Source organism: Callospermophilus lateralis, unplaced genomic scaffold (genome assembly GCF_048772815.1).
Source record: "Callospermophilus lateralis isolate mCalLat2 unplaced genomic scaffold, mCalLat2.hap1 Scaffold_45, whole genome shotgun sequence".
Lineage (NCBI taxonomy): Eukaryota > Metazoa > Chordata > Mammalia > Rodentia > Sciuridae > Callospermophilus > Callospermophilus lateralis.
Genome location: NW_027514398.1, coordinates 11,939,532 through 12,227,889, shown reverse-complemented (window position 1 = coordinate 12,227,889; position 288,358 = coordinate 11,939,532). Strand labels below are relative to the sequence as shown.

Here is a 288,358-nt window from a genome sequence, read left to right as displayed (position 1 = left end):
AGGATATGCAAACTCACAGACCCAAATGAAGTGTTGGTTTCTAGGCCCTAGGAGGGCTGAGGCAAGAATGTTTACTTAATGGATACATGCGTTGTTGTAGAGTTTAAAATATTAGAAAGAGTATACGAATATTTAACATCAATAATATAAATCACTATTATCAGACTTTAAACTCAAAATTAAACAAGCAAACAAACAAACCCCAGAAAATAATGAAAAAACAATAACACTGAAAGTCTACTTAATTGTAGGGAATACCAGTTTAAAGACACTGGGTATCTATACATTCCCTTAGATATTCTGGATCCCTGACTTTATACTTGGCTGGTAATTTCAGGAATTTGAAGCCTACTATATATTAAGACAAATTCCAGTTTCTTAATATAATTTAATCCTTACCTTTCCCCAAGGTCTTACATTCTGCTTGGAGAAATTCTTACTTTAATATTAATTTGCTTATCAGTGATTGGCCTAGGGTTGCATAACTACTAAGTCAATCTGTAACTCTTTATATTTTTCAAATTGAGCAGCGTCTTGATAAGTTTCTCAGGAACTCAGAAAGCTGCTGAGGATGGCCGTGATCTTATCATCCTCCTGCCTCAGTCTCCTGAGCCACCTGAATTAAAGTCCTCTGCTACCATTCCAGGCAGAGTGATGCTTTTACAGATGACTAAATTAAGGGATATTTTTCAAAGTTTATCTGGTATGCAGACCAGGAATGACTACTTATATAATTCCAAATTATTTTTTTATCCATGATTATAAAAATTTTTTTTTCTGGGTTGTTTCTAGATGAAGGAGGAGGGAAGAGGCAGGATTTCCAAAGGGGCATTAGGAACCTATTGGGTGTGATGTCAATGTTCCCTGTCTTGATTGTGGTGATATTTTTTGTAGATATAAATATATAAAAACTCAATGTATTGATAATTAAATGTAAATAGTATCTTGTATGTCAGTTTTACCTATTTTTTTTAATTAATGGAAGATATGAGGAGACATATCAACAAATATAGATGACAAACAAGAACAGAAAAACTTGTTCAACATTATGGATCATACTGAATTGCAAGTAATGAAACCATAAGCCGGCTAAAATTCCAAATTCTGATAATACAAATTGCTGGGCAAAGGAAGAGAAACAAGAGCAACACTTATATATGGCATAGGGGATCACAAAATTGTACAGCCAACCTGGAAAGAGAGTTTGGCAATTATTTTGAAGCTGCAGTCTTACCATATATCTTCAGACCAAATCTAGGTATTTATTTATTGGAATTGAACGCTTGAATTCTGCAAACAAAAGTTGATAATTTTTTTTTTTATTTTGGATGTGACTCATTGGTAGACCACTTGCCTAGCAAGCATGAGAATTCAAGTTTCATCCCCAATCTCTCTCTCTCTCACACACACACACACACACACACACACACACACACATACATACACAATGTAATTTTTTATACATATTTCACAAGAACAGAAAGCAATAAAGTTATCATTCAGTAAGTATTTACATATTATTAATCAAAAAAGGTTTCATCAATAAATTGGAATATGATTCAGTCATAAACATTAATAAGCAAACAAACATGAAAAAATAGGGAGGCATCTTAATCACACCTTGATTAGGAAAACAGCTGGGATAAAATGCCACATCTATGCTATTCTGAGTATATGGCACTCTGGATAAGGTTAAACAACAGACAATAATAGATAATGACAAGATTAATGATTGCCAGAGACTCACAGTAACTAGCCAAAGGTAAAAATTGGAGTTCTTTGGGGTACTAAATCTCTTCTGTAACAAAGCATAATCATGACTATTCTAGATTATGTTTTTTCTAATACTTAAACAACTGAATAGCCTGGCATCATTGTGCCCAAATGTAACAACAGCATATTGGGAGGTTTGGGGAGACAGGAAGATCACATGTTCAAGACCAGACTCAACATTTCTCTTCATCTTTCTTCCAAACTCCCATCATTGCTATATTTCTGGCTTTGTTACTAGGACAAGATATCCCACAACACTCTCCATATTTTCTTCTCATGACTAAAGTATTTAGACATCAAAACTCATATTGTTATTGGGGTGTCATTACTTGGAGCTGCTTCATCAGACAGATCTAAAAAAATTATATTTCCATGAACAAATAACATTAGTTTGGTTAGTTCAGTTATTTTATGTAACACCATACCTATTTGGGGTACATGTGAGAGCCTTTGAATTTTTTTGCTATGAATGCTGTGCAAGCAGCTACTCAGGTTCCTCTGACCTTAGAATATGAGAGCTAGAAAAAGTTTTTATCTAGATGCTGCTTGTTTAGCATTGTTTGAAAATGAAATAAATATTAGTCTTCCCTTTAGGAATGTCCTCTAAGCAAGACAGGTTCTGTCAAACTTCAGATGCAACATCAAAATTACCAGTCTACTGAGAGATGATCTAAAGCTCTCTGTCCCATATAACCTCATTGTGGAAGTCTCAGCTCCAAATCTGAGTGGAAGAGGAAGCAGTGGAGGCTCTGAGGTAGGCATTAGAGGAATGCATTTTGATGTCTGACTTTTACTGCTTCATAACCAAGACACAGGTATTTATTCCTATTGTGCTATTAGACTTCTTTGAAATTCCATAGTACAGAAATTTGTATGAATTCTCACTATATCATTCTAAATTGACATTATTATTATTATTTATAATATCACAAATGTTATTGTCTTACATGAATGATTTCTCCATTATAAATATTTACAAAATATAGTAATTTAAAACATTGGCATTTTCTAGTTTTACAAACTGCTTTACTTTTTAGAACTAAAAATATTTGAAAACCTCTTTTGGCAATTCCTAAGCTCACAGACTCATCTGCTAAAACTTTTATCTAATATTATCTTATTTTTTAGTAGTAACCTCATATAAAGCGTGTAATATGCACTTACATGAAATAAGAGACATTGCATTATTTAAAATGGCTCTTGGTACACTATATCAGAATTACTTTATCTTGTTCTTTACTAAAGCTTAGATATTCAATGGAGGTGCATTTAAATTTTTAAAAATATCCTAGTGATGCAGGGAGACAGCAAAAAATGGTAGAGTAAACTTAAGTTTGTAATACAATAAAACATTATTTTTTTTCATTGTTTGGCATACTGATATTAGAATACAAAACCATAGGCCCAAAATTCTGGTTACAGTTAATTATTTTACATATCAGAAAACATTGTTTCTTTATATCTGACATGGATCTGGAATTGCAATATTTTATTTGATCTTGTAGCTTTAGAATTCTTTCTTATGAAGGCAAAATCCTTGAAAAAAAACATAGAATTTGACAATAGAATTTCCCAAATAATACTCCTTGCTTTTATGTGGATACACTGAATTTGTAATTATAAAAATGCCAAATATATAAATACACAGTAAAACACTAGAATACATTTAATTTTGTGATCAAATCAAAAAATGCTACTTTTTTAGTGACATGGCAGAGTGCTATTATTACAGACAACCCTAGGCTCATTTAAATGGATACTGCTAACTTAGCCCTCTGTTATAAAACCTTTTTCTTTGATACCTAAAATTTTCTAGAATTCTTCTCTTTTACCAGCTGTTTTGTGAGCTTTAGAGTTATTATTTACTAATTTATAATCATTGAAATATTTTATAAAATTATAAGAAATTTCAATAAGCAGAATTAACCAGATATAATTTTACTAGGTATACACATGAATCTACCACATTGAATAGCATCATCAAGTAAATTAACAAAAGTGGGAGTCCTAATTAAAATAAGATATATTCCATGCTTGTATAATTATATAAAATTACATCCTACAGTCATGTATAAAAGAGCTGATTAAAAATGCTTAATTTTTAATAACTTTAATTTTTTTTAAATGTTGTGCTGAGGAATGAACATGGAAACTCAAAAGTGCTAGGCAAACATGCTACCATTGAGTGACAACACCAGCCCCTTGCTTATTTTAAATATATAAATGATTCTAAAACTAAAATGAAAAATTGATTTATTAGAATTTCAATGAATTTTCTGCAGTTAAAAAAAAGAAATTTAAAATATCCTAGTGAAAATATATTTTTTTTTCATGAGAACTATTTTCTCTTCTATTTTCTATCAAAATCTTGATTGATGGTGTTCTGAGTTAAATTTTTTCACAAAAATATTTTCCAAGTGCAGTTTCAATCAAGTCACATTTGCCTGTTCATGAAGGTACATAAACCAAAGCCTTCAGGAATTTGTTTGATTTAGATGAAGAAGAGAATGGTAACTATATAATAAGAATGAAGATGTTTTGCACACTGGTTTGCAACTATCGAAGTACAAGCATTGGTAAGAGAATGACCTTAAGTTTGAAAACATGGTAAGATTTTGTAAAGAATTAACAATACCCTGGGTTTTTCAGTGCCTCAATGAATGTGATGTAAGAAGGGTCACATAAGTAATGTCATATAGCAAATACTACAGTATCATAAAAACACAAGTTTTACAATTTTTCTTAAACTTATTTATGGGAGACAGTTTTTTTCCCATTGGTGATGAATATTCCAACTGTAACGAAACAGATTGAGTTTTATAAGTTTTGAATTTGATAGGATTTGATTTAAATGAAGGTCATGTGGTTGGAGGATAAACATTGTAAACTCCTACAATTTAGCACTTGAATAAAAAATAATTTCAAATGATCATGTTGGGATTATTTTCCTAGAAGATTTCCATATATTTTTTTTAAAAAATAGTTTTAGTTGTACATATACATAATACACTTATTTTATGTGGTTCTGAGGATTGAACCAATGCCTCACATTTGCCAGCTAAGCACTTTACCACTGAGCTACCACCTTAGGCCAAGATTTCTATTTCTGCTTATCCAAACATGAAATCAATAGTTTGTGATAAAAATTTTTATGTAGGCAAAAGTATTTCAGATACTGTAGACCCAAGCCAAATAAGACACCATCTTTAATTTTAAGAAATCTGCAGGGTAAATTGAATTAAACAAACACTGACCATTAAATAATATAACATGATACAAAGGAAAACATAGTATATACAGGCTAAAAGACAAAGGTAATTTCTGAGCCACTTCATAAAGTAAACAGGAGTAAACAAAAATATTTCTCTGAAGAATGAGGATATTTGAGTTAAAATTAATTTCTTTCTTACTTTTTTATTTTAAAATCAATTACTTTATTCTACAGAATATTAAAATTATTTCTTAGATTTTAAGGAACAATCTATCTCTGTTCTGATGACAGAGATCTCTGTTATGATGACAATTGAATTTTTTCTTAATTTCCCCAATTTTTCAAATTTTCATATATTATTCCCCTCTGAGAGCCAGACATTTACTTATTTTTATTTTTGGAGATGCAACAGGGCTTTTTTTGTGGTAGGTCAGTGAAGGAATAGCCCCACACCAGCTCTTGAATTGAAATTAAGATCAATAATAAGACCCTGAGATATATATATATATATATCAGGTAAATGATAATTATAGATATTATGGAGGGTAATATATTCACTGAAAGCATGTCAATAAAAATCTTGTTGGGATCAAATGTTCCTGTTTTTCTTCCAAGAATTCACATAAAGATGAACAAATATTTCAGTTTTATTTCCATAAGAAATACCTTCCATCCTCAAGTTAGCATTGGAATCTCAGCAGACATATTTTTGCTTTGCCTTTACATTGCCACTGTTTTTGTAGGGCCAAGACCTGGCTTACTGACCTCCACATAACCACATGCCTCTAACACACATTCTCATGCTCCCCACCATGGAACTTTTGGTATCAACAGAATTTTGGAAGTGTAGAACAGTCCATGTGAGTTTGAATGCAAAGTGCTTATCTTCCTGGCCAAGGTCATAATGGAACTCTCCACTTGCACCACTCACATGATGGCTGGGTTTGCTTTAGGCATCACCATCAGCCTCAGTGGCTCTTAATTGGCCTGGTTTAAATTAAAAACACAAAAGACCATCCTGTGGCTAATTTTTTTCTTATTGATCCTCACCATATCCACCTATACTAACCTACTTTTTTATACTGTGGCCAGACCAAATAAAATGTAGTATGGTCTTCTATTTCTCACTGACCACTGTCCCTTTCTGCTCAAGAGCTATAGACACAAGAACTTCTTTTTGTGCACTGATGGCATTAAGTAATTTTTAGTTTTTTGATACTGTAGGGTTCTGTCAAGCAGATACATAATAATTCTCTTTTATAGACTTATACAACAATTGTGTTTCTTCTAAGCTCCAGATTTTCTCCATGAAAATCCCCAGAAAAAGAAAAAGCCACTCACACCATTCTGCATCACATCATGTGCTTTGACATCCAGTATTGTTTGGACTCCATCATTTCACTCTTAATAGGCATAGTGTGGACAAGTTGTCTCATCGTAACATGTCTTCAAAAGGCTTCTGATCAATGATGATGGTATTCTCAGTCTTTTGGTGCTGATCAATCTGTCACTCAAATAATAAAATTGTGCAAATTAAATTGAGAAAAAAGATAAGTTTCTGACAATACTGATCAAAAGCAACTTTGTCACTCTTATTAAAATAATATTCTGTCTTTAAGAACATTTTACCTCTGATAAAAATCAATAAAAAGGATTAAATTTTCTATTAGATAAAATTATCTAAATAACTAGTAAATAGCTTGTGGATTTTTTTCTGTATTTTTTAAAACATTTTTATTAATATTCACTGTATCTTACACCATTTGCATACCATAAATTTTTTGATTTTTATGTAGTTTTATCTTAGACATTTATATTGTGTCTTTTTTTTGTCTTCCTACATTAGAGTTTCTAATATTTTTTCAGTGAAATTCTGTTAGAGGAATATTGATGCTTTTCATTTTTTCTCTATTAATATGTGCATGACCATGTCAAAACTACTCAGGTGTATGCAGGAATGTTGCAAGTTTGTGGGAACCTTGGGTAACTTAGTGAGACTCTGTGAAAAAAACAGGTAGGAGATGCGTCTCATTGGTAGACAACATGAGTGTTCACATCCCTATAATAAAACTACAACAAAAACAACCTTAACAACAAAAAATCCAACAAATACCATGAAAGAGTACTTCAAGTACAAAAGAATGCCTGCATTATTTTAAAAATATCAGTGTTGGGAACCATATGAAACAATTGTAAGCCACACACACTTCTGTTAAGAATATAAAATGGTATAATAGATATGGAAAAGGATTTGATGACTGCTAAAATTTTAAACAGCGAATTACCACATTACCTACCAATTTTATTTGTAGCTATATTTTCATATAAACTGAAAACAGATATTCAAACACTTGAACATGAATATCAATGGCATCACAATTATCATTAAGAGATATATGAAAATCCAACTTTTTATGAAGAATTATAAACAAATGTATATATGTATTTATATGTATCTATGTCTGAGTAAGCACATGTACATATAGGTATATTCATAAAAACATATATATATATATATATATATATTCATAAAATATATATATATTCATATATATATATTCATATATATATTCATAAAAACATATATATATATATATATATATATATATATATATATATATATATTGGTATCAACAGAATTTTGGAAGTGTAGGTCAGTCCATGTGAGTTTGAATGCAAAGTGCTTGTCTTCCTGGCCAAAGTCATAAGGGGAACTCTCCACTTGCACCCCTCTCATGATGGCTGGATATATATAATCCATATATATGTTTGAATATTACTCTATAATAAAAATGAAGTACTGATACAGGTTACCATGTAGACAAATCTCAAAAATATTAAGAAAAGTAAACAAAATCAGTCATTAAATTTCACCTGGGCTATAACTATATTTATATTAAATATCCCAAAATTTGAAATCATAGAGTTAGAAAAGAGACAGTTGTTTGCCAGGGGGGTTGGAAGCCATTTAAGTGAGTGGTTGATTAACAGATTACGTGGATAATTTTCAATAATTAAAATGTTTAAAACAAGGTAATTGTGGTAATTATACTACAATATTGTAAATGTTAATAGTTAACTTATTTTGTGATTAGCACTCTTATGAGAATTCAACCTCAATAACAGCAATAAGAAAGCAATATTGAAAATACTAAAGTCTATACAATTATAGCTAGAGATGACAGAAATGAACTATGGAATTGGACATAACTTTCTTATTCTTGTATTGGAACATATGACCAAAGTAATTGCATTATGTAGAACCACAAAAACAGAATCCTAAACACAATGAATTATATTCCATGTATGTATAATATGCCAAAATATATTCTATCATCATGCATATCTAAAAAGAACACATAAAATAAAATAAAAAGAAAGAAACTGTGAAGTTATAGTTTCACACAAGTACTCTGCATCTTCACCAAGCTAAAGCATGAATGATATCTTTCTAATATCTCAAGTCCTGATTGGAAGACTTGTGAACTCACAGATGAGTACACCAAGCTTCAGGGATGACTAATTTTTCCAAAGTCACCATCTATGCACACTAAGTCTCTGACAATTAATTTTTGTGATTTCTAATTTACTGAATCATGTTTCACAATGAAAAGACAGTCAATCTTCTCCTATCTCAGGAAGAGGAAGAAAGAGGTAGAAATTACAACAGGGCACCTGCTGGGAGCCATTAGCCAAGTAGGTATGACAATTTCCTTGCCAGCGTATCCCATATTGCTTAGTGGAAGGACTCCTGGAAATAGGACATTTTGCAGTGACATTGCATGTAAGGTGACCTTTCTCTAGGACCAGGGCGGATCCGGGCTTAGGGTGTTCCTGGTTTAGGAAGGTTATTCCTGCTGGGAATAGGGTGTATCCTGCTGCCTGAGTTCCTCTTGAGATCTCACGGGATTCAGACAGTATTTTTGGGAGACAGAAGCCCAGTGGAGGTGTGGATTTGGGCAGAGAATGTGGATTTCCCCAGAACGTGTTTGTAGAAGGCCGTTGTGAGATCGGGAATAAAGAATTGCTGTTTGAATCTACAAAGCTGTGAGTGGCTTGTGATTTGTGCCCAGCCAGACTGTGGCAGGCACCAAGAAGTATCTGCATAAAATATCAATGTTAAAAATTTAATTGTGGTCATTTTTACACTGATAAATAGGTACGTGAAAACATGACAAAGTATGAATTATATATGTATGAATTATTGTATTTCAGTATTACCCTAATACAGTTGTTTAAAATTTAAATGAAAGAAATAAATATATTTCTCAGAAAAACAAAGTATATATTTGGAAAGCATAGGAAAAGATGCAGAATATTATATGTCATCAAGGAGTTACAACTTAAACACACCTATATAAATTTACAAAATTTTAAACGTGACAATATCAAGAGCTGGCAAAGATGGGAAATAAGAAGAACTCTCATACATTGCTATTGGGATAACAAAATTGAACAGTTACTCTGGAAAAAGTTTGGTAACTTCTTAAAAAATCACAATATACACATAATATGACCCACCAATTGTATTTCTCAGTGTTAATTCACTGGAAGTCAAAGCTATGTCCACAGAAAACCAACATACAAATGTCCACCGCTTCCTCATTAATGATTGATAAGAACAAGAAGAAGCTAAGAGAGACTTCAGTAGATATTTACCTGTTATTAATGTAAACACTGTAATACATCCATACACTGTAGGTTCATTCAAAAATTTTATTAAAAAATGAGATTTACTATCAAACATGAAAACACATGGAGGCATCATAAATACATATTGCCAGAAAGAAAATATTGTTTGAAATGCTATATTGTGTGAATCCAAATTTGTGACATTTTGGAAAAGTCAAAACAATAAAAATGTTAAATACTGCCAAGAAATCAGGGGGAGTAGATGCTAAAGAGATGAACCAGGACTTCTGGGGTGGTAAATCTACTCTTTAAGACACCATCATGGTAAAAATTGACATTATTCTTTGTCAATTCTTAAAAAACAGTCTAAAATTAATGTTTTAAACTATTTATTCCCATTAATAATTATTTAATACTATAACTATTGGCAAAATATTTTGATTTTGTGCTTATATCAAATATTTCTCAGTAATATTCAAAGAAAAAACTAGTGAAAACTCTGAATAAGGAAAGGCATATATGGGAATATGGTACTATGTGCTTTATTTTCCTGTAAATCTACAACTCTCCTTAAAATAAAGTCTGATAATTAAAACAATCAGAGAAGGTTGATGATTTGATTTTCCTAGCCTCAAACATTCCCTGACCTAAAACTGGCCCTGAACAATAAAATTTGTACTGAGAATAAATAATTTACAGCAAACTTGTTTTTCTTTCTTTCTTTTCTATTTTTACAATTTTCCTTTTCTTTTTAGAGAACAGTGAACATAAGCCCTTAGTGAATACACTAGTACCTTAATTCAAAAGATGCTTATACATCAATCAAGAAATGTTATTTTTCACTCTACTCCATAGGAAGTAATTCTTTGGATACTAAGGATAATATGTTCTAAACTTATTTCATTACACTCATATTCATGAGGAAATTATCTAAGATTTTTTAAGTCCATTTCACTTCTAATATGCTACCTATAAAATGAGATTACTTTCTTCTTCTTACCCAACAAATCTCTGGTTGAAATAAATGAAGATAGTCCAAGTAAAGAGGTGGGCTGATACATATTAATGGGCAGATAAATTTTGGGTGATATTACTGAGAAACACAGTCCTATTGATCAAATAAATACTAGGCATTTGGTGATACTGAGAGCTCCATAATTTTTCTCCATATATTTTATTATAACTTTTTCCTTTTCATGTAGATCTTGCATTTCTGAGCTATGGTAGTTACTAACACTAACATACCAGAAACAGATAACAGGGTCTGTGATTCATTTCTGTCCAGATTAAGTTTCATTATGCTCACAACAATATTTAGTAGAGTTGGTCATGACCAGTGCCAGTCAGGACCTTCTATTACATTTCTCAGCCAAGGTTAACAGAAAAGAGTTTCTCATTTTGGTTCCTAGAAAGGGAAAGAGAAAATCCTCCATGAATGGAATCTACAGTTCTTTTTTTTACAGTTTGTAAACTACAAGCTCATCACTAAACTGGATTGTACAGCAGCTGAAGAAACTATTTTCAAGCTCAGATTGGTTCATAATGATAATTTATATCTGCTTAATATTCAATATGATGAGGGTGAGAGAATGAGAAGATGGACTACAATGAAAAGGGGTAAATGGAAGAAAAACTGGCTCCCTCAGAAATAAGGTGCTTTAACAGTTCTCAAATGAGAAAAAACATAAGTCAAATATTTTTCTTTCTTTTTGTCTCTCTTCTCTACTTTCTTCCTCCCTCATTTTATTGGTTATTTTCTTCTTATCTCTCAGTCTCCATCTCTTCCTTGATTTCTTTCTAAGAGAAGATGTCTCAGTTCACTATCGATATTTACTTCTCAGAAACTAGACATTTGAAAAACAAGCTCAATGAGAGGTGTATACATTAATATTCTGTGTCATTACTATGAGTTGTTTTCAATTGAAAAACCTGAAAAATACATTTTAAGAGTATACACACTCAATGAAACATTAGTGTTTTTTATTTACCTTTTTTATAGAACAAGCTGTACATATCTGGGGTCTAGTGAGAGGCCTTACACTGTTTTACTAGGAACAGAACCAGAAAAACAAAACAAAACAAACAACAACAACAAAAAAAAAAAAAAACATAAAATTGAGCAGTAATCTCCAAGATATATAAATAACTTAACAAATTTAATGCCAAAAAAAAGAGACATATCCCATCAGTAAATGGACTAAGGAACTGAACAAGACACTTCACAGAAGAAGAAATAAAATTGATCAACAAATATATAAAAAAGACCTTCATATTTAGCAACTAGAGAAATGCAAATCAAAGCTATTTTAATATTTTACTTCACTGCAGTTATAGTGGCAATTATCAAGAATACAAGCAATAATATTTTTCATGTGAATATGGGAGAAAAGTTACACTCATATATTGCTGGTGGTCACATTAATGTAGAGTGGGTAAACTCACATAGAAACTAAACTATGGAACCAACCTAGTTACACTTCAACAGACGAATGGATAAATAAAATGAGATTGTGTGTGTGTGTATGTGTGTGTGTGTGTGTGTGTGTGTGTGTGTGTGGAATATTACTCAACACTACAAAGAATAAAATTATGCCACTTGTTGTCAAATGGATGAAACTTGAGAATACCATGCTAAGCTAAATAAACCAATAGCAAAGTTCCAAAGTCTGAATATTTTATCTGATGTGCAGATGATAATTCACAATGGAAGGCACTACAGAAGAATAAATGCACTATGGATTAGAGAGAGGGAATTTAAGAGAAAAATAAATATGAAGTTTTGAAGTATAATGAGAAGGGGGCCAATAATAAAGAATGGAAAAAGGATAGTCTCTTTAACAGATGAATACTGAGGACACTCAATATCCATATGTGGAAGAAAGAAAACCAAAACTTATCTTACACCATATCAAAACATTAACTCAAAGAGGAAAAAATGTAACAGTGACTCATGAATCTGTAAAATTCCTGGAATAAAATACAGGGCTCCAATTTACCGATCTCTTCCCATCCTACTAAGGTAATATGATCTTTACTCTGATTTGATCACTACAGTGTTACATGTGTTAAAATATCATGCTATACCACACAAGCAGATGAAGTTGAGATTTTTCAATCTAAAATAGAAAAAAAGAAAGAAGAGCATAAATTTGTGAGAAAAGCATAAAAAGAAAACACAGAAGAAACACTTTATAACATTGCTTTAGAAAATGGTTCTTTGGCTATTACAGTAAAAAGACAGGGGAAAGAACCATAAACAGATAAGTATAATTTCATTAAACCAAATGCTTTTGTTCAGCATAGTAAAGAGTGAACAGGAAAAGCTTCAACTGTTAGAATAAGAGAAAATACATACACATTACCTGAAAAGAGTATAAAGTCAAAAACACACAAAAAATCCCTATGAAAAATCAGTAAATGAGTTGGGCATAGTGGGACATACCTTGAATACCAGTAGTTTGAGAAGCTGAGGTGGGAAGATCACCAGATAAAATGCAGCTTCATCAAGTTAGCCAGGCCCTAAGCAACTGAGTGAGACCCTGTGTCAAAATTAAAAATAAATAAATAAATAAATAAATAAATAAATAAAAACTCAGGGGTTAAGTGTTATGGGTTCAAACTTAGTGGAAAAACGGAAGCAGAGAGTAGGGAGAAATATGTTTAGGGTAAAATGGGGTGTTGATCTTCAGTGGATATAAAAATTTAATTTTATAAGATAAACAACTTCTAGATATTTGCAAAATACTTCTGTACTTATACTTTACAATTCTATAATTTTCACTTATATGATTTCAGAGTACATATATCCTAGTTAGTGTTGTTACTATTGTGCAAGAGAGGATTGAAAGAAGCAAGAGATTGAGGGAGGGAAGAAGGATGGAGAGACAAGAGGAGGCAGAAGGCAGGAAAATGAGGACTAGCCCCATGATACTCTTTCTACCAACCAGGATTCCTGCTCAAAGGGGATCTGTCCTTTATTGAATATTCTGCTGTTGCTATTGTAATTTTTATTGATTTTATCTTGCTACTTATTTTTTAAAAGTAAATTCCAAAAAGGCAATGGAAGACAGGTATGAACACAGCACATAAATGTAACCTGCAGGTATACTGCATTTGACCACCTCATGCATACTGAGTTTTCATTCGCATTATCACAGAAGTCTAGTGGGCCAAGCAAATATGGGAGTTAAGAGAGAGTTGGGTACAATGTGACCATGTCCTATCCACAAATAAGTAAAAAAAAGGGAGGGTGATGAAACCCAGAGGCCACACATTAATGTTCAACCAAAATTAGATTCAAATACAGAAAGAAGACAGCTTTGTCACTCATGGTACTTCACTGTGTTAGCTCATCTCTCCAGTTAAGGATGTGAAGGGGGAGGGAAAGCAGGGTGATCCACAGTCACTTTTTTTCCAGTTCTTTCAAACTCATTAACAAACCAGGTAGAGAAGCCTTCACAATTCTCAAGGTGTATTAAATCAATTGCACTGTCTCTGTGTAACATATTTACTGCTTTTGAACTAATGAATAAAACAAGGATGTTCAAGCACTACAATATGACTTGCTTGTAAATTTGAATTTATAATTGATATAGCATACTTAAAGATAAATTCTAGAAGTATTGCTAATAATTTGAAATTCTGTAATAAGAAGGACAATTAAAAGACAGAAAAAATATACCATGACATGTAAAGAAATCACAGAAAAAAATAGATTTCTGTGGCATGATGTCAATGGCACAGGTCACTTACTTTTAGATAGGCACTCTAAATTTTTATTTTGCATTGAGCCTGACAAATTACACAAGTTACCTTAAAAATACCAATAAAAAAGTGTATATTTCCCTGGAGAAAGTGCTGATTCTAGGGTCTGGTAAGATAAATTTTTTTTAAAAAAAAAAGAGCCTGAACATAGTAGAAGAAAGAGAAGGAAGAGTAAGAGGAGAGTCTCCCATGGTGTCCCACATGTGGATTCCTGACAAATGACATAAGAACTAAGGTAAAAGATCCTGAAAGAGGAAAGCTGGAAAAAGATGAGCAATAAAATAAAAACCTTTAACAGTAAAATATAAGTGAAAGCAACAAATAAATAAATGTTAACTAATACAAAATAATTGAATTAATTGATAATAAGTGATGGAAAGAGACAAATCTTTCATATAGAAAAGTTCAAAACAATTCAGGAGAATAGCATCCCTCCTGCATATGGAGCTTAGTATCCTTGTCATTTATGGGTGGGCAGATTCAGTGACTTCAGCGAAACAAATAGTGAAGGAATAAGGGAAAAGTATTACATTCTCAAAAAATGAACCTGGAATAAACTACCTTGACAATGGATGGACTGTAAAGCTTCAAATATTTTAGTGACCATCCTGTAACTTCATCATGCTGGAACAACAAGGCAATTCAAATCCATATTATTTCTACAAAAAATATTTTATCAGTTCTCTTTACAGGTGACTGACTATGACCATTTTCATAATCAGGAAACAAACCATAAGGATACTCTCTCCATCAGTGTGGAGTACCTACCTTTCAGTAATCAAATAAAATAATTAATTTTCATTTGCTTTTAATTAACAAATATTTATTTCATATGTTAATGATATTGAGCATAATATTTCCAAATGCTTGGTACATAGTGATCATATCTAATTATCTATCTTCTACTTTCATCCCTTGCCCTTCCCCAGCACCCTTCACATTCTCCAGAAATTACTATTGGGCTTCCATAGTACATGAAAAAATAAACAACTCTAGGGTGTAGGTAGAAAACATGGTAATCTCATTCTACACAATTAGAAAAACAATCTCCAGCTATTTCCTTCACTATGCTGACCTTAATTTTTCCATATACCGTCCAGTCCAATTGCCTTAAATTTCCATCACTTAAGGACAGGGATTTCACTGAAATCTTCAGAAACCACTATGTGCCAAATCTCAAGGTCTTTCCTTTGCCACCCTCTAGTCCTCTTTTTAGTGGTTTTCAGAACAAGAGGTTCTGCCTTTCTTTTAAAAATTATTTCTTTCAGAAATCCATGTCATGACATTTCCCTTGTTTTCTATATCCTTAACTTGATTCCCTCACTCTCTGTCTCCTTCATAGACCTTTCTTCTCCATTGCTAAATATAGGTTTCTCTGAGCCCCAGCTCAGAAAAATGCTCCCTGTACTTCTATATATTCACCCACACACAGGGTCATGTTCAGTGTCATGGCAGTATTTTACGAATTCCCCTGCCTCCCAAATATCCATTTTCTTCCCAGTATTCTCCTGTCACTTTCAGACATGTTCAAGTGGATATCTAGGAGAAATCACAAACATCAACACAAAATTCTTCCTCAAGACTAGCACTCTTTTTCCTGCCTCATGTGTTCTTTCCACCCCATACAGGATTGGGTATCAGCAACTACCCTAGAGTGCTCAAATCAAAAATTCAGCAGTTTTCCTTGGTGTTTTAACTATTACACTCACCTCAATTTATCCCCAAACTCTGCTTATCTTAAAGACAATATTATAAATATATATGTGTGTGGGAGAGAGAGACAGAGAGATACATATATTCAAAATTATAAATATATAAATATACAATTATATGTTTACTAAATATATATAAAATATATAATTATATATAAATAAATCAGGTTAAACTACTTTTATTCCTATTACCAAGTCATGCCATCATGTTATATCATATATAGTCTATTGGCATTTTATCCCAGCTGTTTTCCTAATCAAGGTGTGTTTAAGATGCCTCCTTATTTTTTCATGTTTATTTGCTTATTAATGTTTCATGACTGAATCATATTCCAATGAGTTCATTTTCTGATTAATAATATGTAAATACTTACTGAATGATAACTTTATTGTTTCCGTTCTTGCAAAATATGAATAAATAAGTTACATTGTGTGTGTATGTATGTGTGTGTGTGTGAGAGAGAGAGATGGAGAAAAAGAGGGAGAGAGAGAGATAGAGAGAGAGAGAAACAGAGGATGAAACTTGAATTCTAATCCTTGCTATGCACGTCCTCTACCAATGAGCCACATCCAAAAATAAATATATATACTTTTGGGTGCAGAACATTGTGTGAACTCCAGCTTTCAACCCCAGTAAATAAATACTTAGATGTGGTCTGTAGATATATGGTAAGACTGCAGCTTCAAAATAATTGCCAAACTCTCTTTCCAGGTTGGCTGAACAATCTTGTGATCACCTTAGCCATAAATAAGAGTTGCTCTTGTTTCTCTTACTTTGCCCAGCAGTTTATATTTTCAGATTTTGGAATTTTAGCCAGTTTATGGTTTCATTACTTGCAATTCAGTGTGATCCATGATGTTGAACAAGTTTTCCTGTTCTTGTTTGTCATCTATATTTGTTGGTATGTCTCCTCATATCTTCCATTAATTAAAAAAATAGGTAAAACTGACATACAAAAAACTATTCACATTTAATTATCAATACATTGAGTTTTTATATATTTATATCTACAAAAAAATCATCACAATCAAGAAAATTAACATTGACATCAAACCCAACAGGTTCCTAGTGCCCCTTTGAATATCCTCCCTCTTCCCTCCTCCTTCATCTAGAAATAACCCAGAACAAAATTTTTATGATCATAGATAAAAAAATAATTTGGAATTATATAAGTAGTTATATTCCTGATCTGCATAGCAGATAAACTTTGAAAAATCTCCCTTAATTTAATCATCTGTAAAAGCATAATTCTGCCTGGCATGGTTGCACAAGACTTTAATTCAGGTGGCTCAGGAGACTGAGGCAGGAGGATGATAAGGTCAAGGCCATGCTCAGCAGCTTTGTGAGTTCCTGAGTAACTTATCAAGAAGCTGTTTCAATGTAAAAAATATAAAAAGCTATGAATTGGCTTAGCAGTTAAGCAGAGTAATCACTGATAGCAAATTAATATAAAAAAAAGTAAGAATTTCCCCATCAGAATGTAAGACCTTTGGGAAAGGTAAAGATTAAATTATATAAAGAAACTGGAATTGGTCTTAATATATAGGCTTCAAATTCCTGGAATTACCAGCCAAGAATAAAGTCAGGGATCCAGAATATCTAAGGGAATGTATAGATACCCACTGTCTTTAAACTAATATTCCCTACAATTAAGTAGACTTTCAGTGTTATTTCTTTTTCATTACTTTCTGGGGTTTGTTTGTTTGTTTAATTTTGAGTTTAAAGTCTGATAAGAGTGATTTATATTATTGAAGTTAAATACTTTTATCCTCTTTCTAATGTTTTTATCACTACAACAAAAGCATGTATCCATTACATAAACACTCTTGCCCCTTCCCTCCCAGGGCCTAGCAACCAGCACTTTATTTGCGTGTGCGAGTTTGCATATACTTGATAGTTCACTTGAATGAAAATATGCCATATATAATTTTTTTACACTACAAGAGTTACAAGAGTAACAGAGGTTTACTGAAAGGAAAAGTACACACACTGGAAGAGCAGATTGGGCTGAGCTGCAAAATAGCTCAAGGCCCCATCTGCATATACAGTGGAGTTTGCTTTTTTTGGGTGGCACTAGTTCTCCCCATTCCCACCGGGGTGTACCTGACATTGCTTGGCAATTGTATACACAGCTGAATTTGACATCATTTCTTCTCTAATGTCATTGTGTAATTTTTTTCCCCAAAGATAACATGAAGCATTTAGGGGGAGAAATCTTCAGTGTTAATGATATGTTAAGTAGCAACAAGTTAAATTAAGGTTTATCACTTGGGCTATTGACGTGTCCACGACGGAAAATTATTCCTTGTGGCCATCCAGATTTCTCTCTTTAGTCATTAAATGGTTTAGGTTCCCGTCAAAGAAAGAATGCAGGTGCAGCTGAGAGGCCCTAAACATTCCCCATGCTTGTCTCATACCTAATAATGTGACAGTACAAATTCATTAATCGAGTTTTTTTAACACATTCCTCATGTTTTATTGTGCATATTCCTGAGTATCTGCTGATACAGAGCATTGGCATTGCTTGCATTGATTTCTTGCTTTCTGTATATCTTCCCTGTGGAAATAATCTCTTCAGATTAAAAATAACTGGGTTATTTATGTATTTCTGTAAATTTCTAAGAGTACTTCATTTTGGATTTTAACTATTGTGTTATATGTAGTTTGTAAATATCTCCACACATTTTATAATTTGTCTCTTTGCCTGTTTATTGTTTACTTTGCTATGTGGAATGTTTTGGTTCGAATAACATCCTGTTTATTATATCTGTTCATCTATATCTGCATAAATTTATTGTCCCTTTTGATTAGTATCCCATAAATCATAGCCTAAACAAAAATCTGGAAGATATGTTCTATTGTTTCTTTCATTCTATTCCTTCTCCTCAATGACTTATTCTTTATTCTGAATAGATGCATAGTATTTATAAATAATTATGGGCTATATATGATAATTGAATGCATATATACATTGTGTAATAATAAAAACAGAGTAATTAGCACTTCTATCCTTTAGGAGATGAAAAAATACGTAGTGAATTGTAATCATGACTCCCAAGTTTTGATAAGAGTTTTATCAATTCATTTCTCACATTTCAATTTTTTATCCACACTGTGTAATAGAGAACAATTCATTTATTGTTGTCCATATGGATACGATGTCTCTAGGTGTCTCTTTACTGAAGATCTTGGCTTTCCATCATTTTGTGTTTTTTTTTTTTTTTGAATCCTTGCAAAAGTCAGTATCAGTGATTTTTTTCCCCCTTGGGCTCTTGATTTTGCTCTATTGTCACATATTTTCAATTATTCTAGTATCAGAGTATTTTTTATTTCTCATACAGGCAAAGAGATAACTTACTACATATGCTGTCAAAAAAGGAAGGACACATTTCTGATTTCTACATGAGGCCAGAAAGAGACTAGTTTCACTCCCTGGTTTTTCACACTGAGGAGACTGGTTTGAAGAGATCTCTTTTTTTGCCATCATGTTCTGGCTTGTTGGAGGGAGTTCACCTGGGTAAAATTATATTACTCTTATTATCCCCAATGAAACTGAGGCAAAGACAGTCAACAAATGATTGGGTAAAAATGATGGGGGCACAGATTCAGAAGGAAATAAATTGCTGACATTGTTAGAACACTTCCTCCTCCTCAACTGTTGCCAAGGTGACCAGCCTCCAGAGAATTGTTCCTTCCTGCAGGGAGTTAAAGAAGTTGTTAATTAATGCCTCCATTTCTGTCAGGATCATTCCACCATTGGCCCACCTTTTGGCCACTTGTCACCTAGGCAGAATTGGAGATAATAGACCATGAGTACAAAGTGATTCTAAAAAGCATAAAAGGAATAAAACACCTCCTTTTCCTTGGACACTTTTCGCTGGAACCATTTCTCTCTGGAGAAGCCTATCTCTGTTGTGTCTTTAAATAAAACTTGCTTTGTACACACTCCTCAGCATTTTCAGGTGTTCAACCTTCAAAATCTGGAGAAATGAAATTTCTTCCTGATTGATTCTAAACATGAGTATTAAAATATTTTTTGGTTTTTGTTCTTCCATGGTAGTGAAACCTCACTGAATTCTGAGTTTCTCATAAAATTGTCTTGGTATATGAAATATTACATTAGTGTTATATATTGGGAGTGGGCTGAGACTTCCTATTCTTCCTACTTACAACATTCTTTAATTCTGTTTTGTAGAAACAAAGATCCACCTACTAGGTGTTTTTGTTCTGGAAAATCTTAACAAAAATGGGTGCTATATAAATATATATATATATATATATATATATATATATATATATAGATATAGATATAGATATATAGATATAGATATAGATATAGGTAGATAGATAGATGATAGATTGCTAGGGCTTTTAGACACTTGCATTTTTGTTTCTGGATTTATCCACTTATGTCTTTATCAAAATATGGAAGTTCACGTTGGTGTCTCTGACCATGATATAATGCACCAAACTCAGTCCAGACTTTCTTTCTTGACTGTTTCTTTGCTATCCAACAGAACAAAGCCTAGTGCCCACTACCCACCATATACATATTTATTTTATTATACTTAAAGTTTATGAATTCTTATTTAAAATTTATATAACAAACTTACTTACCTAGTAGAGTACAATGTCTGGTATACATTACCTCAGATATTATCTATATTTGTGTAATTTTTTGTCCAAAGAGGATTTGTCAAAATTACTCACACCATTTTTTTAAAGGTTTTTTATTTCATTTACCCACATTAGAGTTCATTATTTGTAACATGAGTTCCACAGTTTTGAAAAGTGGCACTAATTCATTTATGTTATTTCATTCTGGTACCGAAAATTTTTTCACCATAAATGTGATCTCAGATTTTTTTTTTAATGGTTGTTGTTGGTTGTTCTTCTTGTTTCTGACTTTTTGTTTGTTTGATTTTTAAGGGAGAGTCTTGCTCTGATGTTCAGTCTGGTCTTATTCTTGTGGGCTTATGCTTTCCTGCCTCAGCTTCCTGAGCAACTGGGCATGCAGGCACAGGATGGCCAGCCACATCCACTTTTTATCAAAGGGCTGCACTGTTGTCCAACTCAGGAAATAAGTAGCCTTAGTTACTCCATGTGGTCTTCTTCTCAGGAATGTCATATTAATTGAATCAAAGAAGTACACTTTGCATTCTATTCTAATGGGATTCTCTTCTATGCAGAAAATCTTAATTAAGCTTCTCAACAAATCTTTACCACAATTTTTCTGATGACTATGAGCAAAAGAAAATACAAAAGAGTTCAATGTAGTTAAGCTTTCTATTTTCTTTTATTCTATCTTTTTTTTTTGCTATGAGCCTGAAAGAGATCAGCACATCAGATGCTGAAAACCCCTTTACTAGTTTTTTCACAAGATTTTTGAGCTATCTATCATTGTGATGATATATGAGAAAGTTTTCAAATGGGAACTGTGTTTGAAAATGAAGAGTATGATAAGAATATGATAATATTGATAAATTATTGTAAAAAAGTCTTAGTCCTTGGGCCAGGAGCTTCACAGATATAATAACATTTCAAAGAGTAAAGAAGATTTTACTATTTGGACTCAATTGCCATGGCTGGCAAGTGTAGAGAAAAAAGAGTAAAAGAAGTTCTTTCTTCTTCAGGTACTTATTCTTGCAAAACATAACAAAACAAAATAACAAATGTGTTTTTGAGGTGTTAATTTGCCCATAACAGTGAAAAACATCTGTTGTGATGGAAACTTCTGTAGATTATTAACCTCTGAGTACCTCTCCCCATCCACTGGGTATAAAGTTCTAGAACATCCTGAAAATGGCCTTTAGGCAGAGTGAATGAGTAGAGCTTAACTTGACTTGATTTCTCCATTGATTAGTATTTTCTTTAGTGTAATACCTCTGTTTCCTGATTTTCATTGTTGTTTTTCATTTTCTTCTCATGGAATATTTTGCTGAGGATGTTCTGTAGTGCAGATTTTCTAGCTGTAAATTCTTTGAAGGTTTTTTATTTCATCATCAAAGCTAAAGCTTGATTTTGCTGGACATAAGATTCTTGTTTGGTATCCATTTTCTGTCAGGGCTTGGTATGTACTGTTCCACAATCTTCTAGATTTCAGGGTCTGGGATGAAAAATCTGCAGAGATCCTTATTGGTTTCCCCCTATATGTAATCTGATTTCTTTCTCTTGAGGGTTTTAACAATATCTCATTGTTCTGTATGTCAGGCATTTTCATTATAATGTGCCTTGCTGTGGATCTGTTGTGATTTTCTGCATTTGGTGTCCTGTAAGACTCTTGTATTTGATTTTCCAATTCATTCTTCATATTAGGAAAATTTTCTGCTATTGTTTCATTGAATATAGATTTTTTTTTTATTCCTTTGGTTTGGAACTCTATGCCTTACTCTATCCCAATAACTCTTACGTTTGGTCTATTTATGTTATCCCATAATTCTTGAATGTTCTGCTCATGGTTTCTTACCATCTTCACTGTGTAGTCAACATTACTTTTCAAGATTATATATTTAATTAAAAAAAGATTATGTATTTTGTCTTCATTGTCTGAGGTCCTGTCTTCCAAGTGAAATGAAATTCTTTCATTTCAAGGATTTCTGTTTGTTTGTTGTTTTATTTTCAGAACCTCTCTTTTTATTGAAGTAATCTTTTGTTTTCTGTTTTTGTTTATGTAGCTCTTTATCAAAATGATGTTTTGCTGCCTGTGTTTGTTTTCGTATATCATCCTTTAATTTACAGAACATTTTATTTATATACATCCTGAACTCCTTCACTGTCATTTCTTCTGTTGTGTAATATCTTCATTTGTTTGGGGCACTTTCTTCCCTTATTTTTTCATGTTGTTCATGTGTCTTCCTTTCTAACACTGTGGATATAAGGCATTACATTTTTTACACTATAGGCTTATAGTGTCCCTGTAGGGTTCCAATCACTCTCCTTTAATGGGAAGAACAATATTAACAGATCCAAATAAAAAAATATACAACCTTAAACCAAATAGCTACTACTAAGACATCTATGGTTTTTGTCACAAGATATAGAAATGATAAGTTCAGTTATTATCTACAGTATAAACAGTAGGTTTGCAATAGGGTCTACAGTTTCTAATGTTGGACCAAAAACCCAGGTGAGGTGTCAGATGAGATGTTGAGTGGGTAGGAAGTAAGGATATAGAGTTAGAAGATCTTAGGAAGGAGGTTAAAAGAGGAATCGAAAGAAGTTAGTTAGGAGCAAGAGAAAAGAGAGAAAGTGATTTGGGGGAGACAAGAAAGTGGGAAGTCAGTAGACTACAGTAGAAAACAAACAAACATATGAATTAAGGAAAATAAAAAGTGTAAAAATAGGAGGTGAAAGAATATACAACACCACTGTAAATACTGTTCAGACATCCCAGTCCTCAGTAGCCTAATTCATGAAAAGTACTTGGTTTCACAAATGTTGGGGATGTGAGGGCAGGAGGGAAGAAAGAGAGAGAGAGAGAGAGAGAGAGAGAGAGAGAGAGAGAGAGAGAGAGAGAAATCTTGAAGGAAGATACAATACTTGTTTTTGTTGGATAACAGTGACTTTCCTGCTTCCATTCTCATCCAATAGGTGGAGTTGTCTATTGTTGGCTGGAATCTCCACTCTCAGGATGGCTCTATTGGGCCCTGCTCATGTGATGTGGGTGTCTTGTCTAATCTCCTTATATCACCTGTAGACGTCATAATTCCTGGTCTCTAATTTAGACTCTAAACTGTATCTCACTCACCCCCTCTTTTTCTCCTTTCCAATCAGGGGCCTTCTCTCCAGAAGTCTTGTGGACTATGCTCTAGGGGCTGTGAACCTGTCTTAGAGAGCTGTTTTATATTGGGCAATTTAGGACCTGGTTTTGTGACCCAACTTTTCTAGCTGTGGTTGGGCCACATAGCTACAGGCACTGTGCTGGGTTAGCGGCTGCTGGGGAAAGGAGGGAGGTGGGAATTTAGGGATCTTGATATTGCTTCTAAACCACAGCCAGTGTTCCGACCTGGGAGTTACCCCAAATAAAGATGGTGATGAAGGTGGCTGCCTTCAGTGATGAGGTGCTTTTGGGTGGGGCTAGGTGGTGGCATAGTGTGACATGTTCAGAGATTCAGCTGTATGGCATGCAGTATTGTGGCTGGCAGTTGTCTCTGGACCCAGTGCAGTGTCCCCAGTTGTAGGCTACCGTGTGTGTGTAAGGGACTGTGACCGTAGTTGCAGTGCCCCAAGATGAAAGCGACCTGAGGAGCCCCACATTGATAGATGGAGATTTACATGGAACTGGTGGCCAGAGTTTCTGCGTGGGTGGGTGGCCAGGAGTCCTGTGTGGGTGCTAATACTGGTGGTACCACTCAGGCTCCTGGAGGACCTATATGGACAACACATGTTTTGTGTTGTGTTTTTATTTTTTAAAGACCCTAATTAATACAGAAAGAAGCCAATTTGATTTTCCCACTAAGGCTTCATGAAGAAGTAGCAATCACTGCATAGTCTTTTTCAACATATCTTCTATAATTTAGGGAATGTTTCTTGAATTTATTTCATTTTAAGTTGATTAATTGACTGTTTTCCTGGAGAAAGTAGATCTGAACTATACTATTTTTTTCCTATAACAACTCTCAACAGTTCTGAATTTTTAATGTCTGTTAGGCTAATTCATCTTTGTAGATGTAGATATTTATATCTGATGAGAGAGATTCAAGGTTTTTGGATAAATACATGTCATACATATTTAATATATACAAAGGATGCTTATGTGTTTGCTAGAGACTTAGTGACATTGTAACCCAAACTGAGTAGTTTCAACTTTATCAATTTATTCTCATAGTTCTGAAGGCTTGAAGATCTCAGATCATCAATATATCAGAAGGGGGCTAGGGTTGTGGGTCAGTGTAAAGCACTTGCCTTGCATGCAAGGAATACTGGGTTTGATCCTCAGTACCACATAAATAAATAAAATAAACATATTGTGTCCATCTACAACTAAAGAAAAAAATTTAAATCAGGCTTTAAAATAAAAAGAAAAAAGATATCAGCAGGGTTGGTTTTTTCTGAGGACCATAAGGGAAGGATCTGTTTCAGGCTTCTCTCCTTTTTTGGGGGGGGGTAGGGTATGGGTAGGTTGAGGGTGCTGAAAATTGAACCCAGGGCCTTGCACATGTTAGGCAAGCACTCTACCATTGAGCAACATCTCCAGTTCTCTTATTGGCTTATAGATGGTCATCTTCATGTTCATTTAGCATTCTCTCTACGTGTATATCTATCTCCACATTTCCCCTTTGTATAAAGAAACACATTGTGTTGATTTAGGGCCCACCCTGAACACTTCATTCTAGCTTGACCTAAGCTGTAAATACCCTGTCTCCAAATAAGTTAAAATTCTGTGGTGAGGGGTTATGATTTCAACATAAGAATTTAGAATAAGGGTACGAAACCCATCTCCCTCTTTTCCCTCTCATCCCTCCTCCTCCTCCTCCTCCTCCTCCTCCTCCTCCTCCTCCTCTTCCTCCTCCTCCTCATCCTTTTCTCTTTCTCATTCTTTTCCACACACACACACACACATACACACACATTAGAAGAAGGTTCAGTAATTGATACATCTTTATTACTCTTACAGGCATTTAAATCCATGTATTTAAATATTTATGAAGCCATCATTGCATCACATTCCTAAAACGTAGTATTCCTGTCTTATCCTACCAAAGGCTTCACAAAGTTAACTAGTTTTTCCCACCCTAGAGATAATAGAACCACCTCCTATCCTCCCCACTCTCTACCTGTTTCCAGATTCCTAGAAATGTTATTCCATACTATTCATTTTGCTTCTCTTTTATAATAGAGGAATATGCCATATTTTAAAATTCATTTCAGAAAAAAACAATGAAATCCAAACCAAGTTTGAAATTTAGTGAATAATAATGTATACTGAATATTGGCTCATAGTGATCATACCATAATGACCTAGGAGTTAACAATAGAGGAATCATTTCAAGTTATATTAAAAAGCAATAGTAATAAAATAAGTGTGGTAGAAAACAGAAATATAGACCATTAGGACAGAATAGATACCCCAGAAATAAATCTGTTCATATATGGTCAACTAATTTTCACAAGAGCTCCAAGAATACACAATCAGGATAGGTCAGACCTTCAATAAATGGTGTTAGAAAAATCAAGATACATGGAAAGGAAACAATCACCAAATGAAAAGACAATCAACAGGGTGAAGGAAAATACTGGCAAATCATGTATCTACTCAGTTTCTGAGTTCACCTTTTTAGATTCCACATGTAAAGCAGAACATGCAGTATTTACTTTTCTGTGTTTGGATTATTTCACTTAGCAAAATTTTCTCCAGGTTCACCCATATTGTCCAAAAGGACAGGATTTTCTTCTTTTTTTAAGGCTGAATAATATTTCATTACATACACACACACACACACACACACACACACACACACACACACATATGCACATGTATCTCATCTATCGAAGATAGATAAGGAACTCATGCATCTCAGTAAGAAAGAAAATCAAATAACCCAATTAAAAAATAGACAAAAGACCCAAATGGACATTTTTCTAGAGAAGATATACATATGGCAAACAGGTATATAAAAAAAGTTTTCAACATCACTATCATCAGGGAAATGCAAATCCAAACCACAATGAGATATCATTTCAAACTTGTTAGAGTGAGTCAAATGATACTAAGAATTGGTGAGAACTGATGTGATTCTGCAATTTGTATTTGGGGTAAAAATGGAAATGCATAACTCACTTGAATCAAATGTATGAAAGATGGAAAAAAAAGAAAAAAAAAAAGAATTGGTGAGGATGCAGAGAAAAAGGACCCCTTCTAAATTATTGACGTGAATTGATCTAGCTGTTATGAAACACTGTATTTAATTTTCCTCAAAAAATTAAAAATAGAATTGCCATGATACCCACTTCTGTGTGTGTGTGTGTGTGTTTGTGTGTGTGTGTAGTGGTTATGTATATTCTGGAGGAAATAAAATAAGAATTTTAAAAAGTTATCTGCATCACCATGCTTAATGCACCATTATTCACAATACCAACATATGGAAACAACTTATGTCAGTGGATGAAAGTACATAGAAAATGTGGGGTGTGTGTGTGTGTATGTAATGAAATATTATTCAGCCTTAAAAAAAGAAAATCCTGTCCTTTTGGACATTAAGGGTGAACCTAGAGGAAATTTTGCTAAGTGAAATAATCTAGACACAGAAAAGTAAATAGTGCATGTTCTCCTTTATATGTGGAATCTAAAAAAAAAGTGAACTCAGAAACTGAGTAGAAGGGAAATTATCAGGGGCAGGGATGGGGAAACATGGAGATTTTGGTCAAAATGTACAAACTTTCAGTTATTAGTAATTTCTGATGTAATGCACAGCATGATGTCTATAGTTAATTATAATATATACTTAAAATCTACTATGAATATATCTTTACATTTCATACAAAAGATAATTAAGTGATAGGTATGTTAACTTAATTGTGGTGATAATTTCATAGTCTATCAAAACATAACACTGTTAAAATATTAAAATTGTATAAATATATACAATTTTAATATGTCAATCTTACTTCAATAAAGCTTGGAAAAATAAAAAAGGCTCAGGTTGTGGCTCAGTGATAGAGCACTCACCTGGCACATGCAATGTGCTGTGTTAAATCCTCAGCACCACATAAAAATAAATAAATAAAATAAAGCTATTGTGTCCAACTATAACTAAAAAAAATTTAAAAAAAGAAAAACAACAGAGAAAACTGCATGTGGTATATATGAGAATTCTTTGTATTACCTTTGTAGCTTTTCTGTAAACCTAAAACTAAAACTCTTCTTAAATAAAAAGGTTATTTAAGTAGGAAATTTATAATATAAAACAGTGTCTGGTACAAATTAAGCATTTCATGAATGTTGTGCTTTGAATAGTCATATAAAGTATATATTTTTTAATGCCATTGCTTATACATTTTTGTATAAAAGAACAGATTAGATATGGCCTCTAGAGGACAGTGTTGGGTCATAGAAAGATTTTTTAAATATCTGCCCAGGGACTTAGCATTTTCTTCCTACTCTTTAACCAGAAGCCCTCAGGTTATATTCATTGTCTCTCTTTTATTTTTTTTTCTTTTCTTTTTATGGTACTAGGGATTGAACCCAGGAATGCTTTACCACTGAAGTATATCCCCAGTCGTTTTTAGTTATTATTTTGAGATGGGGTCTTGCTAAATTGCCCAGGCTAGCCTTGAACTTGCAATCATCCTGCCTGAATCTCCCAAGTTGCTGGAATTAAAAGTGTGCACCATCCTACCCAGCTTCATCGTCCCTCTTTTTTTAAAAGCTAAATGCAATGTATGCTTCTGTGCTACTCAGATTAATTGCAGATCTTCATTTAAGTTAATATTTTTAATTAATTTTGGTTCCAAAAAAGTCTATTAGGCAAGAATAACATGGGGAAGTTTCACTTTTTTGTTCAAATCACTGAGGGCTTGATGTGAAAGAACCCAGGGAAGCAATAAAAAGATATATTATGTGTCTTTTGTGAGTTCTTACGTGATTGAGACAGAGTTATAGAAAAAGTAAAAATATTTTGTAAAATGACAAAGATAAAGAAAGGTTTTAGTTTTGTGAAGGTTGAGATTCCCTGCTACACAGTGGTTTCTTAGGGGTTGGGGGGAAAGGAGGGAAGTCATTGCTCTAGCTTTTGGAGCAAAATTCTGGTTAGAAACTCAACAATATAATTTTAATATTATTGCTCTGTAGGTAATCCCATGAGATTGACATTTTGTCTTTAAGAAGCTCCTGTGGCTGGGAGTTGCAGAGTGCTACTCAAGCACATCAGAGTCGTATGAACACTATTTTACACAATGCTCACCTTGGTCCTATAGACAGCTGAAGATAATGATTTATGTATTGATGGACTGAGAAATTCTAAAACATTGTCATTAGATGGGTTAAATTTTTGCTGATAGTGGAGTCTGAGGGCTTTACTCACACTAGGTGCAAATCTAGTATAAACATTTAAAAAATAGTTGTCATTTGAATGACAGTGTGTTCCACTTAGCATCGACATATAGATTTCTTATTTTTTGCTCAAACAGTAAAATTGTGAAAAGTCTCATTTGCTGATGTGAGATCTATGAGCGTTTTTATAGGATTTTTGAAAGGGAGTGGAAAATTTATAGCTCCTCATAAATAGCCTGACATGAAATTTAGTCAGTCAGTGCTTTGTTTAGCCACTCCATGAGAGTTGAATCCATGAGCAGGGATCTGTTTCCTTCTCATCTAATCATGCTTGGTACCCAAAAATTCTTTCTCAAGAATAGTGTTCTCATAATTAAGTTCTGTTAATCATGTAGGGATCTAGTAAATATAATGATTTGAGATGTGATTGTGTTCTTGAGGTAATTATTGGCCCCTAATCTGGTCCCTTATTCCATTCCTTGTCTCAGGGAAAGGCAACACTTTATCCCACTTGTGCAGGCCAGAATCTGGGGATTCATTCTGTACTCCTCTCTTTTTCTTATCCTTAGCCATATGGGTGCAGCACCAGGCCTATCACTTTTATTTCTTGCATTTCTTGTAACCATCCACTTCCCTCTGCATGGTCACCACTCCAATCCCAACCTTCATTGTATCTGCTTAAATCAATTAAAGAAACCATATCACCTATAACTAGTGTGATCTTTTAGAAAACATCAATGAGGACTTCAGTGATTTTTCATTGTTCCTAGGACATTCCTGAATGATAAGGCACTGCAAGGTCTGGTCCCTGTATCTCTTACCAGCCTCACCTTGAAACATCCTCCTTGCTGCTCCCTGTGCTCGGCCTCATGGCCTCTGATGCATCACCACAAGAGTCCCAGAGCCTCCAGTTTTTTTCCCATGGCGTTTCTTTCCTTCTGTCTTTGAATTCTCATGAATGACTTCCCTGATCCCTGGTCTAGAAAATTTCCTTTCTTATATGTTCCTATAGACCTGAGTTGCTTTACATCATTGTGCTTGAATGTATTTATAATTAGGCACTCATCGTGTGGGGTTTTTGATTAATATATGTGTCCCCTAGTAGAATACTAGTATGTATGTATGTATATGTATGTGTGTATGTATATATATATATATATTTTTTTTTCTTACTTTTTGCTCAAACGGTAAATTGTGAAAAATCTCATCATATCCAAAACTCTAGCACTTGGCAAGAGTACTTGAAAAAAAGTAGTTTCTCAATACATTTGTTGAATTAATAAATGTCTATATTGTTACTGCATGTTAGCTAGAAGAAGAAATAAATATCTATATTGTTACTGAAAGCTAGGTAGAAGAAGAAGAACCCAATGGATATATTAGATATGAAAATTTCTTCCAGTGAAGACCAAAGTACTTCTGGAAAGAAGGTAAGAAAGTAAAAACAATTTTAAGGCAAGGTAATAATTAGAATTACATTAATTTCAGAATATGTGGCTGTTTTATATTTTTCTCAACGAAAGTAACTCAGGGTAGCTTCCTTCTAACATTTCAGTATACTTCTAAACGAACAGTTTGTTTGTGCTTAGAAATATCAACCACCATAATATTATTCAAAGCAAAGTATAACCAAAGGGCAAAAAAGCTAAAAAATCATAAATTGATATTCTAATTATCTTCTGTTTTGAATTATCAATCATAAGTAATAATTAATCCTGATTATTTTTAGCAAAATTTAACATAATGTTAAACTTACAAAGTTGATTGATTGGAGAAGTTAAGTTTCTAGGGAAATTGAATTCCATAATGATAAAACAAACAAACAAACTGATAGATAACACCAGATATGCCAGTGATTTTGAGCTATGGATTTCCTGTCAGGGTAAAGTACTGGACACTTTCATACCTAGAAATCCAAGAAGATTTCAGTGAGGAAAGTTTTATTATCCCAGTATGTTAGCAACTTTCATTTTGTTTCACGTGGTAATTTATTATGTAGAGATGAAACAAACAATCTGGCATTAGCTAATTTTATGGCATACTTATAGGTATTGACCAATTCCAGAAGATGTCCTTCTATGAGCTTTTGAGGTGTGTAAGCTCTAGATTATTCATATATAAATATGAAAATTTTGTCATGTAGAACATATTCACTCATTTAAAATCTACCATTTCCCCTAGGTTTTAGATTCTGCTAAACGTGGTTTTCTTACTAAGGAAGAACTCATCAAATATATGACTGAAGAAGGTAAGATTGTTTTATTACTTATAACATGGTTTATGTAAGGGATTAATAATTTTTAACTGTTTTGCAAAAGTTATAGGGGATACTTTAAAATCAGTCACTCTGGTTAGAAAAATTTTACTATTCCCATTATTTTGATTTTGGAATGGTTTTTATTTTATTTTATTGGGTGTTAAGAGAACAAAGGTAAGGTAAGACGAGATGGATGTTGCCTCAGAGGATTTTGTTTAACCTCTATAAATTGTAATCTCTTCACTCAGTATTTTGAGAATAAAAGGTATGTCACCTGGAAAACTTGAACTGCCCGTCACTATAAATCAGTGTCTTTATTGATAGAAGATTTGAATTGAAGTATATAAAAATGCTTTTTTCAAGATCTTTTCTAGGGGTTGGGGTTGTGGCTCAGCAATAGATAGCTCGCCTAGCACCGTCAGGGTGCTAGGTTCGATCCGTAGCACCACATAAAAATAAAATAAAGGTATTGTGTCCAACTACAATTAAAACAAAATATAGGGAAAGAAAGAACTTTTCTGGGTAAAGTTATGGATAATATAGCCTCAACTGAATTCAAATCTTCTATTAATAATTTAAAAATTTGAATAAAAATGGATGAAGGCTGAAGAGAGGGAAACATTATCAACAAAATATGGAACAAAAACTGGGAGGCAAGAATGCATTTGGCATTTGTAAGCCTGAGAAAAGACAGGCTGAGCTGGCCCAAAGGGTCTTGTTGGAAAACAATAGGAGATTAATTTAGATTGATTGGCTCGGACTAATCATGGAGGTCTGGGTTTAGAAGTTTGGGATTTATCCTGTGGGAAATTGCAGAAGTGTTTTGGGGTTTTTGAGGAGATGAGTCATATAGTGCAAGAGCCATTGTGGGAAAAGTTATTCTGGTGCTGGTAGGTTTGTTAGATAAGTGAGAAAGAGGTTAGACTAGGAAGATGAGTTAGAGAACCTTTTTGGTATTTTGAAGGTGCCCCCATCCTAATAAATGCCTGACTTGATAATGGGAATAGAAAGAAGGAATAGGTGCAATAGGCCTATCTACAGCAGAATCCATGGGTCATGATGAATAACAAAAGACAGGGGACCAAGATAGGAACTAAGTAAAAAATATTTAAGAAATTGTCATTTTAATATTTTAGGCATTCTTTCTTTCTTAGAATGTAAACGTGATTTAACAAGAACTCTACACATTTCTATCATTTCCTAGTACTATTTTCATTGTCACCAAAATCTCCACTTGAATCTGTGAGTGATTGCATGATCCTATAATCCTAGCAATTTGTGAGGATGAGGCAAAAAAATTGCAAGTTCAAGGCTAGCCTTGGCAAGACCCTGTCTCAAAAAATAAAAAAGGTTGGGTATGTAGCTCAGTTAGAAAGTGTCCCTGGATTTAATCCCCAGTACCCAAACAAAAATCAAAACAAACCAAAAATCCCTGTTTGAATGATTTATGTAATACTAACTGAATTCCAATTTTAAAAGTATTGTTTATGGTGGCAGGTGACTTAACCTCATTAGGCAAGTAATGCTCAGGCCTTGGTAAACTAGTTACTTTGATAAGTCTTGATGAATCTTATCATAGTCTAAGATGGTGATCTGGATGTTCTTATATTTCTATTTAATGTTGTGACAAAGTTCCATCTTTGTTATAGACCATGGTCTTCTCAACATTCTTTCTTAAGTGTGCTTCTCATCTTGGTGAATCATTTTCCAAGATGATACTCAGCTGTTGTCTGAATCCAACTAAAACTCACAGACTTTCTATCCAACTTTTTATTTCATCTGATACCATTACTTGGCCAAACTGTAACAAGGAGGAGTTTTCAAACAGTTAATGAGTGTCATCTCTCACTGGGTTTAGCTGGCATCACTAAGTTGGCCAGACAGGTTAGGAAATGTTCAGAGATATAATTGTTAAGTTTCAAGTGTCTGTCATTTGCCCTTCAGCAATTTTGTATAATAAACATTTAATTATGTCCATATTTTACTAAACACAGTGATTAGACTTCTTATAAGAGTGGGGCTTTGGATTAATACTTTTGCAGTTTCAATCATTTTAATTTAAATAAATAAACAACTTTGTTCATGATGCCTTTATGTCTTCTTGCCATTTTGGCTGAAATGATGGATTCTATAGACTGCATGGTTCATGACACCTGCAGGGTAAAGTAAGTCCACAGCCTGCTAGGGTGTATAATAGCAAGCTTTTGAACCTCTGAACTGTCATGATGTACTGACTCTGTGCCTCCAGGGGAAACAATTGTATTAAGGAGTGGGATTACTCCATGGCAATTAAACTGACTAGTAGAGAGCAAAATAAATAAATCAGACAATTGTGAATAATAAATTTTTCTTCTTGTCTCTTTCAGGTGAGCCTTTCTCCCAAGAAGAAATGGAAGAAATGTTGTCTGCTGCAATTGATCCAGATTCAAATTCAATTAATTACAAGTAGTATATAACAATGGTGGTGATAGATGAAAATTAAACGTTTTAAACCCTTAATTTTAATTGAAAAGATAGTTTGAAAATGGCTTGTCCTTATTAATTTTGCATTTTATTTTGTGATTCTTTTATTTGATATCAATGCCTGTGACATGATTATTTCAACATATTTTGTTTTCTAAAGATTATCATAAAAAAAAATTCTTTTTCAGTACTGGGAATGGAATCCACTGAGCTTCATCCCTAACTCTTTTAACATTTTTCATTTTGAGACAGGGACTCACCAACAGGCTGGCATCAAACTTGAAATTGTCTTGCCTCAGACTCCTGAGTAGCTGGGATCATAGGTGTGCCCTGCTCACCTGGATGATCATAATAATTTTAAATTGAACATCAATGTATTTCAAATGTTCAGACTTATGGAATGACATATTGCTAATTACTTAAAAACTAATCTTAAAACAGTTTAACATTAAAATAGATTATTGTTTATTTTCTACAATAAACATGTTACCTTTTAATTAACTAAACTGAGAAAATTAAATAACTATAATGAGCCAAGTTTTGGCTTATAAAGATCTTGAGAGAGGGCAGAATGACCACAAATTGAAAATGAGTGTCAGTGTGATGAAGGCTTCTTTTTAAAGAACAATAAACACTTCAGTAATCTGAATGTGAAAGGTGACTTATTGAAATCACTATTAATAATTGATTCTTTTTTATTAAATTATTCATTTATTCTGATTTGTTATATATGATGGAAGAATGTAATTCTTTCATAATACATATATAGAGCACAATTTTTCAAGTCACTGGTTGTACATACAGTATTCTCACACTATTCATGTCTTCATACATGTACTTAGGGTAATGATGTCTTACTCATTTCACTGTCTTTCCTACCGCCCATGCCCCCTCTCTTCCCCCCCCCTCTCCTTTGTCCTATCTAAAGTTACTCCATTCCTCTCTTGCTCCCCCCACCATCACCATTATGGGTCAGCATCCTCATATATCAAAGAAAACATTTGGCCTTTGGTTTTTTGGGGATTGGCTTACTTTACTTAGCATTTTATTCTCTAACTCCATCCATTATCTGCAAATGCCATGATTTTATTTGCTTTTAATGCTGAGTAACATTCCATTGTTATATATACCAAAGTTTCCCTATCCATTTATCTACTAAAAGCATCCAAGTTGGTTCCACAGTTTAGCTATTGTGAATTGTGCTGCTGTAAACATTGATTTGGGTGTGTCCCTGTTGTATGCTGTTTTTAAGTCCTTTGGGTGTAAACTGAGGAGTGGGATAGCTAGGACAAAATGGTGGTTCCATTCCAAGTTTTCCAAGGATTTTCCATATTGCTTTCCTATTGGCTACACCTATTTTCAGTCATACCAGCAATGCATGAGTGTGCTTTTCTCCCCACATCCTCGCCAACACTTATTGTTGTTTGTATTCTTAATAGCTGCCATTCTGACTGGAGTGAGATGAAATCTTAGAGTAGTTTTGATTTGCATTTCTCTAATTGCTAGAGGTGTTGAACATTTTTTCATTTTTTTTTTTGACTGATCGTGTATCCATTTCTGAGAAGTATCTGTTCAGTTTCTTGGTCCATTTATTGACTGGGTTATTTATTTTTTTGGTGTTAAGATTTTTGAGTGCTTTATATATCCTAGAGATTAGTGCTCTATCTGATATGTTTGTGATAAAGATTTGCTGCCATTTGCTCTGTAGGTTCTCTACTCATCTTGCTGATTATTTCTTTTGCTGAGAAGAAGCTTTTTAGTTGGAATTCATCCCATTTATTGATTCTTGGTTTTATTTCTTGTGTTATAGGAGTCTTATTAAGGAAGTTGGGGGCCTAATCTGACATGATGAAGATCTAGGCTTACTTTTTCTTTTATTAGCCATTGGGTCTCTGGTTTAATTCCTAGGTATTTTTCCACTTTGAGTTGAATTTTGTGCATGATGAGAGATAGGGGCTTAATTTCATTTTGTTGTGTATGGGTTTCCAATTTTCCCACCACCATTTGTTGAAGAGGTTATCCTTTCTCCAATATATGTTTTTGGCACTTTTATCTAATATGAGATAACTGTAATTATGTGAGTTTGTCTCTATGTCCTCTATTCTGGTACCATTGGTCAACAAATCTATTTTGATGCCAATACCATGCTGTTTTTGTTACTATTGCTCTGTAGTATAGTTTCAGGTCTGGTATAGTGATGCCACCTGCTTCACTCTTTTTGCTAAGAATTGCTTTATATATCCTGGGTCTCTTATTTTTCTAGGTAATTTTCATGATTGTTTTTTCTGTTTATATGAAGAATGTCATTGGGATTTTGATTGAAGTTGTATAGAATTTGTATAGTGCTTTTGGTAATATGGTTATTTTGACAATATTAATTCTGCCTATACAAAAACAAGGAAGATCTTTCCATCTTCTAGGGTCTTATTTAATTTCTTTCTTTAGTGTTCTGTAGTTTTCATTGTAGAGGTCTTTCACCTCTTTCGTTAAGTTGATTCCCAAGTATTTAATTTTTTTTGATGCTATTCTCAATGGGGTAGTTTTTCTTGTTTCTCTTTCAGAGGATTTGTCACTGATGTACAGAAATGCCTTTGATTTATGGGTGTTGATTTTATATCCTGCTACTTTTCTGAATTCACTTATTAGTTCTTGAGGATTTCTGGTGAAATTTTTGCAGCTTTCTGGTATAGAATCATATCATCTGCCAAATGTGATAATTTGAGTTCTTCTTTTCCTAATCGTATCCTTTTATTTTTTTTCATCTAATTGCTTTGGCTAAAACTTCCAAAACTATGTTTAATAGAAATGGCTAAAGAGAGCATCCCTCTCTTGTTCCAATTTTTAGAGTGAATGCTTTCAATTTTTCTCTATTTAGAATGATGTTGGCCTGGGGTTTAGCATAGATAGCTTTTATAGTGTTGAAACAAAAGAAACAACTGAAAAAAATTGACAAAACAAAAAGTTGATTATTTGAAAAAATAAATAAAATTGAGAAACTATTAGTCATTCTAATGAAGACAAAGAGAGAGAAAACTCAAATTACTAACATCCATATTGAAAAAGGAAATATCATGATGGAATACTACAGAAATACAGAAGATAATTAGAAGTTAATTTGAAAAATTTGTACTCCAATAAAAGAGAATATAGCAAGGATATTGACCAATTTCTAGAGGCATATGATATGTCCAAAATAAATCAGGGTGATCTACACATTGTAAACAGATCAATTCAAGCAAGGAATAGAGGACACCATCAGAAGCCTACCAACCAAAAAAAGCTCAGGACTGAATGGATACACAGCTGAGTTCTATAAGGCCTTTAAAGAAGAACTAACACTGATATTCCTGAAACTATTTCATGAAATAGAAAAAGAGGGAACACTTTCAAAGACATTCTATGAGGCCATTATGACCCTGATTCCAAAACCAGACAAAGACACATCAAAGAAAGAAAACTTCTGATCAATATCTCTAATGAACATAGATGCAAAAATGCTCAATAAAATTCTGACAAATTAAATAAAAAAATATATGAAAAAGATACTACCCCACTATCAATTGGGGTTCATTCCAGAGATGCAAGGTTGATTCAACATATGGAAATCAATGTGTGTAATTCATTACGTCAATAGACTTAAATAAAAATTATATGTCCATCTCAATAGATGCAGAGTAAACATTTGACAAAATCCAGCATCCCTTGATGTTCAAAACACTAGAAAAATTAGGGATAGGGGCTGGGATTGTGGCTCAGAGGTAGATGGCTCACCTGGCAAGTGTGAGGCACTGGGTTCATTCCTCAGCACCACATAAATATAAAATAAAGATATTGTGTCCCCCTATACCTAAAAAATAAATATTAAAAACTGAGGGATATTAGGAACATATCTCAACATTGTAATAATTGATTCTTTATGACTACCAATTCCAAATCTCATTTGAGATTATGATAATTTGTGTGGAAATTTAAATTTGTTCACCCAGCATTGTTACCATTTATAGAATAGCTCAAGGAGTTGAATTAATTCAATCTATAGAAGACTAGATGCAAAGTGATAATGTAAGGTAGAAGTAGTTTCTTCCTTGGTCTGTAGAATTCTCACATATACAAAATATCTTTTATGGGACTATTGTTCTGAATGCTGAATGTATTAGTCAATTTTTTGTTATAATAACAAAATACCTGAGATAGAGTAACTGTGTAAGAAAGAGGTTTATTTTAACTCACAGTTTTAGAGGTTCAAAGTCCAAATAACATTGCACAGGTTCAGCAAGGGCCAGCACTTGGATGCATTGCTGTCATGATGCAGATATCAGGAACAAGAGTACATATTGTAGAAAGCAGTACATCTCAAACCAAGAGCAGAGAGAGAAAGAAGGTCCAGGCTTGCTCCTTTTATAACAACCCTTTCACAAGAACTACATTCAAACAGTAGAATCTCCTGCAAGGCCTCACTTCCTAAGGGCTCCATCACCTCCCTATAGCATTACCCTGGGGACCAAACTGCCAATACATGAACCCTTGGGTGTGGGGTGACACATACAATGAAACCATATCCAAACAATACTACTGAATAAGAATATTGAGAAATTTTATGATTTGCAAGAGGAACAGCTGTTAAAACAGCAGAATAAAGTTATCTGAGCACAAGAAGTCACAATGGAAAAATACACAGGGTTTACAAGTAAAGAAGAAAATAAGATAAAGGAAAATGAATGATACTCCACAATCTATGTATTCTTTCATAATAATAACAATTAGATACACAGGACTGTCCATTTAAAGATGGCTTCACCACTGCTATAATTTGGATGTGGAAAGTTTCCCAAAGGCCCATGTGTTAAAGCCCTAGAGTAGTGCTATTGAAAAATGATTGAACCTTCAGAGGAAGTAGATCCTAGTGGGAGGTCTCAGGTCACTGAGGATATGCTCTCAAAGAACATAGAATCTATCTCCTTCCCCTTCATTTTTTCTCAGCTGCCACAGAATGAGAATCTTTCTCTGTCATGTTCTGCCCCCATGTTGTGCAATTTCACTAACTGGCTCAAAAGCAATAGGGCCAACTGACCACAAATAGAAAAACCATGAGCCAGAATGAATTTTTCCTCTTTTATCAGACATTTTGTTACAGTGGCAGAAAGCTGACTAATGCAACCACTATTGTGTGTTTATCCATATAAATATGCAAGGTTGCTTGTATTTGTCTATTTTTTTGAAGACCACCAAAAAGTGTGATACAGGCATCCCTTAGAAATTGCATTTTATTTCCCAGTTTCAGAATGATACCATATTTGCAAAGGGAACACTTTGTTCTGTGGTGATGGGGATGGGACCCTAGGACTGGCATATAAGAGACAGATGCTGTACCATTAAGCAACACTTCCACTGAACGGTTTGTTTAAATACTGAGATCATTTCAATATGTATTTTACTTCTTAATTTACCTACCTTGCCCACAACATCCAATTTAAACCATGTGGCATTTTCCTGGTAGGAAAAGCAGTGGGGCTCCTATGCAGGAAGTTTGCTTAAGTTCCCACTTCTGGCTTCTATAGAGTCAGCTGCATACAGCAGCCCCATGGCCTTGCAGAAAGCCAGCTCTGTTCCCACACTTCTGTGCTGGGGAATCTACATGACTCAGGGCCCAGGAGTCTTGTGATCTTACACTCTTATCTTGATTTACCTGTGACTCACTTGGGCCTGATGCTTCACCTTCGTTGCACCTCTGTGTGGAAAACAAAGAGCCCAGTGCAGTCCTTGTTTTGCCTCCAGAAACAGCTCAAACATGCAGTTCCCTTTGCAGATTCAAAATGTTCCCCGGGTTGATACTTAAAAGGTCCACAAAAGAGTGTCCAAGATAGCAGGCTAGTGGGAAGGGTAAACAGTATTTAAGGGCAGAATTTTCCCTGTGGAATGCAATGTGTTTGGATCTTTCTCTCCTTCCTTCTTATCCCTTTTTTAACTGCTTCCATATAAGAAAGTACCATGTTTTTAGAAGAAATTCCTTGAAGATTAATGTTAGCACAATTTAAATGCACAACTTCATGCTCACATATGCTCCCATCTTATGCAAGGCATGAAGGCTGTCTCTTAGTATTTCTGAAAGTGTGGTTTCCTGTTATCTGCTTCAAAAGCACCTGGGAGGGGGGATTCATTAGAAATTCAGAAACCCATGCCCTATTCCAGACCTCTAAAATAGAATCTCTTGAAATAGGACCCAGAAACTTATATATTTTTAGTGGATGTTCTCAGGGAAGCCTTGGCACATTATTATCTGGTGCAGTATTATGAAAGTATGGGATTTGGAGTTGGGCTATGTCACATACAGATTAACATGTTTGTTACAGATTTCATGTTTGACATTTAATATTGCTAAGGTTCTGCACCTTAATGTGTAAAGAACACCTACTTTCCAGGGCTGGTATGAAGCCTAAAATCATAAAAGTAAAATTATCTGAAAGTTATAAATGATGACACAAATTATTATTTATAGAAAACCAGCTAGAGAGAGAAGGGGAGAAAAAGAAAGAGGGACAGAGTTGGAGTTCTGCTGCTTGGATATGGATAATAAGACAGTGTGGGAAAGTAGGTAACAGAAAATCTGTGGGATGAGGGTGGTGAGCCTAATTAGGATGCTGATGGAGAGATACCAAAAGATTTTATGTGATGGTGCTATTAATTATAAGGTGTTAAGTTTATTCATAGAATGTGAAATTAGGAGGTTTTAGGAGGTTGATTGTATTTTTTCTACTTCAGATTGAACCGAAGGGTACTGAGCTACATCCCCAGCCCATTTCTTTTTTTTAATTTTGAGACAAGGTCTTACTAGATTGCAGAGGCTGTCCTTGAACTTGTGATCCTACTGCCTCTGCCTCTCAAGTAACTGGGGTTACAGGTGTGAGCCTGATGCCTGATGTAAAGTTCCCTTTAGCTAAAAAAAAATCACAAGTTAAAATTTTGGGGCCAGCCCTAGTTCTTTGGTGAAGGAGATTAGATAAAATAGCATATTATGAAAATCAGGACATATGACTGGCTGGTTAAAATTTAAATATGTCTTGCTGTTTCCCTATTAAGTCTTCAGCTATTCAATAAGAAGTCTTGAAAGAGGCTTCTAAAAATTTATTGCTCTTCAAAATATATTTGTCTTGTTTAAGTATCAAATGACTTCAAATAATAGCTTTAAATGATGTCAGGGGTTGTTTTTATGTTTCAAGTGCTTCATTTTTAAATGCCTACCTAGCTGTGATGGTGCTATTCCAGCCCTGGTTATCAGCACCAGTTCTAGTATTCACTTAGGTAAAGGTTACTGTTAACTTCATACTAGAAGTAAATCTATTTCCCAATTAGTTTTCTTGATGATTTCCAAGACTTCTTAGTTATTCTTTGTCAAATCTTACTTTACCATCACTGTTTTTACCTTTGTTACATTACTAAAAGTGCACACTGGGAGTAGAATTAGCTCTGCCATTTTGGGAAGGGTGTTGGGGATCAAACCAGGTTCTTGTGCATTCTAAATTATGTACTCTACCTCTGAGCTATACCCCCAGACCACCCTGACATTTTCTTGAAGCTTAACTGCACTTACAGAATAAGTATTATCTTCAATTCAAGCTTTCTTTCCAGGAAATATTTTAAGCCTTTTACTCATTTATGAGGGTTAGTTTTATTAAAACTAGATAATACCCATAAGTTCTCCAGTTAAGTAGACACCTGTAAATTTAGTAATTATACTTCAATAAGCAAGTTGAAAGAGATGAGTTAAGCCCCTCTACCATGCTTCTTTTAAGGCATATGCCTGCCACAGATGAATCTCTGAAGGTCCATGTGAGGTCTATTTCTAACGTAAGATGATATATGAATAAATTAAATTCTAATTTCTTTCCACACCCTAATGAATTCTCTTGTGTGCACTGGAAGTGCATGTGTGTCTTTGCCAAGATGACCATTTAAAAGATCCTCTAAGGGGCTGGGGTTGTGGCTCAGTGGTAAAGAACTTGCCTAGCTTATGCAGGGCCCTGAGTTCAATACTCTAGCAACACATAAAAATGAAATAACAACTAAAAAAAATTTAAAAGTTAAAAACTTTAAAAAAAAAACCTTCTAGAAGAAAAAGTCTTGGAAAAAAAACATGAAAAGGAAAATACTCCCAAAGTTACTATAGTCCTTATCTAGTAATATATAACTACTAAAACAATTGGAAAATAACCAATAACAAAAATGCTTTAATTCCACGAAATTTAACCACTTATAAACCTTCTGCTTCTTCTCTTCTGAAACTTTTACCCAAGCATATGAATTCCTATATAACTTCTTCAGAATATCACTGTGGAACCTATCAGACCATTAAAGACAGAAAGCAAGGCAACCTAACAGGAGCAAAGGGGATTGTCTGGAAGGCAATGGATTGAGAAATGGAAGCTCATGGGCCCTACACTGGGTTGGGTGCGGGTAAAAGTGGGGGGCCGATAGAACCCAAGGGGGCTTCTGAAGACAAAGAACCAGAGAACAAGCACATTGCAATCATATATAGCCAGAATTGCCTATTGATGCTGCTGCTATAGAAGAAGATGTCATGATGGCCTCACACTGGCTTGTGTCCACATACTGGGAGGGACAGCCCAGAGAGCTGAGTGTGTTCTGTGAAGTCTGAGAGTGGACCTTGCTTTTTGATTTCCATGATGAAGAGCAAGAATCTTAGGAGTCATCCAGCCACCAGTTGCACTTGAGTGAAGGAGTATATACTCTGGCAAAAAATTAGGATACTACTGGGGAGAAGAAATATATACATAAATATTTACTCTAGGCTCATAACATGTATGCTAATATGTAACCTGCTATTTCAATATATCATGAACAATCTTTCATGTTAATATATACTCAACTAAAACACAACTATTTGGGGGCGGGGGGTTGGGGATTCAATGTAGGGCCCTATGCATGCTAAACACAGGCTTTACCACTGAACTATAATAAAAACTTTTAATGATTGAATGATATATACTTATTTGAATGTACCTTTATTTAACTTATTTTTGATAATTAGAAATTTTAATTTTTCTCTATTTTAATACATTGTGATGAACATCAAGTAGTTAAATATTAATTTACTTGGAATACATTCTTAGAAGTAGAACAGTTGTTTCAACTTTCAAGTGATGTAGACTTAGTTTAAAGTCTATTATTAGTGTGTTTTCAGTCTTTTTGTACAGCATGATTAAAATCATGCTTTTAATTTTTCCAATTTGATAGGCAAAATATAGTAACACATTAATTTTTTTCAAAAACATTTGCCTTTGGTTGATTACTAAAACTTTTTTAAAGGCCCATGACAGTGTACTGAAGAAGTTAATTGGATAAATGCTAGGAGGTGCCAAATTTGAGCTTCACAGACTATTTTTTCAGAAAGAAACAATAGACTCCTGTGGCTGCTATGAAATGGAGTCACACAAAGAACAGTAAAGCCAGGATCTGAATTCAAAAGATACATTTTCTTTGGAAATAATTACCACCTAGAGGAGGCGATTAGTGAGAATGAGCCACTGTCACATGGAACGGTTAGCAAGAAATGTCACAAACCTTCAAGTAAAAAGGGAAATAAGATGGCTCAGCAAAGCCAGAAAAATGGGCCAACTGGTCAACTGTTCCATCACCAGCTTCTTAGGTTAGAAAGGAGTTTCCTAATATGATTCATTTGCTCATTCTGCAATCACTTAAATTCCTACTATGTGCCAGATACTATTGTAGACACCAGGGATGAGACAGGGCATTGTCCTTGAGAGATTTCAGTGAAGAAATACACCAAGCAGTAATTGTTCAGTAACCTTAGCAAAATGCTTTTGGATTGGGGAAGACAGACACCAGCTCTGCCTGTGGGACTCACAGAAGACTTTGTAGAGACAGTGACAGAGGAACCACAAATAATTTCTGTGCTCAGATTGGCAATAATGCTGCTGATCTAGATGGGAGGAAATTGCAGATCAATGAAATGAAATGGCTTGAGGCTAAGGCAAAAATAGTTTCATAGCATGACTTAGGAAAGGATGGGCCTGCTTTTGAATTCCAGCCATGCCAGGAATAGGATATATGCCCTGGGAAAAGTCACTTGATATACCTGAACCTCTGATGCCCAGCTGTAAAATGGCAGGAAATAATATCTACCTTGTAATGTCAATCTGAGCATAAAGGATCATGGCATACAGTTCTCAGTAAGTGGTAATTATATCATTACAAAGTGCTCAATATCTGCTGGATGAATGAATATAAACATTTTTACATAGTAATTATTTTTCAATTATATAATAAGGTTTGGTCTACATCCTTACAGGGCTCCTGGGAACAAGGAAGGCCATTTTCATCATGATCCCAGGGACTTTGTGGAAAGGTCACACATGCTATTTTTAACTTCATTCATTCAATAAATACTTATGTAGTGATATTCTCTTCTAGGAACTGTTCTAGTAAACAAAGTCCCTGCCCTTGTGGAACCAGAATTCTGGTTGGGAGTGGGTCAATAGGAGGTGTCGATAAGTACATGTCTGGATGGGAGGCATATTATTGAGGCATTAATAACTATATATCATGTAAGGAAAAATACCACAGATAAAAATAAAGTGCAATGAGGAGTAAGAGAGTGAAGGGGGTGTATTCTAGCTAGAGAGATTCAAGACATGATACCCCCAATTCTGCCAAAAGCAGAATTGCTAGCCCCCATCACTCACTTTGATGTTGGAAAGTTACTCTAACACAAAGGCAGGAGTCTACCTCTACAGTCCAGTGCAGAAACCCCACTGCCCTGATCAACTCTTTATTTGAACAAAGGCTTTTGAAAATAGCTTACTAATTCTGTTCTGTTTGCCAGGGAAGCCACAATTCACCAGGATTCAAAACACAGTTTACCCTCTGAGGGGGATTGCTAATGAGAAAAGGAAATGAGGAGGAATTTTTATGCTTTTCTCTTTTATACCAGTAAGAATAAAACAAAATAATAACTCCCATTTTCAAGATACAATATACATGCTCTTGTAAAATGTTTTAATATGAAGAATTAGTAGCAATGGCACAATGGACCCCACCCTCACCCCTGCTATGAGCTTCAAACTAAGGCAAATCCTGTCCCCATTTCCATATATTACTGCCCCTCATATTTTGAAACAAATCCAAAATATCATTTCATTCTATCCATAATTTTATATATATATATATATATATATATATATATATATATATATATATATATATAATATATATATTTAAAGGATTCTTTAAAAATATTCTATAATTATAATGTTATGATCACCCTAAAAACTAACTGCTTTATCACAAATATCTAGTCAGTATTCAAATGATCAGTTTTCCCATAAATGTAATAAATAACTTTAAAAATATGTACAATTTGAATTAAGAGTCAAGGCACATCACTATTTTGAGTTAATTTTTAAATTTTTCTTTAATGTGTACTTTTTATTTCCAACATTGGACAGGACAAAGGAATACATTATAACCAGCAAACCCAGCTGTAGGGAATGCCACAGGACATACAACTTGGTTTCTTAAATAATTAATCTGTGGTGGTGGGGGTGGGAGAAACTGGAAATAAAAAGTACACAATAAAAAAAGGTTAAAAATATATTAAACAATCACAATGGTGAATCTTGACTCCTGATTCTATATAAAGCTTTCCCCATAAATTAATCCTTCTTGATTAGAGAAATAACAGGGCTATGCTGGCCTTGTAGTTTATTTATAAACCCAAGTTGTTTGTCTGTAGAGTTCCCTATGGCCTGAGTTTTGCTGGTTGCATCCCCATGGTATTCTTTGTTGACTGCATTCCTCTGTCCTTTTCAAATGATAAATTGGCAGTTGGAACTTGCCTTGATGGAGTTCAGATTTGATTTGAGGGGGCATAAAGATTACTTACTATAAGGGTTCTGTCCTTGTTTCAGGAAGTGCCGATACCTGAATTTTCTCTGTGAGGCCAGTACTATTGTTGATGAATTCTAGATTTGATAATATCTTGGAAGTTGTAAAGTGGTGATAATCTAAGTCTTATCAATCCTCCTTCATATATTAGTTGAACAACTTATTCAAGGAAAAATATTCCTCATCTATTATTTGGCTACAAATTTGTACAGTTCTATAATAAATGTAAGATAAGTATTTGAATATTTTTACTTCTTTACCCATTTCAAAATAATTTATTTTCTTAGCATTCCCTTTCAGTGACCAACTTGTTTACTTTTCAGTATTGTTATAAATGTGTGACTATTTAGCATACATCAATTCATTGTGATTATTACTCTTACCGATGCTTGTAGTCTTCCATTTGGTTAGTGGTTAGATGCTTGTAGTCTCCCTTTAGGTTGGCTTCTAAGAGCTTTATGGGTATAAGATACAAGATATTTTAAGTTTATCTTGTAAAAGTGATTTATGAAATGTCATTCCTTGGTGACCTGAAATCAAGACCAATAGTGGGCCTTTTCTAAAGGTGTGTTGTTGTGGGGAATAAGAAGAGGAAGAAAAGTTTGACTTGTGTTAGAGGGCTTCAGATCCTTTTATCTAGTTTTCCTCCACAGATCTACATAATAGTGCACAGACACAAACTCACTGGTTAAATGGGGATCACCAAATCTCTAGAATGGTTTTCAGCAGCCCAATATTTCCTGACTCTAGAAGCTTACAGAATGCATCTCAAACCTGTAGCCAGCATGGCCTTCTTATTTCTAATCAAGAAGGATTAGTTTATGGGGAAAGCAGTTTATATAGAATTAGGAGTCAAAATTCACCATTGTGTTTGGTTAATATATTTTTAACCTTCTTTTATTGTGTAGATTTTATTTCCAGTCCCTCCCACCCCTGCCACCACAGTTTAATTATTTAAGAAACCAAGTTGTTTGTCCTGTGGCGTTCCCTACAGCTGGGTTTTGCTGGTTGTAGTTTAATTGTAGTTGAATGTATTCCTTTGTCCTGTCTAATGTTAAGTTGGCAATTGGACCTAGGCTCGATCAAGTTCAGGTTTGATTTTTTGGGGGCAAGATATATATATAATAAGTCTTAAATCCTAGGGGCAGGAGGACTTACGTTTGCTTTAAAGTTCCATATGCTGGTAGAACAACAGTAACAATGCAAAAAAGAATAGGAGGCAGGCCCAGTATGGACTTTTACAAAACGAAGTAGAAATCAAAGTATCATACGTCTCTATCTCTTTGTCTATGATTAATCAGATGAGTCTTCCCCATAAGAAAAAAGCAAGAAAGCAGAGAGAGCAAGAATTATTTATTTTATAACTTGATTCCTGTGCTATAGGGGAGAATCACAAGTGTCCTTAGTAGAGTTAGGAAGATGAAGCCTGAATAAGGAGATCTGTAAACGACTGCTGGGTGCAGAAGCCCCTGGTACTAAGAGTTGGATCTATTGGAGAAAATGTAAAAAGAAAGGGTGGGTGTGTGAAGAGTGGGCTGCTACTGGAAGCTGAGAAGTTGTGATAGCTTCTGTCACTATACCAACACCCAAGACAAATCAATATATAAAGAGAAAAGACTTACTGTGGCTCACAGTTTTGGAGGTCCAGTTCTGGTACAGTTGGCCCCATTGCTTTTGGACTTCTGGTGATGCAGCTCATCATGGCAGGAATGTGTAACAGAGAAAAACTGCTCCCTCATGGCTTGGGAAATGAAGAGAGAAAGAGGAGACCAGGATCCCACAGTCTCCTTCAAAGGCCTCCCTCAATGGCCTAAGAACCTTCCAACTAGGCCCACATCCTAAAACTGTACTACTGTATAAGAGCATTACTCTCAGGACCAAGCCTTCAACACATGGGCCTTTGGGGACACTTCAGATCCAGACTTAGAATAAGAAAGCATTTTTTAAAAAAGGACACATTCTGGGTTGAAACACTAAGTTATCACCTACCTCCTGGACCTAAAGAGGGAGGGTGGTTTTAGTAATCCATCAAGTGGAAAGAGGCAGTAGAGCTGTAGACTGAACACAGAACCAGAGACAATGACTAGCTGGTTCAAAGCTTCTTTTCTGGGACAATGGAAATAAGAGGAGCTGCTTGATTTGATGAGTAAGGTGGGATATGGGGACGAGGCTATGGACCTAGCTCAAGTGGTTTTGGAGCTGCCTTTGAAGGTATTGATCACTACTTTAGATGGTTAAAAAGGGACTTTTGATTAAGAGATTTAAATATAGAATGAATAGGATAACTGGGATCCATGGATTCTTCTATAATTAACATATGACCAGTCTTGATTCATCTATTCTCCCTCCACAACTGGTTCCCCTCACTTCCAGCCTCACTTCTACTGGCTATTTCAAAACAAATTCTAGACATCACATCATTTTGTGTGTAAGTACTTTACCACGTAAGGACTTTATTTCCCTTTTCCCTACAGAACCATGAAACTATCATCATACCTAAAAAATATTAATTATAATTCTTTAATATAATTTGATACATAATCATTGTTCAAATTTTTTACAATTATCTTATCAATGTGCTTTTACTCTTGATTTCTTCCAATCAGGATCTGAATAAGGTCTGTACATTGTGTTAGGTTGATGTGTATTTATCCATGACCTTCCCCTCCTCTTTTTTTTTTGGGGGGGGAGGTACCAGGGTTTAAACTAACAGGCACTGGGCCATGACCCCATCACTATTTTGCATTTTATTTAGAGAAAGTGTCTCACAGAGTTTGCTTAGCACCTGGCTTTTGCTGAGCCTGACTTTGAAATCCTGATCCTCCTGTCTCAGCCTCCCAAGATGCTGGGATTTCAGGTGTGTGCCAATGTGCCTGGCTCCCCTCCTTTTTTGATCTTCCATTTATCTGTTGAACAGCCTGGTCTTTGGTCCAATAGAATTTTGAATGTTTTGGATTTCTCTGATTGAATCTCTGTGGTGATATTTTAAATGCCCTTACAGTCCCTGTATTTCCTCTAGTTCAATTTTTATATTTAGGAACTTTAGTCAGCTTTTTCACTCCTGTGACTAAAATATCTGACAAAAACAATTTAAGAGGGGGAAAAGTTTATTTGAGGCTCATGATTTCAGAGGTCCCACTCCATAGAGAGTTGGCTTAATAACTGGGGGCTTGAGATGAGGCTAAACATCATGGGAGAAGAGTGTGGAAGAGGAAGATGTCTCACATGATGATCAGTAAACAGAGAGAGACTCCACTTAACAGATACAAAATATATACCCAAAGGCAGGTCCTCAATGCCCTAATCCTCCAGCCACACCCTAGAAGACTTCAGTTACCACTCAGTTAATCTTCTTTAGGAGATTTCACCTGTAAACCTTGCGTTATCTCACACATGAGCTTTTTTTTGGGGGGGGGGGGACGACACTTCACATCCAGACCATAACAGGACTTGATCAAACTTAAGGTCAGTTTTGTTTCTGTTTTTGCCTTTTACCCCACTTTTTGGAAATCAACTTCATTGGCAAATTTCCATTGCTTTTCCACAGAATGTTTGGATTCTCTCTTTATTACAACTCAGGCTGAGTTGCTGTCAGGCTCAGTTGCTGTCAACCTGCCACTGCTGATATGAAGTTCCCTATCAAACTCTTATGTTAAGCTTGCCATAAACATTGTTTTATTAGGAACTGCAAAATGGTTAGTTAAGAGGATTTTATAAAACGTAGTGAAATTCCTCTATTAAAGATAATTTTCTACTATTGACTATTTGAAGCCCAGCTTTGTACAGCAAAGGCATAGCAGTTTGCTTTATTTTTATTTTTCAAAATACATTGTTTTAAAATTCTTTTTAAAACATGCATTTTATTTTCATAATTGTGTGTCACAGGTGGTCAGTAATGCTTTCCATGTTTTTTATATGAAGTTTAAGCCCCCATTTGGCTTGTGCCCAACGCTGCTCTCAGTGACATACTCCTTAGTTTATTATATTCTGGTGATTTACAGTGTTTGCATTAGCAGTTCCAATGCTATTTCTGTCACAGTGAACCTATATCTGTTTTTAATGTGAGTAGAAGTAAAGGGCTTGGACTTTATTTAACAAGGCTGTTGCAGATCAATAAAAACAGGTTTAAAGTGTCATAAGGTTATAAAGAAAATGATGATTTAGGATAACTATTTAAATAAATGATAACAGTGCACCAAGAATTCACCATTCTGAGTATAATTCATTCGTAAATAAACATATTAAACAATCAACTAATACATAATACCTTTTAATGTGCTTTGATATTTAATATATTTATATTATAAAATGCTCTTCCTCCCTGCTCTATTCTCAGTTGCTCTCATTATATCAAAGAAGACATTTGGTATTTGTTTTTTAGGGATTGGCTAGCTTCACTAAGAATAATCTGCTCTAGTGTCATCCATTTCCCAGCGAATTCCATGATTTTTTTATAAGGCCATGGATTCAATCCCTAGCACTGAAAAAAAAGAAAATGATTTCTTAATGCCCAGAATGTACAAACCACGGAAGAAAAGGTTGATCATAAAATTAAAACTTCTTCCCTTCACAGAAAAAATTAGGGAAAATATCTGTGATCCATATAACTTACAAATAATTAGTAACTATTGTAAAGCATGTATGAGGCCTTAGGTTAAATCTTTAGCATGCAAAAAAAGAAAAATAATTCATAACCAAAATGTATAACTGCTGCAAATCAATAAAAGATGAATAACCTAATAGAAAATAATGTACAGAAATAGGAACAAAAACTCATAATATCAGAACCACAAAAGGTCAAGAAATAAGAGGTTCAAACTCACTAATAATCAGCAGGATGCAACAAAAACCACAATGAGAAATCATAAATAAAAATTATGACAATACCAAGTACTATATAAATAAACATACTTTGCTCTGTTGGTAGGAATATAAATGATTATAACATCCTAAGCAGCAAACAGAGATATCTATTAAAATAAATATAACATACAGTCTAGCAATTCCATTTTGATAACTTAAACAAATTCTGAAACATGTATAAAGAGATATGCATAGGAATGTCCTCAGTGACATGGAGAACAGGACAAATGTCCCTCGACAAGAGGATAATTTGTAATATATTCTTATAATTGTCTATTTTAGAGAGGTATAAGTGAATAAATGAGGAAAGTAGGCCTGGGTATATGAATTCACATGACCATCAAAAACATTGCAGAACGGCATATACTTTTTATTTCACACCAATTACTTCAAGTTAAATCCATCTAAGAAAATATTATATATTGTTTAGATTCTCTCTATATATATGTATAATGAAGTGCAAGGGTATGACAAAACAACAAATTCAAGAATGTGCCTCTCTTTCCATTTCTCTGAAAAGAAATTTAACTAGCTATTAATATTTTATTAATTTGGAAGGTACATTTAACAATATTCATAATATTACTGTATTTATTATTATTATTATTATTATTATTATTATTATTATTATACTCTGTTGACATTTTCAGTGTTTCAAAATAATTTTATTATGCCTCAAATGTGGTATAGAATCTCCCATTGAAGAGATAATAAAAGGCCTCTTGTCTCCTACACCCAAAGCAAACACTTGATGGAGCCACACAACTTGGATATAGGTAATACATCAACTACTATGTACAACCTGCCTTCTGTAAAAGTGATCTGTACTCTCTTAAGTGTCCAGCTCTGGCAGAAAGCTCACTGTATTACTCAAGTCTGCAACAAAGGTCTATAAGCAATTCAGGTAATTTTTCAATCTTCTTTCACATCATCTTAGGAAATGAAGAGTTAAGACAAACATATTTTCTGTTCTCTTGTTCGGTTAAAAAGATTGTTTACAAGGGTTGTATGGCAAATAGGCCTGGGGCACTGCTATGGCAAAGAACCCTTTGCCAACCTTATGAGACCTGTACTCTGGACCTCAACTGGAGGAGCAGCTAGAGGGGGCAGCCAATAAGAGGCACCTGTATTCAGGCACAGTGTGGATCACACTCATCCAAGTTTGACATAAATATGCTGGTATCCATTCTAAGGCAATAAAAAAAGAGGTAACTGTGGGATTAGGGTTCCTCCAGAAATGAAATATACTGAATGGGAGTGCATTTTGGACCCAACACTTAGATGCTGTGACCTGTCTCATTATTAAAATGTACAAATACCTGAAATGGAAACTAAGTCTCATGTTAAAATGAATGGGAAGAGCATGATGACTGCTCTGTGTGGACTTTAGTAGCACAGTTGATTCATATGATGCTTCAAGAAATCAAAAAACTTATTAAATTGGAGAAATTATGAACCCTACATTTTTATGATGCCTAGTAAACTGAGAAAGTACCTAAAGACTTCATTGGTAGACTAGAAAATGTCACTTCATCTCTGACACCAGTGGAATTCAAATGTGAACAAAATGATATGAATTGCCTTTTGTCATTTTGGAACTGACTGAGTTACTTCTTAGAAAATAGAGTTCCTAAAACCCACCTAATTGGTTAGACTGCTGTTAAAATAAGTCTTGTCTATTCATGTCAACTGATACCTGGGAAATGAAGAAAAATGACCTAAAAGAGCAAGAATAAATAATAAGTTAAAACCAAAAAAATAATAATATATTTATATTATAAAATGAAGTATATTTACAGATAAAACCATTCACACACATCAGATTTGCAAAACTTGTTTCTTTTTTTTTCTATATTTTTTTTCTATTTTTAGTGTGGTCTTTCCACTTGAAAGTAGTGTGGTTACCACTTGAAAGCCAGGCAGCAGTTTGAGTTAATTTCTAAAATAGCCAAGATTAACCAGACAATTTCAAAATACTTCTAATTTAGGAAATAAGAATTCATATAACATGTGAAATTGAACTGTGTATTTTCAAACAGTTGTAGTTTAACTTCAAAGAAAGGTTGCATTTCTAGTTCCCTGATTGATGGTATTCAAATATATGGCCAGAATCAAGGGCTTGGGGTCCTGAGAGCCAGGAGGCAGTAGGGAGGGAGAGTGAGCAGGGACAACAGCCCACAAGTAGACTGGAGAGGGGAAAATGGACCCACGAGTGAGAAATGAAGCATAATGAATCAGCTTTCTGGACGTGTTTATTTTTAAAGAGGAGGTGGAGCCAACAGTGCAGATGTGAAAATACAAATGTGTGCATTCAGGTGGAAGACTGTACAGTGCCACGTGGGCCCAGGCTGCTCACTGGTCCCAGGCACTGTGAGACTGCAGCCCACACCCCATCCCTGACTTCTCAGAATAAACACAAAACTAGTGGCTGCTCCACTCTGCAAGTCTTCTTCAAGTCCTAACCCCACCCCTGGGCTTTCAATTTGACAGAGACCATGGAAAACATAGGCTTGAACATTCTCAGGAAATCCCAGTGACTCTTAAAACCTCAGGGGGCAGGCGGCACAGCTGCAGGGCACTGGGAGAGTAGGGACCCTCACTTGTATGTCTGCTCCTGCTTTTGCAGTCTGACAGTCCATTGCTGCCGGCATTTGGTACCTGCTCCTGCCTCCACACTGCCCTCTCCTGGTCTTCAGATCATCCTAGTTTTCTGGTGTTCAAAGTTGCACTCTAGGCTTCAAGTTCCTAATGTAGCCCTGCCTTCAAAGCCATCCTCTATACTGTCCCCTGCAAGCATCAGGTCACCCCACTGTCTCCAGGTGCACCTGTGTATTGCACAGTACTATGTCTCTAAACTCACCTATTTCCCCTTCCTTGACCTGCTCACCTTTATTACCAGAAGTTCCTACCCCTTCTGCCACTGTTGTTCCACTCTTGCTGCCTCCTATATTCTTCCTCCATCAGCTATTCCCTTTGTGATTTATCTTTTTCTTTATCCATGTGTTTATTTTTCCTCAGACCATTGTCTTATTCAGTTCTACCCCATGTTAAAAAAAAAAAAAAACAAAACACTGTCCTTTGTGGCTGAGGTTGTGGCTCAGTAGTAGCACACTCATCTGGTATGTGTGAGGCACCAGGTTCGATCCTCAGCACCACATAAAAATAAATAAATAAAATAAAGGTATTGTATCCATCTACAATTAAAAACACTGTTAAAAAACACTGTTTTTTTCTTTTAGACTTATCACCCCTTTATCCATGCTTCCTCTTTAATTCTCCCTTTGCCTCTCTGTGTCTCAGTCTGCTACATTCTTTTTTTAAAAAAATTTTGTAGTTGTAGATGGACAGCATGACTTTATTTTATTTGAATGCTTTTATGTGGTGCTGGAGATCAAACCAGTGCCTCACATATGCAAGGCAAGCACTCTGCCACTGAGCTACAGCCCCAGCCCTGTCAGCCTGCTACATTCTAATCTCCTTCCTCTTTGCTCTTCTGAGGCCACGGATGAAGTCACAAGTAGTAACATACCAGCAGCTTTAGCCTTTTCTGGTCCTGAACCTATTTGAGTTACTGCAGCATTTGGGACTCCGTGGTTACTCTTCCTTGCTGAAATTCTTCTTTGGATTCAAAGACATACTCTTTTCTAGATTCCATCCTTCCTCTTATGTCTAAGGAATCTCTTACTATTCCCATCCTTAAATACCAGTGTCTTGAGGATTCTGACCATATTTCTTCTTCCTTTGATCCTCTCTCCTAATGTCCTCATCCATTCCCGTGATCTCAGCTACCACTTGTAAGCCAAGGGCTCCTGAATCAAAAGCTCAGAGCTGGCCTTTCCTGAAGGTGCCACTGGTCTCACAGACAGCAAAGCCTCCTCTCCCTCTGCCATCTTTTCTGCCCAGACCCTTACATGCATCAGTCACTGAAAACCTGCTTCAATGTCCCTGGTATCCATTCCTCCCACTCTATTGCTACAATGCAAGGGGGTTCCAGGCCTCATCACCTCCTTCCTAGAAAATTGCTATAGCCCTCCAACTGTTTGCCATTAGTCTCTACACAAATCCATCATTCGTCCTTTTCCAGAAGCATTTTTCTAAATAGATATGGAAATGATACGTGTCTTAAGATGGTTTTTCCCAAAAGTAAACACTGAGACAAGGATTCTGGGTGTGGATGATTAATTGGATCTTTAGTAGGGAAGCATGGAAGTGATGTAGAGAAGGGAAGCCAGCCAGTAAAGGGGGTGAAATCAAGTCAGTAACCTTGGTAACTGGAGCTGAACTCTGATGGAGACTCCTGGAGTTAATATAGAATGTTTGCTTCAGAGTGGTCCCACCTGAGGGGGGAGGGAGCAGGGTTACTTATATTCCAACTTTCATCAGAAACCCCAAAAGGGGGAAAGATGTCAATTCCATAGCATTTCATTTCCACTTGCTTGGAGGCTGGGAGTCCGCACCCTCAGGCAGTGGAAGGCAAGTCAGATATTCAAAAGGTAAGGCCTAAGAGGCTCTGAGAGGGGAAGGGTCAGTGTCTTCCTCATACCCTCCTGCCTGTTAATGTCCACAGACCCCCATTGCTTACAGTCTGCAGTTTTGGAAGAATCCTCTGAACCTCCCCCTGCAAATATTTTCCTCCACTCACACAGGGCTCTCAGGTTTTTCCTAAGGAGGACATACACTTTCATGCCTCCATGCCTATGTATATCACTCTTTCCTCTGAATCATCCTTCTCTTTTAGATTAATTGATAATACTGGTTCCATGTATCAGGCACCTGCTACCAGGAGGGCCCATTCATATATGTTACTTTATTTAATGTAACTCATAAAATAACATATGAATTGACAGCTAAGGAAATTATCTCCATTCTACAAGTAAGAAAGGAAATCAAGGCTCAGAGTGGTTAAGTGAAAAGTGAGGTTCAGAGAGACACAAAGCTTGCCAGCTACTGGGTCATGCTTGATACCTAAAACTATTTGCTCCCCAAAACTCTTTGCTCCAAAGTCTGTAGTATGCAGGAACCACTAAGATGAACTGCCTCATACTTCTGGACTCAGCTGAGCAGTTGTCGATTCTCCCTCCTTCTAATCCAAATAGATTTTTTTTCTTGTCTTCTCATAGCTTGTTGTACCTTTTTTTTAAAAAAAAATATATGCATTTTTATAGCAGACATTATCTTGTTGGATAATTATTAATGCTTTTTTTCTGACTTCCCATTTAAGCTTTGAGTCCTTCATTTTTTTAAATTTATTTTTTATTTTTTTAACCTTTATTTTTATGTGATGCTGAGGATCAAACAAAGAGCCTCGCATGTGCTAGGCAAATGCTCTACTGCTGAGCCACAACCCCAGCACCCCCCAAGTCCCTCATTTTTAACCTTCAATTCTGACCCCATTGCCCAGCATGGAGTGAGGTCTTCATTAACCTCTAAAAATTGGATTGAAGTTGATTAATATTAAAATTTGACTTTATTTTAATACCATATACACAAATACTGAGAAATGAGATTTATAAAATAAAATAGGACTCAATTTTGACATTTCTGGCATATTCTGCTGGGTGGGAAGGAAATAGGATCTTTGATGGACCATGTTCTGGGTCTTAGCAAAAGCTTACTTAATATTTGATGGCTTTTCATTTGCACATGGCTTCTCTAAGGGCCAGAGGTAAGTCCTAAATTAAAGAATAGTCTGTCCATTGTTTCTTCCCCCTTTATGCAAAGGTGACTAAAATACAAAAATTCCCTAAAAGCTCTTCAGGCTCTGTAATTTGGGGCATGTTTAAAGGACACCTCTAGGTCATGCTGGTCAGTGTTTATGCTGCCCCAAAAGGACAATAAGAAAAAGTGTCCATGGCTGATTCACCCTCAGGATCCCTCCCATCTTTTTTACTTAAAGGCTACTGAGTTGACATCAACAACCAGAGAGTTTGCTAGGTTGAGTATGAACTTAGCCTCCATAAAACAGGAGGGGAAAAATTCCTTACTGGTAAGAATACCACCCAGGTATGTTGTACTGGGCTATTCACAGAGAGTTGAGAAAGGAATACTTATCTCCATTAGTAAAAACACAACTACATGTGCAAACTTGTAAAAACCTAGCTTCCCCATCAGAATACTGAATTTACTTTTAAACATATGCTAGCAAAACAAAGACCGCCAAATGCCTACTTTGCTGCTAAAGATTGACTTTACAATTTGATTTTGGTAATAGGGATAATGGGAAAGAACAACAAAGGTATGAAAAAGACAGCAGGGATACTTCTTTCTTTATCTAAGTCTATAGTGTTTGTTAATGCACTGAATTAAGACCACCAAGTGCACATGGATGAGTTTGGTGTCCTGCAGAGACAGCAATATGCCCCAGCCACTGTCTACCTGCTGACCACAGGACAAAGTAATTCTAAAAGAAAAATATGGTTTCTTGCTCCCCACTTGCCCTGCCCCAATCTTCCACAAATCATTCACAAAAAAGCATTAAAGAATACTTTGTTTACTGGGTCCTTGGACTTTACTAGGACTACAGAGATGAATAGACTAATGAAGGCAGCATGGATATCATTTACTTCATGTTACTTGTGGATTTCAGTTCTTCATTTCCTCTTGGAAGTATTTCTTTGTCTATCTTCCTGTCATTTTCTGAAAGGGCAGGGTTTTTCTACTGACTTTGAAATTTTCTATTTTAAAAAAAGTACCTGAGCCCATCTGAAAGAATAAAGCTCAAAGACCCAAGGACTTTGAAGAGTCCTGTTATCTATCGGTCAATGTCAGCCAATATGGAAGATGTTACCTTTTATAATATCTTTTTTATTTTTTAGTTATAGGGACATAATGTCTTTATTTTGTTTATTTATTTTTATGAGGATCTAATCCAGTTCCTTACACATATGAGGCAAGCACTCTGCCACTGAGGCACAACTCCAGCCCTGTTACCATATTATTTTTGGTATGGATGATCCATTCTTCTTTTTTTATTTTTTAGAGAGAAAGAGAGAGAGAGAGAGAGAGAGAGAGAGAGAGAGAGAGAGATAGAATACTTATTTATTTATTTATTTTTAGTTTTTCGGCGGACACAACATCTTTGTTTGTATGTGGTGCTGAGGATCGAACCCAGGCCACACGCATGCCAGGCTAGCGCACTACCGCTTGAGCCACATCCTCAGGCCCAAATGATCCACACTTCTTTACTTAATTTACTTAAGGTCACCTTTAAAATTATTGGAATTTTGGATTTTTCTTTCTTTCTTTTTTTCTTTTTTTTTTTGGCAGGGGGTGCTGGGGATTCAACCCAGGGCCTTATGCATGCTAGGCAAGCACTCTACCACTGAGCTACATCCCTAGCCCACAAGATTATTAGAATTTTAAAGAAGTATGTACAAATGAGTGAGAATGTTTATTGACATTTTTACTATGTATTTGTGTTTGTAATGTCTAGGAAGATGTGTGAAAGTGTGTGACTTTTAAACATCTTTTTACTTTTTATTGACTATGGTAGAATATGCCTAAAATAAAACTTACTCTTTTAACCATTTTGTAACTAAACTTATTGTTGTGCAACCATCACCACCATCCATCTCCAGAACTTTATCATTCCTCATTGAAGTTCTGAATACATTCAACAATCATTCTTCATTCCTTCTCAATACTTTTCTTTGGGTCTGCTTTTAACAATAAAATCTTATATTATGAAAAATAAGTTATATTTTACCTTAGTCCTTAAAGATTATATATGCTCATTCTCCTGTTCTTCCAAGATTACATTTTTTCCTGTGAATTTTATTCTCTCAAAAACTCATCACAGTGTCTTACAGGAGAGCCAGTGTAATAAGTCAGCCTAAAATGACACTTTTATGAGGTTTCCAGGCTCTCCTCCATAAAGATGCTGAGAAGAGCTATTAAGAATTTATCTCAGAATCATATCCAGTGATCTTAATAACTCAATTAATAAGGAGATTGTTGGCCACAGTTTATGTCTACTATGTGGACTGTATGTTTGCATTATTTAATCCATCAAATTACCAACTCAGCAGCATTTTATAAGACCCCCACTATTTGCTCTGCACTGAAGTAAGCACTTTGGGAAATATAAAAGTAGAAGACATGGGCAGGGTGCAGTGAAACACATGTGTAATTCCAGTGGCTCAGGAGGCTGACAGGAGGATCACAAGTTCAAAGCCAGCCTCAGCAACTTGGCAAGACCCGAAGCAACTCAGTGAGACCCTGTCTATAAATGAAATATTTTTTATAAAAGGGATGGAGTTGTGGCTCAGTTGTTGAGCACCCCTGGGTTCAATCCCCAGTACCAAAAAAGAAAAAGAAAAAAGAAAAAAAAAGTTGAAGATATGGTTACTGCCCGGAATGCAATAGAAGGACATGTCAGTCCTTTATTTAGGCCATAGACAACATGCTAATTTCTAATGTAAAATCAATTTTCCATTAATGAACATATATAACCACTGATGTGTTTGAATATGAGAATTTTTGAAATATATTAAGAGTAATAATAATAATATTAATAACATGAATACCTAACAGTCATTGCACATTTATTATCTCATTTAATCTTTATAAAACCTTTACAATTGGTTGTAATTATCCCTAGCTTACAGCTGAAAAAGCTGACGTACAAAGAGATTAAGGGCGTGGTACTAAGAAGTAATGAAGTGAGGATTCCAGCCCAGATCTGCCAGTGTGGTGTTTGTCATTGTTGTTAGGACAACATTGGTACACCATGACATCATTCAGGGTATTTTATTTTCTTTCTGAAAATAAACAAAATGGACTTTTCACCATATACATTTTATTTTTCTTTGTGGTACACCATGACATCATTCAGGGTATTTTATTTTCTTTCTGGAAATAAACAAAATGGATTTTTCACCATGTACATTTTATTTTTCTTTGAAGTGGAAATGTAGAAGGATGTTTTTAAAAACATCCAAGAGAAGCTGGAAGGTTTTTAATAATGCCACTGCTTGGTCTTTGATACCAAGTTACTCTCTGGTATGCATGCCAGGGTTCTTTTTTAACAACTGTCTTCCTAGGTCATCCCTCTATTCTTTTCCATATGACTTCCCTTTGGAAACTCCATTTTTTCCACTATTTATTCATGTCAGGATTGAAGACTTGTTCATGAGGAAACCCACTGGTGCTTGAATAGATATCTGCTTGTTTGGTGAATTATGTTGGAGTCTATCTTTGTTTCCTTCCTTCCTTTCTTCTTTCTTTCTTTAATTTCAAATCACTTTATATTAAAAATGTTATAATAAGTTGCTTAAGATAGGTGAAATTTAGTATCTGTCAGTAGCCTTTAACTGTAATTTTCACTGTTTATGTTTAAAATTTTTCCTATTTATCATAAGAACGTTATATGTCCTTCTCTCTCACTTTATCAAGACTTTGTACTATCATTATTGCTAATTTTACTTCTTTATATTCCAACAGAGTTTTTAGTTCTTAAAAAAGTGTATAAAAGATATTGTTTCAATCAATTTAAATCAATTATTATTATTATTATTTAAATTGTTGTACAATCTTTAGCAATAGGGAAGAGGCATGTGCCTTCCTGGATTAGAGTGGCTGTTACCCCTGAAAGGCAATTCTTATGAGAGATGCTGGGGGTGCTCTTGGGTTGAGATGTGTGCTGGGGAACCAGGTGAGCTTGGGATCATTTTCCCATAGATCAGCTGATTGCCAGTTTTAACCTGGGCCTCGTTAATTCTTTCAGTCTTATCATTTATTCATTCCCTGTTAGGTTCCTTTCTTGAAGAGACACACTAAGCTATGTATGAGGGCTTGGAGACTAATCCATAGTGCCTCCCTCCCAGGACTTTCTGTTTGGTAAGGGAGATGGACGTGGAAATCAGCAAATTGTAGCTCCCATGGCCAATGCCATGGGTGATGATGAGCAAAGTGCTTCTGAGCACTGCTACCATTTGAATCTGGAATGTCTCCCAAAGACTCTTGTATTGAAGGGTTGGTCTCCAACTGGTGGTGCTTCTGGAAGTGGTGGAAACTTCCAGAGGTAAGGCGGGTTGAAAGAAATAGGTTATACTGAAACTTTGAAAGGCAAATTTGTTCTCTGGGCATTCTCTCTCTCTCCCTCCAGCTTCTCCTGGCCACCATAAAGTAAGCAGCTTTGCTCTATGCACTCTCCTCGCCATGATGTTCTGCCTTACCACTCTCTATTAGGTTCCAGAAGTAAAGAAGCCAAGTGACCATGAACTGAAGCCTCTGAAACTGTGAGCCAAAATAAGTCTTTTCTCCTTTAAGTTGATTTTCTCAGGTATTTTGTCACAGCAATGGAAAGCTAACTAACACAACAAGCACATAAGACAATATGTAACCCTCTAGGGGGTGATGTCTAAACTGGGTTATAAAGGACGATTAGAAAGCTTCTAGAAATGGGAATGGGAAGTGTTTTCATGTACAGACACATCTGCTGAGCACAATACCTCAAGAGCCAGCCAGTATGTGTTTCATCAGCAGATGCAGGATCAAAGACACGAATATTCCAGGGCAAGAGGAAAGTGCCTAGGTCTTTTTTTTTCATTTTGTATCATAAATATAAAAATATTTATATTTTTCTAAAGCTTTCAGCCACCTTGAATATCTGGCTAAAACCTTTCTTTGTTTTAAATTATACACACAAAGATCAATGTTGTCAAAGTAGCATAAAAGCTGGTCTTATTCAAATATTTTGTCAACTAAATACATGGAAAGGCTGTAAAATAAAATCCTGGTTCTTCAACTGTTTATGATGTGCCACGTGGTACCAGGTGTTTTATTTTTATCTCCTTTCTTGTGGCTAATACTCATAAAGCCACCAAAGATTTTATCTGACATTCAAACAAAATAATGTAAAAGCCTCTAAGCCCTGTGAGGAAAATTGTTCATTTTCTTCATTCTTCCCACGAATACTGAGACACTACCAAAGATATCCAGGGTTAGGCAATTGTTGTTACTAAATGTGGGCTCCATCTGCTGGTAAATAACAGAGAAATTCAAGCACATCATCTGGCTATTGTTGTTGTTTTCTGCATTGCTGGGCATGGAACCTAGGGCCTCCTGCATGCTAGACAGGTGGTCTACCACATAGTGACATCCCCAGGCCATTTCTTAGTTTTAAATATATCCCAAAGGGGAATAGTGATTACCAGGCTGGGGAATGGCTACTCATCAAAAACTCAATTATGATATCCAAGAATTCCCAAAGTTGGAATAATTTTCCATCTGTTTGATGGGCCTACCCTGTCCATCCATACTTACAATTGCACTGACAACAGAATGATCCTAGAGTGAAACATATCCATGACCTGCTCTGAGAAATAGTTAAAGGAGAACTAGAATGAACCAGGGCAACTATAAAGCATTTTTGAGAATGAAATTGCAACTCAGCCTCTTCCAGGGAACTATCAGTAGTTTTATTCTATTTATTTACTTTTTCAGTGCTGGAGATCAAACTCAGGGTCTTTCTAAGCACAAGTTCTACCATGAACTATATCCTCAGCCACCATCAGTACATTCTGAAGCAGCCTGGCACTGTGGCGCCTGCCTGTAATCCCAGCAGCTCAGAAAGGTGAGTCAGGAGGATTGCGAGTTCAAAGCCAGCCTCAGCAATGGCAAGGTGCTTAGCAACTCAGTGAGACCCTGTTTCTAAATAAAATGCAAAAAGGGCTGGGGATGTGGCTCAGTGGTTGAGTGCCCCTGAGTTAAATCCCCATTTCCAAAATAAATGAATACATAGATAAATAAATACTAGCAGCAAAGAGCCAAGAACACCAGATGAGCAGGGTTGGCTGAGGAGGCCAGGCAAGATCATGAAGTTGCCTGAATGTCCTTGAAAATTGCCCTGCAGCTTCCTTTGGAGAGCTGGGAGAAGCCCATGCATCATTTTCTAAGCCATTGTAGGAATGAATAAGAACATTGGTGTATCGGACATGTGAGATGTTGGTAGACCTAACTCATGCCTCTGGCTGTTATGTGGGGTGAGAGAATTCTACTTTATGAGTACCATTTATAACAAAGAATAGAAATCATGGGTAAGTTTACAGTTTATTATAGTAAGTACTTCTAATAAAGGAGAGGGGAAAAAGTGTAAAATTTTGTCATGATTCTCAGAAAAGTAATGTCTTCTTTTTGATGACATTGATAATGATAACCAATCACAAATCTGAATGTAATCTTAAGGTTAGTTAACCTCAAAATCTTTCAACAGAAAATAATATACAAGATATTAGAGAGTTTATTTCTTTTTCATAATAAAAGTGTCCATTAAAAATCAGAAAGTAGCCGGGCACAATGGTGCATGCCTGTAATCCCAGCAACTTGGGAGGTTGAGACAAGAGGGTCTGGAGTTCAAAGCCAGCCTCAACAACTTAGTGAAGTCCTAAGCAACTCAGTGAGACCTGTCTCTAAATAAAATGCAAAAAGTGCTGGGGATGTAGCTCAGTGGTTATGCAACCCTGGGTTCAATCCCTGATACCAAAAACAAAATAACAGCAACCACACACACACAAAAAAAAAAAAATCAGAAAACTAGTTTTAGTTTCTATGCTGGGGCATCAGAAAGAGGCTGTTGGTCATGTAGTTAAAGTAAGATGAATGATCATAACACAAATAATGTAAAAATAATAAATCACCTAATTTATTTTTTGCAAGAATGGAAGTGTACATGGTATGAAACTCAAAAGATATAGTGGCTCACTGAGTAAAAATTAATTCTTCTTATAAACTTGACCTCCAATTATTCAGTTCCTTCTCCCCTGAACTCACCAATTCTTTGGAATTCTTATGTAAGTATGTGGGTCATGTCTTTTATGATTATCTATATATTACAATTTTGTTGCTAATCACTAATCTACAGATCCTACATGTACAGTATATAAATATGTAAATGCCCATCTCATTCATTTCAATATCTGTATATATTTTTTGTTTTGTTTTGAGGTACTGAGGATTGAACCTAGGACCTCATCATACTTGGCAAATGTTTCACCACTGAGCAATACCCCCAGCCCTGCAGAATGTTATATCACATGAATGTACCACATTTAACTAGTCTCATTTTTTTATGTTTTAGTTCTAGATGGACACAATACTTTATTTATTTGTTTTTATTTTTATGTGGTGCCAGGGATCAAACCCAGTGCCTCACACATGCTAGGCAAGTACTCTACCACTGGGCCCCAGCCCCAGCCCCTTAACTAATCTCCTTTTAAGGAGGAGATTATTTCCAATTTTCAAAACTTCTATATTCAATTTCAGCAGATATTCTGGTACATATATAACTAGACCCCAGCCTTTCTTTATTTTCTTTTGCATGGAAGTTTTTGCACATCATTTTATATTCAGCAGTTCTTAAGCACTTTGTTCTGGATATGTCTCTAATATGTCCAAACACTGACTGTTCATTTTTAGCCATTGCTATCACTTCTATTTCAGTTACAGAGACACTTGTCACTTAGTTCATTAAATGAAGAGTCAATCCAGTTTCTTAGCTGAGAAGGACCCTAATGGTCAGTACATGAATCATGTGAGACAATGCAATTTGGGCAGATTGCCAGTTAAGAGCAGTGTTAAGCTTGGTCTACTGTGTCTTTCAGTCCACTAAAACCCCAAACAATGATACCTGGCCTTTTCCAAAACCAGATGGTGGAGGTGTTAATAGGAATGTTGTTAAACCAGGTCAAGTCTGGGTTTGTCTAGCATAGATTTTTAGTTTCAAAATATTTAGAGCAAATACAATTCAAAATTTCTTTAGTTTAGAGAAATTTTTATATTTTATTAATTACAAAACATACAAATAACAAAATATACATATATTACACTGGCAGAATTTTAAGGAAATTTTATACTCCTTTTTACAAATTTCTAACAAGGAAAAAGTAACATAATTGGGGAATAGTAAGCTGTATTTTACATGGTCTATGTACTTTCAAACATTATCACCTGACTATAGATAGGATCTTTGTTGTTCCAGATGAAAGGAAGCTCAATCTGTCAAAAAGGAATGAATTGGCTTATATACAACTGAACAATATAATAGCAGATACAGCTTCAGGTGCAGTTTGATCCAGAGTTCATATGCAATACTTAGTATACAACCCTTGGTTCTGTTTCCATTTTTAGGCACCCTTTTTCCTCATGTTCTCAAGATGGCTGAAGGCAATTGTTTGACTTCTTCCCCTTGTGGATATCTACCTCCAGAACACAGTATTTTTCTCCCTACTCATGGCACAACAATGTTGGACTTCATTCTGATTCAAAAGACAGTCCATTTTGGAACCATAGATGATAAGCTTAGACCTAAGGCAATGTCCCACATACATAACAAAGGTCAGACAGACTTTCATAAAATATATGGATGAGTTGGGGAAAACTATATATTTCAACAAAAACTAGAGATTAAATGCTGAAAAGAAATTAGAAAATATCTTCAGCAGTCCTCTTGCCTCTGATATGAGGAAAAACATCAACTCCTGCCTTCTGGCACCCTATCATAGGAGCCCCATGAGTCTCGGGGTAGCCCTACTTCTGCACCTAATTTTTTGCTTCCTTAATTCTTGATCTCTTCTCTGCATCTTGTCTTGTCTACCTGTTCTCTTCTTTCCTTATTCACTCAAACAAGGAATGTCTTTCTTTATGCTGAATTTGCTTCAAGTACTCTATCGTGAGTCAGAGTATGTGGCCCACCTTAACTGAAGTTGGAATAATGAGAGGGAATTACTTAATGGAATGTCACACAGCACACAATTTAAAATTTAATATTAACCCATAAAAAACACTTTAAAGATACAGTACACCTGCAATAAAATTTATTATTTAAGAACATATAGGGATGGGGGTGTAGCTCAGTGATAGAGCACTTGCCTGGCTTGTTCAAGGCCCTAGATTGATCCCCAGTACCATACAAAAACAAAAAGTACAATTCAACAACTTCTATTATATTCAGTAGTGGAATCATCATTACTTTTTACTTACATACTGTTTTCATCTTTCCATGAAGAAACTCCATGCCCAAATTAATTCCATTTCTCCCATCCCCTGTAAACCAGTAATCTTTTTTTTTTGTCTCAGAATTTTTCAATTCTGGACATTTTATATATATATATATATATATATATATATATATATATATATATATATATATATATATAAATGGACGTTTGTGTCTGACTTTCTTCATTTAGGGTGAGATTTTCAGGGTTCATCAATGCTATAATATGTAACTAGACTTCATTCCCTTTTAAAGTTATATATTTGAGGCAAGGAGAAGTCTGGCTAAGAGGATTTGTAGTTCAAAGCTGTCAAACTGTTAGCAGGGCTGTTTTGAGCCCAGGGCCATTTCAGAGCCTGACACCTGTGTGAGGGGAATGTACAACATTGCAACAGTTATGTGTGAACTTCCAAAAGTTTGTTCCTAATATGTGCCCACCCAGACTCTAGCTTCCTGAGAAATGATTCCAGCAAAATCAAGGAGAAAATCAAGAAAGAGGATGCTTTGGTGGGCTGGGACAGAGCTGGATGGTAGAGCATGTCTTTAGCATGCACAGGGCGCTGGGTTCCCTCCCCAGAACCCCATGCCCCAAAAAAAAGAGAAAGAAGAAGCCATGGGGTGGAGGAAATAGCAGAGACACATCGATATGGAAAAGAAGGGAATTCTCCATGAGAAGTAGTTAGTAGATTTAGACAGCAGCTAAACTCAACTGCAGCTGGAGGTCAAAAGGCTTGAGGGAAAGTGGGGATGGTTAGATGGCCTGACGTGAAAGAACAGCTTAAAAACAACCACTGCTAAGTATGTGTTACAGCTAATGCAGCACTTGGATGAAAATACAAGCTGAGTATAGAGACAGTTGTGCTATTGGGGGGGAGGAATGGAAAAGTCTGTACAAGAAAGAAAATGTAATCATAGTACAAAATCTCCTGGTACAAATGCTCCAGAAGGGAATGATATTTGCCATCATGTCAGACCTGGTTGTTACCTGGGTCTAGCTCTGCCTCCTATGACATGCTGTGTGATGTTAGGTATGTTCCTTGTGCCTTAATTTCCTCATTGGTAGAATGGAATAATAATAGCACCCCCCTAGTGAGGTTGTTGAGAGGATGAAAGGAGATAATTCATGTAAAGAGCTTATTAATTTAATCAACAAATATTTATTGAGCACCTACAGTGTACCAGGCCTTGTGGTAGGTGATCATAATAATTCACTGCTCTACCAACAGAAAACAATCCAAAAACAACAAATATAAATATGTGTATTTTAAAATAATATTGGAAGGTATAAATGCTAAGGGAAATCACAGAGCAGGTCAAACGGGATCCTGATTGTCAGGACAGTATGGCTGGTGGGTTACAATCTTGAAGAGCGTGCCCATTATAGACCTCAAGAAGCAGGTGATCTTTGGGCAAAGATTTGAAGGAAGGGAAGGGTCAACTAAGCAGCTACAGGGAGAATAATGTGCAAAGGTCCACATATGAGAGAATCCTGTATGTTCCAGAAAGAGCAAGGAAGCTAGCATGGCTGGCTCAGAGTGAGAGGAAAAGGAAGAAGAGTATCAGCAGACTACAGAATCCCCCAATCCTTGTGATGTTCTAAATCTGCTAAATCAGACGTGGCTGCTATGGTTTGGATCTGGATGCTATGGTTTGGACCTGGCTGCTATGGTTGTGTCCGCCAAAAAACTAATAAATAAATATTAAAAAATTCTCTCTCTCTCTCTCCCAAAAATAAATAAATAAATTAAATTAAATGATGATCCAAAAGAGACCTTTTTTATTTTATAGGTTCATTTTCTTAGTTTTTTTTTTAACGGTAATGGAAAACTAACACAGTGATTTATTTGAAGACAGGGTTTTTATACAATTAATTGAGTTAAATTGAAGTCCTTGGATATGATTGGTGTCCTTATAAGAAGGGGAAATCTAGACAGAGCACATATAATATGATGTGAAGAGACACAAGAAGATGCCCATCTATGAGCCAAGGAATGATACTTGGAGCAGATCCTCTCCTCACAGCCCTCAGGAGGGAAGTGTCCCGCTGACACCTTGAGACAGTGTTGATCTTGGATCTTGGCCCAGGATGATTTTGAACTTCTAGGCTCCAGAAACATGAGGCAATAAATGCCTGTTATTTAAGCCACCCTATCAGTGATACTTGTTATAGCAGCCCTGGCAAATGCAAAGTGTCACTCAGAGAAGCATTAGGAGTCATTACATGATTTTTGAGGCCATGTGCAGTAGCTGGTACCTGTGAGTCCCAGCTACACAGGAGGCTGAGGCAGGAGGATGACTTGAGCCCAGGAATTTGAGACCAGCCTGGGTAACACAGTGGGATTTTGAGTCGAGGAAGAATGATCTGGTTTACACATTCCCTTGGCTGCTGGGTGGTAAATGGACTCCTGGCGGGGGACAGGGAGAGGGTGGCAATCAGAAGGAAGATAAGGAAGCATTGCAGAAATCTGGGTACAGAGGTGATCAGGGTTAGGCCAGAACACTGACAGCAGCTTGGAAATGATCAGATTTTGGATATGGTTTGAAAGTAGAAGCATGGGATAGTCTGGTGGGCTGGATGTGGTGAGAGAAAAAGGAAAAACAAGGTTAACTACAAAATCTGGGGATGTGTCACTGGAAGGATAGAACTTTCACAGACAGGGATGACAGAGACTGAAGGGGGAGTGGCTTTTGGGATCAGCAGGAATTTAGTGAGTGACTGTTAATTGGGGATGTCTATTAGGTATCTAAGTAGAGCTGTCAAGAAGAGAGTTGAGGGCTGGGTGGGATTGTGGCTCAGCAGTAGAGTGCTCCCCTACCATGGGCACGACCCGGGTTCAATTCTAAGCACCACATTAAAAAAAAAAGAAGAAGAGAGTTGAACATGAGAGGCTGTGATCAGGGGAAGTTCAGGGCTGGAGATGGGAACCCGGGAGGTGTCAGCATCTGGAAGATACTCAAAACCAAAAGACTGACAAGACCACATGGGTGGAGAGTAGATGGAGAAAAGTCAGAAGACCAAGACCTGGCGAGGGAAAAGCCTGCTAAGGTAACAAAGAATTTGTGACCAAGGAGGCTGGAGGACCCGTAGGAGGCAGTGGGGTCCTGGAAACCCAGTGAGAAGCATGTGTGAGGGAGAAAAGGGTGAGCAGCCATGTCAAGTTATAACAGCTCCTGGCACCTGGTGAGAGCCCAATGAACACGAATTTGTTCTTGTTTTTGTGATCATCTTTGCAAGGAGGGAGTGAGCAAGGAACATAGTGAATAAAAGCAAAATCTTCATGCACCACCACACAGAGGGAAAAGCTGATGTCTCAAATGGATAAATCAAGAAACAGCAGGGAAAGCATATTTTGAAAATGGAGGCAAAATGCCTCAAAAAGTTCTTAATGGTTCCCTCAGAGGAGAGAGGTACAGCTGAGGAGGGGAAGGGATGGCTGAGACAGGGGGGTCAAAAAATAAACCTCTGATATGATTGGATTTTAAACTATTGTGTGTGTATATATATATATATATATATATATATATATATATATATATATATATATTCTTTGATAAAGACATTATAAAGGAGACAAAAAGAGAAATTTTGCACACATGAAACTGTGGAAGGTGGTTTGTGAATCCTGTTTGGGGGGGCTCAGAGCCCCTCATGGCTGTAGGGCTGATGTGGACATATTAGGTCCCCACCCAAGGACTCATTGTTTAATGACATCTTACATGCACTGTAGGGCATTTTATTCTTTTATCACTAAACTCTTTTTCTGACCTAGTGAGATAGACCTCAGAAACCCAGGAAGACCAGAAATAATGGGCCACAGAGGGAAGAGGAGAGACCAGCCAGGAAGTTATTAGAAATATTTTCTTTTGGCCAGGTTCTCTCTCCTCTGCTCCCTCCCTGCTGCTGAGGGTGAGTAGAAACTGGGGTGACATTTTCCCACCTCATCTCTCTGTCACATTGTAATCTCCCCCAGCACACCCACCCTGAACAACCCCAGGCTTGGGTAAGGGACCTTTGTGCTTCAGTGAATGAGAATTCTCAGGAGACCAACAGAAATGCAGATAGAAAATGACTGAAATGACTGGGTATTAGGAGGGGATGGTGACCTTAATGATGAAGAAGACATTGGAGGGAGGAGAGGGTGGAAGTGCTAAGATCCAGTAATGACATGATGCACAGCTATTTGTTTATTTTCACTGGCTTTTGCTCCAAATGAGTGGTTTCAGCTCTCACACAGTGAAGTGCAAAGCGGGAATCCAGTGCTCATTATGAAGGACTTCCAGGGGGAGGCACAGTAGTCTAGAGGTCCCCTAGCATGGCAGAGAGAGGCTGGGAAAGCAAAGCAAGAAGGAAACGGAAAGGGAACTGGAAAGTAGGAGGTGGGAGAGAGCAAAGCTAGATAAGAGTAGGGAAAAAATATAAAAAGGAAGATAAGGCATAATATGTTGGGAACAGGGAAAGGAGCTGGCCAAAGAAATGAGTTTGGTTGTTATTTTGTAGATGGTGCAATGGGTTAGTGTATTAGTTTCTTAAGGCTGCCATATCAATTACCTTAAATTGAGGGCTCAAAAGTGAACATGTGGATTCTCTTAGAGTTCTAGAGGTCAGGAGTCCAAAATTAAGGTGATAGCAGATCCATACTTTCTCTAAAGGTGCTAGGAGAGGATCCTTCTTTCCTCCCTTTTCCTTCCTTGCCACTTCCAGCTTCTTGTCACATTCATAGGTTGAGAGCACCTTAAGAAACATAACAAGACCCTGTCAAAAAAAGGCCTCAGAGATTGCTGCCTCTCCTAGCCACGTGAAGATGCAGGAAGAAGTTGACATTCTGCTGTCCTCACCAGGACCCAACCGTGCAGGTGTATTGATCTTAAACTTCCCAGCCTTTAGATATAAGAGAAATAAATGTTTGCTATGAAAGCCACCCAGGGTATAGTATCTGTCCTAGCAGCCTAAATTGGTTAAGGCAGGGGACTAGGATTTGAGGTAATAATTATTCAACTCACTTGTTATCTTCTTTGTGACTTAAATGGCATTCTAAAGAGGGAGAATTTCTGAAGACAATTGGGAGAAAATTTAAGTCCTAAAAAAAAGGAAGAAGAAAAAAAATTTAAAACTGAATTGCTCAATGAGAACTTATTAAAAAGTTGAAGCCTGAAACTGTTGCTCAATGGTTGGAGCTCCTGCCTAGCATGCAGGAGGAGGGCCTGGGATCCACCCCCAGCACAAACCAAACAAAATAAAACAAAATAAAAACCAGCCAACCAACCAACTAACCAATCAACAAACAAAACCCCTGTAGTATAACTGGAAAATCAGAGCACTTGAAAACCTGAAAGTTGAAAGAAATCTCTGATAGAAGAGATGTGTTCTCCTGTTACTATGTCATTGGATTTTGTTTGTGATAATGTAAACAGTACAGAGCAGGCATTTAGCAAAGCAACAAATATGGTTCTGACATTTCCAAGGATCCCTGAGCTAACAGATTTTCAATATATTTATATTTTCCATCAATTTAGCAGATTCTGAAGCTCCAAAGTCCCATCCCAGGCATTGTGAGGGGAATCATTAAGAATGTGACTGGATGGTACCTTCAGAGAGTTCAGGGTCTGGAGTCACACCCTTGAGAAGGGAGTCCTGAGAAAGGGGATACAGAGAATTCAGTGGGAGGAATCACAGAAAGCTTCCTGGAGGGAGGGTCTGAATGTGTGATGAAGGAGGAAGGTCCTTCTGGGAACAGGCAAAAGCAGAGCTGGGGCATGGGGTAGTTCATGTTAGATTTCCATTGCTATGGCAAATACCTAATATAGACAACTTAGGAAAAGTTTGGCTCATGGTTTCAGAGGTTTCAGTCCATGATCTGATGATCCTATTGCTTTGGGCTTAGGTAAGGCAGTACCTCATGTCAGGAATGCATGGTAGAGGACACTGTTCACCCCACGGCTGCTGGAAAACAAAAGACAGGAACTAGCTGGAGTTCCAATATCCCTTTCAAGGGAATGTCCCCATCGATCTAAGTTCTTACCACTGAGCCCCCACCTCTTAATGATTCTATCATTTCCCAATAATATCACAGGCTGGAAATAAAGCTTTAGCATATGGGTCTTTATAGGATAGTTATCTAAACTGTAACAGAGCTCATGACATATAAGGGAGATAGTGAGTGGTTCCATTAGGTTGGAGGTTAGAGTCTGTGGAAGAAAGTAATTTGGATTAGGCATGGTGAGGTTGATCGAGGCTGGTTCATGGAGGGCCTTGAGGGCCACACAAAGAATTTTACCCTGCAGATACATTCTTAGATTGAAAGAGAAGGCACAGCCTGGGGGAGTGAATCTACAGGGAGTGGGATAGTTGGAAAGAGCTCCTCCCAAAACTTTAGTGCACTCTCCAGAACAAGTCTCCTACCCTTTCACTAATGACCTACATGTTGGTACCCTTACAGCTTTGAGCAGGGAATGGCACTGCCAAGTTGGGCTTGAGGGACAGTCACCTGCAGCTACTTGTGAGGTTTGACGGGGGTGGGATGAGATCAAGGCAGAGTCCCACGGGGAGGCCACAGCGGTTGTGAGGAAATGAGCATTGATCGAAGGTAGCGGCTGTAAGAAGAGGAGAAAAGGAAAGGAACTGGCCCTGGGATCTTAATTATCTGTGAAGCACAGCACCAGTGGGACCAGATCCAGGGGGAAAGATTTTCTTGCTGGCTGCTCACTCCTTATTTGGGATAAGATACTGTGCACATGAGTCTCTCAGCCTCTTATCTCATGGTACTTCTTAATGCTCTGTTGGTTTTGAGGCCAGGCATGTCCGTGACTGAGATGAGATGCTTATTTATTCTCTGATATTTTTCTTCCCTCAAATTGTCTGTTTCATATATACTGGGGGTTTCGGAGGATGGGTACCAAGAGTGGAGGCAGTGGTGTGGGTGTTGGAAGAGATGGAACACACTGGAAGTTAGACATCTCATGAACCAAAGTTTTAGCTCAACTCTCCAGTGAGCATGCTATTCACCCAACTAAGGCCCTGAATTGTGGGATTATCCTTGCCTCCCCTCTTTCTCCTTCTCACTCTTCATCCAGTCTGCCAAATTCTACCCTCCTTTGACCAGCCAACATGGATGAACCTATGACTAATCAACACGGATGCTAAGTGTGAAAAAACAGTCACAGAAGGCAAATTCTATATGATTCTACTTATCTGAGGTGTTATAAGAGTTAAATCCATAGAGAGAATCTTGTTTTCCAGGGGGTGAGGGAAGTGAGAATTGAGGAGTAATTGTTGAATGGGCACAGAGTTTCAGTTTTACAAAATGAAATGAGTTCAGGAGATGGATTGTAGTGATGCTTGTATAACAGTGTGAATATATTTAATGTCACTGAAGTGTATATTTAGAAATGCCACTGAACTAAAAATAATGCTTAAGACCCCTGGTGTGGCAGTGCACACCTGTAATCTCAGTGACTGGGAAGATTGGGGCAGGAGAATCATAAGTTTAAGGTCAGCCTCTACAACTTGGTGAGGCCCTCAGCATCTTAGTGAGATTCTGTCTCAAAATAAAAAAAAAATAAATAAAAATGGCCAAGGATGTAGTTCAGAGATTAAACCACAACTGGGTTTAATCCCAGTACAGAAAAAAAGGCTTAAGAAAGAAAATTGTAAAATTATGTGTATCTTACCACCACTTAAAAATAGATCTGCATTTGACACACACAGACACCTAGTCATCACTGAGCACCTTCAGGCTATCAGCCTGGTCCAGGCCATCTCTCTCTCATCTCGATTATACCAATGACATCATACGTGGTCTCTGTTTCTGCCCCTTACCCCACCCCACACAATCTGCCCCTCTTGCCTTGTACTTACCAACCCTACCATATTTGTTAGATTATTGATTTATTAATAGTTTGTTGTCCCCACTAAAACCTAAGTTCCAGAAGCACTAGCTTTTCTGTCAGGCTTGTTGCTATTTTCCAAACACACAGAACAATGCCTTGCTCCTAGACATTCAATAAATTGTCACCACCACTTGCCACATCAGGCAAAGAATCAGAGAAGGAGAAACCACACCACGTATTTCAAAGAAGGAGAGATTGATACAGTAGTCTCACTTATCTACTTTCTGCTGTGTTATTACCCGTCCTCAACCACAGCCCAAAATATTAAGAGGAAAATTTCAGAAATAAACAATTTTTAAGTTTTACATTGTGCACCATACTGAACAGCGTGATGATATCTTGTGCCATTCTGCTCCTTCTTGCCTGAGACCTGAATTGGCCCCTTGTGCAGCATGTCCATGCTGTATATGGTACTTGCCTGTTGGTCAGTGGGTGGCCATTTTGGTTATCAACCAAGTGTTGCTATGTCAGCATATTGCCATCAGTGCTCTATTTTATCTTTCGTTATTGTTGTTGGTCTCTTACTTGTACTGATAAATTAAACTAGCATATGTATGTATGTACAGAAAAAAAAACATACTATAAATTGGGTTCGGTTTTACCTATATTTATATGCCCACTGAAGGGTCTTAGAATGTATCACCCTTGAAGAGGGGGGCTGCTGTGCAAGGAATTAGGGACTTGCAAAATGACATAAAGGGTGACAGTACAAAGGTAAGGGAAAGCCATCACTAGCTGTCAGGCCCACCACTAGATTTTAGGAAAATAGGAACTTCTAGAACCTGCTGGAATCATTGCCAGTATCACATTTGCCTCCTGCACTGAGGTGGGACTCACTAATGTTGGAGCAAAACTCTTATCTGCCAGGCTTCCCCACTGCTGACGGGGAGGAGGGTGGGCTAGATGGTTTGCAAATCTTCCAATTTCAAACCTCACTTGAGTGCCCTTCTGCGAACCCTCCTGGTGGGTGTCCTGGAAAACATTGTGCCTCTGCTTCTAGCTCCTGCAAATACAGATGGAAGATTACTATAGGAGAGGCTGACAACCCACTAGACGTAGACAGTGTCCACCATGTTTTCTCTTTTAATTTTTCTGCACTTTTACCTTTAAAAAATACTTTCTTAGGTGTAGATGGACACAATACCTTTATTTTATTTATTTACATGTGGTGCTGGGGATTGAACCCAATACCTCACATGTGCTAGAAAAGTGCTCTACCAATGAGCTACAAACCCAGCTCTGCACTTATATCTTTACAGTGGAAGAAAAACTTTCTTCAGGAAAGAAATTAGTGATACTAGTTTCAAGGATTGAGATCTGTTGGACTTCAGCAACTCCACGTGATGAGACTGTCTACCTTGAATTTCCAAAAAGTAATTACACCGAGTCAAGAATTAGGAATTAGGGGCTTTCAAAATGACAGAAAGGGTGGCAGTACAAAGGTAAGAGAAAGCCATCACTAGCTGTCAGGCCCACCACTAGACTGCAAGTTTGCAAGGAGGATTTCAAGTTTGAGGTCAGCCTCAGCAATTTAACAAGGCCCTAAGCAAATTATCAAGACCTTGTCTAAAAATAAAATAAGGGTGGTGAAGTAGCTCAGTGGTAACATACAACTGGGTTAAATCCCAGGTAACAAAAAAGAAAAGAAAAAAATAAGGTAATTAGAGATGAAATGCTTATAGGTATAATGTGTGTCAAGAACTAAGTATATAAGATTGTTATACACGTTATATAATTTAGTCTTCATGACATGATCATTATTATTCCTCTTCATTTTATAGATTAGGAGAAAGGCGGTGCAGACTAAGCAACTTACCCAAGGTTGCAGACCTAGAAGGCTGTGGGGCCAGAATTTGAACTCAGGTTGTCTCACTTTATAGGGGTTTTTGTTTGTTTTTATTTTTCTATTCATAGTGTTAGGGAGAACCCAATGCCTCACACATGAGGCAAGTGCCCTGCCACTGAGCTGTACCCCAGCCCTGGAGCTGCAGCTCAAAAACCTTAGATTCCATTGTCCCCCCAAACCAGAAATAACAGTTCTAGGGATCCTTGGATGTCAGCTATAAGAACATGCATGAAGGAAGAGTTTTATAAATCTATGTAAACTTGTTAATAACATAAAACTAAGCAAGATTACCTGAATGTACTGCTTGAGAATTTGAAAAACAAGCCAGGAATAGGTCTCAAGAGGCATATCCCTCTGGGTCAGGGAATCCTGGAGAGAGGAGAAAGGTAAGTAGAGAGAAGTATGTTTTGTGATTTGCAATTCTAATCCTTTTCTTGCCCTGTTGACTTCTCTCACTATATTCGGCATATTATTTAACCTTTTTGTGTTTGGGGAATTCTCGTAGTTAAAAGTGAAATAACTGTGTTAACTTTACTCATAGGATAAGGGGGGTGTGGGGAATCCTAATCACTTAGTATAAGCTCCTCTGAAACCCCAGCTGCTGAAGAGTGATGTTCTCAGCTGGCAGAAAATTGAACATTGCACTAGAGGATCTTCCAGGTGTCATTTAAAATTCAGTGGTGTTGGGCTTCTCTCTGGTAGCAAAGGAAGCTGACTGCAGTCTGCCAGCTTTTGCAGGCATTATTTTTACCTTGAAACCATGCACCTTCTTCACTTTAATTTAAAGCTATTATTCCTAATTTTAATCTTCGAGAACTAAATGTGTTTCTTTTTTTGTTCTTACCCTTAGGAACGAACTCATTGAAAACAGTCTTGACAACTAAGACCATAGCTGAGCACTTTAAGATTTTGTGTGTATTCTAGTTGTTTGATCTTCACTTCGAAGTCATCTTTTCTTAAGTTTTTTAATTACTGCAATCACAGACTACAATTATCTTTTTGGGCTACAAGATGTTCAGAACAGAATGCAATAATGTAGATTAAGTTTCATATAAAGAACTAGAGGAACTAGGGCTGGAGCTCAGTGAGTGAGGGTTTGCCTAGAACGCATAAGGCCCTGGTTTCTATCCCCAGAACTTTTTCCCTCGAAAAGCATTTGAATCAGGACACACATGGATTTCCTCCATATGGATGTAATATTGAGTGTCATGCTGAGTGTTAGGGATTTAAAGATTAAGAACCTGGCCACTGGCCTCAGGGATCTCATAGACTAATTAGAACCATGCATTTGACATTGTACCATTAAATGGACAAATGGACATTTCAAACCTTAATTTGGAGCTTTGTAATTAACAATCATTTTGTACCTTAGCATTGTTCAGTGGCTTTAAGACTCTTTAGAAACATTGCTCAGTGGCTTTAGGACTCTTTAGTACCTGACCCAAGTTTCCAGACCTAGAAGGCTGTGGGGCCAGAATTTGAACTCAGCTTGTCTCACTTTGTAGTCTGAGGGGGGTTTTGTTTTTTTTTATTTATTTTTTTTATTTATGGTGTTAGGGAGAACCCAGGGCTTAGTAAGGAAAAGAGGGCAAATGAAAACCTATGACAGCTCAAGCATATTGTTAGTTATTAGGGACACTGGGTAAATAAGATTGTAGTTTTGGAGGGATTGTGGAGAATGTTTTGTGTAAGTGGAATGAACTGGGAAATGCTTTCTGTAGGAATTGGGCCTGCCTTGATATAGTACACATTTATGTTAATTTTGAGACTTTTTATCTCTTGCTTGTCTTTAGGGAGAATTGTTTTCTAAATATCTGCCATGTAGACATGGTTCAAAATTTCCCTCCTTGATGTGTGAGATGTGATGTTTCTGGCTTGCTTTTGTGATTTTGATTTTCTTATACTTTGGAGACTGTGCTTTCACACTTTATTTCACATTTCTCAGGAGTGTTGGCAATACCTCTCAATTTATCTCATCTCTGCTTCTCATCTGTTGCTGTTTACTCCTCCTTAAAGATCATTTGTTAAGATTACAAGTAAAGCCAGGTGCCATGGTCTATGCCAGTGGTCCCAGCTACTTAGAAGGCTGAGGCAGGAGGCTCACTTGAGCCCAGGAATTCAGGGCCAGCTTGGAAAACATAGTGAGACCTGGTCTAAAAAAACTCCAAGGAGACAACTAAGACCATAGCTGAGGCTGGCCTCAGGTCTCTCTGCTTTGGACTAAGGACCACCAGTCCAATTTGTGGTTAGAGGCTTTGGTTATATTTTTCAATCCATGCACCTGTTTTACCTGAAAGATGAAATTTACTAAGATTCGCTGTGGTAAAAGCTTTACTAAAACAAGCCTCTGTAACTCTAGGGGAGTCTTTTCATCTGGCAGATCAAGTGAAACTATCCAAAAGCAGTGAGGTATGCTAGGGCAGGGCTTCTTTCCTGTAGGACCTGGGTATGTATTGCTCCCTTCTCTTAAACCATTGGGGGAATTTATTTTCCTTATTTCTTTTAGTAAGTGTCCATAGTTCTGTGAAGGCAGTGAACTTGGTCACATGAAAATGCAGTTAAGTGGGGGTTACAGGCCTTTTTTTCAACTCCTTTTCATCTGTTCTTGTCCATTCAGAACACTGAGGCCTTTGGTTTTTATTATTAATTTTTGGATACCTGTGACTCAGTCCTAATTGGCAGGGGTTTGAAAAGACTCACTAGCAGGACCTCATGCACAGTAGGCATTTAATAATGACTGGTTCTCATGCATACTGAGCAATCCTGTGAGTGATGTTTCACTCTGCTCTCCTGTTATGTGGAGACTAAGATAAGCCAGCTAGTCACATGGCCCAGGTTCTCTTAGTGCCTCATTATTCTCCTAAGATTTGGTTTCTTATTGTGGAAATGAGAAGGCTGTGGCTGGGAAACAGGTGGCTGTGAGGAATTATAAACCAAAAAAGTGATTGCTTAGCATATGGCTGAATGTCAAGGGCAATATAAATGTTTAATTTCATTTATTTAATAGTAGTTGGGTGGCCACGTGAATGTTGCTGTGGAAACCATAACTCCTGAATTCCCTGACACTTCTCTATGCTTTAAATGAAGTTTTACATTTAAGTCCTTTTTTCTTCTTCTTTTTTTAATGTTTGAAAAGTAAAACGATCACAGCTTGATCTCTATCTCAGGCTTTTTAAAAAGAAACTGTATGAGATGCCATCATTCCCTATCCACAGCACCTATTTTCCAGTTCTACCACCTCATCCCTCCCTTTTGTTTTCTCTCAAGGTCATGTCTCTCATCCATCCTTCCATCCATCCATCCATCCATCCATCCATCCATCCATCATCTATCCATCCAGAAAGACTCATTCCCAAATCCTGAGCTCGATGGGCCAAATTGAGTAGATCAGAAATATTGACTAAAGCAATGCAGGGTTTCTTTGGGTGATGGAAATGTGATGGCAGGTGTTGTGTAGCTAGGGGGATTAAAGGCAGGTGACAAAGTCAGTGTTCGGGGCAATGATGGTGGAGGATTTGCAAATTCAGAGGAGTACCAAAATCTCCCCCTGTTGGTTCCTGGGCCTCCACAAGTGGCAACACACAGCTGAGAGACACAATCTATAGTATGGGCAACAATAGCACTATTTAGAAAAATTGGACTTGATTTAAGCCCTCATTGGAGGAATTCCTGGGATCCTATGCCCCTGCTGTAAGTTCCTCTCTCCCCTGAGCAGTTAGGTGGCTTTCCTCTTCACCAGGGCATTGGAAAATCTTTCCTGAGCTTGGTGAGCTTCTCTGCCTATCACCCCTGTTTCTGACACTACAGCAGCCTAATCTTGGTCAGTCCAGCACCAGCTGAGGTGGAGACAGCCCACCTTCTTCTGCTAGCCATGGTGACCTTATTCTGGCTGTTCCTTTCAGAGATCACAACTTTTAAATTAAGTTCACATTCTCAGTGTTGTTTATATCATTGTTTTTAAATGGCTCTTCTATTGCTAACGGTGATTAACTAGTGCCTTTTGATGCTCTTACCAGTGTTGGGGTTCACTCTTCCAAGATTCTTTGATCTGACTCGAAGATAGACCCTTTGGGTTTGGAACTGGACATGCTGGGATTCCTGAAATGGGCATACAGATTAACTCTGGGACTTTTACTTCAAAGGGAAAGGAAAATTGTGTTATTCTGGTTGTATCTTTTCTAAAACAAACACATTATTGTTTTCCCTGCCCCTACTTTATTTTTTTTTAATTGTTGTTAAACACTTTTTCCATCTCTCTTGCCCAGCTCACAGGACTGGAAGTCATCCTTGACTCCTTCAGTTCCCTCCTCACACCTATTTATTCCACAGCCTAGCTGATTGAGTGCTGCTAATTCTGAAATTGATCCTTCATTATTATTCCCTCCTTTACCTCCCTCATCACTTGTAAAAACAGCTTTATTGGGTTATATTTTACATATGGTAAAATTCACATCATGCAAGTACACAGTTCAATATTTTTTGATGAATGTACAGAGTGAAGTAGCCATTATCATAAATCAGTTTCAGAACATTATCATCACCTTAATTAAATTAGTGGTCTGTCATTTCTGATTTCATTTACTTAGAGTAATGTTTTTAAGGTGCATCCATTATTGCAGCATATAGAGTTCTTTGTTCCTTTTTATTACCAAGTAATATTCTATTGTATGGATATATCATTCAAACAATGGATGGGCTGAGGGCTATTGGGATTGTTTTTCAATTTTTGGCTATTATGAATAATGCTGTCAGATTTTTTGCATGCAAGTCGTTGTGTGAAAACAGATATTTGATTTTGATTCTCTTAGGGTAGACACTTAGTGGAAATGATGGGAGGTGTAATAATAATATACACATAAATGTAATAATCTTACACTTATCTTTTAGAGAAACTATCAAAATGTTTCTTAAAGTGGCTATATCATTTTACACTTCCACCAGCAATGTATGAATGTTCTCCTTTCTCCACATCCTCAACAGTATTGCTATGCCTTTATCTTTTGTCATGGAGAGTATGAATGATATTCTACTGCGGCTTTAATTTTTCATTTCCATAGTGACATGCTGAGCAGCATCCCATGGATCAGTTGTTGGATCACATCTTTTGCCCACTTTTTAAAAACAACTTTTTAGTTAGACATGGACATAATGTCTTTATTTTACATTATTTAATGTTATGTGGTGCTGAGGATTGAAGCCAGTATCTCACTTATACATGGCAAATGCTCCACCACTGAGCAATGACCCCAGCTCCCTTTTGCCCACCTTTGATGAGGTTGTTTGTTTTCTAATTATTGAATTGTAATGCCCTTTCTCCATCTCTTTCTACCTTCTAACTAGTATGCTCACCTCAACCCTTTTATAAACTGCTACCAAATCAATGTGAACACATGGCTTTGGTGCCAACCCTCACATAAACTAAACCCCTCAGTGTTTTCCCCATTGCCTAAAGTTAAAACTCCTAACTTAACATTTGAAATTATGTGATGTGGCTCCATACTCCTACAGACACTGAAAAATGGCTCATGTGTGACCTCCCTGTTGTTTTCTTCAGGACAGACTGTTTCTTCCTCATGCCTTCCTCAGTTTCCTAGCATGCCATTCTGCAAGGCTCAGCACAAAACCACTTTCCTAAATGTTCTGCCCTGATTTCCTCCTCTGGAAATCTCTTGCTATCACTCTGACCTTTCCTAACTCTGAATTTTTCCTTTGTCCTATTTACCTGTTTGCTGTTTTTAGACTTTTTAAATATAAATGTTTCCAGGCATCCCCTCCACTTGCCCAGAAGGATACTCTAGTTCAAAATTCATTTGAATGGTCATCAATTAGATATGTAGAGGTTTTATTTTATTCTGTGTCTTGGACTTCTGCAGTTTGGTGTGTGTGTGTGTGTGTGTGTGTGTGTGTGTGTGCGCGCGCACATAACTGAACCTCACGGCACTCTGCCACTTAACTACATCCTTATGATTTTTATTTTGTGACAGGGTCTCACTAAGTTGCCAGGCTGGCCTCAAATTTGGAATCCTCCTGTCTCAGCCTCCTGAGCAGGTAGGATAATGGGCTTGCACCACCTCACTGAGCTTTCAAGTGTCCCACCCGCCACCCACGTGCTGCATCTGTAATCCCAAGGCCATAGTCTCTGTTTGGGGACAAAGGAAAAGTTTGTGTTTTTCCCTGGCACTCTCCCTGCTGCATCTGTGTCTCTGGGCAAGTTCCTCTAGAGCACTCCTGATTCCATCTCATATGGTCCTAACTCCAAATTTAGGAAGTTATAGAGTGTTATTGGCTTTTTCCTTTGGAAAATAAATTTAAATATATTTATTATAAAATGCTTATTTTAATCATCATTTGTTAACCAGATTCCTTTTTTGTCCCTGGCTTTGGCTAGGCATAAAAGCATGTGTGTTTGTGCATGTATGTGTTATATGTGCACGTGCATGCAAGTGTGAGTATCTGAATGTGCCTGGCCATAAATGCTCCGTGAGTGGCATGCACATCCTTTGTACTCACACTCCTTATTTTCCCTTTCCAAATAACCAAAACTTACTTGAATTTCCTTTTTTAAAAAATTTTAATAAGCTTTTTCTATAATATTAAATGTCTTATAGTATACAGGTAGACACTCTCCCCAGTTGCTATACTCCTTGATAGTTTTATGTTTTTGTTAGTGTATCGCAGTTATATATAATAGTAGGGCTCATTTTGACATAATCATAAATGCATATAGAATCATTTGTTCTTTTCACTCCCTAGTACTTCCCCTTTCCTTTCCTTCCTCCCACTTCATGATCCTCTTCTTCTATTCTACTAGTCTTACTTCTATTTATTGTTTTTGTAATTAATGCATCCAATACATTAAAGTGGAATTCACTGTGGTATATTCATACATGCATACAGCATTAATTTATCAATTTCATTTTGAAGTTGCTTCCCTTATACTCCCTTCCCTCAGCCCCTTCCTCTACTCTATTGTTCCCCTTTTTATTTCCATCTCTCTCCCTCACCCCTACGTTTTCCCCTTATTTCTTTCTAGCTTCTGCAACTAAGAGAAAACATTCCTTGACAGATTTCTGAGTCTAGCTTATTTTACTTGGCATGATGTTCTCAAATTCCACCCATTTACCAGCAAATGACATAATTTCATTCTTCTTCATGGCTGAGCAAAACTCCATCATGTGTATATTCCGCATTAAAAAATAATCCATTCATCTGTTAATGGACACCTAGGTTGGTTCTATAATGTGGCTATTGTGAATTGTACTACTAGAAGCATTGGTATGCATTCATCACAATAGTATGCTGATTTTAGTTCCTCTGGATAAATATCAAGAGGTGGTAAAGCAGGATTACATGATAATAATTCCTTTCCTAGACTCTTGAGAGCTCTCCATATTGCTTTCCAAAGTGATTGTGCTTATATACAGTCCCACCAACAATGTTAAAGTGTACCTTTAAAATCCCCAATCCTCACCAGCAATTTTTGTTTGTATTCTTTGAAGAATGCCATTCTAACTAGGCTGAGATAAAATTTCATTGTAGTTTTAATTTGCATTTCCCTATCTACTAACGATGTAGAATTTTTTCATATATTTTTTGACCATTTATGTTTTTGCTTTTGAGAAATGTTTGCTTTATTTGTTTATTTATTGATTGGATTTTTTGGTGTTACATGTTTTGAGTTCTTTATATATTCTGGGTATTAATCCCCTGTCAGGAGAGTAGTTGGCAAAGATTTTCTCCCATTTTGCAGGCTCTTTCTTCACATTCCTAATTGTTTCTTTTGCTGTGCAGAAACCTTTTAATTTGATGCCATCCCACTTATTGATTCTTGGTTTTATTTTTTGAGATTTAGCAGTCCTATTAAGGAAGTTGGTACTGGTGCCAATATGTCTGAGGGTGAAGCTTTGTTTTCTTCTCGCAGTTGAAGTGTTCCTGTTCTAATTCCTAGGTTTTTCGTCCACTTTAGGTTGATTTGTGCATGGAAAGAGACAGAGATCTTGTTTCATTACACACTTACTATTTTGATGTTAAATTCCAGTCTTTATTTTTTTTCTTGATCCATATGCAATTTTCTTCTGGATGTACTATGTATACCTCTGATTTTTTAAACCTTACACTAGTATCTCATCAAATCTTCCCATTGTATCATCCTTTTATAAAAACATTTTAAGGGCTGCATGGTATTCCACGGTTTGATTAGATTGTTAAGTTATTAAAGCCATCTCCTCCTGAGCCACATGCAGGTTGTTTTTCTTCCTTTGCTATTATAAATAGTGAGCCATTAGGATGTTTTGATCTTTTTTCCAAGCAGGTTATTTTCTGGGATATGTAGCAGCATGGCTCCAGGTTGTCCTAATGTCATCAGGCTGAGCACTTGTTGTCTGACCTTCACTCTCCTATTTTTTTAAAATTTATTTTGGTACCAGGGATCAAAGCCCAGGGTACTTAACCACTGAGCCACATCCCCATCCTTTTATATTTTTAGAAATTTTAAAATTTGAGATAGGGTCTTGGTAAGTTGCTTAGGGCCTCATTAAGTTGCTGAGGCTTTGAATTTGTGTTTCTCCTGACTCAGCCTCCTGAGTTGCTAGAATTACAGGCCTGCTCCACCATGCCCAGCTTGACCTTAACTCTGTAAAATTACTGAAATAAAAAAATCACTACTTTGGCCATATGAATTTAGTTCACATGCTTTCTCTTTCTATGCCTTTATCTTCTTAATTGTCAATTTGGGGCTGAAATCAAGACTTAGAATTGGGGCTGGGCATGTGGCTCAGGGGTAGCGATACTTCCTAACATGCATGAAGCCCTGCATTCCATTCCTAGCATCTCTCTCTCTCTCTCTCTCACTCTCTCTCTCTCTCACACACACACACACACACACACACACACACACACAACTTGGAATTTAGCAGAATAAATGTATAAGCAGAATCATTTATAAGAAAAAAATGATTAACAACTGAACTGATATTCTAAGAGTGGAAAGGAATTATCAGCTTTCCAAGATAAGCACCCTCCTCTTCCACTACAGTAGTGACCAAGTATACAGATTAAAGTTATCAGCTTTCTGGGGACTCTTTGGAAGCCCACACATGATCATATGGTTCAAGAACACCAGTAGATCATATGCAAATATTGTCTGCATATTCATCAAGATACCACATGGACAGTGTAAGCTGCTTTAATTACCTTTCAAGGAGAAACACAGCCGCCTCTGGCATATGCGCTCCACTGGCTCTGTTGGCATGTCACTGCCTAAACTGATATGGAAATTAGTTCAAAAGACAAATATTAAAAAGGGGTAGAATCTGTTATATTCTGCATTCTGCTTAGCAATTAGAAGTTGCCAGCCTGATTGTGTGTTTTTTTTTTAAATTTTTGATTTATACCTTGAGGCTTTCCAAAAGACAATGACAATCCATGTTAGCTATGAAACTTAGGAGCTATTCACTTCTCAGGAATGCACAATGGGAAGGCATTCTCTGAAAATATGAAAATCCCATGAAATATTCCCAAATGTTCATTCAATAACTAAGCAAAAAGGACTATGGGGAAAAAACTCTTCATTTATAAACAGGTAATGAACCCTAACTGTTTTTGTACTTTGTATTCATGGATATACCAGAAAGAAACTGTTTTTTACCCAGGAACAACCATGGAATCAATAAAGTGATGTTCAAAGATGCTCTGGGCTTTAAAAAGTCAGCATACAATTTTTTTTTCATTCCTAAAATGGATGTTTTTTAACCTAAATTTTGAAGTAATGCTGTTACATCCTTGAATGTGAAGAAGTGAGAAGTAATTATCATCTATCTCTCTATCCCTCTGGGCAGGATTCAGTTGTGTAACTGGGATTCTTCAGTCTAATAGCTGAAAATTATAGCTAGCCTCTATAGGCTGCTAACTTCCAGAAAAAACAAACTTTGAAATGATAAGACTTCTAAAAGCTAAAGGTAGACTTGAAAGAGTCACATTAAAACTAGAATTAGAGTACACTGTGAACAACATTGAATTTCCAAATTATTAATGGAAACTATTATAAGCTGGCCAATGACAACAACAAACCTATTTAAGGGCACTGCAGAATGCTCCTCAGCAAGCAGAGACCAAAGTGGTCTCTAAGATTCAGTCCTTGAAAGAAGGGTCATGTAGCCCCCCACTAGCCCCAGGCTGCTGAGCATGGTGGGTAGATGGTCTGAGATTTTATAGGATGGAGTTCAGAGCTGTCAGAGTGGCTGGAAAAGGAGGAAGAAAATGCTGGAGAAGAGACAGCCACAGTAAGGCAGTCTTAAAACAAGCATTGTTTCCCTCAATCTTTGACTGATTTTTTAAAAACTCTGAATATATGAAAGAGCTACAAGCAGTCCAGGGAAAGCAGCATGCAGATGATGAAAACAGTGAGCAGAGATTTAAGTGCTGCCTACTACAGGGGAGCAGAGCGTGGAGTCCCAGGTTCAGGTCTTGGCAAACCAAGAAAGGTTTTTTTTTCCCCCCCAGGAAAGTGGGGTGGGGGGTTTCCCAGAGTTCCAGTACCCCCAATTATTCTCTTCCTGCCCCCTCCTGCCTCACCCATATCTCAGAACCAAGCCCCCGACTGTAAAGCCCTAGAAGTCCTTTGCTCCCTCGCCTACCTCCAGACCCGGTCTCTCCTGGGAGCTTGGAGATGCCATTACACCTCACGTGATTCCAGCGCTGGGGCTGGTCCTTCAGGAGGTGTCTTGCGGGGTGTTAATTAAAGGTCACAACAAAATAGACCTGCCGGCTCACCAGAAGAAATGTCCTCCAGAGAAATGAAAAATGACATCCCGGAGCAGCCATGTGTGGAGCCTGGCATATGCCGGCTTCCTGCGCCTCTGGGCGTTGTGTGAGGGGTGGGTGGGGGGGAGAGCGGTTATAGGGCAGGGGGCGTTGACTGGGTGCTCTGGAAACCCCACAGATCACGGATGCGGGAAGAAAAGCGTGGAAGTGGGGTGAGGGGACCGACCCCGGGCAAGGAGAGGCCAAGGCCACTTCGGGCAACACCCCCTCTTCAGGCCCGCGCGGTACGGGTGCTCATGAGCAGCACAGCGAATCCCTCAGTTTCCCTTGCTCTCCAGGGCCCGCTAGGTCCTCGGCTCACCTGTCCCAGCCCTGGGCCGGTTTAGTACTTCACAGATTAGGGTGCAGCCGGCGGGCGGGGCCGAAGGTCCCCAGTCCTCTGGCTGTGGTTCCGGAGGGAGGCTCCCTGGCTTGCCCCGGGGTGGTAGGGCAATTCTAGTAAAGGTTTTCTGGGCAGATCTTGGTGAACAAAGGGCGGGGGGAGGACCCGGCCTGTTTGCGGACTGTTTGTGACTCAATTTGTTTTACACAGCGTTTCAAAGGCAGACCTGCAAGCCTTGCGGGGATGAAAAGATCTTCGGCAGGGGGGAGGCTCAGGCGCAGCATTTCTGTCCAACCACGCTCGCTCAGCGCATCTCCTCAGCTCCAGGCTCCGCAGCGTTGTTTCATTAGAGCCCCGACACAGGCCACTCACCAGTAACTTCCCGGCCAGGAGCAAGATTTAGGACCCCACCCCCAGCCGGGCCCTCAGCCTCGCAATGTCAGGCAGGAGCCTGGATCCCGGCCTGCGCTGCGGTCTCCAACCCAGGCAAGAAATACGGGGTAAGTTGTGACGGGTTCCGACGCCTTTCCAGACCCATCTCCGCCGGAGTCCTTTCCTTCTCCAGAAAGGGTGGCTCTGCAGAGCTACCCCCAGGAGCCGGCGGTCAGCGCGCCCGATCCGAGCTCTCCTCGCGCTGCAGGGACATCTCTGCTGCGTGCTGTGCGAGGAGGCGGGTCTGTTGCGAGGACACCCACACACTCGCTTCGCTCTCGGATTTTTTTCAGTCGGTTTAATCCTTTCTTTTCCCTGGACCCATGACTTTTGCGTTATTCCTGGACTTCTAGGCAGAGTTAAGCCGTAAAAAATGTTTCCCATGAATTCTCTGCCTTTGGTAGAACGAATCGTTTCCCGGGATCCGGGAGATCCTTTCATTTTACCGGCAGGATCTGGTGGGCTGTTCCCTGAATGAATAAAAACCCATAAGTCACAGGACCCTCAGAATAGAGTCTTCTAGCATCTTGTAACTGGGTTCTTTCTAGGTGGTGGGGGTGCCAGGTCCAAAAGCACGGGGCGCTGAATCTGTGGGTACCCCCTGCAGAAACCGTTAAAAAACCCTTCAAGTAAACCTTTCTCCTGACCTCAGGCACCCAGAAACCGGAGCAGAGGTCACTCGGGAGGCGGGGAATCACTTTAGGACAATTAACCAGATAGATGGAGGGCAACTTAGCTGCAGGGTTTGCAGCAGCCGGGAACCGGAGCCCGTGGGCTTTCAGCCAGGCCTCAGTGGCATGCGGATGCCCCGGTGGGCGGGCAGAATGGCGCCCTGAGGCCGGCCCAGCTCCAGAGAGCCGGAGTCCGCCGCCTCGCGGCCCACGACACCCGCGTGTCTCCCCCTGCAGGTGAATGGGGTCTGCTCGCCCACCAAGCCCCTGGCTCCCTTCTCCCCTGAGAGCTGGTACAGGAAAGCATAGGAGGAACCGCTCTGGGAGCCGGCCTACCCCCGAGGGCGCAGGCTCCGCGCTGGGCTCGTTGGGACCCCGTTCCCCGGCTCGGGCACCTCGTCCCCGAGCTCCTTCACCGGATCCCCGATCCCGCCTCTCGGGGCATCAGCACTAGCTCGCCGGGCTCCCTGGCGGCTCGCCGGGCTTTGGCACCGGTTCCCCAGGCTCTGGCAGAGGCGGCGGCTCCTCCCCCCTGCTGGGACCGCGGCGTCTGGTGTGAGAACTGCAACGCCCGCCTGGTGGAACTGAAGAGGCAGGCTCTCAAGGTGCCCCTCCCAGGGGCCCTTCCTGGGCAAGGTGAGCGGCGCGACAGGACAGCCGTGAGGGCGACCAAGGACGGGGGATGTCCCGGGAGGGCAGTGGCCAGGACAACTACTGGGAGTAGTAGCTGCCCGACCCATCGCGAATGTGAGCAGCGCCGCCACCCGAGGGGCCTTGGCGGTTCTGGGGGCTGCTTTACACACTAGGGGGCGCAGATGGCGGCCCTGGGGAGGACCCTTACCTAGGCCCCATGGGGCAGGGGAACTAGCTCACGAGTATGTTGGCGCACCGCAGCTTCAGGCCTCATGGTCCACCCGGGATGCCCCAGGTGGTTTGTCTGGCTGTGCCGCCACTCGGAACTCCAGACTGCTTATGAAATCTTTCTCCCCACCCCCACATGGGATCCTTTACAAGAATGTCAATGCGAGCAGTAACAACAAGCTGATATTTGGGTATTGTCGTTTCCCATCGCATATTTGTGGTTCTTCCTCCCCAGGATTACAGAAACAAAAACACATTCAAAGGCCAGCCCTTTTTCTGTGTGTGTGTGTGTGTGTGTGTGTGTGTGTGTGTATCTGAGGAAGATTAAGAACAGGTGGATAGCTCCTAAGAGCAGTACCATATCCTGGCCTGCTATTGCGCTAAGGCACATTGGTTCTTCCATAGCAGCCCTGCTGCATTGTGTGACCTGCAGGGGAGCCCCCAGAGTGGAACACAATGCAATTGTATTTGCATTGTTGGGTCCAAGTACTATCAAATGATAATATTTACTTTTTCACTTCAAAGAGTTTTCATCAGTAGTTAGCGAGAAATATCAAGAAAACAGTGGTTTGCTGTGGAGGTTTCTGTCACCCTTCAATGACATTTTCTGGTTTATGTTTTCATGAAATGAAATATTGTGATTTTGACTAGTGGAGTTTAGGAATGACTGCATCTGCTTGCCTCATCTGTTTACCCAAACACACACTTTGATGTTTTTATATACAAGGGTTAAATTAAACAAATTCCCACAGACTGTTATAAAATTCAAAATATGGAAAATTCACCACCAGAATTGGTCTTCTGAATCCATAACCTTTCTCAAAAATAATTAACTCATGGATTGTTGTAAGTTTGCCATTTTTTATAGGTTGTTAATAAATCTTCCAGGACACTCTAAGAAAAAATCCCAGGGAGTCTGAAAACTTATTTCACCTTTGCATTGCTAGACCCTCCAATATAACATCATTTCTTCACTCACAGATTTATTTGCTCTTATGATCATTTGCTAGCATTCACTGATTTCCTTTCCCATTGAAAGCAAAGTGTCAGGAACAGCAGAGAAAATGACAGAAACATACAGTCCTTGTCTACATAGAGATTGTATTCTAATGGAGGATACAGACATTAACTACAAATTGCAGTTAATAATTTATTTATTCACTTGTGTTGAGTGCTAGGAAGGAGGGAGTGTGGGATTCTGTGAGGTTGTATAATGGGATTAGACCATCTGATAGAGATTTAAAGAACCTTGGTCTTGGTTTTTGAAGTTATATAGCATCTGATATTTGGCAATCTTAATAAGTTGCAGCCTACCAAATTATTTTAGAATATTCTAGAGAACCCATTATTATAATAAATTCTTTGTGTTGTTATTTGAGTGCTCTTCACGTGCAAAAGTAAATCAAAACAGATTCTTTTTATAAAAATGGAAGAGGGGAAGGAAAACTTACAGGAAGAAGAAACAAAAATTGAAACTCAAATGCATCCATTATGATTTGTGAGGTCATGTGACAAACTGATTTTTGTTTTTGATGAAACTTCCTGTAAATGTAATTCAGTGTTAAAAGAGGTAGCTCAATATATTTGCCAACTTTATTGATGTTGGGAAACTGATAATATTGTCAGAGCAAGATGATAGCTTCAGAAGCAGCATTGGATGGGCTGAACCTCAGTGCTCTACACTGACTCACAGTGATCCAGGCATGCATCTAGGGAAGAGCTGTCATCACAGGGATAGTCATCAGGATCACTCTGAGTGCACACATGACTATAACACAACCATAGTTGCCTGAGTTTTGATGTGAATTAGCTCAGTGAAGCATGACATTAGATACAAGGGATTTAGCCAGGAATGAGGGTGCTAATGGTTAAGCTTATGATTAGTAATGAGATATGGGGGCTCAATTTTAACTACCAATCTTTTGTATGTCTCTAGTAATAATAAATTTAGGGTAGTGTGTGAGTGTTTGTTGGTGTGTATATGTGTGTGTGTGTGTGTGTGTGTTTAAGTATTTCTACTCTCTCATTAGGTCCAATTTCCATTACACCTTTTAATGTTCACAACTTTTTTTTAGGATACTGGGGATTCAACTCCACCACTGAGCCACATCCCCAGTCCTATTTTGCAATTTATTTAGAGATAGGGTCCCACTGAGTTGCTTAGCACCTCACTTTTGCTGAGGCTGGCTTTGAATTTTTGATCCTCCTGCCTCAGCCTCCCCAGCAGCTGGGATTACAGAAGTGTGCCACCTCTTGTGGCTATTCATAACATTTTTATAAAACAATTGCCATGTTCTGGGAACCATGAATGGTGGGCAATAAATCCTCATGGGCAGGATTTATGAGCAAACTGTGGACCTCTGAAGCCCTCAGGCACCAAAGGAGTTAAGTTTCATTAGAACAAAGAGATGTCATTGTACTCCAGCAAGTAATTCATCCTGGAGAGTTAGAGGCTGGAAGATAAATATATGTTTTTGAAGGATAATTAGTAAAGATCATCTTTGTAATTTGCTTAAGATGCTTAACTGTATTTGGGGAATATATTCCTTAATAGAGTATTAAATTCTACTAGGTAGCCTTACAAGTCTCATAGGTAAGTAGTTAAATATCAAAGGCAGAATAGTGTACCCAGGAACCCTATTATTTTAGGATGGATTTGGCTTTGGTTCTTTCTCCACCACTGGTTTATTTTGTGACATTGAATAAATCAGTTTTCCTCTCTATTTTTTAACTTTCCCATTAAATTTCTAATAAAAAAGATTCAAACTGTTAGAATGTCATAAGAATTATCCAAGGTAAAGCTCAAAAAGTACTTCCATTCTTCAGTGAAAACTGTGCTGGTTGATATATATTAATTAGAAACGATTTTGTTAGATTAAAGTTATAGAATTTATTTCCTAAAAAATTTAGCAACTTTCAGGTTCTAATTTCATTAGTATATTTCCCAAATATCACACTGCCATATTAATTCTCACACTATGTCAATTTGTGGTAGCAAGCCCTGATCCCCTAGTTTTATCTTTGGGACAGTTGGGTAAGGAGAGGAGATGAGGTTATGGAAGGTCCCTGCAGGGTGTCTGGTTGGTTCCTCAAATTATTAACTGGCTATGGTGATCTGAGAGTTACTGCTCTATTCTGAGCACTCTTAGGAATTATGTGGCCCCATGGATGACAGGGTTTCATGATAGAAGGTGACATGACTTGGATGTTACGGGGTAGTGAGGTTGGTGGTGATGGTGCTGACTGAGACTGAAAATGGTGATGATAGGAGACCCAGATCTGGATAGAGCACAGAGAGGAGGATGATAATGGATTTGAGTTCCTATAGATGGAATTTGAGTTTTCTGGAAAGAAATGTAAAATGGAGGAAGATTTGATCTTAAAACAATTTGTTGTTGGCTATTTCAAGATTCTGCAATGTTGAAATGACAAGTGTGAGCTCACATAACTGTTTAATGATTCTCTGAATTCATCTTTCCAATAGCAACTTACCTGAGTAAGGAGAGATTTGTGCCTGTTGGCAGATTGTAAAACATTTGGACTGACTTTTATTACCTTAGTCAGTAAAAAGGGCATACTCGCTTTATATCATTTCTCTTCTAGTGCTGGTAAGTGGTAGTGGTCAGATAAAACAAAAGAATGCGGATGTGTTAAGTGTTGAGTTTCTAAGTGAGGACAGTTCTTTTACCCACTACAGTGTTCCACTGTGTAAATATAAAATTATTTAATGTCCAGTGGAGAGAGTGTCTTTTCTGCTTTCTAGACTACAGTTAAGACACCAAGCCAGGAGAGGCCAAGGAATGAGTCTCTAATTTTTGAGTTAGCTCAGATCATTCTATTATTGGGTGATAGAACTTTTGAAAGGACTGTGTAAGTTCTGCAAAACATCAGTCCAAAGGAATTCCATGAAGTACAAAGAAATGTTTCAGGTTGGCCAAAGGTTATCTGGCATCTGTTCATTTCTTTATCAGTAAAAGAAAATCTTATTTTATATAGAGAAGATCCAGAACTATGTTCCTTTTGCAGTCAAATATTCTGAGCCCATTTATGCCCCAGAAATATGAGCAAGATTAGCCAGACACCCTGAGAAGGGAAGCCAGGAATCACAGAGATGAAAGAAAGGAATGTGTCCTAGGGGTTAAAAACACCAAACGTGGACTCTAAATAGCCAGGGCCCAGGGAAGTCTAGACTTGGGGAGATAAAAATACATATTTCTGTATTTTACTGGCTCCAAAAGAGGGGTATGGAAAATAACCCTATGTAAAAGGTCTCCCCAAAGTCATCATAAACACTTTATAAACAGAAAAAGTAGAGATCGCATTTTAAGTATTCATCAATCATGGAGGAATTCTAGTTGAAATCTCCTTCTAAGAACACATGGTTATTTTCTAAAAGCTTCATCAGAGTTTCTCATTTTGGAAGTATTGTAGACAGAGGAGTAGTTACTTGATAATATCAATAATGAAAACGTCCTGCAGCATTTATCATGAAAGCATTTCTGAAACATTGTAGGAGTTTATAATAACATTCCCAGTACAGCCAAGTCACAGTTGTAATTTCTTCTTTAAGGCTTAGCAAGCTATAGAATTATGACATTTCATTCTCCTAGACTTTTAATTGTGGAAACAACATGGTCAGTTTTTGTAGTAACTTAATTTACTTTGCAAAAATCCCTTGCCTATAATCAGTTCTTTCACACTCATTGTAGATAGGATTTTTGCCTTAGATATGGGACTTTTAAGTGGCTGAGGCTGGTAGTTTGTTAGTGTTAGTGTTTGGAAGGATTTAGTCAATTAAAATTTAGTCCACATCAGTTGCTGTTTGGCATCATATCACTGTTTGTGCTATTAATCAGCTAATAACATGATGGTAATAATGATGGTTACGAATGGCTAACAGTTATTGTCATTATGTGCTGGGTGCTGTACCAAGACACACAATCTCACATAGCAAAGAGATGAGCATGATTTTTTTTTTCTTCACTCTGGAATTCCAAAGGCTTGAGATAATTATTTAGGTCACAAAAAGAAGGAAAAGGTTAGACAAGGAACATAAATCCAAGCATGCTTTGTCTCCCAAAGCTTTTGAGTGGTCACTGTTAATGCAGTATAAGTGATTCCAAGACCCCTGCCTGAGAAGGTTATAATTATCTGGGCTCACAGATGGTAACTTCACTTTTGGGGGGCAAAGAGGTTGGGGGAAATATGCAAGACTGTCAAGACTGAATTGACTAGATTTTCTTGGCTTGTGTTGGGGGTGGGAAGGGAAGTTCCTTGTTTCTGAATGCATTCAACTGAGATGCTGTTGTCAATCCTTTTCCAACAGAAAACCCTGCTGAGGACCCTGTTCTGATCTTCTGAGAGGAAGAGCCCTGCAGCTGCACATTCAGTGCCACATCAGCAGAACTGCTGGACTTCTAGGCTGTTCTGTCTTTGAAAAGATTGTAAATTGTTCAGTGTCTGTGGGGGTGCCCTGTCTCTTTTCAGGAATACAAAACTAAGCCACTTTCAAGTCACAAGCTTCATAAGCATCTTTTCTTTCCTTTTTGAAAACTTTCTCTATTTTCGTACTATGACAAAGGAACATTGTTTAGACTGGTTTCTCAATTGACCTCTCATACTTATATGCACCAATCTGAAATATCTTTAAGTTTACTTGTATAGGCACAAAAGGATTCCTAAATTACTCTTGGGGTAATTATCAGAATACGAGATTAATTTGTATTTATCATCCTGTTTTGCCTTTGGACCTGATCTGGAACTCATCTGAGAAAATTGGATTTTGAATCATGGTTAAAAGTGGGTCTGTCCACCATTTCTATGTATGATAGGAATTTACCATGCTTGCGTTCTTATATGGAGTGGCCTTTTTAGTATTTAGATTTCTGATCCATTGGGAGATTATTTGGAGGTATCACAAAGGTAGAGATCAATTTTATCTTTTTCTAAATATGTATCCATTGCCCCCAAACCCTTTATTAATACATCCATCTTTCCCCCATTGAGATTTAAGATTCCACCATTATCATAAAACAAAATTCCAGTTATATTTGGATACTTTACTGGATTTTCTATTCTGTTTATTTGTTGGTCTCCTTGTGCACCAATTCCATACAACTTTAGAAACTTTATAGCACCTTTTCAAGTTTGGTAGGACTAGCTCTCTCTGACCCAAACAATCCCCTACTTCTGTGGGAATTTTTGGTTATTCTTCCTGATTATTTTTCCTTATGAACTTTAGAATAAACTTGCCTAACTCCAGAAAAAAAAATTCACTGGGACCATGTTACACTTGCATGTTAATCTGGGGAGATAGTTGGCATCTTTATGATGCTGAGACTTTCCCAAGAACCTGAAATGGCTTTCTTTTCATCAATTTTACTTTTCAACAATTTCTAAGAGTTTCCTCATGTAGGTTTTGCACATTTCTCCTCAAATTTCTCAGGTGTTATCTTTTGTTACTATTATGAATGAAGTCTTTACCTCCATTATCTCTTCTAAGTGATAGTTATATTCATGAGGAATACTGATTTACATATTAGTATAATCATAGTGCTTTTTAAAATTCTACTAACATTCATTTTATAAAATTAATACTCATGAGTTTAAAAAATGATGTTCAAATATAGATGTCGTTACTCTCTTTGCTGGATGTATGTCTGTTTTATCTTGATTATTATATTGGTTAATATTTCTAACATGATATTAAATGGTAGTGTCTATAGTTTTTTTCCTGACTTAATGTAAGATTTTGGCTTTTGGTCTGAGATCTACCTACAGTTTTACAAGTTAAGGCAGTATCAATCAATTACTATTTTATTTAGGATAGCTGTTGTTTTCCAAGTATCTTTTCAGTATTTACAGAGATAATCATGTGAATTTTCTCTTTACATCTATCAATATTGAAAATTATTATTATTATTTTTTGTGGTGCTGGGGATTGAACCCAGGGCCTTGAGCATGTAAAGCAAGCACTTCACAGACTGAATTATATCCCCAGCCCAATACTGCAAATTATTATCTTTTATTTGCTAACAGCAAACCATCCTTGAATTCCCATAATAAATCCTACTTGGTCTCAGTGCATTAAAAAATGCTGCTAGATTCAGTTTGTTAATATTTTATTTATTGTTTTGCTTGATATTCATATGCCACTGATTATTTCAGATTCTCATTTAGGTACCAATTGCTACTGTAACTGTGCCATATTATAACCAAAATATGAAAAAGACTAAAATCCCTGCTTTGGAGCCACTCAGTCTAGTATTAGACAGATATGGAATATAAGAGTTGGAACAGTGTTTCAAGTGCTACAACAGGGCTGCAACAGAATGCAGACAGGGCAGCCTGGAACTGGCTTTAGAAGGCTGGGTAGGATATGAATATGGAGAAGCCTAGACATTCCAGTCAGAGGAAATGGCAGGTGGAAGCACAAGAGTTCTATGTATGCTCAGTACACTAGGGGAAGTGACATAGTGCATTGAATGAATGATAAGGTAGGAAGGTGACAGGGAAAGATTGAAGGGTCTTGTGGGCAAGAATCTGGACTTATCTGTAGGCAATGGGCAGCTATCAGAGGATGTACAGGAAGGGACTGAAATGCGCTGCTCATTGTGAGAGAGATTGGACTGGAAGGGTGATCATAGGGACCAATTAGGAGACTCCTTGCAGTGGCTTGAGTGAAATTGTGTCAACTGACTGCAAAAATGAAGTGGTAGCTTGATCTGAAAGAGTGAGTAGAAAACCCATGTTGGGTAGCTCCTGAGATGCAGGGTATGAAAGAGAGGAGGCATTCTCACAGATTTCTGGTTAGGATAAGTATGAAGATAGTGTTGCCAGCTATTCAGACAGGGAATAAAGGCAGGAGAGAGTTTTTGTTATTAGAGGTCTGGTTTTCAAGGATGGTTGTAGATAATGAAACTGGTTTGGGCTTTCTAGAGCTTGAGGCTGACTGATACAGTGATATCCAGTTGGGGTCTTAGGGTGAGTTGAGAGATGGAGACGTGGATATGGGAGATGCCCACATGAACAAGGTGATAGAATAACCTCACAGATGGTGTGAGTTCCCTGTGGGTGTGGGCATATGGGGATAATAACCAGTGGAGCATGGAGCCGTGGGGCTCATTGACATTGAAGGGAGTCACGAAGATAGACCAAGAAGAACAGGCCAAAAAAAGAGGTAGAAAAATATATAGGAGAAATGGTGATATACAAACTGAGGCAATCTTGATCTTCAGGGGCTTGGTGTGAGAGGTCTGATACTTTGGTGAGATCAAAGAAGCAGCGACTGAGGCTTCCACTGAATTGGCAAATAAAAAGGTCTTTGGGGATCTTTGAAGAGTTTCTAGCATCCTGGAGAAAGATAGATGATGACAGTTAAGTTCAGGAGTGGATGGAGAGGAGGACATGTGAGTCAGTACTGGAGTTGTCAGAACACTAAAATTTATGAGAGATCCGTTTTTTGATGCTCTTATGACTATGAAGACCTGGGGTGTATAGACTTCAGTGCAAAACCAGGCTCCATCACTTCATGGTGACCTTGGGCAAGTCCCTTAATCCATCTGTCCAGGGGAATAATGAAAGGACCCCACCAGGGTGGTTGTGAAGATTAGGTGAAATTGTGAGATAATATTTAACCATCACTTTCTATTATTTTTATTCCAATGACTTTCCACAAGAAGAAAACTGAATTTAATGAAAGCCCCCTTCCTTCCTTCCCTCCTATTCTTTCTCTTCTCTTTCATTTCCTTCTTCTCTACTTCCCCCAATTGCTAGTGGTTTAACACAAAAATGGAGGGGGAAAAATGGAGTCAGAGAACACTGGAGCCATTGAGCTCCTTATTTTGCTGTTTCTTCACCTCCAGGTCAACAAAGCATCTCATACTTATTCATTCATAGGTAGCACTATAGAAAGTTTTAAGAGAGCTCCACTGATGCAAATAGCTACTCCTTCTAGTTGGGTTACCATGAATGTGGATTGAGAGTCTTTGTCACAGATGCAAATCCCTTCTCGAAGCCCTGCCCCTCTCAGAGCCCCCCTCCCCCCAAAGGGAGTATTGCAGACATGGCATTGGACATTCCAGGCTCTGGTGAAAGAAGGAGAGCAGATTTCCTCCAGTGACTGCGCATGTGATATGCATATCTGAACAGCACTAGGAATTTGGGCTTATCTGCCTTCTAATCCAGTTTTATCTTTCTCAGACAGTTTTTTTTGCAGTTATAGTTTGCTGATCCTGTTGCATCAATTCCGACCAGACCCTGTGGAGAAGTCTGGAAATAGAGATGTGACCCTCCCTGACCAAGCAGTATTTTCTGCCCTTAACTCACCTCTGAGAGCTGGAGTTGACATGGAAGAATTGAGTTCTTGTAAATTGTAGTATAAAAAGAGGATGTATTCTGAATGATGCTATATGGGTCTGCAGATCTGAAGGCTCTGAGGCTAGAGCAAGTTAATTTGATAAGCAGAAGTATATCTGAATGTATCTTAAGTGCCATAGACTAGGTGGAAGCTGAGGGGCTATTTTAATTCATTTTTTTGTAGTTTTTAGAATTGTAGTTCAATATTGTTGGCAACCACAAAAGGTTCTCGGAAGAAGTTTTAGTTCTACACATAGCATGTTTTTCCAGTCTTTGATAGTTTTTACATGTATGATAAATTTCTGTTTGATTTTTGTTTAAAAGCATGAATTGGAAATAATAAGTCAAAACATGATTTTCCACCACAGGATAACAAAAATATAAATTTTAGTTTCATAATTATTTTATCTCATCTGTCTAGGACTTTCCCTCCCTAAGATAGCATAGGAGCTTAGAGAGCTTGAGATTTTATTGTGATATAATTTCACCTATTAATTAGTAGTGATAAGCAGTTATGCTTTACTATGAATCATTATAACCTTATTTATAGTGGTTGCTTTCTTTTGAGTTATAATCACTGCCTCTACTTCTATTCCATCTAACTGGTAGCTTCATTTAGTAATGTGAGACTTAGGTATTAACTAATTAGACACCAAAAATAACAACCACCAAAATCTGTTGAGCTATCTAATATAGAGGTTATGCAGAAAATAAAAGTTGAATTCAAGCAGACAACTAGCAATCACCTTTGTTTAAGAAAAGCAATCACCTGGTGTTTCTCTGTAAAGGGAGGTCTATATCCTGAGCAGCTAAATAGATGGCCTTGGATATCTTCCCCAGGACACCATGGCTGGGAATTGGAGCATCATTTGTCTTCCACCAAGCCAGGAGGCATGGCAATAGGAACTGAGAGACAGAGGGGAGAAGGAATAGAAGGAGAATAAGATGGTGGGGGAGAGGGAAAGAGAGGGAGGATGGATGAGAGAGAGGGTGAGAGAAATAGAAAACAAAGAAGTGGGGGGTATAGGCATCAGAGGTTGTCTACAATCCCAAATTTTTATTGAAAAAGGACTGTGCTTAGAGCTGGGGAAAGAGGTACAGTCCAGCCTCCAGCATAATTAGCATTGTGATCTTGGGAAAGTTACCCAGCTCACTGTGTTTTCTCTCTCTTTGTGGTGCTGGGTGTGGAACCCAGGGCTTTATGGAGTCTATTCCTGGCTCCCACATTCCAGAGGAATATGCTTCACAAAACCCTGCATGGATTTCTGGCTGAACCAAGAGCCTCAAGCTGTTCTGTGGGCTGCCATGAGGCAAGACTTTGGATCACACTAGTCAGCTGGTGAAGGTGCCAGTAGCTCTCTCATCAGTGAAGCTTCTGACTTTGGAATTTGGATCACAAATTGATTGACAAAGATATTCCTGTTTCTTTCTCTCCCTCCCTTCCTCTCTCCCTCTCTTTCTCTCTTTCTTCTGGGAATTGAACCTAGGCCATCATGCATGCAAAGCACATATTCTACCACTAAATTACACCCCCAGACCCTCTTCCTGTTTTTTAGTAAAGCTATTTACTTTATATTATTCATATTTTAAATAGAAATAAGCTTGAAAAGGACAGTTGACTTTATGAGAGCAATTGGATTGAGGATTATTTGAGGCAAAGAATGACCTTAGGACTTAGAAAGGCCTACTTATAGTTAGTTTTATGTTAAACATATCTGCCATGTTGATTAGGATTTAGAAACAATTTGCAGAGAGTTTCCTATAGCAATATAAGAAAACCAAGACTCCAAACACTGTATTCATCATTCTTAAAAATAGACTCTCTGTTGAAATTTTCCTCAAATTCTTTTTGCCCACTTTGATTTCTCTTTTCTTTTTTCTGAATTTACAAGTGTGTAGAGGAGACCATAACTGTTTAGGCCAGTATTTATATATTATTGGTCCTTGGCCTGGGTTTAATGGTCCTGTAGTGTTTGAGCTATAGGCTGAGAAAAGGATATTACAGGTAGCTGCCTGCTGAGCCAACAGAAAACATTCAGTTAATATTGTTTTGGTTTTTCCTCTTTATCCTTACCCCTGGTTGCCTCTTTAAACTACCTGCTTCCTGGGGAAGTTTTCTCCAACTTTTATTTCAAATCTAATACTTTATGTTTTTGTCTAAACACAATTCATGGAGTACAGATATTAAAAGCAGAGCTTCATTTGGCTTGTACTAGCCCAGAGCACATTAAGACTTCGAAGCAAATATAGTTGAGAACAGGCACAGAGCAGCAGGAGCTACAGAAGTACCTCGTGGTCCTCTTCATCATTCCTCTGTGTTCTCTGCACACCCGTTATTACAACATTAACAAAGCATCCTGTAGCCAAACCCACGCAACACAGGGTTTTGGCCTAATCACAGCCAACCTTCCACATAAGTTTTCACTGATTATTATCTCACTGATTATGATAGTGTACCTTGTATTACTTTTCTTATTCTTTACCCTTAAATTTACCATAAAATTTAGGTTCGGAAAATTTTTAAAAAAATTAGTTGTAGATGAATACAATACCTTCATTTATTTATTCATTTTTATGTGGTGCTGAGGATGGAACCCAGTGCCCCACACGTGCTAAGCAAGCACATTACCACTGAGCTATAACCCCAGCTGCAAGGTCCTGAAATTTCTAAAGGAGACTTTCTAATGGGCCAAATGTGGGGTGTGGGTGTGCATGTATGTGTGAAGGGTGTGTGTGTGTACACACTTTGTGGACCCTAAAGGCAGCATACAAGTTGGCAACATGGTAGACATCCTGTCTCAGGTTTCAGACATTGTTAGGCTGAAGCTTTTATTGGAGGTCAAGGCAGCTAATAAAGTGGGATGTGCAATTAAAAGGGCATTCAGCAGAGAAGATGGTGGGTTGTCAGCAGGCTGAATATGGAGCAGAGGAGGAGGGTGGCAGCTGCAAGAATGCCCATGATGGCTTTATGAGTGTATACATATATTTACATATATACCTACACATATATATGTATATACACACATATACACACGTGTGTGTGTGTATATATATATATATATATATATATATATATACATACACACACACATATATATATATATATATACATATATGTGTGTGTATATACATATAAACACACACACATTTGTGTGTGTGTGTGTGTGTGTGTGTGTATACATATTTTGCAGCCAGGGTGGTAAATGCAATACAAAGGCATGATTTTAATATACCTAATTGGGCTCTCTGCTTCCTTTGTGAGGTATCTACTTGGGGGAAGAAAGTTGTGGTGGTGGTATGTGCTGATTAACATTATTTATTATTATTATTATTATTATTATTATTATTATTTTAATAGAGTCCTCCTGGTTTTTAGTGATTCTTCATAATGGTCCTTTAGGGTGTCAGGAAGGAGATAACAGAATGATGGAGAGGGTTATGAGGCATGCCCAGGGTCACCCAGAAAAACTTGGGCTTCTGAATCTCTATGGTGGTTTTGATAGAATTTCTTTACCCAGCTTTTTGCCCTTTTGTGTCTCCTTCTTGACTCTGTACCCCTTGTGTGTTGTTAGTGATCCAATCCAGGGTACTCAGATTTGGGATCTGGTGAGCGCCTGCTTTCTGGTTCATGGGTGGGGTACTTTCTCCCTTTATCCTCAGGTGGTAGAGAAGACTGGATAGTTCACTAGTAATTCTTGTGGAAGGGCACAAACTTCTTTTATGAGAACTTCATCCTCATGTCCTAATTGTGAAAGATGTAAAGACCTCACCTGCTAATGCCATTACCTTGGGGTGAGCTTTCAATATATGAATTTGTGGGAACATAAACATTTCATCTGTCACAGCAAGGATTAGGTTCATTCCCCAGATGCTGGCTCCCTGATGGTACTTGTATTGGGTTTAATTTTTTTCTTTATCTGGTAATGTGGTTCTTCACTATTTCCATTGTTTGCTGAGATGGTAACACATGATGACATCCTGGGTGGAGGAGGAGTGGTAATAATAAAGGAATCCCCTTTCCTTTAAGACTCTTCCTTCAGACTCCCTCAGAGTTTGGAGGTGAGAGGAGAAATCGGTGGGCTGGTTTCAAGTCCTTTGGTGCAGAACATCAAAGAAGCAGGAGGCGGGTGACAGGATGGTTTGTCCACAGATATTAATGGGATCATGCACACAGAGAACAGTCACCAGAGCTTCTGTGTAGGATACCATTGCCATTTTCCCTTCTTTCCTTCAATACCCATAGGAGGGATGTCATGGCTAGGTATGGAGGGGAAAGGTGATAGTGGGAATGGATACTTAGGAGTTAGTGAGGAAGTTGAGGAATCTCAGACCCAGAGACCAGAATCAGCCTTGAAGATCTGCAGGAACCCTAGGAAATGGTATTAACAGACATAAAGTGTCCCAAGAGGGAAGGCTTCAAAAGAAGTGAAATAACACTGTAAGATTTATGCTTGAGTTTGAACAGAGGATGATACTGTGTAACATGTTGAGATTAGCAGCACAGCATCCATGTTAATAGCAGCCTTATTCATAAAAGCCAAAAGCTGGGAGGTACCCAAGGGACTATTGACAGATGGAAGACTAAATACAATGTGCTATGTCTGGACAGTGGAATACTCAGCCTTAAAAAGGAAGGACCTTCTGTCACAAGCTACATATAAATGAACTGTGAGGATATTTGCTAAGTGAAGTAAGCCAGCCACAGAATGAAAAACATGATTCCATGTACACGAGGCACCTAGAGTCATCAAATTCATAGATGGAACCAGGTGTGGTGGCATACACCTGTAATTTCAGTGAGGCTGAGGCTGTGGCTGAGGCAGAAGTATCGTAAGTCCAGGGGCAGCCTGGGCAACTTAGTGAGACCCTGTTTTAAAATAAAATATATTGGGGATGGAACTCAGTGGTAATGCACTCTTAGGTTCAATCCCTAGTACCACCCCTGCCAAACAAAACAAAACAAACAAACAAACCCTAGTAGAATGGATGTTAGCAAGAGTTTGAGAAAATAAAAAATGTTCTGAATGAAGTGGGATGTGTGGTTGTATAATGGTGGGAATACTTCATGCTGTGGAACCGTACGCTGGAAAATAGTTAAATGATCAGTTTTATGTTACATGACATTTGATGTTATGTAAAATCACCTTCCCTGCCCCCAATAATACATTACAAATTGTGTCACAAAATGGTGTTCAGAGGGAAGATGGAGCCCCATGGTCTGCCTGATCATGCAGTAATGACACATGAAAGGTTGTTGTGATAATATTTGTTACTCATTATGAGTAATCTCACATTGAACCTCATGAACACACTATGAGGCAGGCACTATTACTGCCTGCCCGACTTTATAGCAGAGGAAACTTGGCAAGGTTAGGTTCTTGGACCAAGATCCTGCAGCGAGATTTGGTGCAAGGCAGGAGGTGATCCTAGCACTATCTGCTGTATGGCTTCTACTTGTTGTCCTCTGCCTATTGGCCTGCAGGAGGGGAAGGGGAAGGTAATCCAGAAATGAAGCCAGTTGAACACCTACAGAGAGATGTAGGAATAGGATTCCCCGCCCTCCCTCTCTTTTCTCTTATCTCTACTTGCCTTCTGAGAAGAGAGCTGGCCATGACTAGCCAAGACTCCTCCCTCTGCATTTGCTGTGGAATAGCATGTGCAATAGGCCAGCTCCATGTTATTCTGTTCTGTAGATCTCAACACTAAGCGACCATCTCCTCTGTGGCTCTAATAGTTTGAAGAGTTTACATGGGCAGTCATCATAACTGAGTAAACACATTAAGCTATCAAATAAATCTTTGTGAGAGCAGCACGTTAAACGGTTTCCTGCATAATAGTTATTAATACATTGCTATAATTACATTGCTCATTTTACAGTAAACTCCAAGAAAAACAAAAGATTAATTGAGCTCTTGGGTCCTTGACAGTAGTATGTTGAATGGCAGTGTAATTTTTCCAAATTTGCCAACACACTTTGCACATATGACTTTTTTTGGAGTTGGACCAAATGGACCCTTTTAAAGCTCTGATAAGTTAATACCACCTTATATTTGTATAGCTGCTTTTTCAAGTTACTTCACTGGGCCATTGCCACTTTTCCTTCTTCTTCTCAAAGGACCCATTTAAGGAAATGTGAGGGCTGGATATGGGGGTGGTCTGTCTTCATTTAATAGACAAAAGAAAGAGAAGAATCAAGAGGCCAAGAAACATTTTTCTCCTATTCAACAACTATTTATTCCATATCTCTTCTGTATCAGTCCCTGTTCAGGACTAACCCTTGACCAATGTCATCAGCAAGCTTAGGTTAGACCCTAAGACTCCTGATGTCCTTTAGGCCTGGGTCCTGCCAGCTGTTTTCTAGAAAATTACACTTCTGAGCTGTGAAGTTTCATGGGTTATTTAATACCTGTCTTTGACTGGTGTCTGACATTTCCCAGGTTAAAGAAAGGGAATTCTATCATAGTGTCACACATCAAGGGCCTCTGCCATAGATGAAGCCCCTGAATCACCAGACTCTCAAGTTCTCAAGCTGTTCTTGCAAAGGGCTCTCTCAAACCATTCTCATGGACTGAGGCTAATTGGGAGTTTCTTTGGGGGGCCTGTTATCCAGCCCTTGCTGCCTTTCTTGGTTAAAACTTTCCACCAGGGTCAAAAGCTACAAGAATGAGAGGCTTTTGTGTCTTGAGCAAGGCCATTAGATAGTACAGTAACTGCTTTCAGATGCTGTTAATGTGGCCTGGCATTAGTATTGTGACCCAAAGGTGAAAGGCTACATATTCCATTACAACCCTGAACCAGCCAGCCTCCAGCCACCAGTGTATTTTAGCAGAGAAAGGAAGGAGGATAGGGTGACATATGCACTAGATGGAACTTAGAAGTAGGTACTGGAAAAGCTTAAGAATGGAACTTCAGTTTCTAGAGATACTTTGTAAAATGCATTATCCATGTCAATGTTGATATATTAATATCAGTGATGTCATCATATTATTCCTGGAGTATAGCAAACATCTATGTGCATATTATATATGAACATATTGTGAATATGTGTGTATTACAAAGTATTAGGTCCAGATTTTTTTTAATTCCTTTGCTGTAAAGGATGCAATCTTCATTAATTTGTTTGGCTCCACCAAAAATTAGTGTGGGTCTGAGACAAGACTCTTAGAAAGTTAAAACTCACTTCCTTTATGGGTGTCAGGGTCCACTATTTAGCCTTTTTTGCTTTGGGAGGCTCTGTGTGTCACCTGGGCCATGAATGCTGGGTTATTCAGGCAAGGTGGAATGTGAATACGGAGAATATAAAGTACAATGGAGGTGGGCTACCTGCTTGTTTGAATGTGGTAGGCATCTCTCCCCATGAAATTCTAGCCAAAAGTGAGTATCTGTTGGTCAAAATCCTCTGAGGTTCTATGAAATCAGGATTTGAAGAAAAAAAATGAAAAGAAAGTACTAAAAATGAGGAGATGTAGTATTGTGGTAAGATGCAGAAAGTTACTGAATACAACCATGGTTATAAAAATAAGAGGTCATTTAGCCTAAGTTTTAAAATTTCTTATTTTATTAATGTTAACTGAAAAAGCTCTTTTGTTTGTTCAATTTTTAATTGTTTCTTCTTTCTAAAGAGCTTAAAGGCAAGAGCCCTAAGCATGGAAGCATTGTTTTATTCAAAGGTAGGGAAATAGTATTCTGTCAAATTTCAGTATTTGTTCCCAGCAAATACATTCATATTCTTTTTTAATATCTTTATTTTTATTTGTTTATTTTTATATGATGCCGGGGACTGAACTCAGGGCCTCACACATGTGAGGCAAGCACTCTGCCACTGAGCTACAACCCCAGCCCATTGGTATTCTTTTGCAAAACATATTTGTATAGGGACAAGTAGTATCAGGTCTGTGGAGGTCATACCGGAACTTACTAGGATATAGAACATTATAGTTCATGGAAGGGGACCAGAGGAGTTCAGGAAAGATGTATCCCTGCTATCTGCCACGCCCAGCAGCAAGGCTTCTAGGGATCGGGAGGGTCAACTCCTTCCATAAATGGTGCCTTCAACTGCAATAGAAGGAATTTGGCTGACAGGGTGTGAGTAGATGATGGGGCTTGTGACTTCCAGGTAATTCTTTCTATGACTTTGATAGTTTATATTTACTTCTGAATATAGCCTGGCATGAAACTTTTGTGAATAGAGGTTTGCAAAGTTCTGTGGTAGCTTATCCAGTTATTTTCCATAACCTCTTAAAGCACAGAAATTCAGGAGTGTGGCCATTCCCTTAATTTTTTAAACAAATACAACTCTGTCTTTATTGATTCTGAATTCCTTATAGGAGAATACACTCTCTTAATAATTAAAAGAGCATGGCCAAGTAACCCTATTTTGAGGTCTCTTTGTGGGGATGGACTGTAGATTGTCAAACTTTTGAAGAACATAAGACTATGGTGGGGATGTTTATGTGACATTGTAAGTGGCACACACTGACAAGTGGCTCAGCTGAGCAAGCCCAGGAAGTGAATTGTAGATGAGGTGACTTCCTGGCATCCTTGGCCCTTTGGTTGAATGAAGTCTCTATGGAGACGTCATTACCCTCACTACATAAGGAAAGAAGGGGTAGGATTCATTGCCTTTTGGTTTTGATTTTGCTTGTCTTGGTGTGTGTGTGTGTGTGTGTGTGTGTGTGTGTGTGTGTGTGTGTGTTTCTCCCCTTGCCTTCTGGTGATGGATAGTGGTGATGGCAGTTGAGGCCTGTTTCTGATTAGTAAAATGACCAGGAGAAAAATGCTTCTCTGAATCTGTGGAGCCCTGGTTTTTTTTTCTATCAAAAGTTTAATGGCCTTGGGTTCCACATTTTTAGCTGAAAAATGAAAGGCTTGTTCTGGGGGGACTATGACTTTTTCTTGAGAGGGACGGTGAAGGGGTTACCTGAAATTGTGGCACAGAGTTGGATGAGGATTGCCTTCCCCTTGGGAAAGAGCAACCTAAAGGTAGAGGAAGGGCTGTGTCAGGTTGTGCCAGCAAGTGAAGCTCCCTTTGGCAGTGAGATTGTGATATTTCTGAGCACATATTCTTTGTTCCTTAGGAGAGTATCATGCAGAGTTCAAATCTCACTATTGCTGCTGTTACAGGAAAAAGACCATTATGCCAAAATAATTCCTAAGCTGTGTGCTATTTCTGCCAGTGATTCTAGACACATTCTGGAAATATTTAGGACATATAGTAATGTATAAAGCACTGTGCTAGGAGCTCAGAATTTTCAAGTACAACCAAAGAACTGAGTGTGGCTCTGGAGCCCTTCTTATGGGTTTGGGGCTGTATTTTAAAATAGCAAGATCACATCCTCAAGACTTTGTGTAAGAGCTTTTACTTACTCCTTTCCATGATTATATTCTTGGGTTATTTCTTTAGTCAGCACTCACTTGGTGGTCTGTATTATATTTTTTTTCTTTTATAATTGTGTTAAAATACAAAACATATAAAATTCACCAGCTGGACCATTCTTAAGTGTTCAGTTATGAGGCTAAGTACATTCACCTTGTTGTGCAGCCAGCACCAGTCTTCATTTCCAGAACCTTCTCATCATCTCAAACTGAAACTTTGTACCCATCAAACAGTAACTTCCCATCCTCCTTAAAGGTGTGTTAAACCAAAATAGGGTTTGAAACACTCTGGAGAATGCGCTAAAGAGAAATGTCATGATCAAACCATTCATTCACTTACTCTGTTTGTCAGACATCTGTTAAGCTCCTAACATGTACCACCCTCTCTGTTACACTCTACAGATTTAAAAACAAACAAGGCCCAGACTTTGCTCTGGAAAGTACTAGGGAGACAAATGTGCAATCAAATAAGTACCAGTCTGTGGGACAAAAGGATCAGTGCAAGTGTGGGTGGATGTAATGGGGCACAGCGAGGTGTCAGAAAGTCCAGGCCCACCCTTTACCAGAACTGAAGAGGATAAGCAGGTATTTGCTGGGTGACAGAGGGCCTGGGGCATCCAGAGAGTTGCAGCTGCAGGGTAGAGGTGGTGAGGCACAAAGCACCTGGAAGTAGCATGTGTAGGCCAAGGTGGCCAAGGCAAAGGTGGAGAGCTGGCAGACAGTGTGGGGCCTTGTGGGCCTTGCCCTGTTCCCAGACTGCCTCCTGGTAGAGAATTCTTAAGCAGGAGCCCAATTTGTGCTCAAGGATAAATTGCCATCAGCATCAAGGAAAATTGGAAGGAAACAAGACTGTAGTTAGAGGCAGGCAAGAAGCTTTAAAAGAAATATCTTTATTTTTAAACCGTTGATTTCACTGGAACTTCTGTTTTCCTAGGAAATATATTTAAGGATGTCAGATCCTCCAATATATGTGTTTCTGAGTGTGTAAGTCAGCTTTCCATCACTGTCACAAAATACCTGAGAGAATCCATGTACAGAGAGGAAAAGTATTTTGGCTCATGTTTCATAGGTTTTAGTCCTTGGTTGGTTGACTCCATTGCTTCTGGGCCTGTAGTAAGGCAGAATATCATGGCGGAAATGTGTGGTAGAGCAGAGCTGCCTATCTCATGGTAGCTGGAAAGCAAAGAAAAGAAACAGGAAGGAGTAAAGGTCTCAGCAACCTCTTCAAGGGCATGTCCCTAGTGACCTAAATTTCTACTGCTAGGCTCCATCTCCTAAAGATTCCACCATCACCCAGTAGTGCCCAGGCTAGTGACTAAGTCTTTAACATATGGGCCTTTGGAGCCTTTAGCACATGAGCCTTCAGTGGCCATTCAAGATCAAAACTACAGCACTGATTGTGGCAGGGACCTATGTGTTTCTCTCTCACCCTGGAGTCAATGTTCATCCTTAGATGTTGGAGGTGGTGGTGGAGGAGAGTGGCTAAGAGTATAGTTATTGGAGTCCAGGGAATCTGGGCTTTAGCCCTGGCTCCACTCTTCATCAGTGATGTGGTTCGAGAAGTTTACTCAGCCATCTTTCCCTCAGCTTCACCTCTATAAAATTGAAGACAGATCTTTCCTTTCAGGGTTACTGACAAGACTAAATGAGACAACCTTGATTAAAATACTTAGCATCACTATGTGGGTAATGTCTGGTAACTGTCATTGCCAAGATTTATTTCCCAAACCGTGACCTCTGGGGAACATAACCCAGGGCTTCAAGAGGGAATTTGTAGCCACTTTTAAAAATGTTTGCATCTGCTCATGTGGTCTAGGTAACTGTGCTCACTCTGGAAGTGGTCAGAGAGGGAAAACAGAAAGAAACCAAATCTCAGAGAGATTCATCGACTTTTTCATGACCAGAGTAAGGTTTGGGCTCCTCCTGGAGTCTTTGCTGCAGAATTCTTATTCCCATGGGCCTGATGGGGTGGGGGGTGGCCTGCTTCCTTCTTGTCCCCCATCTCAGCCTGTGACAGACCCTGTCAGACACAGAGAGGCCTGAGAGCCTCAACAATTATTGTGCCAATGAGAAATCTGCCAAAGGCCTCAGAGATCTTTCTATATTAAAATTTCTTCTCTTTATCTCTTTCACATACAAATTTAAGCGCTCTTTCCCCCCTCTTTAAATCACTTTTGTGCTGTTTAACCTATTTACCCTGATTTTTTTATTCCTCTTTTATTGATTCCATTTATGGTAGTTTCCACCAAATGGATCACCTGGATAAGATTGCCCCTGGCTTTATGAGAGTAGCAATTAGTGCTCACCCTGAGAAGGTGGTTGCTCCGTTGCTTGGCAGCATTGGTGGAGAGGATGAATTGGGCCCATCTCTTTTCATTTGAAAGTTGGCTATTGATTAGCATGGATGCAAATTTACCGCCCCAGCCCTTGACAGCCCCTCTTGATCACATTATGGTGTAAATTTTCAAGATTGTATTACATTGGCTCAGGAGAATTCAGGAGTGAAAAATGTGGTGAAGTTTAAAAAAAAAAAACCTCACAAGAAAATGAGTATTTCTTCCATTATATTATATATATTCTAGGTAATAATAAACATGGTTGCACCTGAGTATGTTCTGAAAGAAACTCTGTGTGTGTGTGTGTGTGTGTGTGTGTGTGTCTGTGAAGCTGGGTTAGTCATGCATGAGGCATGGGAAAACCTAGCAACAGGTTTTAAAGTATTTTCATCTTTGGTTTATTCCTTTTAGGATTGCTTTTGAAGGAGAAACTTGATTTTAGGGAAAGGTCAGAATGTTGGGTATATTGCTATGGTAGGGCCCTTATAGTCCCAGCTTTGAGAGGGATGAAGAAGGGAGGGATCTGAGGTGGCTGAGGAGGAGATGTTGGCCACCATGGGCTGGCTGATGCTAATTTTGTGGGCCAGATGGTATATATATGCAGACCATTAGGTGTTTAATAATATGAGGTCATTCTTTTTTCTTTTAAATACGTTTATTGAGATACAATTTGTATGCTATAAAATTTACCCCTTTAAATGTAAAATTTGGTGGGTTTTAGTTTATTTTCAGTTTTCCAGCCACCACTATCAGCTAAATTTTAAAACATTTCTATCAATTAAAAAAGAAATGTGCCCATTACCAGTCACTCTCCACTCCCCTATACTCTCACCACTAATCTACTTGCTATATATAGATTTTGCTACTCTGATCATTTTATATAAATGGAATCATATAGTACACATTGTGTCTGGCTTCTTTCACATAGTACAGTGGTTTAAGATTCACCATGTTGGGGCATCTATCAGTACTTGTTTTTACTGCTAAATAACATTCCATTGTGTAGATATGCCCATGTTGTATATTCATTCATTAGTTGATGGATATGTGGGTTATCTCTAGCTTTTGACTAGCATGGATAATGCTGCTATGGACATTTTTGTGTATAAATCTTTGTGTGGACATGTTTTCATTTCTCATGGGGTAGAAATGGAGAAATGGAATTACAAGTTGGTATGATTCTTCTGTGTTTAACATTTGAGCAACTTCCAAACTGTTTTCTAAAGTGGCTGCACCATTTTACAATCCCACCAGCAGTAAAGATTCCTTTGTCTACATCCTCTTCAGCAGCGGTTATTGTCTGTCTTTTGATTTAGTGGAGGTGTAGTGGCATCACATTGTGGTTTTGATTTGAATTTCTCATTTCCCTAGTGATTAACAAGGTTGAACATCTTTTTGTGTGCCTTTTGCCCATTCATATATTTCCTTTGAAAAATGTCTATTCAGAGCCTTTGTCTTCTTTTTCATATTGGGTTATTTTGCAGTTGTCATTGTTACTGAGTAGGAAGAGTTCTGTATATCTTCTGGGTGTAAATCCCTTTTCAGACATGATTGGTCAGTAATTTCTCCTGGTCAGCAAGTTCTCTTTTCACTTTCTGAATAGTGTCATCTGAATCATGGAGATTTTATTTTTCAAGAGGTCTAATGTATCAATTTTCTTTTAGAGCCATGCTTTTGATGTTATCTCTAACAAATCATTATATAACCCAAGGTCATGAAGATTTACTCCTATATATTCTTCTAAGAGTTTTGTAGTTTTAATTTTGATTTTTTGGTATATGATCCATTACAAGTTAATATCATTAACTTTTCTTCTAGTAAAAAAAAATTCCAGGGCTGGGGATGTGGCTCAAGTGGTAGCGCGCTCGCCTGGCATGCGTGCGGCCTGGGTTTGATTCTCAGCACCACATACAAAGATGTTGTGTCTGCCGAAAACTAAAAAATTCTCTCTCTCTCCATCTCTCTCTCCATCTCTCACTCTCTCTTTAAAAAAAAAATATTCCCAGACTCATTTACATTTCAACAATGTAGATTTACAATGAACGTTGTAGATTTTCTTTCCTGTTCTTTATTTTTTGACAAAACATACATAGTGCCTGTTCACATTCTGGGTAGATGTGAGTGTTTGGCCCATGAGCAGGCGGGGGTTGGAGATCCTTCTAGAATCCCTGACACATCTTCTGAGAGGTGGGAGAACTGTCACAGAAACCACCTGCATGTGGGAGATGGACTCCAGGACCTTGGCACTGATCAGAAGAAAGCTTGGCCTTTTCACCAGTATCAAAGGGGACAATGCAAATGAGCCATTAGAGAGAGGCCTAGTGGCATGGCACAATTAAGTCATGATGGCACTGGGGCAATCTGCCAAGCGAGCTGTCAGAGTGCAGACAGAGTGATCAGGATTTTTGCTGGGTTGCTGTCATTCAATTATTTGATTAAGCTGTCTCTCTGTTTTTAAATTAATTCTTGCTTGCAGCAGACTTTTTTTACCCCCCCCATCCTCTGAATTCCTCTGACAGGCATAGGAGTTTGCTTAGGAATGTTTCTGATTTTCCTTCTATGTCCTCCAAGGAACATATATAACTTGTAGGGAAAAGGGGGGAGATGAGACACTGGGTTTCTCTTTACCCAAAACCAAGAAAAGTGACATAGGATAAAAGTCACTAGATGTAATGACCCTATAGGATATTTCTTCTAGAGACACCAATCACCAAAACAAATCAAGTGGTAGCATGTCAAGATGAACTTTAATACTTTGTAAGATGAGCTCCAGGCCAGGTCCTGAATCACTTTAGACACATTGCCAGAAATGGCTTATCCCTGTAGTAAGTTGGTTGATAATAGAAAGTGAGTCTTGGGTTGGCTTTAGACTGTAGTCTTGGTGTTTGTACACTCACCTGTGTTTTGTCCACTGTGTACACAGGCATACACTGTGCCTACATGACTCCTGGACCTACATTTTCTGTAGGGTAACTGGTTCACATTTGATATTCTTTCAACTGCTATTTTCTTTTAAAATCTGTGGAGAAAGTGTTGAAGATCAAATATATTCATCTCTTCTTCATAAGAAATAAGAAAGAACCAGATGTGGTACCGCATGCCTATAAATCCCAGTGACTTGGGAGGCTGAGGTGAGGGGATTACAAATTTGAGGCCAGCTTTAGCAACTTAGCGAGATACTGTCTCAAAAAAGAAGATGAAAAAAGGTAATAAAAAAGTTGAGATTATCCTAAGTTTACCCCTGGTATGAAAAGAAGAAGAAGGAGAAAGAAAAAGAGAGGGGTTGGTATTTTAAAATCTGAGTTCATGCAAAAAATTAAATAGGTGTATCAATTCTCAAAAACAAAACATAGGTTATATATCCCTTATCTAAAATGCTTGGGACCAAAAGTGTCTTGGATTCCCGATGTTTTGACATTTAGGATATTTGCATATATACATAACATGAATGATATTGGAAATGGGACCTGTGTTAGTCATTTTTTGTTACTATAATAAAATAATTGATACAATCAACTTAAAGACAGGAAAGGTTTATTTTGGTTCACCTTTTCATAAGTTTCAGTCCATAATAAGCCCTGTCTCTTTGGCCCTGTGGTAAGGAAGCACGTCATGGAGGAAGTACGTAAGAAACCTTTTACCTTATGGCTGAGATACAAAAGAGAGAAAGGAAGAGAGTATGCTCCCACAACACCCTTTGAAGGGACATCTCCAATGACTTAAAACCTCCTACCAGGCCTGTCTCTTAAAGGTTCCACAACTTTCCATAGTGCCATGAACTGGGGGCTAAGCCTTTAACACATGGGCCTTTGGGAGATATTCTAGATCCAAATTAGCATTACACATTTGCTCCTATACCCCCAAGATTCAAGTCCATTTTACAATATAATCTCCAAATTCAAAATCTTTGAGACTTGAGGCAAACTTATCTAGAAGCACTGTAAATTTTTTTGAAAAACAAATTGCATACTTCCAAAATATCAGGGCCCATGGTGAATAGTCTCATTCCAAAAGGGAAGAACAGTAATTTAGAAAGAAGGGATAAGACCAAAGGGAGACTGAAACTTAGTGGGGCAACCATTAAACCCTAATGATCCATCCAGCATCTAGGACACACTATGGTGGGATGTGATCTCCAAAGGACTTGGGCAGCCCTACCATGCCTGTGGCCTTGCTGACAGTAGCCCACATGACTGTGCTCTCCAGCTGGTTCTGCCTGTGGCTTTCTTCTGCAGATGCCCCACATTCTTGGAATATCTATTTTCTTGGGGCCTTCACTGTTCAGTGGACTCTCAAAAGTATACACATTGCTCTATCAGGAGCTGCTTTCAGGGACTCTGATTCTGCCTCATACTGCCTGGTCTCTCCAGCTATTCTTTGAACTCTAAGTAGAACACTCCATGACCTTGTTACTTGTATATTCTAAATGTCTATAAAATCAGCACCAGGTGGACTGCCCAAGCTGTCCCTGAACATGGCTGAACATAGGCACTGCAGAAGCCCCTATAGCAGTGAAAGATGCCTTGAGGGTGTGTCAGGAATGCCAAGACCTTACCTATCTGAGTTTCCTTGTCATATATATATATATTTAGTTGTTGATGGGCCTTTATTTTATTCATTTATTTGTATGTGGTGCTGAGAATTGAACCCAGTGCCTTACATATGTGAGACAAGTGCTCTACCACTGAGCCACAACCCCAGCTCAGTTTCCTGGTCTTTTTAAACCATTTGAATTCTTTGCCACAGTGTAACACAAGTGGCAGATGCTCAACTAGTAATTTTTTTATTTGTTTATATTTTGAAATGAACTTTCCAGATTTTTTAATTATCTGTAGAGATCCATCCAAACTTTCTATCTCCTAGGAAGTGAGGCTGTCCAATTTCCAATGTAGTCAGTCTTCTTTTCCATCTTAAACATCATCAGTATGGCTTGTACTTTCTGCATTTCTATTAACATTCTGGTCTTCTGAGCCTATACTAGAATCACCCATTGAGTTTTACTCAGAGCATTCTAGGCTTTCTTGAGCTTGCTTCTCTCAACTTTTCCAAATTCTTCCTGCAAACTAATTTCAAAAAAGTGGCCAAGGGCCCACTTCTTGCTATAAGTATTCTGTGTTAATCAGCTTTCTCTTTCTGTTAAGGTTTGGATGTGAGGTGCCCCCCAAAATCTCATATGTGAGACAGTGCAGGAAAGTTCAGAGGAGGAATGACTGGGTTGTAAAAGTCTTAACACAATCATGATTTAATGCCCTGATAGGGATGAACTGGAGTGGTAGGGTGTGACTGGAGGAGGTGGGAATTGGGGCATGGCTTTGGGTATATATATTTGTATCTGGCGAGTGGACTCTCTCTCTCTCTCTTTGCTTCCTGATCATAATACGAGCTGGTTCCCTCTGACACACTCTTCTACCATGATGCTCAGCCTCACCTTGAGTCTCTGTATAAACCCCTTTTCCTCACAATTGTGCTGAGCAAGTCCTTTAGTCACAGCAGTTGAAAAGCTAATACACGTTCTATAACAAAATATCTGAGATAAAATAGGAAAGGTTTATTTTTGACTTATGATTTCAGAGGTTTTAAGCTGTGATTGATTAGTCCTATCTCTTTGGGACGGTAGCAGGTAGCACATCATGGTGGAATGTGCTAAAACTGTGGTAAAATTGTTCCCTTTGTGGTCAGGACATGTGGTCAGGACAGAAAGAAAGAGACCAGGGTCCCACAATCACCTTTGAGATGATGCGTTCAGTGACCTAACATCTCCTATCAGGCCCCACCTCTTAAGGGTTCTACAACATCCCAGTTGTGCCATGTGATGGGGGCCAAACCTTTAGTACATGTGCCTTGGCAGGATATTCTAAATTATAGGAGGACCTAAATCAAAACATAACTTTAATTTTTATTTCATGTATACCTTATACATCTAACATGAAGGTAATTTTACACAATGTTTTTAGCGCACCTGGATTTTGACTAAAACCCATCACAAGAGTCAGATGTGGTGTTCAAGAAGTTTCAAGCTTTCAAGCATTTTGGATTTTAGATTTTCAGGTTATGGGTTCTTGATTCAAAGCTTATTAAGTTGTTGAAATGAATTTTTCAGGAGTTATTTCGTTAACCATGTCTCCCAGAAATCACTTATTTGCACTGAAAAAGTCCATTCAGAGCATTGAAATAATATTTCACTAGATATTTGCAGTCCATTACTATGGGAGAGCAGGGGATACCAGATCAGAATCCAGGGCATTTAAATCCATCGTTAGTTTTCAGAGCCCGTTTTGTGGTTGCTTTTGAGATTCTACTGTGTGTGAAGGTGGTGAGAATACTTTGTAAGACATGGTTCCAACCTTTGAGAATATTATATTAAGGGTGGAGGCTGGACAAAATCCAGAGAAGCAAGTTGCATTAGGATGAAGTGAATCTAAACTCCCTTTTTGAGGTTGTCTGATTACTTTATAGGCCAGCTTAATTTTAAGTCCATAAGCATGAAAGTCTCTCTTTTCTCTTCCCAAAGCCTAAATTAATGGTGCATTGTAAGCCTGTGTCACAAGGAATCATCTAGTGACTTAATGATCAATTCACATGTATTTCTAATGTGTATGTTGTCTTAAAATTGTCTCCTTCCCATGTGTGCTGGTTTGTAAAATAACAACAACAACAGTAAAATTTCTGTGTGAATAAATCACAGACTGAGTTGAGTTCTGGAGATCTGGCAACATCCCCGAGAGTGGTGGACAACCCACGCTAGTAAAGAGGGGACCCTGCTTCCTTAACCCCAGATTAAATGTCATTCCACTGGCAGTTCACTGAGTTTCTTCATTTTATGTTTTATTTGGGTCCAACTAAACCAACTATAAATATCAAAGATATTCCCAGGGATAAAATAAGTTCCCCATGTCTACAAGTAGAAAAGAATCTGAGTAAACTGCTGTCAACAGGAATTGTTTTGAGGAACGGAGTCAGAGTCAAGGGTGAGTGGTTGTGAGGTTGGCAGAGAACCTAGAGCCTCTAGTTTCACTTCCTTTGCCAAGTTAGCTCCAACTTGGTCTCTTGTACAATAGGAATCTTAACACCTGTCTTCCTTATCTTTCAGAGGAGAATCAAATGGGGTCATGGAAGTGTTTAGTAAAGTTTAGAGACATCAAAAGTAAGGGATATATTATATCATCATTTTCATCAGCATCATCACTAAAGAAACTGTGGGAGTGTTGGTGCAAAGATCTGGTACTTTTATAAACTATTTAATTCTCTAAAATAAAAGGTAATAAACTGGCTTAGCTAAGGCAGAGGAGTCACTTTCTATGGTCACTTCTTTTTGACTAGCTTGAGAGACAGTAGAAGACAAGACATCTGTTTTAGGTGAATGTGGTTATAAGGCTCTTGACATTTCAGTTGTGTGAGTGGGATGGAGTAGTTATGTTGGGGGGTGATGAGATGACAATGCAGTTTCTATGGTTATAAGAAGTAATATTAAAGAGAGCTTTAATTTGGACAGGTGACTCTCAAGGCCCATGTGTTGAAGACTTGATTCCCAGCCCAATGTGCTATTGGGAAGTAATGCAAACTTTTTAGAGGTGAGAGGAAATTATGTCATTGGGGATAATAACTTGCAGGGGATATTGGCGTGCCAGTGCTTTCCTGTGTCTCTCTTTGTTTCATTGTCACTGTGAGGTTAACTGGCTCCCCCTACCCCCACTCCTGCCATAAAGTACTGCCACATCAAAGGCCCAAAGCAACAGGGTCAAGGAACCAACCAAAACCCAATGAACCCATGAGCCAAAATAAATCTTTTCCTTTAATAATTTGAATATCTAATGTATCTTGTTCTAGTCATGAACAGTTGACTAGCACAAAGAATTATTAGAAATTTTGTTGTCATGTGATTGGGAAAGTTGGTTAAAGGTCCTGTTCTTCAACAGGCAAAGGGTGTGAAATTAATTCATGTTCTCAAACTCATAGCATGATAAAAATTATGATTGAAGATTGTTGTTCTGATCTTGGGGAAATTCAAGTTTAAAGGATGAGAATCTAAGTGAGGATGGCTAAATACTGAAATAGGAATGAAAGGGAATATTCAAGATTCTAGGATAAATAGACATGCCTGGCAAAGCTGGTTGAGTAGGTGGGAATGGTGGCCAGCTCAGGAAGAATCAAAATCTTACCTTTTTTTTGGATCACTTGTGTTTATTCCAAGATCTTGTTTTTCATATTGCCACTTTTGGAGTTGTTTTAATATCTTGATTTAGGAAAGCCATTTTAATTTTCTTTTATGCTTTGAAAATGAGTGAAAAATTATGTTTTAAGAACCCAGGTAAGTTCTACTTACACAAATATCCAAACTTTAAAACTGAACTCCATGCTTTTGCCTCTGTGTGTGTAAAATGGTGCTGCTACTGTGGAAAATGATATGGTGGTTCCTTCTCAAACAAATATTGTATTACTATCCAATCCCACAATTCCATTTCTAGATGGAGACACCCCCTGCATCCCCTAAAAAGCAAAAACTGAAAGAGATTTTTTAAAATAGATATTTGTACACCTACATTCATGGTAGCATGATTCGCAGCAGTCAAAAGATAGACACATATCCATCAGTGGATGGATGGATAAACAAAATGTAGTGCATACTTACAGTGGAACATTAGTCAGAAAAGGAATAAAAATCTAACATGTTACAACATGGATGAAATGTGAAGACATTATTCTAGGTAAAAGAAAGAACACATATTATATGATTCTACTTACATGAAATACATAAAGTAACTAGGCAAGTACAGTGGTGGTGCTTGGGGTTGTGGGAAAATGGGAACAGAATTTCAGCTTGGTGGGATGAAAAAGTTCTAGAGATGGCTGTTGGTGAGGTTGCATAATGGGAAAATACTTCATGCTGCAAAACTGTACACTTAACATGGTTAATGTGGCAAATGTTATGCATATTTATTTACAATACAAATTGTGAATTGTTTTATCTTACCTTGGTGATTTTATTCCCTTTTAGATCCAGGAAAGTAGGGTATAAAATATCCTCTTATGTTGTTCCAGTTCTGGACAGTTAATCAGTGTTAATGTTTTCTTTTCTTTGTCTTTTTCTTTCCAGTGTTGCTTGTTCTAAGAAAACAACCCCAAATCATGTTCCCTTGGACAAACATGCCTTTTCTATCACAAAATAGTAAACTCTCATTGAAAGTTTATGTACTCTCTTATTGTTAAGTCACAAAGAAGCTGTGTTGATGAAGGTTTGCACTAACAATTAGACTTGCTCTTAAAGTATTTGGGGTACACTCAGGGCTTTGTGGCCCTCACACTTTGGAGATGTTCTCCTTCTTGATATCTGCCCAAGTTTTCTTTCTCAAGTAGCCCCCAATGAAAAGTCAACCTCAGAATGCCTGTGATGCCCAAAATGAGAACTTTGCATCTTCTTTGTGGCATGGAAGAGTACCACCCTCTCCACCCTGGTGTTACTGAAATGCTGAAAGCAGGTAGCGCCGGGGAGCAAAATGACAACCAAATTGCCAGGACTCACCTGTTAGGATCCCCTTCTCCTTTTGAGCCAGGTATTATTAGAACCAAACCATTTAGCTTATAATCTTTTCATTTATTGTGTGTCTATTTTCCTTTCATACATAGTATGTCTTTTCCTGTGGTTGTCTATGAGTAATTCTCTTATATCTCTTCAGATATCTACTAAAAAAAGCACATTTATAAAGTGTTCTTTGATTTGAAGGAAGTAGTCCTTTTTCCTTAGTCTTATAATGCCTCAATTCCTACAAATGTTAAGAACCAAATATGCATACTTATGAATTTTTGCTTATTGTCACGTAGCTTTTCCTGTGATCACATGCCACCAGGATTTGGAGGAGAGTGAGGAAGAAGAAGTTAGCTTTCAACATGGAAAATAGAAAAGTCAGTGCCTAATAGATGATACTTTTTATGTGTAGAAAACCTCCAATCAAATCTGTTCTAAGAGATGATTTGTCAAGGATGAAGAATGAAATTTATACAGCCAAGGTGTATTTTCACTGGAAGATATCACTATATCATTACTAGGAAGAGGAGTTTAGAATCAACTCAATACATTGTTATATTGATCATGAACTGATGGTGCTATGGCTGACCAAAGAAAAGGAGAATTTAATAGTATTTGTCAGTGTGCCTTAAAATCTTGCAAGGGAAAGAGAACTCTAAACTGGTTATATGAATAAAAGGACCTCTAGAAGTAGGACAGAAGCTTAGCTGGTATATACCAGTATGGCCTTCCTGGTTGTTCATGGCCATTGTCTTTCATCTCTTAGGCATCTTTTTTTGGATGGTTTGGCATCTCTTCTAATTATAATTAGCCAGGGTTAGGCACCACCTGGTGTTGAATACTTTGACAAACATTCCTACTGGAGGTATTCCTCAGTCATTTAAAACTATCTAACTTTATACCAAGATTAAATTAAAAACTAATTTTCCATTATAGTAAAATATATGTAACAAAATTTATCATTATTATTAGTCAGTTTTCCATTACTGTGACAAAATGTTTGAGATAAACAGCTTCAGAGAAGGATAGATTTATTTTGGCTCATAGTTCCAGTGCTTTCAGTCCATGGTTGTTTGGCTTCATTACTTCAGCAGCACAGTACATCATGGCATTGTGTGCATAATGGAGTCAAACTGTTTACCTCATAGTGACCAGGAAGCAAAGAGAGAGAGGAAGGGTCTGGGGGTCCCAATGGCCCCTTTCAAGGACATGCCCCCAATGAGCTAATTCCCTCCCACTAAGCCCCATGTCTGAAATGTTTCATTACCTCCCAGTAGCACTACAGACTGGCTATCTTTGGCATATGGGTCTCTGGAGGACATTTAATAGCCAAACCGTATCAGCCGATTTAATTGTTTTTTTTTAAGTGTTACAGTGAATATTGTTAAGTGCATCTACATTTGTGTAGCCATCACCACTGTCCATTTCTAGAAATTGTTTATTGTCTTAAACAGAGACTCCATATCCAATTATAGCTCCCTATCATTCTTTCCCCTTTGTCCTTTCTCCCATCCTCTGGTAACTTTCATTTAATTTGCCTACTCTAGGTACCTAATATAACTGGAGTAATGTAATACTTTCGAAAAACAGTGCTATTTTTTATAAACTACTTACTTAATCATCTTAATAATTATCTTAAGATTTCATTAAATTGTGAACTTTTTATTATTAGCACCAAAATATCATTAAAATGTTGTATACTAAAATAAATTTTAAATAGCTACAAGAGTAAATGTAAGAAAAATTTAAGTGTATAAGAAAATGTAGGTGATTATGTAATTAATTATTGGAGACATTTCTAAGCTTCAATGAATTGGAAGTAGTCACAAAAGAAAATAGAGACAGATTTGGCTACATAAAGATTAAATTGTGTAGCAGAAAACATCTGAAATTGATAGATAAAAGGTAAAAAATGTAAAATTTACAAGAAAAAATTGATATTTTTAATTCTTTAATGCAAACTGAGGTATGGAGAAGACAAGTGAGTGGAGAAGCTCATGTTTGAACCCAGGTAATCTGAGTGCAGAGTTTCTTCACCACTGGGACAACTTCATTGACCATTTATCTGTGGTTTATGAATGAATCACCTCAGGCACAGATGGGCCCAGGGTGCCATCTGATGAAGCATCTGGCAAATCAATGGCAAAGAAAGACCTTGGAGTAGAGATACAGGGGTGCCCATTTATCTTGTGAGGAACTGGACTAGGTGGAGCTAGAAAATTATATCTACGTTCCAAAGTTTCTTTTTTGCTTTCCAAATAGTGTTCATGAATTTTCCATGGACTTTCAAAAAAGAATGTTCATTCAAATAATACAAAGGTAATTGTTAAAGCAGTCCATGTAAGATGCTGGGCATTTGAATTTCAAATGAAAATTAATTTATAGGAAGATATATGGGGCATTTTATTCGAAATCAAGTCTCAATCTTTCCTTCTTGCCTCATTGCTGCTCCAATTTAGTGTTGGAGAAGGCCAGTTCCTCTTTGTTATAGCAAATGCATTTTTAAAATTCATCCCTTGTTTGGAATGAACTTGATTTCATTTTATGTAGATGGCTTGATGCAGAAGGCAGTTATGGATAGCAGCCATCTTTGAGCAGGTTGCATTGGTTTAAATTTGCATGGACTTTGCAAACTTAGTGCATGGAAACATAAGAATGCTTTGCTTTTCATTTTTGAATCTGACATTCAGCTTTATAGTATTAACACAGTTTAATTGACTCCAATTAAAACATTGGCCCTAGCTCCTGAATAAACAGAAAAATAAAGATGCTTGTAATTAAACATTGGTGTTTTTTGAAGAACCTATAATGGCTATAATAGAAATATCAGTAATTTTCTCTCTATGGTATGTGCATTTGTTGGAAGAGCATTGTAGATTTTAACAATTGTTTGACCAAGGTTACTGTATAGTCCAAATATAATATATAAGGCTCCGAGGCATTTAGCATATGGATAAAAATTAAAAAGTGACTAGTTTGTAAAGTTAACTACTTGGGAGGCCTTAATAATTGTTACTCTTTATGGGCTCTGCTAGGATTTCAATATGGGAGCCAACATGACCTTGGGAGGATTCTTTAACAGTCTTCCTTTAAAAGCCACTATTGTTTTCCTGTACAGTGGCATTTGGGATATATCCCGCCCCGACAGGTTTCCTTTCTCCACCTGCAATCCAAGGGATAATTCACTGTTACTTATTAAAATGGTCGTGTGTTCAGGAGCATTGTTGCCTGCTATAAACGTGGGCTGATGGTGTCTTCAGATTATGTTTGTAGGTAATGTTTGGCACTACCTCTAAGGTGGGAATAACATTTCTTGTCTGTGCATTAGTCTCACCATCACTTAAGAGGGGAGTGTGTTGTGCCAGCAACTTTGCTCCCATCTGGCATTGCGAGATGTGCTGTGGTGTTGCAGATTTTATATTGCTTGAGTTCCTTGGGGCACAAGGTCCCATTAAAGTGAGCTTATGGCTTTTCAGGACTAGGGGGCGGGGCATCTGCAGTTGCACTTTTTAGATCTTTGCCTTTAGTTTTCTCAGAATAGGACACTTCCACATCAGTCTGGATCTTCTTTTCCCTTCGAGGTCCTCTTCTGAGTTGGGGGAGGAGGCAGGGCTCTGTGGTATCCTGGGGAATATTCATTGTCTTACCATGCTACTTTGTAGGAATGTGGGGACGTCCCATTACTTATGGCCCTTTCCTGGGACCTGAGTGCATTTATGAGGTCCCTCAGGATGTCTTTTTGTGGAAGGAGGATTACAGAACTATTTGTTTCTAGTGTTCCTTTGTCTGGTTTTTAAGGCTTTGTACATAGATTCAAAACAATGGTTAGTTATTGCCTCTGTAGGAAGAGCCTCTTTTTGGTCATTGATATTTACAATATAATGATCCTTTTGTCTCCTCCTCTGCAACTACTGTGACTAAATCTTATACATTCCCACTTTGCAGTGATCAGGATACCAGTGTGTTTTTTAGCCTTCTTCCTAGTCTCCCTATGTCCATTTCCTTTCCATTACTAATGGTCCTGAAAACAATCTAATATTTTTTTTCAAGCATAGTTCATTTAGTCTCACCAATCTGTTTAAAAAACTTCACTACTTTCAGCTGAAAAGGGTGACCTCAGTGTAAATCGATGCCTCCTCTACCTCCTACCCACTTTCCTACATTCTTACTGCCTACCTGCATACTATGCTCCAGACCAATCTTAAGCTTACTTTGGATTCTCTTGGAAGACTTGTTGAAACACAGATTGCCAGGTTTACCCTCAGAGTAGGTCTGGGATGGACCTGGAAACTTTTATTTCTAACAGGTTCCCAGGGATTCTGGAGAAGCACTGCTGTAGCCAGATGAGTTACTTGTGCTTTAAGAGACCTCAGATATCTCCCTTGAATATTTTAAGTGCTGCTGCTACTGTGTGTGTGTGTGTGTGTGTGTGTGTGTGTGTGTGCGCGCGCGCGTGCATGAGAGAGAGAGAGAGAGAGAGAGAGAGAGAGAGAGAGATTGCATGTGTGCTGGGGACTGATCCTGGGTGGGGACTGATCCTGGGGCCTTGTGTAGAGGACAAGCCCTCTGCACTGAACCACACCCCTGGCCCAGTGCTTCTTCCTTTATTTTGGGTAATCTCCTTGATTCATTGTACCCATCGAAATCCCACACAGCCATTAGAGTTTTTCCCACTGACACCGTTTTAAGGATATGATTGCCAGTCCCACCAATTGACTCAACACACTCCCCATTGACCGGCTAGAGTTCTGTTATTTCATCAGAGCCTCCATGTTCTGGAGTTGTTTATATTCCATCTTATTCCTGCCTCCTCTTCAAGGAAAAAAAGCATATAGAACTCCTTCAGTGCTTGGTGATAGGAATTTTATTTCTATTTGATTATGTTCTGCATTTCACCATTCTGGCAAGTGGTTGGAGATTCTCAGAGGGCAAGGATTATATCTTATTCATATTGGTATCTTTGGCAGCACCTAAGTAATTCCTTGCCCACAGTAAGCCCATAATAAATATTTGTTGAATGAACAATAAGCTTAAATATTCAAGATGTTATAGGCCTGAGAAATAAAGAGAAAGCCCCATATAGCCTTCTTCCTTGTATTGCTGTAATCCTCTTATAAACTGTAGGCCTGTAGAAGAACATGAATTATTTTTAATAAACTTGTGTGTGGCATAGTTTAAACCTCTTTATTATTCTTCAACACTTAGCCTTGAATAGTCTCCATCAGCTAGCAAAATGTGAGGAGGGGCAGGGTATGGCACATCCCCAGGTTATTGCTTTTCCAGAGATGAGCATTTTGAAGCCGACAGTAAAAGCCGTCTTTTATTTTATCTCAGTATAATTAAGACAAGTGTGTTCGCACCTGTGCACACACACACTCTTCAGAAGTCTCTTAGGGCCAGTGATAGTGGCTGTATAATTACTTGCCCATCAGAAAGACTCAGAAGCAGGGACCAGCAAGGGAGAAAAGTTCTCTTTTTTTTCAAGGATTTATTTTTGTACTTGATTGAAAATATGTATAAGGCGCGGGGGTGCAACTAGTGGTAAAGGGCTTGCCAGCATGTGAGGGACTTGGGGTTCAATCCCCAGCACTGCAAAAACAAAACAAAACAAAAACAAGAAACAAAAATATTCTAAGAGTAGCACATGCTCAATGAAAATAATGAAAATGGTACAGAAGTGGATAGAGTCAAAGTTGAAGTACCCCTGAGGAAGTTCATTTATATAATTTACTGATATGTAGGCATGTTTTGACATTTGAATATCCCTAAAGTAGAGTAAATGGCATTCACAATATAGCTAACAATCAGCCACATTGTTATTACTCAGAAAAATGAATGTATGCTTTTTATGGTGACCTGAAAATTCTTAGCGCTCCTGTATATACCTGAACTTCCCCAGTCTGCTTCAGTTTCATGTGTGAGCATTTTCCAAGCCCAAGCCAGCCCTCTCTTAAGTCATGACTTCAATTAAACTGTAAGGGAGTAAAAGCTGAGGGATGAGGCTAGGAGTGTAGGTCGGTGATAGAGTGTGTACTTAGCCTGCACAATGCTCTGCATTTTATCCCAGCACTTCCCCCAATCCCAGCCACAAAAAAAAAAAAAAATTGTTAAGGAGTGAGATCTGTTTCCTCCCTCTTTCTTCATCAGATACACTGTAGCTTACTGTATACTACCACACTCAGATACTGCTGCAGGAAGACAGTGATGAGCAAAAGAGACCCAATACTTGCCTTTGGGAGGTTCAAGTCAATACACCAGAGTCATTGCAATCTCTGAAACCAGTCTGCCTGAGTTCAAATCCCAGATCAGGCACTCACTAAGCTCTGTGACCTCAGAGAAGTTACTTGTTTCTCTGGGCCTGTGTTTTTCTTGTGAAATGGAAATGATGAAAGTACCTATCTCAAAGGATATTGTAGGGATTAAAATAAATAATGTATGTAAAGCGATTAGAGCAGAGCCTGATGTTTGGTAAGTGTTCAATATATGTTAGTTATTATTTATAACAAGGAAACAGACACTAAACAAATAATAATAAATACATACAAAGTTATAAATTAAATAAGATCTGTAAAGAAGAAAGGATGCTATGAGAGTGTAACTAGGGGTTCTAATTTAGACTGAGAGGTCAAGGAATCCTGATTTGCAGCTGGAAGGGTACCCATGTGTCAGGGAGGGGTGAGGAGAGAGAGTATGTGAGCTGACCTGAAACTGGAGTCCCAAGGAGGGGTCAGATTAAACAGAGCCTGGGGGCATCTGTGTCCACTTCATTCATTTTAGACCAGAGGAAACTAAGGCCCAGAAAGATTGCTTTATCCAGGTCACCAGGCAGGTGCAAAGCTGAGGCAAGGCAGGTTCCTTTGTACCATATATCCTGGCTCAGAAGTTATTCACCCTTCTTCTTTCATCACTTTCAGTTCCTATCAGATGCAGTACATGTCCTTAGACTCTGCCTGATAATAGGGTGGCAGAGTCTCACACAAAAGAGGGCAGAGTTTATATAATATACACTGCCCATCAACACATACCTGCACATGTGTACTTCCCCCTGTCCTCCCTTCCTTCTTTTCTTCTTTGGGAGTAGTAGAGCTTAGGGATGCATGTTGGATGGTAATAGATTGCTTAATAGGGAAGAATTAAGGTTATTTTTTCTAGATTTAAATAATCTGAGCAATGTGCTTCTTCATTCATGTGTCTGTCCATCCATCTCTCTGTCCACCTGGCCTTCTTTCCATCATCCATATATACATACATACATACATCCACCTATCCATCCATCCATCCATCTATCCATCTATCCATCTGTTTGTAAATCCATCCACCCACCTTCCCACTTGGTTTATCACTTATTCATACCATCCACAAGTATTTATAGAAAGGCATCATTGAGTCAAGCATTTGCACTAGGTATATTTGTTTGATGGTCAACCAAACCAACCCAACCTCTGCCCTCATGAAGTTTGTGGTCTATCAGTGATAAATTAGCATGACTGCACTTGATATGTGCTGTCACCATGTAAAGGGATTCAAAAAATATGCAAGATGGATCTAACACTCAAAAGGAATGCTTGTTCTTATTGATTCTTCAGGATGTTTCTTTACTGGCTTATTTATTTTTAATTTCCAAGATGGGGACAGTGATATTCCCACATCTCATTTCTCTCCTAAATCTGATTTTCACAGATGCTCAGTGAAGGAGAGAGAGCTATTGCAGCTGCACATTGCATACAAGGAGGAATGGGATTTCATGAACCATTTTTTATTTCCCTTCTGGTCTCTTGAGTCTGGTTGATTTTGTCTAGAGCCTTGATAATCTCCTAGACAAAATATTTAAATTTTCTGCTACTCTAGGGACTTTGAGAAAGGAATATTTTGGCTGAAATCCTTAATATTTTGGAATATCATTAATGAAGGGGTTAAACAGCAGACGCTATTCGAAACAATCTCTATCCCAAGGGAATGTGTCAATATCCTTGTATTTGGAAATGTCATGCATACTCATCAGTTTCTCCAACCTCCCAATTCTGTATTTTATTCCCCTTCAAGGAAAACCTCTACTTTCTTCCTTTTGGCTCTGTTTTCCTTGACATATATTTTTGTCTGGGTTCTCAGAAAAGGATTAAAAAATAGTTACTATAAATGAGTGAAAGAGGTTGGAATTGTTATTATTTTCTCTTCCAGGGACATTTGCCTTTTCATAGAGATCAAAACTTTAATGCAAAGGAATGACTCTAATTGTTGAATTTCAGATGCAGGCAGGACTGATTTGGGGATAGTAGGATTTTCCAGATATTTTGAAATTATAATGTAGAAGAATATGTATAACAATGGGTACACGTGTGAGGCTGTAGTGGGGGGCATTTTCCAGATGGACTGAAGGCCATCCTTCTACCTGTGATCTCTATTCTTGGAAAATGTATTAGAGTTTTTGTTGTTGAAGTTTATTAATTCACACCATGTGCTGATATCATCTCTCTAATAATCCTGAGAAGGAGGTATTGTTATCTTCATTTTACAAATTAGACAGCTGAAGAGGACAGCAGCCATGTTCAAGGTCACACAGCTGAGATTTAGACTTAATTCCGAAGTCTGGTTTGTGGGTCTGGATCATCTGTTTGGGTGAAGCATAGTCTCCATAATCCCCAAGGCTTCACCTCCTGACTTTTAAGCTATTACAAGTTAAACACACTAATATGTCAGGTAAGTTCCACTTTGAAATAGCATAGTAGTCATCATGTGGATGACCTAAGCTCTATATAAAACAATCCCAATAATAGAGCAAGTAAAGTTATCTGCCTGGAGACTTATTATTATTTTTTAATATATATTTTTAGTTGTAGTTGGACACACTACCTTTATGTCATTTAATTATTGTTATGTGGTGCTGAGGATCGAACCCAGTGCATCACATGTGCTAGGTGAGTGTTCTATGGCAGAGCCACAACCCCAGCCCCCTGAAGACATATATTAGTTTGCAGAGATCTTTTTAATGCCTGTGAGGAGTTGTTGCTGGGTTCTGAATTCTTGCTTTTTTCATATTCTTCCCATTTGTCTTTAACCTCCAGCCCTGCCATAGATTATTCTGTGGCCTCTGAATTCAGAAAGGCTATTAACCACTTGGATAATTGAACCTAGAGGCAGTGGATAACTACGATAAAGGGTTTGTATTTCTAGTTCTTAGATCTGTGCTCTAACATAAACCCAGCTTTCCACTTCCTTAGTTTCACAACCTGAAGAAATCAAAGCTAAACATTACCAGAAGTCATTATGTACTATTTAAGCATGTTTTAAAATGGAAACAATCCTCCTTTCTCGTGTCCTGTGGGGGTAAGGGGATCTATTTCTAATTTTTCCCTGCTTCTATAGGAGTTTTTAAAAAAAAAAAAAAAAAAAAAAAACAGGGATAATTTTTTACCCCTAGTGATTCTGTACCACAGGAGTTTGATTGTATCTGAGGAGGCTCTATCTTTCAGGGAGAAGGCTTTTATTTCCTGTTGCAGTTTTAAAGTTGACCTTGTTAAGGGTGATGCTCTTTCCTAAGTCAGCTTGAATATTGAAAGGCAAGAGGCCTGTTTGTCATGTTATGTTGGCCTTGGGGCATTAGAATTACAGAGCAGCTTTATTTAGGATTTCTAGACAAGCCATATGCACTCAATTATCCCATTTTCAATGACTTGGCCCTTTGTATCACAACTCTCCCAACTCCCACCCTAGTTCTTCCACTTGATATTATTGCCAACATCCAGAAAAACCCGGGAAGTGCTATTGTTAGAGCAAGTTCAAATTTACATCTCTGGTCCTTTGCAGCATAACCCTCTGTCCTCAATATAGAACCCTCCTGCTTTGTGCATCATCTTTGCCTTAACTGAGTTTGTCCCAAGAAAATGGTTGCAAAGTTAATTTACACCAGAGTCACAGATTAATAAAGTTTTGTGGAAAGAACACAGGCTTTAAAGTCAGGGAGATCTAAATCCAGATTTTGGTCTACTTTTCTGAACTTGGAAAAAGTTACTGAATATCCCGATCCTCAGTCAATCCATTTGAAAATGGATTGAGGTTACAAAGAAGCAAATTAGTGTGTCTGTATGGAAATTGGGCAGAATGGTAGTTACTTCATTGCCATGGGATGGTTTATGACTCAGAGATGTTTAATACCTTTAAAACCTGATTTCCCCCTACCTTGACTTTTCCCAGAGGATTGTACTCAACATTTATGATCATCCAATAGTGTTACATGATGTGTATATTTGAATTTCACCTGTGTAAATACCCTAAAAGGGCACAGATTTCTGCTGTTATAATAGATCACAGGGCATATATCCGTGGTTGTGTGTGGGTTGTATTATAGCTGTATTTTTCTACTTCTGAAGATTTTCTTGACTCTCTTTCATGTTGGATCAGGAATTGGATTTTTATTTTTTGGCCAAGGGTCTCTCTGTGTTTCCCTGGATGCCCCCAAAGTTACATGTTAATTCTACCTCAGCCTCATGAGCAGCTGGAATTACAGCTGTATGCCACATCAGGATGTGGACTTCTTATATCATGTATGATATGTGCTCCCTCCTGTCTCCTCCCTGGAGGTATCTCAGGAGAGCACCTTTCTCAGGAGTCCGGCTCTGTGTCCATACCTCCTGACTGGACATCTCTTCCCTTTTATTCCTATGAATCTGAACATTTTCTGAAGGTTTTGTGGTCACATTTATATTCCAGTAGGTGAAACAGAGGAGGATCAGTGCTGCTATTTGAACTTAGGTTCATGTGGCCAAAAGCTTTAGGACAAAGGTCACTTGGGAATTGATGTCAACTGGATATTCTTGCACATAGGTAGGACTTGGATATAGTTCCCTAGGAAAATGTTAATCCCCAGATTGTTCATGCCAGTGTGCAAGCTGCTTACAGAAAGTCAGTAATTAGGTCACATCTTTGCACAGAGATGTGTTAGGTTCATTCTTGGTGTTCTCCTATAATCACTGCCACACATGGTACAGGGAATTGTGAGGCAGGAAAATAATTAGTGGAACATGGTAGGGAGCTCTCATGAGAATGTGGAAGTTGTGCCAGGACCAGGATGAAGGAACGAATAGAAAGAACACTGGTACTTCCTGTATGATAATAATTCACATATGAAATATTCTAGATTGAGCACTAAGAATAAATGTTAGTTAGCTTTGCATCACTGTAACAAACATCAGAGACAAGGGAACTTATAAGGAGGAAAGGTTTATTTTGGCTCATAGTTTTAGTCTTTGTCATTTGGTTCTATTGCTTTGGGCCTGTGGCGGTACAGTGTACCATGGTGGGAACATGTGGCAGAGGGAACTGCTCACTGCACGTTGACTGGGAAAGCAGAGCCTGGCTAGGGATGGGGTCTCAATAACTCTTCAAGGGATGCCCCAGTGACCCAACTTACTTTCACTAGGCCCCACCTCCCCCAAATGCCACAGGCTGTGACCAATCTTTTACACATGGGCCTTTGGGAAACATTTCACATCTGAATTATAGCATCCACATCTGGTCCTCAAAGGCCCATATCCATCTCACAATGTAAAATGCATTTAATCAGTCTCTATGAGTTCTGTGCCAGCCTAACTGAAAGGGCCAGGTGTAAAGTCTGCCCTGAGACTCAGGGCAAACTCATTTTTCCTGAAAAATCAGAGGAAAATATAACATACTTCTAACATACAATGGCAAGGGTAAACATGCTACTTGGAGCATTACCCAGGAACTGTACTAATTCAAAACTGTAGTGAAATACATCTTCATTATTCTAAGGATCTTGCAAATCCTTCCTAAGGCTTTGTCTCAAACACAAAACAAATAAGCCCCTTACGATCTCATGTTTTTAGCTTTTATTTGTACAAGGCTTTATTTTGTGTGAAGTTTCTAGATTGCTCATTTAACAGCCCTGATTGGATCTGTAAAAGTGAGTCAATGTGTGTATTTAGAATCCTCTATAAATTTAGGCCACTAGAGTACATTTCAGCACATTCTCCCTTAATACACTGAATTCTGTGCACACCAGGGTACTAGAATCTATTAAAAGGACCATGAATATGGTTTATTGTTTTCGTAGATGCAGTTTATTCCAAGTACTATATGCCAGAATCATTTCCAGAATTCATAGTGGTATTATCATTAAAGTGTGTGGAAAGTACACTACATTCCTATTTTATAGAAAAAAGCAACTAAGGCACAGAAATAATACCGTATTATTGGATCTTTGCATAAGAATCTAAGGGAAATAATGCTTGAGGTACACAATAATAGCAATAATTTGCTCAACCAGCATCGCCAATTACCATAAGAATGATGTGGTTGCAAACTGCCTTTCCACAATAGTTACACAACTGCTGCATTCCCTTGGGAAAGCAAAATAACCATAGACATTTCCACCAACCATAGACTAGCCACCAAGTTTTTCCCAAGCTTGCTCTTATCTTGTTTGGGCTGATCCTTCAGAGAAACCTTCCTGAGGAAACTTTCCTGATTATTGGCATTTGCTATGCTTAGAGAACCAGGTAAACCATTGCGAGTTCCTCTCTGGTGTTTTCATATTCAAACTCAATGACCTGAAATACCAGAAGAAACCCTTTCTTATTCTCCAAGTCCCTTTAAAGGCCTAAAGCATAAATGTGAAAATTTTGTGCTCATTTCCTTATGGGTAGGGACAAGGAAGTGGGACTAGAAGACAATTATTGAATCAAATAATGTGTTTGCTTCATGCAATAATTTGTTATTGACATTCAATGAACAACTTCAGGCTGTGAAGTAGCCCAAGGCACTTTAGCACATAGCTGTGTATGTGGATATTGATCTGAAGAATTAACCTCCTTGGCTGCTCTGAGGAATAGGCTGCATTCTCATAGACCATGAGGATACTAGACAAATCTGTTTCATTGCTGAATTCTCCCACTGCTCTTTAAAGTAGGTGTTCAAGTTTCTTGGGCCTTAGGTAGGACTGTAAGTTCCCACATACCCTCTGATTGCAGGCCACTTCCGTTCCCATCTGCTTTGCTCTTTTTAATAATTAAGTATCTCGAATTAGCTAATAAAAAGTTATATTTTTAAATAATATATCAAGCCATTTTTGTTGTTGTTTACTAAAGTAACATATGCCCATTGTAGAGATTATGGAAAATACGGAAAGAAACTGAAAGTATAATGTCATCTATAATGCAAACATACAGATATCACAGGTTGACAAGTGCCAATGATTTAAATGGGTTGGAATGATCAAGTCTGAATTAACATAGTCACATTTAAATGGGGTGTTGTGTTTTGAAGGTGTCAGCCTAGGTCTTCAGTAGGAGAAGTCTGTGACTCTGAAGCCTAGTATGGTGCACAGCATGGAGGAGGGTTGAGTGGAATTTTGCTGAATGATGAATGAATGAATGCATGGAATTAATGCAGGGCTTCCCAGAGGAAATATGATGGAATTTCTGGGGCATTCACTGTGGATAAAACTGCTGTGCTAAATTGATAGGTTCCACTTTCCCTCACCCAATTTCCTACAACTCCTCCCAAACCCACAAACAAATCCAATTTTCACACTATCATCCTTTTTGATCAAGAAATGCATTCATGAGCTGGGGATGTGGCTCAAGTGGTAGCGCGCTCGCCTGGCATGCGTGCGGTCCGGGTTCGATCCTCAGCACCACATACAAACAAAGATGTTGTATCCACCAAAAACTGAAAAATAATTATTAAAATTCCCCCGCCTTTGGGTTTGATGACCAAGCCTTTAACATATGAGCCATTGGGAGACACTTATCCAATACATAGCAAAGATAGAAGACATAGTCAGACATTTGCAGAACTGGCAAAGAAAAAGTAATGGGAGCTCTGGCAGGTTACAAAATCTGTTGTAGAACTTAGACAAGGAAGGTGTCCCTTTCATCTGGGGTAAGCCAGGAAGCCTTCATGGATAAGTTGGCTTGGAGGATGGGTGAGATTCTGACAGGTGGAGAGCAACGGTTCAGCATTTCAGCAGTGAATTTAGAGAACACAGGGCTCATGGAAGAAATATTGCAAGAATTAGGTATGTGTAAGGAAGTAGTTGAAGTGAAAGAAGGAATGGTGTTGGAGGCAGGACATGAAGGTCTTGGACATCAGGGTAAGGATGGACTTGATTCATTGCCAGTGAGGGGTTATTAAAGATATTTTAATGTCAGGGGGTTATGATTATTCCCAAAGTGATGTTGAGATAGTGGCTTTGTGGAAGATGGACTCAACAGTGATTCTTGCAGTGATAGGAGCTCAGTGTATGGTTTTTGACCTTGGGACTCGAAAAAGGGTAGAAGGGCATGCAATTGTTCCATGTGACCTTTGGACAACTTTCAGTATATTAAGGGGCCATAGGAAGGAGGAAAATCCTTAGGCAAGGCAGAAGAAAAGGATTCACAGAGTAACCTCTTGAAGGAAGTTCTAATTTTTTCTCTTGGATGAATCTTATTTTCTTTCTTTTTTAAAAATATCTTTATTTATTTATTTATATATGGTGCTAAGGATCGAACCCAGGGCCTTGCATGTGCTAGGCAAGTCCTTTATCACTGAGCCCCAACCCCAGCCCCTTTTTCTTTTTTTTTTAATTTAATTTAATTTTATGGTACCAGGGATTGAGCCTAAGTGTGCTTAACCACTGAGCTACATACACAGCCACCATCCACACTTTTTAATTTTTTTTTTCTTTCTTGACAGATATCAGTATGATCTTAGTTTGTTCCTGAGGGCTCAAAGTCTATATTTCTATTGGTCAATTCAGAATGGAAGCTGGAGGAGAAAATTCTTTCTAGAGGAGGGAGTCACCAAAGGAAGAGAAGCTGGACTTGAAGAGCTAGGGAGCCCTGGAACTTATGTCCATCCCTGGCCTCTCTGTTATCGGCACAGGGATTGAGGATATCCCCCAGTGCATATTTCTGAAGAGATGTTCAAGCCACAGTTTGCTGTGGTTTCAAGGTGTCTCCCCAAGGCTCACAGGTTAGACATTTAATTCCCTAAATTCGTTTGTTAATAGTATTTGAAGGAGGAGCCTTAGGGAGGTAATTAGGGTTACATGAGATCGTGGGTGGAGCCCCTATGATGGCTTTAGTGACTTTATAAGAAAAGGAAGAGAGACAGACCCAAGCTAGCACACTTGTTCTGTCTCACCATTTGATGCCCTCCAGTGTTTTACAATGAACAAAAAGGCCTTCATCAGATGCTGGTGCCATGCATTCTGTCATTCCAGCCTCCAGAAATAAGAGCCAAATAAACTTCTCTTCTTTATAAATCACTCAGTCTCAGGTATTCAGTTATAGTAATGGAAAATGAAGACACAGATCTGTAACTTTTTTTCTTCCCTGGAGAAAGTACCCTGACGGAGAAAATCCTTTCATAAGGGAAATTTACCTCTCTGCAGCTCCACCCACTATTCTTCCCCACTAGGGATATTCTGTTCTCTGTGGGATGCCACAGCCTTGTTAGTTTTTCCAGACCAGAAATATATCCCGAGGAAATATGCCAGTTTTCAAGCTCACAGCAATGATATGTTTGTATAGGCATTGTGTTTTCTTATTGTGTTTCCCAGAGATGGGCCTGAAAGAGAAAAAAATATCTTGCCAACTGTTGCTAAATGCAGTATTCTCTTGTGCTGGGAGCCATCAGCCAAGTAGGTATGACAAATTCCTTGCCAGCTTACTCCCATGCTGTCTAGTGGAAGGACTTCTGAAAGGTGACCTTGCTCAAGGACCAGGGCAGGATCCGTGTTTAGGGTGTTCACCCTTTAGAATAGGGCGGTTTAGCATAATAGGAGATTAGGGTGTTCCCCCTTTAGAATAGGGCAGTTTAGCATAATAGGAGATTAGGGTGTTCCCCTTTAGAACAGGGCGTATCCTGCTGCTGAGTTTCTCTTGAGTGCTTAGGGTCAGACAGTATATTTTGGGAGACAGAAGCCCATGCTGGTGGATTTGGGCAGAGAACGTGGATTCCCCCAGAACATGTTTGTAGATGGCCGGTGTGAGTTCAGGAATAAAGAATTGCTGTTTGAATCTACAAGCTGTGTGGAGACTCATGATTTGTGCCCAGCCAGAGACTGCGGCATTCTTGTGAATAAAAAGGTCCAGTTTCAGCCCAACCAGGATCTGGTGTGGCTGGGTTTGTATGGGAGCAGTTACCACAGGATCCCCAGACATCTGTAGGAGGCACTGTGTGGCCTGAGGCTCTCCCAGTTAGGAATAGCAATAGAAAGTCTCTCCATGCTTGACCCAGGAAAGATTCAGAGTCCAAAAACTCGTAGGCATCCCCATCTACACGACAGTTGTCTTGATTTCTGCCTCTTGTTAGTTGGCCTTTGGAGGCCAGCTTTGAAAGCCCAAGGCAACTGAAAGTGGTAGTAATTGTGGGTGGGGGAGCATCCCATCCACATTGGACCTTTGTGTCCAATGTCATCCCATTTTAGGCTTATGGTTGGGACTCTCCCCACACAGATGGCCTGTTCAGGGATTTTCTCCCTGCAAAAAGCCTTCAAAAGTAATGGAAATATTTTGTTTCTTAGGCTTGATTATGGATGCAAGTTGTTCTTTTATTCTTTATACTCCTTTGTATTTCTGAAAGAGTTCATGATCACTTTTTTTATAAAGAAAAAAATTCATTCATCTCTCTCTTTTTTTCTTTCTTCTCCTTATCTTCTCTTGCTTTGCCCACAACAAAGAGAGAAATTTCTAGCAGGAGCTTTTGAGTTCTCCCTTAGGAGCATTTGTTTTTCCTTGTTAGTTTCTGATAAAATGCTATCTGGTTTGTTATTGGCACCACACCATATTAAACGCTGGTGTTTTCTACTTGGCATGTACCCACAGAAGTAGAGGAGGCATGGGAGGGAGATGTGGGGCCTGGGATTCTTGAGAAAGCATGTTCATCCAGTAGAGCATTCCGGAGCATGAAGAATGGACCCTTTAGCCATCCTGGGGGTGGGACACTTCTCCTTCCAGGCCCTTCTAGACAAGGCAATCTGTCTGGGATGCTCCAGGTGCAAGTACAAGATGGAACTGGCCTGTTTCCTTGCTTGGTAATATTAGAGTTGAGTTCACCCTCTTAGAAGCATCTTCTCATAATTCCTTCTGGGAGAGAGAAGTTTGTAGTTCATCTTCATTTTTGCAGTTCTAGGTTTGAACTCAGTGCCTCGTGCATTCTAGGTAAGTGCTCTGTCCCTAAGCAATATCCCAACCAGGTTCATTCCATTTTAACATTTGGGAATTGGAGGCCTAGAGAGATTAATTGGCATGCACATGGCAATCTACAAGGTAAGACACAAGTGACAGAGGCTGGGATTTGACATTCTGTCTTCCTGACACCTGGCTACCACCCCAGCCCCATTCTCTCACTCGTGATGGGTGCAAACCCCTGAGGTTCTTTTTAATCTTTGTCTCTCTCAACAATTGTAGTTTCCTCTCCCATTCTCTCCATCTTGAGAGATGGAGATCTTAAGGATGCCTGGCTTGAGTCCAGAGCGAAAAGTGACTGTGAGTTTTCTCTGCCTTCCTCTGCCTGGGCCTCAGCATTGCCCAAATCCTACTGGGTGGCTTGAGTTTATGTGTCTCTTTTAGTGCTGCTGAGTTGGCAAATTTCAGTTTTCCTGCTGGTGTGAATTCAGCCAATGTACTCTTGGATTTGGAGCCAAAGTGTGTACACTTGGTGTGACTTTACAGGACAGTGCCCTGAGAGGTGTCCCTGCAGTGGGGTGAGCCTGCAGTGTGTTAACCCTTCCTACTTTACCCCATTGCTGTTCATCACAGGTCGCACTGTAGTGGAGTATCATCCACTTAATGAGCACTTAATACCCACAAATTGGAGAAAATTGTTTTGCAGCTGGCATTTTCCATGACTATAATTATGAAAGGATTTCAGTCATCACTTATGGATGACCTCCCTGGAGCTACCACTGAATAAGTTGACCCAGTTAGTTTAAAGCTCAAGTTAATAAACAGCCTTAATACATTTTAGGTTTATTGATCGATATCCTTTAAATCAGAGTGGTTTTCCAAAGCAGAGGATGGGGAATAAAACATAGCCAGAGGATTGGTTTTTTTTTTCCTCAATTAACCTCATTTATTTTTGGATCGGAACAATTTAGGTTAATGTCAGATTTTTAAGAATGAGCCTCTGCAGGGAAAGGAAATTAACCAGACCCTAAGCGAGTTAAGTCACCAAAATTAATCCCCAAAGATTCTCAGGCTGCTGGGGTTAGAAGAGGGGCCCCAAGACCACTTCAGGCCATGGCTCACAATGTGCCCCCTGGTGGGAGTGTTCTGTTTTCCTACTTGTTGGTTGGTTAAATAAACATTGTGTGCTCAGTGGTAGAGTGCTTGCCTAGCATGGAAGAGAGTCCCTGAGCTCCATCCCCAGCAAATTAAAATAAATAAGTAAAAAAGAAACATTGTATACTACAACCCTGACAGGGGGCCTTTCATTTCTTATGCTTTTTCTGTCTTTTAAAATAGTTTGTTCTGTCTTTTCCTGAAAAGAAGGGTCAGCACACTCTTACCTCCCAAGGAGCCCTCATGGAGTTGAGGCATGGAAGCAACTGCCCAGGGCAGACCTAAAGCCGAGATGAAGGAATAGGGACGAGAGGATTGGAGGCAAAGATGGGGCACAAGGGCTAGAAGACAGAGTCCGTTTCCCTTCTATTCTAGATGTTGGACCCTCCAAGTCCACACAATCTTTTATCATCAGGAAGCATTTATGTAAAAGTGGATATGCATGTGGCCATGAGCAGAACCCTTTGATCAGCCCTCCCTTTTTCCTTATTTAGGATGATGAAAGATGTGAAGCCTTAACTTTTTAGGTTTCAATTGACTGCAGAATTTCCTGATTGAGGATGGAGACTGGGGCTATCTCAAGGTAATAATAACACAGTTGTCATCTCTGGTAGGTATATTTTTCTAAAATTTCTGTATAAGTAGACTCCCATTGTTATGTCCGTGGCTCTTTCCATGACATTGTCTTCTTCTCAAAGGGATCAGAAACTGAAATTTTGTTGACAGGAAAATCTGTTTCATAGGAAGGAAGGACATAGATGGAACCTAACATTTAAGTTTGTAATTTTGTGGAAACCTGATGAAAGGGAGGATTTTTTGAGACTCACCTTTCACTGGCTGCAAGTCTCAGGTATACCTGGATTCATACCAGTTGGTGCACACTTCAGTGTCTCCAATTCCTAAGTCCTCTGTTCTCTTTTATGAGTGTCTGGAATGTGAGTGCCCTAGATGTACTTACACCCAGAACACTCTTCTCTTTGCAGTGATTTGTAGTCTCCTAACCTACCCCTTCACACTTGGGACTGAACATAGGGCTATGTGAATCCTAGGCAAGCACTTAACCATTGAGTCACATCCATAGCCCCTGTGCATTTTTCTTGCTGGAAATTGGTACATCTTCTGCCTCCCTTGCTGACAGGCTTCCAAAAATTGAGTCTGAGTTAGAAACCAGAATTTCTATTTGGGAGCACATTTTCATTTCATAGTCTCAGTGAACAGGAGATTGGCTTGCTATTGTCCATGCATCACATGGCAGCTAATGTCTTGTATTAAGGAAAGAGAATACCCCAACAAGGGACAACTCTTTAACCTTCTTTGTAGAGCAAAACAGATTAAAGATTATTAAGCTCAAGTGGTCACAAGACCATTTAGCATTCACACCAATGCTTATCTGTCATTTAATTCTAAGCCAAGTATAATATGTTTTTGCTGCCTGGTAGAATTCCAAAAACAAGTTATATTTGAACAGAATTGAGTAGCAACTGAAAAGAAATTTTAAGAGAGAAGTCCTTTCTCTATCCATGAATGCACGTTCCTTCTATGGTTCTATTAAAATAGCACTATTTTACTGAATTAACAAAAGTTGTTCTCCTTCCTGTTGTCAAAGGTCATTCTGAATCTTATCTAGCCTCTGAAACTAAAGTGGAAAGGATATCTTTGATATTGGTGTCTATGAATTTACTGTATTATTTGGACATGAAAATGAACATTTTTAATTTCCTTCAGTTTCTGGTTTGTTTGTTCCTTGTGTTTATCTTTTGGGTCCAGGAATCCTAAAACATTGAAGATGATCAGGCACTGTGGCACACGTCTGAATCTCAGAAGGTTGAGACAATAAGATGACAAGTTTAAGATCAGCCTCAGCAACTTAGAAATATCCTGTCACAAAATAAAATATAAACTGGGATGGAGATGTAGCTCAGTGGTAAAGTGCCCTGGGGTTCAATCCCCAGTACTACAGAAAAAAAAAATATGAAGATGAGTCAGATATTGTCTTGTCTTAGGAAGTACAAGGTCTATTGGAAATATGGTGAGATAATGTAAGTGTCTTGCCTGGCTGTTTGGTTTTGTTGTTCTATCTTCCTTTTATTCTTTTTTTTAAAATATTTTTAGTTGTAGACAGACACAATACCTTTATTTACTTTCTTTATTTTTTATGTGGTTCTGAGGATTGAACCCAGTGTCTCACATGTGCCAGGAAAGTGCATTATCACTGAGCCACAACCCAAGCCCAATTTTATTCATTTTTTTTACTTTTATTTGTTTTCCCTTTTATTCTTTTCTTAATTTTTTTACAGATAGCTTTAATCCTATTTTTAAGGATTTTCCAGATTCTCTCAGAGTTCATAATAGGTTTCTGTCCTTTATTCACTCTCACACTGAGTTTAAAATCAATAATTTATTTTCCAAATGTCAATCATATTCTTTCACATAATTTTTAGGTTCAGGAACCCTAAAACATATGTTGGTAAGCCAGATGAAGGTGTGCCCTGAAGAAGCACATGGTTTATTGGAAATGCAGGAATATGGGGAGGTAATGCAAGTACATGAATGGCAACAGTAGAAGATGGAATGTGGTAGGTGGTAAAAAAGAAATGCTGAGCAACAAAATGAAGGTATTGGGGTTTAAAACAAGCATCACATCTAATGATGGGCTGATTGAGGAAGGCTTCAGTGAAGGAGGTGACATTAAAGTTGAGCCATTGAGAACTGGCAGGATTATATATTCTTTTCTCTTTAAATCTTGATCTTTAACCCTTATCTTACATTTCCCTGACTTTTCCCAGACTAAAACTCTTCACCTGCTGTGGATACCCTTGTTTGTCTCTGGCTATGGTGGAAGGTGACCACTTATTTTGTTTATTCTTTGTGTTGATGGCAGCACTCAATGAAGTGGCTGAGTACTTCAAGGGCCTGGCTCCTTGGTGACCAGTCAGGTACTTCCTAGCCAGGGGCCGCAGTGTCACAGGGTCCAAATAATCTCACTTTACTGGGATATTATGAGGCTATTTGGAAGAACTTGTGGGAAGCACATTTGGTTCCTGAGATCAACGCTGCTTTTTTCTGGAAAATGTCATTTTGGGACTAGGGAGGCATTGGTGGTAGTCACATGACAGGTGCCCCTCTGCAGGGTCAGGAAAAAACTTCATTCGCTCATATCACATTGTCTTCCCTTCCCTTCTTGTCATTGGGGCCAGTGCCTTAAGACCAGGTTCCATCCCCTTTTGGATGCCCCAAGCCTAGCATAAAGCCTGGCACAAAGCAGTGAATTAGTGAATTAGTAAATGAATGAATGGATGAGCGAGTGAGTGAACTAACAGATGGGATGAATCCTCCAGGGAAAGAAAAACCTCCATAGACTTTCAGAAATGGAAACAGACTCTTTCTTCACAGATAAAGAGGAACTATTATTGTTCATTAGGTAATTTGAAAATATGTCTTATGGTTTCATTATTTAGAATGATATGATTTAGGCATGACCTAATCTTTCTTTCAAGATTTTGCATTAAAGGAGTCAGACCTCCAGTCCCCAACATTTTAGTTGCATTACCCATTGTTTCTTTAAGAGAAAATGAGAAAGACCTTCTCTTGAATTCTTTTTTTTTTTTTTTTTTTTTTTGCTGGTGCTGGCTGACAGAATCCAGTGTCTCACACTTGCCAGCTAGAACTTTTTCACTGAGCTACATTACTAGCACCTGTCATTCCATTTTTATTGGAATGACTTTTTTAATGAAAAAAAGAGCAGAACTCCAAACCATCCAACATCATATTGATATCTTACAAAGAAAAACCACCATTTCTTTAAATGAAGCTCCTTGCAAGACCTTCTGTAACAAAAAGAGGAGCAGGAGAAACATCTTGCAATTATGTTCACACATAAGGTAAACTGGGAAAGAGACTAAACATCCCTTATCCCATGCTACCCCCTCCCATCTTCCAGCAGTCCCAAAGGACAAAAGGCAATTCAGATTGCAGAATATTATTTCTCTTGCTGTAGCACCAAACTATTAAAAAAAAAAAACTGTCCCTCAAGGCAAAACATTTCATTTATTTTCCCTTGAATGACTAACTTTTTTATTAAGATGAACTAAGTGGCTACATCTAGATGGTACACAGGCAAGAAATATATATTTATTGTAGCCTTTTGGAATGCATGCTTTATGCTCTGTGGAATTATCTTTGGGTTTTAAATGAAGAAGAGCTGATTTTCCTGGAAGTCAGTATCACTTAGATCTGCCATGTGTCCTGTCCTCTGTGACCTTGATTGTTTTGCAGACTGGTTCTTTGGGGACTGGATCAAGTTGTTGAAACATTTATCAGGTGTATCCATCTTCAAGGAAGACTGCGTTTCTGCCTCCACTCTGACTACACTTTTAAGTGTTTAGTATGAAATCATTTAGTTTTTGCCTTCTTTCATATTTGAGACTTCAGTATTAATGCATCTGTTCAGGGTGCTTGCAGTGAATAGGTAACAAATTGACAGTCCCCATTTGTTGTCTTCTGACCCAGCCCCATAGGCATCACACCCTGGGAAAAGAATTTGTTCCAGCAAGGAGATCTTATTGCTGTCTGCTCCTCTTGGGACAAAGAGGTGATGTCTAATTCTTCTCTGATTGAGGCACCATTTGCTCTGAACTGATGGAACTTGAAAGGAAAAAAAAAGGTGTTAATGATTAAAATGACGTCAATTAAAAACCTGCACCCAATTTAGCAGCAAAATGGAGAAAATCATGCATGGAGGAGAGATGAAAAAAATACAATAAAAAATCCCCTGTAGAATTTGGACAACAAATTCTTTTGGGGTGATATCTTTCATTTGAATGCATCACGCATATTATATCTGGTACGTTATCTATTACCTACCAAGAATCCAGAATGCTTGCCTGGTAAAGATGATTAATTCTGTTTTTCAGATGAGGAAATTGAAGCTCAGTGTAGATTAATGACTTTCCCAAGGATACACACTTAATATTGACAATGGTCATAGCCACTAGCACCTACATAGGGGTCTGTATATAGTTTAGCATATGCATATCCTTGCAATAAGCACAGAGCAGAGACCCTGGCTGGGTCTCCCAGAACTCTGAGTCTGTGGGGTCCAGGGGGTCCTCTGGCTTTCTGTCTATTTGATAAGTGAAATCCAGTCACTGGGGGGTAGATAGTGTGTGTGATTTCTCAGTGGTGTGCATGTGGGTAGCCTCAGGTGATGGGTTCCATGCCCTTGGTCTGGTTTACATAACATAAACAGGTGTAGTATTAGGAGCTGTCACCCTGAGGCCAAGAGGAGCTCAGGTGAAAACTAGAAAGGAACTCTGTGTCTTTCTTTTTCTTTCCTGTTTACCACCCTCCCCACCCCCAAAGCCATAGGAGGAGAATACAGAAGAGTAAGAGGAAAGAGTCAGGAAGGTATTGGGTGTGGGGCCCAATGGCTTTTACTCAGTGTTCCAGGAGATCTAAATATTAACTATCTGTGGAAAAACAGGAACCAGGTATTTCCTTCTGCCCCATTGCCAGAGCAGATGACCAAGGAGCTACCCAGTGTGATCATGTGACAACGGATGCCATCTATTTCACATGCACATTCTAAGAATTTTATTATTTATTTTTTAATAGTGCTGGGAATGGAAACCAAGCTTTCATACATGCCAGGTGAGTGCTCTACCACTAACTTACACCTTCGGTCCTCTAGCTAAGAATTTTAATCAACAACTGTGTTTTGTACCTTGCCAGAGATGAGGATTTGTAATTCCAAACCTATGAGTTAATAAATAGGATGAACTTCTTTTAAAAAGGAGAAGTAATAACCACTAAAAAGTCATGGGCTCTTGCCATGTGCATGTCTGTAATCCCAGTGACTGGGGAGACTGATGCAGAAGGATCGCAAATTTGAGGTCAGCCTTGGCAACTTAGCTCAAAATAGAAGATAAAACAGAGCTGGGCTGTGGATGTAAATGAGTGGTAAAGCACCCCAATCCCAGTACCTCCAAAAAGTGACTGGATTTAAACTCCTGCATTTTGTACATCTCAGCAAGCTTCTCCCAGGTGGACCTTTCAGCCCTGCTATTCTGGTTGACATTTGCTCTTCTGATACTGCCCACATATGCCAGCAGGGAGCATCTTTCCCTGTTGCTGTTGGGGAAGGTGTTCCCTCCTGAGAGTCTCAAGCATCTTCCTCTGGTGAGGGTTTTTTTCTCCATGTCTGTATGAGAGCTGAATTCACCGTCATCACAGAAGGTGCTGGAGTCCTACTTCTGTGAGAAAGCAGAGCACCAGGTGTGTCCTCCTGAGTTTTTATCCTGTTCATTGCTTCTCCTGCAAGCTCCCCTCTTTTGTGACAGAGGAGAGATGAGCAGCTCCTTCCAGGCTGCTGGGACTGTACCATGTAGGTCTCAACAGGTTTTGGGGTTTAGTGGCCTATTCTTCCTTATTGAAAACTCTGACCAACCCTGACCAGCCTCAATTCCAGCTTGCTCTTTTCTTTGTGTTTGGGGGAGGCTTGAAGGGAGTGAGAGCCTGATGGGACAATGTCTGGGCCATATTTTTTTTCCCAGTAGAGCTTGCTGACATCTCTCAGCAGCATGTTGCTTATTGGCATTGAAAAATGGTGGACAGTTTGGGAGCTGTGTGAATGGAAAATAAGAGGGTCAAGCTAGCTTCTTCCTCCTTGACAATTATTTTTTTTCCTCTGTCTTTAGAAAAGTGGTAATGAGAACCACCAATATGAATGTCATACTGGCCAGTTTCTGAAGTCTTCCACAGATGTTCATGTTCAGTTCTCACAGCAACCCTGTGGGTTTTAAGGTGAGACTGTTAGTCCTGACTCCATTCTTCACGGAGACTTAGGGAGGTAAGTGACCCAAGGAGTGGATCCGTCTTTTGTCATCATGCCCTCTGCTTCTTCCATTGCACCTCTCACTATGGGTTTGGGAGGCCTCATCTTCCAGCTAGACAGGTAATCCTATCTGGGGGCAAGGGGAGAATGGTGTGGTAATGAACAGGGTGTAGGATTTCAGAGCAATTGGTCATTTGTGATGACAGCCAGAGGCAAGTTGAAAAGAGAGAGACAGGTACTGCATAGGAACTGGACATGGGACTGTGCATTATCCCAGGGAAGTGTGTGTCTGTGTGTCTTGGGTGAGGCTGAGTTGTGTTCTTTGAGTCAGGAAGTACTGTCTCTTTCAAAAAAAAGGTTAAGTCCTTTTGCAGCTGGTTTTCTTTAACTACCAGCAACACCAGCATTGTTTCAGAAAGCCAGAGAATTTCCAAGCACAATGAAAATTCCAAGAGTGTGGGGGTGTCGGTTTGGGAGCTGGGGTGTGTGTGGATGGGCATGGGGAGGGTGGACCACAGCCTGAACAGTTTTGTCCTTTCTTGGTAACAAATTTCACACAGCACCCCTGTCCTCAGTTTGTCTGCAGGGTGCTCAAGTTTAAGCCTGGGAAAATGGGGATCAGGAAGAAGTAGGCCCCAGGGATTACAGTGGCCAAAAAATCCAAACAAACAAACATCAACCCAGGACCCCATTTGGTGTGACCTCTAATGACCGCCTTCCATCAGCGGGTGTCAGAGGAGGCACATGTTGTTGATTAAGTTTTAATGTGATAGTTGCATAAATAAGCTTGTTAATGGGATATTAATTTTTTTCTCCAATCTTAAAAAATACTCAGTCTATATTCACATATTTTTGAAATATTTTTGAAATACCAGCAAACAGGGAGGCTAATGTCACTAAGAAGACTTGTGAGATTAAACCAAAGAAAGAAAAGGAATAAAAAAGCAAAACTGATAACAGCATCTTTGTAAACAGTTTCTCACAGGCTGGAAACACTCAGCAATATTTATAAGCCTGTTGGATCTTAGGTCAGAGGTGGCCTGACTTACCTCTGAAGATTGAAGGGAAATGAAAGAATTTTTCCTATTAGGTTTCTGCTTTCTCTTGTCCTGCATTATGCTCTGTATTTGTGTTCAGTTTTTCACTTTATGAGCTCAGGCAACCTTCCCAAACAGCTCAATATTCATGAGATTTGGTTCTAGGTTTTGAAGTAAGTGCTTAAAAGATGATTTATTTTTATCCTTTGAAGTATGGGGAAGTCAGAACCCCTGGGTGCTCAGTATGACTGCTTATGAACTGATTGAAATTTATCATATATTAGTATAATCAGATATGTAGATGAAGGGTTTTGGTGCATGGCTGCATATGGTGAATGCATGTGAGTACAGAGATGGTAAATAATAATCCTTACAAATTGCAGAGATCAACTTTCTGGGGTATGTTCTCAGTTTCTTATCTATGTAGGAGGTATGCTGGAAGCTTACCTTAGGGGAGAGAGAACCTCTTAACAAATGTTCTGAAATGTACAATGCCAGCCATCTACAAACACCCCAGAGAGAACACAGAACTCATGCTAGAAAACAGCACTCTGAATGAACTAAAAGAAAATGTAGGCTAATTGTTATTTGATCTTAATATAGGGGAACTTCATCTAAACAAAATGGCAAGGGAAGAAAAATTAATGAAAAAGACTGAGAAACAGATTGACAAAGTACATGTGCAAGAATATTCATAGCAGCATAACTGCAAAAGAAAGCAGATAAATTATAGGATTTTTTTTATACATTTTTTGGAAAAATGTTAAAATAGCCCAAAAGAATAAACTATAATGGTATTCAATCATATTGCTAAATTTTAGCAATATAATATGAAGTGCAAAAGAAATTATAACACAATAGCAATTTTTAACTCCATGCTTTAATATGAAAAAAAATAAACATTAAGTGGAGATGAAAGAATTTTATAGAGAATACCTATATAACCACCATCTAGATTATACCATTAACAGTTTCCTATATTAGTTTTATCACATGTTCACCCTTCTCTTCAATTCAGTAATTCTTAGTTTGGGGCAGTTTTGTTCCCTAGGAATATTTGACAGTGTCTGGAGACCATTTTTGATTTTCATAGCTAGGGGTGGTATTCTACTGGTATATAGTGGGTGGAGGCTATATATTCTGCTCAATGTTCTATATTGCACAGGACAGACCCCACCACAAAGAATAGCTGGCACAAATATCAGTAGTGCCAAGGTTAAGAAACACTGCTTTAGTCTGTCTTACTTTTTAATGCATTTCAAAGAAAGTTAGACATCAGTGTACTCCTCCCTAAGTACTTAAAGTATGCATATCATTTATTAGATTTTAATGTTTACTTATAGTGGTTTTCTTTCTGGGGGGAATGATGACAACAAACAGGCCTACAAAGTCTTTTTGGAGACTCCCCACAAAGACCCACAGAACACATTTTGGAAACTGCTGTGCTCTATACACAAGGGTGGTTTCATGCAAAAGACTCTATACAGATGGCTCCTACATTTGTGGGTTCCACATCTATGGATTCTACAAACCATGGCTAAAAAATGTAAAAGAAAAATTGCAACTGTACTGAACATGTAGGCCTTTTTTGTTTTCATCATTCCCTAAGCAATATAGGATAACACTTATTTATACATTTATATTGTGTTAAGTATGATAAGTCACCCAGAGATGATTTAAAGTATATAGGAGGCTGTTCATAGGTTATATGTTAATACCATGCTGTTTTATGTAAGTGATTTGAACAGCCAAGGATTTGGGTATCTGCAGAAGATCCTAGAACTAATCCCCAGTGGATACTATATAATGACTGTATCCTATAATTTAACTTCTGTGCAAGTTAAGAACAGACAAAACTAACGTATGATGGGAGGAAATTAATGCTCTGAAGGAGAGGAGGTTCAGGGACTAGCCTGGGGATGGCTTATGAAGGGACTTTGTAAAGCAATCATAATGTTCTGTGTCCTGAATGAGGTTGGGTGACACCCAATCTCTGTTGCATGCATGAGCCAAACTCCATGAGATCTCAAAACAGCCTTGAGATTTCTGTTTTTCAATGTGTAAATTCCCCTACTGTAGAGTGTGAAGTTGTTCTGAAAGCCCCAAATTTGAGCTCTGCTGACTTCTGTAGTTTATTTAAGATCTATCTGTGTTATTTTAAGTGTCAGTAGTTCATTCTTTGTTTTCTTTTCTTTTTTTTTTTTTTGGTCCTGGGAATTTGACCCAGGGCTGCTTAACCACTGAGTCACATCCCCAGATAATTTTAAAAATATTTTATTTAGAGACAGGGTCTCACTAAGTTAATTAAGGCCTCTATAAATTGCCAAGGCTGGCTTTGAATTTGTGATCCTTCTGCCTCAGCCTCTTGAGCTGCTGGAATTATAAGTGTGCACCATTGTGCCCAATTTCTTCCTTTTTTAAAAAAAAATGTGGGTTGTATTCTGTATAACTATATCACAGGTTGTTTGTTCTCTTATTGGTAGACATTTGGGCTATTCCCAGATTTTGGCTACTGTGAATTAATTTGTTATGTATAGAGTTTTACAAATCTTTTTTGGACATGTTTTAGTTTTTAATTTTTTTCAGTTGTAGATGGACATGATATCTTTATTTTATTTGTTTATTTATATGTGGTGCTGAGGATTGAACCCAGGGGCTTATGCATGCAAGCCAAGTGCTCTACCACTGAGCCACAACCCCAGTCCCATGTTTTTTATTTCTTTAGGGTAAATTCCTAGGAGCTGAACTGGGCTACTCATAGCTTACGTGTATTGATTTAGTTTGTAAGAAACTTCTGAATGATTTTCCAAAGTAGTTTACAATTTTACATTTCTACCACAATGTATGAGGAGTTTAGTAGCCTTTTTATGAAATAAAAATAGCAATATGCACACATATGCCTATTCTCGCTTGTGAATGAGATATTATATAAAAATGAAAGAAGGGATGTGAAGAGCACAGGATTTGAGATGAGAGTAACCTTGGGTGCATAGCTATATTTAAGGCAGTTAGGCACAGTTGATAGATTAAGGAGACAGGTACTGGGGGTGGCTCTTTCCAGCAGAAGATCATGTCCCAGAGTATCAGTACCTATGGCTTACAATATGGCCACTTGCTGTATTTTACCCTCCATTTGTTGTATCTCAAAGTCTTCTGAGGCTCCAGATATCTACAAAGAGCAGTCTTTGACTCTCTGCAGGACAGCTAATGGAGAAAACATGTTTTGGATGCTTACAATGGCTGTATTAGAGTAGAGGAATGAGCCTGCTGTTCCTGCTATTTCACAGCTTCTACTGGGAATCCACAGCTATTTTTATGTTGGGCTGCCCTCACCTACCTACATTTCTGGCTTTCCTTGCTATGGATTCTTCTTCTAGCTTCCAGGCTCTGGGCATGTGGCCTGAGGATAGAGAGAGGACTTATTTAGCTATAATCAGAGGCCACCTTCCCTAGTCCATGGGGATAAGAAGGATGTAAGCCTTAGTTTGCTTACCCTTAGCAAAACACAACTTTTATTATTTTTATTATTTTAGGATGTGGGATAAGAAGGGCCGTAAAAATGAAAGCATGAAACAGCTTTTATTGAACTAACATTATGCTGATTTATTTGTGAGTGAAATCTGAACCATATGGTCTAGTTTCTATTAAAACACACAAGGGGTTCAGGATTAAGGGAACAGATATTTGGCAAATTTGTTTTCAAATTCAGTGAATACATCTTGTTGAAAAAAATAAAGAAAAAAGAACAGAGTTTCTTAGTAGTCCCACAATCCTTGAGTGCTTACTGTGTGCAGGAAGTGGTACTTAGTGATTTATATTCTTTTTCACAGTTAATCCTCACAGCAATCCTAGAAGTCAGCCATGTTCCCCAAGGAGGGGAAGTAACAGCTCTGAGCAACTCAGGGCCCTTATTACCTGTAGAAATCTGGGCAAAGTGGGTAAGATCTGGAATTCAGGCTTTGTCCAAAAACAACAGCTTTTCCTCCTAAAATCTCCTGATGGTGAAAGAGATGAATCCAAAATGGGGACATGAAGTGAGGCCTACAGATTAGCTGCCTTCTCCTTTTGTAGAAAGTCAACTGCACCTTTTCTTATTAGTAGAGACTGAAAGTGAGGTCATCCTGGTCATCAGGGGGAAGATTTTTCCTTGCCAGCTTGCCTGGAAATCTCAGCCCTTGGTCTTGCATCCATGTGGAGTGTGCCTCTCTTTGAGTTTTGTAATGAAAAGAGGATCATGGCAGAGTCATGGGCTGCTGCTGCTGATGGTGGTGATGGAATTCTCATTCACGGGTTTAAACTTCTAAATTTATGTAAGAAAGCTCATCAGGTTTTGCCCCTTGTCCATAAGCATGTCCTAAGGAAAACTTGTGTTTATGCTACCCTTCACGTACCCCCACAGACATCCAGTTCTATGCCACTGCTTTGGCTGGTGGCATTTTTTGAAATGCCACTCTCTCCCAAGCCACTAAATGTATCAAACTTTGTTATATTTGAGTTATTTTTCAAAAATCCTTCTCAGGTAATTTTCAACTCTACATTGAGTGTTATCCATGCAAATAGTAACATCAAATTCTTAGACCAGCCTCTCAAAGCTACTTCATGAATATTGTCGTGGACATTCCAGGTATGATATAGATTCTGTAGCAAATTGGGACATGAGGGAGACACCTTTGTTTACTCCTCTTTCCTTCTTTTTTCCAGCCTTTCTAACAGCTCTATAGAAAGTTATCTTTTATGAACCTTGTTAATTCTTTACACTGTACATTTCAATAACTGAAATCTCCTTTGTATCTATGTGTTTGTGTGTGAGGGGTATTACTAGTTCAATATCTTCCCATGTGTTCTGAATTTAAAAGCAAAAGGAGCAGTTTTTCCAGTTATAATTAGAACTAGAGAAAAGAGTAATAATAGTATTAATGATAGCAATAAAACAACCACATTTGTTGCATGCTTACTGTGTGCAGGAAGTAATGCATAGTGATTTACATCTATTACCTCATATAATCCCCACAATCATCTTGAGAGGCAATATCATCTTCATTTTATAGCTAAAACTTAGCAAAGTAACTTGCTCCTGAAAGTTACACATCTTGTTGTGGTACAACAGAGTCAAGCCCAGGGTCATCTGGCTCCCTGAGCTTATCTTCCAACACTGCATGATACTGTCTCTTAATAGTAGCTTGAAGTCTTTAACAAAAAATAAGGTTATGTTCTAGCTGTAAGGATTTATTTTACCTGCACTTCTCTGTCAGGGTATATTATCCAATCCAATGTATTTTTAAGAAGGTTGCAAAATTTTCTTATAAATGATCTTTTAAGAGCAGGATATGCTCTCTTTAGAGTGATACAGGTACAATTTCTAAAAGAGGTGCATGATAGTTCATCACTGCTGAAGATGAGGAGCCCACAACTTAGTTTCAACCTGTGAACTTTCATAGGTAAGAGAAAAGCTACACATTATAGCTAAATTCAGCCTGTCTCCTTTAAATCATTTAAAGGCAGTATTCTCAGGTTGCATGTGAATCCTATGCCATTTTGTATAAGGGCCTTGAGCATCCATGGATTTTGATGTCCAGTGGATTCTGGATCCAATCTCCCATGGATACAGAGGGAAGGAGGTCTTTGGTTTAAAACAAACAAACAAAAAAAACTGACAACTAAATTGGAATTTCTATGATTTTCCAAATTTCTTTATCCATTTTCCTCCTGGTGTATCTAAAGATCAATCAACAAAGTGAATTATAAAACATCCATAACTCATACCTACAGTGCAAGTAGGGGAGAGAGCATAATATAAATTTGGATAAATAAACACCTAGAACCAGCACAGCTGACTCCCCAGTCTCCCTCCCCGACAGGTGCCACTTAGAGGGTGCTCTTAGTCATACAAAGGATTTTAGAAACACCTATTCTTACTGGTCTAGGAAAATCCAATTTATGAAACTGGTAAATAATGTCTATAAAATTTACTATACAAAGAAAACAAAATGAATGGAAGTAAAGAAATATTTCTTTCTCAAATGACCACAAAGAAAATGAAACTGCAACAGTACCAATAACATTAACTGAATATCATTAAACAAATATATGAGAAAAATGGAAAACAGTTTGAAATCAGAAATCTGAAAATCTTAGAATGTTTACACCCAAAAATGGGAAGATGAAAGGTTATGTCATGCAGATAGAGATTGAAGAAAGAAATAGCAATCATCCCAGAAATGAAGACAAAGGAAATATCAAATTGTACCCCATAAACTTGCACTCTATAACTTAAACTTAACAGTTATAAAACGTAACAGTTATAAAATTAAGACAAAATTATAACCTGGAGATGGTAGCAGATATATGGCATGTGTGCTTTCACTTCCTTCCTCCAAAGTCATGTTGGGCAGGATAATTGCTCTTGGCAATGATTCTCACTGAGCCCAGATGAAGCTTTAGAGTTCACCCAACAGTTCACCAAACAACCATTATTATTATAACTGCATTTTTTGTGAGTCGAAAAATATTTGCAGTCTCTTTCCTATCAAATGATGAGGACATATTCCCATCTTCAAGAAATTCATACACATCAGAAGGAAATGAATGATTCTGTAGACTTTGCCTTGTATGTGTGTCACTTTTAAGTTATACCACACATTTCAATTATCAAAAAATAGTCTGCTTGGCAGAAAAATCATGGAATCACACAGACCTCAAGTTTTTGGCATGACTAAACTTTATGCACAATTTCTTAAATAAAGTCATTTTTGTTGTCTTTATTCTTAGTACCTTGCTACTCAGAGTGTGACTTAAGAACCAGCAGCAAGAAGACATCACCTGGATACTTGTTGGAAATGTGGAATCCCAAGCCCCATACCAGACCTACTGGAAAAACATTGCATTTTATGAAGATACTCATGCAATTTGCATGTACATTAAAGTTTGACAGCACTTCAGACTCTCACCATGTTCCTCCAGACCAAAGAGACATTATTTGCCACCTGCTACTTTTTTCTCCTCACCTATACTTGTTTTTACAAGTTCCTTAACCAAGAATGGACACATACTTCTGATATCAGTTTTTTCTTTTATGCCATCATTTTCTTATTTGTAAAATAAAGACAAACTATTTTAAAAGGGCAGTACTGCTATCATTTGGATCTTGAATGTCCCAAAATGCCCAAATGTTAAAGGCTTGGTTCCCAGCCTATGGCACTATTGGGAGGGGATGGAACCTTCAGGAGGTGGGGCCTGATGGAGGATATTAGGTCACCAGAGTTGTGCCCTTGATGGTGTTATTGGGATCCTTCCTGTTTCTCTTTTGCTCCCTGGCCTATAGGAGCTCTGTGTTGAGCTCCCACCATGATACTGCCTCATCACAGGCCCTGCAGATGTAGTAACACCAATGGACCATAGACTGAAACCTCCCAAACTGTGATCCAGAGTAATTCTTTCCTCCTTGTAAATTGCTTCTCTTGGCACTTTTATCAAAATGATGGAAAGCTGATTAACACAAGTACTGTTAGTGCCTGACTTGGACGACATCCAAGGATTTCTTGGGAGAATGGATTTTATGGTGTTCCATATTGTGCCTGGCTCAATAAATAACCATTACTTTATGAATGATATAAATGATACTAGATTAATGGAAAATTGGGGACTTAAAATGGCCTGTCAGCACTCAAGTCTGTTTCTCAGTGGAGGAGCTTCTGCATCGTCTAGTTGTAGATTTTTGCTTGACACATTTAAGTAAGTACCCAGTAATGTACCTGAATCATCCCTGCAGGCCTGAGTTTTTTCCCACATCTGTACTCACACCACACAGAACAGATACATGCCCTGGTGACAGCCTTGTGTGGAGCTTGGTTGCGGTGTTTTGCCTTTCTAAGCACTGCATGGAGATAGATCTCCAGTTCCTAGTGCTCCTGGGCTGTTCCCCCGGTTCCTCCAAGCTATGAGGAGTTGCTCCAGGATAGCAGAGGAATTTCCCAGCATGACCAGGGTTGCTGGTGAGGCAATAGTGTTCCTGGGCCATGTGTGGACAGGTCTGGGTTGGAGATAGGACAGCACATTGGCCTTCTGGCTTTGGTGCTTCAGTCTAGGTGGGAAGGTCCTCTTCCTGATACTTGCAAAGAAAGAATGTTGGAGAGGGACACTGATTTATTCAGCTGTGAATTCCCTTGGTTTGACTAAAAGCTTTTGACTTGCATGAGCTCAGCGGGGGAGCTCCTTTTTCAGACCTTGCAACACCAGCCTGCTATGAAGTGTTTCTAAGAGAATAAAAGACTGTTGTGTTAAAACACAGTGTCCTCCACCAGCAGCCCTGGGCCCCCTTAAATAATCTGTTGGACACCTGGTGGCACACAGGCCTGCTGTGCAGGAGTTTGCCCTGGACTACCCTGTCTTTCAGAAGGCAGAATCTGTGCAAAAGAGCTGCTTCCCTACCTTCTTGTTTGGTGAAATAGCAGAGAGGTGTCAACTAACACTGTCCCTTTGGTCCCCCACTCTCCCATCCTGCCCTGGGTTTAGTTGTCTATGGAGGGATCACCACTGGCCTTTCTTGGTAGTTAATGCATTCAGGAAAATTGTGTAAATGTTGGATTTTTATAAATCAGATTGTTACACTCTTTAAGATTGTATGTCAAAGGCCACAGTTAATTAAAGGTAGGTATCTTTTGCCAAAGTGAAAATTTATGTTGGTAATAAGATATGCCTTTTAATTTCTGTTAAGAATATGTTCAGAACATTCAGAGAGAGGAAAAGTCCACAGAGTATTTGAATGGCTTTGTATTTTGATAGTTTTCCTTATTTCAATTATACAATGTAAGAGATCCTCAAATGGCCACTGTGCTAACTGTGTGTGATTTAAAGACGGGTGAGTGAAATAGGGGTTTGCCATTTGAATAGGTTTTTGAGGAGTTAGAATAAGAAATGCTTATCACCTTCCCCCAAACCCACAAGCACTACCAGCTGCTTATGCAACTTACATTTTGATGATCAAGATAGAAATTGGTAAGAAAGCTGAGCATATAAGCACTAAGTTCATTTCTGGATTCTGTCATTTGCTGGAGAAGGAACTTTGGGCAAGTTAATCTTTGCCTCATTCAGCACCAACTTTTTCAGTGGTAAAGGGAGAATGAAATGTTATAAGCCATAGGCTTGCTATGAACATTAATAGATATCGCCTAGGAAATAGCTTAGCACCATGCCTGGGATGTAATTGATATTACATAAGTGTTATAATTATTAATATATGAACTACAAGATTTTTGTCATTTGAAAGAACCTTGAATTCAATTCCTTTATAAACCTATAATGTTAACAGTCATTTCTGAATTAAATTTGTTGTAAAAATTAGAAGTTTGGCATGGTTAGTTTTCTAAAAAAAAGGCCAGCTTGCTTTGTATAATGCTTAATTTTTTTCCTTACTTTTAGAAAGAAAACCTCAACCCAAATATGCTAGAGGACAGATCTCAGGTTGTGACTCTGAGTCCCAGAATGTAAACATGAGGTGAGGGGACTATAGTCCATTGGGCAATAAACCTGAAGGATGGAGATGGTATCTGTTAGCTCACTGCTGTGTCCCCTGTGCAGAGGACCATGCTTGGCTCATGGTTAGTGTCTAATAAATATACATTACTTGAATAAATGAATGAGATCACATAGCTCAGTACTCTCACTTTGCAGATAGGAAAACAGGATACAGAGAAGTGAAGTAATTGTCAAGTATTACCTAAGACAGATTTGGGATCAGATCCTAAGGTCAGTAGTGACCCAAAACACTGCTAAAGTTCACAAAATAGCAGAGTTTCTTTGATATGAAGATGGTAGTGTCCTATAGTGGCTGGCTGCTTAACTCCCTCTCTCCTTTCTTTCTTGTTTCCTTTGTTCCTCCCCTGTCTCTTCTTCCTCTTTCCTCCTCCCCCCTTTCCCTCCCATGTCATTGTTTCTAGTGGCATGTTCTTTTCCAGCACAAAATTTGGAAGAGACAGTTGTGACCTATAGCACATTTCACACTGTGTACCTCTGAAGCCCATCTTTATACTAAAACCTATGGCAAATGTAAGTGTTTAACCTCCCTTTTCTATAGACATATGGCATATTCTGTTTCTTTGTTAACAAGTCTGCCCTCCTGCCACCAATTTCAAGGTACTATTGGCTCCTAGAGACCATCTAGATGGAGTTGTTTTAACAGGGTAAAGTGCTCCTCCAGTATCCTGGAAGCCTTAGGTGGGTAACGGCGCCAGTGATTGCCTAGCCATGGTAAAGCCTGTTTCTCTGACTTAGTAAAAAGTGTACCCTGGTGAATGGTGACGCTGAAGCTGTTTGCCCAGGATCCCCATAGACAACATGGCCAAAAAGCCTCTGTGGGACTTCCCACTTTACTCCTTTCAGCTTTGTGGAAACATACATTTAGCCCCATTCTTTGCTGGCAATTCTGTCTTTTGTATAGAATGTTCTAGTTTGTAGAATTCTAGGGAATCTTCAAACTTCTGTGTGAATAAGAATATTATTATTTGAGAATCACAAAACTTTGGTCTTTGTAAAAATTGAAGGGGCATAGAAAGCTGTGCTTTTCAACCTGTGATGAAGAACCAGTTTTAAAAATCTGCGATATGTTGTGGACTTTGGCAACTGACAATAAATGAAAATGAAAAGAAAAAATGGATAAAACTAAATTCAGAAGACATACAAAAATGTGAGCCCTAATGTTTTATTATTGAATAATTGAACTCAGCCTCACATATTGCTGCAAAAGATTTTGAATGCTTTTTCTCAATTTTGATACTTATTTCCGGGGATCAGTAACTGCAGACCCAGCCTTGATAAACCCTGTATAGAGACAAGGTTTTCTTAGTTCAACTTTTGTTTTCTACCATATACCAAAAGTGTTTTATTTTCTGCTTCATTTCTCTCTCACTCTGCCAGGCTGCTTATTTCACTTCTCAAATCTTACTTAGAATGGCTTGGGCAATGAGAGGCTGCTGGTTCCTGTTGTCATCAGTTGTTCCTCTTGAGAATGATTCTATGTTCTTCCTCCCTTCACATGGATATCCCCCAGAAAATAAATGCTATTGCACATGGCAAAAAAAGCAAATAGTTATATGAGGCCAATAGAAAAGGTGATTAGCTAATAAAAATGACCTTCTGAATCATTTTCCAGAGGAACTCTATTTTAGTAGTTTCTTGGAAAGTGAATTTGTTCTTTGCATTGACTTTCATCAAACCCTTACAAGGAAAAAAAGCCACATTAGATGATTAGAACAATTTTAAAACAATTTTTTATGGTGCTAGGATTGAAGCCAGGCAAGTGTTCGACCACTGAGTTACATCCTTAGCCCTTAGAACACATTATTTTTTAAAGAATTTCTTTTTAGTTGTAGATGGATGCAATACCTTTATTTATTTATTTATTCATTTTTATGTGGTGCTGAGGATCAGTACCTCATGTATGCTAGGTGAGCACTCTACCACTAAGCCACAGCCCCAGTCCCTAGAACACATTTTTTAACCCACTGGTTAGGACTGTAGTCAATAGAATGACCCTTGAATGTTATAGAATTTGCACTTCCAAAAGCTATCTTTCCTGACAGTATATTTTTCCTTGTCACTAATTTTCCAGTGAAAGTCACATCCTCCTCCTCAATTCCTAGAAATTATTCCCAGTACTTAGTGTAGCAGCAGCAGCCACAGCAACAGAAGCAATATCTCAATTACTTGCTTTGGGGAATCAATCTTAGGGGCTCCCCTTTGCCTGTGGTATGAATTTGGGATACATTCCTTGGCTGGCCTTCGAGGAGCATTCTGAACTCACCCAACTCACCCTACCTCACCCCAGCCACTCAAGATATCAGGGCCAAATTGCTGTTTCCTGAATTTCCTTTGTATTCTAGAATCTCTGTGCTTTTTATCATTTCATTCCCTCTGCCTGATTTGTCTTTCTTTTCTTCAGAAACAAAGGAGGAAAATGGCTGAGTATGAGATTTGTTTTTATTTATATTATTTTATGTTTTTGCAGTGCTGAAGATTAAACCCAAGTCTTTGCACATTCTAAGCACACATTCTTCCAGTGAGCTACACCCTTAGCCCAAAATCATAGTTATTTTTAAATATTTCAAACATATAGATAAGAATAGAGAAGAGTGCATTGGATTACAATCACAATCTTTATCCGATTTTAACACTCTCGTATTTGCTTTAGATCCCATTAGTTTATTTTAAAGAATTAAAGTTATAATAAGATTTCATGGAGGCTCTTTGTGACTCATATCTCTTCCTAGTTTCTTTTAGAAGTCGTAACTTCTAAAGCAACTGTGTGAACCATTCTCATGTACAGTGTTTCTATTTTAGCTTTATTAACTGTATAGCAAATATAAATATATAGAGTGTTTTGAACAATTAAAAAGTTGCATGTAAATGATCTATTATTGATTCTTCATTCATAATTATCTTTAGTAAATCTCATCAAGTTAATACAGGTATAGTATTTGCTACATAGATTCCCTTATGTAAATATGTGATTTATTTACTTCTGCTGTTGATTGGCATTTAGGACTTTATTTCCTCTGTTTCCAAGAATGCTTCATGTCTTCTATTGCACTGATATGGAAGTTCTTTATGATAAATTTTGAGATAAGAGAGGAGAGAGAGGGAGAGAGCAGGTGGGGGAGAGAGAAAGAAATTGTCAGGTCATAGGTAGTATATGTTTCCAGCTTTCCTCATTATTGCTAAATTGCTTCCTTTGGTTGTTGTTCCAGTGAACACTCCCCATGATTTTTCTCCTTGTCAGCACTTGCTCTTATCAGACATTAAATATTTGCCATTCAAATGAGTGAGAACTGATTTTTCATTGATTTAATTAGCATTTTCTTGATTCCTCATGAGATTGATCATCTTTGCATCTGCCCTAGGATTCCCTTCCATCATTCTACCTTATTACATCTTTTCCCCATTTTTCTGTCAGATATCTGTCTTATCCTTATTGATTTAGAGATTCTTTATAGATTCTAAGCAATAATTTTTTGTTGGTTGTATGTATGACATGTTTTTCCTGCCAGTCTGTGGTTGGTCTTCTCAAAAGATTTTTAGAGTCTTTTATCATACAAAGGCTTTTTAAATATTTATTTTATAGTTGCAGTTGAACACAATACCTTTATTTTTTTACTTATTTTTACATGGTACTGAGGATCGAACCCAGGACCTCACACCTACTATGTGAGCACTCTACCGCTGAGCCACAACCACAGCCCTGAAATATTTTAAACTTTAATACAGTTAAAGTTGCCCAATATTTTTGGTACTGTTGATGTTTTCTGCATGTCTTATCTAATGAACACTCCCCTAAATGTTCTATATTTTCTTCTAAAAGCTCATTTGTGGCCAGGCACGGGGGTGTGGTGCATGCCTATAATCCCAGTGCTCAGAAGGAACAGGGAGGGGGATCATAAGTTCAAAGCTACCCTCAACAATGGCAAGGTGCCACGAAACTCAGTGAGACCCTGTCTCTCAATAAAATACAAAATAGGGCTGGGGATGTGTCTCAGTGTTTGAGGGCCCCTGAGTTCAATCTCCAGTACCAAAAAAAAAAAAAAAAAAAAAAAGTTCATGTTATTTCATTGTTCTTAGATAATCCAAGACATTTTGCTTTTATTTTTCTTTCTTTTCTTTTTTTTAGTTTCAAGATTGAACCCTTGGCCACCTTGGCATACTTGGCAGGTGACCTACTGCTGAGCTGCCTCCCCAGCTCCTTCTTCTTAGACTTTTTAGTCAACTTAGTACCAAGATTCATTGTTTCTCTTTATAGCTGTTAGGTTTAGAGTTCCACATAGGGAGCACATAAATCTAAGTGGTGAGTTGAGGAAAATTTAAGAAACAGAAAGTTGGTTGTTTAATAGATGAGGTCTGAATACTATGACTGAAAGTCTGAAGACACTAGACATGTCCATGGCTTCATCTGGTGTCTGTCTTAGCCATCTGTCCTTTGTCCCTAATTGCCTGATCTATCTCTCATGGTCTGTATTCTTCAGATTCCATGCAGATAGTCTACTGATGATCAAAGCCCTTTACTACATACTGCTGTCACCCATCCATAGCATCCCAAGATGGGGAGTTTAGGGAAGCCTAAACCTTGCTATTGTCCTTTCCTGATGGGGTGATACTAGTCAGTCTGGTTTCTTGGAAAAAGGATGTTGATGGTTCTCAGCACAGGACAGGGATTTGGGAACTTAATTTATGCACCTGGCTCAGTCTTCAAAGGTCAGACTGTGGACTATTGAAAGTTTTGCTGACTCACCTTGTTTGGTTTTCTGCATTAGGTGGGTGGATGTAAGATTTGTAGCAGAGGCCTGGCCATGTGGTTCAGTGATAGAGCACTTGCCTACCATGAGCAAGGCCAGGGATCCATCCTTAGCATTGCAAAAAGAAAGAAAAAAAAGTTTTACAGAAAACAAAAAACTTAAAGATGCAGCCTTGGACTTGCTTCTTCAAATGTTATTCTTGAAAAGATGCTATCCAGCAAAGTTCCACCTTTTAGGAGTAAGCCCAAGTCACTTAGGTGCCACTTGACTTAGGCTCTGCTCTTGAGCATCATCAGTCTATGTAGGACTGGGTGATGCCGCTGCCCTCCTCACCCTCATCTTTGGTAGCATCAACACCAGGGATGTTGTTTAACTGCTTTTCATACATATGGCCACACCTGATCCCTCAGAATCATCTGGGACCTCCCCTAAATGAATAGCTGAAAGGTGACACATGATGGAGCAACAGGTCTCTAGGATTCTGCTCAGGATGCTGGCTGGTTCATATTCTGGTAAGGAGACAGACACACCCCTACCCCAACTTCCACAGTCATTGAGGAAATCATTCTAATCATTCCATGACCGTGCCACCAAAGTCATTAAATATTGTGAATATTAAAACATCCAAAAATAAAAATTTGGGACCTTTTCTGTGGAAAAAGAATTCCATTGTTTTCATAGTTATGTGCTGGGTTCTTTGGAGATACTAAAATCATAGATGAGACATAAAAAATTCACTTGTAAAAATAGAATACATAGACATGAAGTTACACCCCCCACACATACACACACATACTCTCTTAGAAAAACCATGTGTCACCATGTTAAAACTGATGCAGATCTTTTGTGCTAAGCTTGCCACTTCAAATGTTATTCTTGAAAAGAAAGTAAAAATATAGTCAAACTGTTCCTGATGGAAACTGTTTTCTTCCCGTGTTTCTTATAGGGTCTGTCAGGGTGACTGCATAGGATTTTAGTAAATACTTAAAATTTTAATACATTGGAGGAATGTATAAAATAAGTGATTATTGGAGGTAGATGTGCTGGGGATTGAACCCAGGGTTATGGAAATGCTAAGCACATTCTCTACCATTGAGCTATACCCCCAGCCCTGAAGTAAATGAATTTTTGAGGCAGGATAGGTTGACGGGGAGAGAGGAGAGAAGAAACACTCTGGATGGTGAGACCAGCATGTACGGAGCTACAACTGTGGGCTGTCACAGTGCTAAGCTTGGCCAGGAGGTAGGTGTTTATGGGAGTAATGTTGAGTGGGCCTAAGGGGACCAGAGGGAAATTTGTAGTTCCCTGAAACTGGATATTGAATTTTGGACTTCATATGAGAATCAATAAGAATGACAGAGTGAAGAAATGTCAGCCATCTCTAAGACAGAGGATGGTTTCATTGCCCTAGAACAGTTAAAACCCATCTTTTTTGGAGAAAAGAGGGGTACAGATGAAGAGACCTTAAGAGAGCTTCAACCTCATATTTTGTTACTATGTTCCCCTCCCGCTTGGTACCAGGTGTTAAACCCTGGGGCACTTAACCACTGAGCCACATCCCTTGTCCTTTTTCAAAAAATATTTTGAGACAGGATTTCTCCAAGTTGTTTAGGGTCTCACTAAGCTGCTGAAGCTGGTTTTGAACTCTCAATCCTCCTGCCTCAGCCTTCTGAGCAGCTGGGATTACAGACATGCACCACCGAACCTAGGTACCATGTTCTTCAGAAATCATTGCTCTTTTTACTTTTGCTGTGTGTACCTTTTTCAACTTATCTGGAGGGAGATGCTATGGCAGATGCCCTTGGCTTATTAGAGCCAACCTTATCCCTGGGAGTCCAGTCCTTAGTCTCATGGAAGGAAGGAAAGGTAAGATCTTTTATTTGTCACACCACCAATGAGCCAGCATAGCCATACACATTCAAATGGCTTCATTATGTTTCTCAATAACCTAAGTGATTCTGAGGCTTACAGCTAAGACATGTTAGTTTTCATTCTCCCTATTATAAAAATGCCATAGTAATCTTTTACACCTCCAAATAATTGGGCACATTGGTAGAGATACAGCAAATTTGAGCAGTATTAGCTGGGGTGCTATTTTGGCAGTATAAAGACCTTGCCTTCAAAGGTCTGAGAGCCAGTGTTCAGCACCAAATAGTTCAGACATTTGGCACTCTTTCACCTGCCTTTGAGAGGGTATAATCATCTTCTACTTTTCTCAGATTCCTCTGAATTTGCATTGTGTTTCTAGAACTATCTTAGAATTGCTTTTCACAATGAAGATACTTGTATTTGGCCCAAGACTGTGCCCTGCCTATTTCCTGAATTCAGGAACAATACTTATCAAGTTCACTAATTGTTAATGATGATCGAAGAAACTCTCTTGCTTTTTGCATGCTTCCCCTCATGCATAATATTAATTTTAAGAACTAAAATGTAATGAGCTTGAATTGCTCTTGTGTACTTCATGGCAGGGATCTAGGCTTAGATAATACTTTGTGACTTTTATGGTTAAACCTCTTCATAAAATCTCTCAGTGAACACAGTTACCACCCAAGTAGTTTAAACTGCACTTGATTTTGTGAATTTACTTCCTCTTTTCGGTTTTCACTGCCAATATCTCTGACATACATTCTCCTATGGCAATAGACATTAACCAACATGGCAAGAAAATTAAGGTGCAAGACAGTGTGTATCTCAACAGTTGTTGGGGTGTGAAGGCCTTTACTGTGTTCTATTCTCCTTTTTTAAGTGTAGAAAGTTTTTTGTTGTTAATGTTTGGGTTTATTTTTTTTAAATCTCTGGAGAAGCTCTTACAAATTTCTATGGAGAGAAAAGTATTTGAAACTAGAACTACAAAGGTGATTTTGCTTTATTTAGCTTAGTGAGGTAGGAAGACAAGAGCAGCAATGGAGGATGAAGAAAGGGGGCATCTATAACATGGTGGAGCAATGGCCTAACAGAATTCTTGTCTTATTGCAATGACAGATGTAAGGTCCCTTGCTTTGTGGATCTGGGTTAAGAAAATTTAAGTTGTATACTGAATTCACAGCACTCATCTGATAGTGATCACTTTGTTCTGGAGTTTGTTCAAGATTGGTTAGAATAATACTAAAATTTGGCCTGAAGGCAGTCTTAACTCATGTTTGTATAAATTGATATACTGTGAAACAAGAAATCCTGCTTAATAGAAGGTCCTCTATCTGTGTCAAACATTATCCTCCAACTGTTTACTATTGTTTTAAACTTAGGACATATTTAAAAATTTAAGTCTAAATTTCAAAAATTAAGTCTATAGGAAATAATATAACATGACCCATGTATCTTTGACCCAAATTTAATATGTTGTCATATTTCCTTCAGATTTTTAATGAAATAAAACAGTTGTTGTATATCACTTTCCCTTTCTTTTCAATCCATTCTCTCTCTTCTTCCTTAAACATGACCAAAATTGACTTCATCTGTATTTTCCTGCTTACCTACATATCTCTGTATGTAGGAGTATTTAATAATAGAAAAGTATAATAATATATTTATTGTGTGTTTCCAAATTATTCACAATGGTAGCATACCAGTTGAGAACTTGACATTAGTTTTAAGATATACTTACCAATTTAGCTTATCTTAACTGCTGTGTAACTTTCTCACTTTCTGTCTGTCCTCCCATCATGCCAAGTTTCCCCCTTCCTTCCTATTTTTCTTCCAACCTTCCTTCCTTATTTTCTTTTCATTCTGTGGTGCTGAGGATTGAACCCAGATCCTGTGCATGCTAACTAAGCAAGTGCTCTACCACTGAGCCACACTCCAGCTCTGTAGAACTTTCTAATGACTGACTGCCTCTTCATTCCTCTGAGGATCTTCCCAGTGTTTCCCCATTGCAGATGCTACTGCAGTTAACATTCTTCTGCAAGCCTGGTGCATCTAAATCACACCTGTCTTATTCAGGTAATAATATTTGGTTCATAGGATACATGTATCTTCAACTTACTAGATGTTGCCAAATTGTTCTCTAGAGTGTTTTCTCTACCATCTTATCACTATTCTGTATTTTCCAACTTTTGTATTTTTTTCCAATCAGGTAAAGATAAAAGGGTGTTTTATTTTATATAAAAGATTGAACATCATTTCACAGTTTTATTGGCCAAGGGATACTTCTCTTCTAAGAACAATCTTTTCTTTGATTTTGCCCCATTTTTCTTCCTTATTGCATTGTGTTTTTCATGTCTGTTATTGAATTAAATTTTGGGATGGGCTGAATGTAAACCTTTTGTTGTATATATTGCATTGCAATGGGTAGGGAATCCCAAGCCCCCTCCTGGGTTGCATGATTTGCTGGGAGGCTCCCAGGACTCATCCAGTGGCATACACAGCAAGGATATTTTTGTAGCAAAAGGATACAAGACAAAATTAGTAAAGAGAAATGCACATTGGTACAGTCCAGAGGAATCCAAGTGTAAGCTTCCTAGTGGAATCATACAACATATGCTTAGTTCCTTCAGCATCAAACTGTGACAATGTGTGTGAGGTGTGATCTACCAGGGAAGCTCATTTGAGACTCAGAGAACAAGGAAGCTAGCTGGTCATATATACCTTCTGCTTAGTAGGCTCCAAAACCCAGACTCCCAGAAGAAAAGCTGGTATTCAGCATAAGTATCAGTATTTATTCAAATAGTTTAGGCACATTGAGCCAGTCTTATAAGTTCTGAGAATGGTAGTAATCCTCCTGAAATCCAAGTCCCCAGATGCCAGCCAAGGAACAACCTTGCAGGTAGGCCTTTCAAGCTTTCAAATATTGACTGTTTTCCACAGATTAGGTTCATTTCAAATATCTTAGTCCAATCAGTGTTTATATCATCTTTCATTCACACAGCAGTGATGTCTATTTTTCTTCAATGCTTTATAATTTTAATATCATACCTAAAATACAAAGTAGTTTCCTATTTTTTCTAATATTTTAACATGTTCCTTTTTATATTTGAGACTATAATCCAATTGGAAATTATTTTGATATTTAATAGTGTTTGTGCCTCCCTTTGTCTTGGTTATTCTTGACTTTTATGGCAAACTTGTTAAATTATTTCAAAATAATCATGCTACTATATCTATTAGAATTACTGAGAATTTGTAGATTACTTTTAGGAGATTTCATAGCATTAAAAATATTAGTCTTTCTGTCCATAAACATGGATAGTTATTTATAGTTCTTCATTTATTCAGTTCTATTTTACTCTCTTTTGGTAAATGTTTCTGATATTCTTCATAAAAGTATGAACATATTTGGTTCAGATTCTTCACAGAATAACCCAGGACTACATTTTGTTATTGTGAATAGATTGTTCTTTTTTAGAAATTATATTTTATCATTGATTCCTTTTGTTTGTATGGATTTTTACAAATCAGTGAGATATACAACAAAATGGACTCTATTTTTGAGTTTAGGACTTTATGGATTCTCTTGAATTTCCTGTGGAGACTATTATATTATCTATAATTATGACAATTTGTCTTTTTATTTTCAATTCTTTTTCTTCTAATTGATTTTTCTTATCATATTCTTCTAGCTAGGCTCTCTAATACCATGTTGACAGGAGTAGTAATGGTTGGCAATCCTTATCACATCCAAATTTCATAAGAATGCTTTTGTCATTTAACTATTAAATATGATGTTTGTTTTGTGATATGGGTAGATTCCCTTTATCCAGTTAAGGGATTTTTTGGTCTCAGTTAACATTTTGAAATTTTATGAATAAGAATTGAATTTTATTAAATGCTTTTTGTACATATATTGAGGTGATTATTTTTTTATTTTTATATTATTAGGGAAACTACATAAGCAATTTGCTAATGTTAAGTTATTATATTATTTCATTAAAGAGACTGTAGCCATAATTATTGTTCATATTATTTTTAATATATTGATAGTTTGCTTTACTAAAGTTTTGTCTAAGGGTTCCACATCTGTGTTCATGAGTGATTATGGCTTGTACTTTACTTTTCTTGTACTGTCCTTATCTGGTCTTATTACAGAATAATACTAGTGTCATTGAATGACTTGTGAAAATATTTCCTCTTTTGGTACTTTTTCAAAGAATTTACCTATTATTGGATTGATAATATTCGGTAGAATTTGCTTATAAACCCACTTATGCATTGGGGTTATTTGTGTGTCAATTTTCAACCACTGATTAAAAAGATTATAGGCCTGTTTAGTTTTTTGATTTATTCTTAACTCATATATACAATTAATTTGTACTGCACATGGTATTTTAATTTCTGCTTTTTTTCTTTAGCATTATGGAATTTCCTAGATCATTAATACTCATGGAGAAAATAACATTTAAAACACTTACTTTAACAATGGGTGTATTTATGACTAACTACATATCTAGAATTTTATATGATATACATATATAGTATACATAAAAAAGCATAATTAGCTATGCTAGGCACATAGTAGACACACAATAGCTTCTGTTGGAGATTTTTGCTCAGAACAGCCCAGGTACTGTAACTTTCCAGAGCAAAAAGTTGGAATTTCCTTACTCTTTATGGGGTATGGGTAAAGGCAATTCTATGAAAATGAACAAAGCATGGGGGCTTTTCATTTCTCTAAAGGAAAAATAACATTCTTTTTGAATGATGATTTATTTTGGAAATGAATCCTGCCTGGAGTGATGACAGCTCAGATTTGGGGGCCTGAGAAATTTCTGTTGAAAGACATTTGTAGAGATTTCTATAACTGCTATAAAGATGGAAGGTTCTCAGTTCTGGGGAAAGAGTAACCCAGGAATGAATTATGTTTTCCACTTGTATGGCACTCAATTCCTATGGCATAACATGTAATTTTTCTTGGTGCCCTGTGCCAGCTCAGTACTCTTTGCTGCCAGTGTATTCTCAAAGATGCTGTGTAGTGGGAACCACAGGAGCAGCTACCCATTTGTGAGTTTATGCCATGTCTGCTTCATATTAGACACTGTGACCCCTTTAGGAACTTGGTGTGTGATATGGCAATTATGTGTTCTTAACAAAAGCAAACATATTTCCTTTTGGGGGGATTGGGTACTAGGGATCAAACCCTGGTCTTTGTGCTTGCCAATTATGCTCTGTACTACTGTGTTACATCCCCAGCCCCTATTTCTATTTTTTAAAAGTTCTAAACATTCTCTTCCTCCTATTTCTCCACTTTCCAAAATTAGAGATGTGTTCACCTTCACTGGAGCTAGTGTCCTTCAGAGAAGTCTCTGGAAACTCCTGTTGAGTCCTGATTGAAATTTTGTGAAACCTGTTTACAATGAAATCAGAAACATGGTCAGACTTGTGAATTCTCTTTTTAAGGAATCATTCCCAGAGGTGAGGGCAGAGCTGTATGATAGAATGTGTGTAGCAAGTACAAAACCCTAGGTTCAATCTCCAGCACCAATAAATAAAAAGCCCTCCTTGATCCTCACCCACTCTTCCTCAGAAGCACTTTGGGAACTTTGTTTGTTATGTGTATGTTTTCTTCTTGGTGCAATTACACAGCCTGTGACAACCCACTGCCCACATATGAGCTGGCCCTGTGGCTCTGGTTGCACAGGGTGGCTCAGAAGACAGATCTGCCCAGCTCTTTATGAGAACAAGTTTATGTTCTTTTGAGACATTCTTGTTCTGAGAATTTAGAAAAGAAAACAAACAACAACAACAGCAGCAAAATCTGAAGACATAGAGGTGCCCTTTTTTCTCTTTAACAAGATGGCACTGCAAATATTTTCTTCCTATTTTTCTGCCCACAGAATAGCAGTTTCTAAATTGTTAGACACAGTGCTGCTTTGGTTTCACATAGCCCGTTAATTCATGGTTCTTAAGAGACATTGAGAATACTTCCTTGAGAAGTAGAAATGGAGATGCATAAAGAGATTAAACAAGTCTCTTAAAATCATTCAAAGTGGATTTTGTTTGTTTGTTTTTGCTCTTGGTGTCCTATTGGTCCTCCCTCCTTCCTACCCCCTGTCCTGGAAAGCCTATGGGATGAATATTATCCGTTTCTAATTGTGCAACCTAAGGCAAGCCATTTGACCTCTGATGCACTCCATTTTTTCATCTACAAAATCCAAGATCCTTTTCTTGTAATGGTCAGTAAATTTATGACAGGATTTGGGCTCCTAGGATGTCACTGCTGCAGGCTAGGAGTATTATAAACAACATGGGATTTTACATGAAACCCTGATTTGACTTAATGCAACCTGGGTTCATGACATGTCAACTGCCAAAGTGAAACCGACATACATAATTGTCTCACGATACTTGAAGCAGATGATGAATGTTAAATTTGGGAGGACTTTCCCCAGTCCAGTAGCCACGTTGTCCAGATGAGGGAACTGATGCCAGTGTTAGTTCTCAAGATTGCAGGGATGAGGTTAGTTGTCCTTGTTCCTGGGCAGTATTTTTCAGTCTTTGCAACTTTTTGAATGTTTGGTGAAGTTGGCTGACCTTTTATAGGACTCATGTGAGTTTGACAGATTACATCCTCTATATCCAGTAAATTCCTGTCCTTATTGAGTTGCTTATTAGGGCTTCTCATTCTTCACACATTCTTTGGAGGTGCGTTAAGAGCTTCCCAGGCTTGGGGTCCTGGGGAGCTTGACAGGGCTGCTGTTTTCGGTGATGCTGGATAGGTCATCCTCCTTGTTTTATTGTCATTTTCTCCTGATGATCATCACGCATAGTGTTGATTGAGTAACTCAACATGAAGACCTAGCATCCACAGCTTTAAGATTGTCTATGAGCTGCTGTCCATCTCAATGGGAAGCAAGACCAACACATGAGAGATTAACTATACCCTAAGCCATCCAGTCGTGTCGAGATGGGAACTGCAGGTGTCAAAGTGCATGGGGGAGGAGTCTCTGGTTTCTCTCCAAAACTGAAGTCAGGGCTCATTTTTGACCTGCGCTGCTCACCAGACTTCCTTTCCTGAATGATGCAGGAAAATGGCAGTATTAGCATTGGAGTAGGATCAAAGCTCTTTCCTCTCTAACCTATAGAAACGAGCAGGTAAACAAATGGGAGCCATAAAATAGAGGATACAGTGAAAGTTTGTCTTGCCGTGATTAGCAGCTGGCTTCTTTCCAAATTCCACCTGCTCTGTGTGGCACTATGGTGTCTCATTCCAAGTGTCTTCTCACAGCATCTGACCCAGGGCCTTGGGTAACAATACACTGATGTGTGCCAAGGATAACAATGGCAGAGCTACGGAAGCAAAGCATTAAGGACAGCATGAAATCAGAACAAGCAGGGCCCATGGGGTGGGGGGTGGTGAGAACCAGAGACTGCAAGGCAGAGGCCACTGGTCAGGGCTGCTGACTCACCAGGTTGGCTAGGAGTTGACCTAATCTGCCTCTACTCTGGTTTCCCTATGTGTGAACCCTCTTTCATATTTGGCATGCTGATCAGCCAGCTGGCATGAAAAGTAAAAGCCAGACTACCTGGAAATCACAGATGCCCCTAGTGTTGTGCAACAGAGAAGCGCCAGATTTCTACAATGGTCCTCCAGAGCCAAGCCTACCCAGTCCCAAGGTGTGTGTGTATGATCTTGAGTGATAGAAACAGTAATGGAGCCAAAGATGTTTGACCTCTGGTTGTGCCACTAACCAGCTAGGTTTGGGGACATTACACAGTTGTCCTAAATCTTGCTGTGTTTATCACTGAAAGAAGAAGCATCAGAGTGAATGATTCACTAAGATCTTTCCCAGCTCACTGTTTTTTTTTTTGTTTTTTTATTTTTGGTGGTGATGGTAGATATGGAACCCAGGCTCTTGAACAAGATAGGCAAGTGCTACTGTCACTGAGTTAAACCCCAGCACTGTCAGCTCACTTTTACTATTGTGTGTCCACTTGGAGCACAGCCCCAATCAGTGTGTGCTTCAGCGATGTGAAATGTGATGCATGACTTCAAATGTCCCTTCTTTCTGGGTTGCTGCCACATCTCTTCCCATTGGGCAAGTGAGGGCTGGGCAGCTGTTACTGGGAAGGATTGTTGGGCAATGTCTTTGAACATAAATACCCTCACCTGTCATGATTCTAGAGAATGTGACCCAAGGAAATGAGCATATTTGAGATAAAAGAATAGGGGAGCAAGATCAGGGGCCTAGCCATGGCTGAACATCACCTCCTGATAATAATCCCCCTGGCATGTTGAGAAGCATTTTACCATGTTGATAATAACTGAAAAAATCTCTGTAAAAAGGGTGAGTTTTTCTCTATTGAGTATTCTTGAAGTGTAGCAGACTTATGGGACTGTGCCATGGGAGTGGTGGCTGTTGATATCTGGGAGGTGAAGGGACATACTTCCTGTTGCTATCTTGGGGGTTGGTTTAGGGTGGGGGAGGGCCTCACAAACCAGGAAAGAGCAGGAAATTATGAAGCATTGTCAAGTTGATTTGGGCCCTCCTGGTGGGAAGTGGGCCTGCCCCTCTTGTGCTTCCCATGGAAATTAGTAGATGCTTGGTCTTCAGAGTCCAGGAACCATGACAGTTAATTTGTAAATGTGCAGTACTCTCGGTCCATTCTGTCACTGAAGAACACAATGTGATTCAGGACAGTGTAGCACTGAGTTTGGGAGTGTGGCCAGGGCCCATCTCAGGTACACGGAGATTTCTCAGCTTTTCGGTTGACTTACTATGTGGCTCAGGGCAGGCCCTAACTTTTCTGGGAAATGAATATATTGGACACTCTCTAGGCCTTGGAAGGAATAACTGATGGGTGAATTTTGACACTTTATAAGCCTAATGTGTCTAATTTCAGTCTTTCTAGAGATGTGCCAACTTTGGAGCCTTGTGTACTGATTGGGTCAGTCTTCCATACCACCTGGTAGAACTTCCTTCTTTTGAAGGGCAGGAAAAGGGAAGTTCTTCTCACACATCAGTTACCTTCTGCTGAGTGTAAAAGTCCCGTTGTGATCTGTGTCATTTGTACTGGGGCCTGGGTGGGGCAAGTGCTCAACCTTGACAGACACAGAGCGGAGTTCCTGACTGCAGATACACATCATTTAATTCATGGACCTCAGATGCAACGTATTTGTTATTAGATTATAAGTTCAACAACTATCTTGTCTCGTGATTTCTTAAATCTTCCACTGCATTAGCACAGGACTGTGTACATAGCTCTCCATAAATGCTTGTTGATGAGATCTCAGTCAACCCTTAAATTTCTTGATGGCTCTTTCCATGCAAAATCTGAAATCTGGGAGCCACCAATGGCTTCTGAATCTAACATGGAAATAATTTCTCTCCACAACAGCTTGCCTCATACTCCTTTGGTCATTGATAAGTGTTGTCAACATTTTTTCAAATATCTTGTCTGCATTGGGTCATGAAATATACCAGGTGGGGCACATTATTACCACTGCTTCCCTTGCTGACAGACAGATTGGACATGTCTTCGCATTTGTCTTTGGAGAGCCGTTCCTCATATGTAACATATGCACTGGAAAGCACAGGAAACACTGTTGTAAAGAGCACAGGGGACAGCCACCTATCAAAGCAACTGTCTGAAGAGAAGACCAGTAACAGCTAAGCTTGATTACTTGTATTTTAACTTGGTATAGAGTTTTATTAACTTGGTGACAGCTACTTTTGTTTAACTTGCTCATTGACTCCTAAGAGACATGGGAAGACATAGGGAAGGTCTCTTAAGCATCTACCTGGGCTTCACTTTTTAATTTCTTTTCCACGTAGAGTCTCCAGCGAGGGAGTTATTTCTTAATGGGACCTCTCAGGAGTCTGTCTCTGGAAGTAGAATGGAATTTCTAGAAGGATGAAGGAAAGATGTTCATTTCACAGAGCAGGATGTGATATTCACATATAATCTCAATGACGGTGACATTTCAACCAGTGTTTGGAGATTTATTAGGAGAACTTCATCTTCACTCTTTCTGTACAGTCAGTCCTCTGTATCTGTATGTCTCACACTCATGGTTTGACCAACTCAGATCAAAGGAATTCGGGCTAGGTGCTCTGGTGCATGTCTATCATCCCAGAAAATCAGGAGGCTGAGGCAGGAGGATTGCATGTTTAACAACAACCTCAGCAACTTAGTGAGTCCCTGAAGCTTATCCAGACCCTGTTTCAAAATAAAAAAATAAGGTGTGTGTGGGAGGGTGCTGAGGATGTGGCTCTGTGGTTAAATACCCTTGGGTTCAATCCCTAGTTAAAAAAGAAAAAAAGGGAAAAACATTACATCCATGGTGAACATGTGTGGATTATATGGACTATTACTTACTACACAAAACAGTATAACAACCATATAAATAGCATTTACATTGTTTAGGTATTATAAATAAGCCAGTGATGATTTAAAGTACATGGGAGAAAGTATGTAACATCTTTGAAATATTATGTCATTTTATATAAAGGACTTGAACAGTCACAAATTTGAGGTCCTGGAACCAATTTGGCTTCTCTTTTTTTCCCAAATAAATTTTTAGGTGTCTCTTAGATGGGTTAGATGATGGATGCTTGACTACTAAAAAAAATCTTCTGTGATAATTCTTACCTTTTCTTAGGAAATGGGTCTTATAAGTCACATGTCTCCCAAGGGGTCTGGGAAGCTTCATAGTCTGTTACCTCCTGGACCAATTTACCTGAGTTCCTGAGGGCAGGATGCAAATGACATTAGAGGAGGGGGCTGCCTTTCATTTTTCCATCCCCATTCCTGACTCAGGGGGCAGCACTCCTGGGGATGACTGTATACATGTGTCAAAGGACTTAGAACCATATCAGCACATAATAAAAACTCTGTACCTTTTCAATTGTTATTTCCACTATTATCATTTACTTGTATTCAGTGACTTATGGCAGGCAGCAGACAAGTATCATCATGACAAAGAGACTTCAAATTCTGTGTCAGATTTATAGGCTACTGCTTTTGTAACTGCAGAATGGTAGGAGGCACATTGATGGGGAGCCAGGACCCTCAGTAGTGAGGAGTGGACTGCTGTGCCTCTGCACCTGCTGCTTCCTCTCTCTGCTCTGCTCGTTCCCCTTGTCTGTTGATTTTCTTTACCCAGGGGTCGCATCCCTGGGGCTGGTTCACTCTGCAGAAAAGGCAGAGGGGAAGGTATCTGAAGTCCCACCTCTGTCAAATGTGCCTCATGGAGCTTCAGTTTGGGATTTGGCATTTCAGGACTTCCTCCTCTCTCTACAGTCAGAATGTTAGCACCATCCCTGAGCTGATGAGCCTAATGGGACAGACATCACTCAGAAACACACCACGAACTTTCCAGAGAGAAACACAGAGGCATTGCATTTCATGAACATGGCTGGATTCCTTAGCATGTGTGGAGGCCAGGAGTTAGGCACCGGGTTGGGAAGATGAAAGGCAGGCAGCCCCTGTGCTGATTTCACTTGAATCCTGCCCTTAGGAACTCGGGATAATTGGTCCAGGAGCTTATAGACTTCAAGGCTTCCTAGACCCCTGGGGTGACATGTGAATTTTAAGATTCATTTCCTAAAAAAAAGGTAAGAATTATCAGGGAAGATTCTCTTAGAGTAAACATCGGCCACTTAATCAATCTAGGAGATACCCAAAAATTAATTTGGGAAAAAGGACAAGCACAATTAGTTAACAGATATCCAAATGCTGAATAACTGGTGGGGCTATGGAATGAGCTGACCTCGCCTTTTGTCCTTGTTTAGCCACAGTCTCTGTGTGTGCCTGGCTCTCTTATGCTAAGGCTTTTCCCTCAGGATCATCATCAGTTTTTTTCCAGTATTTAAATGATTAAACTCACAGATGGCAGCTTCTAAGTTATTATGCCACTGATTAAAGAATTGTTAAGGTAGATTTATTTCTCTAAATACAAACACATGCACAACTGAGATTTTGGCCAAAACTTTGCTAGATACAATAGTGTATTGTTTCTGTCTTCAAAATGTAGCCCATTATAGACTTGTGTTATAAAACAGCACTGCCTGGCATTTATATTGTGGTGTCTATCTCCAAAGAATTCTAAGCTCTTGATTACATTTTTAAAAAGATACTCAGTCTCTCCAATGTTTTTCTTTTCCTTCTTTCCATTATCACCAGCATCCTTAGATGTGATAATGGAAATAAAACCCTGCATACAGAGAATGCTTGCTGATTCTGATTTATCTTTCTTAGTCACTCTAACAGATGTGTTCATGGTTGAATGTGGATGGTCCTTGCTCCATATCACTCCTCCCACCCGTTTTTTTTTTTTTTTTTTGGTGGCAAGTAGGAGCTCACTGTGATCTCTTCATTGTTAATACTGTTTAACTGTTATTCAAAAAAAATGGAAACTATTGGTTTTTGTCTCATGCCAACTGGCTCCAGATTATTGTTATTTAATTAAAAAAATCCCTGTCACTATTCACAGTTATAATTTTTTTAATGCAGACCATCCATGAACAAAGAAATAATTAATTTAACAATAGAGACTTGTCTAGGTTTTTGGGTAGAAAACCAATATAAAAATTAAGTTGTATTTATTCACACCACCAACACCGTAAAAATTAAAGGAACCTGGGAATAAATATAATAAAAATGTGCAAAAATCTCTATGGATAAAATTATAGCATTTAAAAAAATTTTTAGTTGTAGATGGACACAATATCTTTATTTTATTTATTTATTTTTATGTGGTGCTGAGGATCAAACTCAGTGCCTCACACATGAAGGATGAACACTCTACCACTGAGCCAGAACCCCAGTCCAAATTATAGCATTTTTAAAAAGACATGAAGAATTCTAATTAAACTGAGAGCTATACCATGTTGGCAATAGGATGATTCATTATTACAGAGTTTCAGTTCTCTGGCCAGTGATCCAAAGATTGAATGCAATTTGGATCAGAACTACAATTTTTTGGGGGAAGGAGGGAGTTGATACACTGAGTTCTCAAATTTATATAAGGGTTGAGAAATAGAAATGTAAAGGTATAGATAGTCACACATTGTGGAATTGTCATAGGGAAAAACAAATAGACCAAGGGAACAAAATAGGGAGCTAGAAATAAATTCCCAAATAGTGAAACTTGGTTTACAACAGATGGACATGTGGACAAGTGGGAGAAGAAAGGATTATACAGTGAAGAGTGATGAGACAAGTGGAAAATCATAAGACAGGACAGCAACAAAATTGGGTTCCTGCCTACACCAAATACCAAAAATTAATTAGAAGTAGATTAAAAACTTAAATGTGAAAAGAAAATTTTAAGCAGTTTAGGAGAAAATATAGGAAGATACTTTTATGATCTTGATGTGGTGAATGACTTTATGAAGAAGACACAAAAAACATAAACCATGATCTGAAAGTCTAATAAATTTGACTGTATTAAATGAAGAACATCAGTTCATCAAAAGATACCTAAATGTAGCTGATGAGGTGGCATATGCCTATAAGCCCAGCATCCCAGGAGGCTGGGGCAGGAGGATCTCAAGTTTGAGGTAAGCCTTAGTAACTTAGTGAGTCCCTAAGCAATTTAGTGAGATGCTATCTCAGTTAAAAAATAAAAAGGGCTGGCTGGGCTTGGTGGCCATACCTATAATCACAGTGGCTTGTGAGGCTGAGACAGGAGGATGGCAAGTTCAAAGCCAGCCTCAAAAATGTGAGGTGCTAAGCAACTCAGTGAGACCCTGTCTCTAAATAAAATACAAAATAGGGCTGGGAATGTAGCTCAGCAGTCGAGTGCCCATGAGTTTAATCCCCAGTACCAATAAATAAGTAAGTAAGTATGTAAGTATATAGGGCTGGGCATGTAATAATTAATAAACATATAAAAAAATAATTATCAGACTTTAGGAACTTAAAGTTAAAGCCACAATGGAATACCACTTTATATCAGGTAGGCTGGCAAAAATATGAGTCTGATTTTATCAAGTGCTCACAAGAGATTCTTGGCAAGTTGCCACAGTCTGGCTGGGCACAAAATCTTGAGCCACTCAAGCAGGAACAAACTTTATTTCCAAAACTCCCGTGAACGCCATGCACAGGGCCTTCTCGTGGGACACACCACACCAACAGGAAATCCCTCCTCTGGAAATCCCTCCTACCACACTTACCCGACCAATGGGAACTCTCTGGGAGTCCAGGCAAGAGCTCCAATGTAGCAGGTGGAGGTGGACAGCAGGGTTCTAATATCCAATCGAATACACATCTTAACATAACCATTATCATCTCAAAACCTTGCTGGCATCACGTTTCAAACAAAAATGACATGCATCATTCCTACTGTGCTATGACTCTCAGCAGCAAGTAGAAATTCTCATACTCAGTGGGAGAGAATTTTTACAACTTTGGAAGACAGATTTTTACCTTGACAATCAAGTCATAGCACATGATCTTACCATTTTACTCTTAGGAGTAGACTCTGGTGGAAAGAGAATAGCTTTGGAAGATACACCAAGCTTGGATTTGAATCCAAGTTTTATTATTTTCCAGTTGTATGTCTTTGAGCATAAGACTTTCTCAGTTCCCCCATGAGAGAATATGGTGTATGGCACTCATGGCATATAATAAACCTTAATAAGTACATCCATTTGTATTAAGATCTATTAATAGCCATTATTACTAATTTCCTTATTAGTACCCATATTGTATATAGTAGATGGACAATCTAGCAAGGTTTGATTTGGATTTGTAGGATCTCCACTAAATGCCCAGCTGCTACTGTATGTATTTTATTCTTGGAAAGCCTCCATATCCCCTGCCCCCTCTCCTGCTTCACATATTCTTCATATGTAAAATTCCTGGCCCATTTTTTTTGACACACAGTGACCATCTCCTTGGCCAATAAAGTCAGTCAACATGTCAAACACATTATACTGTTGGTATAACATGTTCAAAACACAAACAATTATATGAACTCTTGTCAGACTCACACATCTTTAAGAGGTTTGGCTGAGAGAGGAAAACCTGGAACAGAGCATGCAGGGAAAAAGAAAATCACCAAAAAACAAAGTCAAACGAGAAAGGGAAGAATATTCTTACCCAAATTCCAGTTCCTGTGCTTGTTTTCAGTTCCCTGTTAAAGTAGGTACCAATTGCAAACTTCCTGGTTAGTGGAGACAGAGATTGTTCTCATAGTGTTTTGAGATTTTGAGCAAAGGAGGCAGTTGCTCCAGAAATAAAACAGAAAGGATAATAGTAAAACAAGCTTTTGAGTTCCTACTCACTTTAACAGAGTAAGCAGCCCTACCCGCTTAAGCCCCTCTTCCTCCACCCCAGCCCATGCCTCTCATTGTTTCTGGAGGGTCCCTAGTGAACATCTCCAAATCCCCCTGGAATCTCTGTATGACCTATTAAGGCAAAAAGATTAGCTGCCATGGGCAGGATTTTCATGGAGAGTGGAGAATGCATTTTAGTGGTGAATGAGAAAAAGGGCCAGATATGCTGATACCTGCAAACAGTCTTTGAGAGAGGCAGCTGATTGGCATCAGGAAAACTGCTGAGCAATTTTAAAAAATCCTGGAGTCAAGGTGAGAGAAAGAAGAGAAAGAGAAGGCAGCAGAATATCTCTTAGGAGTTTCCAGCCAAGTTCTGTGAAGTGCCCAGAAGGTTTAAACTGCTAATGCCAGATGGTTATGATAACTCTTAAAGTGATCAATACCTTACATATGGATGAAGTTTATATTTTGGTCTGAGGTTCAGCAGAAAAGCTTTGCACAAGATAAACTGTCCATTCATGCGTTTTGCTCATTGATCCCTACTATGTGAGTATGTTCTTACTCTGATAGACAGACATTGTCTTTAGCAGCTGGTTCTGTTCTGAAGAGTTGGCAGCTGAAGTGTTCTTCAAACGTGTGGAATGCAGATTTTCAACTCTGAAGAACAGGCTTCGATTATGAGCATCCCCAGTTTTCTTGTTAGACATGTACATGGTCTAGATTTGCCCTTTGTCTCAACTGGTCCTCCTCAATTGCACATCTGCCAGCTCCATTCCTCTCTCACTTGATCTATACTGCAAATAACCCTAGTTACTGATGAGTTTTGGTGCAGTTCTACCCTCACCTTTCCACCTAGCCTCTCAGAGAGACTCAGGGGAGAAAACTTGTCTTGGATAAATTTGGAGAAGAATTATAATAATAACAGTGCATCATATTACTTAAGGTGGCAAAGAGAGTAGATTTTAAGTAGTCTCAAAATAAAAAAAAAAATATATGAGTGCCTGGTGTGGTGGCACACACCTATAACCCCAATGGCTTCCTGAGGCAGGAGGATCACAAGTTCAAAGCCAGCCTCAGCAACTTAGCAAGATCCTAAACAACTTAATGAGACCCTGTCTCAAAAAATAAAAGGGGCTCGGGTTGTGGCTCAGTGGTTGAACCCCTCTGAGTTGAATTCCCAGTACCAAAAAAGTATATGAGGAAACACATATATTAATTAGCTCAATTTAGTTATTTAGTTATTCCATAATGTATACATATTTCAAACATGTTGTGATACACACACACATACACACACACACACACATATACATGTAATTTTATTTGTCAAGTAAAAAATAAAACCTAGGAATTCTTATAATTAGATTTTTAAGACAACAAAATAAATTTGGAAAAGAAAGATGACCTGTGAAAAATGCTTGTGATGTTTTTCCTGATTGGAAGCACTTGCCTTCTCTCCTAGGCATTTTCTCTCCTTGTCTTCCTCTAGGTGTCCATAAAAAACTGCTGGTAGGAAACATCCATTTCTCTAAGCATGTTACTCTGCCACTCTCCACACCTAGGCTCATGCTGGTCCTTCAGGGCATGTTCTCCTTTTCTTGACTAACTTCTTTCTACTTTTTCTACTCTTCTTGTAAAATCTCCCTGACCCCTGAGACTGAGCCAAGGCACCTCCTGTGCAACTCCATGGATCCTCCATCTCTCCATCTGGAGGTTTACCATGTACATATTGTCATCCACCTCCCTGACTATAATCACTCTAATAGTGCCAGCTATGTCTTGAAGCTCTTTATTCTGTGTCAAGACCAGGGCTCTGATCAATAAATATTTGTTGAATAGCTACATGGATAAAAGAAAGAATGAAGAATCCCTGCAGTGCCTCAGTCATAGGACTCTAGTGGTAAAGGAAATGAAATAATGTGTTTGAAAGACTTCGGTAAGCAGAGTGCTGTGCCCTTGCCCTCAGTTCTGAAACAGTATGAGGACATGTATGCTTAGTGCCAAGATTTTAGTTGGTTTCTCAGATAGGAAGATTCATTCATTTTAGTGAAAAAAAAAAAAACATTCTTTTTTGTCTTGCCCTAGCAGTGCAGGCCCATTCTTTGTGACAGAAGCAGGACAGACTCTATGTGGGCCAGAAGCTCTGATGTTTGAAACTCTGTGAGCAACATGAGTTTTTATTCCAAAATGAAAGGCAAGACTTTGAAAGCCAGTGCCCCTGGGTGGGATCACTCTGTAACTTACCTTTACCTGAGCTATGGGAGAAGGATTTCAGAGTCTTCCCTGGGAGGATGGAGAAAAGGAATGGGTTCCAGAAGAAGAGTGGCAAAAGATAGAAAACAAAGGGGTCCTGGATGGAGAAAAGGAATGGGTTCCAGAAGAAGAGTGGCAAAAGATAGAAAACAAAGGGGTCCTGACTTCCTGGAAGCCTCATCATGGAGGTAGCACAAAGAAGGAGCAAAGAGTTTTGAGTGTGGCAAACCTGGGTCTGGATTCCAGCCTCACTTTGAGTCCTTGATGTGTTTTTTAAGCCCTCTCATCAGAGGAGTAGTTGGGTTCTATTCTGTTTCTCCTGCCAGAGTTTATTTTTGTTGTGGGACTAGCCATAGCTAAGGAGAATGATGATGGATTGTTCCCAGCTCTGGACCAACCTTCTCCTTTTGTCTTTTCTTTTCTTTTCTTTCTCTTCTTTTCTTTCTTTCTTTCTTTTTTTTTTCTTATAATTAGGCAGAATGAGTTTTCTGTGGCAGTGCTTGAACTCTTTCATGCTCTTAAGTTTGTTTTCCCTGCAGAAAATTGTTCTTTGCAGGGGAAAACAATGTTTAAGAGGAATGGAGAATTCCAGTGACCGGTCCTGATGCAGAGCCACAAGATGGTGGAGAGGATGATGTGAAATCATGTACCTGTACTTGCTTTGTTAATAGACAACCCTGTAGGGATGTAAATATTATTTTCACATATGTCTATACACAAATCCCACTGCAGCTGCCTTTGCCAGTAGAGTGAGTATAGCCGTGGGTCTATTATTCACCTTCTCAGGTGCAGCCCAGGAATTTGTGTAGGTTCATTTTTCAGTTTCTTTTGTCCCTGGATGACTCCACAAATGAGCCTCCTGCTGTGTCTGGGTGCAGGGGGTGGAGGTGTGGGGTGAAGTAATGAGCCTGCAAGGCCTTTCTATACCTATTGGCTGCTCTACAGGGAAATTGAGGAATCCTGCAAAGCCACAAATCTGAGACTTCAGCTCATAGATATGTAAGCTTCTTGCTTAGGTAATAAGCTCCTTGACAGCCCAAACTGTCATTTGCACATTCTCTTCAGCTGAACAAAAAAGTTTCAGTTGCCAGACTATCCCTGTATACTGGGGACTAAGAACTGGTGAAGGTGGGCTGGGGAGGCAGAGCTGGGCTGATTGCTCAAGCTGCTCTCCACCACTGCTGCCTTTATCCCAGCCCACCATCAGGGTGCTTTCTCTCTTGGTATCTGATTAGTAAGTGTAAGTAAAAACTTGCAGTTCAGCCCTGGGTATAGGAAAGGAGTGCACTATGAATATGTAAATGGGGACAGAACACATAGTTTCCTACATTTAGTTTTTGGCAATAGGAACTAAATCTGTGAAGATTTTAATCTCTGTTAGATAGCAAATAGATCTTTGTATTTAATTCCTGTTGGATGATGTTTTAAACTTTATTAGGAGCTTAATAAAAATCCAATCAGGAGCTAGAATTGTGAATCAGTGATAGAGCACTTGCCCAGCAGGTGTGAAACACTGGGTTCGATCCTCAGCACCACATAAAAATAAATACATAAAAAAATCCAATCAGTAATTGAATTGTAAAATACAGGTCTGCAGATAAAAAGTAAGAGGAGAAGCAGAGATATGGTACACAAACATTTATTGAGCCCCAAATATGTGCAGATACTATCTGTAAGGATATGGGAACTTGAAAGTGAATCAAGAAGAGGAATGGTTAAGATATAAATTAATTTATACTGTAGTATACTATAGCATATTGTGATATGCCACAGCGTGATTGTATTACCAAAATACTATCAGAAGATGGAAGAAAGGTATGAATTCTGCTTTGTGTGGTGCGTCTGAAAGGAGAAGTGGGAGGTGACTGTAAAGGTAGGGCATTTTAGAGGAATTAGCTTGATCTCTATTTATGCACATAAATATGAAAATAGATGGGTGTCCTGCAATTATATTCATATTACATTGATGATTTGAAATGAATATCTTCCATATTTTCAAGATAAGCAATGATTAGTAATAGATCACATTAAATAGAATATTATAATGATGAGAACTGTATTATGTTAGTGTTTTTATGTGACAAGATAGCTGGGGAATAATCAACTTAAAAGGAGGAAAACTTATATTTTGACTTGTGGTTTCAGAGGTTTCAGTCCATGTTCACTTGTCCCTATTACTTAGGGCCTGAGGTAAAGCAAAACACCATTGCAAGAGTGAGTGATAGAACAGAGCTGCTCCCCTCACAGCAAAGAAGTGGGGGAGGGACCCAAGTGGCAACAGCCCCCTTCACGGGCACCAGGACTTTAACTTCCTTCTTTCAGAGGCCCTCCCTCCTAAAGATTCCACCACAGCCTGAGGACCATGTCATTCACACATTGGCCTTTGGGGGGCTTTTAAGATTTAAACCATCACATGTATAATACAAGATGCAGAAACATGACACAGTTTTTCAGCTGATTGAAAAAAGTAGTTCATGGGTCAATACAAGGGGGGGGGGGTGTCCAAATGGACACACACCTGGAATTAGGACCTAGGCTTGTGACTGTTGGGGAGGGGTATCTTAGACTACTCTATTACTTACTTTATTCCTATTTATCTGTTTCTAAAAATCTCTGTTTGCAAAGGGAGAGCTATTCAGGAAGGAAAACAGGAGAATAAGTCCAAACAACCTAATTTCACTTGAAAAATCAGAAGTCCTTACAGCAAAACTATCTATAGTATAAAAAAAAAATCACAGGATTTTATAGCACCTTTCAGGTAATTTGAAAAGATATTAATGAATCTTTTAAAGTACAAAATAAGTGTAGAAAAGTGTTTTGGATGCTTTTTGTCATTAGTTTAAGTATTGCAATGGTTATAAAAATAATTGCATCTTATATCTGGGAGAATTCTTAGAGATCATGCATTCTGCTGATTTACATCTCTTTGATGAATGGCGCTTGGGGTAAGGGAACTGTGTTAAAACTATGAGTGCTAAGTTAGTAAGAAATATCCTAGTCTTTCATATCCATTCTTGGATACATTCGTGGATTTATTCTTCTAATTCAACGATTTTTGATAAAGTCCTGGCAATCTGTAGTAAATGTATTTGACTTAAAGATACTGGATGTACCCTTCAGGAACTTTGAAAGAAGGCATAAGACATGTATGTAAAAAATAAGAACAGGATGTTATCTTAATAACACAATGAAAGAGAGCTATTAACATTCAGAATATAGAAAATTAGTTCCAAGTGAAAGTGATGATTATGGACTTTGATAGAGAATTCACTTTTTTAATCTTGGACTTGAAACTTTATGTTTGTTTTATTTTAAAATCTTTGTGCATCCAACATAGAAAAATGTGCAATTAAGTATTTGGCTTAACCCATGTTTTTATTCTGAGGAAATGCAAAATAGGATTACAATCAAATTGTTGAAATGTCACCATTAATTGGGCATAAGAATGTCAGTGATTCATTTTCTTTGAGAAATATTTATATTTTTAGAACACTAAGTTCTCATCCATGTGAATCCTATAAATATGAGGAATTGCTAAAGACAACTCTATGCTGAAACTACCCCATGTATAAGTCAGGAATAAACATGGACTTTGAGCCCCCTCTGGAGGAAAGAAACAGAGCCCTCCCCTGCTAGTCCAGCAGCAAATGGTTTGTTTTCTAAGGGTCAGAAATGGAAAAAACAATCATCGAATCAAAAGTGACTTTTGGAATTAATCTTATGAAACAAAAGTCTACAGCATTTGACTGGACACATAGAGAACTCAGTGAACGTATTTCAGAAAAATTCCTGTCCCAATGGCTTGGCAAAACAAATGTTGGACATAGACTAATAATGATATACAAAAGTAATTATAATGAGTGTAATAATTATATTTGTTTTATGAACATGTTAGCCTGAAAACTTCCATACTATAAAATATTTCATGCATTATCTTCAAGGAGCCAGAAAATCTTAAAAACAAATTAAAATCTATTTGTTCATTCCTTCGTTCTGTTAATATGAATATCTACTGTATACCAGTTACCATTTTTTGGCAATACAAATATTAACAAAATTTTCTACTCCTATGGATTCATCTTAACAGGCAGAATTAAGCATCAGCTCTGATCATATGCCTTTCCCTTAAGAGACATTGTAGCCTTAGTGAAGGTATGAACAGGGAGGTAGGGAAGCAAAAATAATGGTGAATCTGGGGAGCTCTCAAAAGGTTGGACTGCACTCTTTTTTTAATATTTATTTTTTAGTTGTAATTGGACACACTACCTTTTATTTTTTTATTTATTTATATGTGGTGCTGAGGATTGAACCCAGGGCCTCACACGTGCTAAGTGAGTGCTGTACCTCTGAGCCACAACCCCAGTCCTTGACGGCACTCTTTAAAAATCAATAAACAGAATCTTATTTTAACCACCCTTCAGAATAAAATTAATCACCTTCCCCGTAGATGATGAAGTAGTTATTAATATAATCTCACAAGCTTGTTTGGGAAGGTAGTCAAATAAATCCCAAAGCATAGTCTTGCAGAAGCTCTGGGCTGAAGCAATCCTTGAATAAAAGTCACCATCAAAATCAGTATTTCCAAATACTTTTACGGATGGGAAGCATGTGAGGATTGGCCTATCAGCAAGACGTTCAGACAGAGAAATCTGTGTGCCATGGATTTTGAACCAACTCTGTTCATCCCCATCCATCTGTCAGTCCATCCATCCAGTGATCCATCAGCCATGTTTGAGTAGTACTAACTAGAGACCAGGCAATTTGGGCAATACAACTGTAGAAAAAATAAAAAACAAAAACAGATGGCTCCTGACTTTATAGAGTTTTCAGTTTTATGAGGAAGATGCAAGTAATTATTGCCAGTTGTGAGAAGCAGTATGGTAAGTTCCACTTCTAGCCCATTCTTCTAATTGATGAGGGACCATATGACTGGTGTGAGAGATACAGGGGCTTTCAGCCTTTGTCACCAGAACAGGCAATGTGTCTCCATCTAGTGCATTATGGAAGGTGTTACTGTCCATACTCCATTCAAACTGTGGGCTAGAGGGTAGTGTGCTCAACACAGGATTGGTATTCTGTTTTTGCCTACACATCGATTTTGCACACCTGCTCTAAAAGTGCCCCAACACACTACCTACACTGTGTTGGTGTGGTAGTGAGGTTGACAATCTGTTGTCCAGTCCCTGGTCATTCTAGAATGAAGACAAACTGTCAGAGGAGCAACTACTAAGTAACTAATTTCCCTCCAGCACAAAAGGTGACAGACACCTGGTTGACATAAGAATCTAGTTTCACCTTGTGGTTTTCAGGGCAAAATAACTGCACTGACAGAGATTTCCTGACATGTGATTTAAAGCTGAAGAAGACCCCAATTTATTGGTTCAAATTAAGAAGTTATTTTCTGAACTTTCTTAATGATAAATGAGACCTTTCAAGCCAACAGTACAACCAAAACTCAGATTCAAGATGTCCAGGACCCTAAACCCAGATCAGGGTTAATATCATATAGTGAGTCACAATATTGTCAGACTCTAATGGGAGTGTTCAAGGTTGACTCCATGCAGCAGGGCTTAAAGCAAAGGTCTCTTTCACCTCACTCATTAGGATCCATATTTTAAAAATCTTATGGGAAAGAATCTTAAGAAATATTTAGGATATTGCTTTCTAAATTGTTTTATTATAGCAATAATGGTAGCAAGCATTTGCTGGATGCCTACTATGAGCCAGGAACCATTCTAAAATGGTGAGTGTGTGTGTGTGTGTGTGTGTGTGTGTGTGAGAGAGAGAGAGAGAGAGAGAGAGAGAGAGAGAGAGAGAGAGAGAGAGAAAGGTCAAAGAGCTGTGAGTGGCAGAAATATATAAACCTAGGCATTTTGACTGTACTGTCTATTTCTATTTTGTACCTCTCTTGAGAGAACCCTGAAATACTAAAATAATATAATACTAAATAAATTTTTGCTAAAGCATATATTGCATCTCAAGTACTAATTTACATAAATCTTTTCTCCATGCACCTTTTATTCATTTTATGAGCCCAATTGAAATCCTAAGTGTGAAAGTGCCCTTGAGCAATTTTCTAGTCTAGATTGAGTTAAACAGAGTGTTTGTAAACAATCTAGAATCATAGAACACGTCTTTCTTAGTCCATTTGTGTTGCTCTAACAAAAATAACATGTGCTGAGTAACTTAGAAAACAGAAATTTATTTATTAAAGCTACAGAGACAGGAATTGAAGATCAAGGCACCAGCAGACTCAGAGTCTGGAGAGGGCTCTCTGCTTCATAGATGGCACTTCTTGCTGCATCCTCACTTGGCAGAAGGGGCAAATGGCTTCCCTGGCCTCATAGAAAGCAGTAACCCTCTTGATGAGGGCTCTGCACTCATGATCCAATCACTTCCCCAAAGGTCCCATTTCCAAATGCCATTATCTTGAGGACTAGGATTTCAACATATGAATTTGAGGGAGATACAAATTTCAGACCATAGCAACATCTAATTTTGACCCACTTGAGTGGACTAATATTGAAAGAAGTTCAAGAATTGACTACTAACAACATTACCTATAGTATGCCACTGGATATGAGCTCATCTCAGCAACCTTGATAAAAATGCAAAAAAAAAGAAAAAGAAAACCCACCTAAGAAACCAGTAAATAGAAGAACAGTTTCATGTAACTTTCACTTGAGGATTTTTTACCAGTTTACCCAATTGATTTTAAGCAATTTACAAAGGTACCTTAGATATTCAAATATGTATTAGTGACCAGTTAGAAGAATATACATACAAGGATTATAAAATGTGTGTGGGGTGTGTGTGTGTGTAAAATGTGTGTATGTATGTGTGTATATACAACACATATAAAATACATAACCCATATATATTATATTGAATATAAACCATCTAATATCCAGTGAAGTTGGTTATTGTACTCAGATTTTAAGCAGGCTCTGAATCTATGGACACTAAGGTAAATGGAGCAGAAAGAAATAAAAGAGAAAGGGGACAAATCTTTCATTGAGCTCCTATGTGGTGCAAGTCATTCTGAGGGCTGCTTTGCCATACCTTCTCCTCTTTCCCTCACACAGTGACACCTTGAGGTAGCTCTTATTCTCCTACAAAGTGGCTGAACTAGGATTTTAAGCAAGCCTACCTAACTCCAATTTTTTTTTAACATTAGGCTTACTTTGTATTAATCTCACATAATAAAGTGATGCATGATATGTCAGGAGGTGCCTAGTCTTTCTTGGAGGATTTATTTATTTATTTATCTGTTTATTATTTATTTATTAATTTATTTAATGAATGAATGAATAAATGAATGAATTAATCCTTACATAGGGAGGGAATACTGGATAATGGGACATCAATCTATAAATCTCCATTTTCCTTAGTTTCCATAAAGTTCAGAGCCTCATATAAATAGGAGGTAAATAATCATTCTCTATGAAATAGTATGAATAATGGATGAATAAGATGAAAGATATTGTCTTTAATTTTTATAAGATATAGAAATGTTTTTATGGTTGCTGTTATTAACCTCTAAAAAACAAAGCCATACCATGTGATCATTATTCAGTACAAGGCATTTAGGTAAAGGCATCAAATTTTAACGTTTCACGTTTTTCTTTTCTTTCAGACTTTAATTGCTCAAAAGAAAGGTCTAGGTTTTTTTACTGAGTTAAATAGGAAATTGAATTGAAAATTTTCCTTTTATTTTGATATATTTCTCTACTTCCTGTAATTTACTTCAAAGTGATTTCCTTAAAAGCAATATTTAATTATTTGATAATTCTTTTTCAAAAATATTTTTTTAAATAATCCCTTTATAAGACAAAAAAGGAACTAGGAAAAGCATCATAAACATTCTAACTAAAAACAATGAAGTTAATGAAAGGAGTTCACTGACTTACCTTTTATTTTTATTAATTAATTGATTTTGTACTGGGGATTGAACCCAGGAGTGCTTTATTTTTGAGCTAAATCTCCAGTCTTTATTATTTTCTTCTTCTTCTTCTCCTTCTTCTTCTTCTTCTCCTTCTTCTCCTTCTTCTCCTTCTTCTCCTCCTTCTCCTCCTTCTCCTCCTTCTCCTCCTCCCCCTCCCCCTCCCCCTCCCCCTCCCCCTCCCCCTCCCCCTCCACCTCCCCCTCCCCCTCCCCCTCCACCTCTCCTCCTCCTCCTCCACCTCCTCCCCTTCTTCTTCTTCTTCTTCTTCTTCTTCTTCTTCTTCTTCTTCTTCTTCTTCTTCTTCTTCTTCTTCTTCTTCTTCTTCAATTTTGCGACCAAAATTAAAGTTCTCACTAAGATTTTTAGGAGCTAAGTTGTTTAATCTGGTCTGGAACTTTCAATCTTCCTGCCTCAGCCTCCACAGTCTGAGATGACAAGATATGTGCCACTGTACCTGGCTTATCTTCTTATTTTTATTCTTTCTTTTTTGTACCAGGGATTGAACTGAGAGGTGCTTAATCACTGAGCCACATTCCCAGCCCTTTTATGTTATTTTATTTTGAGACAGGGCCTCCATAAGTTTCTGAGGCTTGTTTTGAACTTGCGATCCTCCTGCCCTAGCCTTCCCAGCCACTGGGATTACAAGTATGCACCACTTTGCTTGTCTCTTCTTATTTTTAAATTCTTAGTTATTCTTCCTACCCTCTCCCTGTTTCAGTCAGCTTTTTCCTTGCTGTCCTTACAGGAGAAAATATTTATTTGGCATCATGCTTTTAGAGGTGTCAGTCTGTTGATGGCTGACTCCATTGCTATAGGCCTGAGGTGAGACAGAACACATGGCAGAAGAGTGTGGAAGAGGAAGGCTGCTCAGCACTGGTAATCAGGAAGTGGAGAGAACTGTGCTCACAAGGGACAGAATACAAACCCCAAGGGCATGCCCCCAGTGACCCACCTCCTCCATTATATCCTAACTACCTATAGTTACCACCCAGTTAATCCCTGCCAGGGGATTAATGTACCAATTAGGTTAATACTCTTATAACCCAGTCATTTCTCCTCTAAACTGTTTCACATTGTCTCACTCAGGAGCCTTTTGGGGACACTTCAGATCTAAACCATAACACTCCTCATGCGCGCATCACATATGCACACCGTGCTGCCGCACAGCCTCCAACAGAGAGAATAAGTGCAGGGTGGGTGGGAGAGGTGGAGGGAGTCTAGTCTTAGTCCTCAATTTGCATCCTGTCAGTGGAGAAGGGCACTCCACACCTCCTTTCTGTTTCCTTCCCATGCTCTTTATCACCTAACTGTCCTGCCCCCACAAGAATAATCAGCCAAGTATGTAAAACAAGAAGCAAATTTTAAGTCTTCATTAGCAGTTTTGAGGCAAAGTTGCTAAAGGAATTTCCTCTATAGGCTGGTTAGGTCATGATTACTAGAGATTGTTTTTTACAACTTATTTTGGTCGAAAATAATCTCTTATCTCTGCTGTCTTCTCCATGGAGATGGTCTTTGTCCCTTATTAAAAATAAAAGCTGCCTCCTTTCCTCTGCTCTTCTTTCTTATCCTTCTGATACCCACAGAAACTATAGATGAGCCCCTCTCCCTTATTCCTGTGCTGACAGTTCAGGTCTTCTTTCCACATCAGTTGTGCTAGGTAGAGATTCATCAATTTCATTGTTCTTAAAGAACCAGCTTTCGGTTACAGTGATTTTTCTCCATTAATTTTTGGTTTTCTGTTTCATTGATTTCTGCTTTTTTGATAATTATGTCCTTTCTGCTATTTATTTTTTTATTTAATTTGCTCATCTTTTTCTAATTTCTTAAGGTAGAAGTTGAAAACATTGATTTGAGACCTCCTGTTATATTTCATATAGGCATGTAATCCTATAAATTTTCCCTAAGACCATCTTTAGGGGAAGCTAACAAATTTAGACATGTTGCATCTTCATTTTATTCACTTAAAAACAGTTTTTAAGTTCCATTTTGTTGTCTTTTTGGCCATCAGTTATTTGGCTGAGTTGTGCAGTTTCAAAATATCGGGGAATTTTCCAGTTACCTTTCTACAGTCACTGCTCATGTAGTCCCATTTATTCACAGAACACACTGAGTAATGTGAATCCTTTAAAATTTATTTAGATCCAAGAATATGGTAGATATTGGGAATTGTTTTATGTGCCCTTTAAAAGAATATGTATTCTGTTGTTGAGTGTTACATAAAGGACAAGTTATTCAAATCTATATTTTGACTAGTTTTCAGTCTACTACTTATATCAGTTATTGAGAAATGGGTATTTGAATTCTCCAACTATAATTATCTATTTCTTCCTGTGGTTCTATCAGGAAGACATTCATATATTTGAACATCTGCTCTTAGGTACATAAACAGTTTTTGTCCTGCCTCTTGCTTGCCCTCTTTGTCATTATGAAATGTTCCTCTTTGCCTCACAGAATATTTTTTTCATCTTCTGTCTCTTTTGTCTGATACTGGTGTATCCACTCCAAATCTCTTATGGTTAATGTTTGCTTTTCCTTTACTTATGCATTTAATCTATTGTTTATTTATATTTAAAGTGCATTTCTTTATAGGAAGCTTATAATAAAATCACACATTTTTATTTATCTGACAATTTCTCCCTTTTAATAAGAGTATGCAGACTACTTATACTTAATGTGATTATTGATCAGGTTTTATGCAAAGTACTGCTTTTCTACATTTTCCATTTGTCTCATTGATTCTTTGTTCTTTTCTTTTTATCTGTCACCTCTTGGATTTATTAAACACTTTTAAAGATTTTGCTGTATGTCTCTTTTTGGTTTATTAGCTGTAACTCTTTGTTTTTAGTGCTATTTAGGTTTTGTAGTGTATTGTTAAGATACTGCCATCTATTCTCCAGTGATATTACACCACTTGGTGTATAGAATAAGAACCTTTACATTAGTATACTTCCATTTCTCCACTCAGATCTTGATTCTATTGTTGTCAAACATTTCTAACTTTACATATATTGTTTTAGTCTGTTTTTTCATTGCTGTGACCCAAATATCTTTTAAGAACAGTAAAGAGGAGGAGAAGTTTATTTTGGCTCATGGTTTCAGAGGTTCAGATAATAGTGAATCAACTCCATAGCTCAGGGCCCAAAGTGAGGCAGAACTTCATGGCAGAGGGCATGGAAGAGAAAAGCAGCTTAGAAAATGACAGCCAGGAAGAAGAGAGAGACCTGCTCACCAATATAAGCCACAAAGGAACACCCCCAGGAACTACTTCCTCCAATCACATCCTACCTGTCTATAATTACTGCTCAGTTAACTCATCTCCATGTATTAATCACAGATTAGGTTGGGCCTCTCATAATCTAATTACTTTACTGGATCTTTTATTGTCTCACACATGAGCTTTTGGGGGACACCCTCATCTGTAAAACAGATGGATTTATCTTGGTAGCTGCTAGATATTTTTGAACCTTGTAAATATCCTTAATCTCTGTTTGAGGAAATTGATTACTTGGAAATAGTTTGATCCTTAATGGTCTTGCTTTTAATGTTTGTTAGATTGAACCAGGGCTGTGCTCAATCCAGTACTACTAAGTGTCTCCCATTACTGAAGCAAGACCCTTCTGAGTACTTTACCTAATATCCTTTGATGAAACCCATATGTTACATTGTTATTTCATTTTAATAATTAGTGTGTGTGTGTGTGTGTGTGTGTGTGTGTGTGTATGTGTGTGTGTGTGTGTATGGTGCTGGGGATTGAACCCAGGACCTTGAGCATGGGAGGCAAGCACTCTACCAACTGAGCTATGTCTACAGCCCAATAATTATCTTGTAAAGAGATTTAATAATAATAAAAATATGTATTTAATCATGTGCTTATTCCCAAAGCTTTTCGTCTCTTTGTTTATCTTTTGTGGGTATGCCTTTGGTGAATTCTTTCAGCTTTTTAAAGTCTGGAAATGTCTTTATTTTCCTTTTATTTTGAAGTGATCCTTTTTATGGGTGTATTCTTTGACTTTGACAATTGTAGTACTTTAAAAATATTGTTGCACCATCCTCTCACTTGTATTATTTCCAGTGAGAAATGTGACACCATACTTATTATTGTTCCTTTGTATATAATATGTTTTTGTTCCTCGGGCTGTTTTCAGTTTTTCTCTTGATCATTGGTTTTGAGCAATGACGTGCCTTGCTGTACTTTCCTTCATGTTTCTTGTGCTTGGAGCTGATTGAGATTCTCATATCTGTGGGTTTATGGTTTTAATCAAATTTAGGCAAATTTTAGCCATTATTTCTTCAAGTGTTTCATCTGTAATACCCTCTGTCTCCCTCAGGAATTCCAGTTACATATATTTGGATACTTGAAATACTACAACTCTTTTTCTTGTCTACCTTTTTTTGTTTGTTTTTAACTTTTAAATTCTCTCTGTGTATTTACTTTTGAAGAATTTACATTGCTAAATCTTCAAATTTACTCATCTTTCCTTTTACAATATCTAATCTGCTATTCTATCCCGTATGTTTTTCATCTCACACATTACAGTGTTCATCTCTAGTGGTTGATTTTGTTTTTTAAAAATACTTATCCCATGTCTCTGCTTCACTTTTTGAACACTTGAAATAAGTTTTAATGACTGACCTAATATAGCTCTCTCTGTCAATTCTAACACCTATGCTCATTCTGGGTTGGTTTCAATTATCCCTTCATTATAAATCTCATTTCCCTACTTCCTTGCATGCCTAGTTATTTTTTTTTTATTAGGTGTCAGACATTTGCATTTACCTTGTTGACTGCTAGATATTTTTGAACCTTGTAAATATTCTTAAGCTCTGTTTGAGGATGTAGTTGATTACTTGGAAATAATTGGATCCTTAATGGTTTTGCTTTTAGTGTTTGTTAGATGGAATCAAGTCTGTGCTCAATCTAGCACTAAATGTCCCCCATTACTGAAGCAAGACCCTTCTGAGTACTCTACCTAATATCCTTTGAATATTGAGGTTTCCCAGTCTGGCTGGTGGGAGAAAAACAGTTTTTACAGCCTTGTGCACTATAACTTCTATTTTCTTCAGATGGTCAGTTCCCTGGCTCTGGGTAGTTTTCTCATATGCATTTGCTGATCAGTTGAATATGCAAGGGATCTTCTCATAGTTTCTAGAGTTCTCTCCTTTCCAACTGTCCAATAAACTATTGCCTTGGCTTCCCCTCTCTCCTCAACTCAGGGAGTCCACCAGGTTCCACCTGAGTCCCCTCCCCCTGAGCCATGCCTGGAAACTCTCTCAAAGCAATATGCTGAGATGTAGGTAGTATTTGCCTTGCTTAGCTCCCCATTTCTCAGGGACCATTGTTCTTTGCTGCTTGATGTCTAATGTCTTACAAACAGTTCTTTTATACATTTTGTTCATCTTTTGTTTGTTTCAAATAAGAGAACCAATCTGGTCCTTGTTATTTCTTCTAAGCCAGAAGCAGAAATACTCATGGGGAAATTTTCCAATTTTTCTGAGTTTTATGATGTCATCTATAGAAAAAGATAATAGTATTTTATTTATAATTTTTACCATGAAAACTGAATGAGACTGTGATTGTGTAGTACCTGGCAATTGGCAGATGCTCAGCAAATATTTGGGTCTTCGCTCTCTCTATGCCTGATTTTTACTTCTTCTGGATTTTACTTGGGTTATCAATGTGATTAATGGCTGAACTTTGGGTTGGAATCTCTATAATGTTTGACTAAATAGACAATCACTTGTGGGCCAATAAAATTTTAATGAGATGGGTTTCACAAATCTGCTATCCAAAGGACATTGAGGTACAAACCTTTTTTCTCCTTTAATTAGACATTTGTTTTTTCTTAAACCTCATACAATCCAAACTGCTAGAATTATTCATTTGCTTATACTATGAATATCAGGTTTTGGAAGGTCAGTGATTGAAGTAGACAGAATTTAAGAGGACCAGTGCTATTTGTAACCCAGTATAACTTTGTTGGGATTTCCACTAGATCATGAATGTCAATCGTTTCTTTCCCCATTTCTTCTCAGATTTCCCAAAGAGCTTCATGAAGATGTGTTTGCTGTAACTCACTTATCCTCTCTTCTTTTTACTTCTCTCCCACGGTAGTGTCTGGAGGTTCCAGTCACCTGCATCTCATTGATCTTGGCAGCTATGTGAAAGCTTTTAGCAAAAATTGAGAAGGAGGTTCAGGGCTGTGCCTCTCATTGTCTGCACTCGGCAATGTCATCCTCGCTCTCATCAACGGCAGCAAACACATCCCATACAAGTAAGTGATTCTTCTATTTGAACAATAAGTGTGGTAAACATGGTACCAGAGCTGGGTGTGGGACACTTAGTCCAGTGCCATCTAGGGAAAAGTGTGGCACAGAGGGACAGTCTGGACCAAATTATTAGTTCAGAGCCATAGATCAGCATTAGCTAACAATTGTGTAATGTATCATCTTTCAAATTGGAGAGTTTTAGAAATACTTAAGTTCACTCCAGTACTAACTTTAGGCTACTCAGAGAAAATAGGACATTATCTCAGTGGAGGTCTCCAGTTAAAATGACTATTTGTGGATTGTTGTCACCATTGTATCGATGTGTATATTTAATAGTGATGTGAGTAACTGGCTGAGATAGCTTATCTTTTCTTTAATACTATCAGATTAAACAAATAAAAATACAGATGCCCAATTGCATTTGAATTCCAGATAAACAAATATTTTTTTAGTATAAGTATGCCCCCCCCACCACTATTGTATGGATACTATAGGAATTCTATATATTATCTGGTATCCCTACTTAGCAGAGTTTGTAATGTTTGGGGATTTTCCCAGCTCTATTCCTTGCAAATGTTTTTTTCTACATATTATATTCTTCCACTCTTTCTGCTATTGCTCCAAGATGATGAAATTAGAGCCACTCCTATGTCTGGCATAGCCATGGACTTACCATATCATCTATGCCCATAAATGACCTAACTCAACCACCCCTCACCACCATCACCCAGCTTACCTTTGCCACTGGACAATGTGGAGGGGTGATAGATGCTCCACTGGCTATCCAGGCCTCTGAAAATGCCCAGCTGTGCCTCTTACTAGTTATAAGAACTTTTGTAATGATTAAATGAGGGTTATAGCTGTATATCTTGTCTATATTATAGGAATATAAGACTCATAATGATATAAAATTAGTATATGAAAGTTTTTTGGTAGAATTTAGAACACTGTGGTAAATAACCAATAATAATAATAATAATAATAATAATAATAATACTATCTTTATCTATTTAAGTGGAAATTATACCTACTTCAGAGAGTTGCCATAAGTAAAAATATATGGAATCAATTTTTAATCTGTAAAAAGTCTACAAAATTCAAGTTATTGTATGGGAGGAAAAAAGATAAAACAAGCAGCTTGTTCTGTAGTAACTGAGATTCAGGCTGAGTTCTTGAATTCTCCTTCCCTCTGTCCTAAGTGGATATAAGACCCACTAAAAACACTGTAATTTTATCCTCCACTGGGAGGACCATTACTAAATAGACCTTTTAAAAGCTTAAATGGTAATTATATTCTGGTCTGTCACAATTCTTAAAATTTGGAATCCTACTTGATGAACCCAGAAATAGTTTTCCCAAACCATTTTAAGGCTTGGTTTTCCTAAGTCATTAAAAAAAAATTCAAGTTAAGTTTTATGAAGTTTCATTTATGCTGTTAAACAAACTCAATTTGTGAGTTCAAAAAAAAAAGGAAGAAAGATCTGGAGAGGGATGTCAAGTCTAGAGAACTTAGAAGGTAATTAAGGAGGTCCTTGTTGGTTTTTATAAAATGAGAATCATGTCCGCAAATATAATAACAATAGATCATGATGGAGATGAAATTCAAGATACCACCTTATGAGGTCACTGATTATGTATTTTGTATCACTCACATAGTTTCTAAAGAGTGACATGTCTTTATGATTTCAATAAATACTTGTTGAATTGATGGTGGGAAGGACGAATGAATATACACATATGAAATTATTTTTAGTTTAGATAAAGTAACTTCCTTATGGTTAGAGTTAGGTTTTACTATGAACAAATAGGAAAATATTAAGACTTATTTTATTACTAGTTTAAAGTCTCTTATTAAATAATACATATTTTTAACATCAGCTGGCCTTAACAACCAGCCACCTGCCCTCTTAGAAGGACGAGTATGAAACCACCCCACTCCCCAGTCCCTGCAGACAAATGTTATCTCAATTCCAGGAGTTCCCTTCCTTCTGTTCTGGCATCCAGAGTACTGATCATAGTGTTTCTATGTGTATGTGAAGCATAGACTTAATATAAATGCTGTGTCTGCAGGAGACACAGTGATGGAGTTATTCCCTGGTATCAGGATAACTGGTGGAACCATTGGTCTCCAGGCACACACTTCTATCAGCTGTCCTTTCTCTACCTCACTTATATCACCAAGAGCTTGTTGGGCAGCCCACTGATGAGTTATGGTAACATTGCAGCTTCACAAGCCAGCTAGCAATGTCTTTCCCCAAACCCCCATTAGCTAGTACATTTGTTCTTTCATTCCTCTAGCCTTACTACCCTCCCTTGGTCCTTAGTACCCTCCCTAGGTCCTTACAGTCCATTGTTATTCATAAGCTTTGAAAGATCTTTGCCATAACATTTTCTCAGATTCTCAGCCATGGCAATTTTTTCAATATTTGGTGTCTGCACATTGTATTTGCAAAGTGATTAATCAACTAGAAACTATCCTCTTTCAGGGCACAGAAAGATAAGACAAAGATTTACTCAAATCACCCAGCCAGTTGGTGGCAGGATCAAACTGCATCACTTTTTACAGTTTCAGAGACCTTGGCAGCTCTGAGCCCACGTGGCTGACCTGCTCCCCCTTTTCATCAAGCTCTATAATATATTAGCTGCCTTGCTCTGCACAGCAGGGGTATCTGGCACAGCAGGATGGCCCAGATTTTTTTACCAATTCCATCAGTGCTCTGAAGCCACATTATGCAGCATTTTGTTAGCATAATAAACACCTTTCAGGGTGTCAAACTTAGTCTTTGCATTGGTTCCTTCTAAAGGGGAAGTTTCTTACCCATACAGTTTCTTTTTTTCTTCTCACTTGCTGGGGGAAAAGAAAAAAAAAAACAGAAAATCAAACTCATATCTTTTACCCTCCCCCACCTGACCAAAACACAAAAATCCCACTGCTTCTTCATTTGTCACCCTAGACAACTCTGTGCTTGGAACCTGCATTAGTAGCACTTGCTTCTGGGAAATTAACTGGAATGTGCACAGAGGGGATATAGCCTGTCTTCATTTCTCTTCATCACTGTACCAGACGATTTGTCATGTGAGTAAGCCAGAAAGTGAGTTCGGATTCATTACCCATCCCAGTGCTCCCACAAGCACCCTAGATGTGCCCTGAATGGTTCTGAGTTTGCAAATGATATTGCCTTTGCAAATGACAGATGCAGGCGTGGAACAGGCTCCCAACCTCAGCCATTGCACAGCACGGACTTCCTGGCCAATCCCGAAGCCATAAATTAATCCTAAATGGTGACATCATTCAGAAAGGCATGCAGGGAAGTCAGGGAGACCACAAAAGACTCCAACCCCCTAATCAGTTCTGCACTGACAGGCTGCACAAATTACTCTCTAACTTTGGTGAAACCTCATGACCAGGAAAATCTGTCCTTGTCCTGAGCATTTTGACAGCACATTTGCAAATTTCCTTCAGGCTCATTCATTATGGTTGTTTGCTATTCCTTACCACTTCTTGGGCAACAAGGTGCTAGGGGTCTTCCCATTTGATGGTTTAAAAAATAAAATAAAAAACAGGGTCATTGACATAAATTCTTATGCCATAGACCAGGGTCCTAGGTCCATACCATTAGGTTTGGTCCCCAGAAGGGCCACTGAAAGAATGTGTCAGGGTGAACTTAGCTTTAGCAAAAATGCTGTTATGGGGCCAGGGTTGTGGCTCAGTGGTGCAGCAATTGCCTAGCATGCATGAGGCACTAGGTTCTATCCCCCATACCACATAAAAATAGAAACAAATAAAATAAAGATATATTAAAGAAATGCTACTATGTCCCAGTTCTTCTGAAGGCTCACCATAACTTAATTCTCTGAAAAGAGAATTTTTGGTCCATTTTAGATGTTGTTTTATGAAGGGTATAAACCCTTAAGAAGCATATCCTTCACATTGTGACACTTCAGGCCCTATTTACTCCATTTGGAAAAACAATTGCCTTAGTAGGTCTCATAATCTGATACTGAGCAGGGAGCTGCTGCCCAGCTTACACAAAAGCCAATTCTCTGGCACCTGGTTTTTAAAAAAGAAAAAAAAAAACTTTTTATTAAAGGCCAACTCTCAAGTGAACAGGAAATTTAAAAAGAAAGTTTTTTTATCTGCTGATTGTTGGTAGCAGGGGAGTCCATGGGAAGGAAGAAGGGAGAAGCTGCTTGTTGGTTGAATGATGAGAGGGAGACGTTTTAGGTGTTTTTTCTTTTGCACTGCAGTGCTGGTGATGACCCCAGAGCCTCACATAGGCTAGGCGAGCACTCTATCACTGAGCTACTCAGCTAGGCCTGCAGTCCAGTTTTAGGTTTTATTTTGTTTTGCATAGGGTGGATGGTCATTGTGCCTTGTCACAGGTCACATGTCTCAGGGGAGTTATGCTCTATTGAGGGGTCTTTGCACTTGTGATATCCAGAGGCCATTGACCCTATGAGCTGGCCGCTTCTTTTCATATCTGTTCTTGAAAAGCCTATTTCAAACTGTCCTTGAGTGAATTCTGAGAGCTTTTCCTGAAAGACAACATGACTTTGTTACTTAAGTAATTTATATCTGGGTATGTCTGAGCCTTAACTGATTTCAAATCTGTTTGCTTATTTGCCAACAGGATGCTCACACTCTTGTTTCTAAACAACAGATATTTGATAGTATTTTGGCTCCCATTTAATAAGACATCATGGAAAATGACTCTGTGACCCTCTCATGCTGTGTCTGTGTGACATGCTCTTTCCAGGCAACTTACAAAATGGTACTGCATAACCATCCTATGATGTAAGTGATGCTCAGTTCCCCTTTTTTATGGGTTTGGTCTGTGGTGCAGACCAGAGTCCTAATCCTTGTTTGTCTAGATCAGTCACAGATGTGCTTTGGGCCCAGGCAGCTGTACTGACTTCACCTCCTTCTCTCCATGGTCCAATAACTTTGAGAAAGCACGTGGATCCTAAGACAGTCTATTGTCATGAGCTTCAGACTGTAAGCAAAACTACCCACAGCAGAAACCTCTATCCTGCCAGAGCAATAAGGATGTCCTTGCACAGCTCTGTAATGGGAACACTTTTCCTCCAAAGGCTTTAGTGAGGGGTCAGGAACCAGGTCGTGTGTAAGAACACAGCAGCTTTCATAGCACAGCAATTCACTCAAACCAGCAGGTAGCACTAGAAACTGTAGATTCAAGTCAGTTACTCCAAGGAAATGACATTTTATCACAAAGGCAGCTTTTTCAAATTGTTAACGGCTCTTCAGCACGAGATGGTATACACCTGCAGCAGCAAGCCTAAAATTCCCAAGGAATTTGCAGGATGCCCCTCTCTGAAGCATGCAGGTGGTCCTCTGCCTTGCCAGGAGAAACACCTCCTCCAAGTATCCATTTAGCTTTTGGGATCAGCTGTGCACCCTCAGAACTGGAAACCCACTCAGAGTCTAGAAGGCTGGAGAAAAGTGGCTCAAGGTTACTGTTAGCTACAACCTTCAGTTCCCCTGGCTCCAAAGACCTGTCCTACTGGACTTGATTATTTACATGTACCATAAAATTAAATTAATATTTACCAGAAAAATGCAAATACTCATTCTCCAAACTTACTTAAGATAGCATGAGATGGGCAGAAACTCTGTGCAAGAATCTTCATGTATGAGGCAGACACACACACACGTGCATATTTAGCCCCCTTTAAATGTACATTAATGTTAGATTATCTCTTGTTGATTTACAGAGAGAACATCAATTTAGAATTATTTGCACAAACTCTAGATATCAGTTTATAGAATTCCCTGTTTAGAAATAAAATAACCAAAGCCTCAGGTTGCCAGGCAACTACAGCAACGAAAATTCTTAGCATTGCTGCTCCAAAAACATTCATTTTTGAACATCTTAATGACAGGATGAAGAGAGAATTAGCTCAGAATGTCTCTAGGACATAGAAGTCCCATTTTTAATGAAATTTTTAGCATTCTCACTTTCTTTTATTTTTTTTTAAAAAAAACAGGAAATTTTAATTTGTATCAATAATTTTTTTTTATTGTTGGTTGTTCAAAACATTACATAGTTCTTGATATATCATATTTCACACTTTGATTCAAGTGGGTTATGAACTCCCATTTTTACCCCGTATACAAATTGCAGAATCACATCAGTTACACTTCCATTGATTTATATATTGCCATACTAGGGTCTGTTGTATTCTGCTGCCTTTCCTATCCTTTACTATCACTTTCTTTTATTCTCACCTCATAGCTGTTTGCTTCCCTGGCTAGTGGTATTTTCATATTTAATTATGTAAATTTCCAAAGATTGTTATTACTTTCATAACAACCCAAGCAGTAATTGTCAGTAAATTAACTGCCTGGCTCATTCTCTGCAAGTCAGTCCTGGAGCAATGGCACCATTTGAGAATCCACTGGTTGTTGAACCCATGCGTGGTTCGACAGGTGAACTACACAGGTCATCATTTTTATTCTCAAGAGCACTATTCTTTCACTGAATTGGGAGCAGAATAATAGGCCCCCAACTCAAACAGAACCTCTTTGCAGCAAGTCACTGTGGCTTGTCTTTTTCTCTGTCCACCACAGCTGGTCCCTGTTGGATAATGTGACACAACAATCTGAGGACTGGATCAGGAAACATCTTCATTTCCCTTTTGGCTTTTCATGTTTATTTTTCTTTAGTGCCACTTATGAGGTTAATAATCAATGTCTTTTCTTTCTAGATTCTGAACCAGCTATCCAATAGATACAAAAGTGTGTCTGGAATTAAAACCCCACATTCTCTTAATCCTATCAGAGTAAGAGGCTTCTTTCTGCCCCTTCATGTACAGATCCAGGAACTTGGGAAAGGGCAGAATTAGGTTGGCAGAACAACCACACCCAAACCCACTGGCTGTGGTGGAGAAGGGAGGTTGAAGTGTAGGCAGAAAGAGACAGACAGATGAGTTTGGCTGTACATGCTCAGGGTTGTATTTACCACCCTCAGCAGTAAGATTTTTTTCCCATGAGAAGAGATAACTAAAAAGGCATCAAGAAGAGAGGGAATTTTTTCTTGATCTTTCCAATAGAATAGAGGTTCCTAATTTAAAGACTTGTTCTCGTACAGTGTACCAGAAGCTATTCAAAAGGTTTTATGTTTATTTAATTCTGTCAACTATCCAGGACACAGGCACCATGATGGTTATTCTCATATTCCAGAGGAGGAAACTTAGACACAGAGAAATGGAGTTACTTGTCCAAGTTTATACAGCTAGAACAGAACTACCTCCTGCCTCCCAATATCACTGCTACTCAATACAGTGTCTAGAATGTTGGTACTTAATCAATCCTTGTCTAAATAACAAATGAGGCATGACCAAAATTTAAATGTGACCTTGATTGCAAGTGAAAGCATAGATCTACCAGATGGAAGCAATGGTGGCCAGCTTGACGAGATGATCAGGCCAGTCTCCTGGTCTTGCCTGTTTCTGTGATTGCCAAGCTGGGACCAACTAACTGCCAGGTACTTATGAAAGTGAGGAACATGAAATAAAGAAGATAAAAGAGGGAAAGGAAATCTCCCACTCAGGGCCCAATCACTGATCTGGACTGAATCAGAAATATTAAATAAGCATGTTGGAATCAAGGAGACTCTTCTGACCTAGGGCTTGTGTTCAAGTTTCAACGGAGAAGGTTAGGAAGTAGAACTCCAGTAAAACTCATCAAGTGGCCATCAATGGAACCTAGTATTCGAGTATCATATACTGGGAACCCCAACAGAGGAACTCAACAAATCTCAGCCATTTTCTCTAATCTATTTTTTTAATTAATCTTTCTCATTTAAGAGCCTAAAAGTTATGGAGGGTTTTTTTTTTTTTTTTTTTTTTTGTTTTTTTTACATTCCCCATTGATGGAAAAACTGAATTATTCTATAATTACAGGACTACTAACCACAAAGCCCTCCTGCTTTACCTGGTCAGTGGCTCCAGCAGAAAAAAAAAGGAACCATTTCCCACACTGGAAAAGTGGGCACTGGGCACAGCTGACTGATAAGACAGTTTCCATCTCTCCCCTCCACGCGTGGTGGTGTCCACTAGGGGTGTCGAGGTGTTCCTCAGTGAACAGACATCTGTCATTTGGAGAGGTTATCACCCAGGCTGTGTCTTGAAGCTTTGCTTAGTACAGGCAAGGTAGGGAAGGGATAAGGGAGAGGTGAGAATGATGGCAGGGCTGTCAGAGTGTGAGATAGTGAGCCTCTGCAAACATTTGGCTAATAATAGAAGCTTTTGGAATGTCCACGGTCAGCAGATTAAAATAGTCAATCTCCCAATAGGAATTTGTGAACATTCTTCAGACAAATCTTCCAAAGAAGTAGGTGGAGTTGTATAGCTGTGGTTTCTTAAAGAGCTGGATTATGACCTGGGTCAGGGGAGCCTATGTTGAGCTGAGTCCAGGGCATGGTGATTCTACTGAGGGCACCATTGCTGACTTCCGTATACCCCAAGACTCTCCCTGAGCTTTTCATGTCTCCACCAGCAAAATTAGAGTTCACATTACTACTTATCCACCTCCAAAATATATCATAGGTCCCCCTGAGACAAAGTCTGTGAGCCTCTTTAAAGAAGAGGCAAAAAGATAATCGTTTTAACATTTGCTTTTTGCCTTTGACTTCAAAGACAAAGAGATAATTGTTTCAATATGTTCTGAAATGTTAAAAGCCAGATTTGTCTCATATAAAATATTAGTCTCATATTTTTATGCACTCATTGACTTAAGAAGTGTGTATCTCTTTTAGCCAAGTATATTATAATTTTCTTTTATTAAAATAGAACACTCATGAGTGGGGTTGTGGCTCAATGGTAGAGCGCTTGCCAAGCATGTGTGAGGCACTGAATTCAATTCTCAGCACCACATATAAATAGATGAATAAAATAAAGGTCCATCAACATCTAAAAATATATCTATTTTTTTAAAAAGGAACCCTCATGTATTCATATAATCTTTTTTTAGTTGTAGATGAATACAATATTTTTATTTTATTTATTTTATTATGTGATGCCTCATGCATGCAAGGCAAGTGCTCTACCACTGAGCCACAACCCCAACCCCCTGATTCATATGTTTTCAGTCTTATTCTATATAAGACTGAAATAACAATTTAAGGAGGCCTATTACTCCACCCTGCATGAGTCCTTCGGGTATGAAAATGAGCCAGGGATTAGGGGTCAGATGTTGCTGAACTTCCAGTTGTGTTTGTATATCCCACTGACTGGGGCATGATTCAAATACTTTTAAAGACACATTTTTTTTTCATAGACTATGTCCTTTAAATTTTAGCCAAGTACTTCTCAGGTGCCCTGCCAGATCTGTTGATGTGTCATGAAAGTTAAGTAAAATCTTACCTGTTTTGGATTTAATAAGAGACAGGTTTCTTCCAATGACATTTTCAGGGCTAACTCGAGTGATACAGATTTCACCTTTCAGTTTATATCCCTTGTGGTTCATGAAATGTAACTCCATGATTTACAGAGCTCAATGCTGCTCTGATTAGCAAGGAGCATTCTGGACCAAAGGAACTAGTTGAGGAGTTTAAGGAACTGATTCCATCAAGTCCAACCAAGGCTACAAGACATACACAGGAATTCCACTTGAGAAATGTAGAGCAGAAATAAAAGTTATTGTGTCCATTTACTCATGTCACGCACTTGTTCATTTGAAAATATTTATTAGGCCCCTACAGTATATAAGGCACTGGGACCAAAGCAAATGATTTCCACTCTTGGCAACTTATGATATAACAGGGATACAGATATTAAACACTCAAGTGAAATGCCTGATAACATGGGCATACCAGGCAAAGAAAGAAGGGAAAGAAGGTGCCTGGAGAGGAAGAGGGACCCTCAATGACTGTAGTAAAGTCTTCCTGGACAGAGTGGGTGACTCCCGTTCTCTCCTTACCGTACTCACCCACTTACCCATACTCATCTGTTTCCCTGTTTCCCCATACTCCATCCTTTCAAAGTCTGAGCCATTCACAATGCTCTGCCATTCACTGTGTTGATGTTGAGAATGCCTGACACAAATCATGATAAACTACTGAGCCAAATGCAAGACTCTGAATCCAAAGCTAATTGTTATCTTTAATGATAACTAATCATCATATCACAAGTCACTTTGCTACCAGAAAGAAAACAGCCAAAGGAGGAGGGCTTTGGGTTAGTCTGGGCCAGTGCACAGAAAGCCCAAGATGCCCTGGGGCACCCCGAGGGCTGCATAATTACTCAAGGATAGCTTGATTTAGGCACAATTAGGCATTTGAAGGGATGGGGCATACAAATGAGTTGGGGCTTAATTCATTTAGAAACTGTCTTGAACATTAATAGAGCTTCAATCAGATTATCCAACCATAAATTCTCACCTGTTTTACCACTGGTTCAGGCTCAATTGAGCATTAATAGATTTTTTTCGTCCATGCAAATGAGGTGATAGTTCATTCTGTGTGTAATTGAACAGTTTTCAGATAGTTATACTCGAGAAGCTGTTAAGTTGTACCAAATTGTCTAATGTGCCTAGGAACTCTAACTAAAATAGAGCTGGATTTCATTTCAATATAATAAAGAGACATCCAAAGAAATAAATATCATTATAGTAAATTTGTTACTAGATCAAGGAATCCTAGGCTTTAAGAGACTTGCCAATATTCAGCCTTTAAGGGCAATGACCATAGTTACATTTTTGCTTGTCTTTCTCACCCCTGCCTCTCCTAGTCCTTACCAGTGAGATCAAGTGAATCTGTGTCCAGGTTTTGGTCCCCCCATTTATAAGCATACATTTCTTAGCTTTGTGTCCTGGCATGCCAGTGTTTCTAAGGGTTAAATATGTCAGCTCTTTAAAAACCACGTCAGCATTTTTTTTCAAACCATTTATCAAGTTTTATTTCTCCCAGTAGACCTTGTAGTACGTGAGCCCAAACCCAACATTCCATGTTAGGGACTAAATGCAATTGTCATTTGCACTATAGGGTATTCTCATGTTGTTTCCTGAACAAAATTCACTGTTCCTTTTCATAATGGTGCATACTACATCCAGTTTCCTTTTGAGGATTCTGGTTTTTTGTTTGTTTATTTGTTTGTTTTGTTTTTTGTTTAGATTGCTTTTTAACTGCTTTATTAATTTTACATGTTTCCATGCAAATGAGTAAAACTCTACTGCTGACAGAAACTTAGACTGGGCAAAGGCAATCTTGACTCAGAAGCTAGAAATGCAAGACCCAACTTGACACATAGAAATAACATAAGGTTCACAGCAAATGGATCAGTAAAGACACATCAGGAAATTACAAGGAAAAGAAAAACAGTAGGAATCACAGTATTAATCACATGGAAAATGGCAGAAGTCAAGGCATAAGGAAAAATTTATCTTGATGATCTTAGTGATTAGAGAGTTGCCCCATAAAAATATGGGGACAATTCCTCAACTACAGCTACCTAAGTTTTCTCTTGATTTCTCTCATCTCCTCCATGAACATTTCCATATCATCTCCATCTCCACCCATTCCATCATCAATCTGCATATTGGGTATGGCCATTGAAAATTAGGGGCAAGTCAGCAGACCTGTCCCTCAGCAGTCTGGTGGCCTTCACCTCCTCCGAAAAGGTGGTCTTTCTCCATTCTGCCTGGGTGCTCCATTTCTTGGTTTTCCAGGGCCTATCATTGCAGTCTCCTGCTCCTCCGGATTCTTTCTACCAGGTGCGTGGGCACAACAGCATGGTCAGATGCTAGCCCGCTGTGCACAGGGCAGTAGGGAGCTAGTAGCATTCTCTGCAGCTCCTAGGGATTCTTTTCGGTAAAGGCAGTGATTTTAATTTCATCTTTTCTTCACACAGCTGCCAGAATGCCCCGGAATGCATCCAATTTGCCCCCTCTCTTAAACCTGAACCACTTCCTATTAAAATTCTTTCCTGAACTATGACATGCTTTCTAATTTGGGTTGCACCCACCTTTCTGGTGATAGAAACCATGGAGAGAATACTGAACACCCCTTACCCCCCTCATCCTGTGTGCTTTGATGATGTTATTTCTTCTACTTTCATTTATTCACTTATTCATCAAGAGGTAAGTAAATAGCTATCCAAAAGAATATTAAGGGCTGGAATGTACCGCAGTGCTAGAGCACTTGCCTTGGATGCAAATGCAAAACACACACACACACACACACAAACACACACACACACACACACACACACACACACGCAGTGTATCCTTTCTCCATGAGTGAATTTCTGTTTATTTGTACATCTGACCAGTCTACAGAATAACAAATATCTGTGTGACTATCGTGTAGATTAGGGAATAAGACATTTCAATGCCCTACAAGGCTTCCAGGTACTCTTCTGTGATTCCCTCCCTCTCCTGCCTGTCCCAAAGGTGATCACTATGCTGAATTTTGTGGTTGTAATTCCCTTGCTTACTATTTTACCACCTAAATATGTGTCCGTAAAAATAGATTTAATTTTATTTGTTTTTCATCTTTGTTGAAATGGAATTGTACTCTCTTGTTGGCCTTTTTATAACTCAGCATTTCATTTTGATGTGCATGGTTATAGGTCATTAATTCTCATTACCATATGATTTTCCCATTCAAGGGATATCACAATTTTTTTGTTAATCTACTTATGAATTTCTAAAAGATTATTTAAAACCAGTTGTTGAATTTTATCCAACCAATTTCTGCACCTAATGAGATGATCATGTGGTTTTCTTTCTTTTATCATTTAATATGGCAGACTATTATTAATCATTAAATTAATTTTCTAATATTAAATAACCTTGCATTCCTTTCTGCTTATTCTTTTGGCTTATCTTAAGTATATCTCCTCCACAAAGCCTTCTCTGATACTCTTCCTCCCTGTCAATTTGTGGCTCCAGAAAAATTGTTTCTGTCCTCTAACAGCTATGACATTCTATAAGTATTTTGTTATAGAAACTTATATGATAGGGGATGCAGTTATATAAACAAATAAATATAAGAACATCATGATAATGGTAAAGTCTTTTTCTTTGGGTTTCTTATTTGTTTTCATGAATTTGAATTGAGCCTACTTGCTCTGAACTCTACATCTTTTGTAACATATGAATCAGATAACTCCCTTCAACTTTTTGGGAATCTGCCCTACTTCCAGAAGGACACTTTTGTGCCCCCAGGATTACTTTGTGGCCATCAGAGCTCCATTCTCTACTAGTGTAAACTATGTATTTTTGTGGTTAAATCAGCTATGTAGGAAATGTAGAGGCATTGAACTATAACCCTACTTTCTGAACCTGATATATTCACTCTGCCAGGTTATTTTCACAAATTCACCAAGCATCAACAAAATGAATCTTTATAAGTTGATTTATCTCAGGTATCTGTTACAGTAATAGAAAGCTGACTAACAGAGGCAGGTACAGGGCAGCCTAGGGTTAATTGACCCCACTATTAAGGCAATATCTTTCTAAGGCCTCAATATCTTTCTAGATGCCCCATGTATTAGCAAGTTTTCTCATTCTTTCTGCTTGGACACAAATTATCCCCAGTTCTTGCTACATTCAAGGATTGTCTGACTCTCCTTTCCTTGGGAGGCCTGGGTGATTGTCTCACATATACAGATCAGTGCTGGACCAAAGAGCTCCTGAGTGCTTACTCTCACTCTTGCTTCGCAGCTCTCTCCCTTCTGCTGTTTCAAACTTAGCTGTTTGGCATCCCCAAATTCTGACCATTGTTCCCTCATTTTAGATGACTCTTGTCTCTCTTTGGGTTTTCTTTCCTTTTGTGGAGGCCTGCAAACTCTCTGGGCAGTGAGCTGGGCCACTTAACAGGGCTCTACTCATTGACTTCTCTTCCTTCAAAGGTTACTTTCCTCTATTGCCTGTTACCTGGTATCCAGTATTCATTTTTTCTTATACTTTGGTTTTCTGGTTGTTTAAGGTTGGAGGGTAAAGCCAGTTACTTTTTTAAAATACTGAAGCAGGATTAGTCATTCCTAGTCATATTGTTGTTGTTTATTTCTTTAAGCCTATTAATTTCCTTAAACATGTTGATCAACCCTTTGTTGTTTGTCATTGTGTTTCTGTGTCTCTTCCTGCCAGCTATTGTTTCTGATGTTTCTTTCTCCAGGTGTCTGGTTCCTTTTGTGTTTATTTTTTTCCTGGGGGATTCTCATTTGCATTGGCAATTTATCTGTGAGACCTGGGATAAGGATGGTTTACTTGCAGAGCCCTCATATTTAGTTCTAATAGGTGCTAATTGAGTAGAATCTAAATTATACCTTCAGCTCAGAAAATGTTAGACCACCCGGGTATGGAGAAGTAAGACAGCAAACCTGCATGTGATTCAGACAGAGATTCCATATTGTTGAACTTTCTTCCCCTTCTCAGCACTGTTTTTCAAGACTTTCATATCTTTAGCATGTGCGGAGCATAATTGTTGGAGAGGAGAATTTTTTATAAAAAACCCCCATGTTGGGTAGACTTTGGGCTACTAAGCTGAGTAAGTTCCTTGGTTTGGCAGATATCTTTGAGAATGGCAAACTTTTCTATTTTACTTTTTGAGTTTCCAGTTTTATTTGCCATTTTGGGACTAAGAATTCTTTGATTTTCACAAGCTCAACAATGAATTTAATAGGATTTCAACAAATATCTTACCCACAATGTTTAATTATGCTGGCAAGGAAGTACAATGCTAATTGTACTTTCTAGTTACCTAGTCTATTTTTATTGTTAGATTTGCTATTTTTCTTTTTTTTTTCTTTTTCTTTTTCTGTTATACTTCTCTTCTAAATTAAAAGTAAAGGAACTGTGTAATTTATTTTCTAAACAAGTGCTCTTTTGAGAGTGAAAAGGACATTTAATATTATTTAATATCTTGAAATATTATCTCACAAATTCATTAAGAATGGTAAACTGGGTTGGGGTTGTGGCTCATTGGTAGAGCACTTGCCTAGCATGTATGAGGCACTGATTTTGATTCTCAGCACTGCATATAAATAAATAAATAAAATAAAGTCCATTAACAACTAAAAAATAAGTTGAAAAAAGATTATTTAAAAAAAGAGTGGTGAACCTACAAAATATTCTATTAAAATTATTTTCATGGAGCTAAGATTATGGCTCAGTGGTAGAGCACTCCTCTAGCAAGTGCAAGACCCTGGGTTCAATCCTCAGCACCACATAAAAACAAATAAATAAAATAAAGTTATTGTGTCCCATACAACTACAGAAAATAAATATTTTTAAACAAATGGGGCTGAGGATGTGGCTTAAGAGGTTGTGCGCTTGCCTGGTATGTGTGCGGCTCAGGTTCGATCCTCAGCACTGCATATAAAAAAAGATGTTGTGTCTGCCGAAAATTAAAAAATAAATATTAAAAAAATATTCCCTCTCTCTCTCTCTCTCTAAAAAAATATTTTCAAACATAAAACACTTTCTTCCAAAAAATCTGTGCACATTAAAGAATAAAGTTAAAACTTTCTTATATTGTTTACCTGAACATTATAATAAGCTGATCATTTTTGATATATTTTTTATGTATTTTATTTGTTGTCTTCATCATATCTGGTTCTAACACTATTACAGTTTGAATTTTAAATGTTCCCCAAAGGCTTATGTGGTAAATGCTTGGTTTCCAGTCTGTGTTGCTGTTGAGATGTGGTAGAACCTTTAATAGGTGGGGCCTAGAGAGAGCAAGTTAGGTCATTGCCAAATACCCCTCCAGGGGATTGTGGGACTGCAGTCAAGTCAATTTCTGTCTCTGTACTTATGAGGTGAGTAGGTTTCCTCCACCGTGTGGTCTTGCCATGATGTTCTGCCTTCCATAGGTCCAAAAGTAACACAACCAACTGATCATGGACTGGAACCTCTGAAATCACAAGCCCAAATAAACCTTTTCTCCCTTTAAGTTGATTACCTCAGGTATTTTGTTTCAGTATAAAAATCTTAAATACCTTGTCAGTGGTATTTTTTTAAAACTTTTTGATTTCTAGTATTATCTTAAAGCCACAGCATTTTTTTATGTACTCTAGCTGTCTTCCTTTATATACATGTATGTGTATTAATGTAAAAAAACTTTACATTTTGGTAACTGCAGCTTCCATTTCTATTGTTAGATTATCACAGTTTGAAGATAATTATGAATTTATATCTCTTCCAACTCATTACAAGTTCATTTCAGTGGGGTAAGTTCTCAAGTTAGTAAGAATATTATGGGCTAAAGTTTTGAAGGATCATCCCACACATCAATTTCTAAGACAAAATTACAGAATTTCACATTTTAGTCCTTTATGCAGTTTGAGCTCTTGTCATCTATATCTGATTCCTTCTGTATGCTAGCTTTGTTTTTAATAGTTGCAATTCATGAGTAGCTTCAAAGCTTGATGTTTTTCTATTTCATTTGTTCAACACTTGGTTATGGATCACAACTTATTTTGAATGGAATTCAATCAAATTTAGATGACTTGTTTCCAAAACCCCAACACTTTTTTGTACAACATTTAGCTTAATTTACAAAATATGTTTTGTAGTTAAATGCTATCTAAGCTTATCAATTTCTTGTAATGAATCCAGCATACAGATAACTCCACACTCCCCAAATGAAGTGGCAGATTTTAGAATTCAACCTCAGCTTCATCAGAAGATTTTTGTAGTTCAGTTATATTCAAACTCAAGTTATGTAAATTGACAACTACAGCTTGTATTTCTCTGGGTAGAAATAGAACTACATTTGAGCACAGTTATAAATTATATATCTATGTCAATTATAAAGTGCATTTCAGCATAAGAAGTTTCTCAATTTAGTAGAAACATTATGTCTTAACATGTGAATTATGTTCACTGCATACATCTCACATATTTCTAGTCAAGACCATGGAAGTGAAAATGAAGTTCTACCCAAATTTTCCCATCTCATTTTTTAAATATCTTTATTTTATTTTTTTAATGTGGTGCTGAGGAAAATACCCAGGGCCTAACATGTGTGAGCCAAGTGCTCTACCACTGAGCCACAACCCCAGCCCACCTGCCACAGTCTCTGGGTGGGCACAAATCTCGAGCCACCACACAGCTTGTAGATTCAAACAGCAATTATTTATTCCCGAACACACACCGGCCGTTTACAAACACGTTCTGGGGGAATCCACGTTCTCTGCCCAAAATCCACCTCCACTGGGCTTCTGTTTCCCAAAAATATTGTCTGACCCTAAGAACTCAAGAGGAACTCAGGCAGCAGGATACACCCTATTCTAAACGGGGAACACCCTAATCTCCTATTATGCTAAACCGGGGACACCCTAAACACGGATCCGCCCTGGTCCTTGAGCAAGGTCACCTTTCAGGAGTCTTTCCACTAGACAGCATGGGGGTACGCTGGCAAGGAAATTGTCATACCTACTTGGCTGATGGCTCCCAGCACGCACACATCTCATTTAAATAAAAGTTTTAATAATGATACTTTTTTTAATGAGAAATTCAGGATTGGGTATGTGGCTCAGTGGTAGAATGCTTGTCTAGCATACACAAGGCCAGGGTTCAATTTTTTTAAAAAAGTAAAAAAGAGAGCGAGGAGAAATTCAGGACAATATAAGTTATGGACTAGAGGATAATTGGCATAAACTGAGGCTTCTGTGCAAACCAGGACATAGCATCAATTAAATTGTGCAAACCAATTAAAGCCCTGGTATGGAGGTCCTATCTCATGTGTGTTGGTAATTGTGTTTGTAATTCCAGGGCACGCATGGGCCTACCTGTATCCTATGTTCTACATACATGTATGTTGAACAAACAGCTCCCAATAGCATGTCTGCAAAAGCCTCTTTGTGTGTTACTGTAAAAGGATTGAGAATGGAGCAGTGTTGGGCTCTGTAACAAGACCCTCCAAAATCCCAACACAGGTGGCTGCTTTCCCTGCTTAATCTTAACTGCAAGCAAAATGAAGCTTAGTTCTCATTCTAGTCTACATGCCAAAGGTATTTGGCTGTACCGACTGGCTTTATCGGCCCTTTTAAGCCAAACACACTTCTAGGACCAAATAATATTGCTCTGAGTACTTTGATATTATCTGATATTATCAATATAAGGAGATCCCAGGGATCATGATACTGACCCAAATGACATATGGACCTGACTTGACTTGGCCAGTCTTGGCCTCAAATTGTTGACATGAATGTTGCTGGTGGATCTTTTTTGAGGAATAATGTTGTACACACTTCTCAAGAGGGGAAAAATGGTAGTGTTTGTGTTAATCTCTCTCTTGGGAGCTACCCCTAAAGACTGTGAGCTCTGCATATTCAAGTAGGCCATGACTTATTGTCTAGAATGCTTTGGGTGGCTGAAATAATCATTTTGTTATTACATAGGGGAGACTGTGAGCTTGTACTATTCTTGTTGGAACCCAAGGCAGTAACATCTGCTTTGGTGTTTTTTTAACAATGGCTCCCATGAAGACAAAGAAAAGGTAAAGTCTTGGAAGATGTGGAGTTAAGAAGCTAGGGGAGACTTCTTTGATGGTGAGCTTTAACCAACTATTTATTAGATATGGGAAAGCAACTATGATAAACAATTTGCTAGGTCCTGGATATACAGAAAGAAATGACCTCTGCCCATATCTTTCAAGGGTACTGAAGATGTGACTCAGAGGTAGAATACTTGGCTATCTAGCATCTATGAGACCCTCATTTGATCTCTAGCACTGCAAAAAATAAATAAATAAAATTTTTAGAGGTGTGATTGATTAGATGTTGAACTCAAACCACATTGATTATATGAAATGAATAACTTCTGATGGCAGGAAGAGGGAATGAACCCAAGACCTCACAGATGCTAGGCAAAAACTCTACCATTGAACTGCATCCTCAGCCCAGAAATGGATTTGTTATTGAAATTGAAAGAAATAAAAAATCATGCAATAACAACCCCTCTCATTTCCAAATGAAACATATAACCCTGAAAACTAATATATCTTAATTTTTTAAAAAAGAAACCTATCATTCCTTAATGTCATTCCCCATTAATATTTCATAGACTTTTCCTTAAGTTATTAAACATACGAATCATGGGGCTGGGTTTTTGGCTCAGCAGTAGATCGCTTGTCTAGCATGTGCAAGGCCCTGGGTTCGATCCTCAGCATGGCATAAAATTAAAATAAATACAGTAAAGATATTGTGTCCAATTACTACTAAAAAATAATAAAAAAAACATATGAATCGTGCCCTTTCTGCAACATCTTTCCTCAGACTTGCATCAGTGATGAAAACCATTCTTACACTCACTCTCTTTTTAATTCTTCCAATTACTGAGACCTGTTCTTTGTACCAAGCACCAATCCAGATGGTACATTTTGTGAGAACTGTGGGATCATGTTTCTTTAAACCATACATGGCACTCGGAATATATTCTAACAGAGTTGCCCCCATATCCCTCTTAAAAATAAGTTGTTCTGATTTCAAAAGGAATTTATCCCTGGGAACACCATGGCCCACATGCTTAACAACAGTGTTGAGGGATTTCCAGCTGCTAACTGGTGAGTGGCCTGCAGGTAATAAAGACCATATTGGGTAAGTATATTTAACACAAAATAGACAATGTTTAGTCACACTTCTTGGCAGGTTTACCATAGGAAAATCAAATATTGGAAATATTTTGAACCACAGATGCCAAAAAATTCTTAGTTAAAATCTAAAATGGCACAATGTTATCTAAAAATGAAAAAGCACTTGTACATCAAAGGACATTATCTAGAAACTGGAAACAATCCTCAGAATGAATGTATTTGCAAATAATCTATCTACTCTAGGATTAATATTCAGAATCTATAAAGTACTTCTAAGATAGAACAAGAGCAAATCCAATTCAAACATGGGCAAAGGACTTGAATAGATGTTTCTCTAAAGTTATACCAATGACCAATAAGCACATGAAAAGATGCTCAACATGGTTGTCATTAGCAAAGTGCAAACTAAATGACAATAAGATGCTACTTCACATCGATTAAAATGTCTGTTCTCAAAACAACAAAAAGTAAGTTTTGGCAAGGACTTGGAAAAATTGGAACCACTGGTGGGAATGTAAAAATGGTGCAGCCAGTGTGGAAAAGTTTGGCAGTTTCTCAAAAGTTAAAAAGAATTGTCATATGATCTCTCCACTCCACTCCTAGATATAAACCCCCCAAAAAACTGAATTCAGGACACAAATGGATACCTGTACATTAATGTTCAGAGTAGCATTATTCATTGTAGTCAAGAGGTGGAAACAACCCAAGTGTCCATCAATTGATGAATAGAAAACAATATATAAAATATCCACAATGAAGCCCGGTTTGCTATGCAAATTGTAAGGCACCAATAAAAATGATTTTAATAAAAAATTAAAATATGAAATAAAAAATGTTAATGTGGTGTATCTATACAATGGAATATTATTCAGCAAAAAGGAGCAAAATTCTGATCTACGCCACAATATGTATTAACCTTGAAAATAAATAAATGTGAAATAAACCAGATGCTAAAGGACAAATATTATACAATTCCGTTTAAACAAGCTACCTAGGAAAGGTAAATTCATAGAGACATAAAATACAATAGTGGTTATCATGGGGAGGGGAAGAGGAGGATGTGGAGTGATTTATTTCATACATTATACACTTAAAAAAATTAGATATATATGACAGTAGAATATATTCTGGCATTATATATTATATATACTTAAATGGAGTAATAATGATAATACATACATATATGAAGTATAACTGATTCTAATTAGGATTCCATTCTTGTTTTGTACCTGATGTGGAGTTACACTGGTCATGTATTCATAAACAAATGTAGGAAATTTATGTTTGATTCATTCTACGGTCTTCCATATATGAATGTGTCCCCTCCCTTCGCTCCCTTCTGTCCCTTCGCTCCCTTCCCTTCATGCCCATCTGTCAAATTCAATGGACTTGTATTCTTCCCTGCCCCCTCCCCCCTTATTGTGTGTTAGCAAACACATATCAGAGAGAACATTCGGCCTTTGGTTCTCAGGGACTGGCTTATTTCACTTAGTATGATAGTCTTCAGTTCCATCCATTTACTGGAAAATGCCATAATTTCATTTTTCTATATGGCTGAGTAATATTGCATCATGTATACATACACCACATTTTTTGTCCATTCATCTGTTTTGGGGCACCTAGGTTGATTCCATAGCACACATTGTACATTTAAAAAAAATATTAAAACAGCCAGCATGGAGGTACATGTCTATAATCCCAGCTATTCCAAAACCTAAAGTGGGAGGTTGGTTATGAACTCCGCTGAGTGAGGGCAATTCTGACTATGACTTCTAGGTCCCAAGATTTCTTTGTGAGAGTGTTGAGTTGTGACAGACTGAAACACACACAGACACAGGGAAATCATCACTCCCTTGAGTTCATCTGTAAGGGACTTGATGATCCCCATATTCATGGACATTTGTACTTTCGGAAGAAGATATATGCCTTCACTCTGGGAAGGCAAATGTTCTGCAGAAACAGTTCTGTCTCAACAATGTTTCCCTCAGGATGCCACTGCCAATATTTCAGGACACAAATGATCTGGTTTGGGGTACTAGAAAAGTGCCAGAAGCTTGATACAGACTGACCTGTCCTAATGGCATTTTTGAAATATTAAAGAAGTTAAAATTCTTGATGCTCAGTTTCAGATACAAATGGGATAGCAGGTCTCTTCTTCAAGATGCTGAAAGGAAAAATGCATGACACTGACATCTTGGATAGAGAAGTACAGTCCTGAGGTCTTCCACCGACAGGGACTCTGGCTTGTATAATGAAGTACCAGCAAAAATAAATCCCTGAATCCAGTATGTATGCTAGAGGTGTTTGTGAAGCACTGGCATTTAAGTGGGAGATGCAGAGTTGCTTTATCAGTGGGAGCTTTGGAGAGGACCCGTAGAGAACCACCCACTCAGGCTGGAGGACCAGCCTTTAGGTCCAACTAATACACCACCTATTATGAGTTCTTATCTTGCTTATCCTAAGACCATCCAATTTTAACACTAAGAATGGAGGAAGTTAATCTATCTTTTCATTTTGTTCTTTTATTAAACATCAGAATTTGGGTATTTTGTTTGTTTCTTTGGGTATGTTTTTTGGAGAGGGGGTACTGGAGATTGAACCCAGTGACACTGTACCATGAACTATATTCCTAATCCTTTTAAATATTTTGAGACAGGGTTGCATGAAATTGCTCAGGCTGGCCTCAAACTTGTGATCCTTCTGCCCCAGCCTCCTGAATATTTGGGGTTAGAGGTGTGCCTCCCCACACCCAGCTAACTACCTTAGAAACTGAGGTATAAGTGCCATTTTGGGTTGCCTGTGATATAGGATAATACAAGGGAGAGATGCAGTCTTCCTCATTCTATCCTGATTATCTAGGGCAGACACCAGGAGAGCTCTAGAGCATTGGTGGCAGTGTCCAATGAAGAGCAGGAAAGAAGCAATGGTGTCCAACAGGGCCTGCTGCTCTTGGTGAAGCAGTAAATATTCATAGCAGAACTAGGAACATAAATAAGTGCCATAATTTGGATATTAAAAAACAAATTTTTTTAGTTGTTGATGGGCCTTTAATTAATCAGTTAATTTATTTATTTATATGCAGTGCTGAGAATCAAACCCAATGCCTCATGCATGCTAGGCAAGCACTTTGCCACTGAGCCACAACTCCAGCCCACCATAATTTGGATCTTCAATGTCTCCCAAAAGTCTATGTGTTAAAGACTTGGTGCCCAGGTTGGCACTATTGGGAGGTAGTGCGATCTTCAAGAGTTAGGACTCAGTGGGAAGTCCTTAGGTTATTGGAGGTGTTAAAGGGACTTTTGGACTCTTTCTTTCTTTGCTCTCTGGCTCATGAGGTTAGCAGTTTTTTTCTGTCCTGTGATCCTGCCATGATACACTGCCTTACCATTGACCCAAAGCAACAAGCCACTCAATCATGTACTGGAAACTACAAACCTGTGAACCAAAATAAAACTTTTATTTTTATAACTTGGCTATTCCAGGTATTTCATTATACTAAGGGAAAGTAAGTGAGTCTTGATGAGTATTCATGACAACTCTCTGAGGGACTTCAGAGAATATCTGGATGGATAGAGTTTACACAAGCTGGAAGTTTTATATTCCAGGTATAAGTTGAAGCCAATGAAATTCAGAGTTAAACTTAAATAGGTTTACCACTGTACTCATGGTGTGATAAAGTCTACATAAAATTTGGACCTTGGGAACCCACTTGATCCTAGGATCAGCATCCCATTTATCTGAATAAGATAAAAATCACAATAATTCAGCCTACTTGAGAAAGGCCAGCTGTTAACAGTAAATAGTCTCAATAAGAAAAGTATATGATGTAACTTGAATTTATAACTGACAGAAGGTTTCATGGTAAAATCCTAACCAATCTGCTTTGATCTCATTTAACAAGACTCACTTGTGATGACTAAAATGGTTATGAAACATAGTTCACTTACATCAATTACATATGTTCCATGAAAACATTTAACATTATTCACTTATTTAACAACTAATTTCTTCTTTTCTAGAGCCAGGAAAAACATCATCTCAGTGATGACCATGCAGGATTAGTAGAATCTGATTTACTCCAAATATTGTAAATCTAAGTTCTGCTCAGGAAATGTACAGTCATGGCACTCAGGTATGACATCAGAAAATTTAAAGGTAATTCACATAATCAGAATTATGATATAAATAGTCTACTAATTCTAGGATACAATTCTGAGTCAAGAGTGAAAAATATTTTTAGAATCATAAAGCATTAGAGTTGAGAAACTTTCTTGGGGTGGGGGGGTGGTCACTGCATTTTCTAATAAAGAGACTGTCATAAAAACAGGTGATCTGCTTTTTGCTGGAATAGTTTAACTTGGGAGTACTTTTCCAGCCCTTATTTTATTTTGAAACAGGGTTTCACTAAGTTGCTCAGAGCCTCACCCATTTGCTGGGGCTGGCTTTGAACTGTGATCCTCCTGCCTTGGCCTCTCTATCTGCTGGGATTACAGGCATGTTCCATTACACCCAACATCTTAGGATCTTGTTAAAAAGAGCTACCCAGAATCAGCCATACCTCAACAATGGAGTTCAGTATAAGAAAGAGCTTTCTAATAATTAAGGCTATTCCAAAATATTATACACGCTACTCTGAGAGATAGTAAGTATAAAAAAATCCTAATAATTTCAATGATAGGAGATATGCTTTTATTTTGACCTTTCCTTATTATAACTCAGCCAATATTTATGACTTATTAGCCCTAGGACAGAAAGGAATTTATTCTAGATTTATTTGTATTCAATTTAGCATAATCAGAAACTAAGAATGTCATCACTTTGAAAAAAAGCCGCCCCCAGCCACAAAAAAAGAGGGAACTAAGAAGGCAAATTAGGAGACATTACAGAAAAACAGAAAATAATAGGTTCATAGATTTCCCTGAAACCAATAGGTTTCCAGAAATTGCATATGCTAATGAATTCAAGATGATATAAAAGTGTGCTTAGTGATTCAATAACAAGATCCTCTGCACTTACTGAACATGTAAACCTGTTCTGTAATAGATGCAAGTGTGTTGTTTAATCTATTTGCAGGACCAGATTAGGAGTAAGAAAATATTTATATCATTATTGCAATGTAGAGTGTAAATACTACTCTAAAATTAGCTGAAGTTTCACTTCCTTTTTAAAGTCTATTCGACCCAAGCCATTATCTTTAATGATCAATGTTTTAAAACAGACATTTCTATAATCTTGTCACACTGCATAGGGCTTTGGCAGTGGTTTATGACAGCCTTTCTGGGATAGGAATAAGGAAATATCTCAATCATGTTTAATTATGACCATTACATATGACCATTACAGATGACCAATGAAACACTGCTCAGTATTCACTGTGAAAGGGTCCCCGAGTGCTTGCCCAGTGGGTTGCAGACCTGGCATCACATTGGATGTAATGCATTTGTTACTTCATTGACTGACAATCAGCCCCTCTTGTAGTATAAAGAATGGAAGTAAAGATGATATGGCAGTTTGAACCTGGGGCTGGAACTGGATTGCCCAATGAGGAGGAGGAAGATGCCTACCTGTTCATCCCTCCCTTCCCTGCAGACTCTGGACGGCTCTACTCATGATTCCTTAAACAGGCTCTGAACTCTGGTGTCTTTTCTGCCAACATGTTCATCCCAGCTTTTCAGCCTGGAATGCTGTTTGTCCTTTCATTTCTATCATATCTGCTACTTATGTTCTTCTCTCACCCACCCACCCCACTTTCCTGGTAATCACTGTTCTTTCTGTATACCTTTGACTTTTTCTTTTTAGATTCCATATATAAACAATATTTTTATTTCTGTGTCTGGCTTATTTCACTTAGCATGGTGTCCTCTGCTTCATCTATGTTGTAGCAAATGGTAGGATTGCCTCCTTTGTTTAATGGCTGAGTAATATTACATTGTATAAAAGTACCACAGTTTTTTTTTTATTATTTTGTTGACAAGATACCTAAGTTGTTCTCACATCCTGAGTACTGCAAATAATGTTGCAAAAGACATGGGCATGAAGATATCTTTACAGGTAGTAATTTAATTTCCTGCTATATACTCAAAATAAGAGATTCTGGGTCATATGGTAATTATTTTGAATTTTTTAGGAACCCCATACTGTTTTCCATAATGTTTGCACCAGTCTATATTCCTACTAACAGTGTGAGAGGGTTCCCTTTTCTCCATGGCCTTACAAACACTTGATATCTCTTTCCTTTGCTAACAGCTATCCAGACAGGTGTGAGATGGAACACAGTAGCCTGTTAGCCATTTGTATGTCATCTTTGGAGAAATGTCTTTTCAGGTCCTTTGACACTTATTTTTGATACCAGGGATTGAACACAGGGGTGCTTAACCACCAACCATATCCCTAGTTCTTTTTATGTATTATTTTGAGACAAGGTATCCCTAAATGGCTGAGGCTGACTTTGAACTTGGGACCCTCCAGCCTCAGCCTCATGAGACACTGGGATTGCAGGTGTATACCACTGTGCCCAGCTCCTTTACCCATTTTTTATTGGGATATATGTTTTCTTGCTACTGAGTTGTATGAGTTCTTTATAAATTTGGGGTATTAACTCTTTATCAGATATTTGGTTTGTAAATGTTTTTTCCTAATCTATATGTTGCCTTTTCATTTTGCTGGTTGTTTCCTTTGCTGCACAGAAGCTTTTTAGTTTGATGTAGTCCCATTAATTAATTTTTGCTTTTGCAACCTAAATTTTTGGTGTGATATAAATAAAAAATCATTTCCAAGGCCAATGTCAAGGAGATTTTTCCCTATTTCCTTCTATAAATTTTATGATTTCAGGTGCTACATTAGGTCTTCATCCTTTTCAAGTTGATTTTTATGTATGGTATTAGTGTCCAGTTTCGTTCTTTTAAATGTAGAATTCCAGGTTTTTCAGCACTATTTTTAATAGCTTTATTTTGTTTATTTAGTTTGATATGGTGCTGGTAACCGAACATGGTGCCTCACACATGCTAGGCAAATGCTCTACCACTAGCCCACTCTTCCCAGCCCCAGATCTATTTATTGAAGGCATTATTCTCTTCCTATCATTGTGTTCTCTTGATGTCTTTTGAAAAATTAATTAGTTGACCATATATGTTTGGATTTATTAATGGGCTCTCTATACTGTTCTGCAGTCTGTGTGTCTGTTCTTATGCTAGTACCATAGCATTTTGATTACAATAGCTTTTTCTTATAGAATTTTAAACCAGGAAGTAAAATACCTCCAACTTTGTTTTTCTTTCTCAGAATTGCTTTGACTATTCAAAGTCTTTTGTGATCCCATAAAAATCATAGTATTGTTTTTTACTACTTCAGTGAAGAGTTCCATCAGAATATTGATAGAGATTAAACTGAATCTGTATATTGATTTAAGATGAGCATTTTAGCTGAATTCTTTGGATCCATGAATGTAATTCTGTGCTATAACTTTCCATTTAGTTGTCTTCTCTTCAGTTTCTTTTATTGGTATTTTATAGTTTTGAGTATAGATTATTTTTACCTCCTTGGCTAAATTTATTGTTTTTTTTATTTCATTTTGGGGGAGGTCATTATTTGGGTACATAAATCCCACAGAGTTTATATGTTGATTTTATATTCTGAAGCTTTATGGAATTCATTTAGTAGTTCCAATAGTTTTTTGTTTTGTTTTGTTTTTGGTGTAGTCTTCCTTGTTTTCCACATATGAGATTATGTCATCTCCAAATAGAAAGACTATTTTTCCTTTAAGATTTGGATCCCTTTTCTTTTTTTCTTTTATTTATTTTATTTTTTCCTGTCTGATTGCCTTTGCTAATACTACCAGAACTATGTTTAATAGAAGTGGTAAAAGAAGGCATCCTTCCCTTGTACAACATCTCAGAGGAAAAGCTTTTAGTTTTTCCTCATTGATTATGACATTAGTAGTGTTTTTTTTTTTCATAAATGGCCTTTATTGTATTGAGAAACTTTCTTTGTAACCTAAACTGTTGATGGTGTTTATTTAAAAAAAAATGATGTAGCACTTTGTCAAATGTTTTTTCTGCGTCAATTGAGGTACTAATGTGTGCTCTATCTTTCTATTAATATAAAGTATCACAGTGATTAATTTGTATATATTAAACCCACCTTGCATTTTAGAGATAAGTCCCTGTTGATCATAGTATACAATTGGTGATATATTATCAAATTTGATTTGCTAACACTTTATTGAAGATTTTTGCATCAATGTTCATCAGGTATATTGGCCTATAGCTTTTCCTTCTTATGATTTCTTTGTCTGTTTTAGGTATCAAGATGACTGAGGTAATTACCTCAATCACTTTTGTTATTGATCTCTTCAGACTTTCTATTTCTTCCTGATCTAACATTGGTACGTTTTCTTTCCTTTAGGTCATCAATTTTGTTGGCCTATGTATCTGTGAATTTTCCAAAATTTCTACTGTCTCTCTTTTATAGTTTCATACCATTTTGGTCAAAAGATACTTGATATGATTTCAGATTTTTTAAATTTGTTATGACTTGTTTGTGGCCTGCCATATGATCTTTCCTGAAAATGGCCCAGGTACATTAGAGAATAATATACATTCTGCTATTGTTGGATGCTCTAAGGTCCATTTTGTTTAAAGTGCAATTCTGTTTCTAGTATCTCCTTATTAATTTTCTTCCATTTTTGGAAGTGGAGTATTGCTATTTTTATATTGCTGTTTCTTCTTTCGTGTCCTTTTCATACTTTCTTTATATATTCAGGTGCTCTGAAGTTGGTTAAGTGTAAATTTACAATTGATATGTCCTTTTGAAAAATTAAGCCCTTTATCATGAAATAATTACCTTCATCATCTCTGTGACAGTTTTTTACTTGAAGTCTAATTTATCTGACATAAGTATAGCTACCTCTGCTCTATTTGGGTTGCTATTTGCATGGACTATCTTATTCCATGTCTTCACCTTTAAAAGTCCATGTGTGCCATAAAACTAAAGCAGGTTTCTTGTAGACAGCATACTGTTGGATCATGTTTACTTTGAATCCATTCAGTCACTCTGTCTTTTTATTGCACAATTTTGTTCATTTCATTCAAAGAAATTACTGATAGGAAAGGATAACTTCCATTTGTTCATTGTTTTCTGGTTGTTTAATTCTTTCCTTTTTTTTCTGGGATGCCAGGAGTCAAATCTAGCATCTTGCACATGCTAGACAAGTACTCTAACATAGAGCAACTCCCAGCTCTGTTTCTTCCTCTTTATCGTGTATCTGCTATTGGTTTTTGCTTTTGGGTCACCATGAGGTTTACATAAAATATCTTATAGTTATAATAAACTATTATAAAAGATCTAAAAATTCTAGATCTTTTTTTTTCTCTCAGTTATACTTTTGATATTGTAATTTACACATTCTTACACTGTAGATATATTTTTTAATATCTTCATTTTATTTATTTATTTTTATGTGGTGCTGCGAATTGAACCCAGTGCCTCACATGTGCGAGGCAAATGCTCTGCTACTGAGCCACAACCCCAGCCACTTATACTATATATTTAACAACATATCATAGTTCTAGTTTTTTTAACTGTTTTGAACTATAGCATTCATACTAGAGATATGAATGGACTTACAGACTACCATTATAATGTTAGATTATTCTGAATTTGATTATATATTTACCTTACCAGTAAATTTTATACTTTCATGTGCTTTTATGTTAGCAATTAGCTTTTCTTATTGAAGAACTCCTATAACCATTTCTTGTAAGGTAGATCTAACAGTAGACCCCACTCAGCTTTTGCATGTCTGAGAAGGTACTTCTTCATTTTGGAAGGTCAGTTTTGATGGGTATAATATTCTGGGCTGTCAAAACTTTTTTTTTCAGCACTTTAAATAAGGCCTTCACATTCTCTCCTGTCCTGCAAGGTTTCTGCCAACAAATCCGTTGAAAACCTATATCCACTGATATAAGAGATCCTTTATGCGTGACTTGTTCATTTGTACAAGTAAAATATCAAAAATTTTGATATTTTTGCTGTTTCTTAAATTCTCTCCTAGACTTTGCCTTTTGATGGCTTGAATATAATGTGTCTTGCCAAGGACTTCTTTGGGTTGAATCTTTGAGCTAATGAAGCTGAATATCCATTTTCTCTCCCAGGACTTAGGAATTTTTCAGCAATTATTTTGTTAAATAAGTCTTTTGTCCATTTCTCTGCGTTCTTCTGAAATTCCTATAATGAGAATGTTTGTTCACTTAATGATATCCCATAAGTCTTGTAGCCTGTTTTTACTTTTTTTCATCCTTTTTTACCCTAAGTAATTTCAAAAGACCTATCTTCAAGTTTGTCAATTGATCTTTTGCTTGATCTAGTCTGTTGTAGGTGTTGGCAACAAGATACCTGATAGGTTATTTTAATGATATCTCTTTGCTGAATTTTTTATTCAAATTGTGAATCATTTTCCTGTTTTCACTAAGTAGTCTCTCTGTACTCTCTTATATCTTGCAGAGTTTCCTTAAAGTCATTATCTTGAGTTCGTTTTAAAGCAATTCATAAATTTCCTTTTCTTTAGGGTCAGTTACTGGAGAATCATTGGGTTCCTTTGATAGTATCATGTTTTCCTGCTTTTTCATGTTTCTTGTGTCCCTGCGCTGATGTCTGTACATGTGATAGAATGGCCATCTCTTTTAAACTTTACAGAGTGACTTATGTAGGGAAAGACTTTCACCTGCAGATAGGTCTTAGGGTGGTGGCTGGGAAAGGTACATGACTATGAGTGGACATAGTGGTATAGCTTCCATGTAGATTCTTAGCTGTGGTCAATGTCAGTGATGTCTGTTGATGTTTCAATGGAATAGGCTATAGGAGATTGTGTAAGTGAATGCTGTTAAAAGAATGCTGAATAACAAAAGTTTGGGGGCGTCTTCTTGTTCTCACTTTCCCTACAATGATGAGTTTTGGCATTGAGTCTGACATGGCCCACAAGTAGTTGCAGTGGCATTGGGCCCCAGGGTACAGGTTCTTAGAGGAGCTATAGACCCATGATTCTGGACTCAGGGTCTCATAATCCTACAAGGACACCTGGGATTTGGGTCCTAGGTTCACTTTCCAAGGCACTTTGGTAAGCAGATTGCCTGCACAGCTGATTCTGAAGCACACTACAGCAACTTGGATCAAGGGAACTGGGTTTTACTTATGATTCTGATCTTGGCGTCAGGGTCCAACACTGGCCTGCCTTCAGGGAAGATGGGGTGCTCTGGGGGTTTAGACACTAGTAAACAAGGCTCAGCTATGATTTGGGAACTAGATCCAATAGGGACATTAGCAACTCTGATCCTAGGAGATAAGGTCCCCATTAAGATGACACTGGACCTTTGGAATTGTGGGACATGGCAGATTTCCAGTGACAGAAAGATCCAGAAATAGTAAAGCGTTGCTGTGGCTGGACTCTAGGGGACAAGGATTAATGTAGTGAAGACTACTCCCCAGTAAGTGAAGACTACTCCCCAGCAAGGTTCCACAGCTCAGACTTCAGGATTCTAGACCAGTTCCAGGGAAGAAGAGTGCTACAGCTATTTGGCCTTGATACAGCTCTCTGTCCTGGAGGACAGATTGCACAGCTCACCCAATACTCTGCTTCAAGGGGGAATGGGATCCCATGCCAGCAGCTTGGCTCAGCCACTGCACTTTGTTCCCTAGGGGCAGGGAGTGCCATGCCATTTCAGCTCAGGTTTCAGGCAGAGCATTACTTCCCTGGGAGGTCAAAGCAGGGATTCCCTGAGGGGCAGGGCACTGCTTCATCTTTGGTTCAGGAGGCCATTACTGTTGTGGGTAGTCAGTGTATCATTCCCCTGGGAGGCAGGGCTCCAAGTCAGCTCAGATCCTGAGCAGCAGGGCACAACATTGACTAGGCAGCATGGGTAGAGTGGATCCATGCTGTTGGTCCCCCAAGATAGACTGTAGCAGCATTTGGGCTCCAAGATGGTAAGTTATCAGATGGGGCTGGTATATGAGTACTCTCAAGGGATAGAGAAGTGCAGTGGGTACTCGCCCCCAGACCAGGACAATGTTCTCATTTCAAAGTTGTGCAGTTCATTAGCTGCACTTGTCACAGGGGATGGGGAGCAGTGTTGGCTTCTTCATCTGGGGATAATGCAGCTGTGTGGACTCTAGGTAGCTCCCTGAGTAAGACTTAGTGCCTGTGAAGACTGCAGGAGTCCCCAGTGGCAGGAACTTAGGTGGTCATGGTGGTAAGGTGGGCAGTTCCTCTTGCCTACCTTTTCCCTGCAAGGAGAAGTCCTTCCTGATTCCATATTGATCCTGACTGAGGGGTGAGGTGCCAGGGGTGAGGTATTTCCTTCCTCTAAGAGGCCATCCTGGTTTTCTGCACTCTACAGGGTTTGTGCTACTTATTTGATATATTCCAGCATTCTTCAGTTATTTCCACCAAAATGTAGTTCTTCGTTTGTGGATTTGGCTGTCCTTTGGGGGGGGGCACAAGCAGAAGGAGCTTCTAGTCACTCATCTTGCTGATGCCATTTAACTTTAGCTTTTATCAGAGGATATCATGATGAGATTTCACACAACCATTTCTCTCCCTTTACTTCTTAGTACAGTACAGTCACTCTTACCTGAGTTGGTGCTTAACAAATGCTTCTAGAAGGAGGAGTTGCGTACAGTAATGAGCTAATTAATTTAGTGAACATGAGTGTGCTGACATTCTCTTTGGAAGGACAGACTGCTTCTGCAGGCAGTAAGTGATTTGAGCCACCATCAATGACTGCAGCCTGGTGCTCCAGTGATTTCAAAAGCCAAACATTTGTTTCTCTTTGCCTATTTCCATGGAATTGGCTTTTGCTCTTGCTTCATGAAACATCTGAACTAAAAGAGGGACAGCACAACTATTGAATATATTATTGAGTACTAAAGAAAGTAAGACACACCTTCATCCTCTGGGTGATTCTGTATCTGGAATGACATCACAGTTGCCATTACTCTAGAGAGGGGTCAGCAAACCTCTTTTATAAAGAATAAGATAGTAAAGATACTTTTTAGGCTCTGTTACAATCAATTTACTCTTGTAATACCAAAGCAGCCTCAGACAATATGTAAACAACCAGGTTCATTGTGTTCCAATAAAACTTAATTTATAAAAAAAATCAGTGGTCAGTTTGGCTCCTGCGGCCCTAGTTTGTTGGCCCCTGTTATAGAGTGCTTCATGATCTCTCATGTTCTTTTAAAATTATTATTAATTAAAATATGCTTATTTTGTGGAGATATGTCAGAGGAAGGGAACACGCCTAGCAGGTGTGAGGCCCTAGGTTTGATCCCCAGCACACAAAAATAAAATAAAACAAAATGTGTTCATTATCCTGTTCTTTTTCATTGCTTTTATGGTAGCCAATGAAAGGGTTGACTTATTTTGAATAGCAAGATTTTTAAAAAATTACTTTTAAAGGCATATGTGGTCAGGTTGGGCAGGAGGTGAAATGTATGTCCATAAAACATGACTACTTAACAGAATGCCATGTTCTTCCCCAGACCCCAGTCAGCTTAGCTTTATAACCAGTACCTTCTCGCTCTTATCCTCTATAGCAAGGGCCCCTCTCATATGACCCCAAGACTCTGCCTCCCTCTAGCCAGCATGACACTCAGGCAAGACTAGCCAGCAGCTCACCCCTTCTCTTCTGTCACTTCAGCCTTGATACTAAGCTGTGAACTGAATTCGTGCTGACCATACAAACTCTCTGGAAACTCTTTAGTTCCCTCCCCACAATACTGAGTTCAGCTTATGGTTGGCAGCCTTTGGTACCCTGACCCTTTCTTCACCTGCCCTTCTCACTCACTTGCTAATCTTTGTTCCAAGTTAAGGGGTTATCATGAGGTTGAAAAAGCCAAGGTTTTCTCTCCACCATATTTTACTCCCCTAAGGACATGTCTTTGAGTCTAGATTGGCCCAAGCATAAAAGTCTGGTTGGCAGTTTTACTGGCTTTCTTTCAACAAGGAGAGTGAAAATGCTGGTTGCCAAACAAAACATATGACATGACTTCTTCCAACAATGTGAGGTTCAGAAAAATAGCAAGAAAAATTTGTCTATATCATCATATCATGACCGGGGATCCTGTGGGACAGGCAGTGCAAGCAGGTTGATACAACAACATAATATCTTTTCATTCCAACTTTGGTGTCTTTCCCTGGAGACTCACCTGGAGAGACAGAGGAGCAGGCCTTCTGCTTGGTGCAACTGATGGACAGACTTATCATGTAGAATGCCGTAGTATAGTCAGTCATCACCATTTGTAGATTCTGTAGTTGCAAATTTTCCTACTTGATAAAATTTCTTTCTAATTTTTTAGTTAGCTTTTTCACTGCAGTGACTAAAAGGGTCAACCAGAACAATTGTAGAGGAAAGATTTATTTGAGGGATCACAGTTTCTCAGTCCATAGAAGCCCAACACCATTCCTCGGAGTTCCAGGTGAGGCTAAACGTCATAGCAGAAAAGTGTGGCAGAGGAAAGCAGCTCACATGATGATCAGAAACAGGGAGATATATACAAATATATTCCCCAAAGCCACATCCCCAATTCCCACCTTCTCCAGCCACATCCTACCACTTCAGTTACCACTCAGTAAATCCCTATCAGGATTAATTCACTTATATGGTTAAGATCCTTATAACCCAATCATTTTTCCTCTGAACCTTCTTACATTGTCTCACACATGAGCTTTTGGGGGACACCTCATATCCAAACCATAACAGTAACCCCTGAACAATACTCAACACACTTCAGAATCATTACAGGACTTGCAGAGTGGTGGAAACTTTGAGTTTCCAACCCATATATTCCCCATTGAAATGGCACAGGGTGCTACTCTGCCTTCTTATGTCAGCTCTTCTATTTATAAATAAGTGTGCTTTCAAGTTGATGTACTGCTACATGGTTTTTGTTTTGTTTTGCATTTTTTGTGTTTTTGTTGGTGATTTCACTGTTTTAAATGATCCTGTGCATGGTGCTAACATGTTGTCTAATGTAACAAAGGGCATGAAGGCTGTGATGTGCCTTGTGGAGAAAACACACATGTTAAATAAGCTTCACTCAGGCCTGAGTTACAGTGCTGTCGACTGCAAGTTTAATATTAATGAATCAATACAACAGTACATTCAGAAAAAGGAAGAGGAAATTCCCTGACCTATATGTAAGAGCACTCCAGAAAATACTAAGTTAATATCTGTAGAACATAATGAAGCTATCAAAATAATTTTATTTTTATTTTATTTTTTTAGAGAGAGAGAGAGCGAGAGAGAGAGAAAGAGAGAGATAATTTTTTAATATTTATATTTTTTTTAGTTGTTGGCGGACACAACATCTTTTTTTATGTGGTGCTGAGGATCGAACCTGGGCCGCACACATACCAGGTGAGCGCGCTACCACTTGAGCCACATACCCAGCCCCCAAAATGATTTTTAAAAGTAACTGAATTTGCAGATTCATGAGATGATAAACAGTTAAATAAATAAAAATCTGTAGCCCAGTGTATTGTTGAGAGGCCAAAAGCCAAAGAAATTTATGGTCATATTACTCTGGTTCAGGAAATTATTGAACCCTTCTTGGTTACTGTTTATTATGAAGCAATAATGCATATGTTTTAGTACTTATTAGGAATAGGTATTAAATAAGTTATCTTTCAACAGAAATACAAATAAAACAAGGTTTGTAATGACCAGTTGATGAAACTTTTGTGACAGGATCCTCACCAGAGGCTCACTAAACCATGCATTTTCCCCAAAAGTCATGGACAATTATTCACTAATTCAGGACTCACACATATTTTATAGAACCTATATGATCATAACTATCCCAAATGGAACCTATCTTCTGCATTCCATATTGAAGACAAGGCCAAGGTGCACTGTCTTTGCCATGATAAGACTCAACCTCTCCACTGAATGGCTATGTCCACGACACGTCCTTTCTGGACATGAAGGGAGTTAAATGTATGCAGCTGGTCCATGGTGCCCCCCCACACACCTCCCTTATTGCTCCTTTCACCACTTCTTTCACTGGTTATTTTGTGAAAGGGAAGCCCTGGTATATTTATAAACTGTCCTGTTACTGAGCCATTGTGAGCTCAGCATCCCTGAACAGACACCTTAATTGGTCTCAGATGGGAAGGAAAACCTATCACACCACAGTCTCTCCTACCTGAAGCTGGATTCAGGTCACATGTGAAATGGCCCCTTGTCTGTTGACAGTTGCCTGCATCTCCCACAGTCTGCGGAACTGGACAGTCCATCCCCAGGGGTTTCAGTCATGCAGATGAACTCCTCTCATCTGGCATTACAAACACATCGCAGAGATATGAACATAGGGCATGGGAAACACAGAGGCAGCCTCAGCCTTCAGGGGAGGGGATGCTCCAGAGATGAAATGACACTTGGTAAATGCTGCTGATGAAGTAAAAAGAGGCCCTTTAAAAGCAAGACAGAAAAAAATGGTAGAACAAGTATAGGGATGGAAAAAAAAAATTGAGACATTCCTGTACAATACTTAAAGTGTCCAGAAACAGAATCGGTAAACCCATGGGCCTCATTATCACCACTCTGGACACTTTGGCCCCATACAGCAACTGAAAAGTTTCCAGAGGAGGCCTTTCTAGAAAGTTCTTTCAATTACTGAGCAAGTGAGTATTTGGGCTTATTTCTGTGTTTCTCCACTTATCACGAATACAAATACATTTTTTCCTTCTGTGCTACTAGATACAAATATGAGAATTAAGAGACAGTGAGGATAAAGTGGTTTCAACTCCTTGTAAGACATTTTGCATGTATTATAAACACATAGATCTTCAATACAAGTTCTCAGCAGGGAACTGCTTTTTGTTACAGGGATTATCTGTGTGCACAGACTTGCAGAAAAAGGCAGTGTATGCAGATAGCATGCTGAGTCACTGGTCACAAAATCATTTTCTCCTGATCCCTTCTTCCCATTTCTATTCCCAGGCCTCATTATGTGCAATGTCATATGCACACAGACACACAGGAACACCCCATCACATCCATGAGAGAAGTGCCCAGCGAGGTGTTTGCATGAATTTCATCTTTGGAGTAAGAAGCACTTGCTCAGCTGCCAACCACAAATAGCCCCATGCTCCCATGCTGGAAAATGATGCTAATTGGTGTGCCATTTAAAAAAAGGAAGAAAAAAATACCAACCACAACAAAATAACCGTGTACAGACCTAAAGACCTACCCTGACAGTCAATGTGAAGCATGGCCCATTAATGCAGCCTTAATTCACTTTGTTTGGCAGAGAGAGCAAGCTCACCATGCTGCTTCGGGAGTCTCTGAGGAACATGAACTGTCGCACCACCATGAACACTCACATCTCTGCCGCAGCTGGGAACTATGCAGAAACCCTGTCTACCATCCCGATCACATCAAGGGTCTTGAGGATGAAGAAGAAGAAGTTGAAGGTAAGCAGTTCACAGTGGGTGCAGTGGGTAGTGGAGCTTTGGAGCCTTGCCCCAGTACTGAGAGAGAGAGAGCCAAATCAATATTGCTGATCCCCAAACACAGGGGTTCATGTGAAAGCATCACTGCTGTGGTCCCCACTTGGGGGCAGAGAAACCTTCCCACTGACAGGAGAGAATCAGGTCTTCTGCTAGCCCTGGGTATCCAGCCTGACCTCTGACAGTGCTTGGTGTGCTTTAGATAAATTTTGAGATGAAAAATGTTGAAGAGATGGAAATTATTCAGTTTTTCTCTTGCCTTACTGGTCCTATGTAGATGAAGACTGTGTCCTTCAATGAGTCAACTCTCTAAAGAGGGTTATTAACTTCTTGCTCATGTGGCCCTATTGCCCACCCCCATGTTCAGGAGTGATTTCCTGGCTGCTGGAATTGTCATGTTAATTCAATGTTTTCTGCTTGATACTGAGTCTGCTAGATGCCACTGGGCTCCTTTCCTCTGGCAGAAGCAAATCCCAGACAGTGGCAGCTTGGCAAGAATTCCTGAGAGGACCATGGTGGTTTTGGCCACTCAGATCCTGGGGGTGGGGCGGGCAGCGATTAACATGTGGGAGGGCTTTTCTTTCCTTCTCCTTTATGTATTTTTTAATGGGGGGATGGAGTATAAAACAGGGTTTCCCAACCAATGTTCTGTTAGTTGTATTCAGGAATAGCCCTTAAGAGGTAAGAAGGGGACTGCATCTCCTCTGCTGAGCAGCCTCTAATTCCTCAGTGTGCCATATAGGGATTATCTTAAGCACATACAGCTATTATATAGAACATTGGGCACTCTGATATGGCCCACTGGAGTCATGGTTCTGCTTTTCAATGTGGGAGATCAATCAAAGGGACCTTTAGTAGCTCCTGTTGAGTCAGTGGCTTCTACCATTTACCACATAATGTCAGGCTCCCTGGGAGGGCTGTCTCAGAGGTGCCACATATTAACTGTTCTCTCACTCATAGTACATGTCGAGCTACTCTGGTGGAGAAAGCTCCTGTGAGGAAGGTAGAATGTGCAGGCCCACCCAGATGAGAACTTTCCATACCAGAGCCACGGTGGACCCCGACTTCCCCATTGGGCACCTGTCCAGTGATCATGACTACTCCTCCAGTAGCGAGCAATCTTGTGACACTGTCATCTACGTTGGGCCTAATGGCACAGGCCCCTCTGACAAGGAGCTCACTGACAATGAGGGGCCCCCAGACTTTGTTCCCATTGTACCTGCCCTGCAGAAGACCAGAGGTGACAGCCAGCCCACAGAGGCAGGAGAGGCTGCAGGCAGCAAATCAGAAAGGGACTGCTTGAAGTGTAACACATTTCCTGAGCTGCAAGAGAGACTAGACCTCATTTATGGCAGCAAGAAGCCCAGTAAGTTTCCTTTTGAAGAGCTGCCTGTACAGTTTGGAGCAGAGCAGGCAAGCAAATGCCCCTCGTTAAGCCAAGTGTCTGGGGCAAACTCACTTTCTGAGTGCGATAAGGAAGACAATGGGTCAGATGGCCAGCTGACTGATTGGGAAGGCCCAGACAACCTGGCCTGTAAGATGCAAAGGAATCACTCCCCTCTGCCTGCCACAGTATGCAGCAGCAGCCCCACCCCAGCCTCACCCTGAAGCATCCCAGGCAGCAGTGGCCAGATGGTGCAGAGCCCCGTCCTCCAGAGCAGCCAGGAGAGCCTGAACTTCTGTGGCTTCATGGAGGGCAAGCCCAGGCCCATGGGCTCCCCACAGCTGGGCATTGCCAGCCTATCCAAGATTTCTGAGTACAAACCCCCCAGCTCTCCTTCCCATAGACACAAAGTCTATACCCATAAGGGGGTCCTGCCAACCTCTGCTCCACTGCCACCATTAAGCAAGGATTCTGGCATGGTCTCTAGCAAGTCCTTGCTGCAGCCTGAGGTACGTACCCCTCCAGTTGGAATGAGCCCCCAGGTTTTGAAGAAATCTATGTCTGCTGGGAGTGAGGGGTTCCCAGAAACCCCTGTTGAGAAGGAGCATCAGGCAGCATCCCCTCCAGACTCCAAGAAGGAGATTCTGAACACCACAAAGGTGACCATGCAGCAGCCATTGGAGCTGAATGGGGAGGATAAGCTGGTGTTCACGCTGGTGGAAGAGCTGAACATCAGTGGAGTCCTGGACAGTGGCCGTCCCACCACCATCATCAGCTTCAATAGCGACTGCTCTGTGTAGGCCTTAGCCTCAGGCTCCCGGCCCGTCAGCATCATCATCAGCATCAGCGAAGATCTGGAGGGCTACTCCAGCATGGCTTCCGTCTCTCAAGTGAGCATCACACAGTTCTTGCCCATTCTGAAGCTAAGCCTGGATGCAAAGGCTCAGGAGACAGGCAGAAGGTGTTCCTCCATCAGCTCCTGGCTAAGCGAGATGAGCGCTGGCAGTAATGGCAAGCAATCATGTCACAGTTTCATAGCCCAGACATGTTTTGGGCATGGGGGAGGCCATGGCAGAACCTCCAGCCTCAGAGTTTGTTAGCAGCATCCAGAACACTGCTGTGGTGTGCAGAGAGAAGCCCAAGGCAGGCCCTGACAACCTGCTCATCTTGTCTGAGGTGGGGGAAGATTCTTTCAACAAAGCCACCCCCATCAAAAGCTGCAAAATATTCACACTGGAAAAGGCCATGGTCACCATCTCCAATATAGCCAACCTGAGCAATTGCGAAGGGTACATGCCCATGAAGACCAACATTATGGTCTACCCCTGCATTGCCATGAGCCCTCAGAATGTGCAAGAGCCTGAGGCTTCTACTGTCATCTCCAAAACAGCTGCCAGAGCAGTCCCGTCCCAGGAGAGTAAAGAAACCAGTGCAAAGAAAGAGATGAAATTTGAGGACCCCTGGCTGAAACGAGAAGAGGAAGTGAAAAAAGAGAATGCTTTTCACAGTGAAGAAGGGATTAGATATGAAACTGCCACAAGCCCCTCTAAGCCTGAGACCAGACCAGAGCAAGAACAGGATAGGAAGCCCAGCCCGGGCGACAGGCTCAGCAGCAGCAGTGGAGAGGTATCTGCCTCCGCAGTGACTGAAAGCTTCAAGAGGGTTGTGGATGGGTGTGAGATGGCTCTGCCTTGTTTGGTGGCCCAGAGGCCAATGTATTCCAGCAAAAGCCTGAAATCCCGCATCCTTCCTAGAGCATTTCATTAAGCCAGCAGACACGAGGAGCTAGACAACTTCTTCTACCACTGCAGTGCTGACACCAATGGCCTGGGGACAGCATCAGGCACCCAGGCCTCTAAGGCAACCCTGGAGCACAAGGTAGCTTCACCCAAGCATTGTGTCCTTGCCCTGCCTAAAGGGAATTCCCTTCTGCCCCCTGTTCACAAGTCTAGCTTGGATCAGAAGAACCGGGCCAGCCCCTGGCACAGTGCCAGCAGCAGCAGCACCACCAGCAGTCCCTTGAATCAGCCAGCCACATTCTTGGCCAGATTCCCTGATGAGACCAGCAGCAAGATGAAGGATGCCAGTAGCAGTAGCAAGTTCTTCAGTGCCAAGCTGGAGCAGGTGGCCAGCAGAACCAACTCTCTTGGCAGAATAACAGTCAGCCACTACGAATGCTTGTTGCTGGAGAGGGTAGAGAGCCTGTCCTCCATGAGCTCGTGACTGCACACTGGCAAAGACAGCACCATGCCACTTGCTGGCAGGAGCCTGGACCGGCAGCACAGGGGCCTCACCACCCAGCTGCAGCTCCACCCAGTCAGCAGGGGCTTCGCCCAAGGCCAGCCAGTCCAAGATTTCAGCTGTAAGCAAGCTCCTCCTGGCTAGCCCCAAAGCCCGTAGCCTGTCAACCTCCACCACCAAAACCCTCAGCTTCTCCACCAAGTCGCTGCCTCAGTCAGTGGGCCAGAGCTCCAACGTGCCCCCCAGCAGGAAGCACATGTCCTGGTTCACCCAGTCAGTCAGCAGGAACTGAAGCTCTGGATTGGCTTCCAAACTGCCTCTGAGAGCAGTCAATGGGCGCATCTCTGAGCTGCTGCAAGGGAATGGGGGCGCCCGGGGATTGCAGGTGCGGTCTGGAGCCGAGGCGGAGGAGCACAGTGGCGCTCCCGTGGAGGACAAGCCCGCAGCAGCGCACCTGCTGTCCTCGCCCTACAGCAAGATCACCCCACCACGGAAGCCACACCAGTGCAGCAGGGGGCATGGCAGTGACAACAGCAGCGTGTTGAGCCAGGAACTCCCGCCGGCCATGGGGAAGACTGCCCTCTTCTACCACAGTGGTGGCAGGAAGCAGCTACCAGAGCATGATGAGGGACAGCGAGGCCACCGGCAGTGCGTCCTCGGCCCAGGACTCCATGAGTGAGAATAGTCAGGTGCAGGAGCCTGAAACTCCCAAAGAAATGGTCCAATTCAGGCAGGCGCTTGAGGACAGGGTCCCAGGAAGGTAAAGGGCAGGTGTGTGTGAGGTCCACTGCTCCCCTGTCCTCTGATGAGGGGACCTCCAGGTCCTGGGGATTGAGATCTCATTTCTTCTTTCTGACATCCTGTCACTTGTAGTTCTTGGCTAGGGATAGAACCACAGAAGGCTTCACTGTAAAAACTTGTTGTTGTGTGCATCATTAGACCTTGAGGCTGCCACCATCCCTCACTTTCAGCAGGGGGAAAGGCCAGGGTGCTGGATGCACAGGAGCATCCATGAATCACTGGCTCTTCCTCTATGGTGTCTCCCTACCTGGTCCCTGAGCAGTCGCTTTATTTGCTCAAGCACTGTACTACTTTTGAGAGGTCTCTGAGGGATCAGGTGAGGTTCCCTGACCTCAGGACTACAGAAACCTATATGTGGGACTGAAGGTCTCCAAGACCTTGGAGCCTCTCTCAGGGATGGAGTATATTTTGATTCACTGAAGACGCAGTGGGAGAGGCCTTCCTCCACTTCCACCCCAAAGACAGTCATGGACAGTCAGGAGTGGACTCCAGCCACAGAGGTTGCACTTCTCCTTTTCTTCACACATACAGTGCCACACCGTATAGAACCACTCATACACTACCACCACTGTGGTGGGAGGGAGTCTTTGCCATCTCTAGGAATCTGTTGTCCAAAGGCACATACTCCAGAACTCAGGAAAACCAGTGACATGTTTGTTGGAGTTTAGTGTGACATGTAACAGTAAGTTTTGATGGGCAAGGAGAAGAGAACTGGGTAGGTGAGGTGAAAAAGATTGGAAGGAGAGAAGGAAGCAGGGATACAGAAGCAAAAGGTACCAGGAATAATGAGATACTTGAGAATTTTGCCTGGAATAATTTCTATTCTTCAATGACTTCTAAAGAAATTGTCCCCATTCACTCTTTAGCCTCATCATTCAAATAAAAAAAGAATAATGCCAAGCCCCAAACGCAATGCAATTCTGTGCCTTGGTTGAAATGCAGGTGGCAGGGGGCCTGTCCTCTGCCACCCCTCCCCCTTCTGTGGAATTCTAGGCTCTCCAGAAGCCACTGCTTTGCAGAATATGGGTATCAACAGCCTATTTGGGATTAAAATATGGGGTGATGCTCAGAAAGCGGGTCCTTTTTCTACTGCATCAGCTGCATCTGCAGCTCCTGTCCCAGAGACTTTTTCTATCAATCATGACATTGCTTTTCCATATTCTACCACCAGTGAGTTCTAGCTCTGGAATGCTCCAATCCAGATGCAAGGACTCTGATCAGAGCACATCATAACCCTTTGTTTTCCTCAAATCAAAGAAATGGCCTTAAGGGATCATTAATTCATGCAGTTTTACATCCCCAGATGTCCCACCGCCACCCCCACCCCATTGCAACTCACAGAACATGGTGGTGAGGATGTTACATTCTAAGAATGTTTGGAAAACTTCATGGCTGTCAGCACCTTAAAGTCTTTATTTCCCAGTGGTGTGTGTTTCAGCATCTGATGCACTTGGTCTGTGCTCTGCTTCACCCCCCCCTCCTCAGTTTCAGCAGCAGACATTGGAGCAGAACCCCATATAAGACAAGTTGGAAGTGACAAGCTAGTCAGTGAAACAAAACAGCTGCTGTGTCCTATCATCAGGGCCAAGGGCATATCAATGTGTTGGTATTAGTCACTAAACATAACAAAGTTTATCTACATCACTATCTTTTTTAGTATTTATTTTTCAATTGTAGTTGGACATGATACCTTTATTTTACTTATTTATTTTTTATGTGGTGCTGAGGATCGAACCCAGGGCCTTGCACATGTTAGGTGAGCGCTCTACTCCCGAGCCACAACCCCAGCCATGCCACTATCTTTGTGGGGAAGAAATATCTGCTTGCCTCCCCAGTACTTGACTGACAAACCCCGTTATTTCAACCTACCCAGTGTTGATCTTCAAATCTAGACGATTGTGTGACATTTGCTATGTGGTCATCTGTGTTTTAGTGTTAGACAATGCTTTCATTACTTCTCTCTAATTAAGTACCTTGAATTAATTGTTCTTTCATGGCTTTTTATTCTCTTTCAAAACATTAATTTATTGGTTTGCCTGTTGTAGTGGAACAAAGAGGAGGAAAAAGATGTGAAAGAAACAAATGTGCACAATAGCTCCTTGGAGAGTGGCCACAGGTTTTGCACATGACCTTGCTCAGGGCTGAGTCCTTTCACAGGCACTGTCCTTTGAGGGTCTCTTTTTAGATAAGACCTTTGGAGGAAATAATATAAAATTAAAATGTGATGGTAGGTGCTAGAGTTAGGATTTCATATGGAGTGCCCAGAGCATCAGACCTTTGTGATCTGCTGCCACAGATTTGGGTCTCCATGATGGATTTGGTGGTGAAGTGGAGCTCATTTCAGGTTAGGTGACCTTGACTCACTTGTTTATGATTATTATTAAGAGAAATGCTGGCTCTCAGGTGTTATAAGCATCCATCAAAAACCATTTCTTTAGGAGAAACCATAAAACCCCTCAAAGGAAATTCCTAAGAAGATGGCTAATGTTTACAATTACTAGGCAGTGGTATTTTATTTGAGATGTCTTTTGAGTTGGGAAAATTTTAATGCTTTGGTTATTTGCTTTACAAAAAGGAAATAGAATTTTATCATTGGGTAAATAACGGTGAGCACTCAGATTTCCTTGTGATGCATATAACAATAGAAACTATCAAATCTCACCACAGTTCATTATTACAGCCTCATTCCTAGAGACCCATGTTATTAGTAAGAGTGAACATAATCAGGCTTATTCTTATGGTCTTTGTGTGGAATGGTGCAGTGAGAAGATTAAGCCAGAAAGTAGAAGACATGGGATCTTGAGTTGTGTGATGGCTCAGAAACAATTAGCCACTCTGGGCTTCAGTTTTCTCATGTATAAGTTAAGTAGGGATTTGGTAGATAATAGCCATGGTCTGCCTGTTGCCCACATCATAAGAGACTATTTTAATTAATACAAAAAAATATTGAAGGCAATATGACATCCTTTTCATAAGGCAACCCATTGTCAGGAAGCTTTATTTTTGGTTGTTATATCTGATAGTTTTCCATTACTGTAACAAAATACCCAAGGCAATCAACTTAAAAAGAGCAAAGGTATATTTTTTATTGTGGTTTCAGAGATTTCAGTCCCTTATCAGACAGGCCTATTGCTTTTGGCAACACAGCATAGTGGGAAGTGTGTGATGAAGCAAAGTCACTTACCTCATGGTGGCCAAGAAGCAAAAAAAAAAAAAGACACTGGATTCTCATTATCCCCTTCAAGGGCATATCCTGGTGACCCAAGACCTCCTACTTGGCCTCGGCTCCTGAAGGTTCCACCACCTCCCAGTCATGCCACGTGCTGGGGACCAAGCCCATAACATATGGGCTTTGGGGTTATACCCAAAATTACACCACAGCACTTGTTAAGCATTCATCAGGCATGTACTCCTAGAGCTTAGTGATATAGAAGGCTCCAGTGAGGAAGGAATGTCAGCAACATAAATTACAAGGTGACTATAAGGAGTCTGTAATTTAATTAGAGAGAAAGGAAGAAAAGCATGAAATTGAGAATGGCGGGGTCAGGGACTGAGGGCTGCCCTGTGTGATTGGGGAGTGCAGACATAAGTGTATCAGATATTTTAGGTAAAGTCAGGACCCTGTGAGTCACAGCAATGGTAAGAAGGCTGCAGGGAAATACCAGGCCGGGGCCTGGTCTTGAAGGATCCTGATATTTTCACAGGCAGAAGGGGTGGAAGGCACTGGAGATGAGGGAGTAGAGCCCAAGCTCCAAACTGCAAGACCACGATCAAGAGGGGCCTATTCTTATTGAGAGACAACAAAATGCAATCCCAGATTAAGTTACTCATTGACCATCCAGGAACTGAATAAAAGTGCCCACTATCTTATATTCTATATCAGTCTCTAAAACTAGAATAAATATATATATATATATATATATATATATATATATTATTTTAGAGACAGAGATAATTTTTTTAAAGATAGAAAGAGAGAGAGAGAGAGAGAATCTTTTTTTTAATTTTTATTTTTCAGTGTTTCAGTGGACATAACATCTTTATTTTATTTTTATGTGGTGCTGAGGATTGAATCCAGTGCCCCACGCATGCCAGGCGAGTGTGCTACCACTTAAGCCACATCCCCAACCCCAAGAATATATATTATTGTAGTTGGCAGTGGGGAGTCATTACAGGTTCTTGACCAAGGAAGCCATGAGAGAAACTTGTAAGTTACTTTAATGAGTGGATTTTCATTCATCCTCACACAGTTCCTAGCTGGCCCCTCTGTGGTCAGTGACATGAAATTGTATATAGTCTAGGGCTATGAATTAGAGTAATGCCAGCCAGCACAAGAGTGGATCCCATGTCTGTCCCAAACAGAAGGCATGTAAGTTGCTGAGGGTCTATCAGTCTATCCGTGGGTGGCGTGTGACAGATGCCAACATAGCAACAGTCAAGCCCCCTATCCTAACACTACCACCTCCGTCTAGAGTCTCACCTCAGTCATCATGCAAACTCTCCCTAGAGCATCTTTATCTTCTTCCCATGGTCCTTCATACCACCCTGCCCTCTTGGCATCTTTCTCTTTAACTGGAGAGGTAAGGCCAAAAATTAGATGAGCATCTTGGCCTGAATGAAGCTGATACCTACTGCAGGGAGCCCAGGCCTGCTGCGATCCAGCATCCAGAAAGCTCCAGGGTGAGGGAGGGTCTGCCCACAGAGAAACTACCCCAGGAAAGCCTGCTGGTTCTGAGACACACGGAGGCCTTGACCTGATTGGACATGAGCTTCTACACATCCTGTTTTGCTCCTGCCTCAGCCTGCCTGAAACTCAGCACTGAGCAGGTGCAGGTTAACCTTGGATATCACTGATTCATGCATTAGTTGGTTGGTTGGCAGAATATCACTAAAATTCAGCTCATATTTCTTTTCTATGTATTTTCTTATCTTGTCCTGTTGGTGATAAGTACTTTAAATGTTGAGTCTAGTCTATTTTTGTCAAAAAAGCACCAATCACATGTCTTCCCTTCTCTTCATGTCAGATAAACATTACTGACTGATGGGCCCATCTTGTGGGTTGTGATTTGTCACCTGTAGTGAATTGAGTTCCAGGGATACCAGGTTCAGTTCACACAGTGCTACACAAGTATTTGTGACTAAACACCCCTTGCCAGCATCTGAGAGCACCGCGGTTTGCTCTGCTTCTCATTTTGTTCTCACGTGCATGTCCTGGTTTTGTTTTAATAGATTCCAGAAACACAGTGGCCATGGGCTTAATGAAGACTGGAGGAAGGAGAGCCACTTCCTGGCAGATTTAAGATTTCAAAACTGTTTCTAAGAGTCTGAACCTAGAAAGAGAGGAGAGAACCTTTTTGAATATGTTATGGGGTAGGGAGGATTAATTGACTTTCTAAGGCACCAAGGAAGTTCTTTAAGAGTAAGACCATAGATGGGGGCAGAGGGCATGATGTGGTCCCAGGTACAGGGCTGAGAGTCACAGAGAGTGTGTGAGGAAGCTCAGGCTCTGCTTAGAGGGGACCTGGGAGGCCCTGGGGCACCTGCTTCTTTTTCATCTATCTTCCTTATTTGACTCATCAGTTCTAGCATTCCAGGGAGCTGGCTTCTTGCAGATCAGTAAGAACATACATAGTCATATTCCCTCATTCCCTTTCTCTCACTCTCTCACTCTCCTCTATGTCTGTGGTTTCATTTCTACATAAGTGCTTCATGCTTTCCAGTTCATTGCTCTCCTAGTGCCTGCACCTTGACCCAGAATGTGGTGGGTGATGAAGGGGAAAGCTCATGCAGGAAGATTCCTATCCTAGAGATAGGCATTTGGAAATAGACAGAAGTACATGCCTGGAGAGTGTTGTGAGGCCTCCTTGCTCAAAATGCCTATGTTTTCTAGGCAGCAGAATCTTCAGCTCAGTGATGTCAAAAGCAGAAGGCCCCGCATCAGACAGCTCACCTGGTCTGTCTGTACTTCAGATGACAGAGAGAGATGGACAGTGATGTGTCATGAATATTGCTGGTGGCCAAACTCAGAAGGGGATGACTGAGAGGGTTCAATCTCCATTTAGTGAGAATGGTCTGGTTGAATATTTTGTGAAAGTAACAGCGGTGACTTACTCAGGCCAAACCTGGGACATTTCATACAGCAAAGTTATGTTGGCAGTTATCAGCCTGAGTATTTCTTTACATTCTGGATTTCTCAAGGGCTGTGCTGTTTGAGCAGAAAGTGGTCAGAAAGAGAGACATCCTGATCCTCTAGCATTAGAAGGAGGCTGATTTCCAGTGCACCATCACAGACCCAGCAGGCAGTTTGTGGTGGGTGCTGCAAGACTCCTGTCTGGCTGGGGTGCCCCACTGGCCATGGTTCCTGCTCAGACCCCACCAGCAATCTGGTAAGAATGGTCAGTGGCAGACTATGCCCCACAAAACTTGGAAACATCTGCTTACAAGGTGGATATAGTAGACCTTGCAGAAAGTCCAAGAACTTTACATGGGGACCAGACAAGACCCTGGAGCCAGTCTTCTCCCTATGATGTCATAGCATGCCAATATCATTGCTCCCTGGGTCCTTTAAAGGAAAGGAAGGACACCATCTCTACCTCTGAAACATCCTCCACATCATTAAACTCCATTTCTCTACCCTGACTACATCCCCTTTGCCCTTTTCATTGGTTTTCTCTATCATCACCAAGATCAGGCTTATGATGGGTGTTTTAATGACTTTTTCATCACTATGACCAAAAGACCTGACAAGAACAACAAAGAGAGGAAAAGTTTATTTTGACTCATGGTTTCTGAGGTTGGAGCAAACTCTGTTGATCCATCTACAGGTTCACTTCCATGTGACTTCCCAGCACTCTATGCATGGTGGCCCTCAGGGCCGCCATCTTGCTCTCACTGATCAGTGAGACCTGCTTCTGCTCAGAGTCTGTGAAGGTGTTTGTCACTTCTGGCTTTCTGGAATGCTACCCATAAACTCCTCTGAGTTGTGGAGTCGCACTCACCCAAACATCCATCCCACCCTCCCTACAACTGACCTGAGGATTTCTAACTCTTTATTTGGGCTCACTTCACTTTACAAACTTCAGTGTCCCTAGAACCAAAAGAAAAGAGCAATTCCACATGGGTGCACTTGGCTATGAAGTCAGTAGCAACACTGAAATGGTTTAACACCTCCAGTTCCTGAAGCCCATGTGCTTTCTCCCTAGGACCTCTAGCAGGAACCAAATCTTTTTTTCAGATTTGATTCTGGGTGCAGAGACCGAATGGCATGCGGTAAAGCACCCAGCCCTCTCACTTTCCTGAACATGGGATTATGGGGAGATGCTGCAGAACACTCTGGAATCTCCAATGCCTCTCCAGAGGTACTTTCTCCAACAGCTGCCACATAGCCTCTCCACACACCTCAGGGAGGGGCCTATAGACTGGGAAAGGGGTACTTTCTGGCCAAAGAAATCTGCCCAAATGGAATCAAGCGTACAATGGCTCAAGGGGAGAATCTCTGTCTACATATGGTCAAGGGGAGTGAGTCCTCACCTGCATTGGCTCTAGGCAAGTGAATCCCCATCTAAACTGGCTCAAGGTGCACGAGTATCAACCCTGAACAGGAAAGGGAGGCACAGTGACCCAGGCCTTAGTCTGAGGTCTTACTCTTCCCCAGAGGCCTCTCTCTTTGGTTTTGGTTTTGTTTTTTCCTCTCTATCTTGTTTTAAACATGGCCTCTTTTATTTATTATTAATCTTTGGAATAACAATTTTATCTCATAACTTGTAGGAATAGAAGATTATTCAGAACCATCTCTGCTATACCAGAGAACAGCAGAGTAGGTGGAAGAAATAGAGGCATTCCCACGTGCCTGGGTCCCTTCTTGCAGCTATAACAAAGCATCTTAGACTGGGTAATTTATTTACAATAGAAATCCACTTCCCACCCTTCTGGAGACTGGCAAGTCCGAGGTCAAAGTGCCTGATTGCTGTAACCTCACATGATGTCCTCCAGCTACACCAGTTCACTGACACATATGGGCATCTCCAGGTCCTCCAGAAAAACTGCCAGGCCTCACAGCCTTCAGATTGCCAGCACTTCACGGCCTCTCATTCTCATTTTTTCTCAAATTTGACTTTATATGGGGCTCTGTATCCTTTCTATCCTAAGGAGCAGCTACAAAGGCTTCAGGCAAACTTCACCTTCTTTAGTCATTCTGGAGCAGGGGGAGTCAGAAATTCAGAGACACAGTAGATCAGGCCCCCTTCAGCCTCAGGATAAAAAACTTGGGATTATGTCAGCTTTCCCAACACCCTCCTGCCCAGGAGAGAGCCCCTCCCTGGTGTGCCTGTCCCTTCTGAAGGAGTACTCAGGATCACAGTCCAGCCTTTAACAGATTGAGCAGAGACACCAAAACTTCCCACAGGCAGAGAAACCAGGGAAATGAATCAAACCCTCTAATTCTCAAAAGCAAGAGGCAAGTTCCCTTTCATACATGAGTGAAAATTTCACGCCCTGTGCTTAGAAGGCGAGGAGGCCACAGCTGACTCACTTATGACTCTGGTCATCAGGAAGATGATGCTTGGGTCAGAGGGAACTCTGGGCCTTGTTATAACTTGTTATAACTCATGTGCTTGTTATTTCTCTTTAGAGACCTTCCCCTAAGGACACAAAGGAGCTGATCATCTCTTTTCACCATTCCCAAGTCACTTCTTATTTGTTTTCTGTCTATGAAAATAGACATAAGTGTTCTGAAGACAGGCAATCAAAAGGATATTTATCTTCAATGAGCATCTCCTCTCAAATGCTCATTTTGGCTCATATGTACCAAATCCTGTGGTATTTAATCCCAACACATCAGTCAGCTTTACATTGCTGTGATAAAATACCTGGCTCCCTCTACAGCCTTGTCCAGCTTCTGGTGACTCCAGCCCACACTGCCCAGTGTGCCTTACCTTGGAGAATATCCCACTCCAATCTCTGCGTTCACCCTTACATGGCCTTCTCCCTGCACCTCTGCATCTGTGTCCTCTCTTAAAAAGACCAGTCATTAAGTTTAAGGTCCACCCTAGTCCAGCTGATCCTTTACTTACACAGACTCTTTCAAACAAGGTCCCCTTCACAGGTAGGGGGGCTAGAACTTCAACATAGCCTCTTGCAGTCACAACCAAACCCAGAGGATAACTGAGGATAACTGAAGAGGTAACATCCCTAACAGACTCAGAGGCCACCTCACCCAGTGACACTGCAGCAAACTCGCTGTTAGCTCCTTGATGATAAGGCTGCTAATTAAAAGCACTGGGGCCAACTTTCATCAGCTAAAAGAACAACAATCACCCAGTCCAAGTGGCTGAAGAAAAGGAGCACTTGCATTTGAAGGGACACCCTCTGGTTGCTGTGCTTCTCCGTAGTGAGAGAAGCGTTTGGCCCACTAAGGGGGTGTCAGGAAAACAGCAGAGGAGGCAGCCGTGATCTTTCCATGTGAAGAACAGGACCCTGGAAAAACAGCTGCGATGCCCCTTAGAGTTAGACCATGCTGTGGATTCCCACAAGCGGTCCTCCTCCTCCGAAGTTCTTCTTTTCAGTTTCCTCTTTACCCCACAGTCTCCCCTCCCCCAAAACAGAACTGCAAGGTGGAGGTCAGTGGCTTCAGGGAAGAGCTGACCCCCAGAGGCCCCAAGCAAGCAGTCCACTCTGTCCCTGGAAGCTGCAGAACCAACTCAGAATCCAGAACAGAGTCACAGTCTGGGAAACCAAGGTTTTCAGCTTAAAGCTTCAGGCAGGTGAGAGAGAAAAGGGTTTTTTTTAATTGTATTTCAAGTGAAATCAAGAGCAAGCCTAAGCAAAGAAATAAATCCACAGCTCACAGTGGGAACAATTGGCATTCCTATGCAGGGGCTGCTGGGCTCACAGGGGAAAAGCAAGAGACGTGAGGTGGAGTGAGCCCCACACCCCCCTTGAGATCAAGAAGAGCTGTGGTGATCCTGTGGTGGTGGATCACTCAGGGTGTCCTGAGAGACAATTCCAACAGGAGACCTATGCATACAGATAGGTGATGACAGACAGACAGATGATGGGTAGAGAGATAGATGATAGATGGATGGATAGATAGATAAATTATGGATGGATAGATAGATGATGGATGGATAGGTAGGTAGATAGATGATGAATGGATAGAAAGATAGATGATGGGTGGATAGATAGATGATAGACGGACAGATAGATAAATGATGGATAGATAGATGATGGACAGGTAGATAGATGGATGGATGGATGGAGAGATAGATGATAGATGGACAGATAGATGATGGATGGATAGATAGATGATGGACAGGTAGATAGATGATGGATGGATGGATAGAGAGATAGATGATGGATGGATAGATGATGGATGGATAGGTAGATAGATGATGGATGGATAGATAGGTAGATAGATAGATGATGGATGCATGGTAAATATATGATGGATGGATAGGTAGATAGATGATGGATGGATACATGATAGATGGAAAGTTAGGTAGATAGATGATAGACGGATAGATAGATGATGGATGGATACATGATAGATGGATAGTTAGGTAGATAGATGATAGACGGATAGATAGATGATGGATGGACACATGATAGATGGATAGTTAGGTAGATAGATGATAGATGGATAGATAGATGATGGATGGATACATGATAGATGGATAGTTAGGTAGATATATGATAGACGGATAGATAGATGATGGATGGATGATGGATGGATGATAGATAGATAGATGATAGATAGATAGATAGATAGATAATCAGATAGATAATGGATGGATAGATAGACAGACAGACTCATGGAACAATGTAGGCTAAGAAGTCCCACAATCTGCTATTTGCAAGATGGAGATGAGGAAAGTCAGTGGTATAGTTCTAAGGCCTGAGACAGAGGGATGATTTAAGAGTGAATCTTGATCTGAAGATCTGAGAATCTGAGGATCAGAAGTGCTAAGGACGAAAGATCAATGTACCAGCTCAAGTACTCAAGCAGACAGGAGACAGCGATAAAGACTTTATAGATAGAGATATAAATACCACACACACACACACACACACACACACCACACACACACACACACACACACACCACACACACACACACACACACACACACACACACACACACACAGTCTTTCCTTCTTCTACCTTTCTATATTATTAAGACCCTCAGCATACTGGATGACACCTGGGGAAAGATGTCAGTTTTACTCAGCCAATGAAATCAAAGGCTTATCTCACAGACATTCCCACAGACAATGTCCAACTAAGTATCTGGGTATTCTTTGGTCCAGTCAAGTTGACAAGAGGTTTCTGGAGCTGAGAAGGGGGAGCAGAGCTGGTTTAAGCAGAAGGGAGTCTGAGTTGACCCTGCCCCTCACTCCTCACTTCTGCAGGTTAGGAAAGACCAGGGAGTCCCCAGATGTTGGAGTGGGATGCCAAGGGCAGCTGAAGGTCAACAACTGGCTTACCTGAAGAGAAAGGGACTTTGTTATGATCCAAGAGACCACAGGGCAGCCCAAGCTGGAGACCAACAGAGAACCTGGTTGAGTCTGCAGAAGCTGAACTAGGGGATGGGCAAGGACAAAGCCAGGACTGGCCGCCACCTCCAAGAACCAGCCATGGGCTGCTGCCCTCCACGGTCAGAGGTTAGCCCAGACCAGATGGTCTGCTTACTCACCAGGCCCATAATCACCCCTGGGGAAAGTGATTTGGAATCCTGAACTGATTCCCTGCAAAAGATCCCATGCTTTAAACCAGGACTGCCAGAATCACCCAGAATTGGCAAGATTAAGTTCTCCACCATTAGCAGAAATGAGAGTGTGTGAGCTAAATTAAGCTTAATTATAAAACAATAAAGAAAGGTACATTTCTGCATACCGGAGTTTTATGGTTATGAAATTTGTACTCACTATACAAGAACTATAATTGTAATTCAAGGCAGTGAGTGATACATGCCATATCTACTGTAGAAGCAAAGTGTTTTATGAGTTTAAAAAAAAGGAGAAAGTGTGTCTACTGGAGTTTTAGAACCTGTCTCTGTTTATAGCTCAACCTCTCCATCTTATAGATTACCTGATACCTTTCCTCAAACCCAACTTCCCATAACTATATTAGTTATGATTCTTTCTGCTTCGAATGACAAAAACTCTAACTCAAATAAGCTTAAGAAAAGGAAAAATAATTTCTTTGCTCACACACCTGAAGAATCCAGAGGTCATTATTCCTTCAGGCATAGCTTGATCCAGGACTCACATGACCTCACAGGGATGGAGCTTATATCTCTGGGTCTCTGGGCTCTGCTTCCCTGAGTTTAGTCCATGCTCAGACCCATGAACCACAAGAAATCTGACCCAATTCAGTCCTGCAATCTTCTCACTTTCCAACAGAAAAAGGAACTATGCTTCCCTGATACTTCCAACCAAAACCTGGAAAATGGTTCCTTTTGGCTGTGCTGGGTGAGGGTTATGTCATGTGACCATCAGGAAGTCAATCGCTGCTCCAACGGGTGGGACATGCTGACTGGCTTAATAGAGCTGCTTTACCCACATGGCATCCTTGGAGAATAGAGGAGCAATGCTCTCCCCTGGGGCAAGGAGCTGACTACAGCACAGTGTTGTTTGTTTTTGTTTTGCTTCTCCTTCCAAGGAAGACTAACGGTTCCATTCCCGAGCCTGGGAAACAGCCCATTTGTTTTCTCATTGTGGGGCTATGGAAAAACTCCATGCACTCCCTGGTCGATGTCTTTGGCTGTAAGTAAAATAAACTGGTTAATATATGTGGCTGTAATTAAGATAAGCCAATGCAAGTGCCTCGGGTGGAAAGAAGGCAAAGCAAGGAATGGAGGACAGGAAAGAAGGAGAAACTGTCAAGCCACAGAAACTGAGGGAAAGGAAAGAAGGACACTGTCAAGCCACAGACACCAGTGACACGTGTGCATGGAGCCTCTGGGAGAGACAGAAGCAGACCTTGGAAAGCCATGGAAACCCTCTGCTTTCTGTCTCTCATCCTTTCCATGTGTTCCTGTCAGTCTTTCTCTCATTTTAGTCAGCACTGCCTCTGCTTCTCTGCGTGCATGTTGGAACGTGTCCCCTAAAGCTCCAGTGGGCAGGGGACATTTGGCAACTTGGGGGATTTCCCTAGCTCTTGTTTTTTCCTGTTTCTCTAAATCCTTGGCTCTGCTTGTAACTTCAGGTGAGCCACAGTCAGAGTGTTACATTTTCCCAGCCACAGGGAATGGCTCAGCCATAGGCATGTGACTCAAGCAGAGCCTAGGAGATGCAGTGAGGTCATCAATGGTGCTTTAGGGAACTAACACTGAACTCTTCTTTGTGGACTTAGACTTGACAGTTGTAAACTGAAGCTTCTGCAGCTCTCTTGGCACCATAATCTGAGATTGCACCAACACTAAGAAAACAGTCAAGAACTGGAGATGGTATGGATCCTGTTATAATATTTAGGTCCTTGGATCAAGCAACACCTACACTGAGTCTTACCTTTCAATTTTTTTAGAGAGAAAGAGAGAGAGAGAATTTTTTAATATTTACTTTTTTTTAGTTTTCAGTGGACACAACATTTTTATTTTATTTTTATGTGGTGCTAAGAATCAAACCCAGCACTGTGCGCATGCCAGGCAAGCACGCTACTGCTTGAGCCACATCCCAGCCCCTCAATGTTTTATTCCAGTCAATAAATGTTTTTCTGAATAAGCCCCTTGGACTGGATGTCAACCACCTATGCCTGAAAGTAATTCTGCCATACCATACTGACATGTTGCCACCAACGTAACATGTAATGTTACAGGACCAGACTGGGTTAAGTGTCCACACCTGGCCCAACCAATTTGGCCCAAAGGGTTTTGTAATCTTAGCAAGGATACAGGCGGTCCCAATGGAAGGAGACACAATGGGAAGCCAAGCAGAAATACCACCATATGGAATTTATCCCAGTGCATTCGATGCTTAAATGCCTCTCTGCACTTTGGGTAGAAAAGAGTAACTCTACCTACTTGGTTTATATTCTCTGTGTATTAATGAACCTCACAAAGAAGATGTACTTATTCCCCTTTATCCATGGGAGATCCATTCCAAGACCCCAGTGCATGCCTGAAACTTCAGATAGTACCTAAACATATACACTATGCTTTATACTATACATATCCATCTATGATATTGTTTAATTTATAAATTAGGCACAGTAAGAGGTTAACAACAATAAAATACAGCAATTATAACTATGTACAATGATGAAAGTTGTGTGGGTTTTGTTACCCAAAACCATGGGAAATGGGAGGCAGTAACACATGAGGTTGTATTGGTATATTTCTCCCAGGGCACCTCCATTGGCAGAGAACATGGTGGTTGTGTTCTGGAGGTGGCTGTGATCCTCTTCATTGTCAGAATACTTTCCACCAGGCCGCTGGCTGCAGTGGTCTCCTCCTTGGTAAGAAGCACAGTGAGCCAAAGGAGGGACCCATCAGGTGCAGCTGAATACTGCAGACAGAGTGGTGACCACGTCAGCCTTGGGAATCCTGGAGGCCCTTCAGATGGTCTCCCTCCAGCATCATTCCCAGTGCATGCCTAGTGGCAGAGATGCTTTCAACAGCCAAATTCAAATCCATTTACCAGAAGTGAACATCTGTCTTCATAGGCTATATGGATTTTTAAAAATCTTTTGACTGAAAGTATCTCACCCCCTCCAAAATAATTCATTTGCTGAAGTCCTAACCCCAAATATGGTACTCCTGCAGTATTTGGAGGGGAACCTATGGGAAGAAATTGAATTTGGATGAGGTCATGAGGGTGTGTCCCTTGTGATGGGATTGGTGTCCCAAGAAGAGAAGAAAAACAGAGCTCTCTCTTTACCCCATGAGGACAGAAAGAGAAGGTGTCCATCTTCCAACCAGAAAGAAGGCCTTCACCAGGAATTGACTTTGCTGTACCCTGATTTTATTCTTCTGACCTTCAAAATTCTAAGAAATAATTATCTATTGTTGAAGGCAAGTGTTCTACGGTATTTTGTTACAGCAGCTTGAGCAAACTAAACATGTTGGTCTAAAAAGGTGGATGAAGAATTGTCCTGGGAATGAAGAAAAAGAAACAAATCTGTTTCTTAATGTGACTATTTGCTGAGTCCAATGTGGATATCAATCTATTCTTATGTACTAGGGAAAGTTTTTCTCATACACAGCTTGCTTTCAAAGATTATTTAAATGATCAAATGGATTCAGACTTGCAAATCTGCCGCAGTCTGGCTGGGCAAAAATAACCCAGCTGCCACAAAACCTTGTAGGTTCAAACAGCCACTCTTTATTTCCGAACTCTCACTGGCACTCTCCACACGCTTCCCCAGAACACACTCCCTCCACAGGGCTCCATGCGCCAATTCTCCCAGAACCCTGCAAGAACTCAGGGAACTCCAAAGTAGCACCTGAGGCATCAGGATCCGCCCTAATCCCAGCAGGATCCATTCTAATCCTGGAGGATTCACCCTAATCCCAGAGCCGCCCTAATCCTGGAGCAGGGTCATCTTTCAACCATTCCCTCTAGCAAAATGTCAGTTGTCATTCCGACTAAACTGTGGCTCTCAACACAAACCAGCGAGGACTGCAGCAGTAAAAATGTAAACAGGGAACACATGCAGGATGCTGAGTGATGACCTGACACAAGTGGTTGTGCAATACTGAGTAACAAATGGGAGAGGAATGAAATGAAGCAGGAGAAAGCTTGGCTACTGAGGAACATGTGTATCCAGTGACCATGCACATCACTCATGGGCCAAGGGCAGGACTTAGGAGGAGCAGAGAGACATGCACACATGTATACATGTATGTGAGCATGTATGTTTTTACATACCATATATCATAGTATATTCACCTATCACATATTATACAGTATACATTCTGCATTGTATATTACATGTTATATATTCTATGATTGATATTATTTATATGGATATATGTTTTAGTCAGTTTTTCACTACTGTGACTAAAAAAATCCAACCACAATAATTGTAGAGGAGGAAAAGTTGATCTGAGGGTTCCTGGTTTCAGAGGTCTCAGGCCATAGACAGCAGGTTCCATTCCTCAGGGCTCAAGGTGAGGCAGAATATCATGGTGGAAGAGTGACGTGGAGGGAAGCAGCTCACATGATTATCAGAAGCATAGAGAGGTCTTCACTTCCCAAATACAAATATATACCCAAAGCCATGCCTCAAAGTCCCACCTCCTCCAGCCACACCCTACCTGCCTTCAGTTACCTCTCAGTCAATCCCATCAGGCGATTGATTCTCTGATTGGGTGAAGGCTCTTACAACCCAATCACTTCTCCTCTGAACCTTCTTGCATTGTCTCACACTTGAGCTTTTGGGAAAACCTCACACCCAAGCCTAACTATTGATTTCATATAAAAAGTGTTTTTACCTCACATGTATGAAAGCTGTTGTCCTGGAGTTTGGGGCTGGAGCCCGTGGCAGGCAGTGGGAAGTGAAGATGGTAATGAACCATGAGGAACATGGCCAAGCTGGAACCCACAGAACAAACTGGCTGCCACTTCCCTTCTGTCCTCTGAGTCTCCACCAGGCTCTCCTCAGGCCCTCCCCACCAGAACACACAGGAGAGGGGGCTCTGTGAAATGGAGTTGAGCCCCATCAACACATCATTGCCTGTGACCTCATCCGCACATCTTAGTAAGAAGAATAAACATTTGAGGTGATGAATATGCTAAATACCCTGATTTGATTATTACACATCATACACCTGTATGGAAATACCATGTGTACCCCCCAATTATGTCAATCATTATGTGAAAATTAAAAATAAATCATACATAGGTATATAATTTTTAAATCAGTTTTTAAATTGCCTTAAAACTCAGTGCTTTAAACTCCTTTCTTGTGCTCAGGTATTCAGTGAGGCAGGAATTGGGACAAGTTACTGTAGCCATGGTCATCTCTGCTTCACGATGTCTGGTACCTTGAAGGTTGGGACTTGTGGAGGCTGAGACCTCAGCTTCTCTCTTTTTTAAAATTTGTATTAGTGCATTATAATTATACATGCTATATAACATTCATTGCTATATATTCATATATGCACAAATATAGTTTGGTTAATTTTATTTTCTAGTATCTTTTCTTTCCTTCCCCACCTCTCTCCTGGAACCCTTCCTCTACTGATCTCATCTCTATTTTCATGCGACACCCCCTTTTTTCTCTCCAGATTTTAAATATGAAAGAAAAAATGCCACTTGGCTTTCTGAGTTGGCTTATTTTGTTTAACATAATGTCCTCAAATTCTATTCATTTTCCTGAAAATGACCTAATTTGGTTTTTCTTTGTCACTGAATAAGAATTCATGGTGTGTATCTAATGAATTTTCTTTATCCATTCATCCACTAATGGACACCTGCCTGCTACCATAGTTTGTTATCGTGAGCTGTGCTTCTATAAACATGGGTGTGCATGTGTCTACTGTACAATGGCTTTAGTTCTTTAGGACAGACACCAAGGAGTAGCGAGCTGGGTCCTGTAGTGCTCCAATCCTAGCCTCCATGCTATTTTCCACGTGGCTGGGCCCCAGCTCCTTGTACACATGCATCCCCTTGAGAAAGTACAGGTAGAAGCTGGGGTCTTCTGGTGACTTAGCCTCATAAGTCCCACAGTATCCCTTCCACCATTTGTTCCTGGCTGAGCCAGTCACAAGCCTAACCTATGTTCATGGGGAGGAAATATAGACACCCTGGGCTGATGGCCAATTGCATTGCAGTAAGAAACTGGTGTGACATTTTTATCTACAGGTGGCCATCACTGGAAAACACACCTGCCTCAGGGGCAATGATAAATAGGGAATACAGTTGTCCCCTGTCACAAGAAAGTCATCCTAGTGCCATTTGGGTTAGTTTGAGAATCCATCTTCTTCTAACAATGTAGGATAAAACATTCTACCAGCTCTCATTAAGAGCTCCATGTTCCTGAAAGGTCTAGCACTGGCACAATCCAAGGCTTCCAGAGGCCATGAGGGGACAGAAATTGAGTAAAGATGATAACATCACAGATATATTATGACACTTTTCCTTTTAGATAAAAAATACACAACTCAAAAGGGCTTAAAACACAAGAGAGAACTTTTTGGCTCACATAAATAGGAAGTTCAAAGATGGATTCTGCTTTCAGGGAGCATTTGATCCAGGAATTCTGACTCCTCTGGCATGGCTCCACCATTTACATAGAGGATTCCATCCAGAACTCGCATCTGAACCGATCTTAATCTCCTAATTCCTAATAAAAGAACAATTTCCTGACCAACCCAGCAAAATTCCTGCAGAATAATCTTATAGGTTATCCCTGAACCATTAAAAAGAAATAAAGAACTTCCACTGGCCACCCTTGGGACAAGCCAGAGTACCTAGTGAGTCCCAACCATACCACAAGACAGAGTGTGCACAAGGCCAAGGTGCAGGGAAGTTTCCCAGATGAGGAAAGTGAAGCAGATTAACACATTCCACTTCACCACCCAAGAAACAGAAGTGTAAACACTACTGATATTTCAATAGTCAGTAACCATTCACTTGTTCATGTGGGTATCCCCAGTGTACATGAACATCCACGTGATTCCCTTAGAAATAACATGTCAGTCAATTTTACTCCCGGGAACCCAGGGGAAAGTTCTTTAAGTAAATACACGGAGCTATTTGTCCCCAAGAGAAGATTTGGTAGTAACACTAGTTGTGACCCAGCCTCCGAGGAAACATCACACCTCACATCCACATACATCAGCTTAAGAAGTTGGCCTTGGCTTTAGCCTGCTAGGGCTACCATGACAACGTACCATGAACTGTGACTTAAACAACAGTGGGTCATCATGTTGCTGTTCTGAAGGCTGGAAGTCAAAGATCAAGATGTCAGCAGAATTGGCTCCTGGGTGGCTGTGAGGGAGAACCTGCCCCATGCCTCTCCACCAGTGTTTCAGTCTGCTTCTTAGCTACTGTGACTAAAGGATCTGAGCAGAACAACTACAGAGGAAGAAAATTTATTTGAGAGCTCACAGTTTCAGAGGTCTTAGTCCATAGAAGGCTGGCTCCATTTCTCAAGGTTGGAGATGAGGCTGAGCATCATGGCAGAAGAGTATGGGGGAGGGAAGCAGCTCACATCATGGTGATCAAGAAGCACAGAGAGACTCCACTCACCAGATACAAATATATACCCCAAAACCATGCCCCAATTCCCACCTCCTCCAGCCACACCCCACCACTTCATTACCACACAGTTCCCTATCAGGGGATTAAATCATTGATTGGCTTAAAACTCCTAAAACCCAATCATTTCTCCTCTGAACCTTCTTGCACTGACTCACACATGAGATTTGCAGGGGCATAGCACCCAGCTTCTGTGTTAGTTGGCAAACACCAATACCATCCTGAGGTCTGCCTTTATCTACACACACACACAAATACAAACACACACACACACACACACACACACACACACACACACACACACATGCTGTTTTCTTTTTCCATGAAGAGTCAATCATGTTGAATTATGGTCCACCCTAATCCTCTACTTTCACCTGATTATCTCTGTGAAGGCCCTTTCTCTAAAAAAGGTCACATTCTGAAGTTCTGGAGGTTAGAATTCCAAACATTCTGGGGGACATGATTCAACCTCTAGCCTCATTTCACAGTAGAGACCTCTACATCAGAAGAGTAAGTATACTAAAAATTTAGTCAGTACTCCCTAAAATTGACAGGCTACAGCAGCTTTTTATCTAAGACTAATATTTTCTACTATAATACTTCTTGATTTTTCCTGGACAGCAAAAACTAATGATTCCTCTGCTGTTAGCACAATATGATCATTGACTACTTCCTGTTTATTTGGATATTTCCTAAAATATTACATATCTTTTCCTTCTACCTGTAAGTACTAGGAAAGACCAAACACAGTTCCAAACCTAGAGGTTAAAAGGCATGACTTGCCTGTCAGAGACAAGGTAGTAATAGCCAGGGTTGTCAAAGTATTCAGAAATGTCTTCATTCCTAGTAAATCTGTCAGGCAACTCAAGTGTATCTGAGGAGTTGGATATAGAGTGTACTGGAAAACCAAATCCAACAGGGAATCTGGAAACTGAAGCTGGCATGAAGGAGACAAATATGAAGCAAAGCTTACACATTACTTTTTTCAAGAGTTTTAAAGTTGTATTTCTCATTGGTCAGCAAAAATAGTGATCTATCTCATAAATGGAAAAAGAAAACCACCACCTGTTGAGAGCCACAGCCGAAGGGGCTCCAGCAAACTTTCAGACTGCCAACTGATGATTGGCTCACAGCGGCCCCAGCAACACCTAGCTGATTGGCTCCTCTGTGGAGATGCTCATTGAGCTGTTTCCCTGCCCTTTCAGACTACCAGCTGATGATTGGCTCACAGCAGCCCCAGCAACATCTAGCTGATTGGCTCCTCTGCGGTGATGCTCATTGGGCTGTTTCCCTGCCCTTTCAGACCACGGAGCTGCTCATTGGGGGACTTTTTTGGCTCCGCCCATGCGACCCAGCCAATCGGCCTCAAGAGCAGGAGGATTGTGGGAGGAGGAGGTTGGGTGTGTGGCTTGTGGGAAGCCGGTGGTGGCAGTTGGGCTCTGAGGGTTTTTTCCTGAGGAGCTGTTTTGTTTATCTTGTGTGGTTCTAAAAATAAAGTTAGTTTCTTTTGACAAGTGGCTCCTGAATTGTGCCCAGCCACCAATGCAATTGCTTCCTCAGCGGCTGCACTCTCTGGAAATGGAGGCCCAAACCCTATCTGCTCACTGTTGAATTCTGAACCTGTCTATGCTTTTCTGTCCATTAAACTGTTAAGTTCCTTTGTTAGAGGCTGCTTCTGTGCATTGCTGATTAGTTCTAAATTTAACTGGACTTTCAGGGGGAAATCTAGAATTCAAATTCACAGGGACTGAAACTACTGACCTGTAACTGTCAGTCTTAATCTCCCCAACATACCACGAGCATGTCCATATTTACTATAGTAAGTGAATGAAGTCCAATTTTAAAAGTGTTGAAAAAAAATTATAGTCTCCCTCCTCATCCAAGTGGCAGATGCCCTCAAAGGAAGCAGAAGGACTGACGATAAAATTTTCAGAGAAGCACAGACTGTTCAATGCCAGATCACTAGTGACCAAACTCAAAACATTTTTCTCTATCACCTTTTTATTGGTCACATAGTGATAGGAGAAAAGACAAGTGACACTCAGTTTTATTGTCAGTCACCTTAGGTATGGACGATACTGTAGTTAGGTACCTGTTTTAAGGACTTGTGTGCTTTGGACTTGGGGCAAGCATCAGGATATTGGCCACACACTTGCAAATGATTTAGTGAGGAACATGTTCATGATATGCATGATATTAATAAATTGCACATGTATAATGTGAGCAATTGTTGGACTTGGAATTTTTGTTAAATACATTCTTCTCGTTTTTCTTTTTATTAGAAGGTTCTTATAAAAATAAGTTGGGAGGGAAAAGGGGATGGTGAAGATGTGGACAGTTTTCTTTCACTGGCCAACTTGTCATTTCTTACTTTGTGCCCACCACATCCCAGGTCCACACTACTGCGCCCCAACCCCAAAAGACAAAGCCCTTTAACATCTGCTTTGGGAATGATAACATTTTCTTTGCTATTTACAAATCATGGTCTGCTCAGTGGAGGGTCGTGAGGCTGAATGAGCTGGTTGAGTGAGGTGCTCGGGTGAGTCCCCACCTCAGGCTGGCTGTTGTGACTTATCATCTAAACCACACGCATCTTGCCTGGTTCTGACTGTAAGTGCCCTGTGTGGCTCTGCTAGGAACCTGCAAGAATGGTAGGAGGAAAAGATCCCTGCAGGCTCTGGGGGTGGGGAGGTGACTGGGAGCAGGTGGGATTGGAGCTTCCACTTGCAGAGAGGTTAGAATTCAGAGATGCAGAAGTCGGTGGGGCTGAGGGGCCACTTGGACATTTCACAAGATGAATCAAAGCCCAGCCAGTAAAGAGCTCACACTCTAAAAGCTGAGGTGCCCCTTCCCACCAGGCACTTGAATGAAGAGGAAATGCATCAGAATCCCAGAGAGCTGAGCAGGCCCAAGTCAGGTATCTGTAAAATGCTCAGGCCTCTTCCTACGCTTCCTTGTCCCCACCACCCTGCCTGCACGTTCCCACTCACACACACACCAACTCGTCATTTATTAGTAATTTGGAAAAGAAAGGAAATCTTATATTAAAATGTGAATCTTCAATTGTTCTCACTCTGACCCCAATGTAAAGTGACTCGAAGTGAAACCACTCTGATATAAAGGACACTTGCCCCCAGAGAGCTGCTCCTCCCAATGTTTGCTGACTTTCGTTATTAGTAGCATTTGTCCTTCTTTACATAGGAAACTTCAAAACTCCTCTTTAAACGTTAAAGAGTTGAAAGTCACTGCTCGATCCCAACACAGTGGGGCTGTGCTGGACAGCACGTGGGGGCCCAGTGCAGACAGGAGTTTCCCCACTCTCCCCCTGAGCTTCTCACAGTATGCCTAGCAGGATGTGAGCTATGGCTGCTGCTGTGTGGGAAGTGTGGAAGGGAAGGCAGGGCTGCGCCTCTGGGACCTCCTCCACTCTCCAGTGTGAACAAAAGGCCAGAAGCAGAGCCGACCCATGAGCTGCCCTGGCCACACAGCTCACTGGAAATCTTCAGCACTTTGAACCTCATTTTCTTGTCCTCGTTTTCCATCCAGATGATGATGTGGATCAAAGAAGTATTTGAAAGCATTTTATGAGTTTTAATGCACTGTGTGAGTGGATGGGGTTGCCACTGAAAACTTAATCCCCAATGGCATTTGGCATTTGGATGTGGGGCCTTTGTAGATGCTTAGGTTAGATTAGGGCCTGAGAGTGGGCTTTTTCAATGCAATAAATGTCCTTATAAAGAGACACAGGATCTCTCTCCCTCTCCTCTCCTCCCCTTCCCCTCCTCTCCTCCTTCCTCTTCTTCTTCTTCCTCCCCCTCCTTTTCCTCCTCCCCTCCCTCCTCCCTCCTCTTCCTCAGCTCCTCCTCCTCCTCTTCTCTGTGTGCCAAAAAAGTCCATGTGAGCACATAATCAGAGATCCTCTCCAAACCCAGGCAGACTGGCATCCCAATCCTCAACTTCCAAGCCTCCATAATAGTGGGAGATAAATGTCTGTTATTTCAGGCGCCCAATGTATGGTATTCTAACACAGCAGCCTGAACAGACTGAGACAGCAATCTTCTTCTAGATGACTAACTCTCTGAAAAGGTGCAAAAAAATTATGAAGAACAATTAGAAGTTTTGCTCTTAATTCATTAATCTCACTCTTTCTAAGTGCTAGCTATGCACCAGGCATGGTGCCTAGATTTTCATATATTCTCTTAATATCAACTTCAGAACCATTCTGTGAGGTGTGGATTGTTAGTGTTCCCATTTTTTATGTGGAGAAGTGTATAACCACCCTGCCATGGGCCAAGCTCCTGGGATGCTGGGAACCAGGACTCCCCTCAGAGTATGAGGTCTGTAGCTCATTTTCTCCCTTGCCACACAACCTCCGAGGCTTGCATTCCCTGGTGCTGCATGTGGGATTATAAGATCACGATTCGTTTCACTGAATATATGTTTCATGGAACCAACTCTCTAAGCACCTCAGATGCAGTGTCACATACCACTGTGATTGTGTGTTGTTTGTTACGCAGCATTACTGTCATGAGAGATAACTGCTCTATCAGGGCATTGCATAGTCAAAGGAGAAAACCACAGGTTCACTGAAATGTCCTGCTCTCTCCTAACCACAGCTCTTCTGTCCCCAATACACCTGCTTTCCCATGTCCTACCACCACCCATGCCAGCTCCAGCTCTCAGCCTCAAGGTCACTTCCTCCAGAAAGATTATTCTGGTACCCCTTCTTTCTCCTCCAAGGCACTGGACACACTTCCCAATTTATTGTGCAGCAAATGTATAAAAGTGTTATTTCAGGAGGTGGCAGGAGAATTCCTTTGAAACAAGAGTATGAATTAGTGAAAAATAACTGTTAAGGGTTTTGCTAAGATGCTGGACAGTAAACACGGGGAAAGGGTGTGCTCAGTGGAAAGGGGGTTGAGAACCAACTCCATGTGTGTGCAGCTCCTCAGAGAAATCTTTAGACAAGAAGGAGGTGGGAGAGGCTCCAGCACCCAGATGTCATGAATAACTGTCCCCAGCCAGAGCACAGTGCATCATGACTTCCATGCAGATTGCTCAGTGGATATTTGAACATGATTGGGATTGTCTTATTCCCCATGTCCTTCCTGACTAATTGGGAGAAAAGTTCTACATATTGATAAGTCTTCTGTGCTTATATGCAAGCCAGAGTAACACCACTAGGGTGTTGCCCAGTTCCAGGGCCACATCTGAATGGAGGAGATTTGGAATGACAGAATGTAGCCTAGCTTACAAAAGGAATTGCCCATGATATTTAAGTATAGCCAACTCAGACCTACTAACAAAGCTTTTTATTTTAAAGGATATTTCTTTAGATAGTCTGTTTTTATTTCTGGATAAGATCTGTTAATAATTACCTTGTACTATATATGTAAATATTGTTTCTCCAGTGTTTGATGAGCAGGTCATGAATGAGAAATATACCCTCCCTCACATTGAAATGATAACTAATATTACATTTCAAGAAAATGCTTGCAAACTAAAAAAGACTTCATTGAGCTCATATCTGAACCATTACAAATTTTAAACTAATGAAATTTAAACAAATGAGACGTGCTATCAGAGATACTGATTTTTCAGAAAAAATGTGACTTAGATTATTAACACAAACATATAAATGGAAAATAATACTCTTTATTAATTTTTGTTTCTGTCAGGGGAAGAAAGGATCCAAAAACTAAATCACTTTTACCAAAAAAAACAAACAACAACAACAACAACAACAACAACAACAACAAATTATGAGTATATCCATCAAAAACCTTGTGTTAAATGTTCTAATTAGCTTTATCAATAATAACCCATAACTGGAAACCATCCAAATGCATATTTCCTATAAAATGGATAATTGTAGGTATTACAGAATAAGTGTTGCTAAATGGAAATTAGAGCCCTTCTTTCTTGTTTTTCAAGTAAGTTCCTGCACTAGGTACCAACATACCAGATTTAAAAATCAAAATGGAGTCACTTGCGCTAATGTTTCACCTGGCTGAAACTAAGCTGTTTATCTGAACTCCCAAGAAATCAGAGGTAGAATGATAATAGCCAAATTTTCCAATCAGGACAGTTTCGACTGGCATAACAATGAAATTCCTTCAGCTTTAATTCTTATACACACCCCACACACAAACACACACACAAATTAGTTGCCTGAGGTAACCTGATTTAACCAATTAGTTATTTTTCTATTGTCCGTCTTCCTGTCCCCACCTTACAAGGAAAATAACTTTGCAGTGATCAATCTGCCTTTTATTGAAGCCCTTTCCTGTCTATGTAAGGAGCCTCCTCTTCCTGGCTCTGGGAACGCTCAAGATGCCCAGTTCCAAAACAGAAAATAAAGCCACGGGAGATCTTTAAACAACATTTTGTTTTTGTCCTTTGATGGTGTTTGTTCTATTTCATACATTATTTCGTGTTACGTAAAATGATAGATTGTACTAGAATGATAGCATCACCATGGAACAGTGCTCTGTGGAGCGTGAACATACCTGAGCTGGACCTCACACCCAAGGAGCCAGATGTGAAGATTTCATTTCTAAGACTACAAAAGCAAGCAATGCACATGCATGCAATTAGAAGACACACCAATGGTCAGCTTTTAAGGGGGTGGTGACAGGGAAGGGACCAGAAGGTTTTCTGGAGCTGGCAACTTAGTTTTTTTTCTCAGAGCCAAAACCACAGGAGCCTGTTTTGTTGTTGAAAAATGAACACATGGAGGTTTTCTGTGTGCACATACACTTCAATACAAATGTGTTCTTATTTTAATTGAAGTTAAAATAATAATAATACTCAGGTAAAGGGGCAGGGTAAGGGAGAGGGAGAACTTGAGAAGAAAGCAGGAGTCTACAGTCCATTGTTGAAGATTGGGTTGGGATTCTGTCTGATAAACACCAAATTCAAAATGAAAGACTGTGAGAAAATATCAGGACAGGTAGAGGACCCAGCACACAGGAAATGCTGAAGGACGATACAGGAGACCACCCATTCAGCTTCATTAGCCATGCCAAAGATGGCATAGGCAGGTGTCCCTGGGGAGACAGAGCAGGGGCCATACAAACCATTCTGAATGTGGCAGAGCACAGCTGAGCCCAGGGAGGAAGCCTGGACCTCGGGTTTGCCAGAGTCATGGCCCCTCACACCTCTGTAGTTCTCAGCCCCCTCGTCTACCAAATGTGCTAAGAACACCTGCCCCCCAGGTTGGTTTTAAGGATGAAGCAAGATGAAGTGTGAATATGTTTATCAATTGTGAGGGACCACACAAATGAAGTTACCAGCTTATTTAGTGCTTTCTATAAACCAGACCAAAAAAAAAATGTTGCTCCTGGTCACAGTGAACTTACAGTTTAAACACAAGAGTATGTTTTTATCTTTCACATCAAAATGATTCATCCTGAGCAGACCAGGACCAGAAAGCAGCAGGCTCTTCCATTACTCATTTACAAAGCTCTTATTGAAAACACAAGATCCAAGACTTCAAAAAACACCATTTAAACTCAGAAGTCCCCTTTGTAATCCTCCAGATAGGTAAGCGATGGCCTCATTATCTGGTGTTATCGGACGGGTTTATCATGGTGTGATCAGCTATTGCTCGCACTTGTCATTTTTATGAGGCTGTCCTTCCAATGCATATGGCACCCAACTCTAATAATTTAGTCTAATTTTGGATCCACAAATATAAACTTCATGTAGAATTTCACTTATCTCAAAAATAAAGTTATTGCTCTAGTTCTCAATTCCTTTCTGGAACACATTATTGTTTGTTGAGTCATTGATCTTACTTGAAAAATTAGAATATAAGCTTTCAAGTCCTTCACATTCAAATGTCATTTGTTAATTTGCATTAAATAGCTGGCATTACAGGCCCACTGAGAATTAACTTTGCTTCTAGCTTTTACTAATTATTAACATTTTTATCTTTGCACTTCAAGCATTTGTTTTGATACCCTCCTTTCCTATCTGTTCCAAGTCATAAGTCATCCAGGAGGAAGCGATTAAGCTGCCAGATTACCCTAATGGTATTCATCCTGGGAGATCATTTGTACTACCAACTAGATTTTGCCTTTTAACAACTGGTAAAGATCAATCTGTTTTAATATTGAGAATTAAAATACAGAGACTTCCCAATTTTTAATTATCCTTTGCAGCAATGTCCATGGCCTTGTGTTTGACTTTGAACTGCTGGCCATGGGGAAAACTGAGCTGAAGGGACAAGCCACTTCTTCCTAAAACACAGTGGAATCCTGGACAAACATTTCAATGTATTTTAAAGACATAGTTAAGTTAAAAAGTAAAAGAAATTTTAAGATGCTGCCAGAAACTAAGGATGAGCTTGCAAGATGATGCCCTGAGTGGCAGATCTTGGACACGGGCCCTAACAGCCAAGAGCCAGGGTTTAAATAGCATGTTGGGAGACATGATGGGTTCTGAGCCCCTTGAGAAAGGAAGAATACCACTGTAACCACTGCAGCCAGAATCTCTGAGGATCTGCCACCATGAAAAAGATGTTGTCAGAAGTGAATTGCAGTAGTAATCATCTCTGGCAACGTAAGAAATTATCCCAAACCTTCACAACCTGAAAACACAAGCACACATTAATTAGCTCATGGTTTCTGTGGGACACTCATCCTGGTGGACTTAGCTGGGCCTTTTCCTCAGCATCCCTATAAGGTTCCACTCAAGGTTTCAACAGGGCATGGCTCTGCCTCCAAGCCCACTCCTGTTGGCAGGATTCAGCTCCTCACAAGCTGTTGACCCAGAGCCTCCATTCATGTGTAGGCCAGAGGCTCCCCTCTGCTCTCCCAGCCTCTGGGCCTCTCCAGGGAACAGCTAGCCACGTGTCAGCCAGATTTCTAGAGAGAACAAGCAAGAGGCAGGAGAGGGAAAGATGGAGGCCACGGCTTCTGTGACCTGGTCTCAGAGGCAGCTCCCCACCATTTGTGCCACTATCAATTTGTCTGTCAGCTTGCATTCAAGGGATGGGGCTACACAGGAGTGCAAATAACACAGAGAGAGGCTGGAGTGGTCAGATATGGGAAATGGCAAGCCCCATATAGTGTGGCCTGGGAAGAGGGGCTGAGAAAGAACACATTGATAACATCGATCCTTTCCCAGTCCATCCTTTTCCAGTGCCAGGACAATCCCTGGGAATGAAACAAACATCATCTAGTGACACCACAATCCTTGAGGAGGACATATGCATCCATCCCAGAATGGCAGTCTCTGGGAGGAAGCCAAAGCTTTGATCCTTTTCCAAATATATCCTTCACCAGTGACAGCATAGTTGGGACCCTGAAGGGAATGAGAAGCACTGAACACTAACCCCAGACCCTCCATTCTTCCCCAAATAAGAACATTGCCCCAAAAAACAAATTTAAAATTCTTACAAATCTGTTTCCTGAGTGCCCAAACTGACCTTCTCAGTCAATAATTAAGTCACCTCTCAGTGTAGGATATACAAACACAGAATTCCCCTTTGGCCAGTGGCTCATTTTCCATCAGGAAATTGAGTCCATTAGATGCATGACTCCACCACTGAATAAAGACTGTGCTGATCTGTAAAGTTTGCCCAGGGCTCAGTTGTTTTGTGCTAACAGGGGCCCTCTTTGAAGCTGCCCACCACAACCAGCTATTTATCTAGATCCATGTGTTCCTGTCCAAGAGTGAGCTCAGTAGAATTTAGAGGAGGGTCCCCACAGAGCCAAGACCCACTCTCAGGAAGGGGTGCTGCCAGCTGCTACTGGTGTTTTTGGGTACAATAAGGGTGTTATTGGTGGTGGGAAAATAAGCCAGGAATAGAACCATGGCTAGCCACAATGAGATCGTGGCTGGAGTGATGCTTCAGGAATGGAGTAGACAGGAAGTGGGAGTGTCCTCTCTCACTCCCCTTCCATCCTCACTGGAAGCATTATCTTAAGTTACACATCTCTGTTTGGCTGTTCAATAAAATGAAAGAGCATCTGGGGATTTCCAAAAGGAAACTGGACAAAAATTGCATTTTACTATTTATTCCTTGTTTAGGTTTTGACCAACAGACAGAGAGTGTTTTTCCCCCTTTAAGATTACAAGAGTGGGGGTAACTATAACTTCAGAAGAAAACTGGCCTGATTCAGGTGAATAAAACACCTGCAGCCAATAGGGTGGGTCGGATGGCTGGGTGGTGTGCAGAAGGGACATAAACTTCATTGCCACCTTGTCTGGAACTGTGTTAATGTCTTGCTTGCAGAAGATGATTGAGCAAAAAATAAAGAGTTGAAAGGAAGGAACAGGAAGTTTAGTGTAGCGTGAACCCAGAGTGGAGCGAGAAGCAACAAGACCTGCAGCTGCACTGAGATACCCACTCATGGCTCCCATGCTTGATCTCCAGCATCAGGTGCTCTGCTTTCCCCAGTGTGGTCTATCCTTTCTTCACTTGAGAAAATATCTAGCAAATTAATAATCTAAAGTTCTAGCACTTTTCCCAAAGCTTCCTGGGAAGTGAACTGGAACCTTCTTGGGCCATCAGCTGAACCAGTGGACCCACTACTATCTGATCCTGTTCCTTTTGCTCTCCATTCCAACAGGCCAGCCACTGTTTGAATGGTGGGCAAAATCTGCAGGTCACCCCCAGACAAATGTTCATTCAGATGTCATCCTAGCAGACTGTGCCAACCCATCTGAGGAGCAGTGAACACTTGCTATATGAATAATTCCTATTAAGGAAAAACTGCCCATGCCTCTAAGATGCTTTGACTTCATGGAGGACCTACAAATACACAATCCTGCCTTCCTGTTTTCTGTTGCTATAATAAAATGCCTGAGATTGGTTAATTTGTACATGAAAGAAATTAATTTCTTATAGTTCTAGAAGCTAGAAAGTCCAACGTCAAGGACTTGCATCTGGGGAGGGCATTCCTCAGCTAGGAACTCTGTAGAATTCCAAGGCAGTTCTGGAAATGATGGTGAGGGGGCTCATGAAAGATGGCCAATCTAGATTTACTAACAAATCACCCTTATGATACCTAACTCACTTCCTCAATATCCCATTAATCCATTAACCCATGAATGGATGAGTCCATTCATCAGGGCAAATCCCTATTGATGCAGTCACCTCCCAAAGGTCTCATCCCCATCATTAACATATGACTAGACATTTGGTTCTAACACTTAAATTTCAGGGGACACAGCCAAACCATAGCACAGACACAACTTGAAAATAATTGCACAGTAACATGTCAACAAATGCAACCTGTTGGGTAATGTGTAATATTAAGATGAAATAAGCCCATCAGACATGATAAGAGAACATGAAAAAATGGGAATAATAAAAATATTTGTAATAAAGTGTTTGTTAAATAGGTTAAGGCAGATCCAAGCAAGAATCCTATGCAACCACAGAAGTTGTGCCACAGGTAAGTTTTGTTTAGGAAATAGATCTACATTACATGAAGCAAAAAATTAGATTTCCAAGGATAAGTATTGTACACTGTAATTTTTGTTCAAGGAAAAATATCCACATGGGTGGGGAAAATCTGGACGTGTGTAAATAAAATAGTCACAGAGGTTTTTATCTGGATGTGGGTTCATGGATGACCTTTATTTCCATTTTATGTTTGTCTGTGTTTTCTGATTTTTTCAATATGTATATGCTTTGATTGCAAAATGAAAAACCAATGTTATTTTTAAGTGATTATCATCAGGGAATGAATGATGGATGGTTTCCTGGAGGAAGAGGCTATGTATCACTAAGTCCCAACATGTTTTTGATTGCACTGAAGAACAAGAGCAGTGGGAAACACTTAACATAGGAAGACTAGCATGAGATGAGGAAGGGAGGGACTAATTTAATGTAAGAAATTTCAGAGTTGAACCAGCTGAAGCAGAGAACCAGCTAGATCCTTGCAGGGGCTCTCCTCCACGCTTCTGCAGATGCTCTTCAGACCACCTTGGACATCTCCCTTGATGAAGCCATCCCTCTGGCCACCCTAGCAACTCTCCTATCCTATATAAAGCTGCCCTTAGTGCAGGCTTTGTCCTCTGCCCCTGCCTGCTCTATCCTTGCCTGTATATACTGAATTGCATTAACTGATTTTCAGTTCATTCAAACATTGTCTAAACAGCAAGCTCTGTAAAGAGTAAGGGACTTCCTGTTTTTTAAACACAGTCTTGTTCTATAATACATGTACCATACATGTTTGTTTTGGCTTGACTCAAATTGACTGAATGCCGTTGGAACAGTTTTGGAGAAGAATCAGTTAACAGCATCTTACAGGTGGGGAGGGAGAGTTAGTTTTGGTAGAATTCAAGTAGAGAGGTTTTAAGCAAATGTGTCATTAGCACATGAGGATGTTTTTCTAGAAGCTGAATGAAGAAAGCATTTCCATTCTTCCCGTTGTGTTACCAGAGATGGGAGCTGACAGATCTGGAGATACTGTTAATGGACAGAATTGGAAGGTGACAAACACTGTTCACTTAGCAATCTGCTGATACTACAGATTGTAGATTCCAGATAAACACAGAAGAATGGATGGATGACTATGTTAAAAATATCTTTAGCTGGTTTCTTTATGTCCGGTGGCTCCAGTCCTGTGCCTACACACCGTGATGAAAATGCACTTTGCATTTTTGCAGTGCTGTCACTGTAACTGTCATATTCCTTTATGGTGACACCCATTTTACCTATTTTGAAAGCATGATATAAACAGAGAATCAAGCATTAACTTTAACTTCATGAACAAGATGTTTTCAAAATAGTAAATATAACCATAGCAGACCAAGAATGCATGTTGGATCACACTTTGGGATAATTTTGTCAATGAGTCATATTTTAAGAAAAGATATTTGATTAAGACTTTTAATCCCCAAAGATTATGTATTTGATTTAATTCTCTTCAAGAAAAAAATAGATTTTTGTAATTCCTTCCCTGAAAATGGTTTCATTTAAACTGGACTGTCCTAACATAGAATTACCAGTATTCATAAAGCGCAGTTAAGTGCTCATTTTCTTTTAATTCTGCATCTTTTATTCCTTTAAGATTTACTGCACATTTTACTAGTAGAGAAAGTGCACTACTTTGATTATTTCACAAACAAGTGAGTTTCCATACCATTCTCCTGCTTTCCACACAGGCCTTTGCTGCTTCGAGGACCAAGCTCCCTGGATCCACCTCCTATCCCACAGCCCATGGCAACTGCGTGGGGGTCTACAAAAATGTCTGAAAAATTCCTCTTCAGGGAAAAAAAAACAGTTGCAAGTGTCTTAAACATTGTATCAGTTCTTAGGAACCATGACCTAGATATCAAGCAAATGGAAGAGCTTTTTCTTACATAAAGGCAGATTTACCAAGATGGACTCACGGCATGATCAGTATTCAGTTCCAAAATGTGATTTGCAGTTTGTTCATTGTTAAGTGTTTTCCTCTACACAGTCAAAACACATTAAGTACCATTTTTTTTCAGTATCTTGGAATTATTTCATATTCTCTTATGGGAAAGAGAAATAGAATTAAAACCCCTTCGTTAGTGTGAATCTAGCAACAGTTTGCTCTGTGAAGGGAATAGTGCTTGGTGATGACTCTCCTCATGACAATAACTGGATGAAACAAAATTGCAGCAACATTAGCACATCTACATCCTCTGGGTTGAATTTTTAAGTAGTAGTAATAATATCCTTGCCCTGAATTTCTCTACTTAAGGATACCAGGGAATTACAGCAAGCCTTTGAACTCCTTGGCATCTTCATGACCATTTTACCTATTAAGAGCCCCCTTCAATACCAGCATAGACATCAGAGGACACTAAGCAGGACCAGCATGCACAAATTATTCCTCTCCATTGCTTATTTGGGACTTTCAAAACCAGTTAATCCTCAGTCTATCCCTAGGATTCTCCCTCCTGTCACAAAGAGATCTGAGTAACAGATTAAGTAACAGAGCTTTGGGGGGCAAAATATGGTACCCATTAGGAATTTTTGTTTCCTACTCTAGACAGAGCAATAGAAACTATTTAGTCCTGTTAGAGTGCTCATCTTTCTTTCTAAGGAAAGAGTCAGAGGAGAAAAACTAGACCACCCTAAATATGGCACGATGAGGTTTCTTCCCTCTCCACCCACTGGGGATTCTCGCCAAAGCAGCTGGGACTTAGGGTGACTGAGGCAGCAGAGGCTACAGCTGGAGGAAGCATAGAGGCAGGATTGCAGAACACTCTTTGCACAGCAAGAACATTTACAATAATTAGGTTGGTCCAGATAGATCGTTTGATTTCTCTTGGATTAGGAGAGTTGCCTATCAGTGGAATGGATGGACCATATGATATGTATGTTTACTGTTTGTGTGTGTGTGTGTGTGTGTGTGTGTGTGTGTATGTGTGTGTGTGTTTGTGTGTGTATGTGTGTGTGTGTGGGGGGGGTTAACCGAGGATTGAACTGAGCCCAAGGATGCATTACCACTGAGTTGCATCCCCAGCCCTATTTTTTTTATTAATTTTTATTGTAGGTTGTTCAAAACATTACATAGTTCTTGATATATCATATTTCACAAGCCCTATTTGTTTTGAGACAGGGTCTTGCTAAGTTTCTGAGGCTGGCCTCAAACTTGTTATCCTCCTCCCTTGACCTCCCTAGTAGGTGGGCTTACACACACCACCTCTAGCAATGTTTAACTGTTTAAGAAACTGCCAAATTCTTTTCCAAGGTAGTCTTCCTCATTTTATATTCCTATCTACCAACAGTGCATGAAAGCTGCTCTCCAGAATCACCAATACTTAGCATGTTCAGTCTTTAATTTTAGCAGTTTTCACAGGTATGTGGTGGTGCTTCATTGTATTTACGATATGTATGCTTCGTATGACCAATGATATCAAGCAGCTTGTCATGTATTTATTTACCATTTTTATTTCTTCTTTACTAGGTTGTCTGGTCAACTCTTTTGCCCACTTTTAAAACTGGGGTTGTTCATTTTCTTATTGTTGAATTTGAGAGTTATTCATATATTATGGGTAGAGATACATTAAATGTTTTGTGAACACTTTTTTTTCTTTGCTAGGAATCAAACCCGGAGGCTCATGCATGCTACACAGGCACTCTCCTAGTGAGCTCTCTGTGCTTTATATATTTTGAATGTAAGTCCTTCATGGAAGGAATTCACAAGCTGACTCAAAAATTCATATGAAAATGCAATATACCCAGAATAGTCAAAAAGAGGAACACAGCAGGAAGCTCAATGGGGAACATTATCTGCTTTCAAGACTTATTATGAAGCTATAGTAATAAACACAATATGGCTGTGCATAAAACCTAGTAAGTAGAAGAACAGAGCAGAAATTAGAGGACAGATAGAAGGACACCTATATACAATGACTTTTGACAAAACTGCAAAGGCAATTTAAAGCAAAAAGAAGTTTTTCAACAAAAGGTTCATGAACAACTGAATTAAAATATGCAAAAGTATCAATATCCACCCATATCTTGCACCACATACAAAAAAAAAACTCCAGAATAAATCATAGACCTAAAAATAATACAGAAAACAAGGATCAGATACCCAAACATAGGAGATATCTATGTCACCCTGAATTATAAGAAATCTGTTAGATATAATACCAAATGCCTGATCTATAAAAGGACACACTGACAAACTGGACTTCACCAAAATTTAAAACTTCTGCTCTTGAAAGAGATTAAGTGAATATAAAGACAAGCCACAGACTGTGAGATAATATTTACCAAAAGCAACAAAAATTTTAACATTGCCCACTTACTATGTGACATTCACTTAACACACTTTCTTGCACAGAGGTCACTTAAGTGTGTGTGTGTGTGTGTGTGTGTGTGTGTGTGTGTGTATTGAATAAGCACCTTATGACGTACATATAATTTTTATTGTAATTGAATATATGAAAGGTACAGGTGTTTAGGAAGCTAGTTTAATGATATAAACTTAGCTAGCAAGGAAGCCAAAATTGGAGCACAGACTATCTATCACCTTCAGAATGTAAACTCTTCATATCTCCAAGGTAAAACAAATGCCATTTTTCCCTTCCTTTTTTTCCAGCTTGAGGGGGACTTTTTAAAACATAGCTATATCCTATTAAACCAGACTACCTTTGAAACCTCCTGGGATAGGTATTTTGCGGGGCCATATCTAGTAGGCCACACTGAATTTACAACATCCTTTTTCTGTAAGCCTTTTTTGCAAGACTGAGCAAACCAAGAGGTTATCAGTGTTTCCAGCCTGGCATCAGCAACCTAAGGGCAGCAGGAGTAAGTTTGTATCAGCACTAGTGCTTAGTACAGCAGCCTTGAGCTCCAGTTCCCACATTGTCCAACTTACTCTTTTGGAGCAAGGGACATTCCTGCTGTAGAGTACAGAGTGGTTTCTTATGCCCCAAAAGAATGTGTGTACCTCCTTCAGTAACCATTTACACCTGGAGAGTGACCAAGGTATGGAAACACATGTTTTTCTGTAGGTCTGAGCCAACCCACTATTCCCCACCAGTCCTTGAAGAAGAAAGTATCCACTGCTAGAGACATCAGGCTGAATAGCCCCGTATGCTTGGGTATCCCTATTTAGGGTAAACAGGGTGACTGTGAAATCTCAGAGCCTGGGTGTCGAAGACCTGCAAGGGTCTGACTGGCATTTAGAATGCTCCCCAGGTAACACTGCAGATCTCTGTCCTGGGAGGTGTGTGTATACCACCATGTTCACAAGGTTTCCCAGTGCTCCTTCTATGGATGTTTCACCCCAGGCCCACTGAGGTGAATGTGAGGGGACCTAGAATGTCCATTATAATGAGCTCTGGGCCAGCCCACCACATTTTCACAAGCGCAAGTAAAACACTTTGATATTAAAGCAAGAGCCACAGGTAAACTAAATGTCTTTCTCTGAGCAGTAGAAATAATGTGGCGTGCACAGTTTATTCAAAACCTGGTAACTGCTGAATGAACTCTGTTTTGAACTCTCAGTGCCAGGAGTGTTATGATTTCAGGTTTTTGACATTATGTCAGTGCCTATGTCTAAGAAAACGAAAACATTCAGCATGTAGCCTCTACTATTCTCTAGTTTCATGGGACAAAAAGGACAGGATCATATTCTTATTCTTATTATATAAAGTTTTATGTTTTTTTCAAAGTCTTCATGTTTTCCCACGTTAAAAACCAGGAATACTGTTAACTACTCCTGCCTACTCTGCTGGCAGGATTTGGAGATCACAGTTTTCCTGCATGTTCTTGATTAAGTGGCCAAGATACATTCTTTGTACTCCCTTCTCCCAAAGAAAGTCACCCTTTCTAACTTTAAGCCAGACACAAAAACCACCTCCAACAAAACTTGAAACTGTGGCATTTGGCATTTGCCACATCCAAGGTGTGGCTCTCTTTGAGATGTAGCAAAATCCAAAATGATAAATATGATTGTTCCTTTGTGTCACTTAAAACTTGAATTTTAATCAAGTTAGGATATATAAAATTTTTAAATATGGGTGTGCCCTGGACACATTCACATACTTCAATTTTGAAAAATCTTGGGTTTTTCATTTGGAATCAAATTTTAAATTCTATATACAAGAAAAATCATGGAACAAAACATATGTACATATATCCACTTATCATTATAATCTGTGCTGATATGATAGACTCCAAGAAAATAGCTTCCACCCACTGGGGCTCCCTCCCCCAGCTATCTGTCTAAAATCACAGTATTCTCTTTGTGTATATTTATATTACTTTACAAATGTAAAAGTTTAGGCTTGGTTTGAGAAGAAAATCCTTCTTTAGACTTGTATAATTCTGATTTTCTTGATAAATGGAGACTATCCTACACAGGCACATATGTAAATGAGAGTGTCATTTGCTTCTAAACAAATATTAGAGGCAGCAACGAATGAGGTTTAGGGGACAGGAGGTTATTGCATCTACCTGTGAAGCCAGTATTAAATAGTTGCTCTTCCTTCATCAGGAAAAAGTAATGTGCTCTGGGGAATTAGTACAATGGTCATAAAGTAGCCACATGGTGAAACAAAATACTTGTCTTCTGCAAGTATTTCAGTTCTGGGAAGGGAGGCAGACAGGAAGAAAACCAAGTCCACACAGGGGTAGACCCTAAGAAATGAGGTCCACATCTCTTTCTCTCAATTTTCAATGAAAATAAGACAGCAATCCATGCCATGTACGTGAAGGAAGAAAATTCTTTGGATAATTCATCTACAAGCATGTCTAAAGGGTTTGCAGGGTGAAGCCACTCAAAATTCATTTCCCCACTAAGAGTATTTATGCTCATTTGTCATCTGAAGGGCTTAATTATTTCTTGAAGGGTACACACAATGCCCCACCAGAGTTCATTGTGCAGTTTAATTTTGAACCCTTGAAGGACAGCTTTTAATTTTGAACCCTTGAAGGACAGCTTTTCCGTTAGAAATCGAACACAAAACGTCCTTAATGAACAGGCGTTTTTGCAGGGTGGGGCCCAAGCAGATTCTCAGGACTAGAAGTGTGAATTTTATGCTTTGTTGCCAAAAGAGACTGTGGACATTCTCACCACCTTATTTAAAGCAGGATACGCTGATGTGTGAAGTGGTGCATTAATGGCCTAAAATAAGTTACAAGTATGAATTTTACATAAAACGGATTAATATTATACGTCATAGCAGAATTTGAAATACTCCTTGTCCATGCATTTTTTATCTTTACACGCTCTAATTTATGTAGAAGGCAGTTGCATTTCCTTAGCCCACTTATGCATCTAGATGAGAAAAAAAAAAAAAAAAACCTGACGGTGTTTTTGTTTTATTTATATTTTCCTTCACCAAAAAACTTTCATTCAATTCGGCTTTCTATTTTCTTTTGCTAAGCTTTAGCGTTAAATGAAAGAAAGAAAGAAAGAAAGAAAGAAAGAAAGAAAGAAAGAAAGAAAGAAAGAAAGAAAGAAAACGGAAGGCTCCACATTCCATTCCATCATTATGGTTTCAGCAACTGTGAAAAGACGAATAATGAAACGGAGGGGAAAATAGGGAACAGAATGAACGTGCCTTCTTGAATAGCGCGTCTTTCTTGAATAGCGCGTCTTTCTTAAGGCACTGGAATCCCAGGGATGGAGTGATGGGTCGCCGAGGGACCCTGGGCCGCGCTGTTGGGAGTGGCAGGGAATCCACGAGCAGGGCCCAGCGCTCCCTAAACAGCCTAGGCGGGAGGAGAGTGAATTCCAGCCACACCTTCCCGCAGTTCTTTGCAGGAACTTCTCTCGCGTTTCCCCTCCCTTGGGCACACACCAGCCAGGCCCGACTCCCACCCTGCTCTCTTTTCTCGGAGCGCCGACCCACAGCGGTGACAAAATGGAGTGCCCTTCCCATTGGCCCGAGAGTCATTCCCTGAGGTGGCACTGCCCTCCTGATTGACTGGCTACTCCCGACTCCGCACCCCTCCAGCGGCTCGGTTGCCTGGCTCCCCGCCTCCCAGCACAGCCCAAAGCGCCCACCCTCGCCACCTCCCTCCGCGCACCCGCCTGCGCGCGGGGCCCAGCTCCGCTAAGCTCGCGCAGCGACCTGGCACGCGCGCTGGCCCTGCCCCCGGGGCACGCGGCTCTATAAATACAGCTGCGCTGAGGGCTGGGGGAGAGTGCAGTGGAGGAGGCACGGTAGTGAGTTGGTGTTGGGAGTGGGGAGCTCTTGATGGCGGTCCGGCTTAGTCGCAGCTCCGAAGGGAGTAACAGGGGGCACGGGTGAGCTACTTTTCGACCTGAACTTCCGACTTTTCTTGACTTTTGGTTCCGGCCGAGTGTCGCCCACTGAGTAGAGATTACCCTCGCAAAACCTGAGACATTTCCATCAATTGTTGGGCTCGGGATCGCCGGGAGCCCCGAACGCGCCGGGCGTGAAGGCAAGGGAGCCGGCCGCAGGCGGGGGCCAAGCGGAGCTTGCCTACCTCCCTCGCTCGCCCCAGCAAGTCCTTTCGCGCAGGGCGCAGGGCGCGCGCGATGAAGGCGGTGGGCCCGGAGCGCCCTTCGGTCCACAAGGCGCTATTCGGCTGCGGCAGCGGTCTGGCCCAACATGGCCACAGGGCGGCGGCAGCGCGCTGCAAGGCAGCCGAGGCGGCGGCCGAGGAGCCGGCGCTGTGACTGCAGTGTGATATGAACGACTGCTACAGTCGCCTGTGGAGGCTGGTGCCCACCATTCCGCCCAAGAAGAAAGTCAGCAAAGTGGAGATCCTGCAGCAAGTTATCGACTACATCCTGGACCTGCAGCTGGCGCTGGAGATGCACCCGGCTCTGCTGAGACAGCCACCACCGCCTGCGCCGCCACACCACCCTGCCAGATCTTGTCCAGCAGCGCCGCGGCGGACCCCGCTCACTGCACTCAATACCGACCCGGTGAGATGCCCGGTGACGGCTGGGGCCAACGACACTGGGGGTGCAGGAGGGTGGTAGCAGGGTGGCGGGAAGCGGGCGTTCCCTCTTTTATCGGAGTGGGGGCCGACTGAGAATGACAGCCCCCAGCCCCTTCTCCAGGCACCTGGGGCCGCCTGCTGCCGGCTGGCCCGATAAGCGCAGATCAGGGAGAACGCGCGTGGCAGGACTCAGGGCTCCGCGACCCCTGTGCTGTCAACTCCAGCGGAGGGGTCTCCCTGGGCTGCAGACTGGGGTGGGGGCTCAGCGCGCCAGCTCGGTGTCTGAGGACTCCCAGGACCGTGAGAGTTTGTGCCTGCTACATTTCCCTTGGTGTTCCCTTGCTGTTCCAGGCCGGGTGGGCGACAGCACTTCTACGAAGGCACCCTCGGGGGCGTGGACGCCTGTCAGGCTCTCCCGTGCAGCCTGACACCCATAAAGAGGGGCGCAGGCAGGTTGGCGCTCCGGGCTTCCCAGAGGCCCCTGCTACCTCCTGGGCGCCACACTGGCCAAGGGCTGCGGGTGTTGTCTGACCTGGCGGTTTGTTTGTGTTGTTGATCCAGCACATCTTGAGTTTGGTCGGTGGCGCCAGCAAGTCTGCAGCGGGAAGGTTCCCACAAAGGAAAAACTCCTGACTTTTCTTAATTTGTAGACTTTCATTGTATAGGCACAACCAAAGAGTGAGAGTCATTTGAAACCCTGGAAAGAAAGTAAATACCCCACACAGTGGACATTTCTTCTAAGGTTGTTATAAAATTCTCACATCTCAAACATTTTATGGAAAAGCTGGAAAGAAGAAAAATACCTTTTCATTTCAAAGAACTCATGTACTCTGCTATTGTATAAATCCTACTCAACTTTATTGTCAAGCTTTAACTGCATTTTTAGAACTTTTAAGAATTTTGACTCCCCAATACCTATTGTAGTAGATGCCTTCTATGACAATAAATCTTCACTGAGCAAAAGGTTCTTAAGTTTGTAGTTTTTAATTGACTTTTACTGAGTTATGTGAGTTTTCATTATCAAGAATGGGTCTCTTGATGGCTCACCTCAATTATTTACAGTGTTTCTTACCATATGATGAAAAATGGGGCTCAGAAAGGAAAAATGGCTTTGAAAGGAAAAAAGCTGCCCTACTCTTCAGTGTCTGTGAGGGCAGAAAGCAGTAGCCTCAAGAAAGCACAGGACGCTATCCAGGGGAAACTAAGCCAAAACCCAAAAAGGTACATAAGGGAGACGAGAAGGTACTGTTTCATAGTAGTGCACAGCCAAATAAAACTGGCCTTGCCTTTCTAGTTGGCACACTTGAATTACATACATGTTAATCAGCGCAGTTAGCCCTGGGGTCTCAGCAGGGCCCCACCTACACCCTGCAGCCTGCTGAGGAAGGAAGCCCTATCACTGCTCTTCCTAAGCCCAGAGTCATTGGCTGGCTCCAGAGCGAATCCTTCTAGGGCTGCCCTCATTTGGCGTTCTTCAGACCCAATGGTTTCTTGCAATTATAAACCATGACATTTCGCTAAAATGTTATTAGCTTTATTGATTAGAACCATAGCCCATTAGATTTTAGAACTGTGATTTTACTTTCTCTACCTGGAGCCCTGACTCAATCCATCCTTTAAAAGATTAAACCAACCAACCAACCGACAGACACAAACAACTTGACCAAAGGGAACCCATTTCCTTAGGGGAGACAACCTGTAGTCTTTAGACTTAATTGAAAATGCTCGGAATTTTCAGTGAAGTTTCACAAAGGTTTTGTGTTTGAGGGCCTCCTTTACACTGATTCCCGTCTTCTGGCTCTTTCTACAGTTTCCCCTAAGCGCTTAAACCCAGGTAACCCACATCACCAAGGGTTTTCTAACATACCCAAGCAAAGCAAGCCAGCAGTGGGGCTGAAGTCAGTCCCTCATTCTGAGGCACCACAAGAGTGCTGTGAAAACCTGAGTTAATTTAAAAAGTCCCTCTGAGTCCATAAAAGGGGACACACCTCAGGATCCAGGAAAGAGGAGCAAAGTGTGTTGCCTGTGTTCCTCTGGCTGGAAGATGGCTAAAGAGGAACTGAACTTAAAATGTTTAAATAAAGAGAACCAAGACATATTTTCTACATGAATCCACTGGTATCTTTTTTTTCCTGGAGAAGAAAGCTCATACAATAAATTGGAACTTTCTAAGAGATTATGTAAGTATTGGTAAAATATTCAAATTCATGGGTAAATGAGAGGCCATTATAGGCTTTTGATGACTGTTTCTCAATTGTTTATGACATTAAATACCTAACTGCACTTTTGAAATACATGTAATAAAATTGATTTTTCAAAATTCTATCTTTTTCTCCAAAGTTTAAGATCCAAGAGAAAGAACTGTGGTCTTACTGTTCTTCGTACAAATTCATGTTTCTTAAATATTTACATAAGTATTTTCAATATTTCTTAAATATTTTGAACATTTGCTTACCTATTTAAAAGATTTTCTTAAATATTTTCTATTTCCTTCTCAAGTTTTAACATCAACTAAGAGACTGTACTTGTGGGTATGCAAACAAAAAAATAGCCATGTGCAGGAAATTATCTTTTAAAAGGGCTTTTCACCCTAATAAAATAAATACACTATGTTAATTTCCCCCAATTCCCCTGAGGTTTTATTTTCTAAGGTGGGGATTTCCACAAAGATTCCTCTTCCATTTGTGGGGGGGTGGAACTATTACAACCAACAGTGTTGCGTTATAGCTCAAGGCAGGATAAAAAGCAATGCGCTGGTAAATCAATTGTTACGCCTCACATTTCCTAAAATACAGTCTTAACTTCTCAGGTATTTCAAGAAAGAGAGAGAGAGAGAGAGAGAAAGGGGGGAGTTCTTATTTGTATGTCCAGCTTAGAGAAGACCTGGGAGATGGTAGAGATAAAAGCCTTACACCTTACAACAGCATCATTCTGGAAGACACTTCTCACTCTCAGGTGTTGAACCTGAGTTTATGGCCATGGTTAAACCCAAGCAGCCTTCTTAAGGTGGAATTTTTCTTTCTGTGCCCCGCAGTGCATTGTAAATGGGATGTTGAGCTGCGTGAAGAATGTCCTAAAGATGGTCTTTTCCAGCCTTACTCCACTACTCCTTGCCCTTTCATCTGCATTGAGTCACAGTTGAGCTTCAAACCAATGCATTTGGCTGCCCTCTTGTCCTCTGCACCTCTGAAAAGCCACAGATTGGAAACAGGCTTTGATGTTCTTCCCCCAAACCCTCCCTTTCTGGGCTACCCATCTTGGCTAGTGGAACCTGTTGTCAAGGCAGAGACCGGGGACAAGTGCTCACCCTGAGTCTTTATCCACACCTTCAGTTGGGCTGAAGCTCATTGGAACCTCCCAGCCTCCCAGTCCTCATGGCTTCTCCAGCTCAGTCCCCTCTGTTTCACATCTGGGCTCTAGGTCATCTCTGGCTTCCTGTCCCATCTTTCCTCCTCTTTTCTATCTTCCATGTTAATCTAACCACATTACTTCTCCACAGTTGCCCACTGCTCAGAGGGGAGACTCCAAATCCTTAGACCAGCATACAAGGCCCCCATGAGCAGGTCTTTCAAGAATCATTTCCTTCAGTTATTTCCCTCCTCCACTCCTGGCTGCCTCCACGCACACATTTTATGCTTCAGCTGTACCTGGGATCTTATCTTACATGTGCTGGACAGAAAAGCACGCTGGCCTTTATGTCTTGACAGAGTAGATGATTTCCTGAGTGTCAAGAAGGGAGCAGCTTCAGGAAGGGCATGTATGGAATGTGGACCAAGGAGGGTGGGGGACAGAGGGAACCTGCCTGGCCAGCCTAACCACCTAAGTCAACCTCACACACCTGTGGGTAGGAGCTGACCTCCCCACATCTGAAATGTCCTGCTCTTCCATGGTGGCTCCCTCTGCAGTGGTGGTCCCCCTGCCTTAACCCCAGCTCCCCTGCCTCTTTCTGGGTTGCTATTACTTCAAGGCTCAGTTGCTACTTCTTTTGCAAAAGTTATTGGACCTTCTTATCACCCAAAATAAAGGCCCCTCCCCATGCAATAATCTAATCATTGTCATACGACTATGCTTCTGGTGAATCCCCAACCCCCAAGAATTCCCGACCACAAGTACTAGAAGAACATTCCTGTAACTCCTTGTACCAGCAAATCTAGCAAATTATTTTCAGCTCAAAGCTGCAGTTGAGAGATTTTCATTATCTTTAAAAGCCTTTGGCTGCCTCGAACATGGAAAATAGATAATCTGTGTGCTCTTGACAATGAAGCAGTGTGGTCAGCCTTGGGCAAGAGAGCTGGAAGGAGAGACTGAGAAGGGACAAGAAGAGCTGATTCTATATCCACAGGAAAGAAACCAGTCCTGCTGACCCAAGTTGAGATCAGTGAACAAAGACACTTAGTGCCCGAGTTGGGCTGGGCCAGGGGACACCGTAAAAGACCAGCACAGAGCCCTCTGGAAGCAGGGGGAGGGCACTGGGTGACTGCATCTCTGTGCATGTGTCTGAGCTTCTATTCTCGTGGATTGGTGAATTGTCGTGGAACAGATTGAGGCACAGTCCCTGTAACAGATCCTCGTGAGTCAGGCCTGAAGGACAAGCTTCCACACATGAGGGAAAGCAGTTACAGATTGGAGTCTTCATTACCCCCACCTCTGTTCTAGGGCCCCAGAGGTGGAGTTGAATGGTAAGGAACCTCAACTGGGTCTTGGGTCATTCCCCACATTTCCAGTAAAGAGCATAAGAGGTGAGGGGCAAAATCAGCTCTGGAAACTGGTTGATTTTCTAAGCCAGGATCACAAAGCCTTGTGTGGATGGACTTCACCCGTCTGACTCTTCCTCACACTCTCTTGTTCTGTGGTCTCACCTGCAGCTTGCCCTGTGTCCTAAGAAGGCAGGGTTCAAATCTTGAACAAATAACTATGAAATGCTGAATTGATCTTGCTGCTTTAGAAAAAAAGAACAGAGGTCAGGTTCTCTTATAACAAGAATCAAGAATTGCAAAGCTTTTGACAAAGGAACAGAAGCAACACGGTGAAGAAGGGATGCTCTTTTCAACAAATGATGTTGGAGAGACTGAATGTGCATGTGCAAAAACATAAAATAATGCTGACTCAGTCCCCTGCCTTCTGCTTTTCACAAAGGTATCTCAACATGGATCGTAGACCTAAAAGTGAAGTGTTTAATTATAAAAGAGCTACAAGAAAACAGGAGAGCTCCTCTGTTTGGTGACGACGTTTTAGGTACACACCAAAAGCATGATCCGTAGAGGAAGCCCAGGCTAGATTGTTCTTATGATTAAATTCACCACATCTGTGGGTTCAGACTCACCCTCCAGTCTGAAAATGTGTGGGGCGGAGAAGGGGCACAGACAGTCCGGTCTGGCCCATAGTCAGAGCTAACCAATTTTTAGCTGTGTTCCTTCAGGCAAGTGACTTTTCCACATTTCAATTGCCTTATTTGTAAAATGAGTATAAAATCATAATAACCTAGCTTTGTCGTGTTCTCTAAAGGTAAAATAAAGTAACATACATGAAAAAATTTTTCCAGACAATAGTTATAATTCTGGTGTATATAAAAATCATCTGGAGAGATTTTAAAATTGTCGATTCCTGAGTTCCACTCATTCTCTTGTCCCCACCACTGAGACCCTGATTCATCAGGCCTAGGGTGGTCTGCATTTACCTTTTCATAGGAACTCCTGTTTGAGAAATTGCAAAGTCATAAAATAAGATGTCAGCTTCAGCCATTTCCAAGATATTTATCCTCTTTGACATCAACTTCCAACTTCACAGGAGCCCTAATCAAGTAAACAGGAAAGGTTAATGTGACACAGTCAGAGGGGTCACCTGGGAGGCAGCTGCTAAAAGAGCAAGACACTGGAGGGGTCCTGGGACAGGTGAGCACCAAGTTCTGGCTTCTCGCTAGCCCTGACTTTCATCCTGACTTGATTTGACTCCAATTTTCATGATAACCTACTTTGTTTTCATATTAAATCACATTCTTTTCCAAGGTCAAACTCAAAAGAAAAAAAATGTCCCCCTTCTTATGTGTCCTTCTCCACCAACACCTTCCCTCATTACCTCTGTGATGACCTGAAAAGTGATTGGAGAAGGTGCCTCTATGGAGCCGGGGCAGGATGGCTTTCATGGTAAAGGGACTCTGGGAAATACATGATTTCCCTGCTGTGTTGAGCCCTACTGAGAGGCCACTGGGGCCCAATGGAGGCCAACAGCTCAACAGTCTCACCCGACATGACTGTCGCATATGGAAATTGGTAAATGGTACAATTGTACCTTAATTTCATGTAATAGATTTCTTTTCTTTTTTTTTTTTTTTTTTTGGTAGAATTACACCTAATTTTTATGAATCAAAAAGCAATGGGGAAAATAATAGCTTTAACTTTTCCAAAATTGAATAAGACTTTTTATAAAAGAAAAAAGTCAGTAAGTCTGTGGAATTTGATTGATTGCAATGTGGCTCCAGGCAAGTTACTTAACCTCTCAGAGACTTGCTTAAACTTCTAACGGGGACTCTGGTGGCAATGAGAGTCAAAATCCAACACACTGCCAGGTGCCTAAACTTGAGTGTCTTCCTTTCCTATAAGCCTTGTATCTATCTTCCTGTTTCATGGAGGTAGGTTTCAGCAGGCCACATGCTTGCTGAATAGGGACAGGAATGACTGAAGGACACTTGACTCCTTCCAGTATAAAAATAGGGTTAAGAAAAGGGGAGGAACATGGTGTCTGTGTGTGTGTGTGTGTGTGTGTGTGTGTGTGTGTTTTCACTCAGTATGGAGCACAAAGATTTCACAAATGCACAACCTTTTCAAGGAGGCAAAGGGCTTCAAACCTCTCACTGCAGAAACTATTTTCCATTGCACCTCTTTATTTCCAAGGCAAATGGAGGAACCCAGGTGAGGGCTCACAGGAAGCTGAGCAGGGCTGCTACCCGCTGGTCTTGCATACAGAACAGCCAGGTCCAGAGCCTATGTGTCCTTGGTCTGTTTTCTGATATGTGGCTGAGTGCTCCAGGACTGAGACAGAGGCTAACCTCCACTTTCTGGGTGTAGCCATAATGTACCCTAGATACGTTCCCCAGGTACAGAAACCCCTGACTAGAGTGGTGCTCAGTGCAGCAAGTGGTGCTTCAGAAACAGGCTAAGGTTGAGAGCTGCATAAAATTTGGATCTTTCTTCATGGCTTAGGAAAGTGAGCCTTTCATAATTTATGTTGAAAATATTTTCTGGTAGTTTTACAACCCCATGAGGCTAAAGTGGAGGCTAATTCAACAGGGTGGGAAACCCATTCTCTGAGGGTCTATGTGTCCATTGCTGTATTTAAGTGAAACATAAAATAGTAGAATTTCCAAGAAAGTCAAGTTCCCCAATTTTTCTGATAAGGAAACTGAGGCTCTGAAATTTTAAAATGTGCCTTTTGTAAGGGACTTGAGGCCAAGGCAGAGCTGCCAGTGGAACTCAGACCTCTGACCTGCAGTGACAGGGACCTTATATAGTTCAATATGTGGCGTAATCATTTGTTCTAGTGGGCTGTTCTCTCTCCAGCATTTACCTTGAGTCATTTTTTTAAAAATTACCATTATCTGATGCATGTATTTATTTCTCCAAATAATTCTCTTCTTATAAAAATTCTGTAAACTTAGCCATCTTTTCTGTATATGTAATTTGAGGACTGACTGGGTTCATTCCTAAGAGTACTATTTTTTTTTTAATTCTAGAGATGGCTGCTCCAGAAAAGAAACATGTATCTTTTTGTCTAGAGTTATTTGAAATGAAAAACTTCATGATCACTCTGGACTATTTCACACTATCTTAGACTCCAAGGGTTCCTTTAAAGACCCCAGGAATTCTTAATGATCCCAGAGGGCACTGGAGACCCTATTTATTAATTTGGAGTTCGAATTTCATGACATGAAACACAGTAAAAAACAATCTTCTGCTTCAGGATTGTAGAGATTACCAAGAAACACAACGGGATCATGTGGACCTGTGTGCTCTTGACAAGCCTTGTGTTATAATTATACATAGGAAGGGAATGCTCTGCTCACTGACATCCATAAAGGGGCTGATTAACTCAGCTCTATAGGAACTCTTTAATATTAAATCAGCCCAAACTTTAAGGGCACGTTTCTTAGAAACCCTTTGTCTAGCATCAGGTTTGTATCTAGACAGTACCACATGTGGTAATTTTGAGGTTATAAGAGAAAAAAGACCAAAAAATAAGGAGAATGTGCATTTTCCCAAGACAGTTTAAATAGTCCAACTTGTTGATGGAGTAAAAAAAATCATCAATTCTTTTTATCTTTTTGAAAAAATAAAAAATATGCTCAAACTGAGGGCTCAACTTTTAGAGGCACCTTCTGGATTGCTATGCCATTTGACATTTTCTTGGTAAGTCAAAACAATTCTAAAATTCTTTTCATTAAAATTGAAGAAAGAAAATGATAACTTAAAACCAGGTCAAGGGCTGGGGATGTAGTTTTGTTGGGAGAGTGCTTGCTTCACATGCACAAGGCCCTGGGATCAATTCCCAGCACCACAAAACAAACAAACAAACAAACAAGACTACCACCTCCTGAGCCCAGCAACATCATTTAAAGATGTATATTAAGAATAAGTTTTATTTTCTTTACTCTTCCTCTCCTGCCAAAATATACAGAGATTCTCTGTGAATCTGCACTTGGGATCCACACTCCAGTATTCCCTTTTTCAGGAAACTGGGTCACAACAATGACTACTGTATGATCCTAAGGATGAAAACCCACCACCTCAACTATGCAAGTTTGTTTCAGATTGTGTCTTTGATGGAGAACTTTCGAGTTCCTGATCCTCAGCCTCCCTGAATTCCCAATCCCAGGAACGTGAAGGTAGTTTCTTCTGGAAGCACTGGAAAATCCCGAAGAGAGTTGCTATCCTGCAGCCCATGCAAACTCCCAGGTAGGAGGAGTGTGCACACTAGGTGAACTGGGTCTGCTCATCACAAATGTAGCAGGAGCAGTTACAAGGCAGCAAAAGTGCCCAGGCAGCCATTCTGCTGTGCACTCTGTGGCCATTTCTCCTGCACTTGGGCCTTAACTTTGCTGACACCACTGGGGCAGCTTCTGCATTGCTCACAGGGCAAGAGGCTGCCACAGTTGGCAATGTGCCTCACTTGCACCTCAACATCGCCACAGATCATCAAAGGCCATTAATCAAGCATTTACTTTTAAATCTAAACAGTTCTAGAAACACAAATATCTGGCACAGTGGGCCCTAGCATCCCTAGGGTTGTTCCTGCTGACATTTCACGGGTTACAAGCCTCCTGGCCCTCCCGGCAGTGCCAGTTATCTGCTGCCCTCTTTTGAATCTTAGGGCACACTGCACCCTAAGAAGGGCCAATGGCTTGAAGAAGGTCTCTTCCTGCTGTCATGGGGCAGCTTCAACCTGGTTGATCCATGCTGGCACAGGGCTCTAACTCTCCCTGGGAGTACTACTTTCTCTGCAGATGTGCCTCTGCGGTGAAAGCAAACTGGAGTCTCTAAAGCAGTAAAGGAATTAAAAGACATTAGGTTATTTTTTTTTATTTTTAAATTTATTGATATATAATTGACTGATAAAATTGTACATATTAAGGTATGGAATTTGGTGTTTAGATATGTATATACAAAGTGAAAGGGTCACTGCAATCCAATTAAGTGACACATCCCACACCTTAAAGTCCTTACTCTTTGTGTATGTGTGCTGAGACACTCACAAAATATTCAGTACCTGACACAGTACTGTCAACGCCAGTCACCTTGCCATGCATTAGAGCTCTAGAACTTCATCCTGCAGGACTGGGACTTGGAACCCTTGGGCCAGCATCTTCTTATTCCCTGACCCTTTCCCACCAACCAACTTTTAGAAGTATAAGCTCTACTTTTAAGAGTCTTGATATTCTCAATGCCATGTCCAGGTGCAGGAGGCATCTCTCTGGGCCTGGCTCACTTCACTTCACACTGTCCTTCAGGTTCATTCCTGTTGTCACAAATGGCAGCATGTCCTTCCTTTTTTGGAGGTCAAATAATATTCCATTGTGTGTGTGTGTGTGTGTGTGTGTGTGTGTGTGTGTGTATGCATGCCACATTTTACTTATCCATTCCTCCACCAGAGAATATTTAGTTTGTTGTTCCACATTAGATATTATGAATAATTTCTTTTCTTAATCCATTTTTTCACCCAGAAGGCTTCCCCTCTGACCTAATTTATTTAATGTCCTAAAGTGCCCACAGCATTGCAGAACACATTTCCTGAGCCTCTTCAGTGGGTCTTGTCTGTGCAGGACAACAGTGAGGTGAGGTCCTCACAGGTCCTCACTTGCTGCACTCATGTAGCTCCTCCACACAGCACCCTGCAACCTGCTGCCTGCCTCTCCAGCAGCTGTGTCTGCTGCCATCCCCCCCACCACCACCCCCATGCTCCTGCTGCCATCCCCCCCAACCCCCACCCTTGTGCTCTGGTAATCTGGGCCCCACTTCCCAGTCCTTCCCTGATCACAACTCTTCACTCGGCCTTCGTGCCCCTAGTCAACCCATTACTCCCAAAGAATGCACAAAGGAGCAGGTCAGAATGTGTTCCTGAGAAACAGAAGGAAAGAAGGGATTGCCACCTTCTTCTCAGGGTCAGGGGGTTATGTGGAGGACAAGAAAATGGGATCAAGGTAATGCCAGGAAAATCAGGAGGCAACTTGTCTAAGATCTTGGCCATGGCAGTCTCATTTTAAGAGTGGTCACACCACAACCATGGAAATGCATATCCTGGTGGGAAAAATGATGATGGCACACTCCCCTTCCTGGGGGAAGAAATGCTGAAATTTTCTGATCTCCCAATCAGACCACTAGGAAGTTAACATGCACCCAGAATGCAGACACCCTCCCTGTCCCTGGGCAAATGTCCCTCTGCATCATGACCCACTCCCTGGGCACAAATCTCGTGAACTGAGCAGGGTCCTGAACATAGGCGGGCATGTACAGTGTGGCTTTGCTACCTACCACTGTCTTGGAATTCTTAATAATTTCTGAACAAAGAGCTCCTCTTTCCTGTTTATGTTGGCCCCACAGAATATGTAACTGGTCCTGCCCAGCACTCAGGGATGGCTGGTCCTGTGGCACCCTGTCCCTTCTGAGATGGATGTCTTCTCTGCAATTCCCAGATCTCTCTGGTCACTTCCTACATTCGAGGCAAGAAAAAAAGGAGAGTTCAACATTTGTATAGCGGTATCTCTTTTTCTGGAGGAAGCAAAATCTTTCTTAGAAGTACTCTAACCAGAATTATATATAGCTTATATACCTTGTGTTCCCAACCATTAACAGAACATGACACCTTGTAAGTGACCATTAAATGCTATAAAATGTTTTTACATTAGCAATCTGGTCAACAAAACTCTGGCCTTAGAAATTCAGACCAGAGGGGAGATAAATGTAAAATTAAAATACAAAGCAATCAAAAACCTCTCATTGCAGTCAGGAAGGAGGCTTATGCCTGTAATCCTAACAGCTCAGGAGACTGAGACAGGAGGAGCACGAGTTAAAGCCAGCCTCAGCAACTGTGAGGCACTAACCAACTCAGTGAGACTCTGTCTCTAATAAAATACAAAATTAGGCTGGGGGTATAACTCAGTTCTTGAGTGCCCCTGGTACCACCCTTCCCAACCAAAAAAAATCTTGTTCCTCTTTGAAAGAAAACCATAAGTAACTAAAGTGAGAAATATTTCAATATTCTTTCTTTCTTGCTAGTAATTCAAAACGGACAAAAGAGGCTTCAATGATATACAGCTGATGATGTTTCTGTTAAATAAAATTTAAAAAAAACAAAGATAAAAATAAGTAATTGATAAATTTTTGTTGTAAAGGTTTTCCTGGTGAAATATCATGATACCAAAGATAAAAAGGAAATAAATATGCAAGGTTTACAGGGAGGGAAAAGAAAGTTTAAAAAAATCCAGAATCTTGCTAGAAATGCAAAATCTCAGACCTCAACCCAAACCTCCTTAAAAAAAGTATGTTTTAGCAAGATCCCCAGGGAATTTGTAGTGTGCCCGTCTTTTTATCCTTTCTTCACACTCAATTTTTAATTATATTGTCATATAAAAAGTGTTCTATTATTTCACATAAACCTAGGAAGGATTCTCCATGTTATTATAATTATGTATATGACATTTATATAGAGCTAAGTAATATGGTATGATCTAAGGTAAGGAAATGTATAATCTGCCTCCATTTACATTCTATTTAGGCATCAGGGTTTCTCAATGTTGACACTATTGACATTTGGGTACCCATTGTTCTTTGTTATGAAAAGCTGTCCTGTGCAGTGTAGGCTGCTTAACAGCATTCCTGGCCTCCTCTCACTAGGTGCCACTAGCAATCGCCACTCTAGTTGTAAAAACCAAAAGTATTCCTAGATATTGCCAAATTTCCCCAGGGGACAAAATAGTCCTGATTGAGAAACAATGCTATGCATTAAAAGTTTGCCATTTAACAAAGAATCTTCCAAGTAGTGCTAATTTCTTTCTCTTCCTTCTTTTACTTCTTAGTTTATACCCAGATCTACTGTTTACATATTTCATGTCATTCTCTTAGCTTGGATTTGTTTCTTCATTTTGTTTCTATTTTTCATTGAATAATTTTTTCAGTAGAGGTTGTGTGGATAGGACACTTAACAAGTTCTTATTTGTCCAAAAATGTCTGACTTGACACTTAACGAGTTTGACTCAGTATGGAGATCAATATTCAGTAACTCTGGCTCATCCCGTGTTGCTAATGTGAAGTCTGATACCAGTATTATCATTTCTCACATATCTGGGTATAAATCTGCTATCTTAGTGTGGGTTGGGTTATATGAAATTGTCAATATTTTACCATTCTCTTTACTACAACTCAAAAATTTCATGTGGTTTAATCTAATTTGCCTTTTATTTTTCTTGCTTATTCTATACTTCCTTTCTCCCTTTAGTCACCTTCTTTGGGAATTTTTGTTTGTTTGCTTGCTATTTTAATTTTCTCCATCAGTTTGAATGTCTTTTATCAGGAAAATTTTTCAATAAACTTCGTTTAGAATTAATGATTTTACTAGAAATTATAACATGCATCACTGACTTGCCAAATTCTAGTGGCACATGGTATTTTTACCTTCTTCCAGACAATTCTAAGACCTGGGCATCCTTTCACTCCAATTGCTCTCTCGACTCGATGCTTTGGATGTATATGTGAACCCACAAAAAACACAGTTGTTATTATGTACCATGTTTATTTAGATTTATTCCCCTGATTTTGCATTTTGGTAGCTTTTTTCCTGTATCTCTTGACTGTCACCTGGGACTATTCCTTTAATTCAAGGAGGGGGTGTGCACATTTTACACCAGTTCAATCTGTGAGGTTTTTTTTACTTGAGATTGACTTATCACACCTTTATTCTAGATGGATATTTGACTGGTTATAGGATAATAGTTTGTCAAGTGTTTCTTTTAACATATCACATCACTATCCTGGTTTTGATTTCTGCTCTGCAGAATTTGGTATTAGTCTTACTTTGTTACTTTTCCAATAATCCTTTTCTCTTGCTAGTATTAAGATTTTCTCCTGTCTTTCTACAGTTTCATTATATTTGTGACTTTCTCTTCTTCCTTACCTCCTTCTCTGCCCCATCCACATTCTTTCTCCTTCTGGGAATTCAATGGACATGTGAAATCTATATGGAAGTCTTTTATCAGGAAAATTTTTCAATAACTATCTCTTAAATACAATATTTCAATCATGTTCACAACACTATCTTTTATACTTGAACCATTAATTTATAGTACCAAGAAAATAAAAAATAATACCACAGCCAATTAAATAAACTTTAACATATACCTCTATCATTTAAATTTTTTCCTATATTTTATGTAGAAATTCTCTTTTATTAGAAAAATTATGCTACATACACATATTTCATTGTTCATACCTGTATTACGGTTCTCCAGATAAATATAACCACACACACATTTTATCCTCTTGAGAGAAAGAGAATGGGAACACAAATGTATTTTATGAAATCGACTTACATGGTTGTGAAAAGTTTACAAGTTCAAATTTTGACAGGGAGGAGATGAGAAGAGTTAAAATGTTATTCCAAAGACAATCTGTTGGAGAATTCCCATTTGCTTGGGAGAGGCCAATATTTTCTTCTTTTGGACTTTCAATGGATTGAAGAGTC

At 39.2% G+C, this 288,358-nt stretch overlaps 2 pseudogenes; one reads left to right on the top strand and one right to left on the bottom strand.

Annotated features, from left to right (window-relative positions):
- Positions 1-86,896: 86,896 nt before the first annotated feature.
- LOC143388970 (kinesin-like protein KIF26B) lies at positions 86,897-273,434 on the top strand (annotated as a pseudogene).
- On the bottom strand, positions 204,450-204,748 carry LOC143388868 (protein BEX3-like; annotated as a pseudogene).
- Positions 273,435-288,358: the final 14,924 nt, after the last annotated feature.